At 44.2% G+C, this 288,358-nt stretch overlaps 9 protein-coding genes, 2 long non-coding RNA genes, 1 other non-coding gene and 2 pseudogenes across 26 annotated transcripts; 5 read left to right on the forward strand and 9 right to left on the reverse strand.

Annotated features, from left to right (window-relative positions):
- Positions 1-1,400: 1,400 nt before the first annotated feature.
- On the reverse strand, positions 1,401-31,038 carry LOC122208860 (annotated as a pseudogene).
- Positions 31,039-32,025: 987 nt separating this feature from the next.
- On the forward strand, positions 32,026-35,506 carry LOC122209095. Of its 2 annotated transcripts, none has more exons than XR_006197446.1 (3): positions 32,026-32,136; positions 32,615-32,679; positions 35,312-35,506. It is a non-coding gene; the product is annotated as an uncharacterized LOC122209095 (long non-coding RNA). The 2 variants fall into 2 exon arrangements; XR_006197447.1 differs by lacking the exon at positions 32,026-32,136 and adding an exon at positions 32,266-32,362.
- A 22,366-nt stretch (positions 35,507-57,872) lies between these two features.
- On the reverse strand, positions 57,873-74,001 carry LOC122209067 (zinc finger protein 665-like). Of its 2 annotated transcripts, XM_042920683.1 has the most exons (5): positions 73,967-74,001; positions 65,928-66,018; positions 64,245-64,371; positions 61,495-61,605; positions 57,873-59,655 (listed from the first exon to the last, which is right to left on the reverse strand). In XM_042920683.1, exons 2-5 carry the CDS (start codon positions 65,940-65,942, stop codon positions 58,244-58,246), a joined length of 1,665 nt encoding a protein of 554 aa, XP_042776617.1. In that variant the 5' UTR covers positions 65,943-66,018; positions 73,967-74,001; the 3' UTR covers positions 57,873-58,243. The 2 variants fall into 2 exon arrangements, with proteins under 2 accessions (XP_042776617.1, XP_042776618.1); XM_042920684.1 differs by lacking the exon at positions 61,495-61,605.
- Positions 74,002-84,294: 10,293 nt separating this feature from the next.
- Positions 84,295-99,758, forward strand: LOC122209060 (zinc finger protein 677-like). The gene is made up of 6 exons (XM_042920670.1): positions 84,295-84,625; positions 88,389-88,479; positions 88,585-88,697; positions 88,789-88,891; positions 91,775-91,940; positions 97,637-99,758. The coding sequence occupies exons 2-6, from the start codon at positions 88,465-88,467 to the stop codon at positions 99,691-99,693; spliced, it is 2,454 nt and encodes an 817-aa protein (XP_042776604.1). The 5' UTR covers positions 84,295-84,625; positions 88,389-88,464; the 3' UTR covers positions 99,694-99,758.
- LOC122209070 (vomeronasal type-1 receptor 4-like) lies at positions 89,498-195,397 on the reverse strand. 13 transcript variants are annotated; one of them, XR_006197436.1, is made up of 8 exons: positions 195,270-195,390; positions 183,809-183,945; positions 149,002-149,138; positions 130,248-130,801; positions 112,358-112,585; positions 109,902-109,979; positions 90,845-90,928; positions 89,498-89,732 (listed from the first exon to the last, which is right to left on the reverse strand). XR_006197436.1 is itself a non-coding variant. In XM_042920689.1 (5 exons), exons 4-5 carry the CDS (start codon positions 147,523-147,525, stop codon positions 144,136-144,138), a joined length of 1,266 nt encoding a protein of 421 aa, XP_042776623.1. In that variant the 5' UTR covers positions 147,526-147,564; positions 149,002-149,138; positions 183,809-183,945; positions 195,270-195,397; the 3' UTR covers positions 142,559-144,135. The 13 variants fall into 13 exon arrangements, 8 of the variants coding, with proteins under 8 accessions (XP_042776623.1, XP_042776626.1, XP_042776625.1 ...); XR_006197435.1 differs by lacking the exons at positions 112,358-112,585; positions 130,248-130,801 and adding an exon at positions 91,415-91,581 and having other exon boundaries at positions 89,500-89,732; positions 195,270-195,374; XR_006197433.1 differs by lacking the exons at positions 109,902-109,979; positions 112,358-112,585; positions 130,248-130,801 and adding an exon at positions 91,415-91,581 and having other exon boundaries at positions 89,501-89,732; positions 195,270-195,374.
- Positions 106,339-107,736, reverse strand: LOC122209086 (vomeronasal type-1 receptor 4-like). Its single transcript, XM_042920710.1, has one exon. It carries the CDS (start codon positions 107,623-107,625, stop codon positions 106,681-106,683), a length of 945 nt encoding a protein of 314 aa, XP_042776644.1. The 5' UTR covers positions 107,626-107,736; the 3' UTR covers positions 106,339-106,680.
- Positions 117,693-117,800, reverse strand: LOC122209284. Its single transcript, XR_006197550.1, has one exon. It is a non-coding gene; the product is annotated as a U6 spliceosomal RNA (small nuclear RNA).
- On the forward strand, positions 130,507-137,384 carry LOC122209078 (annotated as a pseudogene).
- On the forward strand, positions 167,744-168,772 carry LOC122209077 (vomeronasal type-1 receptor 4-like). The gene has a single exon (XM_042920702.1). It carries the CDS (start codon positions 167,813-167,815, stop codon positions 168,770-168,772), a length of 960 nt encoding a protein of 319 aa, XP_042776636.1. The 5' UTR covers positions 167,744-167,812.
- Positions 180,973-182,127, reverse strand: LOC122209076 (vomeronasal type-1 receptor 4-like). The gene has a single exon (XM_042920701.1). It carries the CDS (start codon positions 181,979-181,981, stop codon positions 180,989-180,991), a length of 993 nt encoding a protein of 330 aa, XP_042776635.1. The 5' UTR covers positions 181,982-182,127; the 3' UTR covers positions 180,973-180,988.
- A 3,374-nt stretch (positions 195,398-198,771) lies between the features above and the next one.
- LOC122209085 (vomeronasal type-1 receptor 4-like) lies at positions 198,772-199,704 on the forward strand. The gene is made up of 2 exons (XM_042920709.1): positions 198,772-199,065; positions 199,345-199,704. Exons 1-2 carry the CDS (start codon positions 198,917-198,919, stop codon positions 199,670-199,672), a joined length of 477 nt encoding a protein of 158 aa, XP_042776643.1. The 5' UTR covers positions 198,772-198,916; the 3' UTR covers positions 199,673-199,704.
- Positions 199,705-207,539: 7,835 nt separating this feature from the next.
- LOC122209072 (vomeronasal type-1 receptor 4-like) lies at positions 207,540-209,302 on the reverse strand. The gene has a single exon (XM_042920697.1). The coding sequence runs from the start codon at positions 209,259-209,261 to the stop codon at positions 208,011-208,013; it is 1,251 nt and encodes a 416-aa protein (XP_042776631.1). The 5' UTR covers positions 209,262-209,302; the 3' UTR covers positions 207,540-208,010.
- Positions 209,303-239,774: 30,472 nt separating this feature from the next.
- Positions 239,775-277,495, reverse strand: PPP2R1A (protein phosphatase 2 scaffold subunit Aalpha). The gene is made up of 15 exons (XM_042920682.1): positions 277,288-277,495; positions 263,068-263,158; positions 259,928-260,028; positions 255,659-255,891; positions 254,607-254,754; positions 254,349-254,504; positions 252,263-252,377; positions 252,085-252,155; positions 251,516-251,650; positions 245,176-245,349; positions 244,836-244,896; positions 244,079-244,233; positions 242,951-243,093; positions 240,382-240,473; positions 239,775-240,228 (listed from the first exon to the last, which is right to left on the reverse strand). The coding sequence occupies exons 1-15, from the start codon at positions 277,363-277,365 to the stop codon at positions 240,212-240,214; spliced, it is 1,770 nt and encodes a 589-aa protein (XP_042776616.1). The 5' UTR covers positions 277,366-277,495; the 3' UTR covers positions 239,775-240,211.
- A 2,021-nt stretch (positions 277,496-279,516) lies between these two features.
- Positions 279,517-287,061, reverse strand: LOC122209097. Its single transcript, XR_006197449.1, has 3 exons — positions 286,994-287,061; positions 281,242-281,288; positions 279,517-280,835 (listed from the first exon to the last, which is right to left on the reverse strand). It is a non-coding gene; the product is annotated as an uncharacterized LOC122209097 (long non-coding RNA).
- Positions 287,062-288,358: the final 1,297 nt, after the last annotated feature.

The following is a 288,358-nucleotide window of genomic DNA, read 5'->3' on the forward strand; positions in this document are numbered from 1 at the left end:
TTTTGCATTATTTTTTGCCCCTACCCCATGCAAATTCACACAAAATTGAATCTGACAACTCCGTGTCCTTGCTGTTCCAGGGAACACGGATATGGATGGGTCACACACAATGAAGTAGGCCCCTTCATCTTATGACTGCTCCTCAGAGACCATCAGGAAAGGCTTAAGATCAACAGATTTCAAACTTGAGGGTGAAACTCATAAATAAAATGTAACTCAAACTCATAAAATATAGCCTTTTCAAGAAAACTCAGGTATCTTATACACAGAAAATCATGAGCTACTTCCACACGTCCTTGTTCCCATGATATAGGAGTTTTAACAATTTTTGACATAATTATCATGCAGTGTGGAACATTTCAGGTTAATCTCCAAGATCTAAAGTCCTAGTTACTCCAGTTGGATCCAATTATTCCTGGATTCTCTAATGTGTGGTCTGTTCTGTGAACTGGTCAAAATACTTATCATATTTGTAAGGATTTGCAAGGAATCTCCCCAGTACCAATTTGTTGGTGAATCCTAAGGACACACAGTTTCTTAAAGGTATTTCCACATTCAGCATATTTGGTATAGTTTCCCTGCATAAATTCTCTCATTACTCCAAAGGTGTGACCATTTAATGAAAGCCTTATGACATTATTTCCATTTGTAAGGTGGCTCTTCAATATAAATCCTCTGATGTTTTGGCCTTGGGGCAAAAGCCTTAGCACGCACATTAGTTTTCTGTGATTTCTCTCCAAGGACTGGATAATGGCCCTGCCACAAACACTTACATGGTTTCCTTTCAACATCGACTCTTGTTGCAAAATACTTGGAACTCAAGCTAAGAGCTTTGCCACACTCATTGCATTTATAAGGTAAATGCTCTAGTATGTTCCTGCAATTTTGATCTTTGGGTAAAATCCTTGCCACACACATTACACATGTGTGGTTTCTCTCCAGGAGATTTACTCATATCTAGTGAAGAGTACTAATTTAAAACTTTGCTACATTTGTTGAATTTGTAAATATGAACGATTTGGTGAACCCTGAGTTTAAGGCAATACCTAAAAGCCTTGCCACATTCAGTACATTTATAAGGCTCTCTCCAGTATGGATTATCTGATGACTGGTGAGGGGTGAGCCTCGAGTAAAGGCTTTGCCACGCTCGTGGCATTTGTAAGGTTTCTCTCCAGGATGAATTCTTTGGTGAATCCTGAGGTCAGACCATTGTCTAAAAGCCTTTCCACATTCAATACATTTGTATGTTTTTTTCTCCAGAATGAATTTTCTCATGAAGTCTAAGGTGTGAACCCCTGATAAAAGCCTTGCCACACTCATTACATTTGTAAGGTCTCTCGCCCGTATGGATTACCTGATGTTTATTTAAGCTTGCATGGATGCTGAAGGATTTGCCACACTCCTTACATTTGAAAGGTCTCTCACCTGTATGGATTCTCCGGGCATTTATAAGGTGTGAATTTTGACTGAAGACCTTGCCACACTCATTACACTTGTAAAGTTTCTCTCTGGTATGGATTATTTGACGTGTACTGAGGTGTGAGCCTTGAGTAAAGGCTTTTCCATACTCATTACATTTGAAAGGTTTCTGTCCAGCATGAATTCTTTGGTGAATCCTGATGTCAGACCATTACCGAAAGGTCTTGACACATTCAACACATGGATATGACTTCTCTCCAGTATAATTTCTCCCATGATGCCTAGGGTGTGAACGCTTGGTAAAGGCTTTGCCACATTCGTTACATCGGTAAGGTTTCTCTCCAGTATGGATTATCTGATGTTTAGTGAGGTGTGAGCCCTGAGTAAAGGCTTTGCCACACATGGCATTTGAAAGGTTTCTTTCCAGCATGAATTCTCTGGTGAATCCTGAAGGCCTTGCCACATTCAATACATTTATATGGTTTCTCTCCAGTATGACTTTTCTGATGGTCAGCCAGGTTTGAACTTTGGATGAAAGCTTTACCACACTCATTACATTTGTGTGGTTTCTCTCCGCTATGAATTCTGTGATGTTTTACCAGTTTTGAACTCTGGCAAAAAGCCTTGCCACATTCACTACATTGGTAAGGTTTCTCTCCAGTATGGATTAGCTGATGGTTTGTTAGGCTTGAACGTACACTAAAGGCTTTGCCACACCCGTTACATTTGTAAGGTTTCTGTCCAGTTGTATTCTCTGGTGATTTTCAAGGTGTGAATTTTGGTTGAAGAGCTTTTCACATACATGACATTTATATGGTTTCTTTCCTGTATGAATTATCTGATGTATGGTGAGGTGTGAACCCTGATTAAAGGTTTTGCCACAGTCATGACATTTGTAAGGTTTTTCCCCATGTGATTTCTCATCATGTGTTAGTGTCGAAGGGTGAATAAAATCACTCCCATGTTTATTAGAAATGTTGGTTTGGACACTAGGAGAAATTTCTTGAAGTGGTGAAACTGAGGAACCAGTGTTGACACACTTATCAACTTGATTACATTCATACATTTTCCCTTCAGTATGAAACACGTGCTGTTCATCCTGAAAGCTTAATCCAGGCCTATTTACAACAGGCTTGTTTCCTGCATCCCTTGTACCAGATTGATCTCTTCTATCAGTGAGACTATATTTACGGGTTACAGGCATGTCTCTAATTTATTTCATCGTCTCTCCACTGCCACTCAAAGTCATACACATTTTTCTGGATTTCCCTGAAGCAAAATCTTTGATTTCGTGGCCTTTGTGTCTTTCCAACATCATTGCCTGGAATACTTCTCCTGTATTACTATACTCCTTTGGTTGTAATTTCTTGATCACGTGTGTAGAAGAAACATCTACAAAATATAAAAAGCCAGAGCTCTTAATTACAGTTTGCAAACAAATGTAATGTTATGTTCTCAACATATAACAATAAAAGTAATACTTGTACTGAGCACGGTTATAAAACTTTTCCATGATCTCCAAAATTTTAGGAATACCTAAAGGAACAGGATTTTTTACTAAAGAGTGCTCATCTGTAATACAAATTAATCTCAGGATAGCCTGGTTTCAAACAGCCAATGACAAAAACACTCACGCTGTACAAAATTATGTTATTTCTCAAAGGGTATTTTTCTTACCTTTTAAATTTCAGTATAGTTAACATACAGTGTTCTGTTAGTTTCAGGGGTACAATAAAGTGACTCGGCACTTGCACTCATCGCCCAGGGCTCATCAGGACACGTGTGCTCCTTCGTCTTCATCACCTCTTGAACCATGGCCCACCCACCTCCCCTCTGGTGCCATCGGTTTGTTCTCTATAGTTGAGTCTGTTTCTTGGGGTGCCTGGGTGGCTCGGTGGGTTAAGTGCCTGGCTTCAGCTCAGGTAATGATCTCATGGTTTGTGAGTTTGAGCCCTGCATCGGGCTCTGCACAGTGTGGAGTGCACTGGGATTCTCTCTCAAAATAAATAAGCTTTAAAAAAGTGTTTCTTGGTTTGCCTTTTCTTTTTTCCCTTTGCTTGTTTGCTTTCTTTCTTAAATTCCACATACGAGTGAAATCATATAGTTGTCTTTCTCTGACAGACTGATTTCATTGAGCATTATACTGTCTAGCTCCATCCATGTAGTTGTAAATGGCAAGATTACATTCTTTTATGGCTGAATAATATGCCATTGTGTGTGTGTGTGTGTGTGTGTGTGTGTGTGTATACACACACACACACACACACACACACATACACACCATATATTCTTTACCCATTCATCTACCGATGGACACCTGGGCTGCTGCCATGATTTGGCTATTGTAAATAATGCTACTGACATAGGGGTACATGTATCCCTCTGAATTAGTGTTTTTGTAATGTTTGGGTAAATACCCACTAGCGTGATTAGGGGATTGTATGATAGCTTTTTTTTTTTTTTTTAACGTTTAATCATTTTTGAGACACAGAGCACCAGCAGGGGAGGGGTAGAGGGAGAGAGATATAAAGAATAGGAAGCAGGCTTCAGGCTGAGTTGTCAGTGCAGAGCCCAGTCTGAGATCGGACTCAAACCCACAAACCATGAGATCATGACCTGAGCCAAAGTTGCACACTCAACTGACTGAGGCACCCAGGCACCCCAGGTAGCTCTATTTTTAACTTTCTGAGGAGCCTTCATACTCTTTTCCACAGTGGCTGTACCAATTTGCATTCACACCAACAGTACAAGAGGGTTCCTTTTTCTCCACATCCTTGCCCACACTTGTTCTAAGATACAGTATTTTTCCACCATGACCCTAAAGCACATACCAATTGGCAGTAAATACATTTCTCATAACCGATGAGAAAAAAAGTATTATACATAATTTTCTGTATATGTCATATAAATAAATGCTGAAGGACAGATAGTATATTACAATGGTAAGTAATCCAAACCAAGCTTATCTGATGGATAATCTAAATGAGAATCCAGAATTGCAAAATAAATATAGCACTGAGAAAATGAAGAATTTAATAAAACAAGGTTTACCAAACTAAATTTTATAAATACCTGTTATAAAATTATTTGTGCCCATGAAGAATAGGCATTTCACAATATTAACAAGTGGTGCATGTCAGTTCTATTGCATAAAACATGATAAAAGATCATCATCGTAAATCCCAATAAACAATAATAAATAAAATATTCTAGGGGTGCCTGGATGGTATTAACCCAGAACAGGTCCACGTGATACAGGATCCTTTCAGTCACCAGGTTTTCATCCCAGCTGAGAGCCTAGGAGGTGCACAGGACTGTGGAGTGGGGCAGGCAGACTGCCCATGCTACCCTATGAGGGCTGCCTGACTAGCAGGGTTTGAAACATCCAGTCTGGGGAGGAGAGAATTGGGTGTCGCCATTGCCCCCCCCCCCCATCACCAACACAATGGAGTTTCAGGGAACAGGACAGTGGCCCCCAGTGGAGGCAGGACCCACTTGCACCAAACCCCACCCCTCCATGCCTGATAACGGCTTTTCTACCAGAGTAGGGCAGACACTAACCAAACCAGATACTCTATCCTCGAGATCAGCATAGCCACTGATCCCAGGCACTAACAGACAACTGTCCTGTGGTTTTATATGTTAGTCTAGTTTGTTTTAAATATTTTTTTTTCTTTTCTTTCCTTCTCTCTTCCCTTCTTTTACTTTCTACCCTCTGATTTTTTTTTTCTTCCCTTTGGAATCAGGCTCATAGTTTCTGCTTTCATTTTTGGTCAATTCTCATTTTTTATATATTTACATATACATATATATGCATGTGCATGTGTTTACACATAAAAGTGTATATACATATAAGTACACACACACACACACACACACACACACACACACACACACACACATATATCCTTTTTTCTTTCTGTTCTAGGTATTCATTTGTTTAACCAGGCATTTTTATTCTATTCTTTTTACACCTTTTCTGTATCTCTTTCTTCTTTATTTTCCTCTCTCTCTGGATTAAGCCTTATAGTTTCTTTGATTCTCTGCCTAGCCTTTTTTTTCCTCCCGCCCCTTTCATTTCTCTCTTTGTATGGGATAAGGTTCACGTGCTGTTTTTCCTTTTTTCTGGGTTACTTCAACGAACAAATCAAAGCACACCTGGTGGAAGGTCCAAACAATCCACCACTCCAAGCAGTGGGATAGAACAGCCAAAGATGTAACAACAGGGTAGACACAACACACCCCAAAAACACTTCCTGAAGTGCCAGGTCCTGGACAGTGTATGACTCCTTTCTAATATGGTAGTATTTGCAGGTGGACACATAACAAGCCATTGAAAGATGTAAAAGACAGAAAGTGAGCCAAAATGATGAAATGGAAGAATTCTCCTCAAAAGAATTTCCAGGAATAAAGAATAGAGGATTGCTCAAAATGGATATAAACAATATATCTGAACAAGAATTTAGAATAACAGTCATAAAACTAATAGCTGGGCTTGAAAAACACATAGAAGACAGCAGAGTATCTATTGCTGCCTAGATCAAAGACCTATGAAATAGTCATGATGAATTCAGATATGCTATAAATGAGATGCAAAATAAACTAGATGCAGTGACAGCAAGGATGAAGGAGCACACGAGAGAATAAGTAAGATAGAAGATACAATTATGGAAAATGGCAAAGCTGAAAAAAAAGAGGGAAATTACTAGACCACGAGGGGAGAATTAGAGACCTAAGTGATTCAATAAAATAAAATAATACCTGTATCATAGCAGTTCCAGAAGAGGAAAAGACAGACAAAGGAGCAGAAGGTTTATTCGAACAAATTAGAGCTGACAACTTCCCTAATCTGGGGAAGGAAACAGACATCCAAATTCAGGAGGCACAGGGAACTCCCTTCAAAATAAAAAACAGGTTAATACCATGACATATCATAGTGAAACTGGCAAAATACAAAGAGAATTCTGGGCCTTAACCTACAAGGGTAGACACAAAAGGGTAGTAGTGGACCTGTCCACTGCAATTTGGCAGACCAGAAGGAAGTGGCAGGAAATATTCAATGTGCTGAATAGGAAAAATATGCAGCCAAGAATCCAGCAAGGCTGTCATTCAGAACAGAAGGAAAGATAAAGGCTTTCCCAGACAAACAAAAACTAAAGGAGTCCATGACCACTAAACCAGCCCTGCAGGAGATCGTAAGGGGAACTGTGTGAATGGAAAGCAGCAAAGACTACAAAGCACCAGAGACATCATCACAAGCATGAAACCTACAGAACACACAATGACACTAAATCCGTATCTTTCAATAATTACTATGAATACAAATGCACTAAATGCCCCAATCAAAAGACATGGGGTATCAGAATGGATTAAAAAAGAAAAAAAGCAAGATCCATCTATATGCTGCCTACTAGAGACTCATTTTAGACCTCAGGACATCTGCAGATTGAAAGTGAGGGGATGGAGAACCATCTATCATGCTACTGGATGTCAAAAGAAAGCCAGAGTCGCCATATTTATATCAAACAAATTGGATTTTAAAACAAAGACTGTAGGGGCGCCTGGGTGGCTCAGACGGTTAAGCGTCCGACTTCAGCTCAGGTCATGGTCTTGCCGTCCGTGAGTTCGAGCCCCACGTCGGGCTCTGGGCTGATGGCTCAGAGCCTGGAGCCTGCTTCCGATTCTGTGTCTCCCTCTCTCTCTGCCCCTCCCCCATTCATGCTCTGCCTCTCTCTGTCTCAAAAATAAATAAACGTTAAAAAAATTTTTAATAAAAAAAAAAGACTGTAACAAGAGATGAGGAAGGGCATTGTATCATCATTAAGGGGTCTATCCATCAAGAAGAGCTAAGAGTTGTAAATGTTTATGCCCCCAATGTGAAAGCATCCAAGTATACAAATCAATTAATCACAAACATGAATAAATATATAGATAATAATATCGTGATTGTAGGGGGCTTTAATATTCTACTTGCAGCAATGGACAGATCATCTAGGCAGAAAATCAGTAAGGAAACAATGGCTCTGAATTACACATTGGACCAGATGAACTTAACAGATCTATTCAAAACTTTTCATTCTAAAGCAGAATACACATTCTTTTCGAGTACACATGGCATATTCTCAAAAATAGATCACATACTGATCACAAAACAGCCTTCAACAAATATAAAAAGATTGAGATCATACCATGAATATTTTCAGATCACACTATGAAGTTTGAAATCAATCACAAGACAAAATTTGGAAAGCCCCCAAATACATGAAGGTTAAAGAACCTCCTACCAGAGAATGAACGGGTCAACCAGGAAATTAAAGAAGAAATTTAAAAATATATGGAAGCAAATGAAAATGAAAGAAGGACAGTACAAAGGCCATCCTAAGAGGAAAATACATTGCAGTACAGACCTATCTAAGAAAGGTCCCAAATACAGAACCTAACCTCACACCTAAAGGAACTAGAAAGCAGCAAAGAAAACCCAAAGCCAGCTGAAGAAATAAAAAAGATTAGAAAAGAAATAAACAATATAGAATGAAAAAAAAACCCAACCAGTAAAACACATCAATGAACCTAAGAGCTGGTTTTTTGAAAGAATAAACAAAATTGATAAAAAAAATAATAGTAATAATAAAAAAAACTGATAACCCCCTAGCCAAACTTCTCAAAAAGAAAAGAGAGGACCCAAATAGATAAAATCACGAATGAAAGAGGAGAGATCACAACCAACACCACAAAAATACAAACAATTATTAGAGAATACTATGGAAAATTCTATGCCAAAAAACTGGATAATCTGGAAGAAATGGACAAATTCCTAGACACTCACACACTACCCAAACTCAAACGAGAATAAAGAAAATCTCAACAGACCATAACAAGCAAAGTAATTGAATCAGTTATCAAAAATCTCCCAACAAATAAGTGTCTTGGGCCAGATGACTTCCCAGGGGAATTCTACTGGACATTTAAACCAGAGTTAATGCCTATTCTTCTCAAGCTGTTCCAAAAAAATAGAAATGGAAGGAAAGCTTCCAGACTCATTGTATGAAGCCAGCATTACCTTGATTCCTAAACCAGACAAAGAACCCACTAAAAAAGAGAATGACTGGCCAATATTCCTGATGAACATGGATGCAAAAGTTCTCAACAAGGTATTAGCAAATCGATTCAACAGTACATTAAAAGAATTGGTAGCATGATCAAGTGGGATTCATTGCTGGGCTGCAAGTCTGGTTCAATATTCACAAATCAGTCAACGTGATATATCACATTAATAGAAGAAAGGATAAGAACCATATGATTCTGTCAAAAGATGCAGAAAAAGCATGTGACAAAATATAGTATCCTTTCTTAATAAAAACCCTCAAGAAAGTCAGGATAGAAGGAACATACCTTAACATCATAAAAGCCATAAATAAAGTCAAACAGCTAATATCCTCCTCAGTTGGGAAAAATTGAGAACTTTCCTGAGATCAGGAACACAACAGGGATGTCCACTCTCACCACTGTTGTTTAACATAGGGTTGGAAGTCTTAGCCTCAGCAATCAGACAACAAAATGAAATAAAAAAGGCATCCAAATTGGCCAAGAAAACCAAACATTCACTTTTCAGAGATGACATGATACTCTACATAGAAAACCCCAAAAACTCCAAAAAACTGCTAGAATTGATACATGAATTCAGCAAAGTTGCAGGATATAAAATCAGTGTACAGAAATCAGTTACATTTCTATACACCAATAATGAAGCAGCAGAAAGAGAAATCAAGGAATAGATCCTATTTACAATTACACCAAAACCCACAAAGACCTAGAAATAAACCTAACCAAACGGATAAAAGATCTGCACGTTGAAAACTATAGAAAGCTCATGATAGAAATTGAAGAAGACACAAAGAAACAGAAAAACATTCCATGCTCATGGATTAGAAGAACAAATATTGTTAAAATGTCCATACTATCCAAAGCAATCTACAAATTCAGTGCAATCCAAATCAAAATACAAACAGTATTCTTCACAGAGTTAGAACAAACAATCCTAAATTTTGTATGGAACCAAAAAAGACACCGAATAGCCAAAGTATTGTTGAAAAGAAAAATCAAAGCAGGAGGCATCATAATCCCAGACTTTAGATTTTATTACAAAGCTGTAATCATCAAGACAGTATGGTATTGGCACAAAAACAGACACATCGACCAATGGAGTAGAATAGAGAACCCAGAAATATACCCACAAAAATATGGCCAACTAATCTTTGACAAAGCAGGAAAGAGTATCCAATGGAAAAAAGACAGTCTCTTTAGCAAATGGTGCTCAGAGAACTGGACAGCAACATGCTGAAGAATGAAACCAGATCACTTTCTCACATCATACACAAAAATAGAGCCAAAATGGATGAAAGACCTAAATGTGAGACAGGAGACCATCAAAATCCTAGAGGAAAATAGGCAGCAACCTCTTTGACCTCGACCACAGCAACTTCTTACTTGACATGTCTCCGAAGGCAAAGGAAATAAAAAGAATATGAACTGGGACATCATCAAGGTAAAAATCTTCTGCACAAGAAAGAAAACAATCAACAAAACTAAAAGGCAACTGATGGAATGGGAGAACATATTTGCAAATAACATATAGGACAAAGGGATAGTATCCAAAATCTATCAAGAACTTACCAAACTCAACACTCAAAAAACAAATAATCCAGTGAAGAAATGGGCAGAAGACATAAATAGATAATTTTCCAAAGAAGACATCCAGATGGCAGACACATGAAAAGATGCTCAACATCACTCATCACCAGGGAAATACAAATCAAAACCACACTGAGATACCACCTCACACCAGTCAGAGTGGCGAAAATTAACAACTGAGGCAACAACAGATGTTGGTGAGGATGTGGAAAAAGGGGAACCCACTTTCACTGTTGGTGGGAATGCCAACTCGTGCAGCCACTCTGCAACACAAAGTGGAGGTTGCTCAAAAAATTAAAAATAGAATTACCCTATGACCCAGGATACAGGAGTGCTGATTCATAGGAGCACATGTACCCCAATGTTTATAGCAGCACTATCAACAATAGCCAAATTATGGAAAGAGCCCAAATGTCCATCAACTGAAGAATGGATAAAGAAGATGTGGTATAGGGGCGCCTGGGTGGCTCAGTCGGCTAAGCGGCCGACTTCGGCTCAGGTCACGATCTCACAGTCCGTGAGTTTGAGCCCCGCCTCAGGCTCTGTGCTGACAGCTCAGAGCCTGGAGCCTGCTTCAGATTCTGTGTCTCCCTCTCTCTGACCCTCCCCTGTTCATGCTTTGTCTCTCCCTGTCTCAAAAATAAATAAAACGTTAAAAAAAAAAAAAGATGTGGTGTATATATGCAATGGAATACTCCTTGGCAATGAAAAAGAATGAAATCTTGTCATTTGCAACAATGTGGATGGAACTGGAGGGTATTATGCTAAGTGAAATAAGTCAATCAGAGAAAAACAGATATATGATTTCACTCATATGTGGAATTTGAGAAACTAAACAGAAAGGGGGAAGGGAAGGAAAAATAACTTACAAACAGAGAGGGAGGCAAACCATAAGAGACTCTTAAATATAGAGATCAAACTGTGGGTTGAAGGGGGTGGGGGACTGGGGGGAGTGGGGAGGTGGGTGATAGGCATTGAGGAGGGCACTTGTTGGGAGAAGCACTGGATGTTGTATGTAAGTGACAAATCACAGGAATCTACTCCTGAAGCCAGGACCTCACTGTATGTTAACTAACCTGACAATTTAAATAACTGACAAAATAAAATTAAAATAATAAAATAAAAATAAAATAAAATAAAATAAAATAAAATAAAATAAAATAAAATAAAATAAAATAAAATTCCTAGTAGAAAACAGAGGAAAAGCTTCATGACACTACTTTTTGCGATAATTTACCAGATTTAACACCAAAGCACAGGCAACAAAAGTACAATCGGATAAACTGACTACATCAAAATCAAAAACTCCTGCACACCAAAGGACACAAATCAAGAGCTTAAAGCCAACCTATGGAGCACAAGAAAAGATGTGCAAATCATATATCTGATAATAGGTTGGTATTAAGAATAAATAAGAACCCTAAAAGGGTATAGTTCCACAGTGCGTGGTCTGGGAGCGGGGAGGTCCCCATACCAAGAAACAATGCTCTGACAGCAGCTAGGTATCCTACAATTCTGACTCAGTTCTGACAATTCAACTCGAGCCTGATGTTATCTATTTGGAGGTCCCACAAGTTAAGGGCTCAGTCCTACACGACCCGCCCCCACTTTAGATGCTAATGGTAAGTCCAAGTTGTCATACCTAGGCTTCTGACGGACCAGCTATAGATCTGAAGTTCCAATGAACCCCCTCCTTGGGTCTGACTTGCTAGATTGGCTCAAAGAACGCAGAGAAACATTTTACCTACTAGATTACTGGTTCATCACGAGAGGAGGTGACTCTGGAACGTGTAGGGCAAGGCAAGAGGAAAGGGTGCAGAGTCCTCTCCACGTGGGTCACTCTCCACAAATTTCCTCTTGGTCACGAGCGCAGAAGCTCTCTGACCTCTCTCCTTTTGAGTTTTTATGGAGGCTCCATTATGGAGGCATTATCGATTAAATCACTGATCACTGCTGACTGAACTCCATCTCCAGCCCCTTTCCTCTCCCACAGGTCCAGGGATGGACTGAAAGTTCCAACCCTCCAATCACTTGGCTGTCTCCCCTGGCAACAAGTCCCCCATCTTTACAGGATTTCCAAAAGTCACCTCATTAGCATAAACTAGGTTGTGGTTGAGAGGTGACTGTTATGAAGAACAAGACACCCATTTCATCTTTATGGCTCCTGAGCAATTTCAGGAATTGAGGACAAGAGGTCAAATTATGATCAAAGATGCTCCCATTGTGGGGCGCCTGGGTGGTGCAGTCGGTTAAGCATCCGACTTTGGCTCAGGTCATGATCTCGCGGTCTGAGTTCGAGCCCCACGTCGGGCTCTATACTGATAGCTCAGAGCCTGGAGCCTGCTTCAGATTCTGTGTCTCCCTGACACTACGCCCCTCCCCACTTGTGTTCTGTCTGTCTCTCAAAAATAAATAAATGTAAAAAAAAAAAATTTTTTTTAAAAGATGCTCCCATTGCTCTTATCGCTCAGGAAATTCCAAGGGTTTTAGAAGTTCTGCGCAAGAAACACGAATGAAGACCAAACAGATTTCTTATTACGAATCACAGTATCACAAACTCCTACAGCTCAACAAAAACAGAACCCACAAATATTCTGATTAAATAATGGGCAAAGGACTTTGGAACCAACATTTCTCCACAGATGATATACAAATGGCCAACAAACTTATGAAATGATGTTCAGTATCACTGACCATTAGAGAAATGCAAATCTAAACCGCAATGAGATTATCACTCACACTCATTAGGATGGCTACTATCGAAGAAACAGAAAATACTAAGTGTTAGCGAAGATGGGGAAAAATGGGAATTCTTATGCAATGTTCATCAGCAAGTAAAATGTAGATGGAAAATATCAGGACAGTAACTTGAAAATTAAAAATTAAATTACCATACACTGTGAGCTGAATGTTTGTGCCCCCTAAAATTTCTACATTAAAATCTAATCCCCAAGGTGATACATTTGAAGGTGGTGGCTTTGGGAAGTAATGAAGTCATCAGGATGGAGCCCGCATAAATGGGATTAGTGCCATTACAAGAGGCCAGACAGCCAGCTCTTTCTCGTATCATGTGAAGATACAAGCAGTCAGCAGCAGCTTGCTGTCAGGAAGGGGGTCATCACCAGAACCCAAGCATGCTGGCACCCTGATCTTTGACTTCCCATCTCCAGCACTGTGCAAAACAAATGGAACAACTGTTGTAAGCCACCCAGTTTTTGGTATTTTGTTACAAGAGCCTGAACACACTAAGAAAGAAAATTGTCTTGATCGTGAGAAGTAGGGAGCTTCTGCAACAAATACCTAAAAATGGGGATGTGGCTGTGAACTGGGTCACGGGTAAAGGTGCATGCTGGAAGCTGAGAATGTCACAAAGGGAATTTTAAATGTGATTCTGGTATAGGCTCCAAGACAAAAAGAAGAGAGCTGAACACAGTTCTCTTGGCCGAACTGCATTCATGCTCTACTGTCTTGTGGAAAGTAGAACTTGCAAGCAATGCCATTGCTCTTCAGCTGAAATTTCTAAGCCAAGACGCTTGGTTCCTCCTGACTGCTAATGGTTAAACAAGACCAAAGAAATAACTTGAAGATAAAAGTATCAAGCAAAAAGAGACTATAGAACTTCAAGATTTTGAAAATCCCCAGCCTAACCATTTTGCAAAAAAGGAGAAAGCATGTTTGGAAGAGAATAGGGTGTGGCCCAAAAGACCCCGAATAGCCAAAGGAATGTTGAACAAGAAAATCAAAGTGGGAGGCATCACAATCCCAGACTTTAGCCTCTACTACAAAGCTGTAATCATCAAGACAGCATGGTACTGGCACAAAAACAGACACATAGACCAATGGAATAGAATAGAGAACCCAGAATTGGACCCACAGATGTATGGCCAATTAATCTTTGACAAAGCAGGAAAGAGGATCCAATGGAAAAAAGACAGTCTGTTTAGCAAATGGTGCTGGGAGAACTGGATGGCAAAATGCAGAAGAATGAAACTAGACCACTTTCTCACACCACACACAAAAATAAACTCAAAATGGATGAAAGACTTAAACGTGAGACAGGAAACCATCAAAAACCTTAGAGGAGAAAACAGGCAACAACCTTTTTGACATAAGCTGCAGCAATATCTTGCTCAACACATCTCCAAAGGCAAGGAAATTAGAAGCAAAAATGAACTATTGGGACCTCATGAAGATAAAAAGCTTCTGCACTGCAGAGGGAACAATCAACAAAACTAAAAGGCAACCAATGGAATGGGAAAAGATATTTGCAAATGACATATCGGATAAAGGGCCAGTATCCCAAATGTATAAAGAACTTACCAACTCAACACCTGAAAAACAAATAATCCACTGAAGAAATGGGCAGAAGACATGAATGGACACTTTTCCAAAGGAGACAACCAGATGGCCAACAGACAAATGAAAAGATGGTCAACGTCACTCATCATCAGGGAGATACAAGTCAAACCACACTGAGATACCACCTTACACCACTCAAGAGTGGCTAAAATTAACAACTCAGGAAACAACAAGTGCTGATGAGGATGTGGAGAAAGGGGATCCCTCTTGCATTGTTGGTGGGAATGCAAACTGGTGCACCCACTCTGGAAAAACGGAGTGTAGGTTCCTCAAAAAATTAAAACTAGAACTACCCACAAGCCAGCAATAGCACTACTATGAATTTATCCAAAGGATACAGGAGTGCTGATTCGTAGGGGCACATGTATCCCAATGTTTATAGCAGTGCTTCCAACAAGATCCAAATTATGGAAAGAGCCTAAATGTCCATCAACTGATGAGTGGATAAAGAAGATATGGTTTGATATATATAATGGAATACTACTTCGCAATGAGAAAGAAGGAAATCCTGCCATTTGCAGCAACGTGGATGGAACTGGAGGGTATTACGCTAAGTGAAATAAGTCAGTCAGAGAAAGACCTATACCATATGTTTTCACTCATATGGGGAACTTGAGAAACTTAAGACCATGGGGGAAGGGAAGGGGGAAAAAAATAGTTACAAACAGAGAGGAAGGGAGGCAAACCATAAGAGGCTCTTAAATACAGAGAACAAACTGAGGGTTGATGGGGTGGGAAGGGAAAATGAGTGAGGGGCACTGAGGAGGGCACTTGTTGGGATGAGCACTGGGTGTTGTATGTAGGTGATGAATCATGGGAATCTACCCCCAAAACCAAGAGCACACTGTATACACTGTATGTTAGCCAACCTGACAATAAATTATATTAAAAAAAAAAAAAAAAAAGGAATAGGGTATGGCCAAGCTGTTTGATAAGATCAGAATGAGTGTGTTTTGCAGGGTTTTTCAGATTCCACATGTACGTGAAATCTTATGAGGTATTTCTCAGTCTAATTTACTTCACTTGGCATAATACATTCTAGGCCCATCCACGTTGTTGTACATGGCACAATACCATCCTTTTTTATGGCCGTGTAACATTCCACTCTAAAATACCACATCTTCCTTATCCATTTGCGTATTAACGGATCCTTAGGTTGCTTCCCTGTCTTGGCCAGTAAATAATGCTGCAATAAACATAGGGGTGCATTCGTAATCTTTTCAAACTAGTGTTTTCATTTTCTTTGGGGAAATACCTAGTGGTAGAATTATTGGATCATACGGTATTTCTATTTTTAATATTTTGAGGAATCTCCATACTGCTTTCCAGAGTGGCTGTACCAATTTACACTGCCACCAACAGTGCACAAGGTTCCTTTTCCTCTACATTTTCATCAGCACTTGTTATTTCTCATCTTTGATTTTAGCCATTCTGACAAATTTAAGATGATAGCTCATTGTGGTTTTGACTTGCAATTCCCTGATAACGAGTGGTGGTGACGATCTTTCCATGTGTCTGTTGGCCTTTGGGAAAATGCCTATTCATGTCTTCTGTCCCTTTTAAAAATAAACAAACAAAAAGCAGAATCAGATCTATAAATATAAGAACTGATGGTTGACGAGAGGAGGGGAGTAGAGAGGTGGGCAAAATGACTGAAGGGGAGTGGGAGATACAAATTTCCAGTTATGAAATAAATGTCATGAGAATAAAAGGCACAGCATAAGGAATACAGTCAATGATACTGTGATAACGTTGTATGGTGACAGATGGTAGCTACACTGGTGAGCACAACATAACGCACAAACTTGAATCGCTATGCTGTACACATGAAACTAATATAAAGTTGTGCGTCAACTATACTCATGTTTAAAAATTAAAAAAAAAAAAAAAAGATTAGTGAGTGTCAACTATGGACCTTATCAGCTACTATAGCAGGAAAACTGCCGGTGTGAAGTGAAGGGAAAGAAAATGGAAAGGAATAAAGGAAGACAGCCAGACTTTACAAAACAGAACCATAAAGCTATTTCTCTGCAAATGTTCTCTATTCTTCAACACAAAGGAGGAGTGACCTCAAGGCACTTCAGAGATGATTGGGCCTGCCTCTTCACTTTCTTTTTTTTTTTTTTTTTTTTAATTTCTTTCTTTTTTTTTTTTTTTTACATTTATGTATTTTTGAGAGACAGAGCACAGTGGGGGAGGGGCAGAGAGAGAGGGAGACACAGAATCCCAGCCAGGCTCCAGGCTCCGAGCTGACAGCACAGAGCCCAGTGCGGGGATCAAACCCACAAACTGCGAGGTCATGACCTGAGCCAAAGTTGGACACTAGCCCGACTGAGCCACCCAGGCGCCCCTGCCTCTTCACTTTCAACAGGCCAGATGACCTCCCCGCAAAACTGGGTTTTCAACCCCTGCTCAGTAGAACCTGGGGGGTGGTGCGGGACCCTGCCTGGTGGAGCTGGGTCTAGCAGTAGGACTGCTGTCCAACAGGCTTGGAGGGCAGAGCATGGAGGCAAAGAGGATTATTTCCAAGCCTTCAGATCTCATGGATCTTGCTAGGTTTTGGACTTGCCTGGGATCAACCTGTGCTTCTCCCCCATTTCTGCTTATTGAATGGTATTGTCTACCCTATGCCTGTCCCACCACTATATTCTGGAAGTACACAATTACTCCATTCTACAGGTTCACAGCTGGAGAGGATTTTTTGCCTCAAGTCTCACCCATATCTGATTTAGAGATGTTTAGATTAGGTTTTGGACTACAGACTTTAGAGCTGATGCTAGAACGAGTTGACTTGTAGGGGTGGTGGGATAGAACGCATGTATTTGGCATATGGGAAGTACATGAAACTTGGGGAGGGGGGTGAGAGCAGAATGTTGTAGATTAAACACTGGTGTTCCTCTAAAATTCATTATGTTGAAACCTTCCAAAATACAACGGTGGGCCTATGGGCAGTGACCAGTCCATGATGGTGGAGCCCTCATGAGTATCATCAGTGTCCTTACAAGAGAGATCACAGAGAGCTATCTCTCTCTGTTTCTGCTATGGGAGGGACAATGAGAAGTCACCCATCTGCAACCCATCAGAAGGTCTTCCTCAGAGCCTAACCATGCTGGCACCCTGATTTCAGACTTCTGGCCTCCAGAACTGTAAGAAATAAAACTTGTTAATAAGCCACCCATTCTATAGTACCTTGTTATAGGACACCAAACGAAGATACCATATAATCTAGCATTTCCACTTCTGGGTGTGTACACAAAAAAAGTGAAAGCAGGACCTCAAAGAGATGTTTGCATACCCATGTTCACAGAAGCATTATTCAAAACAGCCAAGAGGTAGGGGCGCCTGGGTGGCTCAGTGGGTTAAGTGTCCAACTCTTGATTTTGGCTCAGGTCATGATCTCACAGTTTGCGAGATTGAGCCCTTGCATTGAGCTCTGTGCTGACAGTTTGCTTAGTATTCTCTCTCTCCCTCTCTCTCTGTCCCTCCCTGCTCTGTCTCTCAAAATAAATACACTTAAAAAAAAAAAAAAAAAACCAGCCAAGGGCACCTGGTTGACTCAGTTGGTTGAACGTCTGACTCTTGATTTCGGCTCAGGTCATGATCTCACAGTTCATGAGATCAAGCCCCACGTTGGGCTCCGTGCTATCAACACAGAACCTGCTTGGGATTCTCTCTCTCCCTCTCACTGCCCCTCCCCTGCTCTGTCTCTCAAAATAAATAAACAAACATAAAAAAAAATAACCAAGAGGTAGAAGCAACTCAAATGTCTACTGATTGAGGAGCGCACAAATAAAATGTGGTATATACACAAAATGAAATATTACTCAGCCTTAAAAAGACACTTGGGATGCCTGAGTGGCTCAGTCGGTTAAGGGTCCGACTTTGGCTCAGGTCATGAGCTCACGGTTCATGGGTTCAAGCCCCACGTCAGGCTCTGTGCTAACAGCTTAGAGCCTGGAGCCTGTTTCAGATTCTCTTTCTCCCTCTTTCTCTGTCCCTCCTCCACTTATGTGAAGTATCTAAAATAGTCCAATTCACAAAAACAGAAAGTAAAATGGTGTTCACCAGGCTGTGGGTAGAGAAGAAAATAAATGGAAAACAAGTGAATTTAAATACTCGTGGTAATCAACTGAATCTACATTCAAACAAGAAAAATATGGCATATTTTAACTCTAGTAAGCTCAAATGATGGAAAATATTATGAAAGTTATCTGAAACAATAGAGAGAGACATGAGGTCAGGTGCCCCTCCTGTAGGTATTACTAAATGCCAAGCTGTTATTATGAATCCATGAAACTTAATGTGCACTTATCCAAAATTAGTAAATCAGACTTCATAAATATGACCAGGAGAACAAAAGTAAGCTTACAGAGACCAGAGGAAATAAGCAAATGGTCCACTGCGGGAAGGACCTGTGACACAGGACACCATAAGCAGCAGCAGGTTCACGCAGAAACAACTTCTCCTCCCTGGAGGAGGTCCGCGGGCAGAGAGGAGGTGGGCAGCATACACAGCAAACGAGAGCCAGAGAACAACAGGAAAGCACGAGACGGTGGGACACCAGGGACCAGGTGCACCTTCTATGAAGTTCAGATGGAAACCCAAAATAGTGTTCATGTGTTCACTCATGAATGCAATTTACAGAAATTTAGAAATTTTGCAGAAAATATAAGTGTCATAAGCAACAGTGGAAGAGAAGTCAATAAAATATAAGAAATGTGCTAAGTTTTCTGTAAAACACAATGATATTTATGTATCAATTCAATATACTGATATGAACATGATGAATCTAGACAGGGAGAGTAATTTTTAGAACACAGCAGTTACAACAAGAAATTAAGTCAGTGAAATTTACACAAACTCAACAAGTTATGCACAAAAAACTGAAAACATACTATAAAAAAGCAATAAATCTTACATGACAAATTAATGGTATTTCTGGGATTTGTACAGTACAAATATAAAATATGCATGTTTTTAAGATATCTAAAATTCCCAATTTAATAAATTTAATTCACAAAAGTGTAACTTGATATTAGGTACTAGGTCAGGTGAGGACAGGTAGAAAAAATAATTCAGACTATCTTTTCAACATATTCCAGGGTTTGTGCTGGATTTAGGGAACCTGTTGCTGAGCCATACCCTGAAAACTAAAGACGGAAATAGTGTAAAATATTTAAAACAATATCTGCTCCCCAATTCAACACTCCCACTTACAAATATAAAACAAAAAACACTACTGGTAGCATCAGAAATTCACAATTGATGATTAAATAATAAAAATCAAGTTCTTGGGTGCTTGGGTGGCTCAGTTGGTTAAGCATCCAACTCTTGATTTTGGCTTCAGCCTTGATCTCACAGTTCGTGAGTTCAAGCCCCATGTCGGGCCCTGTGCTTTCAGCGAGGGGCTGCTTGGGATATTCTCTCCCCCTCTCTCTCTCCCCTTCTCTCTCAAAATAAATAACTTAAAAAAAAATCAAGTTCCTTTACAATGCATAGAAATGGACAAGATGAAAGGAAAAAGTGGCTTAAAGGAAACGTATTACGGTGAACTTCATTAAAGTCATCGCTCAGCTTCAGCAACTCCCTCATTAAGATGCTGTATAATTATACCTGTTGAGGTAGAATAACAATGGCCCGCAGAGGGGATGGCAAAGGCAACATGAACAACAGTCCAGTCAACAGACTCAGACATATGAGAACGTGAACGTGGACAACATTGCCCCAGGACAGATTCCTGTTTTGTTTATTGTGGCTCAAAGGGATGAATTAGCATCTAATGAACAACGTTGTCACAGAGCCCTTGAGAGATAACGTGACACACCTCAAAAACCGTAAAGAAAACTGGAATCACTGGTCCAGTCAGGATCTCGTGATACTTTCCATCTCAGTATCCAGGGCATATGCTGACCAGTCTAACCAGTAGCTTCAAGAGGTGCTTCTGTAGGAAGCAGACTATTATTAGAACACGGTAGTCAAAGTGTTCTTGGTCAAGAATTTTCTGTACCAAGTAAACCCACTCCACAGAAGACTCCACCAGAAGCAGTCCATAACCTAAAAGTGGACTATCACAGCGAAAAAAAAGAGGACGAAATTTCAGACTCTAGGGATGTGTCTTCCAAAAGCAAATTTCAGAGGCAAAATCACGCAGACGTAAGAAAAATGAAATCGTTGCCTAACTAGGTAGAGAGGTGGAAGAGAGAGAAAATACAAGATGTCAGGGCCAGGTGATGTAGGATCTTGACACGGGACTGTGCCCTCCACCCACAGACACCAAGCTAAAAGCTGAAATGCGCTCCCATGTAGGACAGGGGATCAAAACGACCTTTCTGCCAACTGTCTTCACACATCTGAGTAAAAAATCTCGTAAGATCCAACCCACCTCCCCATTTCATGTGCCCCTGAAGTGTGGCAGAAGCAGAATGGAAGCTATGGCTAAGGAACCTGAACAGGCAGTCAGGGCTCAAGACGGTGCCATGCAGCTTCCAGGGAGCCCGATGAAAGGAAGGCAAGAGCAGCCAGTGTCTTCCCTTCTGATCAGGTCTCCCAGGGACAGCCAATGGGTGTGGAACCAGGGCAGGTGCAAGAGTCAGGACTACGGAGGCCTCAGCTCTGAGCCACGTGGACGAAGACCCGAGCATCTGATGGCATCAAGCCCAGAAGGAGAGATCCCCTTTGAAACGGCCCTCCCATTCCCTGCAAAGTCAAGGACCAAAGGAATCACTGCACCAGGTCACTGTGTGTGGATCAGATTGCGACGTTTGTGTTCATCTCTGCGGGAGCTGCAGCACCGCTGGAGGGTGAAAGGGTCAACCTCACACATCTGAAGACCGAGTGATAAGCGAGGGAGGAGAAAAATGTCCTCCAAGTGTTCATAAGAAAAAAGCCTTTGTTTTCCCATAGAACTCTCCCACTGCAGAGAGTTTCTCAAACACCATTTTTTTTTTTTTAGTTTATTTATTTATCTTGAGAGAGATAGAGCACATGAGTGGCAGAGGGGCAGAGAGAGGGAGAGAGAATCCCAAGTGGGCTCGGATGTGGGGCTCAAACTCACAAAACTCTGAGACAACCTGAGCCGAAACCAAGAGTCAGATGCTTAACCGACTGAGCCACCCAGGCGCCCCTCTCAAACACTATTAATGTGCGGCCTCCTCTCTGCCCTTCTTTCCCTTGCTTCAAAAAGGACATTATATTCAGGTCAAACACACATAGTCCTGCTTATAAGAAGAAAGGAACGTGAACGTGATGTGCTATGGCTTTTCCAGAATCCTCGCTTTTTGTTCAGCTGAGGAGAGAGGACATCACAGATGGATCTGGAAAGATCATTTCACAAACTCCTCCACTGCCTGCCTCCTTCTGAGAGCACAGGCAACAGGATCGCAGAGATACAGCTCTCTTCCCAAACTACTGAATCCAAAGCGCAGGGGAAGAAAATAGGGAATTGGCTATTTAAAATTTTTTTTGAACATTTGTTTATTATTATTGAGAGACAGACAGAGACAGAGCATGAGCATGGGAGGGGCAGAGAGATGAGGAAACACATAATCTGAAGCAGGCTCCAGGCTCTGAGCTGTCAGCAGAGCCTGATGTGGAGCTCGAACTCACAAACTACAAGATCATGACCTGAGCCGAAGTCACGCTTAACCGACTGAGCCACCCAGGTGCCCCGGAAACTGGCTATTTTAGAAGTCTGCCATTTGGTTTTATGCATTCTTAAACTCCAGAACAACTCCTGATGTATCATCTGAAAAAAGAGGAAAGTAAAAGTCCAGCTGCCACATAATGAGGCTTTTCAATTCTGAGGCAACAGGGCTTCAAACTCAGACAAGTAAGGCAGGGGCTCCCAGGAGGCAAACTAAGGAAAAATGCAAAGATACCCAAGGGCAGATCCCCACTTCTGAACAGACATTGTCCTCACCCAGGGAGACCAGGTTCCTATAGTTCTTCAGCATCACGTCCCTGTACAAGGCCCTCTGAGCGGGTCCAGGCACACCCATTCCTCCTGAGAGAATTCTATGGCCACATCCTTGAAGGTCAATCGTCCCTGAAATGAAAACACACTTCACCAAGAGGCCATGGAGTAAGTTCTTCACACAAAATGAGAAAAGAGAGGTGCATAAGTATCAATTTGGTTAAAGTGAGTGTCCAACAGACCCATGTTAAGGTCTTTTAGGCAACTTACATGCCTCTAACTTTAAGTTCTTATGCATTCCCATAAGAGATTATAATACCCTCCAAGTAAGTATGGATTTTTCATTTTTGTGGATAATACATGAGGAATACACCTAAAAAACCCCAATGCTACACTGTCTATACACAGTATTAGATACTATGTTCTACACACGGAGTGATACTATCTAGATGAGCTACGGGACGAGTGCTATCTGCAGAGATGACAACATTCACAGTGGCTTGAAAGAAAAGTTAGAATTTAAAAACAGTGATGAGGGGGCACCTGGGTGGCTCAGTTGGTTAAGTGTCTGACTCTTGGTTTCAGCTCAGGTTGTGAGTTCAAGCCCCACATCGGGCTGTGTGTGACAGCCCAGACCCTGGAGCCTGCTTTGGATTCTGTGTCTTCCTCTCCCTCTGCCCCTCTCCCCCTTGTGCTTTTTCTTTCTTTCTTTCTCTCTCTCTCTCTCTCTCTCTAAAATAAACATTAAAAAAATTTTTTTAATTAAAAATTAAAATGAAATCAATAAAACTTGTGATGAGGATAGCAATGGCAATGACTTCAAAGCTTCTGACCCTTCCTACGTGCTAGGTATTACTCTAAAGGCTTCACATGTACCAAGCTGGTATCAGCAGAACAGCTCACTGGGGGAAGATGTGCTCCCATCCTATGGAGGGGAAGACTCATACTGGTCAGAGGCACTCTAGGAAACTCTCCTCTGGTCAAAGAGCTAAGAATGACACAGCGAGCACACGAGCTCAGGTAGTCAGGTTTTAGAACTGAAACTCAAGAATTAAGTAGTTCAGTAACAGAGCATTACAAGTACACAGACAGAGGCTTCTTGAAACAAGCTCAAAGTTTACGACATCAAACTGCATAAAAGGTCCTCATAGACGCTGCATGCACAGAAACACTGCTATTCTTATCATTACCTAAATCATTAGCCTGATAGTGTAGAAAGAATTTAAGGCCATGGAATATACTCAAGATATAATTTCAATGGCTAAAGACTATGAAACTTATTTATGGAATGTCTTTTATAAAAACCATGGACTTACACATCCATGCACTCGTGCACACATATACACACAAATTAACTGAAATATAAGGCGTGGTTTCTCAACATAATTTTGAATGATTTTTTTTTTTTTTAAGAGAGAACATGGGCAGGGGAGTGAGGCAGAAGGGGAGAAAGAGAAACTTTTTTTTTTTAAGTTTTTAAAATTTATTTTGAGAAAGAGTGTGAGAGGAGGAGGGTCAGAGAGAGAGGGAGCGAGAGAAAATCTCAAACAGGCTCTGTGATTTGTGTGCAGAGCCTGATGTGGTGTTCAAACTCACAAACCGTGAGATCATAGATCATGACCTGAGCTGAAATCAAGAGTTGGAAGCTTACCCGACTGAGCCACCCAGGTGCCCGAAAGAGAGAGAAAGAGAGAGAGAGAGAGAGAGAGAGAGAGAGAGAGAGAGAGAGAATCTTAAGCAGTCTCCATGCTCAGTGCAGAACCCAACACAAGGCTCGATCCCATGACCCTGGGATCATGACCTAAGCTGAAATCACGAGTTAGATGCTCAACTTACTGAGCCCCCCAGGCACTCCAAAAGAAATGGCTGTTTTTATAGTAAATGAACACAGAATCCACCAGTGATTTTTGAGAGAGAGAGAGAGAGAGAGAGAGAGAGAGTGTCTGCTCAAGGGAGGGCAGAGAGAGACAGAGAAATAATCTCAAGTAGGCTTCATGGTCAGCACACAGCCCAACACAGGGCTCACTGCCATGACTCTGGGATCACGACCTGAGGTGAAATCAAAAGTCGAGACACTCAACCAACTGAGCCACCCGGGTGCCCCCATTATCATTTTTATTCACATGTATTTCAGCATGTTTGGGAAGATTAAAATGTATAAATTGTACTTCATTCGGTTTGTCAAGATGACTATACAGTAGGCTAGCAAAGAGAGGGCACAAACATGAAAAAAATAAAGAATACTTTAACTCCAATCTCCATAAAATACCTGCATTCAAAAATATAAATACAATTTTATGCATTTAAATGTAGGTGTGTAGGCATTAACAAACACCGAAGAGAGTTTGTTTATTCCGCTAATAAAATGACGGTTCAAGATTAGAAGAGTTACCGGTGTTATGATATGCAGTACCTGAACAGATTCAGGTTTAAAAACATATCACAGTAATAGACACTTGAAAAAAAATGACAAAAAGGAAATTGATGATTAAACTATCATTAAGCAAGAACATTTCACCAAATGCCATGACCAGTCGAGAACGCTGGATGCATTTGCTCTGAAATTTCAGTGGAGGAAAGGGGGTTGGCCGGGGCTCCTGCCACTCGCCCAGCCGGCCTGAGCAGGCATCAGCAGAAGAAGTTAAAGGAGGTAAAAATAGTGAGAGAGAGAGAGAGAGAGTGTCAAGGAGCTGAAACTGTTGGAATTCACAGATCTAAGGATGGAAACAGGCTAAAAGGGCAAGAGGGAGAACAATATTTCATGCAAGCAGAATCCTGAAGACAGCAGGGGTGGTTATATCCTATCAGACAGAAGAGACTATAAGACAAAACGGTCACGAGAGGGGAAGGACATCACGATAAGAAGATTGGCTCACCAGGAAGACAGCACAACGGTAAACACACAGGCATGTGACATTAGAGCCCCCAGATGTATGACGGAAATAATAACAGTAGACTTCAGTACCCAGTTTCAGAAGATCCAGAAGGAGACAGAAGACCTGAACAGCACTCTCAGCAAGTGCACCTACCAGACAGACAGAACACTGCAGCCAGCAGCAGCAGAACACGGTCTTCTAAAGCACACGTGACGTCACGCCAGAAAACAAATCTTAGCAAGTTTAAGAAGGCTGAAATCGTAAAGAGCATCTTCTCTAACACTGAATTGAAACTAGAAACAAATAGCAAAAAGGAAACAACTCATTTTTTCTATAATATACTTTTTTCTAATTGCTTATTTTTTTAAGTAACCTCTACACCCAACATGGGGCTCGAGCTTACAACCCTGAGATCAAGAGTCACATAACAACCTTGAGATCAAGAGTCTACCTACTGGGCCAAACAGGAACCCCAAAGCGTTTTTTGGTTTTTGTTTTTTGGGTTTTTTTGAGAGAGAGAGAGAAAGGGATCAAGTAAGCAAGGGGCAGAGAGAGAGAGAGAGGGAGGAAAGGAGTGGGAGAGAGAGAGAGGGAGGAAAGGAGTGGGAGAGAGAGGGAGGGAGGGAGGGAGGGAGGGAGAGAGAGAGAGGGAGGGAGGGAGGGAGGGAGGGAGAGGGAGGGAGGGAGGGAGGGAGGGAGGCAGGGGGAGAGAGCAAAGTGGGGCTCATGCTTACTTGATGTGGGATGTGAACTCACAAACCATGAGACCATGACCTGAGCTGAAGTCAGATGCTTAATGACAGAGCCACCAGGTGCCCCCAAACAGCTCATTCTTAATCAAGCAATGGGTCAAAGAAGAAACCGCAAGAGAATCTGCAAAGTGTCCAGATGAAAATGAAAAAACAACATACTGAAATGTAGGGACACTCAGAGGAGGGTTTGCAATGGTGAATATTTACGTTAAACAAGAGGAAAGATCTCAAATCAGAAATCTAATTTTACACCTCAAGGAGGCAGAAAAAGAACAAACTAAACCCAGTTTAGCAGAAGGAAGTAAATAAGATTACAGCAGAGGTAAATGAAATAGAGGATTAAAAAAAAAAACAATATTAAAAAAAATCAACAAACCAAGAGATGTTTTGAAAAGATTAATAAATTGACAAGCCCTTAGCTAGACTAGTGAACATTGCAACTCATGTCATGGAAAGTTTTAAAAAGGACTCTATGAGGGTACTATGAACAACTCCATGCCAACAATGCATAACCTCGAAGGTAAGGGTCAATTCATGAAAACATACAACCTACCAAGACCTATGATCATGAAGAAATAACAAATGTGAACAGAATTATACCTGGAGAGGACATACGAGCATTGATCAAAAATCTCCACAAAGAGGGGCACCCGGGTGGCTCAGTTGGTTAAGCATCAGACTTCAGCTCAGGTCATGATCTCATGGTTCCTGAGTTCAAGCCCCGCATCAGGCTCTGTGCTGACAGTGCAGAGCCTGCTTGGGATTCTCTCTCTCTCTCCCTCTCTCTCTGCCTCTTCCATCCTCGTGATTTCACTCTCTGAAAATAAATAAACTTAAAAAAATTTTTAAACAAAGTATGGAAGATTCAACATTCAAAAAATCAATGACAATACATTAGTAGAATGTACTAACAGAATGAAGGAAAAAAAACACTTGGTCATCTCAATGCAGAAAAAGGCTTTCACAAAATTCAACTAGCTTTCAGGATGAAGACATCCAACAAACTAGGAATAATTGACTACCCCCAACACAATCAAAGTCATATACAAAAAGCACACAACCAGCCTACCCAATGGTGAGAGACTGAAAGCTTTTCCTCTAAGATAAAGAAGAAGGCAGGGGCGCCCGGGGGGGCTCAGTGGGTTGAGCGTCTGACTTTGGCTCAGGTCATGATCTTACAGTCCATGAGTTCGAGCGCCATATCAAGCTCTGTGCTGACAGCTCAGAGCCTGGAGCCTGCTTCAGATTCTGTGTTTCCCTCGCTCTCTGCCCCTCCCCCACTCACAGTCTGTCTCTCAAAAATGAATAAATTAAAACAAATTTTTTTATCAAAAAAAAAAAAAAAGAAGGCGGCAGCAAGGGTCCACACTCTCAGCAATTCCGTTCAACAGAGTACCGGAAATCCTAGCCAGAGAAATGATCAAGGAAAAGAAATAACAGCCATCCAAATTCGGAAAGGTTGATTTCATATTTTAAAACTCATGATGAATAAAACTCTTTCCATTCCATTCCCATCATTAATACCTTAAAGGCAGTGACCCACACTTGTTCAGCTTCAAATGTAGTGTACAAGTGGGCAGATTGCTCGCTATTGGTCTGTTTTTCTAGAAGTTTCCAGGTACGTGTGGACATTAATACAGGATTCCACATGCAGCTTCTTTTACCCCGGCTTACAGACGGCTAACAGTGCATCCAGATGTGGCCCCTAAACAACGGCTGCCTGAGCTGAGCCCATCAGCACGTGGCCAAGCCTACTCACAGGCTCTGTGTCACTGGGTTACCATGAGCTGGAATCTAAATGGAGAGGAGGGGGACTGGGGGAAGGCCTGGGGGAGTGTGGACGGGCACGTGTCAAGAGTACTCTAGAGATCCGCAAGGCCAACAGGAAGGAGAAATGGATCGTCGACCAAGAATATGACTTGACCTGAGAAAACGCCGTTCCCGTCTCCTCTTTCATTTTTCTTCCTCCTCTTCTGGGCCTCTTCCTCAGGCAATGTGGTTCTTTCTTAGAAGTCCACCTTAAAAGTTGAAAATTCTCTTTAAAGCTTCGAATGGCCATACCCCATTCTGTGCCACACACACACACAGGGAAGTCCTCACCACGTGGGAGAGTAAAATATTTAAAAATACATAGTTGCAAAAACATAACCATTAGTGCAGATCACACTGAAAGACGGTCAGCTACAGAAATTAGCTCTGTGCAAATTTTTGTTTAATTTCAGTTTTGTTGAGGGTTTTTTGTTTTGTTTTGTTCATGAGCAAATTTCTTCATTGTAAATAGATGGGCTCTTTGGGGAAAGGTTCCAAGTCAACCCAGCCATCCTTCAGTTTGCAGAGAGCAGACAAAATGGAATTGAGGGGCACAGAGACTTAGTAGCTCACAGCCCACTGTTTTAAGGGGTCACATAACAAGAAATTGGAGCATTAGGCAACTGTTAAACTAGGTTTCAAAGGCTACAAGACCATCGGTATCCTTACTAAGTACGCACTGAAACAACCTAAAAGTATGTACCAATTGCTGAAGAACTTTTCTAATATATAAGATAGGAGAAAACACGCACGCCTCAATCTAAACCAGAAACCGATTTAAAAGGCAAATAATTTGTAATTTTTTAAAAAAATCTAAATAATTCTTGGGAACGCAAGCTGGTGCAGCCACTCTGGAAAACAGTATGGGGGTTCCTCAAAAAACTAAAATAGAACTACCCTACAACCCAGCAATTGCACTACTAGGCATTTATCCAAGGGATACAGGTGTGCTGTTTCGAAGGGACACATGCACCCCCATGTTTACAGCAGCACTATCGACAATAGCCCAAGTATGGAAAGAGCCCAAATGTCCATCGATGGATGAATGGATAAAGAAGATGTGGTATATATATACAATGGAGTATTAGTCGGCAATCAAAAAGAATGAAATCTTGCCATTTGCAACTACGTGGATGGAACTGGAGGGTATTATGCTAAGTGAAATCAGTGAGAGAAAGACAAAAATCATATGACTTCACTCATAGGAGGACTTTAAGAGACAAAACAGATGAACATAGGGAAGGGAAACAAAAATAATATAAAAACAGGAAGGGGGACAAAACATAAGAGACTCTGAAGTATGGAGAACAAACAGAGGGTTGCTGGAGGGATTGTGGGAGAGAGGATGGGCTAAATGGGGAAGGGGCATTAAGGAATCTACTCCTGAAATCATTGTTTCACTATATGCTAACTAATTTGGACGTAAATTTAAAAAAAAAAATCTAAGTAATTCTGGGGTCAAAGTGAAAACAAAATTAATATATCACATTGGGTGATTAAAATAAAAACTTAAAAAATATATATCATACTGAAGAAAGAATAACCTGACTTGAGTGTACAGGAGGCCACAAAAGCTTATTTCAGAAGTTAATAATTACTTATATAAAGGGCACCTGGGTGGCTCAGATGGTTGAGCTTCTGACTCAGGTCATGATCTCACCGTGAGTGAGCTGGAGCCCTGCCTTAGGCTCTGTGCTGGTGATGCGGGGCCTGCTTGGGATTCTCTCTTACTCTTCCTCTCTCTCTCAAAATAAATAAATAAGCTTTACAAAATTATTATTATTTATAGAAAAGTGGAATCTGAACTAAGATTTACCTCAAGCTACAAAAAGAATACTGAATTAAATGTAAGAGAAGTAGGGAGGGGGAAGTAAATCCATTACAAAAACAAAAAGAGTAAATTTAACACTCCTTTTAAAAAGGCACCATGTAGGGGCACCTGGGCGGCTCAGCTGGTTAAGCATGTGACTCTTTTTTAAAGAGTTTTTTTTAGACGTTTATTTATTTTTGAGAGAGAGCACGCGCACAAGAGTGTGTAAGAGTGGGGGAGGGGCGAGAGGGAGATAGAGGATTCAAGGCAGGCTCGTCACCCAGAGCAGAAGAGCGGAAGGCCCTGCTCGGGGCTAGAATTCAAGGACTCTGGGATCATGACCTAAGCTGAAGTCCGAAGCTGATCAACTGAACCACCCAGGTGTCCCTAATCATCCCTTAAGCAGTCTGACTCGAGTTTAGCTCAGGTCGCGATCTCACAGTAAGTGAGATAGAGCCCAGAGTTGGGTTCCGCACTAACAGCACAGAGCCTGCTTGGGACTCTCTCTCCCCCTCTCGGCTTCTCCCCCACGCGTGCGCACACATACTCTCTCTCTCTCCCCCAAAATAAAGAAAAAGAAAACATTAAAAAGTATATATAAATAAATAAAAAGGCACCATGGAGTGACCAGCATTTCTCCCCTTCCCCAAACCAGGCAAAGGGGAGAGGGTGATCCACAAATGACTAAGATACCGCCCACTGGCTGAATAGGGTTTGCAAATGGAAATTATCTTGCGATGCAAATAAATATAAAACGCACAAGCCTTACGGGCAGGTGTTTTGAAATTCTCATCCTCATCCATATGATTTAAACAAACTTTAAATGTATTAGATGGTAAAGCCCCAAATCAGTATTTCACAACTTAATCATCTATATCCAATTAACGCAGACCCATCTGGATTCAAGCCCACCCTCTCTTTTCACTAAGATGTACTTTCCTCTTATTCTATCTTCTTCTGTGTTTCTCTTTTTTTTCTGTTTTCCCCCTGGGTTTCTGCTCAGCCCGTTATCCTCTTTCTGTCCTCTGGATTCCTTCCCTCACACCTATTCTGTCCCATTGTGCACGTGTTTCCCCTCTTGTTTTTATTTCTCCCCGGTCCTTCCGATTGTCCCCAGTCTCCATGCATTTCAGCCCCTTTCTTGTCCCACCTGCGCTCTTTCCCTGCTCTCCGTTATATTCCTCTCTTCTTTCTCTGTTATACTCCTTTGGTCCCCACCCCCAGGTAGCTATACTTCCATTCTGGTTTCTTCCTCCGCTCTCTTGTCACCTCTTTCCTCTGTCTCAACTACACCTTCCTCTGTTGGCCAAGACTTTAACTCTTTAGTCCTCTCCTCCATCTGACGTGCCTCACCATTGTTGCCTCCACTCCTACGCTGAACAAGGGCCCTTCCATTTTGCTCTCCTTCATCTCCCTGGAGACCGGGCTTTCCTCAAACTTCTACTTTTTCCACCTGCTACTTCCGCGGCTTATTCTGTCTCTTTGCAAAGTCCCTCACCCATCCTCTACGTTGCCTCTAGGTTTTCTTTCAGTGGCTTTCTTTCTCCCAATCTCCCTCCATCACACATTCAGTAGGCGTGGGATGAAATAAGACAACCGCCTCCTGGAAGAAGCACGTTTTCAAGTGGGGAGGAATTTGGGGCGAAAAACACTGGGTGTCACTAGGCAGGCCGAGTCACCCACCCCAGCGCGGAGTCAGGGGAAGAGGTGACCATGGAGAGGGGGTTCTGGGGAACAGAAGCCGACGCGAGGAGAGGGGGCGGGGAGAGTGCCCCAGAAGGGTGGGCTCTCCAGAATCGTCGGCCCGGAGGAGGATGCGGCCTCTCCCGAGAGGCTGCAGGGACTGCCAGGCAGGGTCGACAGTGCGAGGCTGGGCCGGGGCGCGAATCCACCTCGTGGAAGGGGGCTTTTCACGACGTGAGGCGGGCGGCGGGCTCCGAAGAGAATTCCAGCAGGACACGGACCGGAGAGCCGGTGTCTGCGTGGCCCGAACGCGGAAACGCCGGGGGCAGGGGCCAGTTTAGCTGCGATTTTAAACAGAAAGGGACGCGCCCCCGGCCTCCCAATGTGACGTCTGAATTTACTTGGGGTGCGGTGGCAAATGCGGGGATTTTAAGACCCGTAGCGATACCCAGACCCCGGCTTTGGAGGAGAGGGGACGGCAAAGAACAGGTTTAAACTAGAAAGACGGAAACTCACACCCAACAGCGAAACTTTTGCTCCGCGCTATCCGCTTCCGGATCTACAGGAACCTGCGCGCGCGTGCAATAAAAAGACGAAGGGGCCGTGCGTGGGCGGGGCCTAAGCGGGGCGTGGCCGTCAGGGGCGGGGCGTGAAGAGGTGACGCCTCAGCAGGTACCGCGATGGGGACAGGACGGAGCCGGCGAGGGGCGGGGCCGAAGGGACGTGAGGCCTCCGCAGGGGCGGGACGAAGATGGGGAGGGGACGGGGCTTTGGCGAGCCCGTCAGGGGGTGGAGCGTGGAAGGAGGCTAGACCACAAGGGGCAGGTACGGTGAGGGGGCAGGTACGGCGAGGGGGCAGGTACGGCGAGGGGGCAGGTACGGCGAGGGGGCAGGTACGGCGAGGGGGCAGGTACCGCGAGGTGGCAGGTATATGGCGGGTGTCCCTCCCCTCGCTCCCAAGGTGTCTCTGCCAGGTGTAAAAATGATTCTTGGAATATCTCCAGGAGCAGCCTTGCTTCCTGCTTATTTCACGGTCTCTAACAGTTTTAAGGTAAAAGCCCGTGAAGCTGAAGCAATTTGGGGGCCAGGGAACTGGGATCCTGGTGGTCTGTGGGGACGTGGTGGGTGCAGGAACATTTCCTGTAGTTAGGATCAATTTAAGTAGTTTAATTACACAGCTGGAGCTGTTTGTGTCGGGCTTACAAACTAGAATGTAAAATTCGAAACTCCCTGGAGAGAAAGGGCAATTCCATACGGACACCCAACAAAATGGCATTGCTTTTTCAATTCCCCAATCACCCAGGAGGCCAAACTCAACGCTATGCTCAGTTCCGAAGACTTGCATAGGGACGAGACCAGAGGAAAGAGGTGTGGAGGGCGAAGGCATATATAATTTGGGTTGCCAACCACTGCTTTAGGAAGAACACTAACTTTTTAAAAAATGTTATAAATTGCCTTGTTGTCATTTATGTTTGTTATAACAATTTATTCTGTTACACGCTTGAGATTACTAACCTTCAAATACCTGAGTTTAACTTTACATCATAATATACTTAAATCAGTATCTAAATATAATTTCAAAATCACTACACATACCTTCTCAAAGTACAAGGTTTTTAATTTACAAATTGTATATTTTAGCTCTTTGCTTTCTAAATGTTTACAAAGCTTGTAACATATGTAGTCTTAGCGACTTTCACTTAAAGAATAATCAATTTTGCAATATTTCTAAAGGCACCCAGGAGGGAAGTGTATGCAATTTAATATGAACCCTAAGGAAAGTAAAACTAGGTTATCAAACATCCAACAAACTTCTACCCTGAATAATTTTTCTGGCAGTATCTGTTAACATCTACTACAGATGTGTTTTCTCTCACCCTGCATATGGAAGATTTCAACCACGTCAAACTGACAGTCAATCAAAATACGTTTAGATAGGGAAATGAGCATATTTAAAATACTTTCAGGTAAAATTGAGCAGAATGTCTTGACATAGCACACATATGAATAAAAGCAGATCTATCATCCCATTTTTATTTTTATTTTATTCTTTTTATCCCATTTTTAAAAGATGCAGTGACACAGTGCCCCTCCATAACACAGGATGAGGTACGAGCTATGTGACCTGGCTTCAGGCCCACTGGCGCATAATCCCAGAAGCAATCCCATTAGTTTGAGGACCTAGCTGGACAGGGTTTTTGCCTGCCAAAAGTGAAAGATATGACTGCTCCTTCCTTCAAATGCATTGACTTATAATCAATAAGGGGCGCCAGGCTGGCTCAGTCCTTAGAGCATGCAACTCTTGATCTCAGGGGTTGTGAGTTCAAGCCCCAGGTTGGGTGCAGAGATTACTTAATAAATAAATAAACTTAAAAAGAGAGAGAGAGAGAGAAATCCATTATTTAATTAAATCAACTTCATAGAAACACTGCCTAGAAAAGTGGTTGCCAGGACTGGGGGGTGTGGGAAACACGGAGACGTCGATAAAAGGTACAAGCTTTCAGTTCTAAAACTAATAAAGACTAAGGAATTCATGTAGGACATGGCAACTACATTCTATTATATACCTGAAATCTTAGAGAACTTAAATGTTCACACACACACACAATATGTAAAGTAATAGATGTGACAACTACATGGGGAAAATCCTTTTAAAATCTACACATATATCAAATCATCACACTGTACATTTAAATATCATACAATTTTATTTGATAATTATACTTCATTAAATCTGGAAGAAAAAAAAAAGTAGAAAAGTTATACCAGCAGGGTCACCTGGGTGGCTCAGTTGGTTGAGTATCTGACTCTTGGTTTCAGCTCTGGTCATGGTTTCACAGTTTGTGAGTTCAAGCCCTGCATCGGGCTCTGCACTTATGGTGCAGAGCCTACTTGGGATTCTCTCTCTCTCCCTCTCTCTGCCCCTTCCCTGCTTGCGCTGTCTCTGTCTCTCTCAAAACAAATAAATGACCTTAAAAAAAAAAAGTTATACCATCAGTTAAGTGTGAATCATACACCTGCATGAATTATACTGGTTCTTTCGATTAAGCTTTCCTGATAACTGTTCTCTATTCAATTGTCAAAAATAAGATTCATTTTCATTAATTTTTTAATGTTTATTTATTTTTGAAGGAGAAAGACAGCATGAGCAGGGGAGGGACAGAAAGAAAGGGAAACACAGAATCCGAAGCAGGCTCCAGGCTCTGAGCTGTCAGCACAGAGCCCGACTCAGGGCTCAAACTCACAAGCCATGAGATCATGACCTGAGCTGAAGTCAGATACTCAACCAACTGAGCCACCTAGGCGCCCCTTCACTAATTCTTGAAATAAAACAGCTATTAACATCCAAAGGACAATGTAGCCACCATGTCTCCTGTATTATTTCTACCACAAAATCAGTCCCTAGTAACCTATTCCTATCTTCCCATATAAATCCCAATCTCCCAGTGTCTTGACCTGCTTTATTTCATGGTCATTTGGTAAAGCATTCCTTTCCTATAAACCACATAGAGTCTGTCTGGAGATAGGCTCCCTGAACACAATAAACCCAAGGGCTTAACAGCATCGTTTTACAGTATTCTCTGCCACCCCACATCCTCCCTAATTCAGAAAATATTTAATTTTATTTATTTGTTTTTAAATGTTTATTTGAGAGAGAAAGAGCACAAGCAAGGGAGGGGCAGAGAGAGACAGAGGGAGACACAGAATCCGAAGCAGGTTCCAGGCTCGGATGTGGGGCTTGACCTCACCAACTATGAGATCATGACCTAAGTTGAAGTTGGACACTTAATGGACTGGGTCACCCAGGTGCCCCAAGATAATATTTATTTTTAAAAATTTATTTTAATATTTATATTTAAAAATATTTTAAAAATATTTATTTTATTTTAAATAAATATTTATTTTAAAATAATATTTTAAAAAAATATTAATTTATTTTAATTATTTATTTTTAAAATAAAATAAAATATTTATTTTAAAAGTATCCTTGTTCTTTCAGGGAACAAAAATATGAATGAACCTCAGCTAATGAAGTAGGACCTTCCATCTTTGGAATTCTGTCCCAGAGACCATCACAAAAGGCCAGTAAGAAAAGCCTATCACCAGAATCCAAATGTCAGGTTGAAACTCCTAGATAATGGAGCAGCCTTCTAAAGAAACCTCAAAAAATTGAATAAAATACCTCATAAAATTATTTGGCCATCTCCACATATTTGTTCTTTTGCTATCTATCATGCCATGAGTTTTAACATATTTTGACTTCTATTTATTCTGCAGTATGGGATATCTCAGATTAATCTTGAAGAAAGACTTATTCTTTGTAAAAATATTCTGATGTCGAGTCTGTTGTGACAATTAAGAAAATTAACATGTTCCATTACATTGGAAGTATGAATTCGTTGTCAATCCTGAGAACCCACCTTTGCTCCAAGGTCTTTTCCAGGTTCAGTACAGATGTATGGTTCCTCTCCACTATGATTCTCTGACACCAAAAGCATGGATGTTTGAAACAAAGCCTTATCACAAACTACCTTTGCAAGATCGCTCTCCAATATAAATCCTGATGCTTCAATTTTGATCTTTGTTCTCAATAGTTAAGAGTCTGTTTCTTGGATCGTCTTTTTTCCCCTTTGCTCGTTTGTTTTGCTTATTAAGTTCCACATATGAGTGAAATCCTATAGTACTTGCCTCAAAGGGCGGGCCTATGCCGGCCAACTCCATCTTGTTCTGTGTCCTTCACCTTGACCACACCTCCTCCCCTTGAGTAACCTCCCGCTCACCCGTTCAAACTTCCCGATCAAAACACACACAGCGACCTGCATAACTGGACTCCGACCCTTCCCCAGACAACCGGCTGAGGCCACAGCCATTACCTCACCAACTGCCCCTAGGCCCTAATAAAACCTTTGTCCTTTTGAAACTCGCTCTCTCTCCCCGGTATCTCACCGCTGCGTCGGTGCAGGTAGTGGATTGGTGCAGGTAGGGGATTGAGCTCAAGCTAGCTCGAATAAAGGTTCTTTGCTTTTGCATCGGACTCGGCTCCCTGGTGGTCTTTGGGGATCATGAATTCTGGGGATAACATTTGGGGGCTCAGCCCGGGATGCCCAAGACCCCCGAGGGACCCCCAACACGGAGAGCCTGACTGGCCATGGTTAGCGTCTGTTCGTTCCGTCTTTTCTGTGTGAGCTCATTTCTGAAATTCTGGTAGTGCCCGACGCGGTCTACGTGGATGCACTGGAGGACCACGGGCCAGGAGTTTCGGAAGACGTTCCAATCCTCCCTTTTGGAGGGACGTGGAATCCCCTCAAAGGTCTGAGACGAGGCGGGTCGCTCCCGCTGGTCGGCGTGAGGCCGTCGTCTAGCTTTTGGTTCTGGAGGGACGTGGAATCCCCTCATCAGTTTTGGAGGGACATGGAATCCCCTCAAAGGTCTAAGCTAGCTTTCAGTTTTGCTTCCATGGAGTTGGAAGACTTTCTAGGGGCCCTCTCTTTGTCTGTTTTTGTGTTTCTCTGTTTTGTTCTGTGGACTTACTGGATGGACATTATGGGACAGACTCAGATTATTCCTCTAAGTATTATGATTGAATTAATTTTTCCTCCCCCGTATAACCCCCCTAGGATGCTGGAAGAACACCATCCTCCCCCTCTGGGGGAGGCAGACGCCGTTCCAGGAGCGGGAGGCGGAAACGCTCCAGTGGGAAGCCCACCCTTTACCAGACAAAGGGCTCAGAGGGAGCAATCCGCCTCCACCGCCGATTCCACTATTCTGCCCCTGCGAGCCACCGGACCCCCAGACGCGGAGGGGAATCAGCCTCATCACTATTGGCCTTTTGCCACTAGTGACCTCTACAATTGGAAAGCTCAGAATCCTAAGTTCTCCGAGAAACCGGCAGGGCTTATTGATTTATTAGACTCTGTTCTTTTTACCTATCAGCCCACGTGGGACGATTGCCAGCAGCTTTTGCAGGTCCTGTTCACGACTGAGGAAAGAGAAAGAATCCTCAATGAAGCCCAAAAACTAGTTCTGGGCGCAGACAGGAATCCCACCACCAACCAGGCTCAGATAGATACCTCCTTCCCCTTAACTCGGCCCCAGTGGGATTTCAACACGGCAGAAGGTAAGGAGAGGCTCCGGGTCTACCGCCAGACTCTAATGGGGGGTCTCCGAATGGCTGCTAGAAAGCCAACCAACTTGGCCAAGGTAGGAAATGTGCAACAGGGAAAAGATGAATCTCCAGCTGCCTTTTTAGAATGGATCATGGAGGCATTCCGTACCTATACCCCCATGGATCCAGAGGCTCCGGAAAGCAAGGCAGCTGTTATCATGGCCTTTGTAAACCAATTGGCCATAGACATTAGGAGAAAATTACAGAAAATAGATAGACTAGGAGAAAAAAGTCTGCAGGACTTACTAGTAGTAGCCGAAAAGGTATATAATAACCAGGAGCCTCCTGAGGACAAGCAGGCTCGTGCCATGGCGGCTGCCAGCAGTAAGCAGACTCGAGATCTGGCCAGAATACTACTAGCTACCAATGCTGACTCCCCTGAGCAACGAGACCGCCATCTCCGGCAGCTGACAGATGACTCAAGAAAAGGTAAAGGAACCACCAAGGGGGGAAGCAGAGGCTGCAGAAAGATCAGTGCGCATACTGCAAGGAGACAGGGCATTGGGCCCGAGATTGTCCGAAAAGGGCCGCAGGAAGGGAAGCAAGACTGATCGAGTAAAAGTCCTAGAGCTAGATGAACTAAGTGATTAGGGGAGTCGGGGTTCGGACCCTCTCCCCAAACCCAGGGTAACTCTTAAAGTGGAGGGGACCCCTGTTGACTTCCTTGTTGACACCGGAGCACAACATTCGGTCCTCCGCACCCCACAAGGAAAACTAGCCAGCAAGAAGTCCTGGGTACAAGGGGCAACTGGTATGAGCCAGTATTCATGGACTACCTGAAGAACAGCAGTTTTGGGGACGGGCCAGGTATCCCACTCCTTTATGGTAATACCGGAATGCCCCTACCCGCTGTTAGGATGGGACTTACTGACCAAGATTGGAGCTCAGATAACTTTCAGACAAGGGGGGCCTCAGGTCTCTGATGGCAAGGGCCACCCCATCCAGGTCCTGACCATGAAACTGGAGGATGAATACCGCCTCCACCAGGAGGCGCTCCCGAGAGAGGATAATATAGACAGATGGCTACAAGAATTCCCCTCGGTTTGGGTGGGGGGGGGGCGGGGAATAGGACTAGCCGCTCACAGGACCCCGGTCCTGGTAGAGCTCAAGCCAGGAGAGAGTCCGGTAAGGATCAAACAATACCCCATGTCTCAGGAGGCCCGGAAGGGGATCCAGCCACACATCCGGAGACTACGAAGCCTAGGGGTACTAGTTCCTTGCCAGTCTCCCTGGAACACCCCCCTACTGCCGGTCAAAAAGACTCACACAAATGACTACCGACTGGTACAAGACCTCCGGGAAGTAAATAAGAGGGTCGCGGACATACACCCAACTGTTCCCAACCCATATACTCTCTTGAGCTCCTTGGCGCCCTCCAGGGTCTGGTATACTGTACTAGCTTTAAAGGATGCCTTCTTCCGTCTGCCGCTGGCACCCCAGAGCCAACCCTTGTTCGCCTTCGAGTGGCATGATCTGGAGGAGGGCTACAGTGGGCAACTCACCTGGACACGGCTGCCTCAGGGGTTCAAAAATTCGCCCACCATCTTCAACGAGGCACTACACAAGGACCTGGGTGAGTACAGAAGGGAGCACCCTGGCCTCACCCTCCTATAGTATGTAGATGACATCCTGATTGCTGCTGACAAGGCCAAAGACTGTGAGCGAGGGACCCAGGACCTGCTGGCTACCCTGGGGGCCTTAGGGTACCGGGCATCCACAAAAAAGGCTCAGATAGGCAGGGAGAGGGTAAGTTACCTGGGATATATCCTGGAGGGCGGACAGCGGCGGTTTTCAGATGCCAGAAGAGAAACTGTCCTAAGGATCCCTATTCCCACCTCCCGAAGAGAAGTAAGGGAATTCTTAGCATCAGCCAGCTACTGCCGCCTCTGGGTTCCAGGTTTTGCTGAGATCGCCAGGCCCCTATATGAAGCTACCAAAGAGGGGAAAACATTTAAATGGGCGGAAAAAGAAGAAACTGCCTTTAATCAGTTAAAAAAGGCCCTCCCTAAGTGCCCCAGCCCTGGGCCTACCAGACATTACGAAACCCTTCCACCTCTTTGTACACGAACACAAGGGAATAGCAAAAGGGGTTCTAACTCAAGCCTTAGGCCCCTGGAACTGCCCGGTGGCTTACCTGTCCAAGAAACTAGACCCAGTGGCTGCCGGCTGGCCGCCATGCCTAAGAATTATTGTGGCGACAGCACTCCTAGTCAAGGACACAAACTGACCCTAGGACAGGAGATCTGGATCACGACCCCACACGCCATTGAAGGGGTCCTGAAACAGCCTCCTGATAGATGGATGAGCAACAAACGTATGACTCATTACCAGAGCCTCCTACTCAACCCTCCACAAGTGCGGTTCCACCCCAGTGCAGCCCTCAATCCTGCAACCCTGCTGCCCGACCCTGACCTAGGTGCTCCACTACATGACTGTGCGGGGATCCTGGAGCAAGTACATGGATTCCAGACGGACCTGACCGACCGGCCCCTCCCCGACGCCGAGGCTACTTGGTTCACTGATGGCAGCAGCTTTGTGCGGGATGGACACAGGTATGCGGGTGCAGCAGTGGTCACCAAAACGGACACCGTATGGGTGGAGGCTCTACCCTCCGGAACGTCAGCCCAGCAAGCAGAGCTCATCGCCCTTGCCAAGGCACTAACGTTGGGAGCTAGAAAATGGCTTAACAACTACCGGACTTGGGAGACCCAGTTTTACCAGACCTGCCCAAATACTCCCAGGAGGAGTTACAGCAGATCAAGAAACTCCCCATGGCCCAGGAGATAAAGGGATGGTGGTATACACCTAACAAGGAGCTCGTGCTGCCAGACCGGCTCAGAGTCTCAGTATTAGAGCACATGCATCGGTCTACTCACATGGGGGCCCGAAAATTAAAAGACTTAATCTGACATGCCGGAATCAAGATTCACCAACAGGACACCAAAATAGAGCAAGTTGTATCTGCCTGCAAGACCTGCCAACTCACCAATGCGAGAGCCACATCAAATAAAAAAAAGGAACCAGGCTCAGAGGCACCAGACCGGGAGCCCAATGGAAGGTCGACGTCACTGAAGTTAAACCAGGAAAGTATGGTTATAAATATCTTTTAGTATTTACAGACACCTTCTCTGGCTGGGTGGAGGCATACCCAACCAAGCATGAAACAGCTCAGATGGTGGCTAAGAAGCTACTAGAAGACATCTTACCCAGGTATGGTTTTCCTGCCACGATAGTATCAGACAAGGGACCAGCTTTTATCTCACAGGTAACGCAGGCGGTAGGCAAGGCGGTGGGGGAAAACTGGAAATTACATTGTGCTTATAGGCCCCAGAGCTCAGGACAGGTAGAAAGAATGAATAGAACCCTAAAAGAGACCCTTACCAAATTAACCATGGAGACTGGCGGGGACTGGGTGACTCTCCTACCATATGCCCTTTACCGGGTTAGGAACACTCCTTACACCTTGGGTTTTACTCCCTACAAGATCATGTTTGGCAGGCCACCCCCTGTTATTCCCAACCTTCGAGCTGAACTTCTTGCTAAGTTTAAAGATCAAGAATTTTTTCTTTCCTTGAGAGGGCTCCAGAAGGTGCACGAGGACATTTGGCCGGGCCTCCGTGCCATCTACGAGGCTGGCCCGATCCCGACACCTCATCAGTACAGGCCGGGAGACTGGGTCTACGTCAAGAGGTACCACCGAGAGACCCTCGAGCCGCACTGGAAGGGACCCTACAACGTGGTGCTGACAACCCCCACCACTCTCAAAGTAGACGACATTGCGACCTGGGTCCATCACACCCACGTTCAGCCAGCAGACCCCTCCTCGATCCGGAAGGACTTCGTCACGTGATGGGCCATCAGTTGGGACCAACACAACCAGCTCAAGCTATAGCGCATTCGACCTACCTGATATTGGTAACTCTGTTAACTCTGCTTGTCATTGCTCATGCTGCCAGGAGTCCCCACTCTCCCCAAAACATCACCTGGCAGATCATAGACACCAGCTCGGGGACAATACTTAATCAGACCTCCCAGAACCACCCCAGGGACACTTGGTTCCCAGAACTTTGCGTAAACCTCCAATCTCTGTTCCCCTTGTCACCATAAATGCAGCCAGTCCCATGATTGGGTCAGTAAGCTACATGACAAGGGGGGAATGAAAGGGCGGGCCTAAGCCGGCCTACTCCATCTTGTTCTGTGTCCTTCACCTTGACCACGCCTCCTCCCCTTGAGTAACCTCCCGGTCACCTGCCTAACAGGACTCCGACCCTTCCCCAGCCAATCAGCTGAGGCCACAGCCATTACATCACCAACTGCCCCTAGGCCCCAATAAAACCTTTGTCCTTTTGAAACTTGCTCTCTCTCCTCGGCATCTCACTGCTGCGTCGGTGCAGGTAGGGGATTGAGCTCAAGCTAGCTCGAATAAAGGCTCTTTGCTTTTGCATCGGACTCGGCTCCCTGGTGGTCTTTGGGGATCATGAATTCTGGGCATAACAGCCTTTCTCTGACTGACGTATTTCGCTTAGCATTATACTCTTTAGTGCCATCCATATTGTCACAAATGGCAAGATTTCATTCTTTTTTATGGCTGAATAAAATACCATTGTATCTATATACCACATCCACATTGTCTTTATTCATTCTTCTGTCCATGGACATTTGAGCAGCTTCCATATCTGGCTCTTGTAAATAATGCTTCTAAAAACTTAGGTAGGGGTGCATGTATCCTTTTGAATTAGTGCTTTTGTATTTTTTCGGCAAATACCCAGTAGTGAGATTACTGGGTAATAGGGTCATTCTATTTTTAACTTTGTGGGGAACCTCCATACTGTTCTTCAGAGTGGCTGCACCAGTTTGCATTCCTACCAACAGTGCAAGAAGGCTCCTTTTTCTTCATATCTTCACCAGCACTTGTTGTTTCCACACTCAACTAATTTTTAACAACCACATAATTGGGAAAGGATAGTCTCTTCAATAAATGGTGTAGGGAAAACTGGAGGTCTATGTGCACAAGAATGAAACAACCCTTACCTTACAACATACTCAAAAATCAACCCAAAACGGATTAAAGACTAAATGTAAGTTACGAAACTGTAAAACTCCTAGAAGAAAATAAAGGGGGAAAGTTCCTTGATATTGATTTTGGCAATGATTGTTTAGAATTGAAAACAAAAGTGTCAAAAACAAAAACAAAAATAAGACCAGACCACACTAAAAACCTTCTGCACAGCAAAGAAACAGTCAATAAAATTAAAAGGCAACCTATGAAATAGGAGTAAATATTTGCAAATGCTCAAGATGACAAGGTGTTAATATCCAAAATATGTAAGAACTTATGAAACTCAATGGCAAAACAAACCAAAAGGTAAAATAAACACAATGATTAAAAAAATGGGCAGAGGACTGGGGTGCCTGGGTGGCTCAATCCAATCGGTTAAGCATCCAACTTCAGCTCAGGTCATGGTCTCACAGTTGGGGAGTTCGAGCCCCACTTCGGGTTCCGGGCTCTGTGCTGACAGTTCAGAGCCTGGAGCCTACTTTGGATTCTGTGTCTCCCTCTCTCCACCCCTCCCCCACTCATGCTCTGTCTGTCTCTGTCTTTCTCAAAAAGTAAACAAACATTGAAAAAAAATGGACAGAGGACATGAATAGACATTTTCCCAAAGACATACAAATGGCCAACAGATACATGAAAAGATGCTCAACATCACGAGTCATCAAGGAAATGCAAATCAAAACCACCATGAGATATTACATCACACCTGTTAGGAAGGCAATTATCAAAAAGTCAAAAGATAAAAAGAATTGGAGAGGACATAGAGAAAGGAATCCTGTGCCCTGTGGGTGGGAATGTAAATTAATGCAGCCACTGTGGAAAACAGTATGGAGGTTCCTCAAAATATTAAAAAAAGAAATACCGTGTGATCCTATAAACCCACTACTGAATATTTACCCAATGAAAACAAAAACACTAATTTAAAAACATAAAGGCACCCCTAGATTTACTGTAGTATTATTTACAACAGCCCAGATACGGAAGCAGCCCAAGTGTCCATGGATAGGGGAATAGATAAAGATGTGGTAGGGGCGCCTGGGTGGCTCAGTCGGTTGAGCACCGACTTCGGCTCAGGTCACGATCTCGCGTTCCGTGAGTTCGAGCCCCGCATCGGGCCCCTGTACTGACAGCTCAGAGCCCGGAGCCTGTTTCAGATTCTGTGTCTCCCTCTCTCTGACCCTCCCCCATTCATGCTCTGTCTCTGTCTCAAAAATAAATAAACGTTAAAAAAAAAAGATGTGGTATACATATTCAATGGAAAATTATTAGTCAGACATAAAAAAGAATGAAGTCTCATCATTTGTACAACATGAATAGACATATAGGGTATTATGGTAAGTGAACTAAGTTGGAGAGAAAAAGACAAATACTATATGATTCCACTTATATGTGGAATGTAAAAAACAAAATAATATGCACAAACAAAAAGACAGAAATAGACTCGTAAATACAGACAACAAATTGGTGGTTGCCAGAGGGGAGGAGGTAGGCAATGGGCAAAATAGGTGTAGGGGATGAAGAGGTAAAATCTTCCAGTTATAAAATAAGGAAGTCACAGAAATGAAAAGTACAGGGGCACCTGGGTGGCTCAGTTGGTTAAGCGACCGACTTTGGCTCAGGTCATGATCTCGCGGTTCATTGGTGCAAGCCTCGTGTAGGGCTCTGTGCTGACAGCTCAGAGCCTGGAGCCTGCTTCGGATTCTGTGTCTCCCTGTCTCTCTGCCCCTCTCCTGCTAATACTCTGTCTCTCTCTCAAAAATGAATAAAAATTAAAAAAAAATAAAATAAAAATAGAAAAACAATCATGCAAAAAACTTGAAGAAGAAAAAAAAGCCATGTATTTAAGCAAGACTATTTCACCAAATAGCATGACCAAGACTGGACAATTTCCTCTAAATTAAGGCTGAGAAAAGGGGCCAGCCAGGCCTCCAGCAATTAACCACTGCAAAGGATGCCTGAGGAGGGAGCAATACAAGAGAAAAGAAGGAAAGAAAAAAAGAAGGGAGGGGAGAGAACCTGGAGGGGAGAGAACCTGGAGGGGAGAGAGAGAACCTGGTGTGTTTTGTTCATGGATGACAGGATTGCAACTTTGCCCAAGGTAGTCGCTGAGGCAGGAGAACTAAAGCAATGTACTAAAAATAATATTCTTTCTTTACTGGCCCAGATTTCCCCCCCCCCCCCCCCATCAGTCTCCTTTTCCAGAATCTTCCAACTCTTCCTACACATGAATCCAGGACTTCCACACACGGCTTCTTTCATCCTGGTCAACAGAGAGCCTACAGTGTGTCCAGAGGCAGCCCCTAAACACCCCCTGCAGCCCAGCCACACTGACACCACCCGTCTCCACTCGCCTGCTGCGAAGCCCCTCAGGATGTGCCCAGTGCAGCCTCCTCACAGGCTCGGGTCCCTGGGTGACGACGAGCTGGAATCTAAGTGCAGAGGAGAGGGACCGGGGGAAGGCCTGGGGGAGTGTGGACGCACCCATGCCAGGCAGGACACTTCAGACTCAGACAAGGTTGGCAAGTCCAAGAAGGGCCTTGCAGGAATGAGAGACAGGAAATCGACCCAGGATATGACTTCACCTGATAGACGGCCATTCCCGACTCCTTTCCTTTGCTCTTCCTCCCTTTCCAGGATTCTTCCTCAGGCAGGATCAGGCTTGGGAATTCAATCCTAAGTGTCAAGAAAACGCAGCTTAACGCTTAGAGTCAGTCTGGGTCCTTCCCGTCCTGCAGCCTCACACGGGAAGGCCTCTCCGTGTGAAAACACAGGGGGTGCCCCGGGACAGTGGACTCCTCCAGAGGCCAGCAAGTGACCTTCCCACCCTTCTTCTTCAGAACCGGCTCCCGCCCTGGTGAAGCCCCCGCACACGGCATCAGTGGGGACCTGGGCGGGACCTGACCCTCCCCTGCAGGTCACAGGCCTGCCCCGATCACACCCCACGCAGAGCCGGGCCCCCTCACCTCTCCCTGGGTCAGGGGCTGATGTCAGCCTCAGACAGGGAGCACCACAGCCTTGGTGCTCAGCGCTGGAGACACATCAGAAACCCCCCAGGCACTTTAACTAGGACTGAGATCAGGCCCTGTCTCCCCTTGGCCATTTGAAGGGACTCTCCGGGAGGGGGTCCGAGAGGCTCCGCTGAGAAGGTGGCATCAGAACGAAGACCCAGGGGAGGGTGCTTGTTTGCCACCCGCCTCTGAGGGGCCACACAGTACCAGGCAGAGGGACAGGCCCCGGGAGGCCCTCAGGCAGGAGCAAGCCTGGCCCCAGGAGAGGGGAAGAGGCCTGTGTGGCAGCAGTGGGGTGAGGCGACCAGCAGGGGAGGAGGACAGACAGGCACCTGGGGAGGCAGATCCGGAAGGGCGTGTCTTCCAACATTTGCATCCTACGTCTTTTTTTCTTTTTTTTTTTTTTAGTTTTTTTAATGTTGATTTATTTTTTTGGAGAGAGGGAGAGAGCACCCACCAGTGGGGGGAGGAGCAGAGAAGGAGAGAGAGAGAGAGAGAGAGAGACAGACAGACAGACTCCCAAGCAGGCTCTGCACTGTCAGCACAAAGGCCAATGCAGGGCTCTAATCCATGAACCCACGAACCGTGAGATCATGACCTGAGCCAAAATCAAGAGTCCGACACTTAACCAACTGCCTCACCCAGGTGCCTCGTTTTTTGTTTTTTTTAATGTTTGGGTTTTTTTTTTTCAGAGTGTGCACATGCGTGCATGCACGGGGCGGGGGGGGGGGGGGGGGGGGGGTTGAAGGGCAGGGGAGTGGGGGACAGGATCCAAAGTGGGCTGTGCACTGACAGCAGAGAGCTCAATGTGGGGCTTGAACTCACAAACCTTGAGATCATGACCTGAGGCTAAGTTGGATGCTTAACTGACAGCCACCCAGGCGCCCCCTGCCTCCAACATCTTGAAAGAATTTTAGAAACCGCATGTTCCTCCTCTCCTGTTAAGTAAACATCAAATTTTTTTTCTTCATCTTATACAATAAAACATTTACAAATATAATGTAGTATCTTATATTTAGAATCCTGCTTGACGTGGGGCTCGAACTCAAAAAACTGGAGATCATGACCTGAGCTGAAATCAAGAGTCAGACGTTTAACCAACTGAGCCACCCAAGCGCCCCTCCTCAAGCCTTTTAGACTGTTTTTTTATAAGCCTCATCCTTATCTGTACAATTTATTTTTTTTAATTTTTTTAATGTTTATTTATTTTTGAGAGGGAGAGAAATTTTTTTTGTGAGTAGGGGAGGGGCAGAGAGAATGAGGGAGACACAGAATCCGAAGCAGGCTCCAGGCTCCAAGCTGTCAGCACAGAACCCAACGCGGGACTTACTCACAAACTGAGATCGGACCTGAGCCGAAGTCGGACGCTTAACCGACTGAGCCAACCAGGCGCCCCATTATCTGTATAATTTAAACAAACTTCAGTTTCTTAGGTTATAAAGCCACAAGTCAATATAACAACTTAATCATCCATATCCAACCTTACCACTCACCTGGATCCAGGTACACCCTCTTTCTTCGCTAGGATGTTTCCCTTATTCTGTATATCTCTCTCCATTCCTTTCACTCTGTCTCTTGGCAAAGATTCTTTGCTTCACCAAACTTGAGTCAGACCCCTGAATCTTCTCCTGGGCCCATCTGTGCACTTCCTTATAAAACCAGCTTTGGCAAGAACCCGGAGTTTAACCAGAACCTCCCACCCTCTGTGTCTGATCAGGTTCCTTGCCCCCCACTATTCCCCAGGTGATGTCTGATCGATCACCCTGGCCTGTCCTCAGCAAGGATCCTACTTGGTCTGTTTAGCCAGAACCACACGTAGCCCTGATGCTCCCTCTTGGCGATTTTCCATGCAGTAACCCCCTCCTTGCCTCTAAATTCCCACTTGCCCACGGTGTATTCAGAGTTGAGCCCAGTCTGTCTCCTCCACTGTGAATCCTATTGCTGTGGTCCCTACACCTGTCCGGAGGCTGGTCCTGAATAAACCCTGCCTTACCATCTTTAACGGGCACCAGTGATTTTTTTTTTTTTTCTTTGACACTCTCACTGTTTTTGGCGGGGGCAGGGGACTGTGTCTGGTTTCCCCTTGGATGTCTCTCACTTTGTTCCCCTCTCCTGTCCGGCTTTCTCCCCTTTCCTGGATTCCTTCTCTCACATCTCTTCTGCCCCACTCTGCAACCTGTTTCCCCTCCTGTTGCTTTCTCCCCAACCTGATTGTTCCCAAGTATTTCTGCCTCCTTCGCCCCCCACCTGTCTGTCTCTGCTCTCCCTATTAGGTTGCGGCTACCTCCGTTACAACACCCACTGCGCCCCCCCCCCCCCCCCCCCCCCCCCCCCCCCCCGCTTTCTGGCACCCCGAGCTCACTACGCTGCTTCCCTGCAGTCTCTCCTCCTCCGCGGTTCCTTCTTTCTGTCCCAGCACCACGCTGGTCTGCCATGGCTCCAACTCTTGTACCCTCTCTCCACCGTCGGTCTGAAGCGCCTCTCCCTTTGTTGCTCCTGCTCCCACTTCCCGCCCCTCTCACTGTTCTGTCTTTCCCTTCATCTGCCTAGAGATCCCGCTTTTCTCCATCTCCTTTCCTCCCCCTGCTGCTTTCGCAGTTTATTCTTTTACTTTCGATGTCTGCCACCCCCTCACACGTCCTCCGCTTTGCCAGTTGTTCGTGGTTCTCCCTCACTTTTCTCTTTCATTTTTCTGGAATTCTCTCATTGGGTCTCTCCTGATTCCTCTCACCCAGGAATGGGATGAGTCAGATGCCCGCCTCCTGGAAGGAGCACATTCTCCAGGGGCGAGGCGTTTGGGATGGAAGAACGCTGGTGTCACTAGGCAGGCCCAGGTCACCTCTCCCAGCGCGGGGTCGGGGGAAGAGGTGACTGGGGGAGAGGGAGCCTGAGGAGTGGTCAGAGGGGCGGTGTTCTAGAAGCGGGGGGGAGACCTGAAGAATCCCAGGACCCGGAAGAGCACGCGGCCTCTCCGGAGGGGCCGAGAAAGGGAGGCTGGGGGGCGCCAAGGGAATAAATCCACCTCGCGGAAGGGGGCTTTAGGTGCCTGGGGCGGGCGGCGGGCTCCGAAGAGGGTTCCAGCAGGACACGGACGGGAAAGCCGGCGTCTGCGCGGACCGAGCACGGCAGTGCTGAGGGAAGGGACCAGCCTCGCCGCGATTTTAAACCTCAAGGGACGCGTCCCCGGCCTCCCAACGCGACGTCTGAATTTACTTGGGGTGCAGGGGCGGGTGTAGGGATTTCACGGCCCCTAATGACGCCCAGACCGTGGCAATGGAGGAGAGGACCCTACGAACAGCGGGTTTAAACTGGAAAGACGGAAACTCACGCCGCGTAGCAGGACCTTTAACCCGCGGCATCCGCTTCCAGGTCTACAGAAACCTGCGCGCTCTCAGTGAAGAGGACGGGGAGGGGGCGGGGCCTGGGCAGGGTGCGAGCGTTAGGGGGCGGGGCGCGCGGAGGCGAGGTTAACGCAGGTATCGTGAGAGGGCGGGACGAAGCCGACGAGGGGGCGGGGCCTCGGGGCGGAGAGCGGAGAGGCGAGGCCTACGCTGGAATTGCGAGGGGGTGGGGCGATGTGGGGGCGGAGCCTCTAGTGAAGCGCGTTCGTTCCGGGGGCGGGGCCTGGGCTTCGCGTCCTCCTGTCCTCTCTTCTAGCTGGTCTGTTTTCTGGGTTTGGAAACGTTTGAGTGTCTTCTGTGGAGTGGCGTTGCCTTCTATCTCAAGTTAATGTTTTAAACACTTTTAGGGTAAAAGTTTAAAGTTGTGGGGGACACTTATGTTGGAAATTAAGATGCTTTTGTTTTGGGGGAGGCTGGCTGCCATAGTAGGTTGAGCCTCTGACTTGATTTCCACTCAGGTCGTGATCCAGGGTGGTAGGACCGAGCCCTGAGCCCTGTCTGTGCTGAAAGTGGAAACTGCTTGAGATTCTCTCTCTCTCTCTCTCTCTCTCTCTCTCTCTCTCTCCCTCCCTCTGCCCCTCTCTGCCCCCTATTTGTGTTCTCTTTCTCTTTAAAAGAAAGCTTTCCTTTTCACAGTTGAAAATGGTTCAACAATTATAAATTATAACAAGACAATTTATAGCGATTTTTTTTAAGTTACTAGTTTTTTCTCGTTTTTTTTTAAAGTTAATGTTCATTTTATTTTATTATCTTTTTTAAATTCTTTTTTTTTTCAACGTTTTTTATTTATTTTTGGGACAGAGAGAGACAGAGCATGAACGGGGGAGGGGCAGAGAGAGAGAGAGGGAGACACAGAATCAGAAACAGGCTCCAGGCTCCGAGCCATCAGCCCAGAGCCTGACGCGGGGCTCGAACTCACGGACCGCGAGATCGTGACCTGGCTGAAGTCGGACGCTTAACCGACTGCGCCACCCAGGAGCCCTAATGTTCATTTTAAACCAGTGGTTGGTAACCCAAATTATCGTATGCCTTTAGCCACGCCTCGTATCCCAGGTCTGGTCCCTATGAAATCTTCAGAACTGAGTTCAGTGCTGATTTTGGCCTCCTGGGTGAATGGGGAATAGAAAAAGCAGTGCCATTTTGTTGGGTGTCAGTACAGAATTGCCTATTCTCAAGTGAGAGAAAGTTCCTCTTGCCTTATCAGAGAAATAAGCTGATGAGAATAAGCTTTTTTTCCCCCCTCTTTTTTTAAAGTGAAACCCCTGCAGATGTAGTTTATAATCTTCACTTAGTACATCAAGAATTGGTTAGTTCCAAGGGAGTGCGCCATTTCATCACCCGGGTCACTCTCCACCCCCCCCCCCCCCAACAAATGCTCCACAATGCAGTACAACCAGATGTTGTGTTTATGTAGAATAGAATGTTTTAACAACACTTGTCCTATAACCACTCTTGCTGCTTTGTTCTGTTTTGGGAAAGGAAAAAAAGGAAAAAACAAACAAACAAACAAGAAAGCAACATAATCCGAACACTGTGCACACCAGCGGGTGCCTGTCTTCCCTGGGCATTTTCAGTGGAATTTCTGCTGAACCCTGGCCCCCACCCCACCCCACTAGCAAGGAAAGAGGCAAAAGAATAGGTTCGCACCTGTGCACAGGAGTGGAAAGAGAAACCACATACAAACTGGGCTGCAAGTGGATTCTGGCACATTTTTAGATGAGACCTAAAAAAAAAGTCATGCTGTGCACAGGAAGCAGGCAAAGGAGTTCTGAGGGAGGTAGTGCCCATAGACACTGTCTCCTCAGGAGACAGATGGAAATCAAGCTTTTCTTTATGAAAGTGAAGGAAGGCCTGTTATTTATTTTTTTTTTTTTACAGTTTTTAAAAATTTTTATTTAAGTAACCTCTACACCCCAACATGGGGGTCAGACTCAGGACCCCGAGATCAAGTCTCATCCTCCTCCAACTGAGCCAGATGGGTGCCCCACAACCCGAGAAGGAAAGCTGTATGTGAATTCTGGTTCAGATTGGCCATGTAGAGAGTACATACAGGTGTGAATGAACTGAGTATTACCTTAAAACTCTGTGTGTGCAGATATGGGAAGGTCCTCGTGTGACCCCACAGTGAGGGCGAGGATTTCGTGCATCTGAACTAGCAAACACAGACTGAATTGTTCAAGACATAGTCTTTTTTTTTTTTAAGTTTATTTATTTATTTTGAGAGAGAGCAGGGGAGGGGAGAGAGAGAGAGAGAGAGAGAGAGAGAGAGAGAGAGAGAGAGAGAGAGAGAGAGAATCCCAAGCAGGCTCTGCACTGTCAGTGTGGAACCCGATGAGGGGCTCAAACTCACGAAACTCTGAGATCATGACCTGAGCTGAAACCAAGAGTTGGACCCTTAACTGAGCCACCCAGGCGCTCCAAAATCCATTTCTTTTCAAACTCTACACCCAGTGTGGGGCTTGAACTCATGACCCTGAGATCAAGAGTCATGTTCTTCCAACTGAGCCAGCCAGGCACCCCTCTCATTTTTTATAGTAGCTGCCCCAATAGGTGTAAGGTAGTATCTCATGGCAGGATATATATTTAAGTGCTTATTTATTTGAGAGAGAGAGAGAGAGCGTGTGCAGGGGAGGGGCAGAGATAGGGAGAGGAAAAGAGAGAGAACCCCAAGCAGGCTCTATGCTGTCACTGCAGAGCCCAACATGGGGCTTGAGCTCACGAAGCTTGAGATCATGCCCCGAACCGATATCAAGAGTTGGCCACAACCGACTGAGCCACTCAGGTGCCCCTAGGGTATCTTTAAAGAGTTTGGGAGACAGTTGGGAGATATGACAAGATAAAATCCAACTGAATATTAGGATATTTAGGAGACCGAATATTGTGTATTCAGTGGTGATCTTAGCTAGAGGAGTGAATTTGGATTCCCATGTCCTTTACTTGAGGAAATATATCCATGGTGGGATTTTCACCATTTCTATGATAGCAGAGGAGGAGAGTGGGGGAGAATAACCTGAGTCTTTTTTATGTTTATGAATAAAAAAAAAACAGAATAAAAAAAGGGGGGTGGACAATCCCTCAATCACATAGAACAATTAAAACATATCCCTATTGGTAACTGCTAGATTTGAGAATCCAAAAAATTTGAATGAGTTTCAAGAGACAATATACTCATCCCTGTGTCAAAAAAAGAAAGAAAGAAAGAAAGAAAGAAAGAAAGAAAGAAAGAAAGAAAGAAAGAAAGAAAGAAAGAAAGAAAGAAAAACAAACCTCTATGCAGAACTCTATGCCCAACAGGGGACTCAAACTCACAGCCCCAAGTTATGAGATCAAGAGTCCCATGCTCCACTGACTGAGCCAGCCAGGCACCCCTTAAATTTTTCCTAAATCAGCACGACTGCACATAAACTTTGTTTAAACCAAAAGCCTGATTTATGGCGCACCAAGCATACATTTTACATCTGCTTTGTAAATGAGTGGCCTAAAGCAAAACCATCTCATCCTTAACACCAATGCTCCTACTTCTTGCATTTCTTGGCGTTAAAACTCGTCATTCCTGCCTATATGCTAATCTAGAGTCTTTGGGCTTTCATAAGATGTACAAAAAAGTATATAATCCTGTAAAAACTGTTCATTGTCTACAGCACTGTCTTCCCTGTGAAGATTGTTGGTTTGGGCCAGCTGGCCTAAATTGGGCTGGAATAAAACTTTCTTTCTTATAGAGATTTTTTTTTTTTAATTCTAAATGTTTATTTAGAGAGAGGGAGAGGGAGAGAGAGGGAGAGGGAGAGAGAGAATCCCAAACAGGCTCTGTGCTGGCAGCATGGAACCCGATGCAAGGCTCGATCTCATGGCCTTGACATCATGAGCTGAGCCGAAATCAAGAGTCGGTTGCTTAATGGACTGAGCCACACAGGAGCCCCTCTTCTAGACTCTAAAAGGTTTATTCATTTTGCGTCAATACCACAAACTCTCAAAACTATAGGATATTTTGTAATAAGACAGATAATGTTTATCCTCTTTCAAATAATGGTATCTGGAAAACTGTACTTTCAGATTTTTAAAAATTGAACACCTAAGTAATAGTTGCTATTTATTTTGATAACTAGTTTTCGTATATGAAAAGGTAAGAAAATTCCGGTTCAGACTTCTGGTATTTATTTAATGAAAAAAATCTCTGGAGGAAATAAGTTAGCTGCAAATTTACATATTAAAAGTTCACTGGACATATCAATCCTACAAGTCCAATTCAAGACTTTTGAAAAAGATACAGCGTAAGCCCAAAAAAGGGCAGAAATGAGATTTATATTGAATATAATGAAAAGTAGAATAAAACTAATGTCTTATCAAAATTGATACAGCAGGTAAATCTTTTAAAATATTGACTAAAGATAGGCACATGAACAATACTAATTAAACTATATTTATTAGTATTAGTACTTATGAATACTAATTACAGTAAGACTATTGATAAGAGATTTTCAAAACCTGTAGGAATTACTGTGAACAACTTTATCTTTACTAATTTGAGAACTGGGAAGAATAGTTTCCATGCAGATAGATCACTAAAATGGAATTAAGAATTAGAAATCAGAAAAGCATCCATAACTTGAAAACTTTGAAATATTCAACAGGACTCTGATCACCTTCCAGGAAACTTTCCCACTTTTTCAAGGTATTTATTCACAGTTCTCCTCACTTACAGACAAAACTTTTTCAGAACAGAAGAAAACATATAAAAAAAAAATGTAGTATTGCTAGTATATCCTTCATCTTAGGGTATCAAAGAGAAAGCAGTTTGACTTCTGGAATGCGGTGCAAAATGAATCATTAGAATATGCACTATGACTAAAAAGGTTTTACTCTAGTAATGCCTGCATTTTAATAATACTGCGGTACTATACACCCGATGATGTGATTACGTCTCCATTATGCTAGTAACTTCAGAAAAGCACTTTAAACATTTAAACACTATTATATTTAAACTATAAATGTGTGTTCAGTACATAACATGAGGAGGAAAGTTAATCTGATCTATAGTATCCATCTACAATGAATACAGAACTTTATGTTGACAGCCAAATGTTAGAAGCATTTCTGTTATGATCAGGAGTAAAGAATTGAGAACTGAACCCTGTATATCACCACTTCTACTCAAGATTATACTGGAATTTCGGGCACCTGGATGGCTCAGTCAGTTGAGTGACTCTTGATCTCAGCTCATGTCTTGATCTCAGGGTCATGAGTTCAAGCCCTGCATTGGGCTCACTGTTGGGCATGAAGCCTACTTTAAAAAAAAAAAAAGAATATACTGGAATTTGTAGCCATTTATAGCCAGTTGGTCAGAAGTACAAGAGGCCCAGGACTTGTGATTGGCATCTGAAGCGGGGGCAGTGTTGTGAGACCGACTCTGTGGTCTGTGGAAATTCCCAGTTGGCTTTAGAACTGAATCAATTGTAAGACACTCAGTTGGTGTCCAGAGAGCTGGAGAATTGGCTGGTGTAGGGAAAATCTCGCACGTTTGGTCTCAGAAGTGCTGTGTGAAACAGCTGACCTTATTGTTGATAATTAAAATGATCTTATGTATGTTGGTAGCTAAATATACATGAAGAGAGGCACCTGGGTGGCTCAGTGGTAGAGCATGCAACTTGAACTCAGGGTGGTGAGTTCAAGCCCCATGTTGGGCATGGAGATTACTTTAAAAAAATAATGAACAAATGAACAAACATGAAGAGAGGAATAGACAGAAATGGTACCAAGGGATTTTCTGATGGTTTGTTCATTTGTCTTCATGAATTTTAATGTTTTTGTTTATCTACTTATTTATTTTGAGAGAAATAGAGACTGTAAGGGGTAGAGAGAGGCAGAGAGAGAGGGACAGAGCCTCTCTGTCCCTCCAGCTCTGCCAGCTGCAGAGCCCGATGTGGGGCTCCAACCCACAAACCACAAAATCATGACCTGAGCCAAAACCAAGAGTTGGTCGCTTAACGAAGTGAGCCACTCAGGTGCCCCATGAATTTTAATTTTTATGTGGAGCAACCAATGGGCCCTTTAGGAGTGGAAGACTTGGTGCTACAAGGAACTCTTGAAACACAGGCTCCAGCCACAAAAACTCCACAAATCCACTTACCAACCTGTACGTCCTTTGCACCCTTTTATCTGCATCTGTGCCTAGAAATAGGCAGGAGGGCCCCCCAATGCCCAAACCCATTCTCCTCATAGCAGTTCTGAGGAAGAACGTGATGAGGCAAAGGGGAGGGGTGAGAGAGCCAGATTCCCTAAGAGGCTGTTTTAGAGGGAAGAAAAGTATCTTAATGTATTTACAGTCAACTGATGTGCAAACAAGGATGCCAACAACCCACAATGGGGAAACGAATAGTCTCCAACAAACGGTGCCGGGAAAATTGGATGTCCATCCCTATGCAGAAGTTGAAAGTGGACTGTTATCTCACATCACACTTAAAAATCAACTAAAAAATGTGTCAACAACTTAAGTGTAAAACCTGAAACCTAGAAGAAAACAGGGGAAAGCTTCTTGACATTGGCCTATGGAATGATTTTTGAGTTTGACCCCAACTTTGAGTTTGACCCCAGCATGGGGAGGCAGGAGGGAACAAAGCTAAAATGGGCAAGCGTGACCACATCAAACTACAAGGGACAAACTTCTTTCTGCATAGCAGAAGAAGCCATCAAGAGTGAAAAGACAATCTATGCAATGGGAGAAAATATCTACAAACTATGTATCTGAAAGGATGTTAATATTCAAAATATATACGGAACTCAACATACCAAGGGAAACTTCCTCAACTCAATAAAGAACAGCTACAAAATTACCGTACAGCAAACATCAATCTTAAGAGTGAAAGACTGAATAGTTCCTCCACAGACTGGAGATAAGGGGGTCCTCTGTTCCCACTGCTAGTCAACGTACTGTTAAGTTATAGCCAATGAAATAAGGTAAGAAAAGTGATGTAGACCAGAAAGGAAGGTTTAATAATGTACCCATCAACAGAAGGTATTGCAGTTGCAGTAAGATGAATGCCTCCCCACGCCTCTCACCACCCACCAAAAGGATAGCCCTCATCCCTATAACCCGTGAGGGTTACATTCTATGTCAAAAGAGAGTTTGCAAAAAGAGTTTGTCCTTGTGCCCTAGTTAAGGATCCTGAGATGCAAGATGATCCTAGGCTACCTGGCAAACATGATATAATCAGGAGGGTGTGATAAGAAGGATACAAGTGGAGTTGGAGACAGAGAAGTCGTTGCTCTGATAGAAGCAGGATGGGGACAGATGTTAAGATGCTACCTTAGAGGAAGTGGGCTATGAGGCAAGGCACTTAAGCAGTCTCCAGAACTTGGAAAGTGCAAGGAAACAAATTCCTCCCTGGAATATCAAGAAGGCTAACAGTGCTGTGGATCCATTCCAGACACCTTATGTTGAGAAGTAAAAGAGAATAAATTTTATTGTTTTAACTCACTTAGTTTGGGGTAACTTTTTACAGCCACATTAGGAAGCTAGCGAAATGGTGTACACAGAAAAGCCCAAAGAGGGACTCCTGGGTGGCTCAGTTGGTTAGGCGTCTGACTTGGGCTCAGGTCATGATCTGGCGGTTTGTGAGTTCGAGTCCCACATCAGGCTCTGTGCTGACAGCTCAGACCCTGAAGCCTGCTTCAGATTCTGTGTCTCCCTCTCTCTCTGCCCCTCCCCTGGTCATGCTCTGTCTTTGTCTCAAAAATGAACAAACATTAAAAAAAAAAAAAAAAGAAAAAAGCCCAGAGAAGCTACAAATCTCTAAAGTGAGATTAGTAAATTCTTTTTTTTTTTAAGTTTATTTATTTACTTTTTTAGTAGTTTCTACACCCAAAGTGGGGCTCAAACTCATGCCCTGGAGATCAAGAGTTGCATGCTCTTTAACTGAGCCAGCCAGGCGCCCTGTAAGATTAGTAAATTCTAGATATTCAAGATCGACATTAAAAAAATCTATATTACTTCAATGCAGTAGCAGTTAACACATGGAAACTGAAATTAAAAATACAATTATATGTACAATTGCTCAAAAAGGAAAAAGTACAAACATACGTTAATCTAACAAAAACATTAACAGGATTTTGATGCTAAAATCTATAAAAGTTTACACAAATAGAGACCTACCACAGCCATTTACTGGAAGATACAACATAGAAATGATGTCAAATGATTACAAATTGATAGACAGGTTAATGTAATTTCTATCAAGGTATTTTCTACAATACAAACAAGATTATTCTAAAATTTATAAAGAAAGGCAAAGGAACTAGAACAGCTAGAGCATCTGAAAAAGAATAAAGTGGTCAGAATCATTCATGCAAGATTTCTAATATAGTAAAAAGTAATCAAAACTACATTGTATTCGTGGAGTGAGACACAAATAAATCAATGGAAAAGAACAGAGAACCCAGAAATGGCCCCATACAAGTACTTCCAATTGAGCTCGGACAGAGGTACCAAGGAAACTAAGAGAATTTAAAAAAAAAAACAAAAAAACTCCACAAAAACTTCATACCTGTACTAATATTAGCTCAAAAATGATGTAAAACAATAATACTTTAAACCAGAAAAGATTCCATAGAACATTATCCTCAGGATCCATATACCTTTGCTCTATCTCTGTGTTATCTATCTTCCCATCTGGAGTTTTAACACATTTTGACTTTATTCTGTGGTATGCTTTGAGTATTTGAAAAAAACCAATTTATCCTGTGGTGTGTACTATTTCGGTATCTCACTTTAGAGAACTTGAGATTTCATTATTTTACTCCTCATAGAAACTCTCTGGGGGCACCTGGGTGGCTCAGTCGACTGAGCGTCCGACTTCGGCTCAGGTCACGGTCTTGCGGTCCGTGGGTTCGAGCCCCGCGTCGGGCTCTGTGCTGACAGCTCAGTGCCTGGAGCCTGCTTCGGATTCCGTGTCTCCCTCTCTCTCTGCCCCTCCCCCGCTCACGCTCTGTCATCAAAGACATCGAAGGCAGGATGTTTGACAAAAAGCCCTCTCAGATTCATTACATTAGTAAGGCTGCTCTCCGGTGTGGGCCCTGTGATGTTCTGTAGTTTTGATCCGTGGGTAGAAGCCTTAGCACGCACATTACATTCATGTGGTTTTATCAGAGATGTAGATCCCGATGTCTAGTGAGTTGCGAAGCCTGTGTAAGTCCTCTGCCGCACACGTTACATTTATGTGATTTCTCTCTAGTGTGGGCTCTCTGATGCCGACTCATGCGTGAACTTCAAATCAAATGCGTTGTCACACTCCCTACGTTCGTCAGATTACTCCCCGGTATGAATTCTCTGATGGCTGACAAGGCTTGAATTCTGAGTGAAGACCTTGCCACAATGACTACATTTATAAGGCTTCTCTCCAGTATGGATCATCTGGTGTCTAGTGAGGTTGGAGCGCTGAATGAACGATCTGCCACACTGGTCACACTGGTAAGGTTTCTCTCCAGTATGAATTCTCCGATGACTAGGCAGGCTCGAACTCTGACTGAAGACCTTGCCGCATTCATTACATTTGTAAGGTTTCTCTCTAGTATGGATCACCTGATGGTAAGTAAGGCTCGACAGCATAGTAAAGGCTCTGCCACACTCATGGCACTGGTAAGGCTTCTCTCCAGAATGAGTCCTGCGATGACGCGCGAGGTGTGAATCATAACTGAAGACCTTCCCGCATTCGTCACACTTGTAATGTTTCTCTCCCGTGTGGATTATTTGATGTCTAGTGAGATGTGAGCTCTGATTAAAGGCTTTGCCACACTCGTTACATTTGTAGGGTTTCACACCGGTATGGATTACGTGGTGGTTAGTGAGCTGTGAGCCATAGGTAAAGGCTTTGCCACATTCGTGGCACTTGTACGGCTTCTCTCCCGTGTGAATTCTTCGGTGACTCACCAGGCCTGAGCTCTGACTGAAGACCTTGCCACACTCATTACACTTGTAAGGCTTCTCTCCCGTATGGATCACCTGATGGCTCGTAAGACCTGAACACTCACTGAAGGCCCTGCCACACTCATTGCAGTGGTAAGGTTTCTCTCCGGTGTGAATTCTGTGATGACGTACGAGGTGCGAGTTGCGACTGAAGACCTTCCCACATATGTCACACTTATACGGTTTCTCTCCTGTCTGGATTACCTGGCGTCTAGTGGGGTGTAGACCGGGATTCACTGCTTTGTCACACTCCTCACGTGTGTAAGGTTCTTCCCTGATGCGCGCTTTCTGGTCTTGTGTGAGTAATGAAGAACGCAAGGGATCATTCCCACGTTCATTGGAGATGTTGGTCGGGACTCTTGGAAGAATTGTGTGAAGTAGTGAAACTGAGGCACTATCGCTGACAGACCTCGCCACTTGGTGACATTCATAGATTTTCCCTTCAGTCTGAAGTATCTGCACGCCAGCCAGACGTGACTGAAAGCTTAGTCCAGACCTGTTTTCAATCGGCTCATTTCCTGCGTCTCTTCTACCAGTCAGGTTTTTGTTGAGGGTCACGAGCACACCTTCGTAATTTCTCTCACCGTCCCTCCGCTGACACTCAGAGTCGTGAAGACTTTTCTGGATATCTCTGAAGCCACAATCTTCGGCGCAACGGCTTTCATGTCTTTCCAATATAACTGTCTGCAATACTTCCCCTGTATTACTGTTTTCTTTTGGTGGTAGTTCCTTGATCACACATTTGGGAGAGAGAGCTACGAGATATAAAGAACCATAGGTTTCCAATTAATTACAGAAAAATCTCATATTGAAAAACATATTACACCAAAAGTACTACATATATTGATCAGTTATGAAATGTTGCAACCATGACTTTCAATTTTTAGGAACACAAAAGGTACAGGATTCTTTAATATAAAAGGGTAATTACATCTAATGCAAATTGATTTTAAAGCCTACTTTAAATAGTCAATGTTGGGGCACCTGGGTGGCCTAGTCGGTTAAGTGTCCGACTTCAGCTCAGGTCGTGATCTCGCAGTCCGTGGGTTTGAGCACCGCATCGGGCTCTGCGATGACAGCTCAGAGCCCGGAGCCTGCTTCGGACTCTCTGTCTCCCTCTCTCTTTGCCCCTCTTCCCACTCATGCTCTGTCTCTCTCCCTCTCTCAAAAATGAACAAACACTAAAAAAAAATTAAATAATCAATGGCAAAAAAAAAAAAAAAAAAAAAATCACAGTATGCAAACTTACGTTAGCCCTGAAAAGAGGGGGATTTTCTCATCATGTTCTGCAATGGCACACCATTACCTGCCAATTTTTCACAGAAAATATATGGTTGTTTCATGTTTGAAGAGGTAAAAGTACTGTCCATATTTACTGCATCTTTATTGGGCACTAATTCTAAAGCACAGCATGATATACTCTAATGGTAAATAATCCAGAACAAACTTATCTAACCAGTAATCTAAATTTTTTTTAACATTTATTTATTTTTGAAAGATGAGAGAGACAGAGCACGAGCAGGGAGGGGCAGAGAGAGAAAGAGACACAGAATCCAAAGCAGGCTCCAGGCTCCGAGCTGTCAGCACAGAGCCTGACATAGGGCTCAAACCCACGAACAGTGAGATCATGACCTGAGCCGAAGTCGGATGCTTAACCGACTGAGCCACCGAGGCGCGCTATCTAAATAAATGGCAATTTAGAATTGGAAAACTATAGTAGCACTGGGGAAATGAGGGAGACTTTAATCAATGTTATAAAAATATTTTTCTGAATACCAGTCATGTAACTGTATTCCCTCAGAATGGCCATTTTTAACAAGCAGTATAAGTCGGCTATGCTGCACTGTGCATACCAAAAAACCATCATCTGTAAGTCATAACGACAATTAATAAAACATTCTAGTAACCTAGAGTAAAAGCAGGACTGAAATAATAAGTAACCACAATGATACAAAATTATAGTTTGTGGAATTCTCAACAAATCTCTCGAGAGGAAAAAAAAAAAAAAAAAGCAAGGGCTTCTATTCCAGAACCAGCATACCATATGAAAACTGGAATTTATGTTAAGACCACTCATTTTTGAAGTATCCAGTCAGGGAAATACTGAACATAATTGGGAAAAAGAAGTCAGAAATCACAATTATGATTTTTTTTTTAAGGTATCTCTATGCCCAACAGGGAGTTCAAACTCACAACCCCGAGATCAAGAGTCACATGCTCTACTGACTGCACCAGGCAGGCACCCCATAAATCACAATTATGAGTTTCGGCCTGCACTTATGTAACAGCTCATCAATTCCCTATCTATGTAGTATTCTTTAATTTTTAGTTCACTGGCCACAAAGTATATGTAATAATGAGTTTGTGCGTGAAAATCTTATTAATGAAGGCCAGATCAAACAATGTTTGGACAGAATTGTAGAATAAAAACATACAAAATATAGTGCAGGCTGCATGGCCTGAATGTTTGTGTCCACCCCAATATGATGGGGTTGGAGGTGGGGTCTTTGGCAGGTAACCAGGTCATGAGGGTGCAGGGTCGCGAAAGGGATTAGGGCCGTTACAAGAAGAGATATGAGAGCTTGCTGCCTTACTCTTTCCATCATGCACAGACACGGCGAGAAGGCAGTGATCTAAACCAGAAGAAGCCTCATCAGGAACTGAACTGACTAGCACCAAGATCTTGGACTTGCCAGACTCCAGAACTGTGAGAGATAAATTTCTATTAGTTAAGCCATCTGGTTTTGGTACTTGCTACGGCAGGCTGAGCCAAGGCACAGACAAAAGACCATCTGATCAAAATCATGACAGAAGGTTGCCGTATCTTACAAAAGTCAAGGAATTTCTGAGACTTTTCTATAAAACACGGAATAGCTTTACAAATCAAAACCACAATGAGATACCACCCTACACCTGTCAGAATGGCTAATATTAACAACTCAGGCAACAACAGATGTTGGCGAGGATGCAATATTTACTGCATCTTTACTGGGCACTAATTCTAAAGCACAACATGATATACTCTAATGGTAAATAATCCAGAACAAACTTATCTAATGAGTAATCTAAATTTTTTTTAACATTTATTTATTTTTGAGAGATGAGAGAGACACAGCACGAGCAGGGAGGGGCAGAGAGAGAAAGAGACACAGAATCCAAAGCAGGCTCCAGGCTGCTGGAGCATTTTGCATTGTTGGTGGCAATGCAAGCTGGTGCAGCCACTCCAGAAAACAGTATGGTGGTTCCTCGTAAAATTAAAAATAGAACTACCCTACGACCCAGCAATTGCACTACTAGGCATTTATCCACAGGATACAGATGTGCTGTTTCGAAGGGACACATGCACCACCATGTTTATAGCAGCACTATCAACAATAGCCAAAGCATGGAAAGAGCCCAAATGTCCATCGATGGATGAATGGATAAAGATGTGGTGTACGTATGTATGTATACACACACACACACACACACACACTGAAGTATTACTCGGCAATCAAAAAGAATGAAATCTTGCCATTTGCAACTACGTGGATGGAACTGGAGGGTATTATGCTAAGTGAAATTAGTCAGTCAGAGAAAGACAAAAATCATATGACTTCACTCACAGGAAGACTTTAAGAGACAAAACATATCAACCTAAGGGAAGGGAAACAAAAATAATATAAAAACAGGGAGGGGGACAAAACAGAAGAGACTCATAAATATGGAGAACAAACTTGAGGGTTATGGGAGGGGCTGTGGGAGAGGGGATAGGATAAATGGGTAAGGGGCATTAAGGAATGTACTCCTGAAATCATTGTTTCACTATATGCTAACTAATTTGGATGTAAATTTTAAAAAATTAAAAATAAAATTAAAAAAAAATAAAACACGGAATATCTTAAGCCTTCTAATAGCGCTGACATGGTAAAAGCCTTGAAGTACATCACCACCACTTTTTAAATAGGGACAGTAGGCACATGGGGTTTGTGTTTCTAACCCTTATTCATAGAGAAAGTAAGTATGAGAAAGAGGGTTTGACCTAGGCCTGCGGGTTCAGACAAAGTGTGCTCATGCATAAACACCTGCAAATCACAGTCAAGATCGGGAGCTTCGACATAAATACGTTGAGGGAGACACCAGAGCTGTGTTGTGCTAACAGTGTTACCTAGCCACCCTGAGTACCCTGTCACCCCCGCAATAAGGATTTCTGTAGTGTCCTGAAACAGCGATACAGTGGATAAGCAGGGATCTTTCTTAACGTGGTAAGTAGTGTGGCTGGTGAGGGGGGCCTGCGGGAATCAGGGTGTTCAAGTTCTACACAATTCATAAGCTAGTAAGGAACAGTGTGGTCCATCCAGATGGAGGTACCGTGTGAGGGAAGGTCAGAAAGAAGGAAGGTCAGGAGCGGAGGGCAGGAGGTAATGAGCACATGAGAGAAGTGATGGTATTTGCCAATCTATGGAGGGGTAAATGTGCCAGGGCAGTCAGAATTCCAACCTTGGGAAAAAAGAAGGGACTGACGTGGCAAACACCATCATGCTGTCCCACGATGGAATTATAGGAATTAACTATAGGAATTACAGTGTGGGTGTGTGGCCAAAATGTAAGACAGGTAATAGGGAGGGAGTGTGGAGACCAGGCAAGAAGCCATGCTTAGAAAACAGAGTAGGATGGGTGGCTGCTGAGGGGGAGGCATAGGGGACATGGGGTAAGTTGGTAAAAGGGGACAAAATTTCAGCCACGTGCTGAACAAGGTCCGCAGAGCTAACGTACAACATGGTGACTACAGTTGGTAATATCGTATCATTGAAATTTGCTAAGAGAATAGAACTTAAGTGTCCTCACCAAAAAATTTTTTAAAAAGTAAATATGTGACGTAACGTGTGTTAATTAACTTGATTATGGAAATCCTTTCACAATGTATATGTATGTCAAATCACTACAGTGTACCCTTTCAATATATTACAATTTTCTTTGCCAGTTATACCTCAGTAGAGCTAAAAAACAAAAAATTCATCCTCTGACTGCCTCCTCTGAATACTTACAGAACAGTTTACACGAGGATCTCGCTCTCTTGTAAGAACCAGTGAATCAACAGCACAGGGGGAGAAAAAAAAAAGGAATTGGGTATTTTAAGCTTTTCATAAGGTTTTATGCATACTTAAGTTCTGGCAGCATGCCTGATTAAGTGTGCAAATCATCTGACAAAAGTGTAAGTGTCAAGTCCAGATACCACGTTATGAGGCTTTTCGTATCTGAGGCAACAGGACTTCAATCTCAGTCAAGTAAGACAGGGGCTCCAAGGAGGAGAATGCAGACACCCAAGGGCAGATCTCCACTTCTGGAGGGAAGTTTTCCTCACCCAGGGAGACCAGGTTCCTGTAGTTCTCCAGCATCACGTCCCTGTACAAGGCCCTCTGAGTGGGGTCCAGGCACTCCCACTCCTCCTGAGAGAACTCTATGGCCACATCCCTGAAGGTCAACCATCCCTGAAACGAGAACACATTTCACCAAGGAGCTACGGGGAGAGTTATCCGCACACAAAACAGGAAGACGAGAAACATGTAAGGATCAATTCAGATGAAGTAGGTTTTCTTACAGATCTATGTAAGGTATTTCTGAGCAAGTTATGTGTCCCCAATTTTGGCTTATTACACGTTCCCATAAGAGGTTAGGATGGCCTCTAAATCAATATGGCTTTTTTCATTTTTGTGGACAATATAAGAAATATAAAAACAGAAAATCAGGGGTGCCCGTTGGGAGCATGTGACTCTTGATCTTGGGGTTGTGAGTTTGAGCCTCACGTTGGGTGCAGAGATTACTAAAAAAAAATAATAATAATATTATTAATAATAATAAACTTAAAAAAAAAATAGGGCGCCTGGGTGGCTCAGTTGGTTAAACACCCGGCTTCAGCTCAGGTCATGATCTTGTAGTTCATGAGTTCGAACCCCACGTCGGGCTATGTGCTGACAGCTCAGAGCCTGGAGCCTCCTTTGGATTCTGTGTCTCCCTCTCTGTTCCTCCCCCATTTGTGCCCGCTCTCTCTCTCTCTCTCTCTCTCAAAAATAAATAAAGATTAAAAAATTTTTTTAAAAAATAGAAAATCAATATAAGGTTATCTAGAAGTGTTATCCATCATGTTGTGATATCTATCAATGTCACAATGAGTGATATTCAATATCTAGATGAGCAAAGGCATGAGTGTTATCTTCAGAGAAGACAATACCCATGATGGCTTTAGAGGAAGGCCACGGTGAGTAAAGGCTCTTGAAGACTTCCCACGTGCTAGTCATCATGCTAAATGCTTTCCACGCACTAACTCCCATTGACATCGACATCACTCATCATAGACAGATCTGTTCCCATCTTACCGAGGAGACAACTGTGTCACACACATTCCCCGAAGCCTGCCCAAGGTCAAATGCTCTAAGAAATGGCAGAAAAAGCTCCAGAACCCAGACATTTAGGCTTTGGAACTGAACCTAAACAACGAAACATATATACCAGATAGCATGAAAAGAATGTTGAGAGAGGGATTCCTGAAACAATTAGAGACAAGTTTAAGGCTAACAGCATGGTCATTGTATCTGTGCATGCACACGCACACGCACATAAATATCACTCTTGTGCTATTTAACTCATTAATGTGATAGTGTAGAAAACATGTAAAGCCATGCAAATACTTAAGATTTAACTTCAAAAATTAATAAACTTATTTATGAAGTAATGATAATGTCTGTAAATACTACAGGCTTGTGCATCCCTGCACGCACACACACACACACACACACACACACACACACACACACATTCAAATTTACTGAAGTAAGAGGAGTTGACTCTCCACGACACAAAGGGCCCTCCTCATAGGCTCCGGTCCCTGGGTCATGATGAGCTGGAATCTAAGTGCAGAGGAGAGGGACGGGGGTGGGAAGGCCTGGGGGAGTGTGGACAAACACTTCAGACTCAGACAAGGTTAGCAAGTCCAAGAAGGGCCTTGCAGGAATGAGAGACAGGAAATCGACCCAGGATATGACTTCACCTGATAGACGGCCATTCCCGACTCCTTTCCTTTGCTCTTCCTCCCTTTCCAGGATTCTTCCTCAGGCAGGATCAGGCTTGGGGATTCAATCCTAAGTGTCAAGAAAACGCAGCTTAACGCTTAGAGTCAGTCTGGGTCCTTCCCGTCCTGCATCCTCACACGGGAAGGCCTCTCCGTGTGAAAACACAGGGGGTGCCCCGGGACAGTGGACTCCTCCAGAGGCCAGCAAGTGACCTTCCCACCCTTCTTCTTCAGAACCGGCTCCCGCCCTGGTGAAGCCCCCGCACACCGCATCAGTGGGGACCTGGGCGGGACCTGACCCTCCCCTGCAGGTCACAGGCCTGCCCCGATCACACCCCACGCAGAGCCGGGCCCCCTCACCTCTCCCTGGGTCAGGGGCGGATGTCAGCCTCAGACAGGGAGCACCACAGCCTTGGTGCTCAGCGCTGGAGACACATCAGAAACCCCCCAGGCACTTTAACTAGGACTGAGATCAGGCCCTGTCTCCCCTTGGCCATTTGAAGGGACTCTCTGGGAGGGGGTCTGAGAGGCTCCACTGAGAAGGTGGCATCAGAACGAGGACCCAGAGGAGGGAGCTTGTTTGCCACCCCCCTCTGAGGGGCCACACAGTACCAGGCAGAGGGACAGGCCCCGGGAGGCCCTCAGGCAGGAGCAAGCCTGGCCCCAGGAGAGGGGAAGAGGCCTGCGTGGCAGCAGTGGGGTGAGGAGACCAGCAGGGGAGGAGGACAGACAGGCACCTGGGGAGGCAGATCCGGAAGGGCGTGTCTTCCAACATTTGCCCCCCATGTCTTGAAAGAAACGATATGTTCCTCCTCTCATTTGAAGCAAACATCAGATTTTTTTCATCATACACATTCAAATATTTACAAATAATGTAGTATTTCATATTTAGAATTATGCCAAGCTGTTCACTAAGCCCCAGGAAGTAGAGGGTTGCCCTTAACCAAAATGTGGAGGGTGCAGGGGGAGGGTGACTGGGGGAGGTCGAGTCAGTTCTGGACAAGTTAAGATGGATGTGCCCCAGACGTCCTAGCAGAGATGTCGAGGCAGCTGGACACGGGACGGAGTCCAGGGCAGAAGTCTGGTGGAAGTGGAAACCAGGAGACATGCAGGTGGTGCTGAGAACCGGAGATGAAGTGATAAGGAAAGGCAGGGGTGTAGCCAGAGAGAAGAGGTTCAAGGACTCAGCTGCGGGGTGCCCCGCACTCGGAGACCAGGGAGTTCAGCAGACACCAGCAGGGAAGCTAAGAGGTGACCAGTGATCGGGGAAACCAACAGGTAAATAGGGTAGTAAAGCTTAGCGAGATGTCCTCAAACTAAGAAAAAAAAGTGTGTCGAGGAAGAGGGAGTGGTCACATGTGCCACCTGCCCCTGACAGGAAAAGCAAAATAAAGACAGGACATTCAATCCTGGACTGAGAAATGGGGTCGCTGTGGCTCTGAAAGACAAAGTCTCAGAGGCACGGTAGCTGTTGAAAGCTTGACCAGATGGGGTTCACGAGACGAGTGGAGACCAGATTTGAAGACAGTGGAAGCAGGCTTTTAGGGTCTTGTGTCCTGAAAGGGAGCACGGGGTGGGATGCGCATTAAGGAGGCCACTTGTTGTGCTGAGCACTGGGTGTCGTATGTAGGTGATGAATCACTGCATTCTGCTCCTGAAACTAATATTACGCTGTATGTTAAAAACTAGAATTTAAATAAAAACTTGAAACATGAAAAAAAAAATGAAAGGGAGTAAGGAAGAGAAGGGCTTACCAGAGGGGAAATTAGTTAATAGAGAACGTTTTGTTATTTAAAACAATTTTTTTAAGTCTATTTGAAGGGAGGGAGGGAGGGAGAACGAGCGAGAGAGAGCACCTGAGCAGGGAGGGGCTGGGAGAGAGGAAGAGAAAGAGAAGCCCAAGAAGGTTCTGTACGCTCAGTGCAGACCCCAATGTGGGGCTCGAACTCACAAGTCATGAGATCACGACCTAAGCCGAAGTTGGACGCTTAACCGACTGAGCCACCCAGACGCCCTGAGAATGTTTGGGTTTAAAGATTCAACGAAGACAGTGAATAAGCGGCTTTGGGGGGGAGGCGTGCACGTGCGTGTGGAAGACGGGCGAAACCACCATCTGCGTGTGCTGACTGAAATTATTTCCTGCCGCGTACAAACTCGAGATGGAGTGGAGGAAGGATCCCATCCGGTCCCGAGGCAGTGGGTGGGGCTGGCGACCCGGGAACAGTCTCTGGCTCAGCAACACACAAAACGACGGTGGTGCAACCTCTCGCATGGCCTTCATTTGGGGGCACTGAAATGCGCAGGGGTATTGTTTGCCCTCGGAACAGTCTTCATCGTGAGGGACAGAGCAGCTGACCAGGTGCAGGGGAGGCACAGAAAGCCAAATCCAGTGCGCCTGGCTGGCTCAGTCAGTAGAACGTGCGACTCCTGATCTTGGTTGGGGTCGTGAGTTCGAGCCTCACATTGGGTGTCGAGATTAAAGAAAAAAAGAGTCAAGAGTCCTTCACTCAGACCACTCTCCTACCTGTCAACAGATGTCTACAAGGATGCATGAGCCCCCAATATCTTCTTAAACATTCAAAACTCTCACTTAGATCTTCCAAAATGCATCTGAATCCTTCTTGACTTGCAACACAGAATAATCCAGAAGGTTCTCTGAGACCTTCCCTCCAAATCCTCCGTGTCAGACGATGATTCTTGCACAGACTCCACACAGGTTACTGTGTGGAACAGATTCCCAGACTCCCCCCAACCCGTAGGACCGAGGCACCATCCAGCTGCGGCCAGAGCTCCCTGTGGCTCGAACAACATCACAGGGGAATGTGCCTCTGCCTAATCCCTCTCCTTTTCGTGTCTCCTCAAGTGTCATCAAGTTTCCCAATTAAACCCCAGCTGGCAAATCTCAGCCTCAGCATCTGGGTCCGGGGGAACCTGGGCCATGACAACGGCTCCGCAAACGGACCCATGCAGCCCCACAACCACCCACAAACCACTTCCCGGTGTTCCCGCAGGAACCGAGACACCCCTTCCCAACAGGTCCACACACCCCTCACCCCACAGCCATGCCCGGGACACGCGCACACACCGTTCCCTGGGCCATCTGGGGGCCCACGCTTGCTTCCGCTTCCCTCCCGCACACCCCTCTCACCTCACTTCCATTTTCCCCATCTTCCCACCTCTCCTCGACATGCGGCTGAGCGAACTGGGCCAAGAGGCACGGGCACCACACCAGTAACGGACACGAGTGCAGAGTGAAGGACACCGGGTCTTCAGTATGGACACCAACGAGGTGGCCCCGCCAGGGAACACTTGTGAGCAAGTGGGGACAACAGGGAGTCCAGCTGAAAAACAGTCAAAGGTTGGCCAGATCCAGTGCGGTGGGACGTGAGAGACAGAGAGGCCCCAGATCTCTTCCCAGAGGCCACCAGGTCTCCCCTCCCCACTCACAGCAAGTTGCAAGAACCTCTAGTTCTTTGTGGTGCCTATTTTATGTCCCCTGAGGCTCCTGACCTCGTCCTCACCCTCCTGAAGGGAAACTGAGACTCTTGACTCTGAGCAGATAACTGCTGGAAGCCAAGCCCCCGCCCAGGATGCAGCCGGTCCCTGGTGACATGCACAGCCCGGGCCACCTGAGAGCTGGTGAAGGGCAGTGACGCAGCAGGTGAACACGTGGGGACCCCTGGTCTGTAGGGCCTTCCAGGCCCCGGTACGTCCTTCTGCTCTTGAGTAAATAAGCAGCCACAGGAGATTTCGATCCATTAACTGAAATTCCCAGAACAAATACTGGCATGAGCATCACCACCTGCCCGGCCTCCTTGGTCTTCCCCGAGGACTACTCAGCTCTACCACAGGCCCGGCAGCTCAACCCAAGCCCAAAGTGAGGTGCAGCCGCCAGCCTGGGAAGGAGGGACTTCGTGCTCCCTCCAGCTGAGACAAAACAGGAAAGACTCAATGGAGACGATTCAACCTGCATAACACGACAGATGGCTGGGGAAGGGCACTTGAAGTGTCGGGCTGGAGAGCCTGGAGAGACATCTCTGAGCCTAAACCTGAAGGAGGAGGAAGGGCCAGAGCTGACATGGTTTAGGGACATCAGGTCAGAGCAGGGACGAGGACCTGTGACAGAAAAGGCTGGTGTTTGGGAACAGAGAAAAGGTGATCGTGACTGGGGCACAGCGAACTGTGAGGAGAGGGTAAGGTCCCAGGACGAGGCTGGAGACACTGGCAGGGCCTGACGATTCGGGCTGTGCAGCCACAGTGAGTCTGTATTCTGTCCTGGTGACGATGGAGCCAGCAGAGGGTTCAATGCCAGGGAGGGACATACTCTGCCGAGAGAGTCACGCCTGCTGCAGAGAGAGGGGTGACTGTGACTCAGAGTCTGTGTCTCTGCCTCCATCCTAGTGTTCTGTGTTTCATTTTTGGAGGACTGGGACCCATTTACAATTCTACTGACATCTGGGCACTCTGTCCAAGAACTGCCACACGAGATATGCATTGTATTCTGCCAATGAAGTCAGGGCTCAGTGTTGCTCAAATCCAGTGTCTGTCTAGTCCGTCATCTCCATGTTGAGCTGGGCTCACTGAGGCCCACAAGGGAGTCATTTCACCAAGTTATCCTGAGAAGGTCTGCGTTGAGTAAGCAAAACTGGGTATAACTGAATTCTGATAGGGTGGCCTGAATGGCCCAGTGGGCAGAGTTTGCCCACATCACTCTTCTCTCTTAAAAATTCCAGGACCATCTTTCACATGTCCGGGCTAAGGAAACTTCCATTTCTTTTCTTTTCCTTTATTTTTTTCTTTTTAAATAATCTCTAAGCCCAGTGTTAGGCTTGAACTCATGACCCTGAGATCAAGAGTCGCACGCTAGGGGCACTTGTGTGGTTCAGTTGGTTAAGTGTCTGACTTCAACTCAGGTCATGATCTCAACGTTCGTAAGTTCGAGCCCTGTGTCGGGGCTCTGTGCTGACAGCTCAGAGCCTGGAGCCTGCTTATGTGTCTCCCTCTCTCTCTGCCCCTCGCCTGCTCGTGCTGTCTCTTTTGGTCTCTCAAAAATGAATAAAAACATTTAAAGAAAAATTAAGAAGAGTCACACGCTCTACCAAATGAGCCAGCCAGGCGCCCTTAGGAAACTTTTATCTCAAGGTATAATCGCTGTGTGCTCAGGCACTAAACTCCCCTTATCCAGAACATCACACTAAAACATTTACAAAATTCAGAATTTTGAACACATAATGAATTGCTGCTGTAAACACTGCAAGGCGACCACCTATAGAAACAAGACACGAATTTCCTCATCAGGAACAGATGGGCTCTGTTAGGTGACATTTCCAAGTAAATCAGCCCATTCTTCAATATTTGCAAAAAGCAGGCAAGAGGAACTTGAGGGGAATATCTATTCGGTAGCTCATGGCCCACTGTTTCAAAAGATCACATAAAAGGTAAGAAAACTGAATATTAAAGTGACAGCTTAAACCAGGTTTCGACTTACATAAGAGATTACTGACATGTTTACGAAGTACACACTGGAACAGTCTAAAATTATACTAGATACTAAAGGAAGTTCTCAATATACATGACAAAGAGAGAGCTTACAGACCTGTCTGAACCAAACACAATAAACTTAAAAAAGAAAAGTTAAAAAAACATTTTTTTTTTAAACAATGAAGTATGAGACCAAAATTTTTAAAAATGGCAAGGTCATGCTTAGAAAAGAATGCCAGAAACTGTTTGTAGGATGCTTTCAAAGCTCACTTCAGAAGTTAATTATTTATAGGAAAGTATAAAGATGTATTTCAAGCTTCAAAAAGGAAAATGATGTAAATATAAGCGAATCAGGAAGAAAAAAGTAAAATCCATTACAAAGAAGCAACAGTTTTCAGTTTTCATGTTCCATAAAAAGGCAGCGTGTCATGAGGGCCATTTCTTGCCCCACTTCTATCCTCGGAGCCCAGACAAAGGGAAGAGGGTGACCCATGACTGAGTGAAGTCTCTGCCTTCCTGGCTGAACAGGGATTGCAAATGGAAGGTATATTCTGAAGCAAATAATTATAAGATGCACAGGCTTTTTAGAAAGGAGTTTTGCAATCCTCACACTTATCTGCATAATCTATTCTAATTTTAAGTGTATTATATTATAAAGCCATATGTAACGTAACATACTTCATCATCCATATCCAACCAATTCACCATTCATCTGGATTACTTTGCTCACTACTGTCTTTCCTTCTCTCAATATTTATCTCTCCCCCAACCCCTTTTCTTTTTTTTTTTTGGTTTGCTTTTCCATTTTCCCCTTGGGTTTCTGCGCATTCTGTTCCCCTCTCCTGTCCTGCCGTTTCTCTCCTCTGGGTTTCTTCTTGCACACTTGTTCTGACCCATTCTGTAACCTGTTCCCCTTCTTGTTGCTTTCTCCCCAACCTTTCTGATTGTCCCCAATGTTCATGCATTTCTCTTTCCTCCCCAGCTCCCATCTGCTCTCCCAGTTAAGTGTGCTCTTTCCCTGCTACTCTCCCTCTGTCCCCACTCTCTGGCACCCCCAGCTTGCTGGGCTCCCTCCCGGCTGTTTCTCCCTCCGTTCCTCTGGTCTCCTCCCATTGGCCCCTTCTTTCCTCTCAGCACCACATCGCGCAGGCTGCCAGGACTCCAACTCTTTCAACCTCTCCCTAGGCTCCAAGTGAAGTGCCTTCCCCTTTGTTACCCACGCTCCTGTTGCCCCTCTCTACATTTTGCTCCCCATCATCCCTCTGGAGATTTTCTTTTTACTCTAAATTTCTCAACCTTCTTTTCTCCCACTGCTGCAACTTTGCCATCTGCTTCTGGTTCTCCCTCATTCATTTTTCTGTAATTCTCTCGGTAGGTCATGTGAAAATAAATAAGGAAACCTCATTTAAAGTGGAGGAGGGAAACCCTGAAGTGGGAGCTCTCTGGCAAGTACCACTCCGTGTAGCCTGCTTAACCAGCAGGAAGAACGAACAGAAGAATTACTTTAACAAGGGAGGTCCTTTTTCACATGGGAATTTCATCTCCTGCTTGTAAGAAAATAAAGGAAGATCCCTTCCTGCCCCACCAACAGACGCAATGACCACCACCTGCAGCCACTGAAAAACCGCCACAACCTTCAACTCTTGTTCTTCTCCAATGAACTTCCGTTTAAAACTCCCCCCGGGGGCGCCTGGGTGGCTCAGTCAATTAAGCCTCCGACTCCTTGATTTCAGCTCAGGTCATGATCTCGCAGTTCCTAAGTGTGAGCCCTTCATCAGGCTCTGTGCTGACAACAGGGAGCCCGCTTGGGATTCTCGGTCTCCCTCTCTGCTCGTCCCCCGCTCGTGCTCTCGCGCACGCGCTCTCTCTTTAAAAAAATAAATAAAAAACAAAAAACCCTCCCCAATTTCCTCCTAAAAATTAGAGCTGACCTTCCCTTTCTCTCCCAACTTGCCAATAATTCACCACTCCATGCATGTCCCGAACTGCAATTCCTCTGCTTCTTCCAGAATAAAATCATTTTGCTGGTAAAATAACTGACTTTTGTTTTTAAGATGGGCAGTCCCTCTCCTCCGGATTCCTCTCACCCAGGAGTGGGGTGTAACTGGATGCCCACCTCCCACAAAAGCACATTATCCAGCGCCGGGTGCACGGTCCGTCTCAAGACAGGCCCTTTCTAGTCCTCCCCAGCACAAGGTGAGGCCTGGGGAACTAAGAGGAGCCGGCTGAGAGAGACGCGAGGTGAGAGGAAGTGAGCGTGCCTCCGGAGAGGGCTGAGCTCTCCAGAATCTCAGGGCGCAGGTAAGGACCAGCCTCTCCCGAGGGGGCGGCCCGGCGCTGCCCTCTAGGGGCAGAGAGCAGCGAACATCCACCTCGCGAATTCCAAACAAAAAGGGAAGCCCCCGGCCTCCCACGGAGACGTCTGAATTTACTTGGACTGGAGGAGGTGGTGCGGAGATTTTAGCGGCCCCCAGACCCCGGGGACAGAGGAAGGGAGACTGCGAGGCGCAAGTTTAAACAAGAAAGACGAAACTCACACTCCACAGACTGGCCACCGCTCCACGAAACCCGCTTCCGGGTCTGCAGGCAACCGCGCGCGCGCAAAGGGAAGAGGCGGGGCCTGTGCAGGGCGCAGAGCGAAGCCCGGCTAGCGTAAGGTCGGCGGGAGCGGGAGGCGGGGTCTCAGGGGCTGGCGGTAACCATAGAGATGAGGCGCGCGGAGAGGACAGGCGTGGGCGGGGCCGACTCCAGCGCCGGATCTGGGATTCCCTCCCGGGTTTTCGGGGCTTGGGAGTGCTGGAGTCAGCCTGGTCTTTATCCTGGGAAGCGGCACTTTCTATTTCAAGTTAATGTTTCAAACAATTTTAAGGTAAAAGCTTAGAGTTTTGTGGGCGCCACTTATGTTGGAAAGTCAGATGTTTTCCTCTTCACAGCTGAAAACGATTCAAGTCAAAAGCCACGAGTCCCGCCAGAGAGGATGAAGCAACTCAGTGATCTTGGGAGCTGGGACCTCGGTGCGGGGTGGATGTGGGCGGTGGCTGGATCCTGGAACACTGTTGCAATTAAAGTTAAGTTAAACAACTGAACTGCAAATGGATGCAAACTGGAGTGTGAAATGCAGATTCTGCCTGGGCGGAATGTGCAATTTCACAAGTGCACCCAGGCCAACATTTCCGTTTATACTCCCCATTCACCTCGGAGTCAGACTCAACCCTGTGCTGTGTTCCAGAGACTTACCCAGGGACAAGACCTGAGGTGTAGGGCTTGGAGGGCTAAGGCATGTGATAATTTATTACTTTTAAAAAAGCAATAACTTTAAAACAAAGATTAAATTACATCGCTCTTTTTATACTTACTATATTGTTCCACACGAGATAATTATACTCAAATGCATTCGAGATAAACGTTGTTGACATCACAATATGGTTAAGTCAATAATTTCTAAATATAACGTAATTTCAAATTCACTTTACTATCACTCTGAAGGTGGTTAAAAAGCATGTTTTTTTGTTTGTTTGTTTTTTTTATTCTAAACGTGGTAGTGGGCCACCTGGTTGGTTCAGCTGGTAGGGCATGCAACTCTTGATTTTGTGGTGGTGAGTTTTAGCCCCATGTTGGGTGCAGGGTTACTTTTAAAAAATTGTAGTATATTTCAGTGGTTTTCTTTGTTTTCTATTTCTCAATGTTCTGGCAGATGTGGATAACAAAGCCTGTACACTATATAGTCCTTAAAAGACATTTCAATTTACTTTCACCTAAAAAATAATTAATTTTGCAATATATCTAAGGGTATTTATTTAGGGTTTTATTTAAACCCTACAAAAAGCAAAACTGGATTTTCAAATTTCTAATAGCCTTGTTTTTGCCCTCAATAATTTTTATGGCAATATCTGTGAATTAACATCTATCATGAAATAAGTGATTCTCTTACATCCCTAGATATGGAAGATTTCACCACAGAAATGGTAATCAATTGAAATATGATAATGTTTAGATAGGAAATTAGCATATTTAAAATATTTTCAGGTAAAATGAAAATATCCTGGCATGACCCCAAAGTGGATACATGATGATATGATGATATATTAGTACATTAAAAATATATATGGTATCTGGGAGGGATTTTTTTTTAAGATTTAATTTCTTTAAGTTTATTTATTTATTTTGAGAGAGAGAGAGCACAAGTGGGAGAGGAAGGGGCAGAGAGAGAGGGAGAAAGAATCCCAAGCAGCCCCTGGACCCTCAGTGCAGAGCCTGATATGGGACTCCATCTCACGAACCACGAAATCATGACCTGAGCCAAAACCAAGAGTTGGATGCTTAACGGACTGAGCCACCCAGGCATCCCAAGATTTGAGTTTTTTAAAGTAATATTTACACCCAGCGTGGGGCTTGAATTCACAAACCAGAGACCAAGAGTCATACAGCTCCATAGACTGAGCCCCTGGGAGAGATTTTGAGATCTTTAAAAGGTAGATTATTCTGTGATGTGATATGGCTAACTAGTCATTGAAGGGCATTAGAATATGCCATCCCCAAATACACCCTTTTGCTGTAAGGATTATTTTGAGCTGCTTATTTTGAGAAACAGGAGACACAGGAGAAGCTCAGAACAGAGTGGAAGTTATCCTTTCATAAGGGGAATTACTTTTAAAGGAAATCTCTACTTGTAAAGGGTGTCTCCTCTGTAGAGGAAGAGAAGGATGGCCCTACACAAAAATTTGATCAGAAGCATAACAAACTTAATCCTTGTTTACCCAGCTTTCTTGGATAAACTCTTCATAGCTGGCGTTGCCCCATATTTCTTTTGTCTTTAGCTGAAGGTCATATTTAAGCTGGTGGCTGAGGCTACTTGGGGAGTTACTTATTTTTCCCTGTGTCTCTCCCATGTATAGAGGAAGTATACGTGTTACTGAACATCTTTTTTCCCCTGTTAATCTATCTTTTATTACAGGGGTCTCAGCCAAGAGCTCAGAAGAGTAGATGGAAATTATTTTTCCTTGCTTATACTGTGTTGACAAGAAAGAAGTTTCAGTATGGACTTCCATAATCCCAAGCAAATAAATGAGTTTACAGTGGAACATTTCATTAAACCCATAACAATAGAGAAGTTAATAATAGGTGAGAGTCATGAATCTATTTGTTTATAAGGAGTTTTATTGCTTGTAAAATTGTCCAGAGAGCAAAATAAGTATATTCACAAGAAGTTACAAAGGATATTTCCTCATCCACAGGAAGGTTTTGACATGTCTCCCTGTGATGTCACTTAAAAACAGATACCACTTGGGGTACCTGGGTGGCTCAGTCAGTTAAGCATCCAACTCTTGATTTCTGCTCAGGTCATGGTCTCACAGTCATGAGATCAAGCCCTGAGTCAGGACTCTGTGCTGAGCATCAAGTCTGCTTAAGATTCTCTCTCTTTCTCTTTTCCTCTGCCCCTGCCCGACTTGCACGCGTACACGTGCACGCTCTCTCTCTCTCTCTCTCTCTGTCTCTCTCTCAAAAAATAAATAAATAAAACCAGATGCCATTTATTAAAGATTCAAAAATGTGAAAAACACAGGAACTAATTTGACCTGATGAACATATATTAAACCTGGTAACACAAAAATAGAGAATAAATATTTCTTAACATAGATGAATCAACTAAGGGGCGCCTGGGTGGCTCAGTCAGTTGAGCGTCTGACTTCAGGTCAGGTCATGATCTTGCGGTTTGTGGGTTCAAGCCCCGTGTCGGGCTCTGTGCTGACAGCTCAAAGCCTGGAGCCTGCTTCAGATTCTGTGTCTCCCTCTCTCTGTCCCCCCCTCCCTTCACACTCTGTTTCTCTCTCCTTCAAAAATAAATAAACATTAAAAACATTTTTTAAAAAAATATGAATCAACTGAAATATTTACCACTGCCAAATTTTAAAAAAATCAAACTTAGGTAAGGACAGGTTTTACGTGAGACAATTATTATATTAGAATGTTCCAACCACATGATCTGCGAATGTCTCCAAAGCCAGACAGAGAAGAGATTTTATTTCAAGGCGGAAACAGGTCTAGGAAAAAAAACCACACACACACACACAAACAGGTATAGGAGAATGGATGAGCATGTGGCAAGACCTATAAATGATCAGAGAATGTTTTACCTTGAAGTTGCCTACTCTTAGGAGGGTCTGTTGTAATGGTGGGGTTATTATGAATTATAATGCTCAAGAGAGGTCTAAATTCTGAGTTTTGGGGAAGGAGAGAAGCTTTTCTTAAAGTTTTATGTTATTTTTTAATTTTTAAAAAACATTTATTTATTTTTGAGAAACAGAGAGAGACAGAGTATGAGCAGGGGAGGGGCAGAGAGAGAGGGAGACACAGAATCCAAAGCAGGCTACAGGCTCTGAGCTGTCAGCACAGAGCCCGATGCGGGGCCCGAACTCACAAACCGCGAGATCATGACCTGAGCCAAAGTCGGATGCTCAACCAACTGAGCCACCCAGGCACCCCTCTTAAAGTTTTATTTATTTAAGTAATCTCTACACCCCATATGGGGCTCAAACTTATGACCCCAAGATCAAGAGTTACATCTCTTCTGACTGAGCCAGCCAGGCACCTCAAGGGAAGGAGAGACGCTTAAGTAAAGTTTGGTTAGGTCATATTAACAAGCATTGTTCTGTAGGAGGGGAAAATTCTCTTTCCTCTTAGGTCTCTGGCTTGGCTTAAGAATTAAACTGACCTAAGACAAATTCACAGAAAAGCATACACATTTTGTTGAATTTATACATGTACCCTGGAGCCTGCACAAGAGAATGAAGACCCAAAAAAGTAGAGTGGGAAGATTTTATACATTTTAGACAAAATTCAGTAAATTTGTAAAGAATTGGCAAGACACAGAGATTTGGGCTAGTTGGTAAAGGAGTAACTAGGAAGATAAGGATCAGTTTAACAAGATTTGTCCGTATAGATATCTTGGACCCCAATTCTCTATCTCTGGTAATAGGAATGTCTTCCTCCTGGTACAGGGAGGGTGACGTTCACATGGGAGGGTGATCTACTTTCAGGAAAACAATGAAAGGTCAGAGTGTTTCTTATATTAGCTGTTCAAGTGTTCTTAATTCAAAATACTCAGTATGCCAAAGTTGCATATTTTGGACTGACAGATGCTGGTTTCCTTCAGTTCCTATTGATCAGTGGGTATAAACAATTCAGTAATCATTGATGGGAGAAAGGATGGGGATTTGGAGGGTCTGTATCTGCCTTGCTTCTAGATAAATGGGGCATGGGGGTGCAAGAGCACCTGGCTCAGGGGTCCCCAAACACACCAGGTTTGGCCACTTTCCACTGACAAAATCCAAAGGCAGAGACACAAGCAGTGGTGGAAGAAGAAAGGAATTTATTTCAGGGAGGTCAACACCCAGAAGACCAGGGACTAACGGCTGAAAGCCTGTCTCCAAAGTGCTGAAAATACTTCTAGGTTTATATAAGGAAACGTGGGACAAAGCTCTGTGGGGATGTGCAGCTGGGCAGCAAAGGTCGGGTTGACCATTGTCCTGGGGTCAATTACATGGGGTCTTGCTGGCTCAGGACAGTCCTTATTGCTTGAGGGTAATTTTGGATCCAGCAGGGTCTTTTTTTTGCCTGAGTTAAGGTAAACTGGAAAGAAGAACTTAATCAATATTTAGAAAAAGTACAGACTGAGGTCCAAATGGAGGTGGCAGAAGTCCTGTTTCGTCTCACTGAGGTCATGTGTGGAAAGGTGGTTCTTTGCAGTGAGCAGTGCTGTTTTTCCAGACTTACAGGGTCAGAGTAAAGCCCAACACGGTCACCAGATATGACACCAAGCAAAATTAAAAAAAATAAATACATGTTATATTTGAACAGTGGAACATTATAAACTTTAATGCTAATAATAACAAATTTGCCCAAGAACTTTGGCATATGTGCCCTTTGAATGGCCCTGGAAAACTCCGTATCTTCATTATGCTCTGTTGTGTCCCCGAGTTGGAAAAACACATTCCTATGTTGTTCTTTTTTTTAAAAAAATTTTTTTTAACGTTTATTTATTTTTGAGACAGAGAGAGACAGAGCATGAACGGGGGAGGGTCACAGAGAGAGGGAGACACAGAATCCGAAACAGGCTCCAGGCTCCGAGCTGTCAGCACAGAGCCCGACGCGGGGCTCGAACTCACAGACCGTGAGATCATGACCTGAGCCGAAGTCGGACGTCCAACTGACTGAGCCACCCAGGTGCCCCAAAAGTGCTATATATTTATGTTGTTTAATTTTTTAAGGATTTGTAAAAAAAAATTTAATGTTTTTGTTTTTGAGAGAGAGAGAGAGAGAGAGAGAGAGAGAGCGAGCACAAGTGGGGGAGGGGCAGAGAGAGAGGAAGACACAGAATCCAAAGCAGGCTCCAGGCTCTGAGCTGTCAGCACAGAGCCCGACGCGGGGCTCGAACTCACGGACCGCGAGATCGTGACCTGAGCCGAAGTCGGACGTCCAACTGACTGAGCCACCCAGGCGCCCCCCTATGCTGTTCTTTTATTCACACAATCCTTCTGACATGTCTGGTTGCCAAATGTGTGATAGTGTTTCCTCTCCCAGCAATTCTCTGTGACAGCAGCTGGGTGTCCTGTAATTCAACTCGATTTTGACACTGTTTACCTGGAGACACTGTCAGATCCCACAGGTTAAGGACTCAGTCCTATAAGCCCGTCCCCTCCCCCACTTCAGAGGCAATCACAAGTCCAGGTTGTCACCTGTGCTTCCGACCAACTGGCTATAAATTGGAGGTTCTTATTGATGCAGGCAGCTGGGTCCGAGGACCCAGAGAGGGGGCCCCACAGGACTAGTTGAGAGGGTTCTTGGCTTCATGCAGGATGGAAATCAAATGTGAGCCAGCGGGGAGTGAAAGCAGAATTTACTGAAGATATATATAGATGTATATATACAGAGTGTCCAGGAGACTCGGAAAGGAAAAGAGTGTGAGTCTCCTCTTTGCTTAGGGTCTGTGGTTTTTATTGGCAATTGTGGTCTTGTGCACATGTCCTCTTAGGGATCAGGGAACCGGTCAGAGCAAAGACAGGATCCAGGTGTCCTTCATAAGTCACTCATTCCCTGAAGCCAGGGGGTCTTGGCATCAAGGTGTTTGGAGTCAGTGGTCTTGGAGGCGACCCCACCCAATCACTCCTTAGATGTTAGCTATTGTGCTGGAAAGTTCCAAAGATATCATTGTCTCTTTGTCCCTCACAAGGAGGACACATGCTATTTGCATTACAAGGCATGTGTAGAGTGGGGTGGGGGTGCAGGCCCTAGCAAAAATGGAAGCTGGAAAAGAAGCAACGAGGGGGGAAACAGCCTTTTTTAATGATGTCCCTTCAGTTTCACCATCTCATTATGAGACTTCCTACTCTGGTTCGATACATTTGCTAGAACAGTCCACAGAACCCAGGTAAACAGTTTACTTACTACATTACTGGTTTATTGTAAAAGAATATAACTCAGGTATAGCCGGGTGGAAGAACGGATTGGTCAAGGTCTTTCTGGTGACCAGCTCCCATTCAGGAGCTCACCAAGGTCTGCCTCTTTAGAACAAAAGACACTCGTATCAGAAAAAATTCCAAGGGATTTTAGACCTGTGTGTCAGGAATCAGGGTCCAAGACCAAGTATTAGAACAAAATACGCCCCTATTGCTCTTAAAACTTCGGAAATTACAAGGGTCTTAGGGGCTTTGTGCCAGGAAACAGAGGCAGAGACCAATATATTTTCTATTACACACTGTCCTTCCTGAGACATTATTTTTTTTAAGTTTACTTATTTATTTTGAGAGAGACAGAGACAGTGTGAGTGGGGGAGGAGCAGAGAGAGAGAGACAGAGAGGGAGAGAGAGAGAGAGAGAGAGAGAGAGAGAGAGAGAATCCCAAGCAGGCTCCCTGCTGTCAGCACATGTGGGGCTCGAACTCACAAAATCATGAGATCAAAACCTGAGCTGAAACCAAGAGTCCGATGCTTAACCAGCTGAGCCACCCAGGTGTCCCTACCTGAGACATTATTAACTGTTGGAAGATGTTGCTCTAAACCACCAAAGTCAGAGGTCTCTGTGACTGTTAAATTGAACGAGAACCTGGAGGCTATATTAAGAAAAATATTTTGCTATTTTTTCATTAATCATAGAAACAAATCTGCAGACACATCATGAATTTTATAGTCATGATTAGACAGTACAAGCAGTATTTAAAACTCAGGGTCACTGGGAGAAGGCAGGACCTCACCTGATCACGTCTGTGGGACTCAGGCTTCTCCAGAGAATTTAGGATCCTTGGGCACCAAGTTGGCCGGCCGAGAAGCCACGGGACATATTATGCCTACACCCGCAATTCGATTGGAAGGGGACCTAGGTGTGGCTCCACCCCTGGTAGACCAGACTCCGCCTCCCGGAGTCCTTGCCCCGAGAGCTTGCACTGCTGTTAAGGTGCTCGCCGAAGCGCAGCGCCTCTGCTCAAAAGACTGTCTTGTGTATTCCTTACTCAGGATCCAAACATGCAGCAACAAGTTGGTCCCTCTACCGATTTGGGGCTCTGATCACTCAGCCAGAAATCAGTCTGACCCCAAGCCCACAGGAAGGAGCTACAGTGCTCACCCCTGACTGGCCATGAGTATGTGGCACCAACAGTCCTCCCACCATCCTGCGGTGTCCCTGGGGTACTTGATCTCTTCTACTCTCGCCCTTTCTGCCTCTTCCTTCCTGCCCAAACCCTCCAACAAGCACACACAGCGAAGCCGGCAGCCCCTCCGGGCCTGAACGCAGTGTTTCTCACCCTCCATGTGTCCACAGGACCGCACAGAGGCTGGCGCTGGCAGCCCACGACTACCCCGTGCTTTATAGACATATAGAGCGCTCACAGGTCCTAGCTAAAGTTGCTCTTCCCCAAACTAGATTTCTAGCTTTCTAGAAATCTAGATGCCTAGATTTCTATGGCACACTTCTGGCCTTGCACAACGGGCACACAGAGTTCAGCTGCCTCCAGAATCTGCACCTTGGAAGGCCATCTCTTCTGCCTAGCTGGGGTCTCCAGGGCCTAACAGAACTGCCAGACCAGGTACCCTCTCAAATAACCTCTTAGATATGGAGTTTGCCTCTTGCACTCCTCCCACCCACTTCTACCCCCAGGTCCTACGTCTTGAGAACTGCTTAGAGAAGAATTAGGCTCGGAGCAGCTCCTCTGGCTGCCCATCCAGGACACTCAGGTTTTCAAGACACTCAGATGCACGTGAAGGGGAGCAAAGGTCTTAAAATCTGATAAGTGAAAATTTGCTTTTTTGGTTATAACCTAAGTGTAGGGAATTCCTCATAGCACCATGTCTCCAACTCCTGGGGCGGGGGGGGGGGGGGGCCCACTGATGGTTCCACATGTTAAAAACAAAATACATGAACACAAATGAGCACACCATCAGAAAATCCCTCAGAACCACTAATCCCACCACTGCTTTGCCTTTTTTTCTTTCATGTATATTGAGCTACCGTCACATGAAGACCATTTTAATGATCAGTCATAGGGAGACAAAAGAGACACAGAATCTCTATCCCCAGCAAGGCAAAGCCCAGCACCTAAATCCTCCTGAGGAAGATGGATATATAAAACCCAACTCCCAGGGTATTACAGGAATTAACTGACATAATTTGTGTGTGGTTCCTGAGACATAGTGCACACTACCATTTTTGTGAGCACATTGCTGCTGTTAAAACATATATATATTTTATAGATTTATATTTATATATTAATATATGCTTATATATTAATATTTATATATTAGTGAATGCATGCTGTTTCTGTCAGGAAAAATATAAACTAAAAATGAGAGAGAGAAAACAGATTTAATTCTCTCTTAAAAAGGTGGGGGAGGAAAAGAGACTTCTCTTCCTCCTTTTTCCTAGAGCATTTCTCTTAGGAAACTTGTAAGTTTTCTCTGCCTGTTTGGAATGTATGTATGTCTTTTAAAAGCTAAATAAGACTCTTGCCAACATTGTAACTCAGGAATGTTTGCTCAAGGATCTGGGAGTCAACTCTTTGAAATGTAAATATCAAAGGAGATAATACATTTATCTCCTCCCAATTCCTGCGGGAAGATAGGTGCCTAACTCAGCAGGTGCCTTGCTCCCAGTTTCAAAACTCCCTCCAGTCATTAATATGAGAAGTTTGTTTTCTCTCTGGATAAAGCCAATTAGCTAAAACAAATGGCCACTCTGCTTACCTGATAATGTTAGGATGAGCTATGTGTGACGAATGGTGTGGTCATGTCTTCTTGAGGACAACTTATTATCTTTCTTGAGAACATGTATGTAATCGGTCGTATCCGCTTGCTTGTCTTCTATGACAGGGTAAGATTTATCTTTGCAATCTCTCAACAGATTGCCTGTGATGCATGTCACATTCTGGTTTAAAGCTTACTCACTAATGAAAAGTTTTCTTTCCTACTACCTTTGTGGAGAGGATTGCTGGGTTGGGAGATGATTTTATTTTTAATTGTATTCCCCAATACCTCCCGCCAGCAAAAAGAGCTTTGACTGACACCATTTCCAACTTAAAAAAGGAAAACATTTCGGCTTCTAATATAAGTGGCTCTCACAACTCTAATCTTTTACTTCAAGTTGTTTGAAACATTAATTTCAAATAGCCAGGAGGCCGCTCGGTCCACGAGATACCAAAGAGATTCAAACAAACTCAAAAGCAGGGAGTAAGGCACTTTAGGGCTGAAAGTGCGGAGAAACGTCCGGGGGCGGGACGGAGGCCCAGACCCTACGCCTACTTCGGCCACGCCCCTTCGGCCGCTCACTTTCTGTCCAGTCCAGGCCACTGTCCAAGGCCCGTCCCTGGGCGGCCCCTCCCCGCCGCACGCTGCGCACGCGCAGTTTCCCGCAGACCCGGAAACGGAGCTAAGGACACCCTCCGGTGGGTCAGTGTCAGCTTTTCTGATTCAACACTGGTGTTTGCGATACACCTGCCCGTCCCCGGCCTCCGAGCCGCAACACCCGCAGTTCGGGGGTCACCACGTACGATAAAACCCCCTTCAGGCGCTTGTGCTGCGCCCGATGATTCTCGGCAGGACCGTCAGATATTCCAGGCCTGGGAGCCCCACCGCGGGTTCGGGGGTCGACGACTATTTCGAGTTAAAGTCTCTGAGGCGCGTCCCCGCCCCCGGCCGTCCGCCTTCGGTCCAGGTAGACCGCTCCTGCCGCGTCTTTTTCCTGCTGAAAACCCTCCCGGGACTCCGCGCGCTCTGGCCCTTTCCCCTTCGCGTCCTCCCTCTCTGGCCCCCAGGCTGCTCCTCTCTCCTCTCCTCCAGGCGCTAGTGCAGACCCAGAAGCCACGTCTCCTTGGCCTTGCGGTTCTGCAGGCACCACCCCTCTCCGGACACCCCCTCCACCTACGGCACCTCCGGAGCCGGGCCCCTCCCCCGTTAGTACTCCACTTTGTACTCACAGCCTTGGGAGCTTCTTCCGCACGATTCGCATCCACCGGCTGTGTTTGCCGTGGTGTGTTTCCACTATTGAAGCCGCCCTGGAAAGTGTTCTTCGCGGGCAGAGTTGTGAGTGTCAGGGTTGGGGGCGAAGCAGGGACAGTCTGAGGGAGAATGAGTAAAACTACGTGTGAGAGAAAGGAAGAAAGAAAGAGAGTAAAACAGGGAAGAGCAGGTGGATGTGGAGAGAGAGTAAGAGTGGAGTGAACCACAGAAAAGTAGAGGGAGAAAAGAAAGAGAAATCTAGATTAAAAGGTATCTCCAGAGAGGTGAAGGGTAGCACACTGGACGAGAGAGATCTTAACCGGTGATGGGAGTGGGGCAGCAAGGAGCAGGCACATCAGAATGAGAGTGGGGAAGGAATAAAGGCTCAGACAGCTCATTGGGGCCGTGGCAGATAGAGGTGGTGCTGGGACAGAAAGAGGGGCAACAGTGACAGAGACAGCAGAGGGACAAACAGAGCAGGGAGGGAATTCCCTGGCTTTTAATCCTTTCATTGGCTTCTGGTTGTCCTCGGGACAAAAATCCAGACTCCACTGTATGGCGACAGCCTAGAGCTCTGCAGGCGGGGTGACCTTCCAGAGTTGGTCCAATGTGAGGGAAGGAAAAGCCTTCTCTTTCCTGCATCGACCGGACATCGGACACTGGCTGGTCAGCCAGGTGCTGTGGTGAAGAGGCCGTTTACAAGGAGGGAGGGAGCTGTCCAGCAATAGCAGCCAGACTGACAGCTGTGGGGCAGTTTGTGCCTGAATCCTGAGGGGTGGATTCAGGAAGTGCAGCTAGTGTTTCCGTGGTTGACTTGCGGGGTCTCTTAGGACCCATAAGGGTTTAACGGGAAAATGTCACCATTTGGGGGGTAATCTGTGGTGGTTTTGGTGGGGAAAATCTCATTATTTCAGGCAAAGCATTCCTGAAGGCATCACATGTGTTTTGTGGGATACAGATGACAGTTGGGGGTGTTCCAGAAGGTACTGGAGTCTAGTTGGGAGTATGTGGATCATTGCAGACATTGCTCTTGTATTATGGCGTCATGGAGGTGCCTGACGTTGGGGTATGGTCTCCAAGAGGGAACGTGTCGAATCCTGGGTTGGTGGGTGTCTTCCTGCCAAAATAAAAGACTGGTATTAGGAGCATGGCGTAGGATCTTTGGGCAAAGTGCGTAGCTGATTAGGAGGTTCTGTCGTGTAATATTGTGTGTGGGGTGTCCGCTGGGAGTGTAGCACAAACAGCATGGGAACCCGCAGGAGTGTCTGAGTCAAGAAGGGAAACAGTGGGGGACTGGGGCCCAGGAGGTGGGTGCTTTCACTGAGGCAGGCTTGCTGGAGGTGGGTCTCTGGGAACAGCTGCAGAACGGCTGTGAGGTCCAACAGTACGACAGCCTCAGGATCCTTTGGACCCTGCTCATCAATTTTTACCTCCAGGCATTTTATTTGGTTCAGCATATACATATGGCGATATCGTCCCATCTTTAAAAAAAAAATACACAAAAAAGAGGCTTTTACTACGTTCTCCCATCTTTATTTTTATTTACAAAAATTTTTAGTGTTTATTTATGAGAGACAGAGAGAGAGTGGGGGAGGGGCAGAGAGAGACAGAGACACAGAATCCGAGGCAGGCTCCAGGCTCTGAGCTGCCAGCACAGAGCCCGATGCGGGGCTCGAACTCACAAGCGGTAAGGTCATGACCTGAACCGACTGAGCCACCCAGGCGCCCCTTTTCTCGCATCTCTAAAATAAAGAACCTTCCATCAGCTGCATTCCCCGTGGTGGTAAGTGCCGTGGGGTGTGCTCCATTTTAGAGAATACACTAAACACTTGTTTAGACCCTGCTTCAGATCTTGGTTCCAGTTCTGTTTCGTATCCACTGCGCCGCTGAGACTCTCCATGTCCGAGTCACCAGGGACCTCCCCACTTCTCAGTCCAGGAACTGGCTTCCCCTTCTCTTCACGCTGGTCCCAGCAACAGCACACCAGGCTCCTCTTTCTGAAGCACTCTTCTCTTGGCTTCCACGTCACACTAGTTTTTTACAAGTAAAACTACCACTTACCTGTTTTAACGTTCTTCTCCATGTTCATGCGTCCGTTCCCGGTGCCTGTTTCTCCTAACTCCTTGGTCTCTGACTGCAGGAGCACCCCTGGGCTTAGGCCTTGAAACCCTTCTCACTTCCTGCCTTTCCACCTCGCCCCATCTCATGACTTTCAACACTGATGTCTCCTTTCACTGTTCCACCAGACTTCTCCCCTGAAACCAGGGGCCTTTACCCATCTGTCTCCTCGATGTCTCTGCTGGGACAACAGCCTGGTATCTTCACCCTAATATGTCCAACAGTGACCCCCCCCAACTCCTCCAAACCTGTCCCTTGCAGTCGGCCTCTGCATATAGGGTGACCCTGTATTTCCTGGGCTTAGATGGGCATCTTGACATGTTTGCAAAACAGACATTACTTGTTAGTGTTTTAACTCAGGACAACATAAATAAAAATCAGATGTTTACTCAAAATGGATAAGGGAATACATGAGGTATGGGGGACATTTTGAAGAATGCAGTCCCTTCTGATTTGCTTCCTTTAATACTTTCTGATCTTACCTCCTTGTCTCCTCTACTCACCCTGCTCCAGCTGCACAGGCTTCTCTGTCCTTCCTGGAGCTCAGAACACCACCACCTTAGGGTCTTCACATGGGTGTCCTTCTGCCTCGAAGTCTCTGACCCCTCACGTGCGGGTGGTAAAAATCTCTTCTTCCCTCTGGTCTTTGTTCTGATATCACCTCTCAGTGGCGCCTTCTCGCCCCCGCTCCCTTTAACATTCCAGCCACACCCCCACCCCCAATTCTGGTCCATAGTGCCTCCTTGGCATCTCTCTCCTGCTCCTTCCCCTTCCACTGGCTGGATATTCATGACAGCAAGGCCCCTGGGGATCCAGAGCCAGAAGGGGGATGTGCTGGGTGGGCCTCCTGAGTGTGCTCCACCCAGCTTCACGCTGTAAATCTGAGGCTGTCTGCAGATACAGCTCTTGTGTTCCTCCCAAAGATTCCCTTCAAATGGCCAAGGGGAGACAGGGCCTGATCTCAGTCCTAGTTAAAGTGCCTGGGGGGTTTCTGATGTGTCTCCAGCGCTGAGCACCAAGGCTGTGGTGCTCCCTGTCTGAGGCTGACATCAGCCCCTGACCCAGGGAGAGGTGAGGGGGCCCGGCTCTGCGTGGGGTGTGATCGGGGCAGGCCTGTGACCTGCAGGGGAGGGTCAGGTCCCGCCCAGGTCCCCACTGATGCCGTGTGCGGGGGCTTCACCAGGGCGGGAGCCGGTTCTGAAGAAGAAGGGTGGGAAGGTCACTTGCTGGCCTCTGGAGGAGTCCACTGTCCCGGGGCACCCCCTGTGTTTTCACACGGAGAGGCCTTCCCGTGTGAGGCTGCAGGACGGGAAGGACCCAGACTGACTCTAAGCGTTAAGCTGCGTTTTGTTGACACTTAGGATTGAATTCCCAAGCCTGATCCTGCCTGAGGAAGAATCCTGGAAAGGGAGGAAGAGCAAAGGAAAGGAGTCGGGAATGGCCGTCTATCAGGTGAAGTCATATCCTGGGTCGATTTCCTGTCTCTCATTCCTGCAAGGCCCTTCTTGAACTTGCTAACCTTGTCTGAGTCTGAAGTGTTTGTCCACACTCCCCCAGGCCTTCCCACCCCCGTCCCTCTCCTCTGCACTTAGATTCCAGCTCATCGTGACCCAGGGATCGGAGCCTGTGAGGGGGCTGCACTGGGCACATCCTGAGGGGCTTCGCAGCAGGCGAGTGGAGACGGGTGGTGTCAGTGTGGCTGGGCTGCAGGGGGTGTTTAGGGGCTGCCTCTGGACACATAGTAGGCTCTCTGTTGACCAGGATAAAAGAAGCCGTGTGTGGAAGTCCTGGATTCATGTGTAGGAAGAGTTGGAAGATTCTGGAAAAGAAGAGTGGTAAGAAGAAAGCAGCTCTGCCTGACCTTGTAAGCATTCAGAGCTAAACAAGTGCACCATGGTGTTTATGGTTCCAAACTACTAATTTAGAATCAAGTTCAGAAATCAGCATCCGTGATAGTGGATGTTTTATTCCATAGTTGGTTTTACAGTGTGGAGTCAACCTAATCAATGGTAAAGGTTTTAAAAAAATCATTCTCAGCACATCTGTCCCACAGAGACCATGGCGTTCCTATAGCAGCTCTTGTGAGGCGGATGTTTTAGATGAAAATGGTGTTAATTTAGCCCAGATCTGGAGCATAGAGCTTTATCTTCACCATCAGAGGGGCTGTAGCCATCTGGTTCCACCATTATTTTTAAGTATTATATCTCATTGACCTTAGACATCACATGAGTGAGTGACATGTATTGATTGGTTGATTGAATAAGCTCCAGACCAAGAAGCAACTTAGGCACCAAGATGTAGTCAGAAGGGGATGCCCTTCCCTGTCACATCCCCACCCTTCATGTCTCCACAGGGAACCGATGTTGTCAGTTCTGTGGCAGGAGTCAGTTCAAATCTGATACAAATGCATTTAACACTGGTATAAAATTTTAGGAAATCTCGATGAAGTTTGTCGTAACATTTTATTATGCAAATTAGAAAAATTTACATAGCACGTCTAGACACTCTTTTCATGTTAATCAACACAATCAGACACAGCTTGCTCATTTAGAGCCTCATTGGATCATTTTCTTAATGGGGACACACGGGGACCTTTGCCATTTTTCGCTGATGTAAAGAATGCCACGGTGGCTGTGTAGGAGTAGGCCGGCCTCTCTGCAGATGTCTCAGGATTTCTCTGGGTCGGACAACTCAACGTGTGATTACTGGGTTAAGGACAGTGCATTTCACATTAGGATAGATTCTGTCCGATATGGTCTCCTAAAGCTACGAAGTACCCCATCCCACAACAACACGTGAGATTTCCCCCCTGATGTAAGCAACATTGGTACTGTAATCTCTTTGTGTTTGAAAATTGGGGAGAAATTGACAATCCGTTGTATTTCCATTTTCCACCTACTTGTAACTTTCATTAGTTTTGTGGGAATAAAACCTGGATTTTCATACTTTGCTGTTCTCCTTTGATATATTTTTAAGGGCTGTTTTATGGCTTCTTTACACACAGCCTTGTGTCTTCATCAGTGTTTTGCAGTGAAATGTAAATCTTTCCTTCTTGCCCTCTACTTTCTGATCTTTCTTAGGCAGATCTGAGCTAGCATGATCTCAAGGTATTATGTTCCATTTAGTACTCTTTTCTTAAAATTATCTCCTTAAATTGGCTTTTTGTATATATCTTGTAGTTATTTCATTGATTGTAAAGTTTCATGTAACACACACATTAATAGGTTCATGTGTTCTTTGGCAAATCTCTCCATTTAATTTTTCTTTTCAAAATTATTTTTCCTCAGCACAATGGCCACTGTTTCGTTTTTTTAAATCCCACATTTCTTCTGCATTTGAATTGCTCTGAGTTTCTAAATCACTGAGGTCTTTATGTGACCACACCTCCAGTAAGAATTAGGTTTGGGAGTGCCTGGGTGGCTCAGTCAGCTGAGCATCTGCCTTTGGCTCAGGTCATGATCTTGTGGTTCATGAGTTCGAGCCCCGCGTTGGGCTCTTTGCTGACAGCTCGGAGCCTGGAGGCTGCCTCAGATTCCATGTCTCCCTCTCTCTCTGCCCCTCCACTGCTCGTGTTCTCTCTCTCTCAAAAATAAAAAAAAAACATTAAAAAAATTAAAAAACAAAAAGAATTAGGTTTGTCAGTTTTTGGTCATGTCTTTGTTATGTCCTTCACATAGGTTGGGAAATGTCTTGCAAATAGGTTCCTCAGTGCAACTTCTAATGGGAATGAGTGTTTCCCCCCAGCTGGGCCCAGCTTAGGCATCCAGAGCAGTGGTGAATGGCAGGAGCCTGGCTGGCCCACATACCTCAGCCTCACCTTTGGTGGAAATGCTTCCAGTGCTTCCTGTGGATTGTGATGCTTGGTGGAAAGTTCTTCCTCAATAAAAACGTTTCAGATGTCCTGTTTGGTATGATTTAAAAAAAAATTTTTTTTAACATTTATATTTTGAGAGAGACAGAGCATGAGATGGGGAGGGGCAGAGAGAGGGGAGTTCCAGATTCTTAAGCAGGCTCTAGGCTCTGAGCTGTCAGCACAGAACCAGATGCGGGGCTTGAACTCAGGAACCGAGAGATCATGACCCGTGATCTGAGCCGAAGTCAGATGCTTAACTGACTGAGCCACCCAGGCGCCCCCCGCCCCTTTTGTTTTTGGGTTTTTTATTTTTAATCATCCAATATTTCTTCAAAGATCTGCTGTGACCAACCTGTGTTCTATTTAGTTCAATTAATGTACATTAGTAAAGTTCATCAACCCGAATCCTTTTTTTGTTGTTTTTAGTGGAATAAACTCCATTTGATGTATACATTCCATAATGGCTAAATGTCTGACTTTAAATGAAAACATGTATTTATATTTTTGCATATAGTTTGTCACACCTGAAGTTACCTCTTGTGCTCCAGATCCACTAGGTGTGTAGAACTGTCACTTAGGAGAACGTCAGGTGTACGGCGTCCATATAATCAACCATGTGTTGGATATTTTTCATTTATATCGTTCTTTTTATTGTCCACAAAAATGGGAAATCTACAGTGATGTAGTGGATTCGATATCCTCTGATGGAAAAATATAATGAAACAAAATTAGGGACCTAAGAATTGCTCACAGTTACCTGTTCTTGCCCAAAATGATATGTCAGAACATTCACTTTGGTTGAATCGGGCCTTACACTGCTCTCCCGCTCATATTTTGTGTGAACAGGAGAACTCACCCCGAAGGATCCGTGGTGAAATGTGTTTTTCATTTCAGGAACAGCTGACCTTCAGGGACGTGGCCATAGAATTCTCTCAGGAGGAGTGGGAGTGCCTGGACCCCGCCCAGAGGGCCTTGTACAGGGACGTGATGCTGGAGAACTACAGGAACCTGGTCTCCCTGGGCGAGAAAAATGTCCCTCCAGAAGTCGGGATCTGCCCCAGTGAGTCTCTTGGGAGCCCTTGCTCTGCTTGATGGAGATTGAGGCTGGGTTCATTTTGAAATGAGAACTTTTATGAGGCGGCATCCCCTTCCACTCCCCCTTTCGTCAGATGGTCTGCCCACCCCCCCCCCCCCCAGATTAGTGGTGCCTCCAGAAGTTGAGGAAGAACAAAACCTTATGGCAAACTAAAAAATGTCTCATTCTGGATGCACTTAGATCCGTGTACTTCTGACTCAGTAGTTCTTGGAAGAGAGCCGGATATCTATGTTTTAAAAATATTCCATAAGCATTCAGGAGAGAGTGAAGAGACCTGTGGAATGTTTTTCTAGACATCTGTAACATCCTCTCTCAGCTGAACAAAGGGCTGGAATTGGATTCTGGAAAAGATACAGCACATCACATTCCTTTTTTTCATTCCTTTCTTTTTATAAGCAGGAATCTCTCTTTCTGTCTTGAATGATATCTCTATTTTGGAGCAAGGGAAAGAGCCCCAGACTGGAGAGCAAGGTGAAAACAGTGAAAAAACCAAACGGGTGGGAACATAGGCAAGAGCTCAGAAGGGCAGAGAGGAGGCCGCACCATTAATGGTGTTTGGGGAACTCTCCGCCAGTGGGGGAGTTCTGTGGGAAAACAAATGTGTCTTTCTTGTGAGCTCTCAGAGGTAAAGTTTGCTTCCCTTCCCCTCATCACTCCCTTCTTCAGACGTGTAGAAATGCATCCTCCTAGCCCCCAGCTCATGCAAAGACCAAGGCAAAATCTTGGCCATGACCTGTAGCACTCTATTAAGTGCCCCATGACCTCTTCTTTTTTTTTTTTTTTTTTGTTAAGATTTTATTTTTGGGGCACCTGAGTGGTTCAGTTGGTTAAGTGTCGGACTTCGGCCTAGGTCGCGATCTCCTGGTTTGTGGGTTCCAGCCCCACGTAGGGCTCCGTGTGGACAGCTCAGAGACTAGAGCCGCTTCGGATTATGTATCCCCCTCTCTCTCTGCCCCTCTCCAGCTCATGCTCTCAAAAATAAATAAATGTTAAGATTTTATTTTTAAGTAATCTCTCCACCTAACATGGGGCTCGATCTTACAAACTCAAGATCAAGAGTTGCACGCCCTCTTGCTGAGCCAGCCAGGCGTCCATGCCCCTGTGACCTCTTTTGTTCCTTGACCATGAAGGGCACTAGGGGGCTGGTTTTAAGGGGTTCTCTCTTTCTCATTCTTTTCTCATTCTCATTCTCTTTCTTTCTTTTCTCATTCCATTCTTGTTCCCAGTCCACACGGGTCAGAGCTGAAGCCTCCCCAATCCTGGCATCAGGACTTCTCTAGGATCATCCTCAATCTGTGTGCTTAGGAGACCTGCTCCTGGTGTTGGAAAACATCAGCATCTGTGGGCCCAGAGCTGTCTGCCTCTTCAGGCCCTTTCTTCAGTTTTGCTTTTGCCCCACGTCAGAGTGTGTGTCACGGGGGTGGGTGGGTCTCTCAATCCAGCCCTGAAACTGCTTTGACTCAGCAGCAGTATAAGCACGTCCACACCACACTATACTGTAAGTTTCGCTATGTTATGTGTTTTTGTTACTTTTCTCTCAAAGTATTTTCTACTTTGCTGTGTGATACCTTCTTTGACCCATGGGATTTTTTAAGTGTTTAAAGATCTTCATGTATTTACGTCCTTTCCAGTTTTCCTTCAGTTACTAATGTCAAGTTTCATTCTTCTGTGGTTGGAGAAAATACTTTGTATGATTTCACTCTTTTCCAATTTGTTGAGACTTACTTCATGGACTGATATATGGTCTGTCCTGGAGAATGTCCCACGTGCAAGTGGGGAAGAATGTATTTTGCTCTTATGGGCGGGGTGCTCCATATACGTCTGTCAGTGCTTGCTGGTTTATACTCGGCTAAAATTGTCTGTGTCCTTCCTGAATTTGTCTGGCTGTACTCTCCATCATTAAAAGTGAGGTCTGGAAGTCTCCAAATACTCTTCTACAACTATTTTTATTTCTCCCTTCAATTCGATAAATATTTGTTTCATATATCTTGGGGTTCTCTTGTGTATATGTTCGTATTTGCTGTAATTCCTTAATGAGTTATACTTTTTAAAATATATATTGTCCTTTGTCTCGTAACAATTTTTACTTAAAGTCTGTTTTTTCTGATACTCCAGACACTAGGAAAACAAAAAAATCATTAGATTCGCATTGCTCTCTGAGCCCACAGTATCTCCAAGGTATGCCTGTATCTAAAAACTTTCTTCTTTTTATTTTTTTTTTAGTGTTTATTTATGAGAGAGACAGAGCGCGAGCAGGGGAGGGGCAGAGAGAGAGGGAGACACAGAATCTGAAGCAGGCTCCAGGCTCTGCACTGTCACCACAGAGCCCAATGCAGGGCTCAAACTCACAGACTATAAGATCATGACCTGAGCTGAAGTCAGATGCCTAACCGACTGAGCCACCCAGGCGCCCCTAAAAACTTTGCTTCTATAAATCCTGTACTTCTCTCCTCTGCTGCTGTCACAAATTCTGTATATATATTGTGTGACCATCAGTGGTTCACATTTAAATCACAGATTTTAAATACTGTTTGATGTTGTTGTTTTAATCAATAGGGAAAAAGAGTGACAAATTGAAAACACAATACTAACCTTATACTCACCAGTCTACTGTCTTTATTACTGTTTCTTATTTCTTGATGTGGATTCGCGTTTTTGTTTCTTCGTTCATATTAGCCTCAAGCATTCCCTTTACTAATTTTTTGTTAGACTGGTCTTCCAGCAAGGGACTCCCCAGTTTTGTTTTGTTTTGTTTTTCTGGCAACGTTTTAAGTTTTCTTCTATTTTTGAAGGATAGTTTGAAGTGTGTAGAATTCTTAATAGACCTTTATTTCTCTTTAGCACTGTGAAAATGTCATCCCCGTTGCCTTCTGGTCCATACGGTTTCTGGTGTGAAATCATTGGGTAATTTTATTGACGATCTCTTTTACCAGAGGAACTACCCTTTGCCGCTTTCAGGGTTCTGTGTCTTTGGCTTTTGACAACTTGATTATGAAGTGTTTCACTGTGGGCATCTTTCAGTTTATCTCACTCGGGCCTTGCTGAACTCCTTGGATATGTTTGTAGGTTTATGTACTTCACCAAATTTGGGAATTTTTCTGCCTTATTACTTCAAATATTTTTTCTGCCCATTTCATTCTGTCCTCTCCTTCTGGGATTCCCATGATCTATGTTGGTACACTTGAAAGTGCCCCACAAGTCTCTTGTTCCATTCATTTTTCTTCATGCTTTTTTCTTCTGCTGAGACTGAGTAATCTCAGTGGACTTAATTTGTTCAATTTGCCTGTTCAGTTTGGTGTTAAACTCCCTTAGGGATTTTTCCATTTTAGTTTCTGTACTTTTCAGCTCCAGAATGTCGATTCTGGTTCCTTTTTATAATTTCTGCCTCTTTCTTGATGTTCTCAGTTTTGAGAAATATTGCTGTCATTGGGTCCTTTGGTTATTTGCATATGGTCTCTTCATAGTTATTTAAGCATAGTTCTTTCAAAATAGTGACATAAATTCTTTGTCTAGCAAAGTCTGATGTCTGGGCTTCCTCAGGGACAATCTTTGTTAAATTGCTTCTTTTCCTATGTATGGGCTATACATTATTGTTGGTTTGCCTGCCTTATAATTATGTTAAGTTAAACATTTTGAGTATTATGACAACTCTGGAAGTCACATTCTCCCCCACCCATACCCACACCTCAGCATTGCTTATTGTTGTTTACTGCAGTTGCTGTTGTCTGTTTAGTCATTTTTCTGAGTCAGTTTTGTAAAGTCTGTATTCTTTGTCACATCTGGTTTGCTTAGTGGTGAGCTAGTGATTAAACGCATAACTTATCAAACACCTGGAACCAAAAAAAACCAAAAAGCAAGAAACTCCTAGTCTTTGGAAATAGACTTTGTACGTTTGTTTGGGAATACCCAAAACTCAGCTTGGCGGTTTACAGTCGGGTCTTAGCCTTTACCTCCTGCTTCTGCCGACCTGAAGGTTAGCAGGAGGTGAGGCACAGGGTCACCTCATGTGTTTTCTGAGCACTGGCCCCACCCTGGGAATGTGCACGACTTAGATTCCTAGGAACGTGTAGCTGTTTTTCAAAGCCCTTATTCCCCAAAGCATTTTACTCCCCAGCCCTTCATCCCTGGCTTCACAGTGTCTTCTCTTGGCCCCAAGTGTGCCGTCTGCTAGTATACTTGCCTTTAAATATGCTTGTCAAATGGACACCACTCCCACCCCACCTGGCATAGCACCTCTTGAATTCGGCAAAGGCAAAACTTTTTGAGCCAGTTTTTCAGTGAGCCACCAAGCAGATCAAAGTAAAACCCACAATTCTTAGAGAATCAAGTCTGTTCTGCCACTCCCAGTACATGGGACCTATAGCAGGAACATGGGCTGCCTCTATGCTGTAGAGAATGGGATTGGGCCAGGGGAAGTTAAAATGTTAAAATCTCTCCAACTGAGATCAGCTGCCTTTTTCTTAAGTACCTACGTGATTGCTATAAATCTTTGTTTGGTTTCCAGAATTTTGATAAAGTTGATTCTGACAGTTTTTGCCAACTTACTTGCTGTTTTTGTAGAGAGATGGACTTAGAATATTCCACGATTTTCATGCTGTTACTTTTACCCAGTTCTTTACAATACTATTTACCCAGTTATTTACAATACTATTTATCTGAAAACTGATATTTCAGAAGCCACTGGGCATGTGTGTAACTTAGACTGCTATGAATATGTGGAAGCTTTTCTCAACATGTTTTCCAATTCTCATATTGTGTGCTCTTTCTGGAATATAAGTCCTTTCCCTTGTTATTAAGAGAGAAATCATTAGAATTCCAGTCTATAATTGTGTGTAAGTGTGGTTACTTATTATTTACCTGTTGGATTTCTTGGTTTAATTTAAAAATTTCATTTATTAACTTGTCATCTATAGATTAGGAGTTTCAGTATCTAGTATGGAATATGACTGCAATTCACCAATTGTTAAATGTTCTAAAATGCCTATTCTGCATACAGCATAGACAGTTTTAGAGTAGATATTAAGAATATTTTCTTATTCCAATGATGTATTAAATTATTCTTGACTTATTAATTTTTACTTTTATAGTTTGTAACTTCCAGGTATTTATCTTATTCATTTTTTTTTTGAAAGACTTTATTTTTAAGGAATCTCTATACCCAACATCGGGCTCAAACTCATGACCCCGAGATCATGAGTCACATGCTCTACCGACTGAGCCAGCTAGGCGTCCCTAATTCATATTTTTATGGATTGTCATTACTTCATGTAGAACTGTGCCTCATCATTTATTTGCATATAGTAATTATACTGTAAATATGCATTTGTATAATATGTTTTCAGTACAACACACCTATTTGTCTACTGGCATTTGGTGTGTGTTTTGATGTGGTGGGCAAAGAATACACTTTCTTTCAGAACTTATATAAGTTTACATAATGTGAATGATTTGGTCATAGGGTGTTTCAAAGTAGGTTTCTCTTAATATAATTCGAAATACATGTTATCTTTTATTAAAAGATTCTATTCACTTTGCCTTCTTAAACATTTACAGACTTTGGTTGAGAAGTTTTTATTTCTTCAATGTAAGTTTTACTTTTAGTCTAACAACCATCTTGCAACTCTAGTTAATATGAAGACTTTTTTTTATATATCTTTCAGATAGCTCTGCTACATTCGTGATCAAGGAATTATTACCAAAGAAAGACATTAATAATGGAGAATTATACCAGTCAGTGCTCTTGGGAAGACCTGAAAGCCATGGCCTTGAGGATTTTGACTTCAGGGAAGTCTGGGGAAATACGTATGAATTTGAGAGCAAGTGCGAATATGAAGAAAGAAATTCAAAAGGAATGCTTGTGACAGATAACCTAAATCTCAGTGGTCGAAGAGATAAACAAGACAGCAAATCCTGGATTAATTTACCTTTAAAGCACAGTGTTTCTTTAAGAAAAAGTACATATCAATATTTTAAACAAGGGAAATCATTAATAAAGAATTTGTTAAAAATAAAAACCAATATAATCTATGCAGGAAACAAGTATACAAAATGTTTTGAAAATAGAATTGCATTAAGCTCCCAGTCGCATCTGGCTGAATTATTTCAAACTGAGGAGAAAATTAGTGGATGTAATCAAGTTGAGAAGTCTGTCAAAACTTGTTCCATTTTGCCACTTCAGAGATTGCCTCCTAGTGTCAAAACCAACATTTGTAATAAATATGGAAAGGTTTTTATGTGTCCTTCATTGCTTACACAGCACCAGAAAACAAAAGTTAGAGAAAAACCATACAAATGTAACGAATGTGGAAAGACTTTTAGCCATCATTCAGTCCTTACTAGTCATCAGAGAATTCATTCTGAGCAGAGACCATACAAATGTAATGAGTGTGGTAAAGCCTTTAAGCAGTTCTCAAACCTCACAAGACATCAGAGAATCCATACCGGAGAGAAACCATATAAATGTAATATATGTGACAAGGTCTTTAATCAAAATTCCCACCTTACAAACCATTGGAGAATTCATACTGGAGAAAAACCACACAAATGTCATGAATGTGGTAAGGCTTTTATCAAGTGTTCAGACCTCTGGCGTCATGAGAGAATTCATACAGGAGAGAAACCTTACAAATGTAATGAATGTGGTAAGGGTTTTACCAAACGTTCATATCTTTGGGATCACAAGAGAATTCATACTGGAGAGAAACCATACAAATGTATTGAATGTGGCAAGGTTTTTAGGCAGTGGTCTACCCTCAGGATTCATCGAAGAATCCATACTGGCGAGAAACCTTATAAATGTAATGAGTGTGGCAAGGCTTTTAAGCAGTGCTCACACCTCACTAAGCATCAGAATGTACATCCTGGAGAGAAGCCACACAAATGTACTGTGTGCGCCAAGGCTTTTATCCACATTTCAAGTCTTGTGAAACATCAGAAAATTCATTCTGGAGAAAAACCATACAAATGTAATGAATGTGGTAAGGCTTTTATCCAAAGTTCAAGTCTTGTGGATCATCAGAGAATTCATACTGGTGAGAAACCTCACAAATGTAATGAATGTGGCAAAGCCTTTACTGTGCGTTCAAGCCTAACTAAACATAAAAAAAACCATACTGGTGAGAAACCTTATAAATGTAATGAATGTGATAAAGCATATACACAGCTTGTACACCTTACTAGACATCAGAAAATACATACTGAAAAGAAACATGATGAATCAGGTATACATGGTAATGCTTTTATTCAAAGCTCAAGCCTGGGGGATCATCAGAGAATTCATGGAAGAGAGAAACCTTACAAATGTAATGAGTGTGGCAAATCCTTTAACTGGTGTTCACGCCTTACTCGACATCAAAGAATCCATACTGGAGAGAAACCATATAAATGTAATGTGTGTGGCAAGGCTTTTAGTCAAAATTCAAACCTTACAATTCATCAGAGAATTCATACTGGGGAGAAACCTTACAAATGTAATGAATGTGACAAAGCCTTTAAGCAGTATTCAAGCCTCATAAGACATCAGAATATACATCCTGGAGAGAAACCACACAAATGTATTGTGTGTGGGAAGGCTTTTATCAAACGTTCGCACCTCTGGGGTCATGAGAGAATGCATACTGGAGAGAAACCATACAAATGTATTGAATGTGGCAAGGCCTTTCGACAATGGTCTGACCTCAGGATTCACCAAAGAATTCATACTGAAAAGGAACCTTAGAAATGTAATGAATGGTGGGGTGCTCGGGTGGCTCAGTCAGTTAAGTGACCGACTTCAGCTCAGGTCATGATCTTGTTCATGAGTTTGAGCCCTGCATTGGGCTCCATGCTGATGGTGCAGAACCTATTTGGGATTCTGTCTCTCTCTCTGTCTTTCTCCTTCTGTCTGCCCCTTCTCCACTCTCTCTCAAAATAAATAAACTTTTTAAAAATGTGAGTAAAAAAGCAACATAATGAATGAGAATCATTTAACCATTTTCCACAATACACTATGTATCAGAGGATTTATACTAGGGAGAATTAAGTCTAGTCCAAGATTAATCAACCTCAGATGTTAAATTCTTCACAGTAATTAAAAGTCAAAATCATTTAAGACTCATGAGATGAGTGTCAATGGAACAAGGTGATCTTTAGTAGTGATGTACCATTTATTAAAAAAAATTTTTTTAAGTGCCATCTTTTTTTATTATTTTGAGAGAGAGAGGGAGAGAGAATCCCAAGCAGTCTCTGTGCTGTCAGCACAGAGCCCAGTGTGGGTTTCAAATTCATAAACCATGAGATCAGGACCTGAGCTGAAACCATGAGTCAATGCTTAACCCACTGAGCCACCCAGGTGCCCCTGTACCATTTCTTTTAAAACTACTTTTTTTTGTTTTTAATTTGAGGTTTCTTAAAAAGCCTACATTACTATTGATGTCTTTCAACCTGAAGTTTGGTGTTCTACTTTCATTACATGTTTTTTTTTGTGTGTTACCATGATGGTTTCTGGGAGCAGATCAATATGATAAAAGGGCCTACTTTATTAAATGAGAATCATTCTCATCCATGTATCCTGAAGGAACACTGAATTTTAACATACAATGTTGTGTGGTATTGAATGAGAAAATGGGTTGGGCAGAGAATATATGTCAAACAGTGATGTAAATAGTATGTTCAGGATCCCTTCTACAGATTTGTCAGTACAACAGAGGGCCACTGGATTATCAGAAACCACTGTTGTGCCAGACAGCATGAAAAAGCAGGCTTTAAGATTGAGAGACTTAGATTTTCATGATAGGTTAGCAGGGACTGCTTATGTGCTAGAAATAATGGAGAAGAAATGATAGTCATCCTCTCCCTGTAATGAAAATAGTGGTTGTATATCAAAGATAAGTGAAAATTTAGTCTTATTTTGGGGAGCTAAAAGCAATTATCAGAGAGAAGAACTTCATCAAAACAACCAGAATACAGTGTAGAGGTACTGGATTTGTGTTTAACCACTACACTGATGCCGTTTTACTCAGAATTCTATCATAGTTATGTTTTCGTTAATAAAATGTAATCATTTTTTCAAAGCTCTAAATGAATTATTTTCTTCCCCCTATCAGATCAAGTCTATCCTGTCTCATTATAGTACTTCAACACAAACACTAACAATACATCTTCAGGCTGTCAAGGCTGAAAAGCATCTGCAACAATTTTCTTCCCTGATGGAATCAAAGAACATAAAACTTTATGAATATATACTCATAATTTACTTGAGTTACTCCCTCCACCCTCTGCCTCTTGGATATTTATGTGGCTATGATGAAAACAGCACAGCAGTGCAACCTTAGACTCCAAACATTTGAAGTGCAATTCATCAGTGTGCACCTGATGTTTCCATATGCCCTTGTTTGTGCCTACACGAGACTCACGACTCGTACTGGCCTTGATTTACATGAAGCTATATATATATATATATATATATATATATACACACACACACACACACATATATATATGTATGTGTATATATATATGTATGTGTATATATATATATATGTATATACACACACACACACACACACATACATATATATCTGTATAGGGATAATAGATAATACACACACACACACACACACACACACAATCTCTACACCCAACATGGGGCTCAAACTCAAAACAACCTGAAATCAAGGGTCACATGCTCTACTGACTGAGCCAGCCAGGCTCAGCCCTGGGGCAAAATATATTAAGCATGTAAGAAGTGTCAGGAAATAAAAGAAAATTTCAGGAGTAGAGATATGATATGCGCAAAGTTTCCCCCCAACTGCTACTTGGAGCTTTCACTGGAGTAATTTGGAAAGCTCACTGATCATGAGTTTCCCCTTAAGAATGAACATATACACTTGAAGATACATTAGTCTTGCTTTGTTTGTAGGCCAACTAGGAATTTCACATATCGATCCCCTTGAAAATAGTTAATTTGCACTTTTAGATATTCCACAGACATGGGATGAACCCCTATCTGAAATTTAGTCTTGGGTATCAAGACTGATAACGCTAATCACCAAAAGGATGTGAAGATGTTTAAAGCACAGTGAGACTTTCTGGGGAGAGCAGGACAGGTTTCCAAATTTGCCACAAAAATGGCTTGAGAGACAAGAGGAGACTCACTTCAGGTTTCTATGGAGTTTATACTAGACGGTGGGTCCTGCGTGTGGTTTAACCTTTTGTGGGCACCAAAGGAGCACCTGGGCTTCTAAATTTGGCCACTTGTAGAGTAGACGGGAAGAGGGAGATACATTGAATATGTGCAGTAAGTAAATGTGTGTGTGTGTGTGTGTGTATCAATTATACCTCAAGCTGTACCAAAAACAGGGAAGGCAACTGAGAGAGGGCTGAGGCTTAAAAGCTGTCTGTCCATGGTCAAATACCAAAAACCAAAAAGCAAAAAACTGGAGTGAGATTAGAATACAACACAGAATGTTTACTCTCAAACCTGATTGCTTGGTTAGGAGAGACCCATTTTCTTCATACTAATAATAACTTCTTATGCATCCTTTCCTGCTACACACATAGGACCCTTTACCCAGTATAACTGCTGAAAGTGAAATACTGAAATACTGTTTAGATAAATTGCCTGAGTCGCTTTTACACTAGTTTGATCATTAATGTGTGCAAGTATTTATCAGACGGTTAATATGATTCAATAATCTTACCAGAAGAGTTTTTCAAAGGTTATAAAAATCTCAATTTGTGATTATACTATTAAGCATTATATGAGTCTTTCAACTCTGGTAAAATTCCTTTTTATTTAGAAATTTTTCCTTAACCCATTTTATATATATTTAGTTTACATGTTTTCTCTGTGTTACTACATTGAAAATTTTGAAAAAATGCATGAGTTAAAGATTCTTTTAAGAGGTGTGTAACACGATAATGTATCCAGGACAATAAGAGATACAAAGTAAGTGCTTTATAGATATGAAGATTAAGAGTTCTTTTAATTTTTCTTAACGTTTATTTTTTTTTTGAGACAGAGGGAGACAGAGCATGAACGGGGGAGGGTCAGAGAGAGGGAGACACAGAATCCGAAACAGGCTCCAGGCTCTGAGCTGTCAGCACAGAGCCCGATGCGGGGCTCGAACCCATGAACCGTGAGATCATGACCTGAGCCGAAGTCGGACGCTCAACCAACTGAGCCACCTAGGTGCCCCGAGTAGGAGTTCTTTTATACCTTTTAGTTCAGTGGAAGAAGTAGAACAGTATGAAATTGTGAACTAGAATCTAGTAAGGTGGAGCTAAGAGACCTGTTGATACCCTACAAAACTAATAACCAGGATTTGGAGAACACAATATGTTCATTTTACCTTATAATCATTTCCAATTCTTCTATTATTGCCATAAAACTAATCCTCTCTGTCCTACATTATTGCAATGGATACTGGAACTTATTTTTTTTATTTTTATTTTTTTAATTTATATCCATGTTAGCTAACATATAGTGCAATAATGATTTCAGGAGTAGAATCCAGTGATTCATCTCCTACATATAACACCCAGTGCTCATTCTAACAAGTGTCTTCCTCAATACCCCTTACCCATCTATAGCCCATCCCCCCCACCCACAACCCCTCCAGCAACCCTCTGGAACTTACATCTCAAGTCCTTATAGTATAGTGTCAGGATATCAGACTTTTTTCCCCTAAGTTCAACGTGAAGCTATTTGATGTTTTTACTTGATTGTTTCAATAACATATGTCCTACCATAAAATCCACTTTTTTGGGGGTGGGGGGTGGAGACTCGCATGTTTGAAGGAGGGGGCAGAGATAGATAGATAGATAGATAGAGAGAGAGAGAGAGAGAGAGAGAGAGAGAGAGAGAATCTTAAGCAGGCTCCACACCCAGCATGTAGCCCAAAGCAGGGCTTGATCTCACAATCATGAGATCATGATTTGAGCTCAAATCAAGAGTTGGATGCTTAACTGACTGAGCCACCCAGGCGCCCCCATGAAACCCACTCTTAAAATGTACAATTCAGTGGCAAGGATGTCTTTTCTCACCATTCTTGTTCAGCACTGTACTGGAAGTCCTAGATAATGCAGTAAGAAAAAGAAGTAGGACAGACATTATGAAGCAAGAAATAAAACTGTCTTATTTGCAGATCACACGGTCTATGTAGAAACTCCACAGAGTCAAAACGAAAAAACTTTTGGAACTAAGAAATGATTATAGCAAGACTGAAGGACACAAGGTTAATACAATGTGCTGTGTTATCCACCTAAATCCCATATGGTGCAATTCTAACCCACAGGGATGGTATGTGGAGGTGGTGCCCCTGGGAAGTCAATGACTGCGTTAGAGGGGAACCCTCATGAAGGAGATAAGTGACCTTATACAAGGGACCTCAGAGAGCTCTTAATCTCCACCATATGAGAATCCAACAAGAAAACAGTCTTTTGCAGCCAAGAATAGGGCCCTCACTTAGACACCTAATTAGCCATCACAGTGATCTTGGGCTTCCCAGCCTCTAGAACAGTGAGAAGCATCTGTTGCTTATGTACCATCTGGTCTATGTTGCTTTGTTATAACAGTTCAGACTAAGACAGTACACAAGTCAGCAATGAAGAAGTGGAATTTGCATTTAAAAACACAGTAACTTTACACTACCAGAAAAGGAAGTTATACTTAGGTATAAGTCTAACATAGTATGTACAGGATCTACAGGAAGAAAGCTAGGTAGCTGATAAACAAAATCAAAGAATTAAATAAATGGAGAGAGATTTCATGTACACGGACAGAAAGACTCAATAGGGTCAAAGTGTCATTCTTCCCAACTTGACTTACAGATTCAATGCAATCCCAAACTAAATAGCAAGTTATTTGGTGAATATCAACAAATTGATTCTAAAGTTTACATTGATAGTCAAAAGACACACAGTAGGAAACAAAATATTGAAGGAGCTGAACAAAGTCAGAGGACTAATATTACTTGATTTCAGGCTTACTATAAATATACAGTAATCAATGGGGTGCCTGGGTGGCTCAGACCTTTAAGCGCTCAACTTCGGCTCAGGTCATGATCTCACAGTTCAGGAGTCTGAGCCCTGCATCCGGCTCTGTGTTGACAGCTCAGAGCCTGGAGCCTGCTTTGGATTCTGTGTCTCCCCGTCTCTCTGCCCCTACCCCGGCTTGTGCTCTGTCTCCCTCAAAAAATAAACAAACATTAAATTTTTTAAAAAATATACAGTAATCAAGACACACAAACAGATCAAAGGAACATAATGGAGAGCTCAAAAATGGACCCATACAAACATGGTCAACTGATCTTTGACAAAGAAGCAAAAGCAATACAATGGAGAAAAGGTAGTCTTTTCAACAGATGTGTTGGAGCAAATGGACATCAATGTACAAAAAAAAATTCATCTAGACACAAACCTTATTCCTTTCACAAAATTCAACTCATAATTAATCATAGATGTAAATGTGAAATGTGTAACTATAAAATTCTTAGAAGATGACACAGGAAAAAATCTAGAGGACCTAGGTTTCATCACTTTTTTGATACAATACCAAAGGCACAATCCACAGAGGTAATAATAATTTGGATTTCATTAAAATTAGTAACTTCTGTTGTGCAAAAAACATGGTCAAGAGAATGAGAAAAAAGCCACAGACTGGGGTAAAGTACTCGCAAAGCACATTTCTAAAAGGTCTGGTATTGGAATACACAAAGAACACTCTCAAAGCCCAATAAGAATGCAAAAAACATCATTTAAAAATGGGAAAAAGACAGCAATAAACACCCTCATCAAAGAAGATACACTGGATGGAAAATGAAGCATATGAAAATACACTCCGCATCTTATGTCATTAGACAACTGAAAAGAGAAACAATGAGTTACCACCACACATCTAATACAATGGCCAAAATCCAAAATCCTGACACCAGTGGATGCTAGTAAAGATGCCGAACAACAAATACCATCATTCACTGCTTGTGGGAAGATTATAGCCACTTTGGAAGGCAGTTTAATGTTTTCTTACAAAACTAAACATACTCTTATCACATTCTAGCAATCACATTCCTTGGTATTTATACAAATGAGCTGAAAACTTATTTCCATGTAAAAACCCGGCACATGAATGTTTATAGAACTTCTGCTTAACTGTCCAAACTTGGAAGTAACCAAGTAGGTGAATGGTTAAAAAAAAAAAAAAAAAAAAAAAAAAAGCTGTGATATATCTAGACAATGGCACATTATTCATCACTAAAAATAAATGGACTATCAAGCCAGGAAAAGACATGGGAGAACCTTAAAAGCACCTTGCCAAATGAAAGAATCCAATCTGCAAAGGCTACATATTGCATTGTTTTAACTACACGATATTCTGGAGAAGGCAATAGTATGGACATGTAAAACATATGGCCAGGCAAAACTATGGCCAGGCAAAACATTTCCCCATGTAAACCAGTTGGTCAACCACTCTATGAATCTGACACAGGAGCTAGGACCCAGTCTATTAAATTTTGTGTAAACACCATTTGATTAAGTTTATGAGGTCAAGCTGCTTTATTCACCTCCGCTACAGAAATGCAGGTTCCTAGTTCAACCAGCTGAAGAAAGCCCAGTGCGCATTAGTGTGTAATGTAGAAAGACATGGCATTTCTCCTTTACTTCCTGAACTCAGTTTTTGATGGTGATGCATCAAGAACTAAATATGGTGCAAAAAACATTCACTTCACATATTTCTGATAAGATTAGGAAATGTTATATTTGTTATCCATGCAAAGCAGAGTCTGGATATAACAGAATTCCGGCCCATAAGCAGAAAGGGGCAGACAGTTGGAAAACACACAGAAATCATGGCAGCGGTGTTCACCAGCCACCAGCTGGAATTACAAAGAAGAGCAACACAAACATGAAAGACGGAAGAGAGGAAGTAGAAAGACACAAAGGTGCTCACGAGGACGAGGATGCTCTGGGTGGCTCTGGACTCAGCAGAGGATCTGGGGGTGACATTAGTGCTGTGAATGTGCTGGACCCGCTGCTTGTGTCTGTGCAGGAGGAAGACCATGGAGCTGCTGGCCCCGATTGTGAGACCACACAAGGAAGCTTCAGGAAATACTATCAACACTGCATATACGGAAACTGTGACTGTCTCGTGATCTACAGCAAGACAGTAGCCCAAATCTCCTTTCTTTGTGAAGTTTTTCATGCTCCTGTTGCTAAACACATATAACAGAGGAAAAACTAAATTTACAAACATGAACTGGATCCAACAGAGGGAAATGGAGAAGCCAATGTACTTTGGGGCTTTGACTTTAAACTCCTTCAAACAGGAGTTCATGGGGCTGATCATAATGGTCTGGAACACAGTCAAGAGGCAGGTGCTGCCAACGGACATTCCCCTGCCCACCCTCTGAACACAGAAAAGAAGTTTGCATCCAAACTCATTGAAAAAATGTTTCAACCCAAAAGATGCCACAGTGTGGGGGACTCCTTTGGAGACAATGACCAAGGAGTTGGCTATCGTCAGGTGCCTGAGAATCAAATGGGTGGACCTCACCCTGCACTCAGTGTGGTAAAGGAACAGGTAATGGTAGAGAAGAGAGAAATTGCCCACAATTCCAACTACAGTCTGTGACAAGAAGATTATTCCCACTATCAAATCCCTGTAGGACATTCTGTCATTCAACACCCTTACTTTTAAATTATGGCAACAATCATTCTTCTGAGCAAAAAGGCTCACTGAAGATTTCTGACACCAAAAGGGACTTTCATTATGTGCTTCTGTTTGATGGCCAAGACTTCATGAGATGGGAATAATAGATGTCTGGTATATTTCACTGAAAAGTCAGCATGAAAGATGACGTGGTTAGCCTGGGGGAAGCAATGACAAGTGACGGCAAAGGGAATGAATGCAAATACAACATTTTCAGAAAAAGCTAAAATTCACTAGCTGTACCTGAGGATGGAGGGACCCTCAATCACTCCCCATGTCATAAAACAGATAAACTCTCAATGGATTGCTCATCTGAATTTTAAAGAAAAATAGTGTACTTTTTTTTTTTTTTAGAAAACCAAACAAGATATTTCTATGGTCTTAGAATAAGAAAATACTTACTTTAAAGAAGATATTTCTTAAATAGCACAGAACACATTAATCATATGGGTGAAATGACAAAATTAAGGGTAGTTCTCATCAAAACACACACACACACACACACACACACACACACACACACACACCCAGACAGATATAACCTGTAACCAGCACAAAGAACTACTACAAACCACACAACAAAATAAATAGGCAAAGCATTCCAACAGAAATTTTAAAAAGAAGTTATTCAGTGGATAATACATATGTAAAAGTATTTAAAGATTTTTAAATGTTTACTCATTTTTGAGAGAGAGAGAGAGAACATGCAGGGGAAGGGCAGAGAGAGAGAAGGAGACACAGAATCCAAGGCAGGCTCCAGGCTCTGAGCTGTCAGCACAGAGCCCAACACAAGGCTCAAACTCACAAGCCGTGAGATCACGACCTGAGCCGAAGTCAGATGCTCAACCAACTGAGCCACGCAGGCACCCCGTGTGTAGAAATATTTAATATCCTTAGTAAACAGGAAAATCAAAATATAACCACTACCTAAATATAATGCCAAACAGCACTGAAAAATATAAACTGGAAATGACAGAAATAACGAGGCTCTGGCAAAGATATAGATTAATGAAGAATCTCAGATACTGCTGGCAGGTGTTAAAACTGGTACACACATTTGGAAAATGATGCGGTATCCACTTTAGCTGTCCAAATACAACCCTGTGTCCCAACAATTCTACTCCTGCAAATGCATGTAACAGAAATCTGTGCATTTATCATCAGAAAGACCAATCACAGGGTTTATATGCCAGCACTACTCATTACTCATAACAGCCCCAAACTAAAAACTACCCACCAGCTCATTAACAGAATGAATCAATTAACTGACTCATATTTACACAATGGTGTCCTATACCATGAATGGGGGGAGTAATATACAGCAATACAGATAAATTCACAACATCAGATAGAATGGGGAAAAAATGACAATATGAAAGAGATCATGCCCTATGTTCCATTTATGTAAAGTACAAAACAGGCAAAGTGAACTACTCTCTTAAATGTTAGAGCAGATATAAACCTATGTCCTAAGATTCCACTCCCATAAATCCATGCAAAAGAATTATATTCTTGGAGGGAGTGACAGGTACAAGAGGGTTTCTGAAGAGCTACAGCATTCTTTTCTTGATCTAGGTGTTGTGTACAGAGGTGTGTTCAGTCATGAATTCCACTGACCTCTGTGCTTACAACCTGTGTAGTGTCTGTCATTTTTGAAAATGCCTAACACACACACACAAATCTGTGAGTGGCTGCCAAAGGCTGTCCTGTGATCGTGTGTGACCTGCTGATGGAGTCCATGCGGAAGAAACTTACAGATCTACAGGTCCAGATCTGAGCCCACATGAAGCCTCGGGGAACAGTAACAATATTGAGTCTGCAAATGTGTCACAAAATTCAGTAGAGCAGAATCCTAAATTTCTGTTCTCTGTGATGGGTTTGTTGCCCCATTTGGAAATCCTACAGGAAAGGGATATTTACCAGCATATAAAGAAACCAGGGGCGCCTGGGTGGCTCAGCTGGTTGAGTGTCCGACTTCAGCTCAGGTCATGATCTCACAGTTTATGGGTTCGAGCCCTGTATCGGCCTCTGTGCTGACAGCTCAGAGCCTGGAGCTCACTTTGGATTCTGTGTCTCCCTCTCTCTACCCCTCCCCAACTCGTGCTCTGTTTCTAAAAAATGAATAAACCTTAAAAAAATTACAGAAAAAAAAAGAAAGAAAAAAAAAAAAAAGAAACCAGCAGAGGAAAATGGAAACCCCCAAATCCTGGGGAGGCTGTACTTTAATTTCCACCCACCTGGAGGTCCTGGGGCTGCTTGTGATGGCTGGAGACACAGAAGGAGCAGCTGGTGCCAATGGACACACCCTGCCAGCTCTGTGAGGACAGAAAACAAATCTACATTCAAAAGTCACTGAAGAGGGGCGCCTGGGTGGCTCAGTCGGTTGGGCATCCGACTTCAGCTCAGGTCATGATCTTGTGGTCCGTGAGTTCGAGCCCCGCGTCGGGCTCTGTGCTAACAGCTCAGAGCCTGGAGCCTGCTTCTGATTCTGTGTCTCCCTCTCTCTGGCCCTCCCCTGCTCACACTCTGTCTCACTCTCTCTCTCAAAAATAAATAAATATTAAAAAAAAAAGTCACTGAAGAAATCCTTCACCTAAAGGCTGCCATTGGCTTGGGGACACCTATAAAAGGCATGACCAAGAAAAAACTGTAACCAGATGTTTTAGAACCAAATCTGTGCAGCACAACCTGCATCTTATATAACAAAATGAGAGATGAGAGCAGTGAAGAGAAAATGCCCAGGATTCCAACAAGTCTCAGATAAGGAGACCACTCCTATTGTCAAAAATCTAGGGCCAGTTGCCAGTGACTGGTATTTGTCTTCAGACTCAGAGGATCCTGCACCAGATCATGTCGTGTGGACTAGATTGATCATATCAACTGAAATCCAATATGCTCTCTGAGATACATTTCTTCAATTTAGTTTTGTTAAGGGGCTTCCAAGAATGGAATGAATAACTCTTACATGGCACTTAAAACGCGCAAGTCACTGCTGTACAGCCGTAAATATGAATCATTTTTAAAATTTTCCTCACTGCATGACAGAGGCACTGCAAAGAAAAGAAGAACTCAGAGACAGAGAAGTTAAGGGACGTATCTAAATTCACACACTGGTCAGGGGCCGAATGGAGACTGGAACATGGCAGGCTGGAGCCAACAGTGCCCGAAACTCTGTGCTCCATGGACAATCCAGGTCAGCTGTATCTTCCAATAAGACCTGTATTTAGTTTTGAAAAACACTTTTCCATTTCATTTCATGCTACTTTTCTTCTCCTTGACAAACCTGCTCATAAAGTTTCCATATTCTTTAATAATTTATTCTCTAGGCTAATCCTACAAGAAACTTTGCAAGGTCTTAGCTGGGTTTGGTGAATGAAGGGTTTGCTCAATGTGAGTTCAGCAGAAAGACTCATTGGCTGTCATTCCAGGAAGGAAAACACAGTGGACTCAATCCAATAAACCATCTGACAATATTACCCTGTTCCCAGAGCTGTGAAGCAAAAAAATATATATGATATGTAATTAAACAGTGTGAGGTAGAAACTAAGTTATTAGTAATTTTCGTTCAAATGATTAAGCATTAAATCCCACAATAAGCGAAACTATTGGATATTAGGCAACATATGTGAAAGACAAAAGACAGAAGAGAATATCTGGGAATACAGAATCTTGTGTATCGTTTATGTTGAAATCATAAGGAAATGAGTTGTGAGCTTGGGGATGATGTCAGAATATTATTAAACCACAGATAATAAGACAAGATACATGTACTCATGACAGCTGTTTTCTGGAACCCATAATTATAGTTACCATTTCCTTAAATGTTGCTTCTCTAACTTCAAGAAGTAAAGGAATCTTCCCATAGCCAGGAGGCCTCAGATGGTTTCAGTACAGGCACAATTACTATCTCCAGTAAGGGCATCATATACTTGAGTTACAAAAAAAGAAACTAACAAAAATTCTAGAAACTAATTCATATATACTATTTCTGTAGACAACTGGAAACTGTTAGAGGTCTAAAGGCATTGTAGGCACACCTCTACTGACACTGAAAACTCAACCTATGATTCCTGCAAAGTAATGTCAACAGCAGAGGGCTTTCATAACTACGGTCCTTACGCACCTTCAAAATGACCCTTCCTTGTCACTGGCATTTTCATCAGTAACAGTCTGCGGGAGGACTTCATTAAACGGCACCAGGAACCACCAGGCGTGGGTGTGGGTACAGGGTCCGGGGTCCTCACCTCTATCGACAAGCTCAGCTCACACCCAAGGAACTACTCCACCTCCCTCTTTAGCTCTTCCCCTGGTCTGTCCCGACCCTCAGGATCCCTTTCCAGACACGAACACTTACTCACACGTCCTTCCTTACAGGCGCTGCCTCTCAGTCTGACAGAGAAAGAACTCACTGGACTCGTCACGTTGAAGGATGGGGGCGCAGCGTGAAGGTCACAGCAGCCAGTACGTGTGAGGGAGGGAGGCAGCCAGACCAGAGATAAGGCTTTGTGATCTGTGACCTCACCTCCCATCAGAACTGCAATTATCATTTCACACGTGGTGGCAATGACAGCACAGCCTTCGATAGCTGACAATACTTCTGAAAAACTTTCTCCCAGGACTAATTACCAAATCCAATTACAAGTTTGTGAGTATCTCCGAAGAGACTGTTGTCTGCTTTAGGAGGGGCTCTTACTTTTCATGATCCCTGATGGCACAGAGGGGCTCACAGGGAAGGAGCAGTAAATACTGATGTCAGACAACTAAGGGACTGGCAGCGAGTGTGTGTGTCTCACAGGCATCCCCGATTCCCTCAGAAGTTCTTCCACCAAAAATCTAGAGCATTCTTAGTCTTCTGTCTTCTAAGCTGCATCATTATTTGAGAATTGAGGAAATACACGGAATCAGAATCCAGCAAGAATATCTAAAGAGATATAAAAGAGAACATGCCACCAATTCATATTAGAAAACATGGGTGAGTCCCATGTTTTTTGAGTAAAAAGAAGAAATCATGGGACTCATTTTTTCAAGTTTATTTTATTTTGAGAGAGAGAGAGAGACAGACAGACAGACAGAGGGTGGGAGGGGCAGAGAGAGAGGGAGAGAAAGGGACTGCCAAGCAGGCTCCACACTGCCAGCACAGAGGCAGACATGGGGCCTGCACCCATGAACCTGACCTGAGCTGAAACCAAGAGTTGGATGCTCCACCGACTGAGTCATCAGGTGTCCCAGGTCTCATATTTATAACTAAATACAAATTATACTGAGATTTGCGATATGCAAATATTATCAAAACGACATAATAATAATATTGACCCTGGCAATCAAAGGAAGTCTAAAAATCTACCCCTCTAAGAAAAACAGATGTTTATCAAAGTGACCCTCAGAAATACAGGTACCGGGATTCCATGATTTCACAAGCAGGTTCTACCACCGTTCTATCAGAGAAGTCAATGCTGCTCTCTGTTAATTCAACAGCACTGAGCTCTTACCAGAGGTCTCTACACCTCTCTTCTATTAAGGGAGTACTTGGGGCTCATGCTTTTCATGAGGGAGCACTTAGGGCTCATGCAACTAACAAAGACACAAAATTTACGAGCCAAAAGTCACTTCTACGGATTTACCGACAGACAAATACACAGTCTCAACAAGGTCCACTGTCCATTCCCCCGTGAGGGTTCTTCATCCATGTGGAAAGGTGGGGAACCACAGTCCACCTACTTCTGCAGCACACCTACTTCTGATATCAAGTGGAAGGAAGCTTGGGGTTCCCCAAACTACGCTTAGCTGACAGAATTCCCCCTAAGGACGCCCAGACTCACTGAGAGCTGTTGCACTCACTGTTATAGTTTGTTACAGGGAAAGGATACAGGTGACTATCAAACAGGGAAGAAATGCTCGGGGCAAAGTTCAGTGAAAGTACCAAATGGAAAGCTCCAGGGTCCTCTCTCTGGGAAGTGATGGATGGGTTGCTCTCCGAGCACTGAAACCTGACAATATTCAGAGCGTACGGCCACCAGGGACGCTCACTCAAGCCTACGTGCGCACACTTTCTCCTGGAGCTCGGCCACATACCGTCAGGGTGGCCGGCGTTTAGCCTCCTGTTCTTGCACCGTCTGGTGGACACCTTCAGTGTCCAGCGTCTTCTCCATGGACCGAGGCCCCATCATAAATCCCACTGTGAGACCGTCTCACGGTCCCACCCCAGACAAAGAAAATATATGAGCAAGACATTCCAAGGGGTGAAGATCCCCTCCCAGGAGGTGAGGGCGAAGCCGAACCACCATTTTGGTGATATTAAATGTTCACTGTATCCCCTACTCCCCAATTTCCCAGTGCAGGAATAGAGCCAGATGGCTGCCAGCCCATTCTGCAAGCACACGGGCTCACACACAGGCACATTTACACACTCAGGCACACACACACGCATACACTATGCACACTCATCGACTCAAACACATGGAAAAAACACACTTGCATACAGTTTTTCTCATTCTGGCATATTTAGTCTCAGGCCCACAGACACTCATGTGCACAGAGACTACATACACATTCACACTCATATTCACACACACAATGCACACCCTCACACCACTGGCCTACTCACTTTCACAAAGCCCCTCACACAATTACCAGGTGTATGCTCCTCAAAAACATGTTTGTATAAATATGTTTATCAAAGACGTGTCCAAGTCTGAAAATGCAAGAATGGGGCCCCATGTCTGCCCCTGCATGCCTCCAACTGCAGACCCCACCAGGACGTCTTAAGTGACCAGCATTTCAATAGTTCTGTGAGCTCTGGTTGTGGAAATGCAGGGCGTGCTGAGGGGCAGTTCATGAGGGTGTAACAGCAGCATAAGAAGGGCTGGGGGAGAAGAGCGCAAAGATATAAAACAGGGGTGATGCACACAGCACGGTGACGTGGGTGGGGGTTTACTCCGCTAAAGCTGCCATGACAAAATATCCAAGGCTGGTGGTGTGAACCACAGAAACCTATTTCCTCAGAGTTCCCCAAGCCACAAACCCAAGACAGAGGTGTCAGCAGGGTTGGCTTCTTCTGAGGCCTCTCTCCTTGGCTTCCAGCCGGCCCCCATCTCCGTGTGCTCACATGGCCTTGTTCTGCCCATGCGCATCTGCTTCCCTGGGGTCTGTGTGTCCGGAGGTCCTTCTTGTAAGGACACCAGTCACACTGTACTATTTCCACTTTAATAGCCTCACTTAACCTCATTATCTCTTTGAAGCCCCCACCTCCAAGTTCAAGGGATTACAGCGTCAACATAAGAATTCAGGTGCACACAATTCCGTTCCTAACAAGAGTACACAAAGTGAGAGGTGAGTGAGGACAGAATAAAAGGCACACAGGGGTTAAAGGGTGCAGTATGTTTCAAGAGCACTGCACGACTTAAGGGCACGAGGGGACAGAGTGTGTGAGATGTTCAGGGTGTAACACACATCAGTCTGGGGGTATGACAGTCCTAAGAATAAAGTGGAATTGGTGGAGAGGGCATAATCAGCAAAAGTGAGCAAAGGGCGGGGCTGGGTAAAGGCCCCGACAATTCATGAGCACATGGGGCTAAAGAAACACACGGTAGGAAGGGAACATTTTGTGGGATGAAAGCCATTTGATGGGGGACACAAACCACTGTGACTCTTGCAGCGATGAAAGGCAGAACTCTTTTTTTCAATATATGAAATTTATTGTCAACCTGGTTTCCATACAACACCCAGTGCTCATCCCAAAAGGTGCCCTCCTCAATACCCATCACCCACCCTCCCCACCCTCCCACCCCCCATCAACCCTCAGTTTGTTCTCAGTTTTTAAGAGTCTCTTATGCTTTGGCTCTCCCCCACTCTAACCTCTTTTTTTTTTTTTTCCTTCCCCTCCCCCATGGGTTTCTGTTAAGTTTCTCAGGATCCACATAAGAGTGAACACATATGGTATCTGTCTTTCTCTGTATGGCTTATTTCACTTAGCACCACACTCTCCAGTTCCATCCATGTTGCTACAAAAGGCCGTATTTCATTCTTTCTCATTGCCACGTAGTACTCCATTGTGTATATAAACCACATCTTCTTTATCCATTCATCAGTTGATGGACATTTAGGCTCTTTCCATACTTTGGCTATTGTTGAGAGTGCAAAAGGCAGAACTCTTTTATGACCAGCAGCTGCACAGGGTCGAAGGCTGCCAGGTGGGGCCACGCTACGGGATGCCCATGGGGACAGGGTGACAAGCTAAAGCTGGAAGAGCAGCTTATGTGAGGAAGCGGAATGAAGTGAGCTACTTTTCAAGGCTTCCCAGTAGACTGGCTCATTGGCTAATATCACAAGATCCAGAGCAGAAAGGCTGTCCCTGGTTGTCTAGTACCTGCCACAGGGTGGTCACAGCTGCTGCAAAGTGGCCAGAATGTGTGAGAGCCCAGTGACAGAAGGGACTGAGACATGGACGTGGTCAGCTGCTCAGCTGGGGGAAGTGACTGCCCTGTAGCTGGAACCTGGTAATAGGGTCAAGAGAGTATAAAAGACACACACACACAAATATGACACACTGTATTAATGAAGTACGAATACACTGGATGTGGTTAGTGGCCCAAGACAGAGACAGAGGGTGGAAAGGGAGCTGAAACCTTTGTGGGGAGATAATGGTCTCAAGGACACAAAACGGGTGTGGGTGATGAAGTCAGCTGGGAAGAGAAGGGGAATGAAAAGATTAAGGGACTCAGGAAGGGCGCCTGGTTGGCTCAGTCAGTTAAGCATCAGACTTCAGCCTCAGGTCATGATCTCGCTGTCCGTGAGTTCCAGCCCCACGTTGGGCTCTGTGCTGATGCCTCAGAGCCTGGAGCCGCCTGCTTTGGATTCTGTGTCTCCCTCTCTCTACCCCTCTCCCTCCCTCCCTCTCTCTCTTCCTCAAAAATAAACACTAAAAAATTGTTTTAAAGGGACTCAGGAAAAGGGGTAATGTTGGGGTGTGTATGGGGTACACAGGGAGCGGACAGCACCCAAGAACTTAGGGCGAAGATGGGCCATGGAGGATATGGGCACTGGGCTGCAGTCATTGGCTTCTGCCCCGGATGAAATTCAATACAGGTCAACAGGGATGGACGATGTGCAGGTGGTGATAGGACAGAGGTCCCTGGAATAGTGCAGGGGATAGACACGAGAAATGGAATTAAAAATGGGTGCACAATAGAGCTGGGGAAGGAAGTCTTGAAGGTTCAGGTGGAAGTGTGTGGGAGCACGCACAGGCCCAGGGGTTGGAAGGACAGGCTAAAGTACTGGGATGGAGAAGGACCTGTAGGGGGGGAGGGGTAGAGGACAAGAGGCTATAGTGGTAGAAAGATGGGCAGTATGGAAATTGTGGGCGTGGAGGTCACAAGGGCAGGTGGGAAATTACATGCATTCGCTGCATTCCTTTACAACCTCATTGACAAGGGACTCCGTTTCTCATGGACCTGTTGGTATAGGGACCTACGCAAAATTTCCCTGTAAAACCGTTAACGCACAGTAGGACCACAGGTAGGATGCTGTGTGAACACTCCACCATGTCAGTCTCATCACTGAAATCCAGTTCTTAGAGGGAACGACCACGAGAGACTGTTGGGACTGCCTGTTTCCAGCTCCTGAGCACTCAGCGTTGGAAATGGTTGCCGTGCTCGGTCCCTTCCTAATACTCATGTCTGCTACAACTTTTCTGACTCAAGACGACGTGATCAAAGACTCTTTCCGTATTGTATTTCTAAACTGACATACATGCTTTACATATGAAATGAATCTAACGAAGGACAATGGAAAAATATTAAGCACTTTGTTCCTTGCATGAAATCATCCCATGTGTAATCACCGGGATCACACAGAGGTAAGAAGAGCTCCACACGCAGGTGATATACCCTTGGTTATCTTGCATCACATGGCAAAAGAGACTTTGCAGAGGTAATTATGGTTCATAATCATCCAACTTTATTTTATTTCCTTTAGTCAGGTCTTTATTCAAAATTAATTGTCCACAATGATTTGACGTTTAAGGAATAAACAAATAGATGGAATGCTTCACGAATGTGCATGCCATTCTGTGCATGGGGTCCGTGCTAATCTTTTCTGAGTCACCCCCATTTTAGTATATGTGTTGCCAAAGCAAGCACTATAATCACTGGACTTTATTTTTTTTTTAACGTTTATTTATTTTTGAGACAGAGAGAGACAGAGCATGAATGGGGGAGGGTCAGAGAGAGAGAGGGAGACACAAAATCTGAAACAGGCTCCAGGCTCTGCACTGTCAGCACAGAGCCCGACGCAGGACTTGAACTCACGGACCACGAGATCACGACCTGAGCCGAAGTCGGACGCTCAACTGACTGAGCCACCCAGGCGCTCCAATCACTGCACTTTAAATGAGGTGGACTATCCTGGATCATCTATGTGGATCCAAAAAATCATATGGACCTTCAAGAACAAAAGCAGTCAAGAGACAGAGACGGGGAAAGAGAGGGAGAACGGGGAGGGAGGCAGCATGCTGATTCTGGCTTTCAAGGTGGAGGGGCTACATGTAAATCATTTTTATTATTTTTTTACTTATTTTCATTTTAGTTCTTTTTAATTTTAGAGAGAGAAAGGGGACACACACACACACAGAGAGAGAGAGAGAGAGAGAGAGAGAGAGAGAGAGAATCCTAAGCAGGATCCACACTCAACGTGGAGCCCAACACAGGGCTTGATCCCAGGACGTTCAACTGGCTAAGCAACACAGGCACCCTGGAAATCATTTTTAAAAATGATTTCTGGAAAAAAATAAATTCTGCTAACATAAATCACCCTCAAAGAAACTTAACCCCAGGGGCACCTGGGTGGCCCCATCAGTTAAGCATCCAATACTTGATTTCAGCTCAGATCATGATGTCAAGCATCAGGATCTGATCTGACATTTTGGAGCCTGCTTAGAACTCTCTTGCTCCCTCTGTCTCTGTCCCTTCCCCACTCGAGTATGTGATCTCTCGATCTCTCTCTCTCTCTCTCTCAAAATAAAGGAACACTGAAAAAAAAAAAAAAAAAAGAAGAAGAAGAAATTTAACCCCAGAGGCTCCAGTTAACAGCCTGGCTCTTGATCTTATGACCTGCTGACAATGTAAGAAAATAAACGGGTGTTGCTCAAAGCTGCTAAATTCAAAACAGAAATCTACTATACATATATAATAGTAAAATACATTCTCGGGAATTACCCCACAACTTATAGTATTTCGATCTCTGGGTGTAACATTTCTTTTTCAGATTTATGCTTATTCTCCCTTTATGTAATTTCAGAGTACACTGGGTAGAGTCTGAAATTGCATAAATGTGAGACATATGCACACACCATAGTATTCTCTTCTGGTTCAATGTTTCATGTATATCATCACACTGGACTTACTTTCCAATCAAACTGCTCCTCAACCAGGGCTCTAGGAAGCAGTTATTATGCGCCAATACAAACAGATTTATCACGTTACTTGAAAAACCACAATTTATTCTACAAGGAGTATTACCGAATCATCTTTTTTGGAGCTTTGTTGTACACAATTTTAAAAAGTTCAGTGTCCACTACAGCACACATCGTGACATGGGGGCAGTTGGTCACACTGATTTCTGCACATATGGATTATCCCGCGGTTTGGGGACAGGGGATTGCTTCACCACCATGACTGCACCTTCTCACTGTGGGTCCACAATTCATAAACTGCTCCTGCAAATGCCTGGAAAATGTCATATCCCAGCAAGTAGGGTATGTGGATGCCCCCACCTTTCATTGAATGGTTAGTTTTCTTTCTGAAAAATTTAGATCTACAAAAATTCGATCTACTATTCTTGAGATTCAACAAACATTACTATTTCATCACATGTTCTTCTTCACTTGACTGAGATTTTGCAGGGTGAAGTAAGAATTATTTCATGAATATCTTGACACTCTGCCTCTAATATCTGAACATCTGATCCCTAAGGTCAAGGTTATTTTATCTATCCCCAACAAACTGCCACAATTAACAAATTCACACTGCTGTTATACCATCATTTAATACAGGAGCCATATACATATTTCCCCCAGTGATACAATGAATAAATATGAGAATACAATGAATGAATGAATCTCAGAAATCTGGGATTCAGTCACGGTACAAATACTACATTTGGTGTTTTGACTTTCTCAGTTCTTAAATATAGATCAGTTACCACTTTTCTGTCTTCAGTGATTCTGACAGTTTTGAAGAATGCACACCCATTGATTGTGGAATGTCCTTAAGTGTGGATTTCTCTGATTGTGTGCCTCAACTTCAGCCTCAGGTACAACACTGGAGTGGAACTTCTACACACAGAGGACAGTGGGAGCTTCAGAGGCCATCACCTCAGAGGCAAAGGCTAGGAGGATTTTCTATTACTGCTGATTAAGTTTGACTATGTAGTTATAACACCATCTACAAGACCTGATCATTTCATTTTTTTAATTTTTTAATGCTTATTTTTGAGAGAGAGAGAGACAGAGTGCGAGTGGGGGAAGGGCAGAGAGGGAGGGAGACGCAGGGTCCGAAGCAGTCTGCAGGCTGTGAGCTGTCAGCACTATGCCGGATGTGGGGCTTGAACTCCTAAATTGTGAGATCACAACCTGAGCTGAAGTCAGATGCTTAGCTGAATGAGCCATCCAGACGCCCCCAGACCTGATCATTTTAGCGGTGCTTTTTCCCTGTTCATTAAGTAATTGCTTGAACAACTTACCTTTTCGTCTAAATATTTTAGCATCAACTGATTTTTTCTGTCTGAATTAATTATCAGATAATGGTTGCAAGTCAGTCATTCTAACATCTTTTATATGTGCATTAATTAGCATTTCTGTGTAAAGAAAGGCTTTCCTTTTACCTTTCCCCATTGTTGTTATTACAATAGATTCAAGAATTCCTTCCCATTTGCACTCGTATATTAATATACATTTTTCCAGGCTCAAATTATTCCACATTTGTCCACTGAGATGTTCTTTACCATGGCTACATCCCATCAGGCTTTGTTTGTTATCATTGAGATAAAACATACAGAATGTAAATGCACCATGATTTGAGAGGGCACCCTTTGCAGAATTTCACACATTCGCAATGTTGTGTAACCATCGCCACTACCTACTTCATCCTCCTGCAGGGAAACCTAGCACCCATTAAGGAGTACAGCTGACCCCTGAATAACTCTGGTCTGAAGTGTGTGGGTCCTCTTATGCGTGGAATTTTTACACAAGAGTATTGCACATGTATTTTCCCTTAGGATTTTTCTAATACCATTTTCTTTTGCCTAGCTTACTGTATCATAAGAATATACTATATAATGTATACAATATACAATATGCATTAACCGGTTGTTTATTATCTGTAACACTTCTGGTCAACACTAGGCATTAGGAATTAAATATTTGGGGAATCAAAACTTACATGCAGATTGTGACTGCACAAGGGATGGGCACCCCGACTTGCACTACAGGCAGCTGTAATTTCTATTTCCTCCTGCCCCCATAATCTAGCATATACTGCATTTCTTTACTTTCTGAATCAACAACACATTGAACACTCACCTCATACTCTCCCTTCCTTAGCCCGTATTAAGTCACTTTTTCAAAGAGTCCTCTAATTTCTTTAAATAAAGACATATTTAAAAAAACCATCTTGGGAGAGAATCCAAAGTAGCGGAGAAGTAGGGAAACCCGAAGTTCCTTCGACCCTCAAACACATCAGTGTTGAGACCAAAGGACTTTGAATTCCAAGAGTCCGGCTGCAGAGTGACAGAGACATCTCCAGGGGCCCATGGGGACAACCTGCCGAGCCATAGGTGCACGATTGTGAACTGGGAGAGAGAAAAAGGGTGGCATGGGCACAAAGGGGAGGATCCCCTTCTGCGAAGAGACAAAGGGAAGAGAAAGAGAGGCTGTGAAAGGGTAGGATTGTATTTGGACAAGAGAAAAACCACAGACTGGGAATCAAAAAAAAAAAAAAAAACAACCAAAAACCCCAGAAAAGGATCCAATCTCTAACTGCAGGGCTTCCTCCGGACTGGGGCCGGCTGCCTGGATCACACACCTGGGGAGGAGGGCAGCCAGCCCCCGCGATGGGTTAACCAGTTCAGAGGCACAGTCTGCAGTGGGAGAAAGCGATCCCCTCCCTAGAGTGTTGTGGGAAGAAGGCATAGAGCCGCTCAAAGGACAAAGACTGCCTGCGCCCACCAGCCAGAGGCCATGTATCTGCAGCGCAGAGTGGCAATTCTCCAGAACTGGGGTACACGGAGCGGGACCCCTTAAGACATCGGGGTCTGAATGCCAGTCAAGTGCCAGGCAGGAGTGGGAGTCGGTGGAGCAGGACAAACCGCCTCATTCGCGCCGCCTCACAGTAAGGACGGTCTGAACAGGGTGCTTTGGGACACCCGGTCCGTGGAGGAGGCACTGGGTGCCGCCATTTTTCTCCCCCTCACCAACAAGGAGGGGCCTCAGGGAAGGGACAGCGGACCCACCGTGGCGGCAGGACCCGCCCACGCCAAGCCACGCCCCTCCGCATCTGGTAACTGGGCATCTACTGGAGCCGGACTGACGGGGCCCAACCAGACAGCCCCTCCTCCAGACTCGCGCTGCCACCATTTCCAAGGCACCCAGTGGTTTTGCATTTTCTGATTTAATTCTTGGGCAATTCTTATTATACACACACACACACACACACACACATATATATATATATATATATATATATATATATATATATATATGTATACATATATACGTATATATGCACGTATATATGTATATGTATACGTACATATATGTACACATATACATTTTTTTCCCCTTCCTTTTCTCCTTCTTATTTCATCCCTTCTCTAGTCTGGTTATTCTGGTTGTTGGTTTGTTTAAGCAGACATATTTAATCCATTCTCTTTACACCTGTTCTATACCTCCTTTATTTCTCTCTCTCTCTCTCTCTCTCTCTCTCTCTCTCTGGATTAAGCCATATAATTTCTCTGCCCAGTCAATTTCCTTTTCGTTTTCCCCATCCCTGTCATTTCTCTCTTTGCACGGTATAAGGCCTCTTCTACCACCACCACCCCCCTTGTTTTTCCTTCAAAAAATTGTTTTACCCAAGGTTACTTCAATGAACAAATCAAAGCACACCTGGTGGAGGGTCCACAACATCACAAGTAGGGAGATAAGGCAACCACAGTCACAACAACAGGGAGCAAGTAACACTCTCCAAAAAAAACACCTCCTGAAGGGCCAGGCCCTGGACAGTGTACGACCTGTTTTCAATACAGTAGTGCTTGCAGGTGCAGGACACATAACAAGCTTTTAAAGCACATAAGGAACAGAAAACTAGCCAAATGAAGAAACAGAAGAATTCTCCTCAAAAGAAATTCCAGGAAGAAATGACAGCTGAAGAACTGCTCAAAGCTAGATATAAACAATATATCTGATCAAGAATTTAGAATAATAGTCATAAGATTAATCGCTGGGCTTGAAAGAAGCATAAAATACAGCAGAGAATCTACTACTGCAGAGATTAAGGAACTAAAAAATCGTCATGATGGGGCATCTGGGAGATTCAGTTGGTTAAGTGTCCAATTCGGCCTAGGTCATGATCTCCCTGTTCCCAAGTTTGAGCTCCGCATTGGGCTCTGTGCTGACAGCTCAGAGCCTGGAGCCTGTTTCAGATTCTAGTCTCCCTCTCTCTCTCTCTCTCTCTCTGCCTCTCCCCCATTCATGCTCTGTCTCTATCTCTCAAAAATAAATATTTAAAAATTCAAAAAAATAAAAAATAGTCATGATTAATTAAGAAATGTTGTAAATGAGGTGAAAAATAAACTAGATATGGTGACAGCAAGGAATGAAGAGACAGAGGGGCGAATAAGTGAAATAGAAGATAAGCTTATAGAAAAAGATGAGGCTGTGAAAAAGAGATTAAAAAAAATTCTAGACCACGAGGAGAGAATTAGAGATCTAAGTGATTCAATGAAATGTAATAATACCTATACCATAGGAGTTCCAGAAGAAGAAGAAGAGACAGAAAGGAGCAGAAGGTTTACTGGAATAAATCATAGCTGAGAACTTCTCCAATCTGGGGAAGGAAACAAACATTGAAGTCCAGGAGGCACAGAGAACTCCCTTCAGACATAACAGGAATCGATCTTCTCCATGACATATCATAGTGAAACTGGCAAAATACAAAGATAAGGAGAGAATTCTGAAAGGAGCTAGGGACAAATGGGCCTTAACCTACAAGGGTAGATACATAAGGGTAGTAGCAAACCTATCTACTGAAACTTGGCAGACCAGAAGGGAGTGGCAGGAAATATTCAGTGTATTGAATACAAAAAATATGCAGTCAAGAATCCTTTATTCAGCAAGGCTGTCATTCAGAATAAAATGAGAGTTAAAGGCCTTCCCAGACAAATACTGAAGGAGTTCATGACCACTAAACCAGCCCTGTAAGAGATCCTAAGGGGGCCTCTGTGAGTGGAACACTGCAAAGACCATAAAGAACAGAGACATCACTACAACCATGAAACCTACAGGTAACACAATGACACTAAATCCATATCTTTCAATAAGAATGCTGAATGTAAATAGACTAAACGCTCCAATCAAAAGACACAGGGTATCAGAATCAATAAAAAAAAAAAACAAAAACAAGATCCATCTATTTGCTGTCTACAAGAGATCCATTTTAGAACTGAGGACACCTTCAGATTGAAAATGAGGGGATAGAGAACCATCTATCATTCTACTGGAAGTCAAAAGGAAGCTGGAATAGTCATACTTGTATCAGACACATTTACTTAGATTTTAAACTAAAGGCTGTAACAATAGATGAAGAAGGGCATCATATCATAATTACGGGGCCTATCAATCAAGAGCTAACAATTATAAATGTTTATGCACCTAATTCGGCAGTACCCAAACATATAAAACAATCACAAACATAAGCAATCTTATTGATAAGAATACAGTAATTGCAGGTGACTTAATACTCCACTTGCGGCAATGGACAGATCATCTAGGCAGAAAGTCAATAAGGAAACAATGGCCCTGAATGATACACTGGACCAGATGGACTTGACAGATATATTCAGAACTGTTCATCCAAAAGCAGCAGAATACACATTCCTCTCAAGTGCACATGGAACATTTTCCAAGACAGATCACATACTGGATCATAAAATATCCCTCAATAAATATAAAAGAATTGAGGTCATACCATGCATTTTCAGATCACAATGCTATGACACTTGAAATCAACCACAGGAAAAAGTTTGGAAAACCTCCAAATGCATGGAGGTTAAAGAACATTCTACTGAAGAATGAATGAGTCAACCAGGCAATTAAAGAAGAAATGAAAAAATATACAGAAATGAAAATGAACACAACAGTCCAAACCCTCTGGGATGCAGCAAAGGCAGTCCTGGGAGGAAAATACACTGCAATCCAGGCCTATCTCAAGAAACAAGAAAAATCCCAAATACAAAATTTAACAACACACCTAAAGGAACTAGAAGCAGAACAGCTAAGAAACCCCAAGGCCAGCAGAAGAAGAGAAATAATAAAGATTAGAGCAGAAATAAACAATATAGAACCCAAAACAACAGAACAGATCAATGAAACTAAGAGCAGGCTTTTTGAAAAAACAAACTTGATAGACCCCTAGCCAGACTTCTCAAAAAGAAAAGAGACAGGACCGAAATAGATAAAACCATGAATGACATTGGACTTATCACAACCAACTCCTCAGAAATACAAGCAATCATCAAGGAATACTATAAAAAATTATATGCCAACAAATTGGACAACCTGGAAGAAATGGATAAATTCCTAGATACCCACACGCTACCAAAACGCAAACGGGAAGAAACAGAAAATTTGAACAGACCCATAACCAGTGAAGAAACTGAATCAGTCATCAAACATCTCCCATCAAATAAGAGTCCTGGGCCAGATGGCTTCCCAAGGAAATTCTACCAGAAATTTAAAGCAGAGTTAATTCTTATTCTTCTCAAACTGTTCCAAAAAATAAAAACAGAAGGAAAGCTTCCAGACTCATTCTACTAAGCCAGAATTACTTTGATTTCCAAACCAGACAGAGACCCCACAAAAAAGGGGAATTACAGGCCAATATCCTTGATGAAGATGGATGCAAAAATTCTCAACAAGATACTAGCAAATCAAAATCAAAAGCATATAAAAAGAATTATTCACCATGATCAAGGGGAATTCATTCCTGGGCTGCAGGGCTGGCTCAATATTTGCAAATCAATGTGATACACTGCATTAATGAAAGAAAGGATAAGAACCATATAATCCTGTTAATCGATGCAGAAAAAGCATTTGACAAAATACAGCATCCTTTCTTAATAAAAGCCCTCAAGAAAGTAGGAATAGAAGGAACTACCCTAAACATCATAAAAACCGCATATGAAAAGCCCAAAGCTAATATCATCGTCAATGGGGAAAAACTGACAGCTTTCCCCATGAGATGAGGAACATGAGAGGGATGTCCACTCTCACCACTGTTGTTTAACATAGTATTGGAAGTCCCAGCCTCAGCAGTCAGACAACAAAATAAAATAAAAGGCACCAAAATTGGCAAAGAAGAAGTCAAACTTTCACTTTTTGCATGACATGATACTCTACATAGAAAACCTGAAAGACTCTAACCATAAAGCTGCTAGAACTGATACATGAATTCAACAAAGTTGAAGGGTACAAAATCAATGTAGAGAAACTGGTTGCATTTCTATACACCAATAATGAAGCAACAGAAAGAGAAATCAAGAAATAGATCCCATTTATAATTGCACCAAGAACCTAAAATACATAGGAATAAAACTAGCCAAAGATGTAAAAGATCTGTATGCTGAAAACTACAGAAAACTTACAAAGTTATTTGAAGAAGACACAAAGAAATGGAAAAACATTCCATGCTCATGGATTGCAAGAATAAGTATTGTTAAAATGTTAATACTATCCAAAGCAATCTACACATTCAATGCAATCCCAATAAAAATTGCACCGCCATTCTTCACAAAGATACAACAATCCTAAAATTTGTATGGATCCAAAAAAGACTCGAAGAGCCAAAGTAATGTTGAAAAAGAAAACCAAAGCAGGAGGCACCACAATGCCAGACTTTAACCTCGATTACAAAGCTGTAATCATCAAGACAGTAGGGTATTGGCACAAAAACAGACACAAAGACCAATGGAATAAAACAGAGAACCCAGAATTGGACCCACAAATGCATAGCCAACTAATTTTTGACAAAGCAGGAAAGAGGATCCAATGGAAAAAAGACAGTCTGTTTAGCAAATAGTGCTGGGAGAACTGGACAGCAACATGCAGAAGAATGAAACTAGACCACTTTCTTACACCATATACAAAATAAACTCAAAATGGATGGAAGACCTAAATGTGAGACAGGAAACCATCAAAAACCTTAGAGGAGAAAACAGGCAACAACCTCTTTGACCTCAGCCGCAGCAATTTCTTGCTCAACACATCTCCAAAGGCAAGGAAATTAAAAGCAAAAATGAACTATTGGGACCTCATCAAGATAAAAAGCTTCTGCACTGCAGAGGAAATAATCAACAAAGCCAGAAGGCAACCAACAGAATGGGAAAAGATATTTGCAAATGACATATCGGATAAAGGGTTAGTATCCAAAATCTATAAAGAACGTACCAAATTCAACACCCAAAAAACTAAAAAGCCAGTGAAGAAATGGGCAGGAGACATGAATAGACGACACTTTTCCAAAGAAGACATCCAGATGGCCAACAGACACATGAAAAGATGCTCAACATCACTCATCATCAGGGAAATACAAATCAAAACCATACTGAGATACCACCTCACGCCAGTCAGAGTGGCTAAAATGAACAAATCAGGAGACTATAGATACTGGAGAGGATGTGAAGAAATGGGAACCCTCTTGCACTGTTGGTGGAAATGCAAACTGGTGCAGCCACTCTGGAAAACAGTGTGGAGGTTCATCAAAAAATTAAAACTACAACTACCCTACAAGCCAGCAATAGCACTACTAGGAATTTATCCAAAGGATACAGGAGTGCTGATTCGTAGGGACACATGTACCCCAATGTTTATAGCAGTGCTTTCAACAGTAGTCAAATTATGGAAAGAGCCTAAACGTCCATCAACTGATGAATGGATAAAGAAGATGTGGTTTATACGTACAATGGAATACTACTTGGCAATGAGAAAGAACGAAACCCTGCCATTTGCAGCAATGTGGATGGAACTGGAGGGTATTATGCTAAGTGAAATAAGTCATTCAGAGAAAGACATATATCATATGTTTTCACTCATATATGAAACGTGAGAAACTTAACAGAAGACCATGGGAGAAGGGAAGGGGAAAAAACAGTTTCAAATGGAGAGGGAGGGAACCCATAAGAGACTCTTAAATACAGAGAACAAACTGAGGGTGGATGGGGGGTAGGGGAGAGGGGAAAATGGGTGATGGGCACTGAGCAGGGCATTTGTTGGGATGAGCACTGGGTGTTGTATGTAAGCGATGAACCATGGGAATCTACCCGAAAACCAAGAGCACACTGTAGAACATTGCCTGTTAGTCAACTTGACAAATTATATTAAAAACAAAACAAAACAATTTCACACTGGAATTTCCAGCTGCAATTCAACCTCACAGGTTTCACCCTTTCTTCCACAAATTCCATGCTTCTATCTTCCTCCCCCACCAAGAATGAGCAGTTTACAGAAGAAAAATCATCACACTTTTGGACCATTGTTTCTCAACCCTGGCACTACCGACCTTTGACCCAGATACTTCTCTGTGGTGGACCTGGCCTGCGCATAGTAGGATGTTTACCAGTATCTCTAATTGCACTCCCTATGTGGCAAAGCAATCTACGCCTCACTCGTGCCAAGAAATAAAGATCACTGAATATTGCCAAATGATCACAGACAGAGGAGGAGGGGGCCAAATTGTCCCTAGTCAAGAATCATGTTGTATAATGCTAAACGTTTCTATAAATCACTTAATGAAAACTTTTGGACAAGGACCATTAAATTGTGCTATTCTGACAATCTAAATATTCAACCTACCTTATTCTTAGAGTGATGATTTAACTACAATGCTTTGTAGAGAATGAACACATTACCATATATAACATTTGAAAGAGGTAGAATGTAATTAAAAGTATCTGAGAACAAAAATGATTATACTTTTAAACTTGATCTTAACCGATACACTTCATTAAAACCAGAAAGTATCACTAAATGAGGAAAAAACCGCCTGTGGTCTAATAGCCCAGTGAAATCAACGCTTAACCGTTTGTTGTGAATATATAACAGCTTAGGATACATATATGGCACTCAAAAGGTGACAACAAGCTGACACTCTCTAGAGGCTGTGTTATAACCGCTTTTATTTATATGGGTTAAAGATATCTTTGTATGTCATCGAATATACATTTAAGGTAACAGTTCCAAAGGCTTCAGTCCCTTACACACATAATTCAAACATCTATCGTTGCCCGTTTAAAATACTTCCACTTGTTCGTTTTCAAACAAATCTGTGATGAAAATAGCTTCACGTGTGCGCTGCGAGAATCTCTGAGACAAATCCGACCGTGAGAAGAATCGGCGGGCAACGTGGAGTGCAATTTTCAAGACTTATGCCGGGACATCGCGCCACTCCTCCAGAAGCACGCGGGTCCAGGTGAAGACACGAGTCAAGCGAGGTGGCCGCGTGGAGGCCCTGGAGGTCCGGCCTCTGCACGTGGCTGGCAGCTCGGCTCTCCTCCGGCAGCGTCTGGGCCTGAGCGCTTGCACTTGCCACGTGGATCACGAGTGCTAGAAGCGGCGTGCTCGGCGCTCGGCCCACACTTGCGCCGGCGCCTGGACACCGGGCTGGCTCAGCCCCGCACACAACCAGACCGCAGCCGACGAGGCCTCCCAACAATGCTGGTCCTCACCCACCTCGCATTATGCCCAAGTCTCCGGCCCATCCTGCCCCCGTCACGCTCAGGACCTCCAGTCCACACCCGATCCCCCAACATCTGGACCCCTCGACCACCGCCACAAGATCATTTCAATCCAAGCTCACAGACCAGGGCTCATAGTCCGCTCTACCTGCAGCCACAAATGGAAGCACAAAACCCATCTTGGCACTAACACGCGCTCTCTCCTCTCCAGGTGGGTCCTGGAACCCGCTCATTCCACTCCCTTGCAGCCCAGGACCTCGTGCGTGCGCACCAAAGGCCGAACATCGCAACTCCCCTCAACCCCACCCCCACCCGGGAACCCAAATCCTTCTTCCATTCCAACCTAGACGCCCTCGAGGGCAGCACCGGGTACTGGGACCCGTCACCGAAGACACACGGATAAAAGCGCCACCAGACTCTAGTGCGAATCTGTCCCTCTCACGCGACCCTCACACACGCTTGTCGCGGGCAGGCTCCAGGCAGCCGTGAGCCGAGAGCCGAGCTGCCCTCAGCACGCGGTCCCGTCCCTCCCCGGGGCCCGCAAGCACCCCCAGGCCACCGCCAGCCCACACTCCCCGAGAACTAACCTTCCAGGAAGAGAAGCCGCAGCTCTAAGCCAGTTCCTCACCTGGAAGGGCCAAGGGCCTCTGCGGGAGCTCAACGGTCACCTGACCCTGCCGGACATGTGCACATGTGCAACGAGGCCGTAGCCACGCCCACATGCCCATCCCCGAGCTCGCGCCTGCGCAGAGGCCGCCCAAGAAGGCCAACCTCCTCTTAGGACCTGCCACGTGCAACTGCGCGCTCAGGTTTCCCTGGAGGGTCCTCAGACTTTCCCTCTAGCAGCCGCTCCGTCCCCACGGCAATCACCTGTGCTGGTTCTGTTCCTTCCTCTTCATTTGCTACATGTGAGGAACCCACAGCATCTGTGTTGAGATGGGACGTTAGCGAGTAAGAGGGTCAGGTGTGCTCTGCTTGCTCTCTCTAGGGCTACCGAAAGGCGGATTGGGTGGGGGATGCTGTGGAAACCGAGTTCTGGGGAGAGAAGCAGCAGCACCACCAGAGACTGTTGAAAATGGTACTTCATCGGCCGGACCGCAGCTGTATCTCAATCTCTTAGAGTAGGGTTCTCCTGTAGACTCTGTTTCAACAGAAATGCAGGAGATTCACATACACACCATACTTTGAGAGGCAATGTTTGGCAAAGCGGTTGTCACTGTTGGCTTCCCCTGACGATCACCTGGGAAGTGTTAACAAGTATCATATCCTGTGCCCACTTCCTGCTCGTATATAGCCATCCTATCACTGTGTACTCTCTGGGTGGAAGGGTTCAATGAAAGCTCTGGGGTCCTTTTTACAAGGTCAATGTTCTCATTCAGGAGAGCTCACCCTCATCACCACAAGGCCCCTTCTCCAAATGCTGGGGATTCGGTTTCACCATGGGATTAAGGGTGGGGGTGGGAGTTGGAAGAATACACATTTAGTCACTTGCACTGCTATAAATACTTAGCAGATATTTAAAAACAAGGCACAAATTTATTTTCATAACCGTTCTTAGATGAAAACCATTTGGGTCTTGGCTGGGTACTCTGATCACAATGTCACCTTCTAAATCAAGGTGTCAATCAGCTTGGACCTCCTTCTCCAGATCCTACGTAATATTCCACTTCTATCATCTTAGTTCGTTAGCACAATTAATTGCCATCTTGTGGTTTCCACATGTGCCCACCTACACTTAGGCTCAAAGACAGCAACAGTCTTTATGCTTCAAATCTCTGATTTCCTCTTGTATCTAATATCTCTGGATTCTCTCTCTCTTTAAGGATCTTGGAATTACTCTGGATCCAGCAGATAATCTAGGATAACATAGCTGCTTAAAGGTAATTTCATTAGTAACCTTAAATCCTCCAAATCCATCTTACTTGGTATCATAACAAAGCCGAGAGAGTCACCCTCCAATTGGACATCTGCCTGTAATTATTATGAAATCAGTGGAAATTTTGTAAAAAAAAAAATTTTAGAATTATCATTACATTCACAACTCTCTCACCTCTGGTTCCCTTTTCATATGGTTTCTTAGAATGAAAAAACACGGGTGAATTTCTCTCCAATTTTCAGGTACCCTAAAAGCTTAAGTGTTCTTAAAGCTCATATTGTTAAAACAAAGGGTTAGGTCTTAGAAATATCACAATACATAAAAGAATCTTCATCAGATCAATGTTGGGGCATAAAATGTCCTTGACCCGTAACAGTTCTTCAACAGAGATGCAGAGTTTGGGATGAGACAGCTCTTTCCCACACTTGCAACTCTGGATACCATTAAAAGCCTCTCCAGCCTGACCGACCAGTCACATCCTGCACCTGATTTCCCAAGGAATGGCTGAGATTTGCTACCCAAAACTGCACCTTCCCTCCTGTACTGTATGCTCTAGTTCATGACGTGGGGGCACATTGCAATTGAGCAAGAGTTTTGCCTCCTGAGCTGAAATTAGGAACTAACTATCCATGACACTTGATATTTGCCCGTAAATCGAGAATTAACGAATGGGTGTCAAGCAGTGACCTCCAACCTGCCTTGTGCCACTTGCACCCTCCCAGTTCCCTGGCTCCTCTTCCCCACCGTATGCTGCTCTCCCACCAGGGTCCTCATGCCCCCACCCTGGGAGCCCCAGTCACCTGCTAAACCTCCACACATCCCTCACCTGGACTCAGCCCTATGAGACTTCTGCATCCCACTCCAACCTCCTTCCCGTCACCTTTTTGACATCTGTCTCTAGGTGACCGCTATTCCAGGGACTCCAGTGCCACCCTCCTTGCCTTCTATCACCCCCAGGACCGGTGAGGTCCCGCCCTTTCTTTGTCTTGCCGAAATTCCACTCCCAATACCAGTATCTCACCCATTTCCTGGGTCCTCTACACCCACACCTTGCGGTGCCCCAGCCTCCACGCCTGCAGGAATCCAATCCGCACCCACATGCATTACTCCATCCCTATCTCCTCTGACCCTTTCTCCCGGATTCCCTCACTGCCCACTACCCTCACTGGCCCCCTGAATGCCCTCTGCCTCTTTTGCCTTGTTCAAGGTCTCCTCCAGGGTTCCTCTCCTCTTCACACATTCTCTATTGCCTTGGGCCACGCTGCCCTCCTCCAAAGCACACCCGCCCCACACTTTTTCCCTTCATCCTCCCACCATTATTTTCACCACTCCAAGACACTGTCCTGTGTGTCTCGTACCCACACCATTAACACCTTCCTATGAAGTGTCCGTTTCGATTATCCCCTTCCACCCCATAAAACTCTGCACCTCTTTTTCCCAGATCCCAGTATGCCTCATACCGATCACTTCCCAGCACACTATGTCTCCACGTACCAGCAAACGTGGCAACTCCCCTGTGGCATTGAGCACACGTTTGTCTTTTATCCCTCTACCTTGTTTCTTCTCCGCTATTTTCTTCCCTCACCCCAGGACCTCTGCACCATGTTGTCTCTATGTTCTTCTTTCCTATGCCCTCCCTCTCACCTGCTCTGTCACACACCCATGCACTGCCACTCCCCCCCACACCCCAACATCCCCACCACACATCCGACTTAGAGTGGTGATGCTCAAAGCGATTTTTAAGACTGTATATTGTATATACTCTCTGTATGGGTAGTTTAGGGCTTGAAAGCATTACAAGTGATAATGAAGGCCTCCAGACAGCCCAGAAGTCTGGACGTACTCCTCTTTTTCTGCATTTGAACATTTCATCAAGACACACACACCCACGATGAAAGCGTATGTTGATTTTATTAAACTGATTGTGAACTGTGAGTTAGTGTGAAGGTGTGGTGAATATAAATGTCAATGGGGCTGAGTTTCTAAGTGTTTAGGATGTGCCTGAATACTTGTGAATTTCAATGACAGTTGTGAGTACACGAATGACCACGTATGGGTCTAATAGTATGTGAGTATATGTGAGGTTTGGTGTATATACACGTGTGTTTGCGGATGTATGTAAGTGTGTAAACCATTAACGTTTGTGTGCAGTCTGAGTTGCCCATCATTATGGCTCTGACTTGAAAATGGCTAGTAATTGCACAATGAACTTCAATAGTGGAATTGTCTGCAGGGAAAACCACAGGATCTGTTTCAACTCCTACTTTGTGTTTCTTCTTACCAAAGCAGTAAGTGCTCAGTACTGAAAATTCAAGGGGGGGGGGGGGGGGGGGGGAAGAGTACAGAACTGTTGGAGCTCTTTGATCCTCTTGAATTAAGTAACTGAGGATGGGCTCAACCAAGATTTATAGGTTGGGAGAGACTTCTGGTTAAGCCATCTGATCCTACTGCTTTAGTCTGTGAGAAGAGACTCTTAGAAACTTCTCTCTTTCCTCTCTGGGTATTGTCCAGTCTTTAATTCTTATCAATGGGGTCAATAATGGTAAAACCAATTTTCCTACACAATCTTCAAATTAATTGGCACGGAATTATTCAAACATGTCATATTAACTTTGTGTGAAATGAATCCTATAGTGAGTTATTTACATCATGTTCTTCCTTTTGCTTGTATCTCTGCATATTCTTCCCAAGTATTTTGTCTCATTCTGTTTCTCTACTAATAACCTTAACTGATGGTTCCTTTCAGTGGCCTGAGGATTAGGAAAGTACTAGTTTCTGGGTAGAGGAACCTCTCTGGGAAGTGAAGAACCCAGGGAGATACACATCCTTCCCCACTAATCCCTCACGTGTCAGAACACACTATTTGCTGCTGTGCTTAACAGGAGACACGTCTACCTACAGGGATCAAGGGGGAAAAAAAACAAGCCTCCCACAAATAGTCTCCTACAAGGTTCTAACCAGAAAGTCATAATTATTCATCATAATTAACAAATGAGAGAAAAGTTTCAGGAACATCGTCAGCTCCCAAACCTGTATTCCCAGTGCAGCTGTAAATGAAATAATTGCAGTGGTGAGACAGGTGACCTCACAGAATCACAAACCTATATCTCAGGGTCTGGCTGGCCCCTCCCACTGGCTGCTGTGCCCTTCACAGGGAGCCCCTCAGGCAGCAGGAAGGAGTTGGTGAGGATCCATTTCAGTCTAAGAGGCAGTGTCTGTATCAAGAGTCTGGGTGAGTGATCCTATCAGAAAAGGGCGCTATCCTGTGGATTACCTAATTCACTGTGAAAGCCATGCAGGAATGTGCAATATTTCTGAGGTTTGAGCTGAGCTAGTTAAGAGGATGTGGGGTCCTAGACCTTCACCTGTCCCTGATGGCTCTTAATTCAGTGAAGTTAAACTTCGCTCAATGTGATTGCTGGTGTTCAGTGCAAGTAATAATATACACTGATTTTTAAGTCCTTAAGAAATGAATTGTAAAATCAATCTCCTGTTCTAACATTATAGGAATTATAGGCTAAATTTTCAGGGTTACTAGATGTGCAACTCTCACAGCTCCATGGTTGTAGTGAAATGTATGAAGAATTTACAGGAATCTTCTGATCCTGTGCAGAACGTGTATCCAAATGGTAATGTCTTGAATTGAAAGTTTTCCTGTAACCTTGGATGTAGCACACAATGATGGGGACAGTAACTGAGCTTCCATGGAAGACATCATCATCTGTTGGTTACAGTGAAACTATACTCATTCTGAAAGTTAGGAAATGAACAGGTAAGGGACAGTTGACATAAAAACGGTGATTTTCAGACAGCAGCTTTCAGGTTCATATCATGTTCTTTCCAGGTGTTTAAAAATTACTCTACCATCAATACAAAAACCGAGTATTTTGAATACTAAAGTGTGTAAGATACATGCCTTACAGAGGTCATTTTACAGTGATGCGTTTACTATTTCACAAATCTTTGTTCATTGCTAATAGTTTTCCTTAATTCACGTAAGTACTTACTAATAAGTACATAGTGTATCACTCGAAATTAATGATAACTTAGAGTCTGCCTGACACCATTTGATCATGCATCCGTGTTTCATGTGCCAGAGTTTATGGGATTGTTGTGATAATTCAGCAATTCCAGTGTAATGCCATTACACTTGTGTTCCTCACATAAAAGCACACGAGTCTTTCTGTTGCCATCTTGCATCTACGACATATAACTGCAGGTTCCTGCACTATGCTATTGCCAGAGCGCATGCACGTTCACTAAGGTATTCAAGGCTTACCCATAACTGATATTATCCTGTGGAATAAAGTTTTACAAATGAATGGAAACTTGTTATGATGAAAATTATACAATACCCCCTACTCTGAAGTTAACCACAAGGTGTCAAATCAGAAGTAACCATGGATCTGATTCCTGGATGGACACAGCTAACTAGCCGTCTAGCAGACCGTGGGGGCTCAGTGCACTATCACGGTTTCCAGCCCAACAGGTTCCCAGTCCCCACGCAGCCGGAAGGAGCAGATTTGAACAGATCCTTAACCTCTCTGTGTGTCTGTTCTGTTCATCTTTTAATTACAGCCACAGTAATGCCGACCTCATAGATGTGTGGAGCATGAAGAAGTTCTCACGTGAGTGCCTTCACAGGAGTGATTTTACATTATAAGGGCTCTTGAAAACTTCTACATTCAGCCCTCAGAAGCTGCTGTGAAAAGAAGACCTCAAGTAGGCGTATCCAAGGGGCAAGGAATGGAAAGCAGAACATAGTGGACTTCAGCTGACGTGATACATGTTGCGCATGTCTCATATTTCCATGAAGGAAGTTCTAGCCCAGAAGGCAACGGTCAGTGACTGGGACCAGAGGGAATGGTCACAAGGGATCTGGCCATCGGTCTGATCTTCTTCACACAGACTACCGTTGGAATCCTGGGCAATTTCTCACTTCTTTGTCATTATATCATCCTTTCCTTCACTGAGTACAGGTGGAGGTCCACAGATTTCATTCATAAGCACCTGATTGTAGCCAACTTCTTAGCCCTATTCTGCAAAGGAGTCCCCCAGACCGTGGCAGCATTTGGGCGGAAACATTTCCTCAGTGACATTGGATGCAAACCTCTTTCCTTTCTTCACAGAGTGGGGGAGGGGAGTGTCCATTGGTAGCATCTGCATCTTGAGCGTCTACCAGGCCATCACCATCAGCCCTGGGAACTCCAGGTGGGCAGAGCTTAAAGTTAAAGCGCACAAATACATTTTCCCCTCGATTTTCCTGTGTTGGGTCCTGCAAATGCTGGTGAATATCATTTTTCCTATCTACTTAACGAGCACATTGAGTGATAAGAACACCACAAACAAAAAGCATTTTGGATACTGTTCTTCGGTTCGTCATGACAAAGCTAGTGACTCACTGTATGGACTGTTGTTATCATTCCCCGATGTGTTATGTCTGGGGCTCATGCTCTGGGCCAGCAGCTCCATGGTTTTCCTTCTGTACAGGCACAAGAAGCAGGTCCAACATATTTGAAGAACCAATGCTTCTTCTGCATCCTCCCCGGAGTCCAGAGCCACCAAAACCATCCTTCTCCTGGTGAGCACCTTTGTCTATTGTTACACCCTCTCCTCCATTTTTCAAGTTGTTTTGAGTGTTTTTGATAATCCCAGCTCCATCTTCATAAGTGTCGCTGCAGCTGTGTCTGAGTGTTTCCCATCTATCAGTCCATTTCTGCTCATGAGCCACAACTCCAAGGTACCCAAGGTACCCAGGTTGTGGTTTGCCTGGAGAAGGAATATAAGATCTCCTTGTCTTCAGAAAAACATGTAGACTGTATGTACTTCTACAACATACAGTTGCCAATTCACTCAGCCCCCTCACAGTCCTAAAAAATTTTTATGGGTTTTTCTCTCTCTCACAAGAGAGGTGCAGCCTGCAGCAGACGGGGGTTTCTGTGCATTGATGTCTGTGCTGCGTACAGAAACGTGAAATTATCTGTAAAATTTTAATTAAAATTAAAATTATCTGTAAAATTTTAAAATACATATCACCAATAAAATCATGAGCTATTGTGAGCAGATTTATGCATAATGCCTTTACATGGTCAAGAAGGAGTTTAAATGTATTGACAAAAAGGACTCTGTGATTAGTTTTTCGAATCATGCTGAAATTTCTAGGTTGACACCTAACAAATACTAAGTGTGCACTTCCAAAGAAAGGGGGTCAAATGTATACATGTTTTTAAATGTTTTGTCAAGACCTACAGGATCGAAGTAGGATGTAAGAATAAAGTCAAAAATAAGAATTGAGGTACAAAACTGAAAAATACATTTTATGGAAGTTAAAACAAAACCACTTGGCACAGCAATATTCATACCAGGTAACATATACTTCATGGTTTGCCTTTATTATGATTGTCAAAAGTGAGGAAACTCTGATAAATGGTCACAGCAAAGAAGAGCCGGAGGAGACATGACCACCAAATATAAAATGTCATCACATACCTGATGTGTTCTCTGTTGATGAGTTAGAGGCCTCAGTCTCAATCAGACAGAGGCCCTGTCTCACGTGCTGTCACCTCTGTGCCAGTAGGGGTGGCTGACATAACCCACCAAATTCAGAGTCCGGTCTCCCAGGGAAAGGTCACCGGCACCATAGGGCAGGGTCACAGGGCTCAGTCCCTCCATCCAGCAGTGATGGAAAAATCCTTGTTTCTTTGGCTTCCCAGCACGTAAAAGGAAGCCCAGCCCTTCCTGGACTCCTGGAGTATTGGGGACAGCACACATCACTGTGAGTGATGAGTCTGTCATTGCAGCCTCTGGCAAAGGGAGGAGGCCTCCACCTGGAAGCCACACGGTGTATGAATGTGGGGCCACTACAACACAACTACAAGGTGTGATTTTTTTGAAAAGTAGTGATTAGCTTGTAAGTGAGCTCTCCTCAGAACTAACCCTTAGAAATCCTGAATGTCTTGCTTGATACTCCAATTTGATTTACTCGGATTTACATATTCTTTACCTAATGTCCTTTTTCTGTTTCAAGAACCCACCCAGACACCACATCTCATTCTGTAATCGTGTCTCCTCTGACTCCTCTTTGGGGGCCATTTTCCCAGATTTTCCTCATTGTTGATCATCTTGACAGACTTGAGTACTAGTCAGGTATCTTGTAGAATGGACCTCAGCATTAATATGGTAGTTTCCTCATGATTATCTTGGGCTTCTATATTTTGGAGAAGAGAGCTCAGGGTATAAAGCGCCATTCTCAGGACATCGTATCAAGGCTACAGCCCAGCAACATGACTTATCATTGTTCACATCGGCCTACGTCCCCTGGATGAGGTTGTGTGTATGAGGACCCTTCGGGAAACTTACGTGTCCCCTTTCATATTGTACCCGTCGCAAGGAAGTTATTGTGTGTGGCTGACATTAACGAAAGGGATCTTGTGCTCTGCCTCCTTAAGGACAATGTTTCTTACATAAATTATGTGGAATTCTTCTGAAGAGGTTCTTTTTCTCAATTTATTATTTATTCAGTGATTTCCCAAAAATGAATAAACGTTGAAAAAAAATTTTTTTAAAAAAGGGGTCGCCTGAGTGGCTCAGTCGGTTGACCATCTGACTTTGGCTGAGGTCATGATCTCGGGTTGTGGGTTCGAGCCCCACGTCAGGCTCTGTGCTGACAGCTCGGAGCCTGGAGCCTGGAGCCTGCTTCGGATTCTGTGTCTCCTTCTCGCTGCCCCTCACCCGCTCATGCTCTGTCTCTGTCTCTCAAAAATGAATAAACATTAAAAAAAATATTTATTCAGTGATTTCCTCTTATCAGTTTTGATTCCTGCACATCTGTTTGATACTGAGTTACAACCAATACCGCCTCTTCTGCTCTTGTTTAAATTCAAGGTGTTCCGGGGCGCCTGGGTGGCTCAGTCGGATAAGTGTCCGACTTCGGCTCAGGTCATGATCTCGCGGTTTGTGGGTTCGAGCCCCGCATCAGGCTCTGTGCTGACAACTCAGAGCTGGAGGCTGCTTTAGATTCTGTGTCACCCTCTCTCTCTGCCCCTCCCCTGCTCATGCTCTGTCTCTCTCTCCCTCTCAAAAACAAATAAATATAGGGGCACCTGGGTAGCTCAGTCGGTTAAACATCCGACTTCATGGGGCGCCTGGGTGGCTCATTTGGTTGAGCGACCGACTTCTGATCAGGTCATGATCTCGCGGTTCGTGAGTTCGATCCCCAGGTCAGGCTCTCTGCTGATGCCTCAAGGCCTGGAACCTGCTTTGGATTCTGTGTCTCCCACTCTCTCTGCCCCTCCCCTGCTCATGCTCTGTCTCTCTCGGTCTCTAAAAAATAAATGTTAAAAAAATTTTTTTTAATAAAATAAAATCAAGGTGTTCCAGCTTGACCATGAGGAGCTCTTTTGAGTGACTCCCGTGTCCCTCTGACATAGCCCATTTTTAGAAACCGAGTTGTTTAGCATGTCCTGACTTACGGCACCGCAGCTCTGCAGGCTGATTTCATACATGTCCTGTCCTAGTCCAGGCTGCACCGTCTCTCCAGGCAGCCCCTGGCTGCTGCTGTGGGGGAACCGTGTCATGGACCAAGGCATGACACTAGGTATGCTCACTGCTCCTGGGTGTCACTGTGTTCACGCCCTCTCAGCTCAAACACCAAGAAAACGTATGTGTGTGTGCTGAACCGCTCGTGTGCACATAGGTAGAAACGTGTGTGGGGGGCGATTTGTGTCCATACACAGCCAACATGACTTCAGGCTGATGTCTCCAACTCCAACCCATTCCTCATGGATCATTCTAACTTCCTGCCCTTGCTCATCTGTCACCTGTCTCTCCAACGGTGACAAACGTGGATCTCACCATCTGCACTTGTGAGTCAAATGCATTTCTGGTCCAATTTGTATAGGATACCGGCCCTCTTGTGCCTGGTTCTTCCAGGCAAAACATCTGAGTAAACTATGGGATGGCTGCAAGAAAGCGGAAGGACAGGTAAGGACATGGAACGTTCTGAGGTAGAGGAGGAGGAACACCTGGATACCTGGGAAGGGAACACCTTACACAGCAGGAGATACTGGGGGGGGGGGAGGGGCAGACTATTAAGGATATCAAGGATTATCTGTATTACAGGATTCCCACCTGACAATGGCATTCCAGGGGAAGCTGCATGGCAGGGACACCACCCCGCTAGGCCCAGAAGACAATGCATCCGGTCAAAGAGCATAACCCTCAAGCCTTTGAAATCTAAGGGAATTTTCCCTCCTAGATTTTTTACCTATTGCGGACAGGTGACCCATTTCCTTTTTTCAATTCCTTCTTTTGGAATGGGAATATCTAAACTCTCCCCATGCCATTGTATTCTGGAAGCAGGGAATGTGTCTGCATTCACAGGTTTATAGCTGGAAGAAAACAGGTTTTCCTCAAGAGGAATCATGTCTCAAATCTCAATTACTCTTGACTTAGATGACAGTAGCTGAGATTTGGGACTTGGAGTGGATTATACAGTGGTTTAGACTTTGGGGCTGTTGGTATGGGGAGGGAAGTGGATTTTCCTGGAGGACATGAGTTTGAGGGGTCCAGCAGGCTGAGTGTTAATGACCAAACTGGATCTTTTCAAATTGATAGGCTGAAGTCCTCAATCCCAGTATCAGAAGGTGACTCTATTTGGAGTTAGAACCTTGAAGGCTCTCGGACTGAAAATGAGTACATGAGGGTGAGCCCTGATCCACTCTCAGTGGTGTCATTATAAGAGGCAATCTGAGACACAGAGAGGCTCCAGACCTCTGCATGCACAGAAGACACACTAAGGGAGGACACAACGAAAGGGTGGCCATTTGTAAGCCAAGGAGATGTCACAAGAAAATACAGCTTCTGATGTGTCTTGGACCTCCAGCCTCCTGAACTGTGGAAGAAAATACCTGGCTTTGTTTTTTTTTTAAAGCCACGCTGAACATTGCATTTTGTTATGGCAGCCCAGGAAAACTGACACAAAGTTAAGGGTCTGCCTGATCAATCCTGGGACCTCCAAGGAGCACCCCTAATCTCTTTCAATGGGATCCCAGGTCCCCAGTCTCTGAGATGTCAGCTGCTGTGGCCTGACTCTCTCCGGGAGCAGAGCCCTTACAGGAGGCCACAGCAGGGAAACAGAGGCTGGGACATGTCTCCCGTACTATGCCTGCCCATCCACGGGAATCAGGAGAAGGGAGTCGGCACAGGCTATTTTCCACTGGAGGAGGATGAGGTTCAGTGGAGGGTGGGGGGACTGCTGGTTGGGTTTGGAAGCGGAACTTTCAGTCCCGACTTTGGACAAATGTTAACTTCCCTGCTTGTCAGATGCCTCCTGGGAGGTGGCATGTTGCCTGCATTCCTCACAGGGATCCTGTGAGTCCCACAGGGGATTCTCCCTGTGAAAGCACCTGTGTGAGCCTTCATGTTATGCTCATAGAACTTCTGTCCTTGCACCCCAGTTCCTGATGCTGTCAGATCCTAAAGGTACTGGACTCCACCCAAAAGGGCATTCTTTTCACCTTCCTATAAAATCTCTTTACCCTCGGGGCACCTGGGTGGCTCAGTTGGTTAGATGACCGACTTTGGCTCAGGTCATGATCTCACAGTTCGTGAGTTGGAGCCCCGCGTCGGGCTCTGTGCTGACAGCTCAGAGCCTGTAGCCTGCTTCAGATTCTGCTCACGCTCTGTGTCTGTCTGTCTGTCAATAATACACGTTAAAAAAAAAATCTCTTTACCCTTTATTTTACCACCTCTAGACAAGGCTCCTAGTTTCCAGCTTGGAGAGTTAGATAAAGGTACCACTGGAGCTTCCTATTTTTTTTGAAAAGTAGTTCACCCTTCTCTTCTTTCTTTCCTCCATGTGCACTGCAATTCCAGGCTTGTGCAATCTCACATCCCCAGTGAAGTTCTGGGTTGATATGAGCGAGAGCGAGAGCGAGAGCGAGAGAGAGAGAGAGAGCGAGAGCGAGAGAGAGAGAGAGCGAGAGCGAGAGAGAGAGAGAGAGAACGAACCTGTAAAGAGGAAAGAGGAGAGATCTCCGGCTCCCAGAGGTGGGTTGGTGGGTTTTTGGACGTTGAATGTAACACTCATCACTGTCCTTTGTTCAAGTTAGGAAGAATCCCTGCAGTCACTCAAGTGTCCATCCATGGGCACTGTCTGGACAGGAATCACTCCTTGAACTGACTCTCCTCCCAGATTTGCGGTCCATATGAAAAGCACAGCTTCTCCCCTGGGATTGGGCCAATGACTGTCTCACTTTCCCGAATTTCAGAGTCTCTACTGTTCACAAAGAAAGATCTGATTTCAAGTGGATTTCACCTCTGTCAGAAGCTTTGACTTGTATTTATGACACACACACAAAAAAAAGGTCAAATTCTTTGTTTTCTTGGGTGCAGTAACTGATACATATGTTTCATCTTCTTTTTGACTTCAAGTTTTGGGAGAGTGTGCCCTTTCTGTGGCAGGAATGGGTTGTCTCGCTCACAAGGTTTTGAACCACACTTTTGTCTGGGGCAGGAGGATTTCCCTCTTGAATGGGACATATCATTTCACATTCTCTCCTTAATGCCCTACTGATTTCAGTCTCCTAGAATCACCATTCATCCTAGGATTCTTCTAGGATCATCATCATTCAATTGGGGCTAAATTCTCATCCTTTGGAACCTGCAGCTTTGGGGCATAGGATCCCAAATAAACCTGCATCCTCTGTCCTCCACACAGACATATAGCACCTGAGAGGCTATCACCTTTTTTCTGAGCACAGTCTGAGAATGAAGCCATGCGACATTAAAAGCTGATGCGTATCTCAAGCAAGGCTATTATAGTGGGACATATTTGAAGCTGGCTCTGGGCATCTACTTCCAGTTTTAGTTTAAACTCACCAGGAAGATGTTTTCAAGGAATGACTTTCCTAGAATGGTGGCAACCAGCACTTATTGTGGAGGGGAGATGGTGTGGTTCCTGAAGCTCTTAGATGAGGACTCAGATACCCTTTCAACTTCTGAGGATTTTCTAACTCACTATGTCTCAGGACTCCACTGGATGTTCAAGCAGACTTCTCAGGCTTAACTTTCTCCTCAGATCTCCAAAATTCTTGTCACCTTTGTCACTGCCATTTCTCGGCTAAAGTTTCTTATTTTCCTGTACAACAAATTCATCTGTCCACTGCTCCAAAGGATGACACTCATCTATTATCTTCAAAGGTACTTCTTTATACAAACATCTATGCAAAACAGTCCAGAACAAAAGTTCCCCGTGCCTCTGCCCACAAGACATGCACATACATGAGAAACCCATGGAGAATTGCCTTCCAACAATATTGATAACCCATTTTTTCACAGTATTAAACTCTGGCAGATTTTTCTATGAGTACATCCCTGAGTGAAGCACTCCAATCAACAGATAAGAAGCTAGAATCAAATCCACTCAATTTCCCTCAATAGCATTTCATTAAGACAGCTGTATTCAGAATACTGGGCATCAGAATGAGGCCAAACAGCTTTGTCCACTTCCAGTCTGCCTGTGTATGGCCCATTTCAACCAGGGGATGCAACCACCAATGCCCATTAGTGTCCACGCTGGAGAGTCATGTGGTTACTTCCTAGGTTCTGTATTGACTTTTCCAGCAGGAGGAGTAAATAAACAACTGGGCATTGCTCAGACACATACAATTCACATTTCTTCTGGTAAGATTAGGGGATTTTGTGTTCCTTATCCAGGAAAAGCAGAGCCTACGTACTGTGGAGTCTTGTCTCATGAGCAGAAATGGGCTGATGGCTGGAAAGCCCACGGAAATTACTGCATTGGTCTTCACCAGCCACCAGCTGGGATTATAACTAAGAGCAATACAAGCATGAAAGATGGAGGAGAGGAAGTGGAAAGACACAAAGGTGCTCACGAGGATGAGGATGCTCTGGGTGGCTCTGGACTCAGCAGAGGATCTGGGGACGACATTAGTGCTGTGAATGTGCTGGACCCGCTGCTTGTGTCTGTGCAGGAGGAAGACCATGGAGCCGCTGGTCCAGATCGTGAGCCCATAAAGTGAAACTTCAGGAAATACTATCAATGCTGCATATACAGAAACTGTGATTGTCTCAGTATCTACAGAAAGACAATACCCCAAATCTCGTTTCTTTGTGATGTTTTTCATGTGCCAGTTGTTAGATGCATATAACACATACATAGGAAAAATTAAATTTACAAACATGAACTGGATCCAACAGAGGGAAATGGAGAGGCCAATGTACTTTGGGGCTTTGGTTTTAAGATCCTTCCAACAGGAGTTCATGGGGCTGATCGTGACGGTCTGGAAGACACTCAAGAGGCAGGTGCTGCCAATGGACATTCCCCTGCCCACCCTCTGAACATACAAAAGAAGTTCGCATCCAAACTCATTGAGGAAATATTGCAGCCCAAAAGCTGCCAGTGTCTGGGGGACACCTTTTGAGAGCATCGTCAAGGAGTTGGCTATAAGCAGGTGCATGAGGATCAACTCTGTGGGTCTCAAACTCCCTTCGGTGTGGTAATGGAAGACATAATGGTGAAGAAGAGAGAAATTGCCCAGGATTCCAACTATCGTCTGTGAAAAGAAGATGACTGCTATTGCCAAATCCCTGGGGGCCATTCTGTCATTTAGCACATTTTCCTCTAAACAGTAGTAACAATCATTCTTCTGAGCAAAGAGACTCATTGAAGAATCTGACACCAAGAGTAACTTCCGTGGTCCTGTGAGACTGCCAAAGACTCCAAGAGACAGGAGTAAATGGAGAAACTTTCCAGTATACTCCATGGAAAAGTCAGCACTAAGAACGAGGTGATCATAACTGGGTGAAGCTACGATAAACAAAAGCATATAAAGAGAGCGTAATACAACATTTTCAGAATAAACTGAAATTTGCTAGCCATATTAGGTAAGAGAAAACCGCAGTAACTACCCATATCATACAACAAATCAATTCTGAATGGATTGCTCATCTAAATTTTAGAGATAAATAATGACATTTACAGAAAAACAAAAAGAGAATATTCTGTGGCCTTGAGATAAAAACATATTTCTTAAACAGCACAAAGCATATTAACTGTATATGTGACATGACAAAGTAAATTATAAAAATTAAGAGCTGGTTCTCCTCAAAAGACACACACACACACACATGGGAGAGAAAGAGAGAGAGACAGAGAGAGAGAGAGAGAGAGAGAGAGAGAGAGAGAGAGAGAGAGGAGAGATTGAGTATAGTACAAAGAACGCTTACAGGCTCACAATAGAAAACAGTGGACAAAACTTCCCGACAGAAACTTCAAAAGAGGTTACTCAATGGGTAATACATGTCCAAAACATGTTCAATGTCCTTAGTAATTGGGAAAATTAAAATTAAACCACTACTTGGTACCACCATACACTCACCAGAAACCTAAAATGAAGTGAGTTAATACCACGTTTTGGCAAGGTTGTGGGTCAGCCAAGATTTTCATACACTGCTGGTGGGTGTTAAAATTGCTACAAACATTTTAGAAAACTGTGTGGTAGTCTCTACTTTAGCTGACCAGATGTAATCCTATGTCTCAACAATTCCACCTTTACAAATTTACTGAACAGAAATGTGTACAGGTATTACCAAAAGACCTTTTAGAGTTTATATGCCAGCACTACTCCATTACTCATAGTAGCTCCCGTCTCAAAACTACCCACCTGCCCATTAACAGTAGAATGAGTCAATCAAGTGATATTCACATAATGGAGTCCTATACAGCAATGCTAATGACTGCTAGTAACCGGTTGTATGCAACTATATGGATAAATTCACAAAATCAGATAGACTGAGGAAAAAAAGGCCAATATGAGAGAGTTCATTCTATAGGATTCCATTTATAGAAAGTGCAATACAGGCAACAGTGATCTAATCTCTTAAATGTTAGAATGGCTGTAACCTTATTCCCAAGAACTCCAAATCTATGAATATATGCAGCAGAAGTATACCCTTGGGGACAGTACTTTAATTTTTTTTTAATGTTTTATTTATTTTTGAGACAGAGAGAAACAGAGCACGAGCAGAGGAGGGGCAGAGAGAGAGGGAGACACAGAATCCGAAGCAGGCTCCAGGCTCTGAGCTATCAGCACAGAGCCTGATGCAGGGGTCAAACTCATAAACCGCGAGATCATGACCTGAGCCGAAGTCGAACGCTTAACCGACTGAGCCACCCAGGCGCCCCTTGGGGACCGTACTTTAAAGGGGGCACAAGAGTTTCTGAAGGAATGACAGAATTCTGTTTCTTGATGTTGGCATTGTGTACAGGGTCACATTCTGTTTGTGAAATTCCACTGAGCTGTGCACTTATATCCTGTGTGTGTGTTTAATTTTTTTATTTAAAAAAATTTTTTTTAATGTTTTTATTTATTTTTGAGACAGGGAGAGACAGAGCATGAGCAGGGGAGGGGTAGAGAGGGAGACACAGAATCTGAAGCAGGCTCCAGGCTCTGAGCTGTCAGCACAGAGCCTGACATGGGTCTTGAACTCATGGACTGTGAGATCATGACCTGAGCCAAAGTCAGACGCTTAACCGACTGAGCCACCCAGGCGCCCCAATTTTTAAAAAAATCTACAACACCAACCCCCACCCCCCCCAAAAAAAACTGGAAGTAGCTGGGGAAAGGTTGTTCTTGTGAATATGTGTGACCTGCTGATTGTGTCTGTGCAGGATGAAACTTAGAGCCACAGGCCTAGATCACGAGCCCAAACAAGAAACATAAAGGACTAATAACAATGCTGCATAGGGAGTACCTGTGATTTTGTCATGAAATTCACCAGAACGGTATCTGAAATCTTTGGAGTTTTGTTATGTCTTTGGTGCTGTGTTTGACCTTATATAAATACGAAGAATTTTATACAGCATATACAGGATCCAGCAGAGGAAAACAGAAACCCCAATATATTTGGGAGCTTTTTTTATTCTGCCCACCTGGAGTTGATGCTGATCGTGATGGTGGAGACATGCAGGAAGGTGATGATGTCAGTGGCCTACTGTGCCACCTCTGTGGGGGAATAAAACAAATTTGCATCCAAAGTCATTGTGGAAATGCTTCAACCTAAAAGCTGCCAAACATCCCCACCACACACACACAATTTGTAACCAGCAGAAAGAATTCCTGAAGACCACACAAGAGAATAAACAATGGACAAACCATTGCAACAGAAACTTCAAATAAGAGGGTACTCAATAGATAATACAGGTGTAAAAATGTTCTATGTCTATAGTAGTCACAAAAATTTCAAATATGACACTACCGCCTGGTGCCATCAAACACGACATAAAAATCTAAAACAAGGAGGACAGGGGTGCCTTGTTGGCTCAGGTGGAAGACCATGAGACTCTTGATCTCAGGGTTGTGAGTTCAGACACATCATTGGGTACAGAGATTACTAAAATAAACAAACTTTAAAAAAAAGAATAAAAGGAGAGTGAGAGAAACAACAAGTCTTTGCAAACTTGTGGATCAACCAAGAATCTTGAAACTACTGGCAAACATTAAAATTTGGAAACCGTGTGGTAGTATCAACTTTAGCTGTCTTGGATATACTATGTCCCAACAAATATACAGCTATGAATATACTCAACAAAGTGTGTCTGGTATCCCTAAAAGGCTGGTTACAGAATTATATACCAGCACTACTCGTTACTCATAGTAGCCCAAACTCAGGAATACCCACTTCCCATTAACAGGACCAGCCATCGGTGAAGGTTTTCATAGTCACACCATGGAGTCTTCTACAGCAGATCTAAAATGCTAACAAGACTACGCAAGAATACAAATCAATTTTCAAAAGTCATATGGCATGAGAAATAAGTCATCATTACACATTCAGGCAGTATGACTCCATTTATATCAAGTACAAAATGGGAAAAGTGATCTAATCTTTCCAATCTTGGAGAGTTATGAACCTATTCCCAAACATCACAATCCTACAAAGATAGCCAAGAAAGCTATACCTGTGGGGACAGTGACTTAGAGAGAACACAAGAAGATACCCGGAATTCTGACAACCACCTGTTTCTTCATCTTGGAATTGCACACACCGGTGTGGTCACTTGTGAAATACCAGTGAGTTGCATCATTAAAACGTGTACATCTTCTAGTTTTTTAAATACAAACCATCAAAATAAAATTTCAGGGAGCTCAGAAGATTCTGTGCATGTGTCTGGCTTGCTCAATGAGTCCGTACAGAAAGAAAACTTATGGACCAAAAGGTCCAGATTGGAGGTCAACGATGAAACATCACAGAATAATAATGGTGCTTACAATGAGTCTGAGATTTGGTTTAAAAAAATTCAGGAGAGCAGCATCCTAAATATTTGTTCCTTCTTGCTATATCTGCCATAGGAGTAACGATATTTACCACCACATACAGGGTCCGCAAAGGACAATGGAAATCCCAATATCCTGGGGAGGCTTTAGCTAATCTCCACCCACCTGGAGGTCTCGGGGCGAAGAGGCAGCTGGTGCCAATGAACACACTCTGCCAGCGTTGTGAGGACAGAAAACAGATGTGCACTCAGAAATGCATTGAAGAATGTTTCAACTCATGGCTGCCAATGTCTTGGGGACACCTGTAAAAGGAAATGACCAAGAAGCAAGTATAATCAGGTGCCTAACAATCACATCTCAGGATCTCAACCTGGATTCCCTGTAGAAGAGGAAGAGACAGACGATGGTAAAGAAGGGAGAAAATGCCAAGGATTCCAACCATCATCAATGAAGAGGAAACTGTTCTCATTGCCAAATCCTGGAGTCCATTCTGACAGATCCCAGTGAGTAATAATGGTCTTCAGAATCCGAGTATCCTGCACTGGAACATGTCTTTTCGACTGCATGTATCATATCAGTTGAGACACATTATCTCTGGGAAACATATTTACTTCAGTTTGACTGTGTCAAGGTGCCTCCCACAGGGGAAAAAATAATCTTTATTTTTTTTTAACGTTTTATTTATTTTTGAGACAGGGAGAGACAGAGCATGAACGGGGGAGGGTCAGAGAGAGGGAGACACAGAATCTGAAACAGGCTCCAGGCTGAGCTGTCAGCACAGAGCCCGACGCGGGGCTCGAACTCACGGACCACGAGATCATGACCTGAGCCGAAGTCGGCCGCTTAACCGACTGAGCCACCCAGGCGCCCCCAAAAAATAACCTTTAAATACCACTTAAAATGCATGAATCACTGCCTACTACCATACATATGGAATCTTTTTTCTTTTCCTAAAGGCATGATGGAGGCACGAACATTATTTCCATGGCAGAGATAAAGACAAGCTAGGCACACAGGGAAGCAATCTAAGTTCACACATTGGTTAGGGGCCGAGTGGAGACTGGAACCTGGCACGTTGGAGCGAAGACAGGGTCTGAACCTCTGTGCTCCACTAACAATGCACGTCAGCTGTGCCTTCAAATAGTCCAGACGCATATTTAATTTTGCATTTATACTTTTCCATCTTATTTCACACTATATTTTATTTTATAGGTTTGGTGTAAAAAGCATACATTTTTCATGAAGGATATTTTATTTAGGTGAATAACATATGTAAATAAAGTGTTAATATAATAAAGTTCAGAGGCATGAATGACAGGCTAATCCTGCAGGAGACATCCCTGTGCCCACATTAGATTTCATAAATGCAGTATTTGCTAACAATACTTTGGCAGTAGAAAGAGTCATTTCCTGTCACAGTAAGAACAAAAGTCATGGCTTCCACACACACAATATTACATCATAGTACCTTGTTCTCTAATCAACGGTTTATAAAATCCTACTATAAGATGAAACAGTTATTGATGATTATGTTTTAAATGCTGAGGTATTTCACAAAATGTGCATTGAGTGAAACTATTAGCACTAAGGCAAGATTGTAAAAGACAGTAAAATACAAGACACACGTAAAATGGTTCTAAGAATATGGAATTGTGTGTGTCACGTAAGTTAAAAATCATTAGAATATTAGTTCTGAGACTGGGATTCTTCTAGAATATTATTAAACCAGAGAGAATGAGCCAAGATTCACATGCCCCGGGCACCTCTTGTCTGGTCCCATAATTACAGTGAACTTTGCCCCAACTGACTCTTGCTTCCTGCTCTGGTATGATGTCATGGTTTTGTGAGTTTGAGCCCCATGTTGGGATCCCCACGGACAGTGCAGAGCCTGATAGGGATTCTCTCTCCCTCTCTCTCTGCCCCTACCCCACTCTGCTATCTCTGTCTCTCTCAAAATAAAGAAATTAACGTATTTTTAAAAAAATTCTAAAAACAGATTCATCTACACGATCTCTGTAAAGGATTAGAAAACTGTAGGGGCGCCTGGGTGGCGCAGTCGGTTAAGCGTCCGACTTCAGCCAGGTCACGATCTCGCGGTACCTGAGTTCGAGCCCCGCGTCAGGCTCTGGGCTGATGGCTCAGGGCCTGGAGCCTGTTTCCGATTCTGTGTCTCCCTCTTTCTCTGTCCCTCCCCCGTTCATGCTCTGTCTCTCTCTGTCCCAAAAATAAATAAACGTTGAAAAAAAAAAATTAAAAAAAAAAAAAAAAGAAAACTGTTTCTGCTCTACCCTTCTCTGTATTATAAGCAGAAGGCATTGTAAGCACACCTCTACTGACACTGAAAACTCTCAGCTCACACCCAAGGAACTAGTCCACCTCCCTCTTTAGCTCTTCCCCTGGTCTGTCCTGACCCTCAGGATCCCTTTCCAGACACGAACACTTACTCACACGTCCTTCCTTACAGGCGCTGCCTCTCCGTCTGACAGAGAAAGAACTCACTGGACTCGTCACGTTGAAGGATGGGGGCGCAGCGTGAAGGTCACAGCAGCCAGTACGTGTGAGGGAGGGAGGCAGCCAGACCAGAGATAAGGCTTTGTGATCTGTGACCTCCCCTCCCGTCAGAACTGCAATTATCATTTCACACGTGGTGGCAATGACAGCACAGCCTTCGGTAGCTGACAATACTTCTGAAAAACTTTCTCCCAGGACTAATTACCAAATCCAATTACAAGTTTGTGAGTATCTCCGAAGAGACTGTTGTCTGCTTTAGGAGGGGCTCTTACTTTTCACGATCCCTGATGGCAGAGAGGGGCTCACAGGGAAGGAGCAGTAAATACTGATGTCAGACAACTAAGGGACTGGCAGCGAGTGTGTGTGTCTCACAGGCATCCCTGATTCCCTCAGAAGTTCTTCCACCAAAAATCTAGGGCATTCTTATCTTAGTCTTCCGTTTTCTAAGCTGCATCATTATTTGAGAATTGAGGAAATACACGGAATCAGAATCCAGCAAGAATATCTAAAGAGATATAAAAGAGAACATGCCAACAATTCATATTAGAAAACATGAGTGAGTCCCATGTTTTTTGAGTAAAAAGAAGAAATCATGGGACTCATTTTTCAAGTTTATTTTATTTTGAGAGAGACAGACAGACAGACAGAGGGTGGGAGGGGCAGAGAGAGAGGGAGAGAGAGAGACTCCCAAGCAGGCTCCACACTGCCAGCACAGAGGCAGACATGGGGCCTGAACCCATGAACCTGACCTGAGCTGAAACCAAGAGTTGGATGCTCCACCGACTGAGTCATCAGGTGTCCCAGGTCTCATATTTATAACTAAATACAAATTATACTGAGATTTGCGATATGCAAATATTATCAAAACGACATAATAATAATATTGACCCTGGCAATCAAAGGAAGTCTAAAAATCTACCCCTCTAAGAAAAACAGATGTTTATCAAAGTGACCCTCAGAAATACAGGTACCGGGATTCCATGATTTCACAAGCAAGTTCTACTACCGTTCTATCAGAGAAGTCAAGGCTGCTCTGTTAATTCAACAGCACTGAGCTGTTACCAGAGGTCTCTACACCTCCCTTTGCTACTTTTCAACAGGGAGCACTTGGGCTCATGCAATTAATGAAGACACATAACATTTATGAGTCAAAAGTCCCTTCAGTGGATTTTCCACTGAAGAGATACACAATCTCAACAAGATCCACTATCCATTCCCCTGTGAGGATTCTTCATCCATGTGGAAAGGTGGGGAACCACGGTCCACCTAGCAGCACACCTACTTCTGATACCAACAGCACATCGGGGTTTCCTAAAACCATGCTTGGTTTTGAGACCTCTAGAAGGACTCACAGAACTGAGAGCTGGTGTACTCACTGATACAGGTCATTACAGGGAAAGGATGCAGGCTGGCATCAGACAGCAAAGAGATGTATGGGGCAGAGTCCGGGAAAAGTGCTAAAATGAAAGCTCCACATCCTCTATGAATTGATGGATGTCTTACTGTCTAGGCACTGATATTTGAGGACACTCAGACTGTATTGCCACCAAGGGTGTTCACCCAAGCCTACGTGTGCACACTTTTTACTGGGGTTTGATCCATACTTTCTGGGTATGTTTAGTCTCCTACGCTTGTGCAGTCTGGCTGATTGATACCTTTAGTGTACTGCTTCTCCAGAAGCAGACCTCACACTGCATGGTCCAAGGCCCCATCATACATCACATTGTGAGTCTGTCTGGTAGCCCTACTCATAGAAAAAGAAAGATAATCCTATGTGCATGGCATTCCAAGTGGTGGAGATCACCTCCCAGTAGGTCAAAGACCAGACGTCTGTTTGGGTGATGTTAAATTTTCACTCTTTCCCCACTGCTCCCCAGTTTTCCATTACAGGAATAGAGCCATATGGTTGACAATCCATTCTTCAAGCACATGGGCTCACATGCATTTACACAGTCAGGTGTGACCCCCCCACCCCACATACACTATGCACACTCACAGACTCGGACACACGAATTTATACAGTGGGAAAACATACAGTTTTTCCCATCCTCTCATATTTCGTCTTATACCCACACTCACGTGTACACAGACCACATATAGACTCACACCCATGTTCATACACACTCACAATGCACACCCTCACATCACTGGCCTCCTCTCTCTCACAAAGTCCCTCATGTAATTACCAGGTTTTGCTCCTCAAAAATATGTTCTTATGAAGGAAAACTTTTCATTTGTCCAAGTCTGAAAATGCAAGAATGGGGCCCCATGTCTGCCCCTGCATGCCTCCAACTGCAGACCCCACCAGGACGTCTTAAATGACCAGCATTTCAATAGTTCTGTGAGCTCTGGTTGTGGAAATGCAGGGCGTGCTGAGGGGCAGTTCATGAGGGTGTAACAGCAGGATAAGAAGGGCTGGGGGGGAAGAGCGCAAAGATATAAAACAGGGGTGATGCACACAGCACGGTGACGTGGGTGGGGGTTTACTCCGCTAAAGCTGCCATGACAAAATATCCAAGGCTGGTGGTGTGAACCACAGAAACCTATTTCTTCAGAGTTCCTCAAGCCATGAACCCAAGACAGAGGTGTCAGCAGGGTTGGCTTCTTCTGAGGCCGCTCTCCTTGGCTTTCGGGTGCCCCCCATCTCCGTGTGCTCACATGGCCTTGTTCTGTCCATGCGCATCTGCTTCCCTGGGGACTGTGTGTCCGGAGGTCCTCTTCTTGTAAGGACACCAGTCACACTGTACTATTCCCACTTTAATAGCCTCATTTAACCTCATTATCTCTTTGAAGCCCCCACCTCCAAGTTCAAGGGATTACGGCTTCAACATACGAATTCAGGTGCACACAATTCCGTTCCTAACAAGAGTATACAAAGTGTGAGAGGTGAGTGAGGACAGAGAATAAAAGGCACACAGGGGTTAAAGGGTGCAGTATGTTTCAAGAATACTGCAGGACTTAAGGGCACGGGGGTGGGGGTGGGGGACAGAGTGTGAGAAGTAAAGGGTAAAGACTAAATACACATTAGTCTGGGGGTGGATAAGAGTAAAAAGGTCATGAGTTAAAGGGGAAAATGGGGAGGGGGATAATCAGCAATGGCAGAGCTGGATAAAGGCCCAGGACAATTCATGTCCATGCGGTTAAAGCATACAGGGGAGAAGGTGTATCTTTTGTGGGATTTAGGGGTTTGTTTCAGTTTTTTTAAGTTCTGGTTAGTTACTATGTGGTGTAATATTAGTCTAAGAGTAGAATTTAGTGGTTCATCACTTACATACAACACCCAGTGCTCATCCCAACAAGTGCCCTCCTCAATATCTCTCACTCATTTAGCCCATCCCCACCCACCTCCCCTTCATCAACTATCAGTTTGTTCTCTGTAGTTAAGTCTCTTATGGTTTGGGGCACCTGGATGGCTCAGTTAAGCATCTGACTTTGACTCAGGTCATGATCTTGAGATTCATGAGTTTAAGCCCCATGTTGGGCTCTGGGCTGACAGCTTGGAGCCTGGAACCTGGAGCCTGATTCAGATTCTGTATCTCCCTCTCTCTCTCAAAAACAAACATTAAAAAAAAATTTAACAATGGTCTTTTATGGTTTTTCCTTTTTTCCCCTTTCCATATGTTTATCTGTTTTAATTCCACATATGAATAAAATCTTATGGTATTTATCCTTCTCTGACTTAGTTGGCTTAGCATAATATACTCTAGTTCCATCCACATCATTGCAAATGGCAAGATTTCATTCTCTTTTATGGCTGAGTAATATTCTATTTACATATATGACACACATCTTCTTTATCCGTTCATCAGTTGAAGGACATTTAGGCTCTTTCCATAATTTGGCTATTGTTGATAATGCTGGTATAAACATAGGGTACCGCTTTGAGTCAGTATTTTTGTATCCTTTGGATAAATACCTAGTAGTGCAATTGCTGGGTCATAGGGTAGTTTTATTTTTTAACTTTCAGAGGAACCTCCCTGCTGTTTTCCAGACTGACTGCACCAGTTTGCATTCCTACCAACAGTGCAGTAGAGTTCCCTTTTTTTCCTGAATCCCCAGCAATACCCGTTGTTTCCCGTGTGGCTAAATGTAGCCACTCTGACAGCTGTGTGGCGGTATCTCATTGTCATTTTGATTTGTATTTCCCTGATGATGAGTGATGTTCAAAATCTTTTCATGTATCTGTTAACCATCTGGACAGCTTCTTTGGGAAAATGTCTATTCGTGTCTTCTGTCCATTTCTTTTTTAAGTTTATATATTTGTCTTGAGAGGGAGAAACAGTGACAGTGAGGACACACATGTGAACGGGGTAGGGGCAGAGAGAGGGGGAGAGAGAAAATCCCAAGCAGGCTCAGTCCTGTCAACATGAAGCCCACCCAACGAGGGGCTCGATCTCAGGAACCATGAGGTCATGACCTGGGCCAAAATCAAGAGTCAGACACTTAGCTGACTGAGCCACCCAGGCACCCCTCTTCTACCTACTTCTTACCTGGATTATTTGTTATGTTGAGTTTGACAAATTCTTTCTAGATTTTGGATACTACCTCTTTATCAGATATGTCATTTGCAAATATCTTCTCCCATTACCAAGGTTGCCTTTTACTTGTGTTGATAATTTCTTTCGTGGTGCAGAAGCTTTTTATCTTGATGAAGGCACAATTGTTCATTTCTGCTTTTGTTTCCCTTGTCTGAGGAGACGTGTCTAGTTAAGAAGTTGCTCCAGAGGTCACAGAGGTTGCTGCCTGTATTCTCCTCAAGATTTTGATGGTTTCCGGTCTCACATTTCGGTCTTTCATCCATTTTCAATTTATTTTTGTGTAATGTGTAAGAAAGTGATCCAGTAATCATTCTCCTGCATATTGCTGTTCCGTTTACCCAACACAATTTGTCGAAGAGACTTTTTTCCAATGGATAGTCTTTCCTGTTTTGCCAATGATTAGCTGACCATATAGTTGAGTCCATTTCTGGGTTTTCTATTCAGTTCCATTGATCGAGGTGTCTGTTTTTCTGCCAATACCATACAGCTTTGGTGATTACAGCTTTGTGATATAGCTTGAACTCTGGAATTGTGATGCCTCCAGCCTTGATTTTCTTTTTCAGAGTCTTTTGCTTTGACTATTCAGGATCTTTTGTGGTTCCATACAAATTTTAGGATTGTTTGGTAGCTGGCAGTTTTGATAGGGACTGCATTAAATGTGTAGATTGTTTCGAGGAGTATAGATAGTTCAACCATATTTGATCTTTCACGCATGAACATGGAATATTTTTCCATTTCTTGTTCTCTTCAATTTCTTTCATAAATGTGCTATAGTGTTCAGAGTACTGATCTTTCATTTCTTTCTGCTTGTTTTATTCCTAGGGATCTTATTGTTTTTGGTGCAATTGTAAATGGGATCAATTCCTTGATTTCTCTTTCTGCTGCTTCATTTTTGGTGTACAGAAATGCAACAGATTTCTGTAAGTTGACTCAGTATCCTGCAATTTTACTGAATTTGTGTATCAGTTCCAGCAATTTTTTGGTGGTCTTTTGGGCTTTCTACATAGAGTACCACGTCATCTACAAACAGGGAATGGCTGACTCTTCCTTGCCGGTTTGGATGCCTTTTCTTTCTTTCTGTTGTCTGACTGCTAGGGCTAGGATTTGCAGCACTATGTTAAATAACAAAGGTGAGAGTGGGCATCCTTGTCTTGTTCCTGACCATACAGGAAATGTTCTCAGTTTTCCCCCATTGAAAGTGATATTAGCTGTGAGTCTTTTGTATATAACCTTTATGAGGAATTTAATGGTGGGACACAACACTATGACACTTGGATAGATTGAGGGCAAAACTCTTTATTACCAACAGCTGCAAAGAGCATAAGGCTGTCAGGCTCAGCCACAGTGGGGGATGCACATGGGGACAGGGTAACAAGCTACAGCTGTAGGAGCAGCTTATGTATGGACACAGAATGAGATGGAATAGTTTCAAGGTTTTCCAATGAACTGCCAGATTATAGTAATTTCACAGGTTCCAAAGCACTAAAGCAGTCCCTTGTTGTCTGGTGCCTGAACCTGGTGCTCAGAGCTGCTGCAAAGTGGCCTGAGTGGAGAACCCAGTTAGGGAAAGGACTGATGCATAGACTTGGTCAGCTCCTCAACAGGAAGAAGTGACTGCCCTGACACTGGATCCTCAAAATAGGGTCAAGATAGTATTAAAAAAAACCACACACACACACCCCACACACAGACAATCACACTCTGTATTAATGAAGTATGGGTGCACTGGACATGGGTGGCCCAAGACAGAACAGAGGGTGAAAGGAGATCTAAACATTGCTGGGGGGATAATGGTCTCAGGACAGAAAATGGGTGTGAGCAATGAAATCAGCTGGGAAGAGAAGGGGAATGAAAAGTCTAAGGAACTTGGGAAAAGGGAAGATATGGTGGTGTCTATAGGGTACACAGGAAGCTGATTGTGCCCAGTGACTGACGGCTGAACGGGGCTGTAGTCCTTGGCTTCTGCCCTGGATGAAAGCCAATACAGGTCAAAGGGGATGGATGATGTACAGGTGACGGTAGGAGAAAGTTCCCTAGAATCGTGCAGGGGATAGACATGACAGAGAAATGGAATTCAAAGTGGGGGCAAAATAGGGCTGGGGAAGGAAGTCTAGAAGGGTCAGCTGGAAGTGAGCAGGAACACATACGGGTCCAGGAGTTGGAGGCAGAGGCTAAAGTACAGGGATGGACAAAGACCTGTAAAGGGAGGGGGAGTAGAGTTCAAGAGGCTACAGTGGTGGAAAGATGGGCAGTATGGAAATTAAGACCATGTAGGTCACAGAGACAGGTGGAAAGTTACACTTTCATGCCTGCATTCATTCACAACCTCACTCACAGGGGCCTTGCATTTTATTCCCGGAGGTTTCTACAGTGACCTATGGGGGAAAACAATGGTAGTCATGCAAATATCCCTGTAAAACCTTTAACATGCAGGAGGACCACAGGTAGAATGTTGAATGAACACACCATGTCAGTCTTGTCACTGAAATCCAGTTCTTAGAGGGAGTGACCAAAAGAGATTGTCAGGACTGCCTGTGTCCTGTTTCTGGCACTCAGTGTTGGAAAAAGGTACCACGCTCACTCCCTTCCTAAACCTCATGCCTGCCACAATTTTTATGATTCAAGACTGAAGTGATCAGAGACTCTTTTATTACCAAAGTTTTTCACAAAATGACATACATGCTTTATATAGGAAATGAACCTAACAAAGAGAAATGAAAAATGTTAAGCACTTTGTTCCTTGCATGAAATCATCCCAAGATATAACCACTGGGGTCACGCTGAGGTAGGCAGATCTCCATCCCCAGGTGTTACACCCTTGGTTATCTTGCATTACATGGTAAAAGAGACTGTGCAATTATGGTTAATAATCATGTAACTTTATTTTATTTTTCAATATATGAAATTTATTGTCAAATTGGTTTCCATACAACACCCAGTGCTCATCCCAAAAGGTGCCCTCCTCAATACCCATCACCCACGCTCCCCTCCCTCCCACCCCCCATCAACCCTCAGCTTGTTCTCAGTTTTTTAATTTTTTTTTAACGTTTATTTATTTTTGAGACAGAGAGAGACAGAGCATGAATGGGGGAGGGTCAGAGAGAGAGGAAGACACAGAATCCGAAACAGGCTCCAGGCCCTGAGTGTCAGCACAGAGCCCGACGTGGGGCTCGAACCCACGGACCGTGCGATCATGACCTGAGCCGAAGTCGGACGCCTAACCGACCAAGCCACCCAGGCGCCCCTAGCTTGTTCTCAGTTTTTAAGAGTCTCTTATGCTTTGGCTCTCTCCCACTCTAACCTCTTTTTTTTTTTTTTTCCTTCCCCTCCCCCATGGGTCTCCATTAAGTTTCTCAGGATCCACATAAGAGTGAAAACATATGGTATCTGTCTTTCTCTGTATGGCTTATTTCACTTAGCATAACACTCTCCAGTTCCATCCACGTTGCTACAAAGGGCCACAATAATCATCTAACTTTAAATCACGAACAGAATCCTGGATCATACAGGTGGGTCCAAAAATATCACGTGACCTTTAAAGAACAAGAAGGGAAATGGAGAGATCGAGAACAGGGGAGGCAACCAGTGTGCTGATGCAGGCTTTCAAGGTGGAGGGAGCCACATGGAAATCATTTAAAAATCTTTATTTACTTTTGAGAGAGACAGCATAAGCACGTGAGAGGCAGAGAGAGACAAGGAGACACAGAATCCCAAGCAGGCTCCAGGTTCTGAGCTGTCAGCACAGAGCCCAAGGCAGCGCTCCAACCCACGAAATGTGAGATCATGACCTGAGCCGAAGTTGGAGGCTCAACCTACTGAGCCACCCAGGTGTCCTGCAAATCATTAGGAAAAATTTTTTTTAAATTAAAAACAATTTTTTAATGTTTATTTATTTTAGAGACAGAGAGACAGACCACAAGCAGGGGAGGGACAGAGAGAGAGAGCCGGAGACAGATTCTGAAGCACGCTGCAGGCTCTGAGCTGCCAGCAAAGAGTCTGACGCAAGGTTCGAACCCACGAACCATGAGATCATGACCTGAGCTGAAGTCGGGCACACAACCGACTGAGCCACCAAGATGCCCTGCCCATCATTTTTTTTAACACTTATTTTTTTTTTTTAGCAAGTACTTGTATTTTTAATTTTTTTAATATAATTTATTGTCCCCCACGTCAGGCTCTGTGCTGACAGCTCAGAGCCTGGAGCCTGTTTCAGATTCTGTGTCTCCCTCTCTCTCTGCCCCTCCCCTGTTCATGCTCTCTCTCTGTCTCAAAAATAAATAAACGTTAGGGGCGCCTGGGTGGCGCAGTCGGTTAAGCGTCCGATTTCAGCCAGGTCACGATCTCGCGGTCTGTGAGTTTGAGCCCCACGTCAGGCTCTGGGCTGATGGCTCGGAGCCTGGAGCCTGTTTCCGATTCTGTGTCTCCCTCTCTCTCTGCCCCTCCCCCGTTCATGCTCTGTCTCTCTCTGTCCCAAAAATAAATAAAAAACGTTGAAAAAAAATTAAAAAAAAAAAAAAATAAACGTTAAAAAAAATTAAAAAAAAAAAAAAAGGGGGGGGGGCGCCTGGGTGGCTCAGTCGGTTGAGCGGCCGACTTCGGCTTAGGTCACGATCTCGCGGTCCGTGAGTTTGAGCCCCGCGTCAGGCTCTGTGCTGACAGCTCAGAGCCTGGAGCCTGTTTCAGATTCTGTGTCTCCCTCTCTCTCTGCCCCTCCCCTGTTCATGCTCTGTCTCTCTCTGTCTCAAAAATAAATAAACGTTAAAAAAAATTTTTTTTAAATATAATTTATTGTCAAATCATTTTAAAAACTGAATTCTACTAACATAAATCAACCTAAAAGAAATTTAACCCCAGAAGATCCAGTTAAGAGACCAGGCTTTGATGACATGTAAGAAAATAAATGGGATTTGTTTGAAGCTGGTAAATTCACAACAGAAATCTAATGTATCTATATAACAATATTCTCATGAATTACCCTAAACTGTTATACATTTTTTCTTAGTGTTTATTTTTGAGAGTGAGCAAGCAAGCAAGAGGGGGCAGAGAGAGGGAGACTCAGAATCCAAAGCAGGCTCTGAGCTGTCAGTACAGAGCCGGATGTGGGACTCGAACCCACAAACCTTGGGACCATGACGTGAGCCGAAGTCCCAAGTTTAACCAACTGAGCCATCCTAGTGCCCCAAAACTGATACCATTTTTAATCGAGGTGTAACAATTTACTTTTAGCTTTAGGTTTGTCCTCCTTGTATGTACTTTCCGAGTATATCACATAGTGTCTGAAATTGCATCAAAGTGCTATGCATACACACCGCATTAACAGCCTGTTAGTTCAACGGTTACATATGTACCATCATACTGGACTGCCTTTCCAAATTGTGCCCTTCAACCGAATCCATCATCCCTTCAAAACCTAGACGCCCTCGAAGGCAGCACATGGATCCTGGAACCCGTCACCGAAGACACACGGATAAAAGCAACACCAGACTCTAGTGCGAATCTGTCCCTCTCACGCCACCCTGACACCCGCCTGTCGCGGGCAGGCTCCGGGCAGCCGTGAGCCCAGAGCCGAGCTGCCCTCAGCACGCGGTCCCGTCCCTCCCCGGGGCCCGCAAGCACCCCCAGGCCACCGCCAGCCCACACTCCCTGAAAACTAACCTTCCAGGAGGAGAAGCCACAGCTCTAAACCAGTTTCTCACCTGGAAGGGCCAAGAGCGTCTGCGGGAGCTCAACGGTCACCTGACCCTGCGGGACATGCGCACAGGCGCAACGAGGCCGTAGCCACGCCCACACGCCCATCCCCGAGCTCGCGCCTGCGCAGAGGCCGCCCAAGAAGGCCAACCCCCTCCCAGGACCTGCCACGTGCAACTGCGCGCTCAGGCTTCCCTGGAGGGTCCTCAGACTTTCCCTCTAGCAGCCGCTCCGTCCCCACGGCAATCACCTGTGCTGGTTCTGGTCCTTCCTCTTCATTTGCTACATGTGAGGAACCCACAGCATCTGTGTTGAGATGGGACGTTAGCGAGTAAGAGGGTCAGGTGTGCTCTGCTTGCTCTCTCTAGAGCTACCGAAAGGCGGATTGGGTGGGGGATGCTGTGGAAACCGAGTTCTGGGGAGAGAAGCAGCAGCACCACCAGAGACTCTGTTGAAAATGCTAATTCATCGGCCGGACCGCAGCTGTATCTCAATCTCTTAGAGTAGGGTTCTCCTGCAGACTCTGTTTCATCAGAAATGCAAGAGATTCACATACAACACTTTGAGAGGCAATGTTTGGCCAAGTGGTGCTCATTACTGGCTTCCTGTTACGATCACCAAGGGGGGGTTTTAAGAACTATCATCTCCTGTGCCTACTTCCTGATCATAGATGGCCATACTGTCACTGTGTACTCTCATGGTGGAAGGCGCCAATGAGCAATCTGGGATTTTTACAGGTTCAATGTTCTCATTCATGAGCATACATCCTCATGACATATGCATTGCCACAAAGCATCCCATCTCCAAATGCTAGGGCTTAGATTTCCCCATATGATTTGGGGCTAGGGGGAATAAACGTTTAAGCTCTTCCATTGATGTAACTACTTAGCAGATTTAACAACAAGACACAAATATATTCTGAAACAGTTCTTAGATCAAAAACATGAGGGGCCTTGCCTGGGTACTCTGATTACAGTGTCACCATCTGAATCAAGGGGTCAATCGCCTGGACTTCATTCTCCAGAGCCTGGGGAAGAATCCTCTTCCATCATCTTTTAGGTTATTGGCACAATTCATTTCCTTCTTATGGTTTCCACATGTGCCCCCCTACACTTCAGCTCAGAGACAGCAACAGTCCGTTAAATCCTTCTTAGGCTTCAAATCTCTGATTTCCTCTTCTATCAAATCTCTCTGGCTTCTCTCTCTTTTGAGGGTGCATGGAATCACTTTGAATCCACAGATAATCTGGAATAACGTCTCTTTTTAAAGGTCATCTCATTAGTAACCTTCAACCTCCAAATCCCTTTTACTTGGTATCATAACAAAGGCAAGGGAGTAATCCCAACTGGACATCTGCCTGTAATATTATGAAATCAGTGAAATTTTACAATGAAAAAAAATATTTTAGAAATTATCAACACATCCACAACTCTCTCGTCTCTGGTTTCTAGGATGAAAACACATCAGTGAAATAGCTTTCAAATATTCAGGTACCCCATGTTTTATTTTCTTAAAGTAAAGCCCATGCATTAGAGCTCTTAAAGCTCATCTGGTTAAAATAAAGTGTTCGGTTTTAGAAATATCACCACACAAAAAAGAATCTTCCTCAGATCAATGTTGGGGCATAAAATGTCCTTGACCCATAACAGTTCTTCAACAGAGATGCAGAGTTTGGGATGAGACAGCTCTTTCCCACACTTGCAACTCTGGATACCAGTCAACAGCCTCTCCAGCCTGACCTGACCAGGCCACTTCCTGCACCTAATTTCCCAAGGAACGGTTGGCATTTGTGTCCTAAAACTGCATCTTCCCTCCCATACTGTGTGTTCTATTTCACGACGTGAAGGGACATATAACATGAGGAAGAGTTTTGCCTCCTGAGCTGAGATTAGAAACTATCCCTGATGCTTGCAATTGACCATATATTGAGAATGAATGAATGGGTGTCAAACAGTGGCCTCCAATCTGTCCTGTGCCACCACCACCCTCCCAGTTCCCAGGCTCCTCTGCCCCACACTGCATGCCTCTCTCCTACTGTGGTCCTCCACGCCCCCACCCCAAGAGCCCCAGTCACCTGCTAAACCTCCACGCACCCCTCACCTGGACTCAGCCCTATGAGACTTCTGCATCCCACCCCAACTTCTTTCTCCTCACCTTTTTGACATCTGTCACTACGTGTCCACTATTCCAGGGACTCCAAGGTGACCCTCCTGACCTTCCATCTTCCCTGCAAACATCACCCTCTGGACTCTTCTTTTTCTAATATACCACTCCAATTCCATATCTCACCCATTCCCTGGGTCCTCTACACCCACACCATGTGGTGTCCCCACCTCCACTCCTGCGTGAACCCAATCCACACCCAGATGCATTTCCCGAACCCTATCACCCCTGACCCTTTCTCCTGGCTTCTTGGCTCCCTCACTGCCCACTATCCTCCCTGTCTCCCTCACTGCCCTGTGCCTCTTTGCCTCATTCAAGGTCTCCTCCAGGGTCCCTCTCCTCTTCAGACACTCTATCTGGCTTGGACTAAACGGTCTTCTTTCAAATTTCCCCTGCCCCACACTTACTCCTCTTCATCTCTCCCACCATGACTTTAACCCCTCCGAGACCTTGTCTCCTGTGGGTTTCACCAACCAGACTATTACTATCTTCCCTACTAAGTGCCCATCCCCATTATCACCTTCACTCCCGTGAACCATGCATCTTTCTGCAGAACCCAACATGCCTAATACCCTTCACTCCCCTGCACACTTTATCTCCTCGTACTCTCAAATATGGCAATGCCCCTGCGACATTGAGCACACGTTTGTCTTTTGTCCTTCTGCCTTCTTTCTTCTCCTGCACTCTCTTCTCCCCTCACCACAGGACTTCTGCACCACCATCCAGTCCCTATGTCCTTCTTTCCCTGCACCCTCTCTCTCACTTGCTCTGTCACGCACTCCAACTTTCCCACCACAGCCCTAACTAGGGTGGTAATGCTCAAAGCAATAGTTGAGGCTGTATATTGTAAATATTCCCCTTGTGGGTTGTAGTACTCTTGAAAGGATTACAAATGATAAAAGGGCCCCATTTCTGGCATCCAGACGTCTAGAAATAGACCTCTTCTTTTATACAAGAACATGTCAGCAAGAGACCCACACCCATGATGAAAGTGTATGTTGATTTTATGAAAGTGAACATGAACTGTGAGTTTGTGTAAAAGTGTGGTGAATGTTAATGTTAATGAGGGTGCGTTTTTATGTGTTCAGTATGTGCCTGAGTGTTTCAGAGTTTCAACAGCAACTTGAGTACATAAATGATCATGGATGTGTCTAATAGTATGTGACTATATGCAAGTGGGTACATACATGAATATTTGTGTCTGCGTGTGTGTAAAGGATTTATGTTTGTGTGCAGCCTGGGTTGCCCACCATTATGGCTCTGACTTGAAAATGGCTAGTAACTGCATAGTGAACCTGTATCAAATGTGGATTTGTCTGTAAGAAAAAAACAAAGGATCAGTTTCAACTCCTAATATGTGTTTCTTCTTACCAAACAGTAAGTGCTCATTACTGAAAATTCAGCATTAAAATAGAATAGAATAGAATAGAATAGAATAGAATAGAATAGAACAGAACAGAATAGAATGCGTAGAGGAATGTTGTAACCCTTTGATCCTCTTGAATTAAGTAGCCAAGGATTGGGTCATCCAATATTTACAGCAGTGGTAGAATCTTCTGGTTGTGCCATTGGATCCTGCTGTTTCAATCTGTAATAGACTCTTTTAGAAACTTCTCTCTTTATGGATATTGTTAGATCTCTAATTCTTAGCAATGGGGGTCAATAATGGTCAAGCATATTTTCCTACATAATTTTCATATTAATTAGCATTGGGTTATTTAAAGGAGTCCAAATTAATCAACTTTGACCTGTGAAATGATTTCTATAGAATGATTTATAGAATCAAAGTATAGAATAGTGACTTCTATAGTGAGGTGTATATATACATCATGCTCTCCTTTTTACTTGTATTTACTCCTATTGATCCCAGGTATCTTGTCTCATTCCGTTTCTCTACTAATAATCTTAATTGATGGTTCCATTCAGGGGTCTGAAGATTAGGAAAGTTATTAATTTCTGGGTTGACGAACTTCTCTGGGAAGTGAAAAATCCAGTGGGACACACAGCCTTCCCCACCAATCCCTCAGATGTCAGAACACAGTAGTTTGTGCTGTCCTTAATAGGAGAACCCATCTACCTACAGGAATCAAGGGGGGAAAACGAGCCTTCCACAAATACTCCAATAGTGTCCTAGGAGGGTCTAAGTAGAAACTCATAATTGTTTTTCATAATTAACAACTAAGTGGAAAAGTTTCAGACATATCTTCAGCTCCCAAGCCTGTACTCCCAGTGCAGCAACAAATGAAATAATTGTACTTCTGAGAGAGGTGACCTCACAGGATCACAAACCTATATCTCAGAGTCTGGCTGCCTCCGTCCCATATACAGACTGGCTGCCACATCCTTCACACTGAGCCTCTCCCGGCAGCAGGAAGGAGTTGGTGAAGCTTTCTATTTCAGTCTGGCAGCCAGTGTCTGTATACAAAAAGGCAAAATGAGAGCCTGGGTGAATGACCATATCAGAGAAGGGCAATCTTGTGTGTGTATTAAATGATTCATTGTGAAAGTCATGCAGGAAGGCGGAATAATTCTGAGGCTTGAGCTGAGCTAGAAGAGATGAAGTCCTAGACCTTCACCAATCCCTGACAGCTCCTAATGCAATGAAGGTAATCTTCGCTCATACTGATGGCTGGTGTTCAGTGCAAGTAATAATACACACTGATTTTTAAGTCCTTAAGGACTGAGCTGTAAAATTAATCTGCTGTGCAGTCTACATTATAAGAATCATAGAATGAATTTTCAAGCACTTGAATTACATGTGTGCCTCCATGCTTGTAGTAAAGAGTATGAAGAATGTACAGGAACCATGTGATCTTGTGCACAAAGTGTATGCAAATGGTAATGGCTTGATTTAAACAGTATTCTAATTCTAGATGCACCATGGAATTATGGGGACAGTAATTAAGTCTTAACTGAAAACAGCCATATCTGTGGATTATAGTGTATCTACATTCATTCCGAGCAACAGGTAAGGAGCAGCTGACATAAAAATGATGAGTTCCAGATGGCACCTGTCAGGTTCATATCATGTTCTTTCCACCCATTTAAAAATTATTCTGCTATCAATACAAAAACCAAGTACTTTGGTTTCTAACATGTGTAAGAATACATGCCTTGCAGATGCCATTTTGCACTACTGTCTTTCATATTAATACCAGTCACAAATCTTAGTTCATTGATAATAGTTTTCCTTAACTCAGGAATTAATAAGTAGATAATTGTATCATCTGAAATCCATACCAATTTAGTTTCTTCCTTACACTATTTTATCATGCATTAGTGTTTTATGTCCAAAGTTTATGGAATTATGTGTGGTAATTCAACAATTCCTGTGATTGCTACCATTACACTTGGCTTCCTCACATAAAAGCAAATGAATCTTTCCTCTTGCCATCCTAATATTAACCCCCTTTTGCATCCACTACACATTACTTGTCATGGGACAGGTTCCAGACGTATGCTACTACCAGAATGCATGCATGGTTACTAAGCTATTTAAGACTCACCCATAATTGATATTATCCTGTTGAACAAAGCTTTAGAAATTAATGCAAACTGGTAATAAAAATTGCACAATACCACCACTCTAAAATCAACCACAAGGTGTCAAATCAAAACTAACTACAGATCTGGATTATTGGATGGACACAGCTAACTAGCTGTCTAGCAGGCCATGGAGGCTCAGGGCACTGTTTCTAGCCCAACAGGTTCCCAGTCCCCACGCAGCCTGAAGGAGTAGATTTGGACAAATACTTAATCTCTCTGTGTGTCTGTTCTCTTCACCTTTTAACTACAGCCACAGTAGTGCCAACCTCATAGATCGTGGACCATGAAGAAGTTCTCATACGAGTGCCGTCACAGGAGTGATTTTATAATACGGCTCTTTAAAGTTCTGCATTCAGCCCTCGGAAGCTGCTATGAAAAGAAGACCTCAAGTAGGCGTATCCAAGGGGCAAGGAATGGAAAGCAGAGCATAGTGGATTTCAGCTGATGTGATACATGTTGCGCATGTCTCATATTTCCATGAAGGAAGTTCTAGCCCAGAAGGCAACTGTCAGTGACTGGGACCAGAGACAATGGTCACAAGGGATCTGGCCATCGGTCCGATCTTCTTCACACAGACTACCGTTGGAATCCTGGGCAATTTCTCACTTCTTTGTCATTATATCATCCTTTCCTTCACTGAGTACAGGTGGAGGTCCACAGATTTCATTCATAAGCACCTGATTATAGCCAACTTCTTAGCCCTACTCTGTAAAGGAGTCCCCCAGACCATGGCAGCATTTGGGCGGAAACATTTCCTCAGTGACACTGGATGCAAACTTCTTCTCTTTCTTCACAGAGTGGGGAGGGGAGTGTCCATTGGTAGCATCTGCATCTTGAGCGTCTACCAGGCCATCACCATCAGCCCTGGGAACTCCAGGTGGGCAGAGCTTAAAGTTAAAGCGCCCAAATACATTTTCCCCTCGATTTTCCTGTGTTGGGTCCTGCAAATGCTGGTGAATATCATTTTTCCTATCTACTTAACGAGCACATTGAGCAATAAGAACATCACAGACAAAAAAGATTTTGGATACTGTTCTTCGGTTCGTCATGACAAAACTAGTGACTCACTGTATGGACTGTTGTTATCATTCCCCGATGTGTTATGTCTGGGGCTCATGCTCTGGGCCAGCAGCTCCATGGTTTTCATCCTGTACAGGCACAAGCAGCGAGTCCAACATATTCGAAGAACCAATGCTTCTTCCAGAATCTCCCCGGAGTCCAGAGCCACCAAAACTACCCTTCTCCTGGTGAGCACCTTTGTCTATTTTTACACCCTGTCCTCCATCTTTCAACTTGTTATGAGTCTTTTTGATAATCCCAGCTTGATCCTCGTGAATGTCGCTGCAGTCGTGTCTGTGTGTTTCCCAACTGTCAGCCCCTTTCTGCTCATGAGCCACAACTCCAAGGTACCCAAGGTACCCAAGGTACCCAGGCTCTGCTTTGCCTGGAGAAGGAATATAAGACCTCCTTGTCTTATGAAAAATATGTAGACTGTATGTACTTCTACAATGTACAGCTGCCAATTCATTCACCCCCCTCACAGTCCTAAAAAAAATGTATGAGTCACAAGGAATGGTAAACAGGAAAAGTTGACCATCTTCTTTAATATAAACAATAATTCATAGTAACACTGTAATGAGACATCATTATCTTGTAAATACTCATATAATTGAAGTTTTTCTAATACTTTCAGTAAAGCATTTCAGAATTTATTCAATAATAAACACCAGGTCTTGAAACAATCTGGATATTACAGATAAGTCTTCAAGTGTGTGAATTTCAATCGAAAGCAATACATTTCCAAGAAAAGAACCTGGCTTGAAATCATAAGATATGTGAACATGGCTTAGCGGGTAGCCTTGTCATTCCTCTGAGAAAGTAATGTCCCCACTGCATAAAGAATAGCCTGGCCAGGGGTGGTGGAGAAAAAAATCCGTTTTCGGGCAATGTAGTCTCTGTGAGCCACTTATGAGTTTTGTAGGTAATTCACATCCTTAGAGAGTGGTCCCTAATTTATTTGAAACATGATGTTAGGAAGGGAGATGAGCACGTTGATCATATTTTCATGTAGAAATGAACAGACCGGGTCAAAGAAAGCCACAAAAGGCAAAATATGTTTCTGCTGATATTTAAAGGCCATCAAGTGAGTGTCAACAATGTAAACAGAAACGTGTTGTGATCTGGAGAAAGCAGATTTTTCCCTATTATGTTAAGATGACTTGGCCACATGGGCAAGAACGGGGTTTGGAGGTGCATGATCCAGTCTCCTTGTGGGCACACACAAGCCTCGGGGTCATTTACGCAGGTATTCAGCTGGGAATTCAAATCCCTGAACTCAGCATTTTCTTTTACCTCTTTGCCCAGCAAACAGCGAACGTTATCGTGTTTATTTGTTTTCCGAAAATCTTTGCAAGTGTCAAATACATGCTCACCCAGATACTTCTTCAAGTGGCTGATCAGGAGTCTCCAGGGCAGATCTTCTGTGATGGGTTATCAGTGCTCTCTTTAGCAATTTTATTTTTTTTAATGTTTATTTTTTAAATTTATTGTCAAATTGGATTCCATACAACACCCAGTGCTCATCCCAAAAGGTGACCTCCTCAATACCCATCACCCACCCTCCCCTCCTCCTACCCCCATCAGCCCTCAGTTTGTTCTCAGTTTTTAAGAGTCTCTTATGCTTTGGCTCTCTCCCACTCTAATCTCTTTTTTTTTGTTTTTTTTTTTTTTCCTTTCCCTCCCCCATGGGTTCCTGTTAAGTTTCTCAGGATCCACATAAGAGTGAAAACATATGGTATCTGTCTTTCTCTGTATGTCTTATTTCACTTAGCATCACACTCTCCAGTTCCATCCATGCTGCTACAAAGGGCCATATTTCATTCTTTCTCATTGCCACATAATACTCCACTGTGTATATAAACCACAATTTCTTTATCCATTCATCAGTTGATGGACATTTAGGCTCTTTCCATACTTTGGCTATTGTTGAGAGTGCTGCTATAAACATTGGGGTACAAGTGCCCCTATGCATCAGCACTTCTGTATCCCTTGGGTAAATTCCTAGCAGTGTTACTGCTGGGTCATGGAGTAGGTCTATTTTTAATTTTTTGAAGAACCTCCACACTGCTTTCCAGAGTGGCTTCACCAATTTGCATTCCCACCAACAATGCAAGAGGGTTCCCGTTTCTCCACATCCTCGCCAGCATCTATAGTCTCCTGATTTGTTCATTTTGGCCACTCTGACTGGCATGAGGTGATATTTGAGTGTGGTTTTGATTTGTATTTCCCTGATGAGGAGTGACATTGAGCATCTTTTCATGTGCCTGTTGGCCATCTGGATGTCTTCTTTAGAGAAGTGTCCATTCATGTTTTCTGCCCATTTCTTCACCGGAGTATTTGTTTCTCAGGTGTGGAGTTTGGTGAGCTCTTTATAGATTTTGGATACTAGCCCTTTGTCTGATATGTCATTTGCAAATATCTTTTCCCATTCCGTTGGTTGACTTTTAGTTTTGTTGGTTGTTTCCTTTGCTGTACGGAAGCTTCTTATCTTCATGAGGTCCCAGTAGTTCATTTTTGCTTTTAATTCCCTTGCCTTTGGGGATGTGTCAAGTAAGAAATTGCTACAACTGAGGTCAGAGGTCTTTTCCTGCTTTCTCCTCTAGGGTTTTGATGGCTTCCTGTCTCATATTCAGGTCCTTTATCCATTTTGAGTTTATTTTTGTGAATGGTGTGAGAAAGTGGTCTAGTTTCAACCTTCTGCATGTTGCTGTCCAGTTCTCCCAGCACCATTTGTTAAAGAGACTGTCCTTTTTCCATTGGATGTTCTTTCCTGCTTTGTCAAAGATGAGTTGGTCATACGTTTGTGGGTCTAGTTCTGGGGTTTCTATTCTATTCCATTGGTCTATATGTCTGTTTTTGTGCCAATTCCATGCTGTCTTGATGATTACAGCTTTGTAGTAGAGGCTAAAGTCTGGGATTGTGATGCCTCCTGCTTTGGTCTTCTTCAAAATTACTTTGGCTATTCGGGGCCTTTTGTGGTTCCATACGAATTTTAGGATTGCTTGTTCTAGCTTCGAGAAGAATGCTGGTGCAATTTTGATTGGGATTGCATTGAATGTGTAGATAGCTTTGGGTAGTATTGACATTTTGACAATATTTATTCTTCCAATCCATGAGCACGGAATGTTTTTCCATTTCTTTATATCTTCTTCAATTTCCTTCATAAGCTTTCTATAGTTTTCAGCATACAGATCTTTTACATCTTTGGTTAGATTTATTCCTAGGTATTTTATGCTATTTGGTGCAATTGTGAATGGGATCAGTTTTTGTCTTTCTGTTGCTTCATTATTAGTGTATAAGAATGCAACTGATTTCTGTACATTTTGTATCCTGCAACTTTGCTAAATTCATGTATCAGTTCTAGCAGACTTTTGGTGGAGTCTATCGGATTTTCCATGTATAATACCATGTCATCTGCAAAAAGTGAAACCTTAACTTCATCTTTACCAATTTTGATGCCTTTGATTTCCTTTGTTGTCTGATTGCTGATGCTAGAACTTCCAACACTATGTTAAACAACAGCGGTGAGAGTGGACATCCCGGTCATGTTCCTGATCTCAGGGAAAAAGCTCTCAGTTTTTCCCCATTGAGGATGATGTTAGCTGTGGGATTTTCATAAATGGCTTTTATGATGTTCTTTCTATCCTGACTTTCTCGAGGGTTTTTATTAAGAAGGGTTGCTGAATTTTGTCAAATGCCTTTTCTGCATCGATTGACAGGATCGTGTGCTTCTTATCTTTTCTTTTATTAATGTGATGTATCATGTTGACTGATTTGTGAATGTTGAAGCAGCCCTGCATCCCAGGAATGAATCCCACTTGATCATGGTGAGTAATTCTTTTTATATGCTGTTGAATTCGATTTGCTAGTATCGTATTGAGAATTTTTGCATCCATATTCATCAGGGATATTGGCCTGTAGTTTTCTTTTTTTACTGGGTCTCCTTCTGGTTTAGGAATCAAAGTAATACTGGTTTCATAGAATGAGTCTGGAAGTTTCCCTTCCCTTTCTATTGTTTGGAATAGCTTGATAAGGATAGGTATTATCTCCGCTTTAAACGTCTGGTAGAACTCCCGTGGGAAGCCATCTGGTCCTGGACTCTTATTTGTTGGGAGATTTTTGATAACTGATTCAATTCCTTCGCTGGTTATGGGTCTGTTCAAGCTTTCTATTTCCTCCTGATTGAGTTTTGGAAGCGTGTGGGTGTTTAGGAATTTGTCCATTTCTTCCAGGTTGTCCAGTTTGTTGGCATATAATTTTTCATAGTATTCCCTGATAATTGTATCTCTGAGGGATTGGTTGTAATAATTCCATTTTCATTCATGATTTTAACTATTTGGGTCATCTCCCTTTTCTTTTTGAGAAGCCTGGCTAGAGGTTTGTCAATTTTGTTTATTTTTTCAAAAAACCAACTCTTGGTTTCATTGATCTGCTCTACAGTTTTTTTAGATTCTATATTGTTTATTTCTGCTCTGATCTTTATTATTTGTCTTCTGCTGCTGGGTTTAGGCTGTCTTTGCTGTTCTCCTTCTAGTTCCTTTAGGTGTGCTGTTAGATTTTGTATTTGGGATTTTTCTTGTTGCTTGAGATAGGCCTGGATTGCAATGTATTTTCCCCTCAGGACTGCCTTCGCTGCATCCCAAAGCGTTTGGATTGTTGTATTTTCATTTTTGTTTGTTTCCATATATTTTTCAATTTCTTCTCTAATTGCCTGGTTGACCCATTCATTATTTAGTAGGGTGTTCTTTAACCTCCATGCTTTTGGAGGTTTTCCAGACTTTTTCCTGTGGTTGATTTCAAGCTTCCTAGCATTGGGGTCTGAAAGTATGCATGGTATGATCTCAATTCTTGTATACTTCTGAAGGGCTGTTTTGTGATCCAGTATGTGATCTATCTTAGAGAATGTTCCATGTGCACTCGAGAAGAAAGTATATTCTGTTGTTTTGGGATGCAGAGTTCTAAATATGTCTGTCAAGTCCATCTGAACCAATGTATCATTCAGGGCCCTCGTTTCTTTATTGACCGTGTGTCTAGATGATCCATTTCTGTAAGTGGAATGTTAAAGTCCCCTGCAATTACCACATTCTTATCAATAAGGTTGCTTATGTTTGTAATTGTTTTATATATTTGGGGGCTCCCATATTCAGTGCATAGACATTTATAATTGTTAGCTCTTCCTGATGGATAGACCCTGTAATTATAATATAATGCCCTTCTTCAACTCTTGTTACAGCCTTTAAAGTCTAGTTTGTCTGACATAAGTATGGCTACTCCAACTTTCTTTTGACTTCCAGTAGCATGATAGATAGTACTGCATCCCCTCACTTTCAATCTGAAGGTGTCCTCAAGTCTAAAATGAGTCTCTTGTAGACAGCAAATAGATGGGTCTTGTTTTTTTATCCATTCTGATACCCTATGTCTTTTGGTTGGAGCATTTAGTCCATTTATGTTCAGTGTTATTATAGAAAGACATGGGTTTAGAGTCACTGTGATGTCTATAGGTTTCATGCTTGTAGCGATGTCTCTGGTACTTTGTCTCACAGGATCCTCCTTAGGATCTCTTGTAGGGCTGCTTTAGTGGTGACGAATTCCTTCAGTTTTTGATTGTTTGGGAAGACCTTTATCTCTCCTTCTATTCTAAATGACAAACTTGCTAGATAAAGGATTCTTGGCTGCATATTTTTTCTCTTCATCACATTGAAGATTTCCTGCCATTCCTTTCTGGCCTGCCAAGTTTCAGTAGAGAGATCCATCACGAGTCTTATAGGTCTCCCTTTATATGTTAGAGCATGTTTATCCCTAGCTGCTTTCAGAATTTTCTCTTTATCCTTGTATTTTGCCAGCTTCACTACAATATGTCGTGCAGAAGATCGATTCAAGTTACGTCTGAAGGGAGTTCTCTGTGCCTCTTGGATTTCAATGCCTTTTTCTTTCCCCAGATCCGGGAAGTTCTCAGCTATTATTTCTTCAAGTACACCTTCAGCACCTTTCCCTCTCTCTTCCTCCTCTGGAATACCAATTATGCATAGATTATTTCTCTTTAGTGCATCACTTAGTTCTCCAATTTTCCCCTCATACTCCTGGATTTTTTTAATCTTTTTCTCAGCTTCCTCTTCTTCCATAATTTTATCTTCTAGTTCACCTATTCTCTCCTCTGCGTCTTCAATCCGAGCCGTGGTCGTCTCCATTTTGTTTTGCAGTTCATTTATAGCATTTTTTTTAGCTCCTCCTGACTGTTCCTTAGTCCCTTGATCTCTGTAGCAATAGAGTCTCTGCTGTCCTCTATACTGTTTTTAAGCCCAGCGATTAATTTTATGACTATTATTCTAAATTCACTTTCTGTTATATTGTTTAAATCCTTTTTGATCAGTTTGTTAGCTGTTGTTATTTCCTGGAGATTCTTTTGAGGGGAATTCTTCCATTTCGTCAGTTTGGATAGTCCCTGGAGTGGTGCAGAATTGCGGGGTACTTCCCCTGTGCTGTCTTGAATAACTTGTGTTGGTGGGCGGGGCCGCAGTCAGACCTGATGTCTGCCCCCAGCCCACCGCTGGGGCCACAGACAGACTGGTGTGTACCTTCTCTTCCCCTCTCCTAAGAGTGGGATTCACTGTGGGGTGGCGTGGCCCGTCTGGGCTACTTGCACACTGCCAGGCTTGTGGTGCTGGGGATCTGGCGTGTTAGCTGGAGTGGATCGGCAAGGTGCACGGGGGCGGGAGGGGCAGGCTCAGCTTGCTTTTCCTTTGGTGATCCACTTCAGGAGAGGCCCTGCAGCACCGGGAGGGAGTCAGACCCGCCACCGGAGGGATGGATCCGCAGAAGCACAGCGTTGGGTATTTGCGTGGTGCAAGCAAGTTCCCTGGCAGGAACCGGTTCCCTTTGGGATTTTGGCTGGAGGATGGGCGGGGGAGATGGCGCTGGTGAGCTCCTTTGTTCCCCGCCAAGCTGCGCTGTGTCGTCTGGGGCTCAACAACTCTCCCTCCCGTTCTCTTTCAGCCCTCCCACTCTCTGTGCAGAGCTATTAACTTATAACCCTCCAGATGTTAAGTCCCGCTCGCTGTTGGAACACACACTCTCCGGCCCCCTCCGCTTTTGCCAGCCAAACTCGGGGGCTGTGCTTTGCTGGTGGGCCACCCCTTCGCCCCGGCTCCCTCCTGCCAGTCCATGTAGCGCGCACCGCCTCTCCGCCCTTCCTACCCTCTTCCGTTGACCTCTCGTCTGCACTTGGCCCCGGAGACTCCGTTCTGCTAGTCTTCTCACGGTTTTCTGGGTTATTTAGGCAGGTGCAAGTGGAATCTAAGTGATCAGCAGGACGCGGTGAGCCCAGCGTCCTCCTACACCGCCATGTTCCTGACCAATCTCTCTCTTTAGCAATTTTAAATCTAGTCAGATTGAAAGCCAATTCCAGAAACCAAAGAACCAATTCAGAAAACTCTTCCTCAAATCTTGTTTCTCTAGACTCACTAACAGCAGAATGAGTAACTGCTTGATACACTCACATGGAATCCTACACAGCAATGCCAGGGGATGACACACAGCAATATGCAGCCATAAAATCCCAAACAACGTAAGAAATGTTAAAAGTCAAACACAACACACTTAATGCTCTATGAATCCTCTTTACATAAAATACAAAACAGGCCAAAACAACCTATGCAGTTAGAGGTCCAGCAGTGTTTCCCTTATGAGTGGTGACAGGGAGGGTCAGCGAACGAGGGCTTCTGGGGGTTGATGATATCTGTGCATTGATGTCTGTGCTGCATACAGAAATGTGATCAGTGTGCATAGTGTTGTTGATCTGTGTACTGTATTAGTGTATCTGTGTTTGTAAAATTTTAAAATACATACCATCAATAAAATCATGAGCTATTGTGAGACTTATGCATAATGTCCTTACATTATCAAGAGGGAGTTTAAACATAGACTAAAAAGACTGTGATTAGTTTTTCAAATCATACTGAACTTTCTAGACTGCGACCTAACAAATACTAAGTGTACGCTTCCAAAGAAAAGGGGTCAAATGTATACTTGCTTTTAAAAGCTTTTTCCAAACCTACAGGAATTGAAGTAGGAAGTAAGAATAAAGCCAAAAATAAGAATACAGTCAGAATAAGAATTGGAGAACTTAAAAGTGTTTTTTATGAAATTTAGAACAAACAGCACAGTATATTCATATCAGGTAACATATACTTCAGGGTTTGTCTTTATTAGGACTCTCAAAAATGAGTAAAATCTGATAAATGGTCACAGCAAAGAGGAGCTGGAGGAGACATGTCCACCAAATGCAAAGTTTCATCACATACATGATGTGTTCTCTGTTGGCAAGTTAGAGGCCTCAGTCTCAATCGCACTGTCTCATGCACTATCACCTCTGTGCCAGTAGGGGTGGCTGACATAACCCACCAAATTCAGAGCCTGGTCTCCCAGTGAAGTTCACTGGAACTCTGGGCACATCCACAGTGCTCAGTCCCTCCAGGAGTGAAGCAAAGATCCAGGTTTCCTTGGTTTCCCATCACATATAAGGAAGCCCAGCCCTTCCTGGACTCCTGGTGTATGAGAGACAGCACACATCACTGTGAGTCGTTGGAGCCTCTGACAAAGGGAGGCATCTCCATGGGAAGCCCCACGGGTGTATGAACTTGGGCACTCTGCAACATAACTATATGGTGTACTTTTTAGAATTAGTGATTATCTTGTTAGTGAGCTCTCGTCAAGCAACCCTTAAAAACCTTGGGGTATCTTGGCGTGGTATTCCAATGTTGGGAAGTGTCAACATGGACTCTCCTTCTGACAAGGTTAGAAGGGCACCAACATTCCATGTCCCATGGAAAGTGCATATTCGCAAATGAAGACATATGGGTCCTAGCAACGTGTCAGCTTGAGAAGAATCAGTGGTACCTACCCCTTTAGAGGAAATTTTAAATTCCACACTATAGCCAAAGTCAATGGCACTAGGAAGCCACAATCATCAGAAAGTGTCCTAAAAGCACGTCCCTGTTCACTGACGGTTTAGGTAGGCTGCACCCTCATGGTGTCCAGTGGGCCACTGGGTCTGGTTAGTGTCAGTGCTGGCTCTGCAGATCTGAAATCAGAGGCAGTTCCTTCCTCCATTGGTCACATCTCAGATTCCTCAGCTGTTGCCAGGGGTCTGGCTGTTAAGTGTACCTCTTGGAAATCTATGGCAGATTACGGACCATCTTGCCTTTCTTGAGGTGTGACCCGTGGAAACCAACTGCAGTGCTGAAATACTTGTCTGGGTTACTCATTCAGATGCCCATGGTGAGGCCTGTTCTTTACACAGTTTGCCCAGAATCAAGCTGCTGACTGAGACTGAGGTATCTGTGATTGGCACACTTGTGACTCCTGGTAAAAGTTGACCCTTCCGTTTTTATGACTCATGAGGCCCGGACCTGTGTGTGGGACCACTGACACCTCCAGCCCCACAATTAACACTGGTGCCTCATCGCAGCTGACACTTTCAATCCACCTGTCAGCTGCCACCAGTTACACCACCTGTGCTCTTGAAAATAACGTGTGTCATATCCTAAACTTTCTGGAGCATTTGCATTCTGGGCACAGTAAGTCTCTTACAGAAAAAAACTAGCTCCAAAAAATGAACCAGTAGTCCAACACCACCTCCCTAACCTCTGTCATCTTGATCAGAAATCCCAGCGATGGAATGTCTTGTCCAGAAATGCACACCTCATCTCAGCTTCTCCAAGATAATGAATAATGGAGGAACCAGGAGGTTGCATGAAAACATTTTCAAACTCCAAGGGCTACTCTGACCCTTTCTTGCGATAATGTGTCTTTCTTTCCCTTTAAGAGCAGCCACAGAACATCCTGGTTGGTCATATTCTCAAGGGCATCACAGAACAACGAAGCCGAAGAGATCACTCAATTAGGTATTGAGAACTGTGGTGGTGTTTCAGTGTTGTTGTTGTTATTTTAATAAACTATTTTAGAACAGCTTTAGATGCAAAAATACAAAGATGATACAGATTTCCTACAGATACTCAATTTCATTGAGGACTAATATCTTACATCAGTATCTACACTCGTGATAACTAATGAACCAATATCAATGCATTTTTCTTAACTAAAGTAAAAACTTGATGAGCATTTGCTGAATCTTTACCTAATGTCCTTTTTCTGTTCCAAGAAACCATCCAGACACTAAATCTTGTTTAGTGCTCATTTCTCCTGAGTTTCCACTTTGCTGTGACAATTTATCAGATTTTTCTCATTTTTGATCATCCTGACACACTTGAGGAGTACTAGTTGGGAATCCCGAAGGGCCCTCCGTTGCGATGAATGTGATAAATTTCTCATGATTATTGTGGGGTTCTGTTTTAGGGAAGAGGACCGAGGGTATGATATGCCATTTCCAGTACAGTATATCAAGGGTACATTCCACCAACATGACTTATCACTGTTGACATCAACCTACATTCCCTGCATGAGGTCATGTGTATGAGGACTCCTCGGTGAGACCTATGCGACCCCTTTTCACACTGTACTATTTGCAGAGAAGTCACTGTGTGTGACTGACATTTAGGATACGAATGTTATGTTCTGCCTTCTTAAGGATAAAGTTTGTACATAAATTATGTGAAATTCTTCTAAAAAGGAGATCTCATTTCTCTGTTATTTATCGTGAGATTTCTTCATATCAGTTTAGACTCATACACATTTGTTTTATACCCCGAGTTAGAATCCAATACTGCTTCTTCTACTCTTTTTTAAAATCAAAGAGTTAGGGGCACCTGGGTGGCTCAGTCAGTTAAGCAACTGACTCCTGATGTTGGCTCAGGTCATGATCTCACTGTTCATGAGATTGAGCACTTCATGGATCTCTACAGTGAAAGGACAGAGCCTGCGTGGGATTGTGTCTTTCTCCCTCTTTCTCTGCCCCTCCCCCGCTCCCATGTGTTCTCTCTCTCTCAAAATAAATAAACATTTTAAAATATAATAATAAAATGAAGTGAAAGTGTTCCAGTTTGACCATGAGGAGCTCTTTCGGGTGACTCCCGTGTCCCTCTGACATAGCCCATTTTTAGAAACCAAGTTGTTTAGCACGTCCTGACTTATGGCACCGCAGCTCTGTAGGCTGATTTCATACACGTCCTGTCCTAGTCCAGGCTGCACCGTCTCTCCAGGAAGCCCCTGGCTGCTGCTGTGGGAGAACCGTGTCATGGACCAAGGCATGGACACTAGGTATGCTCACTGCTCCTGGGTGTCACTGTGTTCACACCCTCTCAGCTCAAACACCAAGAAAAAGTACGTGTGTGTGCTGAACCGCTCGTGTGCACATAGGTAGAAACGTGTGTGGGGGGCGATTTGTGTCCATACAGAGTCAACATGACTTCAGGCTGATGTCTCCAACTCTAACCCATTCCTCATGGATCATTCTATGGGATGGCCACAAGAAAGCAGAAGTACAGGGAATGACATGGAACATTCCGAGGTAGAGGAGGAGGGACACCTGGATGCCTGGGAAGGGAACACCTTACACAGCAGGAGATACGGGGGGGGGGGGGAGGGGAGAGGCGGAGTATTAAGGATCATTCATCTTACAGGACTCCCCCTGGACAATGGCATTCTAGGGGGGCTGCACGGCAGGGACACCATCCCGCTAGGCCTGGAGGACAACACTTCCAGACAAAGAACATCACCCTGGGCTTTGAAATCTAAGGGAATTTTCCCTCCTAGATTTTTTACTTACTGGGGACAGGTGACATTTCTTCTTTCCAGTTTCTCTATGCTTGTCTATGCTCTCCCCATCCCACCACTGTATTCAGGAAGCAGGGAATGTGTCTGCATTCATAGGTTGATAGGTGAAGACAGGTTTTTCACAGGATGAATCACATCTCAAGTCTTAATCACACTACTTAGGTGATATTTAGATGAGATTTGGGACTTAGAGTTGCTTCCAAAATAAGTTTACACTTTGGAGCTACTGGAACGGGGAGGAGGGGTGAATGTATTTTGTCAGTGAGGATATGAATTTGGGGGGTCTTGAGGGCTGAATACTATGAACCAACCTGTTTCCCCCTGAATTGATAGGCTGAAGTCCTAAATCCCAGGATCTCATTACTCGATTGTACTCACTCCGAATGATATGCCCATGAGTACACTCCTGGGTAACCACTCCATCTCACTCCGGAGTCAAGACCAAATCCGCTTTTTCCATTAAGCAGCACTGATTAAACTGCCATCTTCAGGATACCAGGCACCACAATGAAACAAAACTGCTTCATTCATCGCCACTTTGTCCACGTATGTCCCATACTCAACCATTTGATGAAACGTCGGCATGCATCAGTGTCCACCTTTGAAACTCCTCTGGTTCCTTCTTAGAATTTCTATGGACTTTGGGGCACCTGGGGGCTCAGTCGGTAAAGCATCCAACTTCAGCTCAGGTCATGATCTCGTGGTTCATGAGTTTGAGCCCACATAGGGCTCTGTGCTGACAGCTCAGAGCCTGGAGCCTGCTTTGGATTCTGTCTCTCTCTCTCTGCCCCGTCCCCACTCACATGTTCTTTCTCTCTCAAAAATAAATGAAACATTAAAAAAAATTTTTTTAAGTATTCTATGGACTTTTTCAGCAAATGCAGTGAATATAAAACGACATTGTGCACAAACATACTTTATATATCCCCAGTAACACTACAGGATTTTGTGTTTTGTATCCAGGAAAAGCAGCGTCTGGGGAGAGTATAGTCTCGGCTCATAATGAAAAAGGGGCAGACAGTTGGAAAACACACAGAGATCACCACAGCGGTGTTCACCAGCCACAAACTGGGATTATCAATATAAGCAACACTAACATGAAAGATGGAGGAGAGGGAGTGGAAAGACACAAAGGTGCTCACCAGGACAAGGATGCTCTGAGTGGCTCTGGACTCAGCAGAGGATCTGGGGGAGACATTAGTGCTGTGAATGTGCTGGACCCGCTGCTTGTGCCTGTGCAGGAGGAAGACCATGGAGCCACTGGCCCAGATCATGAGAACAGAAAATAAAACCTCAGGGACCACTATCAACACTGCATAGAGTAGGACTGTCACTGCCTCCTGATGGATAGTAAAACAGTACCCCAAATCTCCTTCCTGTGTGATGTTTTTGGTGCTCCATTGGCTAGGCATATATAACACATACAGAGGAAACACTAAATTTATAAATGCATAATGATTCCAGCAGAGGAAAATGGAGAAGCCAACATAGTTTGGGGCTTTGACTTTAAGATCCTTCCAATAGGAGTTCATCGGGCTGATCGTGATGGTCTGGAAGACACTCAAGAGGCAGGTGCTGCTAATGGACAACCCCCTGCCCACTCTCTGAACGTACAAAAAAAGTTTGCATGCAAATGTAGTGAAAAAAGATTTCAATCCCAAAGCTGCCAATGTCTGGGGGACTCCTTCAGAGAGAATGACCAAGGAGTTGGCTATAGTCAAGTGCATGAGAATCAAACGGGTGAACCTCAGCCTGCGTTCAGTGTGGTAAACGGACACGTAATGATAAAGAAGAACGAAATTGCCCACAATTCCAATTGTCGTCTGTGACAAGAAGATTATTCCTACTGTCAAATGCCCTGAAGCTAATCTATCATACATGTTTTCCTTTATATTATGAACAACAATCATTTCTCTGGGCGAAGCCTCACTGAAGGTTTTTTACACCACAAATAACATGAATCGAGTGCTCCGATTTGATTGCCATGACTTCCTGTGATTGGAAGAGATGGAGACATTTGCAGTCTATTTAACTGAAAAGTCCGCAGGAAGGATGAAGTGCTGTTATCCTGGAGAAGCAATGACAGGTGAGAGCAAATGGAAAGAAAGCACAAGGCAACATTTTCAGAACAACCTGAAATGTGCAAGTTATATTGGAAAAAGGAAAACTTGATCACTATCACTTCCTAAAACGAATTAAGTCTGACTGGATTGCTTACATAAATCTTAAAGGTACAATGGATTCATCCTGAAAAAGAAAAAAAAATGTCTATACCTTAGAACACGATATTATTTCTTGAACAGCACAGGGCACATTAACCATGCCAGTAAAATGACTTTGTATTACATGAATGGGTGGTTCTCATCCAAACATCCCCACCACACACACACAATTTGTAACCAGCAGAAAGAATTCCTGAAGACCACACAAGAGAATAAACAATGGACAAACCGTTCCAATAGAAACTTCAAATAAGAGGGTACTCAATAGATAATACAGGTGTAAAAATGTTCTATGTCTATAGTAGTCACATAATTTCAAATATGACACTACCGCCTGGTGCCATCAAACACGACATAAAAATCTAAAACAAGGAGGACAGGGGTGCCTTGTTGGCTCAGGTGGAAGACCATGAGACTCTTGATCTCAGGGTTGTGAGTTCAGACACATCATTGGGTACAGAGATTACTAAAATAAACAAACTTTAAAAAAAAGAATAAAAGGAGAGTGAGAGAAACAACAAGTCTTTGCAAACTTGTGGATCAACCAAGAATCTTGAAACTACTGGCAAACATTAAAATTTGGAAACCGTGTGGTAGTATCAACTTTAGCTGTCTTGGATATACTATGTCCCAACAAATATACAGCTATGAATATACTCAACAAAGTGTGTCTGGTATCCCTAAAAGACTGGTTACAGAATTATATACCAGCACTACTCGTTACTCATAGTAGTCCAAACTCAGGAATACCCACTTCCCATTAACAGGACCAGCCATCGGTGAATGTTTTCATAGTCACACCATGGAGTCTTCTACAGCAGATCTAAAATGCTAACAAGACTACGCAAGAATACAAATCAATTTTCAAAAGTCATATGGCATGAGAAATAAGTCATCATTACACATTCAGGCAGTATGACTCTATTTATATCAAGTACAAAATGGGAAAAGTGATCTAATCTTTCCAATCTTGGAGAGTTATGAACCTATTTCCAAACATCACAATCCTACAAAGATAGCCAAGAAAGCTATACCTGTGGGGACAGTGACTTAGAGAGAACACAAGAAGATACCCGGAATTCTGACAACCACCTGTTTCTTCATCTTGGAATTGCACACACCGGTGTGGTCACTTGTGAAATACCAGTGAGTTGCATCATTAAAACGTGTACATCTTCTAGTTTTTTAAATACAAACCATCAAAATAAAATTTCAGGGAGCTGAGAAGATTCTGTGCATGTGTCTGGCTTGCTCAATGAGTCCGTACAGAAAGAAAACTTATGGACCAAAAGGTCCAGATTGGAGGTCAACGATGAAACATCACAGAATAATAATGGTGCTTACAATGAGTCTGAGATTTGGTTTAAAAAAATTCAGGAGAGCAGCATCCTAAATATTTGTTCCTTCTTGCTATATCTGCCATAGGAGTAACGATATTTACCAGCACATACAGGGTCCGCAAAGGACAATGGAAATCCCAATATCCTGGGGAGGCTTTAGCTAATCTCCACCCACCTGGAGGTCTCGGGGCGAAGACGCAGCTGGTGCCAATGAACACACCCTGCCAGCGTTGTGAGGACAGAAAACAGATGTGCACTCAGAAATGCATCGAAGAATGTTTCAACTCATGGCTGCCAATGTCTTGGGGACACCTGTAAAAGGAAATGACCAAGAAGCAAGTATAATCAGGTGCCTAACAATCACATCTCAGGATCTCAACCTGGATTCCCTGTAGAAGAGGAAGAGACAGACGATGGTAAAGAAGGGAGAAAATGCCAAGGATTCCAACCATCATCAATGAAGAGGAAACTGTTCTCATTGCCAAATCCTGGAGTCCATTCTGACAGATCCCAGTGAGTAATACTGGTCTTCAGAATCCGAGTATCCTGCACTGGAACATGTCTTTTCGACTGCATGTATCATATCAGTTGAGACACATTATCTCTGGGAAACATATTTACTTCAGTTTGACTGTGTCAAGGTGCCTCCCACAGGGGAAAAAATAATCTTTATTTTTTTTTAACGTTTTATTTATTTTTGAGACAGGGAGAGACAGAGCATGAACGGGGGAGGGTCAGAGAGAGGGAGACACAGAATCTGAAACAGGCTCCAGGCTGAGCTGTCAGCACAGAGCCCGACGCGGGGCTCGAACTCACGGACCACGAGATCATGACCTGAGCCGAAGTCGGCCGCTTAACCGACTGAGCCACCCAGGCGCCCCCAAAAAATAACCTTTAAATACCACTTAAAATGCATGAATCACTGCCTACTACCATACATATGGAATCTTTTTTCTTTTCCTAAAGGCATGATGGAGGCACGAACATTATTTCCATGGCAGAGATAAAGACAAGCTAGGCACACAGGGAAGCAATCTAAGTTCACACATTGGTTAGGGGCCGAGTGGAGACTGGAACCTGGCACGTTGGAGCGAAGACAGGGTCTGAACCTCTGTGCTCCACTAACAATGCACGTCAGCTGTGCCTTCAAATAGTCCAGACGCATATTTAATTTTGCATTTATACTTTTCCATCTTATTTCACACTATATTTTATTTTATAGGTTTGGTGTAAAAAGCATACATTTTTCATGAAGGATATTTTATTTAGGTGAATAACATATGTAAATAAAGTTTTAATATCATAATAAAGTTCAGAGGCATGAATGACAGGCTAATCCTGCAGGACACATCCCTGTGCCCACATTAGATTTCATAAATGCAGTATTTGCTAACAATACTTTGGCAGTAGAAAGAGTCCTTTCCTGTCACAGTAAGAACAAAAGTCATGGCTTCCACACACACAATATTACATCATAGTACCTTGTTCTCTAATCAACGGTTTATAAAATCCTACTATAAGATGAAACAGTTATTGATGATTATGTTTTAAATGCTGAGGTATTTCACAAAATGTGCATTGAGTGAAACTATTAGCACTAAGGCAAGATTGTAAAAGACAGTAAAATACAAGACACACGTAAAATGGTTCTAAGAATATGGAATTGTGTGTGTCACGTAAGTTAAAAATCATTAGAATATTAGTTCTGAGACTGGGATTCTTCTAGAATATTATTAAACCAGAGAGAATGAGCCAAGATTCACATGCCCCAGGCACCTCTTGTCTGGTCCCATAATTACAGTGAACTTTGCCCCAACTGACTCTTGCTTCCTGCTCTGGTATGATGTCATGGTTTTGTGAGTTTGAGCCCCATGTTGGGATCCCCACGGACACTGCAGAGCCTGATAGGGATTCTCTCTCCCTCTCTCTCTGCCCCTACCCCACTCTGCTATCTCTGTCTCTCTCAAAATAAAGAAATTAACGTATTTTTAAAAAAATTCTAAAAACAGATTCATCTACTTGATCTCTGTAAAGGATTAGAAAACTGTTTCTGCTCTACCCTTCTCTGTATTATAAGCAGAAGGCATTGTAAGCACACCTCTACTGACACTGAAAACTCTCAGCTCACACCCAAGAAACTAGTCCACCTCCCTCTTTAGCTCTTCCCCTGGTCTGTCCTGACCCTCAGGATCCCTTTCCAGACACGAACACTTACTCACACGTCCTTCCTTACAGGCACTGCCTCTCCGTCTGACAGAGAAAGAACTCACTGGACTCGTCACGTTGAAGGATGGGGGCGCAGCGTGAAGGTCACAGCAGCCAGTACGTGTGAGGGAGGGAGGCAGCCAGACCAGAGATAAGGCTTTGTGATCTGTGACCTCCCCTCCCGTCAGAACTGCAATTATCATTTCACACGTGGTGGCAGTGACAGCACAGCCTTCGGTAGCTGACAATACTTCTGAAAAACTTTCTCCCAGGACTAATTACCAAATCCAATTACAAGTTTGTGAGTATCTCCGAAGAGACTGTTGTCTGCTTTAGGAGGGGCTCTTACTTTTCACGATCCCTGATGGCAGAGAGGGGCTCACAGGGAAGGAGCAGTAAATACTGATGTCAGACAACTAAGGGACTGGCAGTGAGTGTGTGTGTCTCACAGGCGTCCTCAATTCCTGGCGTCCCCGATACCTGGTGGTGCTCTGGTGGGAAGGGCAAATCCCCAGGAGCAGAGTGGGGCCCGGGAGGTTCTTGGGCCACACAGGGAGAAGCGGTTCCACTGCTGGAAGGACACTTGGTAGAGGCTGTGAGGCCACCTGGGCCCAGCAGACCCCAGACAATGGTCACATTCGCTGGTGCTGAACAAGGTCATTAAGGGTGAAGCCTGGTGCCAGATGTGTGCTGTGATTTTCCATAATCCCTGAAATGCTGCTGCTACACTATCTCGTGAACTTTTTCTGGGGCGGGCTGGCACCTGGCTGCAGTCTCTGGGCATCAGCAGCAGCACAGTCCCACAAACTTTCCTGGGTGGGGCTGGCACCCGGCCATGGCTCGGTGAGACCCTCCAATGAGTCAAAGCCGCAGTACCTCAGAAGTGGGGGGCCGGGGGAGGCAGTCGCATCTGAGACAAAACTCAGGAGAGAGGTACTACCTGGGGCTTGGTCAGGAACAGCATAAAAGTGGGGAGTGAATGAAAGCTGAAGACAAAGGACAGGTGAGCGATTGCTGATCAGGGAGAAGAGAGTTCCAATACTAGAAACTGGGTAGCTGGGTGACGCCATTTTCACCACTCCTGCACATGCACATACCCACCTACAAGCGCCACAACAATCCACCCCAACAGGCTGGCAGCGCCAACTAGGGGAGAATGGAGCCATTACACTAACCCCGCCCAACTGGGCCAACCTCACTCTCCAAGAACAGAAGTCTCAACACCTGCTTAGTTTATGGACTATAAAGCACTTCATAGTCTGACTTCTAGGGGAAAAACGAAGTAATTTCAATCGTATTTCAGTCTGTTAGGAGGCCAATCTATTCAATTTTCTTTTTTTTTCCCTTTTCTTTTCTCTTTTTTCTCTTTTTAATTTCCTTTTTCTTGATTACAATAGGAGAAACAATTCATTTTTATTTTTAATTTTTATTAAAAATATTATTTTTTTACTATATTTTTTACTTTTGTGTAAATTGTTCAAATTCTATTTAATTCCATCACTTTATTTTACTCTACTTCACTATATTCATTTCTTCAAATTATAAAACGATTTCCTTTTTTATCTTCTCTTTTTTGTTTCTTTTTTCTTGAATACAGAAAGAGAAAGAATTCATTTTTAATTTTTATTAAAAATATTTTTAATTTTTTCAACTATATTTTTCACTTTTGTGTAAATTGTTTCAAATTCTAGTTTACTTACATCATTTCATTTTAGTCCACTTCAGTGGAATCATTTTTTCAAATTTTCAAACAATTTCTTTTTTCTTCTTTCTCCTTTTTTCTCTAATCCATCAAGCAACTTAAACACCCAGACCAAAACACACCTAGGATCTAGCATCATTCATTCAATTTGTGTGTGTGTGTGTGTGTGTGTGTGTTTAATTTTTTAAATGTAATTTTTTTTAATTTTAATTTTTTTAATTTTAATTTTTTAACCTCATTGATTCCTCTTCTCCCTTCAAAATGATGAAACAAAGGAATTCACCACAAAATAAAGAGCAGGAAGAAACGACAGCCAGAGACTTAACCAAAACAGATACAAGCAAGATGTCTGAACCAGAATTTAGAAACATGACAATAAGAATACTAGCTGCGGTCGAAAATAGATTAGAATCCCTTTCTCTGGAGATTAAAAAAAAAAAAAAAGTAAAAACTAGTCAGGATGAAATAATAAAAAGTGCTATAACTGAGCTGCAATCACGAACGGATGCTGTGGTGGCAAGGATGGATGAGGCAGAACAGAGAATCAGTGATACAGAGGACAAACTTATGGAGAATAACGAAGCAGAGAAAAAGAGGGAGATTAAGGCAAAAGAGCACAATTTAAGATTAGAGAAATCAGTGTCTCATTAAAAAGGAACAACATCAGAATCACAGGGGTCCCAGAAGAAGAAGAGAGAGAAATACGGGTAGAAGGGTTATGTGAGCAAACCATAGCTGAAAACTTTCCTAACCTGGGGAAAGACACAGACATCAAAATCCAGGAAGCACAGAGGACTCCCATTAGATTCAACAAAAACCGACCATTAACAAGGCATATCATAGTCAATTCACAAAATACTTAGGCAAGGAGAGAATCATGAAAGCAGCAAGGGAAAAAAAGTCCTTAACCTACAAGGGAAGACAGATCAGGTTTGCAGCACACCTATCCACAGAAACATGGCAGGCCAGAAAGGAGTGGCAGGATATATTCAGTGTGCTGAATCAGAAAAACATGCAGCCAAGAATTCTCTACCCAGCAAGGTTGTCATTCCAAACAGAAGGAGAGATAAAAAGTTTCCGAGACAAACAAAAATGAAAGGAGTCTGTGACCACTAAACCAGCCCTGCAAGAAATTTTAAGGGGGACTCTGTGATGGGGAAAAAAGATGAAATTAATTAATTTAATTAAATACCAAAAGCAACAAAGACTAGAAAGGACCAGAGAACACCACCAGAAACTCCAACTCTACAAGCAACATAATGGCAATAAATTCATATCTTTCGGTACTCACTCTAATATCAATGGACTCAATGCTCCAATCAAAAGATACAGGGTAACAGAATGCATTAGAAAACAAGATCCATCTATGTGCTGTTTACAAGGGACCCACTTTAGACCTAAGTCCTTTTGTGTCTTTAGACCTAAAGACACCTTCAGATTGAAAGTAAGGAGATGGAGAACCATCTATCATGCTAATGGTCAACAAAAGAAAGCCGGAGCAGGCGTATTATATCAGACAATCTAGACTTTAAAATAGAAACTGTATCAAGAGATGAAGAAGGGCATTATATCATAATTAAGGGGTCTATCCACCAAGAAGATTTAACAATTGTAAACATTTATGCACCAAACGTGAAAGCACCGAAATATATAAATCAATTAATCACAAACATAAAGAAACTCATTGATAGTAATACCATCACATTAAGAGACTTCAACACCCCACTCACAGCAATGGACAGATCATCTAATTGCAAAATCAACAAGGAAACAATGGCTATGAATGACACACTGGACCAGATGGACTTAACACTTATATTCAGAACATTTCATCCTAAAGCAGCAGAATATACATTCTTCTCCAGTGCACATGGAACGTTCTCCAGAATAGACCACATACTGGGACACAAATCAGCCCTCAGCAAGTACAAAAAGATCGTGATCGTACCGTGCATATTTTCAGACCACAATGCTATGAAACTTGAAACCAACCACAAGAAAACATTTGGAAAGGTAACCAATACTTGGAGACTAAAGAACATCCTCCTAAACAATGAGTGGGCTACGGAAGCAGTTAAAGAGGAAATTAAAAAGAATATAGAAGTCAATGAAAATGATAACACCCCAACCCAAAACCTCAGGGATGCAGCAAAGGAGGTCATAAGAGGAAAGTATACAGCAACCCAGGCCTTCCTAAAGAAGGAAGAAAGATCTCAGATACACAACCCAACCTTACACCTTCAAGAGCTGGAAAAAGAACAGCAAATAAAACCAAAAACCAGCAGAAGTCAGGAAACAATAAAGATTAGAGCAGAAATTAATGCGATCGAAACCAAAAAAAAAAAAACAGAATAGATCAATGAAACCAGAAGCTGGTTCTTTGAAAGAATTGACACAAGTGATAAACCACTAGCCAGTTTGATCAAAAAGAAAAAGGAAAGGACCCAAATAAATAAAATCAAGAATGAAAGAGGAGAGATCACAACCAACACAACAGAAATAAAAACAATAAGAGAATATTATGAGCAATTATATGCCAATAAAATAGGCAATCTGGAAAAAATGGACAAATTCCTAGAAACATATACACTACCAAAATTGAAACAGGAATAGAAACTGAACAAACCCATAACCAGTAAGGAAATCAAACTAGTAATCAAAAACCTTCCCCAAGGGGTGCCTGGGTGGCTCAGTCGGTTGAGCATCTGACTTCAGCTCATGTCATGATCTCACAGTCCGTGAGTTCTAGCCCTGCGCTGGGCTCCATGCTGTCAGTTCAGAGCCTGGAGCTTGCTTCAGATTCTGAGTCTTCCTCTCTCTCTCTGCCCCTCCCCTGCTCACGCTCTGTCTCTCCATATCAAAAAAATTAATAAACGTTAAAAAAAATTTTTTATAATTAAAAAAAAAAAAACCTTCCCCAAAACAAGAGTGCAGGGCCAGATGGCTTTCCAGGGGAATTCTACCAAACATTTAAGAAGAGTTAACACCTATTCTCTTGAAGCTGTTCCACAAAAATAGAAACGAAAGGAAAACTTTCAAACTCATTCTGTGAAGCCAGCATTACCTTGATTCCAAAACCAGACAGCAACCCCACTAAAAAGAGGAATGACAGACCAATTTCCCTGATGAACAAGGATGCAAAAATCCTCAACAAGATATTAGCCAACTGGCTCCAACAATACATTAAAAAAATTATTCACCATGACCAACTGGGATTTATACCTGGGAGGAAGGGCTGGTTCAATATCTGTAAAACAATTAACGTGATTCATCACATCAATAAAAGAAAGGACAAGAACCATATGATCCTCTCAATAGATGCAGAGAAAGCATTTGACAAAATACAGCACCCTTTCTTGATAAAAACCCTCAAGAAAGCAGGGATAGGAGGATCATAAATCAAGATCATAAAAGCCATATATGAACGAGCCAATGCTAATATCATCCTCAATGGGGAAAAACTGAGAGCTTTCTCCCTAAGGTCAGGAACAAGAAAGGGATGTCCACTCTCACCACTGTTATTCAACATAGTATTGGAAGTCTTAGCCTCTACAATCAGACAACACAAAGAAATACAAGGCATCCAAATAGGCCAGGAGGAGGTCAAACTTTCACTCTTTGCAGACCCTAAAGATTCCACCAAAAAACACTGCTAGAACTGATTCATGAATTCAGCAAAGTGGCAGGATATAAAATCAATGCACAGAAATTGGTTGCATTCCTCTACGCCAACAATGAAGCAACAGAAAGAGAAATCAAGGAATCGACCCCATTTACGGTTGCACCAAAAACAATAAAATACCTAGGAATAAATCTAACCAAAGAGGTGAAAAATATATACACTGAAAACGATAGAAAGCTCATGAAAGAAACTGAAGACACAAAAACATGGAAGAAGATTCCATGCTCCTGGAGAGGAAGAACAAATATTGTTAAAATGTCAATACTACCCAAAGCAATCTATATATTCAATGCAATCCCTATCAAAATAACACCAGCATTCTTCACAGAGCTAGAACAAATAATCCTAAAGTTTGTATGGAACCAGAAAAGACCCCGGATAGCCAAAGCAATCTTGAAAACGAAAACCAAAGCGGGAGGTGTCACAATCCCAGACTTTAAGCTACACTACAAAGCTGTAATCATCAAGACAGTATGGTACTGGCACAACAACAGACACTCAGATCAATGGAACAGAATTGAGAACCCAGAAATGGACCCACAAACGTATGGCCAACTAATCTTTGACAAAGCAGGAAAGAATATCCAATGGAATAAAGACAGTCTCTTCAGCAAGTGGTGCTGGGAACACTGGACAGCGACATGCAGAGGAATGAACCTGGACCACTTTCTTACACCATACACAAAAAGAAACTCAAAATGGAGGAAAGACCTCAATGTAAGACAGGAAGCCATCAAAATCCTCGAGCAGAAAGCAGGCGCAGCAACTTCTTACACAACACGTCTCCAGAGGCAAGGGAAGCAAAAGCAAAAATGAACTCCTGGGACCTCATCAAAATAAAAACCTTCTGCACAGGAAACAATCAGCAAAACTAAAAGGCAACTGACAGAATGGGAGAAATATTTGCAAACGAAATATCAGATAAAGGGTTAGTATCCAAAATCTAAAAAGAACTTATCAAACTCAACACCCAAACAACAAATAATCCAGTGAAGAAATGGGCAAAAGACATGAATAGACACTTCTCCAAGGAAGACATCCAGATGGCCAACCGACACATGAAAAAATGCTCAACATCACTCATCATCAGGGAAATACAGGTCAAAACCACAATGAGATACCACCTTACACCTGTCAGAATGGCTAACATTAACAACTCAGGCAACACCAGATGTCGGCAAGGATGCGGAGAAAGAGGATCTCTTTGGCACTGCTGGTGGGAATGCAAACTGGTGCAGCCACTCTGGAAAACAGTATGGAGGTTCTTCAAAAAATCAAAAACAGAACTACCCTATGACCGTGCAATTGCACTACTAGGAATATATCCAAGGGATACAGGTATGCTGTTTCAAAGGGGCACATGCACCCCTATGTTTATAGCAGTGCTATCGACAAGAGCCAAAGTATGGGAAGAGTCCAGATGTCCATTGACAGATGAATGGACAAAGAAGATGTGGTGTTTATGTATACAACGGAGTATTACTCGGCAATCACAAATAATGAAATCTTGCCTTTTGCAACTACATGGATGGAACTAGAGGGTATTATGTTAAATGAAATTAGTCAGTGAGAGAAAGACAAAGTTCATATGGCTTCACTCATATGAGGAACTTAGGATACAAAACAGATGAACATAAGGGAAGGAAAGCAAACATAATATAAAAACAGGGAGGGCGACAAAACATAAGAGACGCTTAAATATAGAGAACAAACAGAGGGTTGTTGGAGGGGTAGTGGGAGGGGGGATGGGCTAAGTGGGTAAGGTGCAATAAGAAATTTACTGCTGAAATCATTGTTGCACTATATGCTAACTTGGATGTAAATTAAAACTTAATTAATTAAAAAAATAAAAACGGAATCTCCTATTGGAATTTCCAACTGCAGTTCAACCTCACAGGTTTCATCCCTTCTTCCAACAGTTCCACACGTCTGTCTTCCTCCCCCAAAGATAGAACTCTTTGCAATTTCTGAAAAAGCAAATGCATGTACTTCCGTGCAAAATCCACCAATATACAAACGAATGAGAATTTTATACAAGAAAAATTATCAGACCCTTTGGATCAGTGTTCCCAACCTTGGCACTACTGACCTGTGACCTAGATACCTCTCCGTGGTGGGAGTTGTCCTGTACATAGCAGGATATGTGTCTATATCTCCCACTCCACTATGTGCCAGAAGCAACCCGCACCTCACTCCTCCCCAAATGTAAAGGTCACTCAACACTGCCACATGATCTTGGGCCGGGCAGGGGATGGGGGGGAAACCACAGGAAAATTACCCTAGTTACGGATCAGTGTTAGAGAGGTGTTAAGCAATTCTAACAAAAAAATCACTTAATGAAAACTTTTGGTACAGAGGCATTAAATTATGTTAATCTTATAACCTAAATATTCAACTTGCCTTATTTTTCTAGATATGATTTCATTGTAATGCTTTGTACACAATGAAACACATTACTACATGTAACACTGTGAACAGATTAAATGTTCTTAAAAAATATGGGAAAAAAATAGGGCTCCTGGCTGGCTCAGCCTATACATCATGTGATTCTTGATCTCTGGGTTGTGAGTCTGAGCTCCACATTCGGTGTGGAGATTCCTTAAATAAACAAACTTTAAAAAGTAAACAAATCTTTAAAAAAATACATGGGAAAACTGAAATGATTATTTTACAATTTTATCTTAACCAATACACTTTATTAACACGAGAAACTATCACTAAATTAAAAAAGAAAAAGCCTGTGGTCCTATAACAGAGTGAAATGCACACTCAAACTTGTGATGTGAATATACGATAACCTTCACACGTTATTTTCCATACTTGACACCCCTAGGATACATATATTGCACTCAAAAGGTGACAATAAGCTGACACTCTCTAAAGGCTGTTTTATCACCGCTTTTATTTATATGGGTTAAAAATATCTTTGTATGTCATCGAATATACATTTAAGGTAACAGTTCCAAAGGCTTCAGTCCCTTACACAAATAATCCAAACATCTATCGTTGCCCGTTTAAAACGTTTCCACTTGTTCGTTTTCAAACAAATCTGTGATGAAAATACCTTCACGTGTGCGCTGCGAGAATCTCTGCGACAAATCCGACCGCGAGAAGAATCGGCGGGCAACGTGGAGTGCAATTTTCAAGACTTATGCCGGGACATCGCGCCACTGCTCCAGAAGCACGCGGGTCCAGGTGAAGACACGAGTCAAGCGAGGTGGCCGCGTGGAGGCCCTGGAGGTCCGGCCTCTGCACGTGGCTGGCAGCTCGGCTCTCCCCCGGCAGCGTCTGGGCCTGAGCGCTTGCACTTGCCACGTGGATCACGAGTGCTAGAAGCGGCGTGCTCGGTGCTCGGCCCACACTTGCGCCGGCGCCTGGACACCGGGCTGGCTCAGCTCCACACACAACCAGACCGCAGCCGACGAGGCCTCCCAACAATGCTGGTCCTCACCCACCTCGCATTATGCCCAAGTCTCCGGCCCATCCTGCCCCCGTCACGCTCAGGACCTCCAGTCCACACCCGATCCCCCAACATCTGGACCCCTCGACCACCCCCACAAGATCATTTCAATCCAAGCTCACTAACCAGGGCTCATACTCCGCTCTACCTGCAGCCACAAATGGAAGCACAAAACCCATCTTGGCAGTAACACGCGCTCTCTCCTCTCCAGGTGGGTCCTGGAACCCGCTCATTCCACTCCCTTGCAGCCCAGGACCTCGTGCGTGCGCACCAAAGGCCGAACATCGCAACTCCCCTCAACCCCACCCCCACCCGGGAACCCAAATCCTTCCTCCATTCCAACCTAGACGCCCTCGAGGGCAGCACCGGGTACTGGGACCCGTCACCGAAGACACACGGATAAAAGCGCCACCAGACTCTAGTGCGAATCTGTCCCTCTCACGCCACCCTGACACCCGCCTGTCGCGGGCAGGCTCCGGGCAGCCGTGAGCCGAGAGCCGAGCTGCCCTCAGCACGTGGTCCCGTCCCTCCCCGGGGCCCGCAAGCACCCCCAGGCCACCGCCAGCCCACACTCCCCGAGAACTAACCTTCCAGGAAGAGAAGCCGCAGCTCTAAGCCAGTTCCTCACCTGGAAGGGCCAAGGGCCTCTGCGGGAGCTCAACGGTCACCTGACCCTGCCGGACATGTGCACATGTGCAACGAGGCCGTAGCCACGCCCACACGCCCATCCCCGAGCTCGCGCCTGCGCAGAGGCCGCCCAAGAAGGCCAACCCCCTCCCAGGACCTGCCACGTGCAACTGCGCGCTCAGGCTTCCCTGGAGGGTCCTCAGACTTTCCCTCTAGCAGCCGCTCCGTCCCCACGGCAATCACCTGTGCTGGTTCTGTTCCTTCCTCTTCATTTGCTACATGTGAGGAACCCACAGCATCTGTGTTGAGATGGGACGTTAGCGAGTAAGAGGGTCAGGTGTGCTCTGCTTGCTCTCTCTAGAGCTACCGAAAGGGGGATTGGGTGGGGGATGCTGTGGAAACCGAGTTCTGGGGAGAGAAGCAGCAGCACCACCAGAGACTCTGTTGAAAATGCTAATTCATCGGCCGGACCGCAGCTGTATCTCAATCTCGTAGAGTAGGGTTCTCCTGTAGACTCTGTTTCAACAGGAATGCAGATTCGCATACACATAACACTTTAAGAGGCAGCGTTTGGTTAACTGGTCCTCGACGCTAGCTTCTTGTTACCGTCACCTGAGAGATTTTAAGAACTACCATTTCCCGTGCCCACCCACTTCTGGCTCATAGATGGCCATCCTATAGCTGTGTACTCTCCTGGTGGGAGGGGCTAGTGAACTCTGGGGAGTCATTTTTACAAGGTCAATGTTCTTATTCAGGAGAGCTCATCCTCATGATTTATGCGTCTCCCAAAGCCCCATCTCCAAATGCCATCACACTGGGGATTCGATTTCACCACGTGATTGGATGGGCACTTTGTACAGAAGTTTAGTGGTCTGCAGTTGGTGGAATTCGCATGAGACAATGTCTCGAAGGGGTTAAAATCATGGTGGGAGAGGAGCAAGGAGATTATTTATATGTGGGGCAGTTGGGCCTTGGAGGAAGACAGTGCGATACAAGCTGGATACAGAATGTTAGGAGAGGAAACCTGGAGGAGACTGTGAAAGAGGTGAAAGAGACACAGGCAGTCGGGGCCAGCGAGGGTAGTGGGAGTGAGGTAGTGGGGAAAGCACATTTTCCTACATAATTTTCATATGAATTGGCACTGAATTATTCGAACAAGTCCAAATTCATTAACTTCGATTGTGAAGTGATTTCAATAATAATTTATTTACATCACGGACTTCCTTTTACTTGTATCCCTGCATGTTCTTCCTAGGTATTTTTGTGTCATTCTGTTTATGTACAGATAACCTTAATTGGTTATTAGTTCAGTGGTCTGAAGATTAGGAAAGTACTAGTTTCTGGGTAGAGGAACTTCCCTGGGAAGTGAAGAACCCAGGGAGAGACACATCCTTCCCCACTAATCCCTCACATGTCAGTACTCAGTATTTCCTGATGTCCTTCATAGGACATGCTGTCTACCTACAGGGATCAAGTGGGGAAAAGGCTGCTCACAAATACTCAGTCTCCTTACACAGTTCTAACTAGAAACTCATAACCATTTTTTTTTTTTTTGTAATTAACAACTGGGGAAATTTTTGAGAAACATCTTCAGCTCCCAAGACTGTATTCCCAGTGTGGCTGCAAATGAAACAATTGCAGTTGTGAGGGAGGTGACCTCACAGGATCACAAAGCTATATCACAGGGTCTGGCTGCCCCCCTCCTACACATGGACTGTCTGCCATGCCCTTCACACTGAGCCCCTCCTGGAAGCAGGAAGGAGTCGGTGAGGATTTCTCTTTCAGTCTGAGAGGCAGTGTCTGTATCAAGAGTCTGGGTGAGTGATCATATCAGAAATCTTCTTTATATTAGCTGGTTCATTGTGAAAGCCATGCAGGAAGGTGGAATAATTCTGAGGCTTGAGCTGAGCTAGTTAAGAGGAGATGGGGTCCTAGCCCTTCACCAATCGCTGACGGCTCCTGATGCAATAAATGCCATCTCTGTTCATAGTGATTTCTTGGCGTTTAATGCAAGTAATAATACACAGAGATTTTTAAGTCCTTACAGACTGAGTTGTAAAATCAATTTGTTGTGCAGTCTACATTATAGGATTCATAGACTAAATTTTCAGGGTTACTAGAGGTGCATCTGTAACACCTCCATGCTTGCAGTAAAGAGTATGATGAATTTACAGGAATCATATGATCCTGTGCAGAAAGTGTATCCAAATGATAATGGCTTGAACTGAAAGGTTTCCTCTACCTTTGGATGTACCATGCAATTACTGGGGACAGTAACTGAGTCTCCACTGAAAACATCCATAAACTGTTGATTATAGTGTAACTACATTCATTCTGAAAGTTAGGAAGTGAACAGGTAAGGAACAGTTGGCATAATTTTACGTTCCGGGTGGCAGTTCTCAGGTTCATATCATCTTCTTTCCACCCATTTAAAAATTATTCTGCTATCAACACACAAACCTAGTACTTCGATTCATAAACTCCGTAACAATACACACCTTGCAAATGCCATTTTGCGCTAATATCTTTTATGCTAGTATCACTCACAAATCTTAGTTCTTAGTAGTCTTAACTCAGGTACTAAAAATTGTATCATCTGAAATTAATAATTTAGGTTTCTGCCTTACGCTATTTTATCAGGCATTAGTGTTTTATGTTCCAAAGTTTATGGCATCACATGTGATCATTCAACAATTCCTGTGATTGCTGCCATTACACTTGGGTTCGTGACATAAAATCAAATTAGTCTTTCTTCTGCCATCGTAGTATCAACCTCCTCTTACATCCACTACATGTAACTAGTTACGGGACAGGCTCCTGCAGTAAACTACTGCCTGCAGTGCATGACATTCACTAAGATATTTAAGGCTTGACCCAGAATTGATAGTGTTCCATCAAATAAATCTTGACAAGTATATGGGAACTTGTTGTAATGAAAATTATATAATACTGCCACTCGAAAATCAACTACAAGGGGTCAAGTCAAAAGTAACTATAGACCTGGATTGTTAGATGGACACAGCTAACTAGCTGTCTAGCAGACCAATATGACAGCCTGAAGGAGCAGATTTGGACAGATCCTTAACCTCTCTGTGTGTCTGTTCTGTTCATCTTTTAATTACAGCCACAGTAATGCCGACCTCATAGATGTGTGGAGCATGAAGAAGTTCTCACGTGAGTGCCTTCACAGGAGTGATTTTACATTATAAGGGCTCTTGAAAAGTTCTACATTCAGCCCTCAGAAGCTGCTGTGAAAAGAAGACCTCAAGTAGGCGTATCCAAGGGGCAAGGAATGGAAAGCAGAACATAGTGGATTTCAGCTGACGTGATACATGTGGCGCATGTCTCATATTTCCATGAAGGAAGTTCTAGCCCAGAAGGCAACGGTCAGTGACTGGGACCAGAGACAATGGTCACAAGGGATCTGGCCATCGGTCTGATCTTCTTCACACAGACTACCGTTGGAATCCTGGGAAATTTCTCACTTCTTTGTCATTATATCATCCTTTCCTTCACTGAGTACAGGTGGAGGTCCACAGATTTCATTCATAAGCACCTGATTGGAGCCAACTTCTTAGCCCTACTCTGTAAAGGAGTCCCCCAGACCATGGCAGCATTTGGGCGGAAACATTTCCTCAGTGACACTGGATGCAAACTTCTTCTCTTTCTTCACAGAGTGGGGAGGGGAGTGTCCATTGGTAGCATCTGCATCTTGAGCGTCTACCAGGCCATCACCATCAGCCCTGGGAACTCCAGGTGGGCAGAGCTTAAAGTTAAAGCGCACAAATACATTTTCCCCTCGATTTTCCTGTGTTGGGTCCTGCAAATGCAGGTGAATATCATTTTTCCTATCTACTTAACGAGCACATTGAGTGATAAGAACACCACAAACAAAAAGCATTTTGGATACTGTTCTTCGGTTCGTCATGACAAAGCTAGTGACTCACTGTATGGACTGTTGTTATCATTCCCCGATGTGTTATGTCTGGGGCTCATGCTCTGGGCCAGCAGCTCCATGGTTTTCATCCTGTACAGGCACAAGCAGCAGGTCCAACATATTCGAAGAACCAACGCCTCTTCCAGATCCTCCCATGAGTCTAGAGCCACCAAAATCATCCTTCTTCTGATGAGCAGCTTTGCCTGTTTTTACACCCTCTCCTCCATCTTTCAAGTTGTTGTGGCTTTTTTTGAAAATCCCAGCTGGATCATCATGAATGTCACTGCATTTGTGTCTGTATGTTTCCCAACTGTCAGCCCCTTTCTGCTCATGAGCCATGACTCCAGGGTACCCAGGCTGTGCTTTGCATGGACAAGGAATATAAAATCCCCTCATCCAGGGCGCCTGGGTGGTTCAGTCCACTGAGCATCTCACTCTTGATTTTAGCTCAGGTCATGACACCAGGGTCGTGGAATCAGCATGGAGCCTGCTTAAGACTCTCTCTCTTTCAAATAAAAATTCTGTCTCTCTCAAATAAACTTAAACTTTTTTTTAAATAATAAAATCCCCTCATCTTAGGAGAAATATGTAAACTGTGTGTATTTGTATAATGTAGTTGCCAATTAATTCACCCCCTTCAGTGTTCTAAATAACACTACGAGTCAAAAGGGAATGATAAATAGGACATGCCGAGCATTTCTTCAAAATAAACAATTAATCATAATAACATTGTAATGAAATATATTTGTCTTGTAAATACTTATATAATTGAAGTTTTCCTAATACTTTCAGTAGAGGAGTTCAGAATTTATATGCAGTAATAAATGCCTGGTCTGGAAACAATCTGTATATTCCAGAGAAGTCTTCCAGTGTGTGGCTTTCAACCTAATGCAATAAATTTCCAAGAAATGCACCTGGCATGAAATTTGGGGAAAAGTTATACGAATATGGCTTAGCATGTGGCCTTGTCATGCCTTCAACTGAATATAATGTCCCCAGTAAATAATGAATAGCCTGGGTGGAGCTGGAGGAAAAATCCATTCTTGGGCAGTAGTGTCTCTGGGAGCCAGTTAGGACTTTTGTAGGTAAGTCACACCCTTAGAGAGAGGGCACTGATTCATTTGAAACATGATGTTACGAAGGCAGATCACCATGTTTACCATATTTTCATGAGGAAATGGCCAGGATAAAGAGCATCGGGGCAAAGGAAAGTACAAAAACGAAAAACTGTTTCCACTGATATTTGAAGACCGTCAAGTGTTAACAATGTAAGCAGACATGTGTTGTGATCAGGAAAAAGTGGATTTTTCTCTATTATGTTAAGATGACTTGGGCACGTTGGCAAGATGGGGTCTGGAAGGAAACGCTTGGGTCTCCTTCAGGGCACATACAGGCCTTGGGGTCATTTATTTACACGGAGCTTCAGCTGGAACCTCAAACTCCCGAGGTCAGCCTTTTCTTTGACCTCTTTGTCCAGCAACATTAAGAGCAACCAGCCAATGTTATCATGTTTATTAGTTTTCCAAAATTCTTTGCAAGTATCAAACACATGTTCACCCAGATACTTTTTTTTTTTAAGTAGCTGATTAGGAGTGTTGAGGGAAGATATTCCGTGATAGGTTATCAGTGCTCTCTTTTGCATTTTTAAATCTAAAGGGATTTGAAATCTAATTCTTTGGTTTCTACTCAAGAACCCATTCAGAAATCTCTTCCTTAAATCTTGTTTCTCTAGATTCACTCCTGGTAACAGTGGAATGATTAGTTGTTTGATATTCCTAAAATGGAATCCTATACAGCAATGCCAGGGGATGAATAATATGGAAGGATAAATTCCCAAACAACATAAGAAACGAAAAAAGTCAAATACAAAAGAGTTCATGCTCTATTATTCTACTATATAAAATACCAAACAGGCAAAAATAACCTATGCTGGTAGGGGTCCCAGCAGTGTTTACCCTACGAGTGGTGACTGAGAGGGACAGCAGATGGGGGCTTCTGGGGGTCTGATGATATTCTGTGCATTGATGTCTGCGCTGCATGCAGAAATGTGATCAGTGGGCATAGTGTCGTTGATCTCTGTACCGTATTAAAGGGCTGTAGGTATTTAAAAACATATATCACCAATAAAATCATGGGCTCTTGTGAGATTTATGCATACTGTCCTTACATTGTCAAGAAACAGTTTAATGTACTAGCCAAAAAGACTGATTAGTTTTTCAAATCATGCTGAAATTTCTAGGTTGAAAAACCAACAAACACTAACGGTACAACTTCCAAAGGAAAGGGGTCAAATGTATGCTTGTTTGTAAGAGGTTTTTCAAGACCTACAGGAATTGAAATCGAAAATAAGAATAGTCAAAAATAAGAATAACATTGAAAATAAGAATTGAAGTAGAAAAGTGAAAAATACTGTATGGAATTTAAAACACTTTAACAATGTAGCACAGCAATTACATATCAGGTAACATATACTTCAAGGTTTGTCTTTATTATGATCGTCAAAAATGAGGAAAATCCGATAAATTGTCACAGCAGAAGGAGTCAGAGGAGACATGATCACCAAATAAAGTTTCATTATATACATGATGTGCTCTCCGTTGGCAAGTTAGAGGCTTCAGTCTCAATCACCTTGTCTTATGCCAATATGTGTGGCTGTTATAACCCCACCAAATTGAGAGTCCTATTTTCCAGTGAAAATTAAAGTGAAAATCTATGGACAGGTTCACAGTGCTTAATCCGTCCAGGAGTAAAGGGAAAAAATCCTTGTGTCGCTGGCTTCCCATCACATAAAAGGGGGTCTAGCCCCTCCTGCACTCCTGGAGTTTGGGAGATGGCACAAGTCTCTGTGAGTAATGAGTCTGTCATTTGGAACCTCTGCCAAAGGGAGGCAGAGCCCACCTAGAAGCCCCACCGGTATATGAATTTGGTGCCTCCACAACACAACTACACGATGTACTTTTTTTTTTTTTTAGGTAGTGATTAGCTTTTTAGTGAGCTCTCCTCAAAACTCACTCTTAAAAACCAATTTTGGAAAGTGTCAACATGGACTCCATTTCTGACAAGGAAAGAAGGGCACCAAAATTCCATGTCCCCTGGAAAGTGCATATTCACAAATGAAGACAGATGGGTCCCAGCAACATGTCAGCTTGAGAAGAATCCGTGGGACCTATCCCTTTAGAGGAAAGTTTAAACTTTCCATGGTGTAGCCAAAGTCACCGGCACTAGGAAGTTTCAATTCTAAGACTGCCCTAAATGTATATCCTTGTTCACTGATGGTTTAGGTAGGCTGCACCCTAACAGTGTCCCCTGGACCACTGGGTCTGGTTAGTCTCAATGCCAGCTCTGCAGATCCGAAATCAGAGGCAGTTGTTTCCTTCATCGGTCGGTCACAGGTCAGATTCCTGGGCTGCTGCCAGGGGTCTAGCTGTTAAGTGTACCTCTTGGAAAACTGTGGCAGACAGATTAAGGACCGCCCTGCCTTTCTTGGGCTGCGATCTGTGGAGGAGGTCATGTGCATGAGGACCCGTTATCGAAACTTAGGTGTCCCCTTTTCATACTGTACTCATTGCAAAGAAGTCACTGTGTGCAGCCCACATTTACAATAAGGATTATATGTTCTACTTTCTTAAGGATAAAATTTCTACATAAACTATGTGGACTCTTCAGAAAAGGAGATATTTTTTTCTCTTTTATTCAGTGATTTCCTCTTATCAGTGTAGACTCCTGCACATCTGTTTGATACTGAGTGACAACCAATACTGACTCTTCTGATCTTGTTTAAATTCAAGGTGTTCCGGGGCACCTGGGTGGCTCAGGCGGTTGACCATCTGACTTTGGCTGAGGTCATGATCTCGGGTTGTGGGTTCGAGCCCCACGTCAAGCTCTGTGCTGACAGCTCGGAGCCTGGAGCCTGCTTCGGATTCTGTGTCTCCTTCTCGCTGCCCCTCACCCACTCACGCTCTCTGTCTCTCAAAAATGAATAAACATTAAAAAAAATATTTATTCAGTGATTTCCTCTTATCAGTTTTGATTCCTGCACATCTGTTTGATACTGAGTTACAACCAATACCGCCTCTTCTGCTCTTGTTTAAATTCAAGGTGTTCTGGGGCGCCTGGGTGGCTCAGTCGGATAAGTGTCCGACTTCGGCTCAGGTCATGATCTCGTGGTTTGTGGGATCGAGCCCCGCATCAGGCTCTGTGCTGACAACTCAGAGCTGGAGGCTGCTTCAGATTCTGTGTCTCCCTCTCTCTCTGCCCCTCCCCTGCTTGCACTCTGTCTCTCTCTCTCTCCCTCTCAAAAATAAATAAATATAGGGGCACCTGGGTAGCTCAGTCGGTTAAACATCCGACTTCATGGGGCGCCTGGGTGGCTCAGTCGGTTGAGCGACCGACTTCCGATCAGGTCATGATCTCGCAGTTCGTGAGTTTGAGCCCCAGGACAGGCTCTGTGCTGATGCCTTGGAGCCTGGAACCTGCTTTGGATTCTGTGTCTCCCACTCCCTCTGCCCCTCCCCTGCTCATGCTCTGTCTCTCTCGGTCTCTAAAAAATAAATACATGTTAAAAAAAAATTTTTTTTTCACCCGCTCTTTCGGGTGACTCCTGTGTCCCTCTGACATAGCCCATTTTTAGAAACCGAGTTGTTTAGCATGTCCTGACTTACGGCACTGCAGCTCTGCAGGCTGATTTCATACACGTCCTGTCCTAGTCCAGGCTGCACCGTCTCTCCTGGCAGCCCCTGGCTGCTGCCATGGGGGAACCGTGTCATGGACCAAGGCATGGACACTACGTATGCTCACTGCTCCTGGGTGTCACTGTGTTCACGCCCTCTCAGCTCAAACACCAAGAAAACGTATGTGTGTGTGCTGAACCGCTCATGCACATAGGTAGAAACGTGTGTGGGGGGCGATTTGTGTCCATACACAGCCAACATGACTTCAGGCTGATGTCTCCAACTCCAACCCATTCCTCATGGATCATTTAACTTCCTGCCCTTGCTCATCTGTCACCTGTCTCTCCAACGGTGACAAACGTGGATCTCACCATCTGCAGTTGTGAGTCAAATGCATTTCTGGTCCAATTTGTATAGGATACCGGCCCTCTTGTGCCTGGTTCTTCCAGGAAAAACATCTGAGTAAACTATGGGAGGGCTGCAAGAAAGCGGAAGTACAGGTAAGGACATGGAACGTTCTGAGGTAGAGGAGGAGGAACACCTGGATACCTGGGAAGGGAACACCTTACACAGCAGGAGATACTGGGGGGGGGGGGTGGGAGGGGAGGGGCAGACTATTAAGGATATCAAGGATTATCTGTATTACAGGATTCCCACCTGACAATGGCATTCCAGGGGAAGCTGCATGGCAGGGACACCACCCCGCTAGGCCCAGAAGACAATGCATCCGGTCAAAGAGCATAACCCTCAAGCCTTTGAAATCTAAGGGAATTTTCCCTCCTAGATTTTTTACCTATTGCGGACAGGTGACCCATTTCCTTTTTTCGATTCCTTCTTTTGGAATGGGAATATCTAAACTCTCCCCATGCCATTGTATTCTGGAAGCAGGGAATGTGTCTGCATTCACAGGTTTATAGCTGGAAGAAAACAGGTTTTCCTCAAGAGGAATCATGTCTCAAATCTCAATTACTCTGGACTTAGATGACAGTAGCTGAGATTTGGGACTTGGAGTGGATTATACAGTGGTTTAGACTTTGGGGCTGTTGGTATGGGGAGGGAAGTGGATTTTCCTGGAGGACATGAGTTTGAGGGGTCCAGCAGGCTGAGTGTTAATGACCAAACTGGATCTTTTCAAATTGATAGGCTGAAGTCCTCAATCCCAGTATCAGAAGGTGACTCTATTTGGAGTTAGAACCTTGAAGGCTCTCGGACTGAAAATGAGTACATGAGGGTGAGCCCTGATCCACTCTCAGTGGTGTCATTATAAGAGGCAATCTGGGACACAGAGAGGCTCCAGACCTCTGCATGCACAGAAGACACACTAAGGGAGGACACAACGAAAGGGTGGCCATTTGTAAGCCAAGGAGATGTCACAAGAAAATACAGCTTCTGATGTGTCTTGGACCTCCAGCCTCCTGAACTGTGGAAGAAAATACCTGGCTTTTTTTTTTTTTTAAAGCCACGCTGAACATTGCATTTTGTTATGGCAGCCCAGGAAAACTGACACAAAGTTAAGGGTCTGCCTGATCAATCCTGGGACCTCCAAGGAGCACCCCTAATCTCTTTCAATGGGATCCCAGGTCCCCAGTCTCTGAGATGTCAGCTGCTGTGGCCTGACTCTCTCCGGGAGCAGAGCCCTTACAGGAGGCCACAGCAGGGAAACAGAGGCTGGGACATGTCTCCCGTACTATGCCTGCCCATCCACGGGAATCAGGAGAAGGGAGTCGGCACAGGCTATTTTCCACTGGAGGAGGATGAGGTTCAGTGGAGGGTGGGGGGACTGCTGGTTGGGTTTGGAAGCGGAACTTTCAGTCCCGACTTTGGACAAATGTTAACTTCCCTGCTTGTCAGATGCCTCCTGGGAGGTGGCATGTTGCCTGCATTCCTCACAGGGATCCTGTGAGTCCCACAGGGGATTCTCCCTGTGAAAGCACCTGTGTGAGCCTTCATGTTATGCTCATAGAACTTCTGTCCTTGCACCCCAGTTCCTGATGCTGTCAGATCCTGAAGGTACTGGACTCCACCCAAAAGGGCATTCTTTTCACCCTCCTATAAAATCTCTTTACCCTCGGGGCACCTGGGTGGCTCAGTTGGTTAGATGACCGACTTTGGCTCAGGTCATGATCTCACAGTTCGTGAGTTGGAGCCCCACGTCGGGCTCTGTGCTGACAGCTCAGAGCCTGTAGCCTGCTTCAGATTCTGCTCACGCTCTGTGTCTGTCTGTCTGTCAATAATAGACGTTAAAAAAAAAATCTCTTTACCCTTTATTTTACCACCTCTAGACAAGGCTCCTAGTTTCCAGCTTGGAGAGTTAGATAAAGGTACCACTGGAGCTTCCTATTTTTTTTGAAAAGTAGTTCACCCTTCTCTTCTTTCTTTCCTCCATGTGCACTGCAATTCCAGGCTTGTGCAATCTCACATCGCCAGTGAAGTTCTGGGTTGATATGAGCGAGAGAGAGCGAGAGCGAGAGCGAGAGAGAGAGAGAGAGAGAGAGAACGAACCTGTAAAGAGGAAAGAGGAGAGATCTCCGGCTCCCAGAGGTGGGTTGGTGGGTTTTTGGACGTTGAATGTAACACTCATCACTGTCCTTTGTTCAAGTTAGGAAGAATCCCTGCAGTCACTCAAGTGTCCATCCATGGGCACTGTCTGGACAGGAATCACTCCTTGAACTGACTCTCCTCCCAGATTTGCGGTCCATATGAAAAGCACAGCTTCTCCCCTGGGATTGGGCCAATGACTGTCTCACTTTCCCGAATTTCAGAGTCTCTACTGTTCACAAAGAAAGATCTGATTTCAAGTGGATTTCACCTCTGTCAGAAGCTGACTTTGACTTGGATTTATTACAACAACAACAAAAAAAGTCAAATTCTTTGTTTTCTTGGGTGCAGTAACTGATACATATGTTTCATCTTCTTTTTGACTTCAAGTTTTGGGAGAGTGTGCCCTTTCTGTGGCAGGAATGGGTTGTCTCGCTCACAAGGTTTTGAACCACACTTTTGTCTGGGGCAGGAGGATTTCCCTCTTGAATGGGACATATCATTTCACATTCTCTCCTTAATGCCCTACTGATTTCAGTCTCCTAGAATCACCATTCATCCTAGGATTCTTCTAGGATCATCATCATTCAATTGGGGCTAAATTCTCATCCTTTGGAACCTGCAGCTTTGGGGCATAGGATCCCAAATAAACCTGCATCCTCTGTCCTCCACACAGACATATAGCACCTGAGAGGCTATCACCTTTTTTCTGAGCACAGTCTGAGAATGAAGCCATGCGACATTAAAAGCTGATACGTATCTCAAGCAAGGCTATTATAGTGGGACATATTTGAAGCTGGCTCTGGGCATCTACTTCCAGTTTTAGTTTAAACTCACCAGGAAGATGTTTTCAAGGAATGACTTTCCTAGAATGGTGGCAACCAGCACTTATTGTGGAGGGGAGATGGTGTGGTTCCTGAAGCTCTTAGATGAGGACTCAGATACCCTTTCAACTTCTGAGGATTTTCTAACTCACTATGTCTCAGGACTCCACTGGATGTTCAAACAGACTTCTCAGGCTTAACTTTCTCCTCAGATCTCCAAAATTCTTGTCACCTTTCTCACTGCCATTTCTCGGCTAAAGTTTCTTATTTTCCTGTACAACAAATTCATCTGTCCACTGCTCCAAAGGATGACACTCATCTATTATCTTCAAAGGTACTTCTTTATACAAACATCTATGAAAAACAGTCCAGAACAAAAGTTCCCCGTGCCTCTGCCCACAAGACATGCACATACATGAGAAACCCATGGAGAATTGCCTTCCAACAATATTGATAACCCATTTTTTCACAGTATTAAACTCTGGCAGATTTTTCTATGAGTACATCCCTGAGTGAAGCACTCCAATCAACAGATAAGAAGCTAGAATCAAATCCACTCAATTTCCCTCAATAGCATTTCATTAAGACAGCTGTATTCAGAATACTGGGCATCAGAATGAGGCCAAACAGCTTTGTCCACTTCCAGTCTGCCAGTGTATGGCCCATTTCAACCAGGGGATGCAACCACCAATGCCCATTAGTGTCCACGCTGGAGAGTCATGTGGTTACTTCCTAGGTTCTGTATTGACTTTTCCAGCAGGAGGAGTAAATAAACAACTGGGCATTGCTCAGACACATACAATTCACATTTCTTCTGGTAAGATTAGGGGATTTTGTGTTCCTTATCCAGGAAAAGCAGAGCCTACGTACTGTGGAGTCTTGTCTCATGAGCAGAAATGGGCTGATGGCTGGAAAGCCCACGGAAATTACTGCAGTGGTCTTCACCAGCCACCGGCTGGGATTATAACTAAGAGCAATACAAGCATGAAAGACGGAGGAGAGGAAGTGGAAAGACACAAAGGTGCTCATGAGGACGAGGATGCTCTGGGTGGCTCTGGACTCAGCAGAGGATCTGGGGGCGACATTAGTGCTGTGAATGTGCTGGACCCGCTGCTTGTGTCTGTGCAGGAGGAAGACCATGGAGCCGCTGGTCCAGATCGTGAGCCCAGAAAGTGAAACTTCAGGAAATACTATCAATGCTGCATATACAGAAACTGTGATTGTCTCAGTGTCTACAGAAAGACAATACCCCAAATCTCGTTTCTTTGTGATGTTTTTCATGTGCCAGTTGTTAGATGCGTATAACACATACATAGGAAAAATTAAATTTACAAACATGAACTGGATCCAACAGAGGGAAATGGAGAGGCCAATGTACTTTGGGGCTTTGGTTTTAAGATCCTTCCAACAGGAGTTCATGGGGCTGATCGTGACGGTCTGGAAGACACTCAAGAGGCAGGTGCTGCCAATGGACATTCCCCTGCCCACCCTCTGAACATACAAAAGAAGTTCGCATCCAAACTCATTGAGGAAATATTGCAGCCCAAAAGCTGCCAGTGTCTGGGGGACACCTTTTGAGAGCATCGTCAAGGAGTTGGCTATAAGCAGGTGCATGAGGATCAACTCTGTGGGTCTCAAACTCCCTTCGGTGTGGTAATGGAAGACATAATGGTGAAGAAGAGAGAAATTGCCCAGGATTCCAACTATCGTCTGTGATAAGAAGATGACTGCTATTGCCAAATCCCTGGGGGCCATTCTGTCATTTAGCACATTTTCCTCTAAATAGTAGTAACAATCATTCTTCTGAGCAAAGAGACTCATTGAAGAATCTGACACCAAGAGTAACTTCCGTGGTCCTGTGAGATTGCCAAAGACTCCAAGAGACAGGAGTAAATGGAGAAACTTTCCAGTATACTCCATGGAAAATTCAGCACTAAGAACGAGGTGATCATAACTGGGTGAAGCTACGATAAGCAAAAGCATATAAAGAGAGCGTAATACAACATTTTCAGAATAAACTGAAATTTGCTAGCCATATTAGGTAAAAGAAAACTGCAGTAACTACCCATATCATACAACAAATCAATTCTGAATAGATTGCTCATCCAAATTTTAGAGATAAATAATGACATTTATAGAAAAACAAAAAGAGAATATTCTGTGGCCTTGAGTTAAAAACATATTTCTTAAACAGCACAAAGCATATTAACTGTATATGTGACATGACAAAGTAAATTATAAAAATTAAGAGCTGGTTCTCCTCAAAAGACACACACACACACGGGAGGGAAAGAGAGACAGAGAGAGAGAGAGAGAGAGAGAGAGAGAGAGAAGAGATTGAGTATAGTACAAAGAATGCTTACAGGCTCACAATAGAAAACAGTGGACAAAACTTCCCGACAGAAACTTCAAAAGAGGTTACTCAATGGGTAATACATGTCCAAAACATGTTCAATGTCCTTAGTAATTGGGAAAATTAAAATTAAACCACTACTTGGTACCACCATACACTGACCAGAAAGCTAAAATGAAGTGACTTAATACCACGTTTTGGCAAGGTTGTGGGTCAACCAAGATTTCCATACACTGCTGGTGGGTGTTAAAATTGCTACAAACATTTTAGAAAACTGTGTGGTAGTATCTGCTTTAGCTGACCAGATGTAATCCTATGTCTCAACAATTCCACCTTTACAAATTTACTGAACAGAAATGTGTACAGGTATTACCAAAAGACCTTGTAGAGTTTATATGCCAGCACTACTCCATTACTCATAGTAGCTCCCATCTCAAAACTACCCCCCTGCCCATTAACAGTAGAATGAGTCAATCAAGTGATATTCACATAATGGAGTCCTATACAGCAATGCTAATGACTGCTAGTAACCGGTTGTATGCAACTATATGGATAAATTCACAAAATCAGATAGACTGAGGAAAAAAAGGCCAATATGAGAGAGTTCATTCTATAGGATTCCATTTATAGAAAGTGCAATACAGGCAACAGTGATCTAATCTCTTAAATGTTCGAATGGCTGTAAACTTATTCCCAAGAACTCCAAATCTATGAATATATGCAGCAGAAGTATACCCTTGGGGACAGTACTTTAATTTTTTTTTAATGTTTTATTTATTTTTGAGACAGAGAGAAACAGAGCACGAGCAGAGGAGGGACAGAGAGAGAGGGAGACACAGAATCCGAAGCAGGCTCCAGGCTCTGAGCTATCAGCACAGAGCCTGATGCAGGGGTCAAACTCATAAACCGCGAGATCATGACCTGAGCCGAAGTCGAACGCTAAACCGACTGAGCCACCCAGGCGCCCCTTGGGGACCGTACTTTAAAGGGGGCACATGAGTTTCTGAGGGAATGACAGAATTCTGTTTCTTGATATTGGCGTTGTGTACAGGGTCACATTCTGTTTGTGAAATTCCACTGAGCTGTGCACTTATATCCTGTGTGTGTGTGTTTAATTTTTTTATTTAAAAAAAATTTTTTTTAATGTTTTTATTTATTTTTGAGACAGGGAGAGACAGAGCATGAGCAGGGGAGGGGTAGAGAGGGAGACACAGAATCTGAAGCAGGCTCCAGGCTCTGAGCTGTCAGTACAGAGCCTGACATGGGTCTTGAACTCATGGACTGTGAGATCATGACCTGAGCCAAAGTCAGACGCTTAACCGACTGAGCCACCCAGGCGCCCCAATTTTTTTAAAAATCTACAACACCAACCCCCCCCCAAAAAAAAAAAAAAACTGGAAGTAGCTGGGGAAAGGTTGTTCTTGTGAATATGTGTGACCTGCTGATTGTGTCTGTGCAGGATGAAACTTAGAGCCACAGGCTTAGATCACGAGCCCAAACAAGAAACATAAAGGACTAATAACAATGCTGCATAGGGAGTACCTGTGATTTTGTCACGAAATTCAGCAGAACGGTATCTGAAATCTTTGGAGTTTTGTTATGTCTTTGCTGCTGTGTTTGACCTTATATAAATAAGACGAATTTTATACAGCATATACAGGATCCAGCAGAGGAAAACAGAAACCTCAATATATTTGGGAGTTTTTTTTATTCTGCCCACCTGGAGTTGATGCTCATCGTGATGGTGGAGACATGCAGGAAGGTGATGATGTCAGTGGCCTACTGTGCCACCTCTGTGGGGGAATAAAACAAATTTGCATCCAAAGTTATTGTGGAAATGCTTCAACCTAAAAGCTGCCATAAATCTAGGAGCCACCTTTACATAGAATGCCTGAGGAGGGGTTATAAGCTGATGTATGAAAATCAAACTGTGGATTTCAATTTGCCTTCAGTGAAGGAAAGGAAGGTCTAATGATAAAGAGGCAGGAAATGCCTGTGATTACAACTTAGTCTGTTATAAGAAGTCCATTTCTATTGCCAAATCTCGGGAGACCATTCTGCCAGTTACCACTAACTGGTATTTGTCTTCAGAGCCAGGAGAACCTGCATGGGAATATGAAGTGTGGGCTACATTTATTATATATTAACAGACATTCGTTACTCTCACTATAGGATCTACTATAGGTTTTGTTTGGTTAAGGGTCTTCCTAGAGTTAAACATACAACCTTTAAATAGCACTTACAATGTATAATGTATAGCTGCTATAATGCCATATATATGATATCTTCTTTGTGTTTTTCATGGAGACACTGCCATTATTTTTACCATAAGGAGGACTTTCATACAGAGAGGTTGAATAATCTAAATCCACATGCTAGGTAGGGGCCCAAAAGGGACTTGAACCTGGCTAGACTGGATGAAAGACAGAGCCTTAACCACTATGTGCACTAACAAACCATGTCAGCTGTGTTTTCAAGTAATCCTGACCTAGATTTAGTTTTGTTTTACTGCTCTGCCATTTTATTTTACAATTGTGGTTGGAACAATTTTTTATGTCTCCTGATTTAGTCTAAAAGTCAATATCAAATATGAATAAAGGTTCAGAGATTCTAATAAAATGCAGATTCACTAATTACAGTCTATCATACGGGAACCTGCCCCAAGTCAGATGAATAAATGTAGGGTTTGTTCAATATTAACTTGACATTAGAAAGACTCATTTGTTGTCATACTGGTATAGGAAGAAAAATACAATGTCATTTGTCAAAGAAGCTATTGGAAAACAATTATTTGTTCTGTAAACTGTGACACACAAAACATTAATATATGATAAAACAGTGTAGGATAGAAACTAAATCATTAATAATTTTGATTCAAGTGCTTATCTGTTTATTAATACCTATGTTAAATGAAGATACTGGCAACAAGGTGAGACTGTGTGTTGTGTAAGTTGAAAGAGGTATGTGCGTTATGTAAGTTGAAATGTAAGGGAAATGGGTAGTGAACTTTGGGGTTGATGTTAGAATATTATTAAACCAGAGAAAAGGACACAAAATGCATTTGGAACACACTTCTCTAAAGAAGACATACCAGGGGCGCCTGGGTGGCGCAGTCGGTTAAGCGTCCGACTTCAGCCAGGTCACGATCTCGCGGTCCGTGAGTTCGAGCCCCGCGTCAGGCTCTGGGCTGATGGCTCGGAGCCTGGAGCCTGTTTCCGATTCTGTGTCTCCCTCTCTCTCTGCCCCTCCCCCGTTCATGCTCTGTCTCTCTCTGTCCCAAAAATAAATAAAAAACGTTGAAAAAAAAAAAAAAGACATACCAATGGCAAACAGGTTTAAGAAAAGACACTCAATGTCTGCAAATCAAAACTACATTGAGATATGGCCTCACGCCTGTGGGGATGGCTATTATCAAAAAAATCAAAGGCAACAACTATTGGTGAAGATATGGAGAAACTGGAACCTATGTACACCGTTGGTGGGAATGCAAAATGGTACAACCACTATGGAAAACAGTGTGGAGTTTCTTCAAACAAACACACACACACACACACACACACACACACACACACACACCACCACCAACAACAACAAAAAACCTGAACTACCATGTGTTCAAGAAATCCCACTTTAGGGTATTTATCCAAAAGAACTAAGAATAGAATCAAAGAGATACTAGCACCCCACTGTTTGTTTGCCCTAGCTCTATTCTCGGTAGCAAGACATGGAAACCACCTAAATGCCCATCGATGGATGAGTGAATAAACAAAGTGTGGTGCAGGGGCGCCTGGGTGGCTCAGTCGGTTGAGGGTCCGACTTCGGCTCAGGTCATGATCTCACGTTTCATGGGTTCGAGCCCCGCATCAGGCTCTGTGCTGACAGCATAGAGTCTGGAGCCTGCTTTGAATTCTGTGTCTCCCTCTCTCTCTGCTCCTCCCCCGCTCATGCTCTGTCTGTCTCTCTCTCTCCTTCAAAAATAAATTTAAAAAAAATTAAAAAAACAACAACAAAGTGTGGTGCATAGATATACAATGGGATATCATTCAGCCTTAAAAAAGAAGGAAATAATGCAATACAGGGCAGCACGGATGAATGTTAGACATTAGGCTAAGTAGAATAAGCTAGTCATTAGACACATACTGCGTGATTCCACTTACGTGAGGAATCCAAAAGAGTCAAACTCATAGAATCAATGAGTACAATGGTGGTTACCAGGGACTGGAGAGGAGGCACAAATGGGGAGCTGCTGATCATCAGGCATGAAGTTTCAATTATGCAAAATGAGTAAGTTCTGAAGACCCGCTGTATAACATTGTGCCCACCATTAACAATACTGGGTTGTACACTTACAAAATTGTTAAGAAGGTAAATCTCGTGTGTTCTTACCATGATAAAACAAATAAATAAAGTAAAATAAAACAAAAATAAAATCATGTGGTCCTGACACCTCTTGTCTGAAACCCATAATTTAAAGTTACCTTTTCCTTAAATGCTTCTTCTCTAACTTCAACACAGAAATCAGTCTGGCCATAAACAACTCACAGGTGTTTTAGAGACACGAGTACCGTTTTCATGAAGTGCCTCCTAGGTCCAGACTTAGATCAAAAACATTTGTATTCCAGAAACAAATGCAGATAGGTGGTTCCTGCACAGGCTGAAATAATTCTTATCATTTCATCGTACTCTTTATTATAAGTATGGTGGTATTACAAGCATACCTCTAACAACATTGAAATGTAATCTATGATTCCTGTGAGGAAATGTGAATAGTGTATTCATTTCATAACTACAACATTTAAGCACTTAAAGGCTGGATTTCATTATCACTGGGATTATTCACGAATAACTGTCCTCAGTGACGATCACACTAAATTACATCAGGAGTCATCAGGGATTGGGCACAGGATTTAGGACCCTCATCTCTCTTTACCAGCTCAGCTCTTAGCTAAGGAATTATCCCACCTCTATGTCTGGCTTTGCCACTAGATCTATTTCTCCTCCAGACCTGAGCGCTTACTCAGACTTCCTTTCCTTGCAGACCCTGCTTCTCAGACTGGAATTAAAAATACTCACTGGAATCCTTCCCACTGTCAGGATGGTTGGCTCAGTGTGTGGATCAGGCAGGACAGCCAGTACAGGTGGGAGGGAGGCAGCTAGACTCAGAGGTTTGTCAATATGTGATCTCACCTCCTCTCAGAACTGCAATTATTATTTCTCCTGTAGTGGTAATGACAGTGCAGGCTTGGGGACCTGGGAACATTTCTGAAAACCTTTTTCCCAGTTGCTAATTACTAAAAACAATTACAAGTTTCTTGTGAGTATCTCCAAAGAGACCACTGTAGTGTTTGGGAGAGGCTCTTATTTTTTCATGATCCCTAAAGGCAAAAAAGGTCATATACAGGGAAAAAAAAAAAAAAAAAAAGGAAGGAAGGACCAAGTCCAAGTCCACAGACAAAAGAGTGAAGTTGAACCCTTACCTAATGCCATAAACAAAAATTAACTCAAAATGGATCAAAGGCCTAAATGTAAGACCTAAAACAATAAAACTCTTTATAGAAAACACAGGTCAAAAGCTTCATGACAGTATATTTGACAATGATTTCTTGAGTATGATACCAAAGGCACAGGTGACAAGAGAAAATACAGGAAAACTGGAGTATATGAAAATTTAAAACTTTTGTGCATCAAAAGTCACTATAAACAGGGTGAAAAGGTCACCAACAAAGTGGGAGACAATATTTGCAATTCTGTTAATTCTATTAATTATAATATATGTTAATTGCATATATCTGTTAAGGGATTATATACAGAATACATAGGGAACTCTTAAGACTCAACAGTAAAAAACAAAAAACACAAAAACACACAAAAACAAAAACCAATTCAGTAACTGGCAAAGGACCCGAACAGACATTTTTCCAAAGAAGATATACAGATGGCAAAAAAGCAAATGGAACATCATCATTAGCACTTCACATCCACTAGGAAGGCTACTATAAAACAAACAAACAAACAAACAATGGGAAATAGCAAGTAAGGGCAAGGATGTGGAGAAATTGGGACCCCTGTGCTCCAAGAGTGGGGAATAAAAATAGAGAACAGCTTGTAGAGAACTGTAGAGAACAGCTTGGCAATTCCTTAACAAATTAAAAGCAGAATTACCACAGGATCCAGCACCCCCACTTCCAGGTATATATTGAAAAGCAGCATCGGAAGCAGGGTCTTGAGGAAATAGTCGTGAACTCGTGTTCACAGCAGCATTATTCACCATAGCTAAAACGTGCAAGCAATCCGGTGTCTAACAACCGATGAATGGATAAGCAAACCGTGATATTTACCTACAGTGGAATGTTATTCAGCTTTAAAAAGGAAGGAAAAGTTGACACCTGCTACAACGTGGATGAACCGTGAGGACATTGTGCTAAGTGAAACGAGCCAGTCACAGAAAGACAAATTCTGTATGATCCCACTTATATGAGGGGCTTATAACGGTCAAGATCATAGAGACAGAGAGTAGGATGGTGGGGGCCGGGGTGTTGGGGGAAGAGAGATGAGGAGTTGGTGTTAATGGGTACGGTGTTCCAGAATTGAAAGATGAAGAGTTCTGGGGAAGGACAAGTGGTGATAAGGTTGCATAAAAATATGAACACACTTGACCACTGAACTGTACACTTAAAAACAGTTAAGACGGTAAAATGTATGTTACATTTAAGATTTATCACAATCTTCAAAATTAGGAAAAAAAAGTTCCGTGAGCTCTGCCACATGAGGTGAAGGTGGGGAGTGTGGGTGTGACTGAGAACAGGGCTGACAGAGAAGGCACAGGAAAGGGGACATGAGGGTAAGAGGGAGGTGGTTCACGAGCATGGGGTTTGGGGGACACAGAGCACAGAGGAAGAGGGTGCAGAAGGTAAGTGCACACAGAAGTTCAAAGGTGTTGTGTGTTTAAGGGGCACTCAGGCGTCCGAGGGCACACAGAGGATAAGTGTGCAAAGCAGTGGAGGGTGCAACACATATATCTGTTAAGGGATTTGTGTGATAAGGGCTGTGTGATAAGGGCTACAGCAGTCCTGGGAACCAAGGGGATATTTGGCAGGGGACAGTGGGCAGAAGTGACGAAAGGCAGGGCTGGGTAAAAGGAACAGGTGAGTTGGTTCATGTCCACAAAGAATAAAGAACACAGGGGAGGAGGAGTCTATGTTTTGGAAGATTTAAGGACTCTCTCGATGGTGGGATGTAACAGAATGACACTACAATAGATGGAAGGCAGACCTGGTCTCCTGTGAATTCCAACCACAGGCCACTAGTATCTTCCCTACTTGGTGCTCATCCTCCTTAACCACTTCCCTCCCATGAAATTCTGCACCTCTTTCCCCAGAACCCAATATGCCTCATACCCTTCACTCCCCTGCACACCTTGTCTCCCTGTACCCGCAAACATGGCAATGCCCCTGTGATATTCAGCACACAGTCTTTATCCCTCTGCCTTCTTTCTTCTCCTGCCCTCTCTTCTCCCCTCACTCGCAAGACCTCTGCACCACCATCCAGTCCCTAAGTCCTTCTTTCCCTGTGTCCTCTCTCTCACCTGCTCTGTCACTCACCCATGCACTGCCACTCTCCTACACACCCCAATGTTCCTACCACATGTCCTGACCTAAGCTGGTATTGTTTATAGCACTTTTAAAAGACTACATATTATAAATACTGCCTTTGTAGGCTATTGCAGGATTAGGACTATAAAGGGTGGAAAGAGAAGGCCCCATTTTTAGGCATCCAGAGATATGGAGGTGTAACTATTCCTCTGGGGGGCGCCTAGGTGGCTAAGTCGGCTAGATGTCTGGCTGGATTTCAGCTCACATCATGATCTCACGGTTTGGGAGATCAAGCCTCATGTCTGACTCCGTGATGAGTGTGGAGCCTGCTTGGCATTCTCTCTCTCTGTCCCTCCCCCACTCACGCATGTGCACTGATGCGCTCCCTCTCTCTCTCAAAATGAATAAACATTTACAAAAATTGAAAAAAAAATAAATCTTCTTCTGTATGAGAACATGCTATTGAGCTGTACACATGCTGGGTGACTCTGTGGTTTTATGAAAAGGAGTAACTGTCAAGGCTGTGTTTGCAAGTTTGTGTGTGGTGTGTTCCAGAATGTTTGAATGTATAGCTAAGGTGATGTCACAGTAAGTGTTCGTGTGTGTGTGTGAATGCATATGAGTGTGTATTTCACTGCGTGAGTGTGCATGCAATTGTGTCTTTGTGGAAGTGTATAAATGAATGTGTGTGTGTGCGTGTGTGTGTGTGTGTGTGTGTGTGTGTGTGTGTGTGTAGTCTGGACTGCCCACCATTGTAGCTCCAAACCCTGACTTGAAAACTGGGGTGATTGGACGGTGAACCCGGATCAAATTGTGGATTTGTGTGTAAGAAAAATCAAAGAGCCAACCTGAACTCTGAATTTGTTTGTTAATTATCAAAGCATCAAGTGCTCATGCTGCAAATTTAGCCAAAGTGTGGAGAACTGGTAACCTTTTGCTGCTCTGGAACTAGGTAAGTAACACTGGCTAATATGATAGTTTTAGGAATGGTAGAATCTCCCTGTTAAGCCATCTGATCCCACTGCTTTTACTTGTGAGGGGCCCTTTTAGAACCTTCTCTCTTCCTTCTGTGGGTATTGTTCTGTGACCACTTCCTATCATTAGAGGGAGGTCGACAATGGTAAAGGTTATTTTCCTTCAAAATTTCCATTAATAATTGGCAATTAATTGTGCAAATGAGTCCAAATTTGGACTCTGATGTTTGAGTTCAATGGTTTCAGTTTGTAAATTGCTGGCATCATGTTCTTTGCCTATTTGCATCTCTTTGAAAGCCCTTCCTAAGTATTTGGTCTCATTCCATTTCTCTGCTAATGACTTAAACGCTCAGTGGAATGAAGCCTGGGAAAGAACTAGACATTGGGGAAAGTGCTCGGGGAAGCAAAGATCCCAGTGAGACACATGTAATGACTGCCAGTTCCTCACACAGCAGACCCTGGCATTTCCTGCTGTCCCTCCTATGAGACCCCGTCTGCCTCCAGGGATAATGGAAAAGAAAGAGCCTCTCAAAATTACTCCAATACTCTCTTAGGAGACGCTAACTAGAAACTTGTAATTGTTTTTGGTAATTAGCAACAGGAAAAAAAGGTTTCAGAAAAGTCTTCTCAACTCCCAAGCCTATGCTCCCATTGCGGCCACAGATGAAATGGTAATTGCAGTTCTGATGGAGATGATCTGACAGAATTGCAAACTCATGTCAGGGTCTGGCTGCCTGTAGTGACCATCACACTGAGCCCACTCTCCTGGCAGCAGGAAAGAGTCGGGTATTTTCTATTTCAGTTTGAGAGGCAGAATCTGTACGGGAAGGAGGCATATCAGGATTCTGCATAGGTGACTATGTCAGAAAAAGGCATTCTCTGGTTTTAAACCTGGTCCAGTGCCAAAGCACACAGGAAGGAGAATTCCTGAGGTACTGGATGAGCTAGTAAAGAGAGATGGGAGTTCTACATCCTACCTGATGGCTCCAAATGCAATGTAGTAAAATCCTCTCTGGCAGAGTTTGGTGGTATTTCATGTAATAATAAAAACTGAGTTTTAAGGTACTTAAGGATGTAGTTGTGAAACCAATCTTCCATTCCGGCCTACTTTACAGGAATCACAGACCAAAATTTCAGGATTACCAGAGGTGCATCTATAATACCTCCATGCTTGGAATAAAGAGTACGATGAATTTGTAGGAATTATCTGATCCCACACAGAAGGTGTATCCAAATGGTAATGGCTTGAATGGAAAGATTATCTCTAACTCTGGAGACAATTAATGGAGACCATAATGGGTCTCTTGAAAACTCTGCAGTCTATTGATTATGGTGAAGCTATTTTCCCTCTTAAATTTAGGGGAGGAACATTAAAGGAAAGGTTGACATAATAATTATGTGTTTCACATAGCAACTGCCTCGCTCCTACAATCTTGGTACAAAGGTACCATGCTAATGTGGGATTCTGATAGGGAGTATATGGGAAGTCTCCGTACCTTCCGCTCAATTTTGCTGTGAGCCTAAAACTGATGTAAAAAATGAAGTCTGTTAAAGTATTTATATTCTCATTATAACCCAAAAATCTACTATATCAATTTATAAAATACACAAGATTTCATGCTTTACGCCTGCCATCTTGTACATGTATCATTTATGAATATGGCATCGGTGCAAATAATTTTAGTTAACTCTGATATTAATAGTATATATGGGATCTAAAAATAATAATTCAGTTTCTGGCCTACAGTATTTTGTCATATATGGGTGTTTTATGTCCCCAAATGTAAGGAATGCTGTTGATTATTCCACAATTTCTGTGATAGGTGCCATTATACTTGTGTTCTTGATATAAAAGCAAATGAGCCTTTTCGTTGCCATTCTATTATCAGGCCGGTCTTGCATCCATCATACATAACTTGTCACGGAGCAGGTTCCTGTAGTATTCTGTTGCCAGCAATGCATCTACATTTCCTAAGCTTTCTAAAGCTTTATTCATAATTGATACTGGCCTATAAAGCTTTACAAATAAATGGAAACTTGTTATATCTGACACTGCAATAACAAACATCTAAAGTCAGCTGACAAGGTATAAAATGAAAACTAATAGAAATTTGGATGATTTGATGAACTAGCTTTTAGTAGAGTAGTAGTTTAATGCACTGTATTTGTTACCAGCCATTAAATTACATACAAAATGGATACTGGACTTGAAAATTCCCTGAGCAGACAAAACCATTGAAGCCACATAAGAAAAACTAAAATCTAGCTTATTTCATGAACATAAGCAAAATATAGGTTATTTCTTGTGAATGCCTCTGATAATCATAAAAATTTATCTTCCTAAAAATGGCATAAGACAATCACCTTTAACCAACCCCTTGTCATCTGGAAACCCCCATTGTAATAACCAACCACTGTAATCCCTTTACAAGCCATCCTGTAACATTACGCCCCTGACCTTCTTATCAGTTTTAATTTCGAAAACTCCCTGTTCATGAACATTTCTCACATGCACAATAAACTCTTACTAAATACTGTGTGTTGATTTGGGTGTTTTAATTCTATTTCTGGATTTTTGACACAGCCCACCCATTTCAAGTCCCCACTCTGCCCTAAGGAGCAAATTTGGACAAATGCTTAGCCTTTCTGTGTGTATGTTCTCTTCATCTGCTAATTACAGCCACGGCAGTGCCAGCCCCACAGATTTGTGAAGCATGAAGGCTTCACTCACATGAGTGCCTTCACAGGACTGATTTTACATTATGAGGGCTCTTTAAAAGTTATATGTTCAACCTCTGGAAAACTCTTAGTAAAAGAAAAACATTAAGCCAACATTTCTTAGTAGAACTAATGGTAAGTGGAGAATATTGGATTGCAATTGACGTGATACATCTAACCTGTTCTCATTCAGGGTCCTTTAGCTTAGAAGACAAATTCAGTCACTGGGAAATGACAAGATAACTGCCAGGGATTCGGCAGTGGGAATGATATCATCATAGACCACAGCTGGAATCCTGGGCAATTCTCTCTTCTTCACCATCATATCATCCTTTACTTTGCAAGTCAAGGTCCATAGATTTGATACTTAAGCACCTGATTATAGCCAACTCATTGGGCATTCTGCCTAAAGAAGTCCCCACACAATGACACCTTTTGGGTTGAGACGTTTCCTCAATGATTTTGGATGCAAACATTTTTTGTATGTCCAGGGAGTGGGCACGGCACGTCTACGGGTAACACCTGCCTCTTGAGTGTCTTCCAGGCCATTATGATCAGTCTCAGGAACTCCAGGTGGACAATAAAGTGAAAGCTCCCAAGGACATAAGCACCTCCATATTCCTGTGCTGAATCCTACACATGCTGGTAAACACAATTTTTCTTATGTATATCACCAGTAAACAGAGCAACAAAAACAAAAAACAAATGATTTTGGATACTGTTCTTGGACAGTACCAGAGACTTACTGTATGCAGCGTCATCATTCCGTGATGTGTTATGTTTGGAGCCCATGATCTGGGCCATGATGGTTTTCATTCTGCACAGACACAAGCAGTGGGTCATCTCATTAATAGGACCAATGTTTCCTCCAGATCATCCCAAGTCCAGAGCTACCAAAACCATCCTTCTCCTGGTGTGCACCTGTGTCTACTTTAACATCCTTTCCTCCACCTTTCAAGTCATTTTGTCTCTTTTTGATTAACACCAACTGGATGCTCTTGAGTACCACTTCAGTCATTACTGTTTCCCAACCATCAGCCCTCTGCTCATGAGTCAAGACCTCAGTTTATCCATGCTCTGCTTTGCCTAAATAATATGAAGTCCCTCATCTAGGAGGAACATGTAAACTAGGTGTTTTCGCACAATGTTCAGTCATTTACTCACTCCTCCCCCTTGGGATTGCACGAAACAGTGACATTACAAGAGAGTGTTGGTAAACACACACACACATACACATATTTGTATATTATAAATGTATGCTGTGTGTTTGCACATGTGTATGTGCATACCAATCTGATTATGATTACCCATCAGGCAACAGTATTGGAAAATTGCATATAACAATGTAAAACTGAGAATTTAAAATACTGATCTTCATCTTGCCCTTCTAGTTGATTACCCTGTCAAAATACATGGAATGTATTTTTCATTTATCTACTTTAGTTCTTATGTCCTAGCTATGTCTCTTGATAAACATATCCAAATGAAGTCAAATAATATTTGACTTTAACAGGATTAACTAGTCTCTTTCTTGAGGAGTGTGTGCATGTTCACATGTACATGCAAGCAGAGGAGGAGCAGAGGGAGGGGGGAGAGTGAATCCCAAGAGGTTCCAGGCCCAGCAGAGCCCAACATGGGGTTCGATCTCACAAATATGAGATCATGACCTGAGCTGAAATCAGGAGTCAGACGCTTAAGTGACTGAGCCACCCAGGCACCCCAATTAACTTATCTTTCAAGTTTAATAATGGGCAAATTTGGAAAGCATTTGCCAAGTTATTATGTATGCTTCATGATACCTGTTCTATTTTCTTATTCTTCCAATGTTGACTTCTGTGTTTATTTTAATAATTCTACATTTTACCCCTTTTTATCGGTGCTATAAACTTAACATCTCATAGATTCCAACCCAGAATTGACTTGTAAAAACTAATCATTATGTAAAGTTATTTAATATAGTTAATACAGATGACAATATAGGGTCATTGCATATTAACCTATTTACCTTCTTACAACTAATTTGTTTAGTTGCCGATATGTATTAAAAAAATATTTATGCACAACTCATGAGTGCACTAAGATACCAAACTGAACACACCTGTGTATAGATCCTAGATTAAAACAATTTCACCTCTTTGCAATTCGTATGAATGGAATCCTACAGCAGGAACTCTTTTGTATTTGGCTTTTAAAATTCCACATGTTTGTCAGGATGCCTGGGTGGCTTAGTCAGTTGAGTGTCTGACTTCGGTTCAGGTCATGATCTCGTGGTTTGTGAGTTCAAGCCCCGCATTGGGCTCTGTGCTGACAGTTCAGAGCCTGGAGCCTGCTTCAGATTCTGTGTCTCCTCTCTCTGCCCATGCCCCCCTTGTGCTCTGTCTCCCAAATATAAATAAATGTCAAAAAAAAATTTTTTTAAATACAATTCCACGTTTGTTAATTTATCTGTATTTTCTCATGCTGTTGGTGTTAGAATTCCCTTGTCTGAATATGAATCAGTCAAGTTAACCCTTCTGTCCATGCACACAAAAGTGGGTTTCAGTTTGAGGCTATCATGAATAGCACTGGCATGTAAACGCTACAATGTGGTTTGGTGATACATGTATGCATTTCTGTTGGGTACATATGTGATAGAGGAACTTTTGGGCCACAGGTCTGTATCTACTCAGCTTTTGGAGATAACTGCCAATTTTCCAAAAATGTTTGTGTGAATTTCATACCCACCAACAGTGTACAACATGCCTAGTTTATACATGTCTTTATTCATGCTTAGTATTTTCTGTCATTTTCACTTTAGTCTTGTGGTTGGTGTGTGATATTAAACTAGGTAGTGACTTTATATGCAGTTTCTTTATTACTTAGGAAGTTGATCGTTTTTTTCATTGCTGTTGTTGTTTATTAGATATTGGGTACTTTTTTCTTGAAGTGTCTGCTTTTATTTTGTTCATTTTTTCCTGTTTTATTTTCTATCATTTTCTTACTGAATTTTATAAAGTTCTTTACGTATACTGGATGGAAATCCTTTCTTGGCTCTATCTCTTAGTGTCTTTTGATGAGTAGCAGCTCTCAATTTGTCCTCCTTTATAGTTAATGTCGTTCTGTTTAAGAAGTCCTTTTATAAAATCTCATAGGTGTTGTTTCCTTTTCAAAACACCATTTATACCTTTAAAGTTTCCATCAGCATCCATTTGGAAACTATTTGTTTTATGTATAGGTAGTGACTTAAGTCTTTTTTTTTCCCCCCCTTCAAGATAAAATGTGATATTTGGTTTTCCTTTTTGGTTACTCATCATTGCCTCACCTGGTTTAACATCACCTCGCCTTGGCAGCTGACTTTCTGTCCAGCCTCCTGGTAATTCTCTCTCTGGGTCTCTTTCAATACTTACGGCCCCAGTGTACCACACTATCAAGGTTAGTCTTGGTGTCAGAAATCTTCAGTGGAACTTTCTGTTCAGAGGATTATTTCCCCTGCTTTACAGGGAAAGCTGCACCATGATGAGAGACAGTTCTCCATTGGTTTAAGTGTTTTCACTGCTTGTATCAGCTTCTGAATTATCATTTCAAGGATGTTTGTTGGCCTCAGGCAATGCCTACAATATCCCTCTTCAGGGAAAAGGGCAAATTACTTGACCACCATAAAAATAATGCTTCCCCCTGAGGCAAAAATTTGGGCAGTTTTGCTTGTAACAACTTTAAAAGGTTGAGATTCTTAAGTCCTGAGCACTGACATTACTCAGTGGTAATGCAAACCTACTAAGTGCACAGCGTCCACCTGGGTCTCTTTGCATCACCACCACAGGACTTGAGGAGTACCAGGGGAACAAATGCAAACATGAAGCTCTTGCTGTTTACTGTGTCATTATAAATAAATAATAAACAAAATAAATGATAAAATCTTATCTTAGACCCAGGAGTCTCATGCCTTCCATCAGCATTCATGAAATAGACAGGATTTACCTTGCAAATGGGGTAAAATCTAAGACAATTCTTCACATTTCTTGACAGTCTTAGTGAGGATGAGATACTGAGAGAGATGAACCTTTGTTCTCAAAGACCTTTCAGAATCCTCCTCAACTTCCTAAGTAATAAAGGAACTGCAAATAAAGTCACTCCCTGGTTTAACATCACACACCAACCACAAGACTAAAGTGAAAATGACAGAAAATACTAAATGACAGGGGATATGAAAAGGCTTCCTGGGACAAATTTACCCAAGAGCTGGGCCAGGTGGCATTAGGGGCCTGCACTGTCCTACCTGTTAAAGAGGCTGATGGTTAAGAGGCAGGCCCAAAACAAGACGCTTGACTGTAGTTTATTATTTATTTTTGAGGAGTTAATCAAGACTGACACAGAAATGGATGAATAAAAAGCATTATACTTTCATATCACTGACCTGTAAACAGCCAAAGGCTACTGAAAACAAAAAGGAAGTGTGCCTATGAGGGTCATGTCAGCAGAATGGCAGAACAGTATGCCCAGAAAGCTCCTTTCCCCAATAGACTCAGTGACTCAACAACCATAAACAGATGAATTCCTTTTGTAAGAAATCCATAAGCTAGTTGAGAGGTTCCTGCATCCTGGGTGAATGTCAAACCAGTCAGACTGAGACCAGTAGGAAAATTTGAGTCTCCTTGCCACAATACCTACCCCTGACATAGCTCTTAGCTTTCCCCTTAGGGAAGAAAGAGCTGGATCAAACGTCAAAAGTTCCAGCTTTTCCAAAGGCTACCCAAGGGACTGGCTTGTTTCGTGTCTCAGACAGCTGATGGGACCTGGCATATTCTAGATGCCTGGAGACCAGTGAGAATAAACACAGGTTTAAACCAACATACAACCAGGCGCCATAACCCCTCTTTCAGCTCAACATAGTATGGGCAGAAGAAAAATTTCAGATACCATATTCTCCCTGGGCAGAAAAAGAATGGACCACATGTCCAAAGTCCCAACTTCTCTGTGGGATGCCTGAAGGACTGGCTTCTGTCTCACCTGTCTCAGACTGACAGGACCCAGCATATTTTAGATGCCTGGGGCCACTACAACAAAGATGGTATTTCGGACTAGTGTGAAGATTTGAGAGACTCCCAGAATCTACAAGACCAGTCCATGGAGACTGGTATAGGTGGCTGGGTTTTTCTTAATGCACAGATACCAACACAGAGTCAAGGAAAATGATGAAACAGGGAAATATATCTCAAACAAAGGAATGAGATAAATCTCAAGAAACCAACTCTAATGAAATGGAAATAATATGATTTACCTGACAAAGAATTCAAAATAACCATCATAAGGTTACTGAATGAGGTCAGGAGAACAATGCATGAACAAAGTGAGAATTTCAACAAAGGCAGAAGAAATATTAAAAAAAAGAGAAAAAGGTATCCGGGGTACCTGGTAGCTCAGTCAGTTAAGTATCCGACTTCGGCTCAGGTCATGATCTCACGGTTCATGGGTTCGAGCCCAGCATCGGGCTCTGTGCTGACAGCTCAGAGTCTGGAATCTGCTTCAGATTCTGTGTCTCCCTCTCTCTCTACCCCTCCCCCTCCCCTGCTCATGTTCTGTCTCTATGTCTCACTCAAAAATAAACATTTAAAAAATTAAAAAAAAAAAAAAAAAAGAAAGAAAAAAGTATCAAACAGAAATCTTGGAGCCAAAGGATAAAACAACTGAACTGAAAGATTTACTTCAGGGCTGAACAACAGTCTAGAGCAGAAGAAAGGATAAACATAGGCTGAAAGTGAAGGGTTGGAAAAAGATATTCCATGCAAATAGAAACCAAAGAGAGCAAGAGTGGCTACACTTCTATTGGATAAGATAGGCTTTCAGGCAGTATCAGTCACAAGAGACAAACAAGGTCACTATATAGTGATAAAGGGGTCAATCCATCAGGAGGATGTAACAAATGTAAATATATATAAGCCAGTACTCGAGTACCTAAATATTTAAAGCAAATGTTGACAGAGATGAAGGGGAAAATACAATAATACGATAATGTAAAAGGACTTCAATACCCCACTTTCGACTTTGATGGATCATCCAGACAAAAAATCAGCAAGGAAATAGCAGACTTAAAGAACACTATAGCCCAATGGACCTAACAGACATACATGGAACATTCTATCCAACAGCACCAGAAAACAATCTTTTCGAGTGTACCTGGAGCATTTTATAAGGCAGATCATACGTTGGGCTACAAAGCAAGTCTTAACAAATTTAAGAAGACTAAAATCCTATCAAATATTTTTTCCAACACATAATGGCATGAAACTAGAAATCAATAAAAAGAAGAAAACTGGAAAATTCACAAAAATGTGAAAACTAACACTCCTGAACCAACAAATAAAAAAAGTCAAAAGGGAAATCAGAAAGTATACTGAGACAAATAAAAATGGAAACACAACATACCGAAAGTTATAAGATGCAGCAAAACACTTTTAAGGCGGAAGTTTATGTAATGCACAGACACCAACATTAAGAAAATGCCTACATTAAGAAAAATAAGATCTCATATAAGCAATGTAACATCATATCTCAAGAAACTAAAAGAAACCTAGAAGAAGGGAGAAAATAATAAAGATCAGAGCAGAAAAAAGTGTAATAGAGACAAGATGGACAAAAGAAAATCAGTGAAACTAAGGATTGGTTCCTTTAAAAAAGAAAACTGAAAAATTGTTAACTAGACAAATCAAGAAAGAGACTCAGAAAAATTGTAAATGAAAGAGGAAACATTTTAACTGATTCCACATAAATACAAAGGATCATAAGAAACTACTATGCAAAATAATATGCTAATAAACTGGATAATCTAGAAGACAGATAAATTCCTAGATACATACAACCTACCATTCCTGGATACTGAAGAAACAGAAATCTGAACAGACCAATAATAAGGAGACTGAATAAGGAATCAAAAACCCAACAAAGAAAAGCTCAGGTCCAGTTCATTTCACAGGTCAATTCTACCAAACATTTAAAGAAGAATTAACAACAGCCCTTCTAAAACTCTTCCAAAAAGTTGAAGAGGAGGGAATACTCCTAAACTCATTTTACAAGGTCCACAAGACCCTGATACCAAAGTCAGAGAAGGACACTACAAGGAAACATAACTACAGGTCAATATACCTGATGAATATTGATGCAAAAATCCTCAACAACCAACTAGCAAACCAATTTCAATAGCATATTAAAAGTTCCAGGGGGGTTGGAGGGAAGATGGCGACGTAGGAGGACGCTGGGCTCACGGCGCGTCCTGCTGATCACTTAGATTCCACCTGCACCTGCCTAAAGAACCCAGAAAACTGCCAGAGGATTAGCAGAACGGAGTCTCCAGAGCCAAGCGCAGACGAGAGGCTCACGGAAGAGGGTAGGAAGGGCGGCGAGGTGGTGCGCGCTCCACGGACTGGCGGGAGGGAGCCGGGGCGGAGGGGCGGCTCGCCAAGCAGAGCCCCCGAGTCTGGCTGGCAAAAGCGGAGGGGCCTGATGGAGTGTGTTCCGACAGCAAGCGCGACTTAGCGTCTGGGAGGTCATAAGTTAACAGCTCTGCTCAGAAAGCGGGAAGGCTGGAGGACAAAGGGAGGGAGAGCTGCCGAGCCCCCGGACGACAGAGCTCAGTTTGGAGGGGAACAAAGGCGCTCGCCAGCGCCATCTCCCCCGCCCATCCCCCAGCCAAAATCCCAAAGGGAACCAGTTCCTGCCAGAGAACTTGCTCGCTCCGCACAAACACCCAACTTGTGCTTCTGCGGAGCCAAACCTCCGGCAGCGGATCTGACTCCCTACCGCTGCCACAGGGCCCCTCCTGAAGTGGATCACCTAAGGAGAAGCGAGCTAAGCCTGCCCCTCCTGCCCCCGTGCACCCTGCCTACCCACCCCAGCTGATACGCCAGATCCCCAGCACCACAAGCCTGGCAGTGTGCAAGTAGCCCAGACCGGCCACGCCAACCCACAGGGAATCCCGCCCCTAGGAGAGGGGAAGAGAAGGCACACACCAGTCTGACTGTGGCCCCAGCGGTGGGCTGGGGGCAGACATCAGGTCGGACTGCGGCCCCGCCCACCAACTCCAGTTATACACCACAGCACAGGGGAAGTGCCCTGTAGGTCCTCACCACTCCAGGGACTATCCAAAATGACCAAACGGAAGAATTCCCCTCAGAAGAATCTCTAGGAAATAACAACAGCTAATGAACTGATCAAAAAGGATTTAAATAATATAACGGAAAGTGAATTTAGAATAATAGTCATAAAATTAACCGCTGGGCTTGAAAACAGTATAGAGGACAGCAGAGAATCTCTTGCCACAGAGATCAAGGGACTAAGGAACAGTCACGAGGAGCTGAAAAGCGCTCTAAACGAAATGCAAAACAAAATGGAAACGACGACGGCTCGGATTGAAGAGGCAGAGGAGAGAATAGGTGAACTAGAAGATAAAGTTATGGAAAAAGAGGAAGCTGAGAAAAAGAGAGATAAAAAAATCCAGGAGTATGAGGGAAAAATTAGAGAACTAAGTGATACACTAAAAAGAAATAATATACGCATAATTGGTATCCCAGAGGAGGAAGAGAGAGGGAAAGGTGCTGAAGGGGTACTTGTAGAAATTATAGCTGAGAACTTCCCTGAACTGGGGAAGGAAAAAGGCATTGAAATCCAAGAGGCACAGAGAACTCCCTTCAGACGTAACTCGAATCGATCTTCTGCACGACATATCATAGTGAAACTGGCAAAATACAAGGATAAAGAGAAAATTCTGAAAGCAGCAAGGGATAAACATGCCCTCACATATAAAGGGAGACCTATAAGACTCGTGACTGATCTCTCCTTTGAAACTTGGCAGGCCAGAAAGGCTTGGCACGATATCTTCAGTGTGCTAAACAGAAAAAATATGCAGCCGAGAATCCTTTATCCAGCAAGTCTGTCATTTAGAATAGAAGGAGAGATAAAGGTCTTCCCAAACAAACAAAAACTGAAGGAATTTGTCACCACTAAACTAGCCCTACAAGAGATCCTAAGGGGGATCCTGTGAGACAAAGTACCAGAGACATCACTACAAGCATAAAACATACAGACATCACAATGACTCTAAAGCCGTATCTTTCTATAAGAACACTGAATGTAAATGGATTAAATGCGCCAACCAAAAGACATAGGGTATCAGAATGGATAAAAAAACAAGACCCATCTATTTGCTGTCTACAAGAGACTCATTTTAGATCTGAGGACACCTTTAGATTGAGAGTGAGGGGATGGAGAACTATTTATCATGCTACTGGAAGCCAAAAGAAAGCTGGAGTAGCCATACTTATATCAGACAAACTAGACTTTAAATTAAACGCTGTAACAAGAGATGAAGAAGGGCATTATATAATAATCACAGGGTCTATCCATCAGGAAGCACTAATAATTATAAATGTCTATGCGCCGAATACAGGAGCCCGCAAATATATAAAACAATTACTCATAAACATAAGCAACCTTATTGATAAGAATGTGGTCATTGCAGGGGACTTTAACACCCCACTTACAGAAATGGATAGATCATCTAGACACACAGTCAATAAAGAAACAAGGGCCCTGAATGATACATTGGATCAGATGGACTTGACAGATATATTTAGAACTCTGCATCCCAAAGCAACAGAATATACTTTCTTCTCGAGTGCACATGGAACATTCTCCAAGATAGATCATATACTGGGTCACAAAACAGCCCTTCATAAGTTTACAAGAATTGAAATTACACCATGCATACTTTCACACCACAATGCTATGAAGCTTGAAATCAACCACAGGAAAAAGTCTGGAAAACCTCCAAAAGCATGGAGGTTAAAGAACACCCTACTAACGAATGAGTGGGTCAACCAGGCAATTAGAGAAGAAATTGAAAAATATATGGAAACAAACGAAAATGAAAATACAACAATCCAAACGCTTTGGGATGCAGCGAAGGCAGTCCTGAGAGGAAAATACATTGCAATCCAGGCCTATCTCAAGAAACAAGAAAAATCCCAAATACAAAATCTAACAGCACACCTAAAGGAAACAGAAGCAGAACAGCAAAGGCAGCCTAAACCCAGCAGAAGAAGAGAAATAATAAAGATCAGAGCAGAAATAAACAATATAGAATCTAAAAATACTGTAGAGCAGATCAACGAAACCAAGAGTTGGTTTTTTGAAAAAATAAACAAAATTGACAAACCTCTAGTCAGGCTTCTCAAAAAGAAAAGGGAGATGACCCAAATAGATAAAATCATGAATGAAAATGGAATTATTACAACCAATCCCTCAGAGATACAAACAATTATCAGGGAATACTATGAAAAATTATATGCCAACAAATTGGACAACCTGGAAGAAATGGACAAATTCCTAAACACCCACACTCTTCCAAAACTCAATCAGGAGGAAATAGAAAGCTTGAACAGACCCATAACCAGTGAAGAAATTGAATCGGTTATCAAAAATCTCCCAACAAATAAGAGTCCAGGACCAGATGGCTTCCCAGGGGAGTTCTACCAGACGTTTAAAGCAGAGATAATACCTATCCTTCTCAAGCTATTCCAAGAAATAGAAAGGGAAGGAAAACTTCCAGACTCATTCTATGAAACCAGTATTACTTTGATTCCTAAACCAGACAGAGACCCAGTAAAAAAAGAGAACTACAGGCCAATATCTCTGATGAATATGGATGCAAAAATTCTCAATAAGATACTAGCAAATCGAATTCAACAGCATATAAAAAGAATTATTCACCATGATCAAGTGGGATTCATTCCTGGGATGCAGGGCTGGTTCAACATTCGCAAATCGATCAACGTGATACATCACATTAACAAAAAACAAGAGAAGAACCATATGATCCTGTCAATCGATGCAGAGAAGGCCTTTAACAAAATCCAGCACCCTTTCTTAATAAAAACGCTTGAGAAAGTCGGGATAGAAGGAACATACTTAAAGATCATAAAAGCCATTTATGAAAAGCCCACAGCTAACATCATCCTCAACAGGGAAAAACTGAGAGCTTTTCCCCTGAGATCAGGAACACGACAGGGATGTCCACTCTCATTGCTGTTGTTTAACATAGTGCTGGAAGTTCTAGCATCAGCAATCAGACAACAAAAGGAAATCAAAGGCATCAAAATTGGCAAAGATGAAGTCAAGCTTTCGCTTTTTGCAGATGACATGATATTATACATGGAAAATCCGACAGACTCCACCAAAAGTCTGCTAGAACTGATACATGAATTCAGCAAAGTTGCAAGATACAAAATCAATGTACAGAAATCAGTTGCATTCTTATACACTAACAATGAAGCAACAGAAAGACAAATAAAGAAACTGATCCCATTCACAATTGCACCAAGAAGCATAAAATACCTAGGAATAAATCTAACCAAAGATGTGAAAGATCTGTATGCTGAAAACTATAGAAAGCTTATGCAGGTAATTGAAGAAGATATAAAGAAATGGAAAGACATTCCCTGCTCATGGATTGGAAGAATAAATATTGTCAAAATGTCAATACTACCCAAAGCTATCTACACATTCAATGCAATCCCAATCAAAATTGCACCAGCATTCTTCTCGAAACTAGAACAAGCAATCCTAAAATTCATATGGAACCACAAAAGGCCCCGAATAGCCAAAGTAATTTTGAAGAAGACCAAAGCAGGAGGCATCACAATCCCAGACTTTAGCCTCTACTACAAAGCTGTAATCATCAAGACAGCATGGTATTGGCATAAAAACAGACACATAGACCAATGGAATAGAATAGAAACCCCAGAACTAGACCCACAAACGTATGGCCAACTAATCTTTGACAAAGCAGGAAAGAACATCCAATGGAAAAAAGACAGTCTCTTTAACAAATGGTGCTGGGAGAACTGGACAGCAACATGCAGAAGGTTGAAACTAGACCACTTTCTCACACCATTCACAAAAATAAACTCAAAATGGATAAAGGACCTGAATGTGAGACAGGAAGCCATCAAAACCCTAGAGGAGAAAGCAGGAAAAGACCTCTCTGACCTCAGCCGTAGCAATCTCTTACTCGGCACATCCCCAAAGGCAAGGGAATTAAAAGCAAAAGTGAATTACTGGGACCTTATGAAGATAAAAAGCTTCTGCACAGCAAAGGAAACAACCAACAAAACGAAAAGGCAACCAACGGAATGGGAAAAGATATTTGCAAATGACATATCGGGCAAAGGGCTAGTATCCAAAATCTATAAAGAGCTCATCAAACTCCACACCCGAAAAACAAATAACCCAGTGAAGAAATGGGCAGAAAACATGAATAGACACTTCTCTAAAGAAGACATCCGGATGGCCAACAGGCACATGAAAAGATGTTCAACGTCGCTCCTTATCAGGGAAACACAAATCAATACCACACTCAGATATCACCTCACGCCAGTCAGAGTGGCCAAAATGAACAAATCAGGAGACTATAGATGCTGGAGAGGATGTGGAGAAACGGGAACCCTCTTGCACTGTTGGTGGGAATGCAAATTGGTGCAGCCGCTCTGGAAAGCAGTGTGGAGGTTCCTCAGAAAATTAAAAATAGACCTACCCTATGACCCAGCAATAGCACTGCTAGGAATTTATCCAAGGGATACAGGAGTACTGATGCATAGGGGCACTTGTACCCCAATGTTTATAGCAGCACTCTCAACAATAGCCAAATTATGGAAAGAGCCTAAATGTCCATCAACTGATGAATGGATAAAGAAATTGTGGTTTATATACACAATGGAATACTACGTGGCAATGAGAAAAAATGAAATATGGCCTTTTGTAGCAACGTGGGTGGAACTGGAGAGTGTGATGCTAAGTGAAATAAGCCATACAGAGACAGACAGATACCATATGGTTTCACTCTTATGTGGATCCTGAGAAACGTAACAGAAACCCATGGGGGAGGGGAAGGGGAAAAAAAAAAGAGGTTAGAGTGGGAGAGAGCCAAAGCATAAGAGACTGTTAAAAACTGAGAACAAACTGAGGGTTGATGGGGGGTGGGAGGGAGGGCAGGGTGGGTGATGGGTATTGAGGAGGGCACCTTTTGGGATGAGCACTGGGTGTTGTATGGAAACCAGTTTGACAGTAAATTTCATATATTAAAAAATAAAAAGAAAAAAAGAAAAAAAAAGAAAAAGAAGAAAATAAAATAAAAGTTCCATACATCACAATCAAATAAGATTTATCCTTGGGATGTAAGGATGGTCCAACATATGCAAATCAATAAATGTGACAGACCACATTAATAGAATGAAGAATAAAAATTATAGAATCATCTCAATAGTTGCAGAAAGCACCTAAAACTCAGTATCTTTTCATAATGAAAACTCTCAACAAATTGAGTATAGAAGGAATGTACCTCAACAAAATAAAGGTCATATATAATATGCCCACAACCATATATACTTCTTCATATATAATATGCCCACAACTGTAAAACTCATACTTAAGAGTTACAGCCGAAGCTTTTCCTTTTCCTGAGATTAACAATGGTGCCCACTCTCACCACTTCTATTCAATATATAATGATAAATATAGTAACCAAAATAAATCTGCAAGAAAAAAAAAGGCATCCAAATTGGAAAGGACAAAGTGAAATTATCTGTTTGCAGATGATATGATCTTCTATGTAGAAAAGCCTAAAAATTCCAGAATAAAAGTGTTAGAATAAATGAATTCAGCAAAGTAGCAAAATAAAAGGTCAACAGAAAAATCAGTTGCATTTCTATATACTAGCAATGAACAATCTGAAAAGATTACAAAAGCAATTTCATTTATAAGAGCATAAAAAAATAAAATAAGGAATTAACCTTATTTAAGGTGAAAGATTTCTACAATGAAAGCTACTAAACATTTCTGAAAGAAATTAAAGACCTAAATAAATGGAAATGTATTCCCTGTTCATGGAATGGAAGACTTACTATTGCTAAAATGTCACTATGACCCAAAGCCATCTACAGATTCAATGCAATCCCTATCAAAACCTCAATAATGTTTTTTGCAGAAAAAGAAAAACCCATCCCAAACTTCCTATGGAATCTCAAGGGCCCCTAAAAACCAAAACAAAGAACAAAGCTAGGACTCACTTTCCTGATTTGAAAACAAGCCTACTGTAATCAAAATATCATGGTACTGGCATTTATGGTCAAATGATTTTTGAGTGCCAAGACCATTCAACAAATGGTACTAGGAAAACTGAATACCCACAGGCAAAAAAAAAAAAAAAAAAAAAAAAAAAAAAAGTTGGATTCCTACTTAACGCCATATACAAAAATTAACTCAACATAAACAAAGACCTAAATGTAAGAGCTAAAACTGTAAAACTCTTAGGAGATAATATAGGTCAAAACCTTCATGACATTAGATTTGGCAATGATTTCTTAGAAATGACACCAAAGGTACAAGTAAAACAATCCTACAATATTCAGCCTCTTATGTCTGGCTGCTTTCACCTGACATGTTTCCAAAATTCACCCATGTTGTAGCATGTATCAATACTTCATTCATTCTATGGCTGACTCCTATCCATTATATGGACACACTACATTTCATTTGTCCATTCATCAGTTGATGGACATTTGGGTGGTTTCCACATTCAGGCTATTGTCAAGAATGTTGTTACCAATACTTGCATATAAGTTCTTGTAAGGACGTATATTTTCAATTCTCTTGGGTATATACCTAGGAGTGGAATGAGTGGGCAAAATGGTAACTCTGTGGGACCAACACATTGTTTTCCAAAGTGACTATACCATTTACATTCCCATCAGCAGTATATGAGTCCAGTATCTCATCCATACCAACATTTATCTGCCAATGTACAGGTATACAAATTATTCCCGTGTACCTATCTTGCATACTGCAATCTTGCTGAACTTGTTTATTAGACCCTTTTTTTTTAGTGGATTTCTTAGGATTTCCTATACAAGGTCATATCATCTGCAAATACAGTTCTACTTCTTCTTTTCCAATCTGCATGCCTTTTCATTTTTCTTGCCTCATTACTCTGAGCTGTTATCACAAGGTTGAAAAGAAGTGGCAAGAGTGGATATTTTTGTCTTGTTCATGATCTTATGTGGTAAGCATCCAGTCTTTCACCATTACATTAGTTGCAGGTTTTTGTAGATACCTTTTATCAGGTTAAGGAAGTTCCCTTCTATTTCATTTGTTGAGTGTTATTATGAAAGCATGTTGGATTTTGCCAAATGTTTTTTCAGCATCGATGATCACATGGTTTTATCTTTTATCGATTTTTCTGATGTTAAATTAACGTTGCATGACTGGGATAAATTTCATTTGATCATGGTGCCTAATTCTGTGTACTGATGGATTTGGGTTGCTAGTATTTAGTAGAGGTTTTTCGTATCTATGTTCATGAAGGATATTGGTCTGTGGTTTTCTTCTGGTGTTGTTGTCTGGTTTTAGTATCAAGGTAACGTTGGCTTCGAAATGAGTTGGGAAGTACTATTACTTTTGCGAAGAGTTTGCGAAAAATTGGTATTAATGCTTTAAATGTTTTGGTAGAATTTACTCAAGCCATCTGGGCCTGGACTTTTGTGGATACTCTTGATTACCCATCAAATGCATTCCATATATTCCTGATATAGAGATTTCTGCTATGATGTATATTCTACGTAAGAGGAATAAAAGCTCTAAAGTTAGGCTTTGTTTAGACTATAGTAGTTCAGGAGAGATCAGGTTTTGCCCCCAATAACTCATTAAAAAGCTTACCGTGGATTTCTAGATTTTGCATCATGGTTAAGAGACCAGGACCCTATTTCCTATAGTGCCAGCCATGCTCTGCTTCTTCTCGCCTAGCTTATAGGGCCAGCTTTCCTCCTTGGCTAGGACCTAAAAGGATCTTGGGCTACTGGAAGAAATTAAGGCACTTCTTCTTCTGGGAGAGATTTGTGGAGTTCTGATCTGGTATGTCCCTAAGAGCCCACATCAGACACCCAAAACACTCTGGGTCTGTTTCGTCGTCATCTGAAAAACACAGCTGCACAGAGAAGGACTAAAGGGAGTGGTTGGAGCAGGGATTTCCTTAGACAGGAGGGCCGATGACAATGCACACGCTGAGGCTTTAAATTTTGATTAGATCTGAGAACAGGATGGGGACAGGGCCTTCCTTCCAGCTTCATCTTGTGTAACTTCCCTGTGCGTTTGAAAAGCAGAAGTGGCCTCAAGTCTACCTCCTCAATCTGCTCTCCTCAGCCACAGCCCCCACTGAGGCCCTGCCCTTGCCCCCTAGGACCATCATCCCAGCCTCCTCCCTGGCCCCCTAGCCTCATTTGACCCCAGAAGGATCTCCCCTAAATCTTGCTGGATCTTGTCCCTCAGGGTCACAATCAATCCCTTCACTGTATTTGAGGGCTCTTCAAAATCTGCCCCCACATACTTCTCCCCAGTGCCACTCCCCACTTGTTTTCCCACTCTCCACACTGAATTACTTCTGTTTCCTGAGGAGTGAGGAGGGAAAGCTTTCCAGGTAGAGGTTCGTGTTACGCGCAAAGGGTTGGCGATGTTGAAGCACGTGTAGCTTTGCAGGAACCGAGACGGTTTCTCAGAGAAGAGCAGGTGGTCTCAGAAGGCTTGAACGCTGGTTGCCAAGATGACTGCATCCTTCCCTTTACTCCCAGATCCAAGTGTTACCCAGTCTCAATCTGTCCCCTTGAGAAGCTTCGCTTCCCTTTTTACCCACAACCTCCCCAACCGCACGGTACCTGCTCCAGCTCAAAACTCCTCTCTTGCTTAGACCATATCCTCCAGGTCCTCCCACCCCCTTTAATTCTGATGCTGTCACTCCTTTACCAAAATCCCCGTGGCTGCTTTCAGCTTCCAGGATAAAGTTTACATCTTCGGCTTTCTCCAAATGCTCTATACACTCTGCCATCAGCCTCACCTTATGCTGTTGATGCCTCCACCCGCCTCTAACAGAGCTAAGATGGAACTCGAAGTTTCTCTCTGGACCATGTGTCGGAGACTATTACTGGCAGCCCCCAGTGAACCATACCCTCCAGGTTTTCACATCTCGCGAGGTCCCTCCCCACACAGACTCTGAGCTCCACCATGTGACTTGTTTTGGTTTGTGATGCGAGCAGAGGTTTGAAAGCGAGTAAACTGGGACTCGTTCTCTTGGAAGCTGCTTTGGAACCATAAGCCATCAGATAAAGAGGTCCAGCCACCCTGGAGAGGTCACAGTGCTGTAACAGGCCTCGGATGAGGTGGTACTCCCAGACATGGGAGTGACAAACTCATCCTGAACATTCCAACTCCAGCAGATACCATATGGAGGAAGCTTCCCACTGACCTGAGCCCAGACTGCAGAATGATGAGGAATACATTTTCATTGTTTTCAATCACCAAGTTCTGCGGGTGGGTTGTTACACAGTAAAATGTAGATGAAACACCACGCAGCATCCATCTGAATGTTCTTTCAACAATTAGTGGTAGACTGCCTACTGAACTTGGAACGTTCATCATGCTGAAAGTGACCACACTGCCCCACCCCCAACTTCATCAATTCTTCATTCAGTCAGTCCTTCAAATATTTATACCCCAGGAAAGGTACATTTGTGTTGAGTGCAGTGTGGGGCCTGAATGTAAGCCACAGACCCTTCCCTTATGAAACCAACGTAAGTCAAAAACGGGTGGAACGGTTTCCTTCACCCTCATCCCCCAGGGCGCAGTCGGGCCTAACAGTAGGGACTCCGTAACACGAGGGCTGAGCTGGTGAAATCGCTCTGCCACCCAGTGCCAATTTCCCGTCCACCCTGCTGAGCAAAATTTCACTCAGTATCGCGTCCTCTGTGAAACCTGACACGTACCACCATCCACTAAGTCTCCCGTTCCTCTCTCCGGGGCTCTTTGGCCCCTGCATCAGTTAGAATTTGGTGACCTGCAAGTGATGAAACCCCAAATGAACAGTGACTCAAACAGTTTAACTCCCCCAAGTAACCCACACTGGTGTGGGCTGTCACAGCATCAGGGACCCAGGCTCCTCTTGTTCTGCTACCTTGCTGGGCTTACTGGCCCGAGATGGCTGCTCCCACTCCAGTCATCTGATCTACAGTCTAAAATGCAGGAAGGAGGAAAAGCAGTGGGTGCATAGCTCCTCCTGGGGAACACTTCCTAGAAGCTGCACACACCGCTTCTGTTCACATGTTATCGGGCAGAATTTAGTCACAATGCCACTTCGAATGTCAAGAGACCTGGAAAACGCCTTGAATCCAGGCAGACGTGCCCAGCTACAAAGCAGAGTGTCTCTATTAGTGAAGAAATGGGAAGAACTGGTATTGAGGGACAACGGGCTCCATCCTGCCGGTACCCTTCCCATTCATTCCCTGTGACAGCCCTGGGGCTTCCTCAGCAGCAGGGCCTGACCCACAGGGGGCTCTCCAGCAAGGCATAGCTTCTCACGTGCTACGCGCGGTTACCCACTTGACATATATGAACTTACTTAGTCTTCACACTGCAATCTCGACTCTACCGTTTTCCCCATTTTACAAAGTACAAAACTGAGCTTGGGGAAACTGGGTAACCTACTCAATCAAGGTCACACAGCCATTTCTAAAAGAACTGGGATCTGGACCCAGGCAGTCTGGCTCCAAGGCACCTGCTATGAACCACCACATACTTGGCTGATGTCTGTGAGACCAAGCTGCAGCCAGGCCTGTGCTGGCCAGAGACACCTCATGGACCCTCTCTACCCTGCAGGCCAGCTACACTCCTGGTGGTTCCCCAGAGAAATCCCAAGCCCGATAATTAGGTCTTCCCCAAAGAGAGTGGGAGAAAGCATGGCCTTGGTGTGGCACCCCTCCTCCATGCCAGTGACTAAAACCAGAGGACCAGCTATTTCTAGACCTTTATTTCTCTGTGAAAAGGGAAAAAAGGAACAAAATAAAAACGGCACAGTCGACACACAAAAAAACCACTGAAGGGGGTGGGGAGAGGAAGGGAGAAAGGAGGTGGAGAAGATGGGGTAGGGGGTCCCCATTACAGCAGCCGGAGCCAGTGACCCTGGACACTCACATCTCTGTGGATGAAAGTGGCCCCTTCCTCCCAGGGTCACTGCCCTGTCCCACCTTGTGCTCCCCAAGCCCCTCGGGAGGTGGACAGCAAGAAGTCGGATTCCCAGGCTGGGGAGAGGAAGAACCGTGCTGAGGGAAGGGGCCTGGGGTCAGACCATGCACAGGGAGTGACAGCCAAAGGCCCCCCACCGTCTCCCTGAGGGAGGGACTTGGGGGGGAGGGTGAACACCAGAGGCCGGCGTTGGCTCCTCTTCCAGCATCAGGCGAGAGACAGAACTGGGGGAACAGGAACAGGAGGGAGTCAGAACCACAGCTAGCCCTCTGCCCCCAGCTGCTCTGCATCTCTCCCTCCCAGGAGCTGCTGTTCTCAGGCCTAGGCTCGTCCTTGTACACCACCCTCCCGCCGGGGTGTCTGAGTTCACGCCTTACCAGTCAGAGCCTCCTGGGCGAAGTACTTGACATCCACATCCTGGTCCTGGGTCAGCTTCTCTAGGATGGGCTTGACTTCACTCTGCAGTGTGCTGGAAGGAGAAAGGAAAGGCGAGGGAAGGGGTGAGGCAAGCTAGGCTGGGGGCGTGAGGGAGGCAGAGGGTTTCTGGGCAAGGAGGGGTTCAGATACAGACACGCACGTGTGCCCAGAGATGAAATGACTTTGCGGGCTGGAAGTCTAACAAACTAGGACAGAGGTCTTGGGGGTCCAGAACAGACAAAGGGAGGTCAGTCAGTCTGGGAAAGTGGGGCAGAGAATCACAGGACCCACAAGTCTCAGAGGCTCAGCAAATGGATGTCTTCATTTAACATATTTACTGAGGCCTACTATGCATTAGGTGTGAGCAGAGTGGTAAATCCGACACCTGAGCCTTGCCCGTGGCAAGGGCTTGGGCGAGGAGGAAGACACAGACCAAACTGACGATAATTAACAGAGACATATCAAGTGCTGAAGGAGAAGTACCTGGCCCAATAGGAGCCAAGGGGGAGGTATCTACTCTCCAGTAAGGGCCCCTGGGAAATGCACCCACACGGCAAGTCAAGTGTTTGGGGAAATGAAGGCATGTCCCCTTCCAGTTAACAGAACCGTTCCTTTGCCCCACACAACTACCATTCTCTCTTCTATCATCTAGATCTGTTTTGCCTATTTTTGAACTTGACAGAAGTGGAATCACACGCTGTTTCCCTGCGTCCGGCTTCTCACTCAACATGACGCTGGTGAGAATCACCTGTGTTAAGTAGAGCAGACGTCTTCATTGCTCAATACGGTCTCGCACAGTATGAACAAACCACGATTTTATCCACTGCACTGCCGGTGGGCACTTGGGAGTGTTTCCATTCCGTGGCTACTATGAATAAAGCTACCACGAACGTCCTTTTGCTACAAATAAGCACTCGTTTCTCCAGGAATGGAAGTGCTGTGCTGGCTCACAGTGTACTTACACTTAGCTCCACTAGATTCTACCGGTTTTCAGAGTGACTGCACCTATATGCCACTCACGGCCTCACCTGCTGTGTATGAGAGTTCCAGCCATTCTACAAACGCCGAATGACCCCGAATTTTTTTCAGGTTAAGCCATTCTGGGGTGTATTTTCATTTGCAATTTCCTGATGGCTGATGATGTTGAGCACCCTGTCACATATTAATGGCTACAAGGAGATCTTCTTTCAGAAGTGCGTCTTCAAGTCGGTTTCGCCCACATCTTTCTTGGGGGTTTGTCTTATTGATTAGTAGGAAAGTAGTCTGGATGAGTCCATCCTTAGTCAGAAATAGGTATTACCCCCAATGCTCCCAATCAGTGGCTTGCCATTTTACTCTCATAATGTGTTTCTTTTCTTTGAGAGAGAGGGGGCATGGGCAGTGGGGGAGGGGGAGGGGGAGAGGGAGAGGGAGAGACTCTTAGGCAGGTTCCACACCCAGCGCAGAGCCCGACATGGGACTGGATCTCACGACCCCGAGATCATGACCTGAGCCAAAGTCAACAGTTGGACGCTTAACCAACTGAGCCACCCAGGGGCCCCTCATAATGTTCTCTTTCAATGACGTTCTTTTCAATCAAGAACTCACCAACCTTTTCCCCTGGTGAGCTATTTAACAAATCTGAGCAATTTAATAAATCTTTGTTAACTCTTAAAGATCTTGTCCCAAATTTTCTTCTAAAATCTTTTTTATTTTTCTGATTATGGTCGATTATCTCTAATTCGCTTACACACTGAAGTGGGAACCCGCCCCCCGCCCCCCCATGCATATCCAACTGACTGGGCTGTCTATGAAAATACCTACATTTCACTCCTCAACTGCAGTAGCACCTACTGTTATATACACACAGGTCTGTTTCTGTGCCCTTGATTCTGGGTCATTGGGCTATATTATTGTGCCAACACCTCACTTTTTAATTACCATGGTATCATAAGTCTTGGTATCTGGTTTTAGAAGTCTTCCAACTTTTTTCTTTTTTGGGACCACTTTTGCTACTCCAGATCTTTTCGTTTCTGTTAATTCCAGAATCAACTTGTCAATTTTTCAATAAAGAACCTGCTAAGATTGACTGAGATTATACTGAATCTATACATAAATTTGGGGAACAATTCCATCCAAGAATATTAAGTGAATCTTTAATTTCTCAAAGCAATGTTCTATAGTTTTCACTAAAAATGTTCTACATCTTTTATTAAATTTATTCCTTGGTATCTGATGGGTTTGATGCAATAATACACATACACACACATTCAAAAATAATTAAAACTTGCTAATTTCATTTTCTTCCCTGTTGCTACCAGTATATACACAAGTGTCATCCTACTGCCTCCCTCCCACTATGAGGTGGGCCATGGGAATTCTCATTCCACATCTGAGGAAACTAAGACCTTGGGAAGATGAAGAGACCGGCCAGGCTTACACAGCAAGAGCCACGCTGGGTCTCCAACCCTAGGCTCCAACTTCAAAGGTCAAAGATTAAGATGCCTAGAATCAGCCCCGCCGGTGTGTGAAGGAGGGTCCAGACCTCACCTGTTGTCCAGGATAGGCCCTATCTTCTGTAGGGACTTGGCCACATTGAAGCGGACATTGGCGACAGGATCCCCAGCCATACGCAGAACTGTAGGCAGCATGTGCTTGGTGGTGATGTCCTGCCCACAGACCTCAGACAGCACCTGGGGGCGGTGAGTGACAGAGAGGTGATTACACAAAGCTCATGGCTAACTCCCGTTTCCTCCTTCCTCTGAGCAGGCCACCTCAGTGATCACCACGCCTGAGCGTGTCGCTGAGCAACATGGGGGCCTCTGAGCCCAGGTTCACTCACTCTGGAACAGTTTATTCTCCTGAGGCTGCCATCTCTACTAACGCCCTCCTAACACCTTAATACCACTGTCTCCCTATCCTGGAAACCCTCAGCTCAGACTGTCCTGGTCCCATCTGCCCATCCTCAGACTTCCCTTTATCTTCTGGGGATGGGCCTGGATTCCTAACCCCAGGATGCTTTCCTTAGTGTGACGGCTTCCAAAGTGAGATGCGGGAAGAAATCATCAGAACACTCAGTTATATTTATATGTTGTTAAATTCTATCTTTTAATTTCTAGCTATGTGGATGGTTTATTTAAGTGACTAGAAAGGAGCCCTTGCTCCACATAACACAACTGTTCTAAGCCCTGTGCGTGTATGGCCAGATTAATCTTTACAACCTCCTGAGTATAAGGTATCGTGATTAACAGGATGAGTGCTTTATTGGTAAGGAAACTGAAACACTGAGCAGTTGGGAAATGTCCCAAGGCCTATGACTAATCTATGGCAGAACTAGAATTAATGAGTAGGTCTGACTCTAGAGCTTGCACACATAAACAATGTATCATATGTAAATATACACATATACTTTATAGACAACAAGAGGGATGCTCCGAAAGGTTTGGCAGTCACTGCTCAGCAGGCCAAACCTCCCCAGTCCTGGGTTTCCCCCATGCAGGTCCCTACCCCTGGCCTGTAGTTCCCCAGGGACCCATCCCTGCCCTCCTCCCCGCCCCCAACTCTACCACATCCCCACTCCCGAGCCAGATGTCTTCCCAAGGACCCCGGCCATCCCTCCTCTCCCAGGTACGCTCAGTTCCCTGGGGGACAGGCCAGCGGGCAGGTGGGGGCACTCACATTGATGCAGAAGAGTGTAGTCATGCGGTGCAGGTAGTTGGGGTCCCCAGACATGGCTAAGACCTTGGGGATGATAGTGGCATGGGCCCACTCCTTCCCAAACTTCTCCACCAGCTTCTTCAGGTTGCTGGTGGCCGCCTCACGGATGGCATAGACTGCAAAAGGGCGGGGATTCAGAAGGTGAAGGGCTGAGCGGGCAGGGAGCAGTCCCTCGCTACTGCTGACCAGGCAGCCCTGGGTGCCGGGCTGCAGGTGAAGCAAAGCCTGTGCTACTTGCTGAAGTGCGGTTCCTTTTCGTGCAGTATCTTCCCAACAGCTCCAAGACACAGCTTCCACTACCGACCTTTTTACAGATGGGTAAACTGATATGCCTAAGCCAATTATTTAGTAACTAATACTTGGAATGGCAGTGAAACAAACAAACACTTTTACCTCGGTGAAAACAATGAGCAGTTCTCGCCCGTTTCACAGAGGAGTGTGCTCGGAGTTTCCACAGCCAGGGGCAGGATTCCAGCCCGAGTTACCTGCCCAGCCGCCCTGGCACTCTCTACACTGCCCCGGGCCAGGCCGCCCCTGGGTGATCTGCTCTGTTTCCCTTCCCACCCTGCCCTTATCCAGGATTCTAAAAAGGGAGCTGGTCCACATAAGCGGCAGATGGCCTGGGGCAGTGACTCCACACCCCTGCAAGCCCCAGTCAATGCCGAGTCCATCCTTCCTGGAGCGCCAACATCCTCCCCCACCTGCCGGAGGGACTCACCATGATCCACAAGCCATGCCATGCACAAGGAGTTGAGCTTCTCATCAAAAAACTCTACCCCCTGCAGGAGAAAAAAAAGAGAAGGAATCAAAGGAGACTGGGGAGTTTCCAGTGAAACACAGGGAAACACACCCACCCAAACACATCGGATACTCCTCAGCTTCCCCTGGGGGACTCCCTTCCCTTCTCTGTTCTAGCTGAAGTCTCTTCACCTTTACAGCCCCATTTCCCATGCCCCTTCGTCCTACTCCCCAGACAGCCCTCGGGGGCCTTGGTGACACTGTGAGAGCCCTGGACACGCTGAACACAACACGGCCTGACTCCAGGCCGCCTCACTCACCAGCTGTCCGGCTAGCAGGGGCATATACTCGATGATGGCCAGCCGTACCCGCCACTTGGCGTCTTCGGCCAGCTCCACGATGGCGGGCAGCAGGGACTGGGACAGCTGTCGGATGCCAATGACCTCGTTCACGCAGTCCAGGTTGGAGATAATGTTCAGCCTCACCTCCGGGCACTGAAGGGAGGATGGGGGTCTAAGAGGATGCACCTGGCCCAGAAGACAGCTCACAGAGCCGCACAGCATCAACTCCCTAGAAGCCACACCACCTCCCGAGGGCCTGCTACTGCCCTGTCCAGCTCCTCCTCAGCAAGCACATTACGTGAGCAGCTTTTTGAATCTCACCACAGAGCATAAGAGATGCTTAGCTGTTCTGAAGAACTGGCAGCAATTACTGCAAAAACATGGTGCTCTGGAAAGAACAGACGTGATAACATTCCCATTCTGCTGTGCGGCAGCTGTGAGCCTGGCAGCAAGGGACAGGGCCTCCCTGGATACTAATCTGTGACAGGGAAACATACATCTTGCCTCGAGGATGGTTGAGACCATTAAAGTGCCTGCTGGTGTCTGATCCACAAGAGGCATGATGTGCGGGAGCTCATTAGTATCACTTCTATGACTTCTATTCTTCCCGCTAGTCTTTGAGCTCTGTAAGGAGGAAGTCTCATTCATCCTTATGTCTCCAGGACCCGGCAGAGTCTCTGGCCCTTAGCAGGCACTCAATACACTTCTGCTGAAGGAATGCACTTTCAGCTGCCTGTTGACTACCGATATTATGAGCGCTGACTTACTATATAAGTACATGCACATATACATTATAAGATACACAGACACATGTACCCCACCAACTTCCCTAAAGGAGGAGAACAACTTAAAAGAAAAGGCACATAAACACAGTTCTTGTTAATCAAAACAGAAGCAAAAATGAACTTAGACTTCATCGAGACAAAAGTCTGCACAGCAAAGGAAACAGTCAACAAAACTAAAAGGCAGCCTGTAGAATGAGAGAAGATATTTGCAAATGATATATCAGATAAAGGGTTAGGATCCAAAATCTATTAAGAACTTATCAAGCCCAAAACCCAAAGAACAAATAATCCAGTGAAGAAATGGGCAGAAGACATGAAGAGACACTTTTCTAAAGAAGACATCCAGGTGGCCAATAGACACACAAAAAGATGCTCAACAGCACTCATCATCAGGGAAATACAAATCAAAACCACGATGAGATTACCACCTCACACCTGTCAGAATGGCTCACATTAACAACATAAGAAACAGATGTTGGCGAGGATGCGGAAAAAAGGGAACCCTCTCGCGCTGTTGGTGGAAATGCAAGCTGGTGCAGCCACTGTGGAGAACAGTATGGAGGTTCCTCAAAAAGTTACAAATAGAACTACCCCATGACCCAGCAATTGCACTACTAGGTATTTATCCAAAGTATACAAAAATACAGATTCGAAGGGGTGTATGCACCCCGATGTTTACAGCAACATTGTCAACAATAGCCAAAGTATGGAAAGAGCTCAAATGTCCATTAACTGATGGAAGGATAAAGAAGATGTGGCATATAAATATAGATGGAATATTACTTGGCCATGAAAAAGAATGAAATCTGGCCATTTGCAACAATGTGGATGGAGCTAGAGTGTATTATGCTAAGTGAAAGAAGTTAGTCAAGAGAAAGACAAATACCGTACCATTTCACTTATATGTGGAATTTAAGAAACAAAACAGATGGGGGTGCCAGGATGACTCAGTTGGTTAAATGTCCAACTGTGGCTCAGGTCATTATCTCATGGTTTGTGAGTTCGAGCCCCATGTCAGGCTCTGTGCTGACAGCTCAGAGCCTAGAGCCGGCTACAGATTATGTCTCCTCTCTCTGCCCCTCCCCAACTCATGCTGTGTGTGTGTCTCTCTCTCTCTCAAAAATAAACAAATGTTACAAAAAATTAAAAAAACAAAAACAAAGATGAACATATGGGAGGGAAGAAAAGAGAGAGGGAAACAAACCATGAGAGACTCAAACTGAGGGTTGATGGAAAGAGGTCGGTGGGGGGATGGGCACCTGTGATGAGCACCAGGTGCCATATGCAAGTGATGAATCACTGCATTCTATTCCTGAAACTAATATTGCACTATATGTTAACTAACTAGAATTTATATAGAAATTTGAAAAGAAAAAAAATTTGCAAATTTAAAAAACAAAAACAAAAAACAGAAGCCCTACTGGAACCTTGTTCCAAATCGTATGTTCCCAGATGGCAGTCGTCACAAGTAGTTCTTTGTAACCTGAACCAAGTAAGAAACGAATCAACGAACCAAGTAAACAACTACGCAGTGCCATAATGGGTTTAACTCCGCAGATCCAGGTCGATCCAGATCCAATTAGGCATGTTCCAAACAAGGGTTGGGCCCCTGACCAGCTCCTGGGAGAATATCCTGTCTGATGAGAGCATCTTTGTGGTCACCTGGGAAGCTTGGGCCATGCCGGACAGACAACTCTAACAACATGACTTACAGGGAGGGCCGTGGGCCATGAGGTACCAACTTGACCTCTGGAGGGGCTGGATACAGAGTAACTGAAGTCAGCCATGCAGGCAGCTCCATTCCTTGGCTATGTGACCAACCCCTCTATAAAATCCCTGGAAACCAAGGCTCAGTGAGCTTCCTTGGTTGGCAACATGCGGTCACACGTCACTTGTGGGAGATTTAAGTGCCGTCCATAGGACTGCAAGGAGAGGACATCTGAGGGCTCGTGCCGGGTCTCCTGTGCACCTGTTCCCTCACTGACTTTATCCATTCACTTTGATCAACAGCAACCACAAGTGTGACAGCTCTTCTGGGCAGAGGGCTGTTCTAGCCTATCGCTGACCCTGAGCATGGAGGTGGGGACGTAGACGCAGCGGCCGTGACGGGTACGGCCACTACTGTGAGGACAGCATGGCTTGGCCGGCACCTCCAGAGTAGAATCCCCTGAGGCCCTGCCTACGAGCACATCTTTTCTTTATCAAACACTGTTAAGGTCTCATTTAGGAACAGAAGACAGCCAGTTTCTGGCCGGCCAGTCCAACGGCTAAAGAACTCTCAGAACCAACACCATTTCCCTCCCTACAAGGTATTAATTCAGTTCTTTCTAGAGCCAAGGATGCTGAGGAAGGAACTATTCCAGTGCTGTCCACCCTGTTGCTGTCCTTCTCCTGTGACGGTTGTCTAAAAGCCTGAACTTACATGAGAGACTATACCTGTTCTTCTTTCTTTTCCTAAGAAAGATTCCCGGAGCGGGAGCTGCCCTGTCTGCCATCCTAACCCCAGGTTAGAAAAGCACGTTAGTGTAGACGTGCATGAGTCACAGTCTACTCCAGGGGAAAGTAATGAGGATGATTCAAGTCAACTGAGCGGACCAAGATGCAGTCAGAGTCAGGGCTGGGAAGGGAGAGGAGAGAGCCTTGTGCATTTCCCCACTTGGAATGAAGGCATCTGTAACACCCAAAAGAGAGGGAAATTTCTTCTTTGAATAAATTGAAAACTAACTGGATTGACGGCTCATTTGAATAAAAGACATTTGAAATGCATATAAAACCACTGTGATGGCCTTCCCGTACTGAGCAGAGACCCATGTGAGGAGTCTGGCCTCAGTTTTCAAACACGATGAAAAATTAGGGGAGTTAGCACTTATCCAGGGATGTGAACGGAAATATCCTCACAGTGAATGGGCCGATTTCCTTTCTCCGAAGGTTAGCCATACACAATTCTAAGGATGGAAAAATACGGTGTGTGCCTACTTGGGAGTCTCACCTCTGGAGACAAGGAAGAAATGGGCCCCCAACAAAGCACACCGTCTAACTGGCTTTGGGCTCTGCAGCAGCACAGGAGCCGAGCTAAGCCTCCTCTGTCAACAGGCTTCCTTCCCCCGGCTGCCACGTCATTCCCTGATGTGGGGCACCTGCCATCTCAGAAAGCCCAGAAGAACAACTCCGGGCCACAGCTCAAGAGCAACCCTCGCTGGGGCATCCGAAAAGGTCAGGTACAATTCTGAGACTCCGTGTCAGCCAGAGACTAGAGACAAGAGAGGCCTTTCTCAGGTGAAGGCTTTCCCACAGACACCACTTACCCTCGGAGATGGCAAAAAACTATTTCCTTGTTAAAACACAAGCAAACAAAAAAACAAGGTGTAGAAATGAACCAATAAACCAAGTGAGTGTGTGCAGTGAAGGGTTAACTCAGCAGGTCTGGACTGTACAGGGCTAGCGCCTGCCCAGGTCCTGGGAGGGCATCTCTGAGCCCCTGCTGCACAAGCCAGTGTCCTGAACACAAGAGAAGATACAAATACGATGGCTTAAACCATTTAAAAACCTCTGTTTAGGCATACCCAGAAAAAGGCCCTTTTTATTTGGGTAAGTTTATAAATCTTATCAAGTATGAAATGTAAAGTTTACAGGTCTAGAATTGAAATTCCAGATACAAGCCAGATGAGTATCGCACACCAAGAAAGCCACGATGGGTCAGGGCACCTGGATGGTTCAGTCGGTTTTAAGAGTCTGACTCAGTCTCAGCTCAGGCCATGATCTCACAGTTGGTGGGTTCGAGCCCCATGTTGGTCTGTTAGTGCAGAGTCTGCTTGGGATTCTCATTCATGCTCTCTCCCTCCCTCTCAAAATTAAATAAATATTTAAAAAAAATAAAAAGGAAAAAGACAAGGAAAACCATGATGGGTCTTGTCTTCTTTGCAGGAGAAGCTGCCCTGGGGCGCACTACAGCTGCACGAACAGGACCATCACGTAGCGCTTGCTGAAGGCGAAGCCGGTGCAGAAACCGGCCCTAGCTGTGGCACTGCTGTAGCACATGTGGGCTCACCTCCACACGCAAGCTGAATGTGGAGCTCCCTTTGATGCCAGGAAGCAAAATGCTCCTCGAGACCCTGGTGAGGTGTTAAAAGGACACAGAAGCCAACGCTCACCAGCCAAGCTGTCTCCACTTAAGCATCACAAGCAAATACAAACTATATTTGTAACAAGCTATAGCTACAAAAAGCATGCTTATAAAAGAAAACGTGTGTGTGAAGCACTTCACTTAGGTCATAAAATTTGAGTCATTATAAAAATGAATTCTGGTTTGAACTGTAACAAGTGACACAAATAAATGATCAACAGTAAGATTATTAAGCTTTTCTTTAGCAGGTGCATAGCCTTCAACACAAGATTTGTTGAATTTGTAATTTGTACAAATTTGATTTGTAATTCTGGGGCTGAGAGATTATCCCATCATAGCAGAATTTAATAACGTGATATTTTGGGGGAGTGGCAGGGGACTCAAATCTGATGCGATTTCCTAGCACTGTGTGTGCTGGGGGAAGGGTGGGGAGGGCAGGGAGAGAGGGAGACGGAGGCCTTTGGCAACGAGGAAGTCACAAAGCACTAAAGAGTCTCACCGTCTGCCTGGTCACCACCATGACAGGAACCAGGGAGCCTGCAAACCACCCCCGCTCCGCATAGACCTTCCCCATCTCTGTAGCCACACCTCCTCTCCCACCAGTCTGGTCTCCCTGCACCTCTTCTGGCCTCCATGCTGCAATCTTTCTTTGACAGTAACCTCGGGGTTCCTTTCTGGCACCCACATCTGTGATGCCCATAGTTCAAGTCCAAACTCCTTCCCTGGCTGTCACCCCACAACCTGTCTAGCCCCTGCCTGGCACTCTCATCTTCTGTATTCCAGCCCAAATGAATGGCAAGGTGTGGTCAAATGACTGGCTCTGGCCAGTGGGGCGTGGAACAGACTGGTGGGTGCCCTCTTACAAGGACCACACATTTCCTGTTGTCTAATACCTTCTGCCTTCATCCTGGCTGGGGATGGTGAAGATTGGAGCAGCTGCCTCAGACCCAGAGAGTGTGGAGGTCAGCAGGGGTAACCCCTCATGTAGGACCCACCTAGCTCTGAACTGTTGTAAGAAAATTATCTTACATAAGCCACTGTATTTGGGGGTCTTTATTACGGCATCTTTGCCTAAATCCTAAAAGACAAGAACTTATCACAGCACCTATGCGATCATGGGATTGCCCATCTCCCTCTCTCCACTGTCAGTCTCTGAGGAGTGACACTGTCTTAGTCTCTTTTGGTGTCCCTGATCCCCAGAGAAAGAATTAGCACAGAGCAAGGGTGTGCAAAACATTGCCTAATAAGTGAATGAGTGAACACACACTCCGTTGTGCCCACCAATATCCAACTCATTTGGGACCTGGGTGTCTGTTGAGATTCTAGGAGATTCCAGACCAATCTAGGAAAGCAGCTGACCCACCTGTCACCTCTGCCAATACAGAGCTCAGAGCCTTCCCGGCACAATTACCTCATCCTTCAGCTGAGCCAGGAAGAGGGGCAAGAGGTGCTCAATGGTATTGTCTTTGCCCAGGATGGGGGAGAGGCCCATGATGACGGAGGCCAAGGCTGACTTCACGTGTTGGTTGGCGTCTGACACCAGCTCCTGGTGGGGAATAGGGAAAGGGGACAGGATCAGGACAACCCCCGCAGCAGCAAATGGCCAAGCAGACTCCCACTTCCTAAGAGGCCTGAGCCATGGCCTGCTTTTGCCCATATCCCGCATGGAGCAGGGATGGTTTAGGGCACAAAGGTACACGGCAGTTTCTTACCTGTCCCACCTGCTTAGAGTTCCATGTTCCTAGTAGCCTCCACCCAATCCCAAGGCTCTTGGGACTTTTGAAAGGAAGCACCCCCACCTCCAAGCTTGGCCCCAAGCTTCAGATTCTGCCTGCACTCAGGAAACCTAACTGTTTCCAACCCAAGTCTGCCTGGCCCCAGAAGGCTGGGGACTATCTGCGACTGGATGTCCATAAAGCCCCATCTCCATCCCTTTAGCAGACTCAGATCTCCCCTAATCCTCCCACCAAACTGCATTACCTTGATGCAGGGTAGTATCTGTGTCATGATCACATTCTCCCGACAGTCGGCTGAGAGATTTTCACAGAATTCTGTGGAAGAAGAAGGGAGGCAGAAGAAGGTGAAACCTGACATCTGGTTCTACCTCAGACCCCTCAGACACCCATCCATTTGCTGTGTTCTGGTCGCCAGCACCAACCTTTGACCTTGTGGGAGGCTGCGGCCCTCACCTCGGCCTCACAGTCTTTCATCAGGTTCTGGAAGGCGGGGACCAGGTCTGTCTTGGTGATCTCAGGCCCCACTGCTTTCTGGAGCTGCAGACAGAAAGCAGGGGCTGTGAGACAGCTGGGCAGGTACTCTGGGCAATTGAGACCAGAATCAAAGTTCAAGGCACCAGAAGTGAGGGTAAGAGTGTGCCCTTAGAATCACTGCTGAGATCTAATCCCAGCACCACAGGGTGAGCCGGGCCAAGTCTCCAAGCCTCTCTGAGCCCGTTTCCTTAAAAGCAAAATGAGGGCCATGAGACTACCTATGGCATAGCGCTGTTGTCTGCATTAAGAATGGTAACACATCTCTACCACTCAAGCTATTTGGGGTGGGGTTTGCTCCCCCCACCAAAAAACATTCCAGTCATGTGATGGCTCTTGCTTTTTAATTTATATTCCTCTGTATTTTTCAAATTACCAGAAGATAAATTATTTTTCTAATGAAAATAAATGTATACACATTAAGGGGGAAGAAGGCCTACTAGGCCCTGCCTATCCCCTGACTCTTGAAGCCCTAGGAGGAAGCAGGACAGTTCATGACCAAGAGAGGGACAGACAAAAACTCTGAAGGGCCTAATGCTACCTGGAACAAATGTTACCTCTTCTCCACGTAACAGGTATTTACTGAGGATCTCTTGCAGGCCAAGCGCTGCTCAAACAGTGTTAAGATCCCTGCCTTTGCTGAGCTTTTATCTAAAACCCAGTGTGATCCAGTTCATGCTGTCCAGAAGCCAAGGACAGAATTGTCTTTAACCATGGTGCTGAGCCTCCAGGGTGCGGTCACGTGCTAACATTTTCACGGGGAACATGGATGGTCCCGGGAAATATTATCTGGAGGCTCCCAGTCCTTCCACAAACACACTTACAGGAACGGGGAGCCATGGGGTGGAGTGCACCCAAGGTCAGACCCTGAGCCTCTCTCTGGCTTTCCCTCACATGGGGCCCCCAAGAGTGAGCCCCAAATGCTGCCCCTCACACTGGCTCTGGCCTCCCAGGGCCCTGTGCGCATGATGTCCTTTTGCTGGGACACAGTTCCTATCCCAGCTCCCACCCACCCATCTTCTAGAACCAGCTGTAGCACCACCTCCTATTCTCAGTGCCTCATGCGTGTCTGTCGGCCTGGGCACCGTTTCCCTCTACCTCAGTAGACCTTCCCAACTTTAGACTGCCTGCCCCGTGGAGGCCAGGAATGCAAATTCACTGGATCCCCAGCACCCAGAAAAGAGCTGGTGGTCAACAAACATGATGGTGGGAAAAGCAAACTTGGGTCTCCATGGAAAGAGCACTGTCCTCAGAGTCAGAGACACTGGATCTTGTCCCTGTTCTGTCTGCCCAGTGGGGTCATTCTGACCCAAGTTTTGAGCTGTGCTATGGGCTGAACTGTCCTAACCCCTCACTGTCTCAGAAAGTTGACTGCATTTGAAGACAGGATTTTTAAAGAGGTTATTAAGGTGGCCCTAATCCAAAATTACCAGAATCCTTATAAGAGGAGGTTAGGACACAGGCATGCACAACGGGGAGACCATGCAAAGACACAGGAAAAGACCATCTACAAGCCGAGGAAAGAAGCCTCAGATTAACCACCCCAGAGGACACCTTGATTTCAAACCTCCGGCACCCAGGAACAGTGAGGGAATAAAGTACCGCCCTGTCTGTGGTACTTTGTTATGGCAGCCCCCAAAACTAATACAGGCTATGCCTTCCCTTTTTAAAAGGACAGAGTTCAATTAGGTCAAGAGTACACAGGTACTACCGTTTCTCTGCTCTTATGGCTCTCCGCAGAACCTGAACTTGGCTTCAGAATCCTTTCCAACACAGCACTTCAAGTTGCCAGTATTACTCAACCCGGGTTGGCCATGTGAAAGGAGACCCAGCCAGATGATCAGAGATCTTCCTGCTCAAATACCTGATGACTCCTTTGGATTTAACTAAAACTCCAGTTCCTATACGTGGCCCCGCTCCTTCCCCTCTGAGGGCCTCAGTTTCCCCATCTGTGAGACGTCAACAGTCCCCACTCACCTCTGTGAACTTGTCGGCCACCATGTACCGGACACGCCAGGACTTGTCCTCGGCAGCCTGGCGCAGGGTGGGCATCACCAGGGCCTCCAGATCCTCCTGGGGCAGGAGCTGGGCGATGTTCACACACGCCTCTACCGCCAGCAGCCGCACCGAGTCCTGGGGAGAGGATTGGAACAGGGAGAGGGAGGCAGAGGCCCGTTAGCTCTGCGATTCCTTGTAGACACGGTTTGGAGGGGGAGGAGGCTGGGGAGCACCCACCTGCTCGTCAGAGGCCAGGTTGGAAAACATGGGGATGATCTCACTCTTGACGTTGTCCAGCTCCAGCACCTTGGCAAACTCCCCCAGCTTGGAGGCTGCGGCCCGCCGCACCATGGGGGTGTCATCTGAGCACAGGTTCCGGAAGTACCTGGGGGTTGGAAATGGGGCTCAGGAGGAGGAATCCCTAGATCTCACAGCAGTATACAGTGAAAACAGCAGCTGGCTTTGCCTGCATGACCCCGGGCAAGTCAGGACCCCTCTCCCGAGTGTTCCCAGGCCTACAAAATGGAGCTGACGGCGATACTTCCTACCACACAGGGTGATAAATTTAAATGATAATGTGGGTGAAAGCAGAGCGGTCAGTCTGCACATAGTTAAGTTCCAGTGCATGGAAGGTGATTATATCATTATGACCATATAAAGTTGTTGAGCTAAGAGGCTGGTCAGGGGTCCCTCAAAGGTTTTACTTTTCAGGAGCGACTGCTCCAATTAGAGATGCATGGGGGAAGCGTACACACGTGTACACACACACACACACACACACACACACACACACGAAGCACGTGTGGCTAGCTGTAAATCAGTATGCTGTCATGTAAGAGCTCAGGGCCTGAGCTTGCTCAAGGACAGGAACACATAGTAATGGGAAATTTTAATCCAATTAGAAGCATTTTTGTGAACTGTTCCAGGAGAGTCTTACATACAAGAAATTCTCTGGGGTATCAAGACTAAGGGAGGAGGGTGGAGGAGGCAGCCAAACTGAGCCAGCGTATGTATGAGGGCTCTGGACCTAGGGCAGGTGAAGACAGCATCACACAGCACGGGTGGAGTGCTTTTATGAGTCAGATTCCATTCTAGGCACTTTGTACGTGGTAATTCTTGTAAATCCTTACACACCCAACGGGAGGAAGGAGCTCTCATTTCTCCATTTCCTAAGTGAGCATGAGGCTGTGTCCGGACCAGGCCTGGGGACACCAGCTCTCAGGGGCGGGTGGGGGAGGGGGGCTGAGTTGACAGAAGGGGTCCACGCTAAGGGCGAGGCTGGGACTCACTGTCGAAGTTCTGCCTTGACGGCGCTGGACACCCGGGGGTAGCAGACAGAGAAGAGGCCACATGCTGAGGTGCGGGAGGTGAACCAGTCACCACCCGCCAGCCGCTTCACCAGCGGCACGAAGTGGGCCTCGAGGTCAGAGGGCGAGTGTTCATGTGAGATGGCCCGCAAAGACTCCACCGCTTTGTCCCGCACCACTGTCTCCTCCACCGTGGCCAGCGACTCCAGGGGCGGCTGTGGCAGAGAGTACAAGGTCACTGCAGGGTCCCTCCCCACCGTCCCAGCCTCAAGCCCCGCCTCATGCCGCTCGCGCAGCTCCTCCAAGGCCCTTGAAGGTGCTTCGGTGAAAGCCACGGACCTCACATTTATACCCATCACTTTCTGAGCAGGTGGCCATAGTTGTCATTAGCTCTCAAAGTGCAGGGATAGTCACAGATGTTGCTTGAACGTCTATTTGCTGGGTGTCCTAAACAGGGCCATTGCATCGCACAACTTAGGATGGGGGGGAGGGGACAATGCTGGCTCTAACTCACTGAAGCCTATGAAGTAGGTCCCGTGACTGTCTTCATTTTACAGAAGAGGAAACTGAGGCACCGACAAGCTAAATCACTTACCCATGCTAGTGCTAGCTACAAGCCAGGACCCAAACCGGGCCACCAGGCTCCTGAGCTTACACAGACAGAAAGTAGAAAGCACGGCTGTGGTTTCTGTTAGATGACTGCCCCCAACAGCTCACATCACTGGGGAACCTGGGCCCGGGGACCGTAAAGCCTGGAGGGGGCAAGCTCCTTTAGGGATGTCTGACTGGCTCATCCTTATGTCCCCAGAGCCCAGCAGAGCTCCTTGGATAGGATGGGAACTTGGCAATTACTGACCAGATGAAGGGAGACTTAAGTGACTCTAGTCTGTGCAAATAAAGGTGTGGAGGCCTGCAGTTTAAAGTCCAGTGTACTGGGACACATGTCAAAGTCAGGAAGACATCATAAATGGAAATGCCTCCAGGACCCAGGAAGGCCACAGAATGAAATAAGGAGCAAAGATGATGGGCGGAAGGAGGGAAAGCGGCAGAGCTGGGGAGGGCGGCTTCATCAACTAGCTTGGCAGGAAAACACAGCTGGTAGAAGCATATCTATTGTTCTCCAAAAGCAGCCGAAAGGGCCAGGTGTTTATACGTCAAACATCTCATTCAACACATGGTACCCCACGGATGAATCTTGAAGACCTTCTGCCTAGCAAAACAGGGCAGCCAGAAAAGGCCATGTGTTGTAGGATTCCTTTATATGCAGACCCTAGAGTCACCAGATTCATAGAGACAGAAAGTACAAAGGAGGGTCCCAGGGGCAGGGGAAGAGGGGACTTGGGGAGATGCTGGTTAATGGGGACAATTTCGGTTTTGGAAGAGGACAGATGGTGGTGATGGCTGCACCACAATGTGAATATATTCCATGCCACAAAACTGTACAGTTAAAAACGGCTAAATTTGTAAATTTCATATATATTCTACCACAATAAAAACAAAAATTTAAAAATCTCATTTACGAAGATTAGCAATGATTCAAAAGGAAAATGTAATGCTGTTCCAGCCTGGGGGGGCACCAGTCTGTGGCCTCTGTCATAAAGCCATGCTATCGCAGGGTTTCTGGTTCTGGACCAGCTCAGAGCGTGGCTGAAGGTGGTATCACTGGGCTGCTGCAGGGGCTGGGTTCCTCTTATCCTGGTTTTCTTGCTCCCCCCCGGCTGGCACATGGGAGGTCCTCAATCAGTATTTGCCGGGTTCAGTATTTACCTGTTCCACTCAGAGAAAAACCTATCACTAGAACAGAGGCCTGGGGACCAAGGCCAGGCGGTTCGTATGTCATGCAAGGGTCTCTGCCCAGTGGGTTGCCGAAGGCAGTGGTTGTCATAGCGAGGTCTGGACCACCCACAACAGGATCACTCAGGAGGCCTAGCCCAGCACAGGCCGTAAGAATATCAGACCATAAGAATATCCTGGGGCCCAGGAAGGTGTGTGGTTAGGAAACTCAGACAATGTTTTCCCATGATGAGCTGTACCGCGAGGTCTCTCTACAAAGTAGAGAGGGTGGAGCTCTCAAATCCAGAGAACATGCAGGGGAGAGGAGAGGTGTGAATCTCCTAAAATCACTGTACTTTTATGAGAGGGTCTAGAGTTTTCAGCGGATTTTCAAAGGGACCCATAAATCCAAAAGGGTTAAGAGTTGATGATACAGAATCAATCCTCGTGCTATAACTACACGGGTCCCTGTGAAATTAATTCCATTTCACCTCTGCAGAGAACAAGGGCTCGGACACACCTCTGGATTCCCAGGACCCATAGTTGGTACTCATGTTTGTGGAATGAACAAACTGCACAACAGCCATTTTCCATCGCTCTTTAATTGTCAAAATCCAGACTCACTGCCACCTCCTCCAGGAGGACTTCCTGGACAGCTCCCCCACCCCATCTGAAACAGGTTAGGTGCCTCCTCTGGGCTCTAAGCTCCCCCAGCTTCCCTCTTGTGCAGCTCCAATCAGCCTGTGGAGCAACCGAGAGCCCTTGGAGGGTAGCAGAGAGGAGTGGCAATGGTTAAGAGGCAGGGGCCTAGGTTCAAATCCTGACTCTGTCTCTTCTCAGCTCAGGCAATCCACCTAACCAGACCTGGAGCCTCAGTTTCCTCATCTGTGAACTGGGGCTAGCACCAGCGTGCATCTCCCAGGGTCGCTAGGGGAGGTGACAGGTGACTGTGCAGAAGGCACCTGCAGGCACCAAGGAGCACCAGCATTTGGACCTGACTGGCCTTTGCTGGTGCTTGGGGGTTCTGAGTGCTCCACGGCCCAGGGCCCTGAGGACGTGCCTGCCAGCTCATGTGAACACCAGAACAGCAGCCCCAGAGGACATGTGACTCTCCCCCAGAAGAAGTATGGGATGACCCTGACATGGCAGGGAAAGAACCTCAGGGTTCCAGCCCTGCTCCCCAGTGGGGAGGCCCACGCCAGCTGAGGACCCTAGGCCCCTTGTTGAAGCTATGGGGTGCGTGTTTTCTGCTCCTAAGTCCTCAGAGACGCTGCTGAAAGCTATACATTGTCTCCTCAGAAAAACTGCCAGGGGTTGCAGAAAGTTCCGTGGAATTCAAGGGACTCCTTTTAGGCTGGTCCCCAGACCTCCTCATGTTCCTGTTAAACGACCCTAATCCATGCAAAATGTATGAAATGACCTCATTCGCATACAATTTTCTGTGTGTACATACACGTAAATTATACACGTACACACAGACGAAAGCTGACAGACCAAAATTTAATGACAATTATCAAATTTCTTCAGACGTACCTCTCCTTGGAAGAAAAATTACTGCATCTGCTCAAATCCCAAACTCCCCAGTTTTAAGAAGTGCCATTATTGCATACACTACTAAAAGGAAGAAAGACTAATAAAAAATTTAAGACATCATTAAGGGCAGATGCCCAAGTATACAACTGTGTCTTTACGAACCATGACAGACAGAATTCCTGGGGGTGGGGTGGAGGTGGGGGCAGCAGTGGCCCAGGGCTCTGAGGGGTGGTGGGAACCAAACGACTGGGAACCCCCCAAGGATCCTCCCTCCCGGGTCGCAGGACCAGAGTCCTCCCTTCTCTTCTCACAAACAGCAGTTACTATTAGTATCTAAACCCCCTCTGTGTCCCCAGATGCCACCAAGCACGGGGGTGCTCACGCAGGTTCCTGAAATCCCAGCTCAGCCACTTAACACCCGTGAGGCCTTGGCCAAGATGCTTAACCTCTTGGCGTGTCCAGTGGCTCATCTACAAAAAGGGAACTGTCCCTACCCCAAAGGGTGGACATCACCTCAGGACACCATACTGACACTGACAGTGAACACCTGATAGTACTTACCACATGCCAAGGGCTCAAATCAATTATAAAGACAGGTTTTAAGGACTCCCATTTGATAGATAAAGAAAGTATAACGCAGAGAGGTTAAGTAACTCTTATAAGTCACACAGCAAATAAGCGGCAGAACTCAGATTGTCTCCAAGGGTGCGGCCTGCCACTGCTCAGGCAAGTGTCCAGCTAACAGTAAGGCAAACAAGTGCGTTTTGGGTACTGCTGACTTAATGCCATTACTGACTTACTGCTTTAGAGAGAATGTCCAAAGCCTGCCTGTTCCTAGAAGGTGGCCCCCGGCCCCTGCTGTATTCTTCCCACCCTGCTCCTGCCAGGGCCACGGGTCTGATCCCAAGGGGAGGGCAAGGGGACCACCCTGCCTCCCAGACTCACCAGCAGGCAGTGCACGTACTCGGGGCCTCCCACCAGAGTGGTGAAGGTGCCCAGCTGTTCCGCCAGGGCCAAGAGGACCTCATCCTCATCGTAGATGGTGTCTGTGGAACCAAGACAGACTCCGTTACAGTCCCGCCCCAAGTCTGACCCCAGCGCCTCAGTGACCCAAGCTGGGAACAAACAGGCTCCGTTCTGCGTCCTCAAACCGTCAGCACTCAGTTTCCCCACTTTCCACCTGGGCTGGTGTGGACACTGGGGCACAGGCTTGGGTCAGAGGACAGAGCACCAAAGTCCCGCTTCTGTCATTTACGAGGTGAGGGACCCTGGGGAAGTGACACCACTCTGCGAGCCCATTACTACCCCTGTAAGATGGTGCTAGCCCACCTCTCACCGCGAGTCAGTGAGGAGCAAACAAGACCACGCAACCAGAGCACAGAACCCGAGACATGGGGGCTTCTCGCTTCGGTCCAGATTCTACCCTCAGCACTGCCCTCTCTGCCAAGAACTCATCTTTCTCTTGAGCCTGAGAAATTCTTCTCTGTCCTTCAAGACTCAGTTCAGGGGCGCCTGGGTGGCGCAGTCGGTTAAGCGTCCGACTTCAGCCAGGTCACGATCTCGCGGTCCGTGAGTTCGAGCCCCGCATCGGGCTCTGGGCTGATGGCTCAGAGCCTGGAGCCTGCTTCCGATTCTGTGTCTCCCTCTCTCTCTGCCCCTCCCCCGTTCATGCTCTGTCTCTCTCTGTCCCAAAAATAAATAAAAAACGTTGAAAAAAAAAAAATTAAAAAAAAAAAACAAGACTCAGTTCAGCTACTATTTCTTGGAAGGTTTCTTGACCAGACCAGGGCACGTCCCTTCTCCACACTCCCCCCAACTTCAAGCCACCTTGATCAGAGTCCTTATGTTAAGGGTCTAGGACTGGCTCCTCTCCGTACCCCAGTTTCTGCCAGAGACGAGCACCGCAGGAGCTCAGCCCAGGTTTGCTGAGAGGACAGATGACCGTGTGAAGACAGAGCTGCTGTGTCCTCACGTTCAACAAAGACTTTTGTCCTCAACTGCTGACCTCTGTGACAGAAGAAGCTAATACCCCTGGCACCTATGCTAGCATTTCGACTTCCTGAGATTCAGCCAAGCATACAGCAACCCAGCCAGACATCTTGAGGTTCCCACGTGGCTGGCACGCCAAGTGACCATGCTCGGGCCAACGGGGTGTGAGACGAGTGGTCGGCTCCACTCCGGGTCGCTTCCTCACCTCCTCCCTCTCTGCTCACGGCGCTCTGTCATCACATGCTCATCTTGTGCTGGGTTCTCTGCTCTACTGCTGGCTGGGGGGCGAGGGGGTGGTGGTGGTAAGTCACCTCACCTCTGAGCCTGTCTTCTCACCCCCACACCCCAGCAGAGCTGTTGTGAGACCCAAGTGAAGAGGCGCTTTCTGCGAAGAGCTCAGCACAGGGCCTGGCCCGAGTCAGGACTACGGAAATGCAGGCCAGCGTGGCTCCGGGCCCACCAGGCGCTCGGGTCCTTCCCAGCCTCAGTTTCCCAAGCCCTACCTGTACACAGTTAACCTCACCCTCCCCATTTCCTCTCCTTGTGCATTTCCACGGCCTTAACTCACATTCAACTCAGTCTGCAGTCCAGACTCCTCGCCTTCCTGAAAGTCAAATCCGCAGAACTGCCAGCACCTCACATTTTCACCGTCCCCAGCTCCACAGAACTGCTTTCCCAGCCTCCCTGCTCTCCTGGCCTCAAAGGCATAGGGCCACCTCCTCCCGCCTGACACAGACCTGCCAACCCTCCACCTCAGGGTCACTCTGACCTCACCCTCCTTGCTGGATGACTGCAACTGCTTCCTAAATGGTTTTTCTGCTCCTGCCCTGGCCCCCAAACTGCTCAGGCTCCTCCCAGAATCCTGAGTGATCCTTCAAATCACCACACTCTCCTGCCTCAATCTTCCAATGGTTTCTGAGACGTGAATTAAAATCTAGACTCCATATATCATATATCCAGCACAGCTGGATTCAAACCCAGGTCCCGCCAACTCCTTTACCCACTTTATTACAGTGCCGTGCCACACGCCATACTCCCCATGCCCCAACCTGGCCCTGTCTCAGCGTCCAAGAGCTTTCAGGTCTCGCCCACCGTTCGCCCACGGAAGCCACCTGGGTCGGGTCATCTGCTCAGCGTCACGTGTTAAATCCTCATGTGGTATTCCCAGGCAGACGGGTCAGTAGGAAGCATGAAGCGGTAATAAGAACAATGGAAACAGAGGACTTACTATTAACTGGGGGCTCAGCCTGCGTCCGCCACTGTGCTCAGTGCCGTGCACACATTTTCAGACAGGAGTGTGTGGGGCGGTCTGAGCACTGACACTTAGCAGCTCTTACCCTGCGCTGAGCACTGTATGAGCACTTTACACGGCTCTTATTTCATCTTTGTGTCAGGCCACACTATCAGGCCCGTTTCACACATGAAGAATCAGAGGCGGGCAGATGCGAAGTACCTTGCCCAAGGTCACACAGTCAGAAAGTGGCAGAGCTTGGGTCTGAATCCAGGTAGTCAGGACTCTCAGGCACTGCATCCAGATTTGCATCCAGCACGATCAGATAAATAACCTCCTAACTGTAGGATCTCCGGCCAATATATTACTTCACCTCTTCATGCCTCAGTTTCCTCACCTACACAGCTGCTGTGAGATGAACTCGGAGAACGATGGGGACGTGCACTTACTGAGCACGGGCCCCCGGTCTGAGGACGTGAACTAACCCAATCTTCCCGAGGGGGTCGTGAGCACTGCCGGGCACGTGGTAGGCAGGGAAGCGGCAGCATTTATTATTACTGTTACTTAACGTTCACGTCAACGCTACGGCACGCACACGTTCATCCCTGCTCTGTACAGAAAAACTATAAGGAACAGTTAGGTTAAGTAACTCACCTAACGTCACCAGCTGCTGACTGTTAGCAGTGCCAACCTGGCTCCATCCACCTCCAGACCCCTTTTCCCAATCCCGCCCCCACCCCACGAGTGCCCGGCACAGGACAGATGCTCACAAAACAATGTGTTAAATCCCCAATGAGGCCTATCTAGCAGGAACCCCCCCTGGCAGCCCCCACTCCGCCTGGGCCCCGGGGCCCCACCTCCTTACCTGTCAGGAAGGGCAAAAGCTCACTGCGGGTCCTTTCCACCCCAAGGGCCAGGGCGATGGTGGACAGTTTCTTGATGCTGTTGAGGCGAAGCTAATGAGAGAAAAGAACAACAGGGTCAGAGAATCTTAGCAAGCCCCAACTTAGGGGTGTGGGGCAGCTCTGGATCCAGACAGCCTCTGGAAGCCTCACTAATGTGTGGAAGGAGGTGGAACGGGGACTTGGCACACACCGACCAGGTGCATGAGTCCGTAACTACAATGGTAGCCGCGGCCTCAGAAAAAGCATGTAATGAGTCTTACGGAGCCAACACTCATTCTGTGGTGCTTCCCACACTCTAAAACCACGCTTAGACCGCGCTCTAAAACCGTTCACTGCTTCCCCACACTCCCGATCCTCCTCCTCTGCTTTTGCCCCTCCTGCACTCAGCACCTGACAGGCTCCAAAAGGGGCGGCCACGTTCCAGCACGTTTACTCTGCGGTCCTAGGCCAGGCACTCACACGACAACCCTGAGGGCAGAGTTGTGGTAAGCCCCGTTCTATATAGGGGGAAACAGGCTCAGGGAGCAAAAGTCCCCCCTACAGGTCACACAGCTCACATGGCGTGGGGCAGGGACCGAAACCCAGGACCGCCAGCTAGCAGTGATGATGACAGGACAAACAATATTACAACAACACTGCTACATAAACAGTAAACTGTAGGGGCGCCTGGGTGGCGCAGTCGGTTAGGCGTCCGACTTCAGCCAGGTCACGATCTCGCGGTCCGTGAGTTCGAGCCCCGCGTCAGGCTCTGGGCCGATGGCTCGGAGCCTGTTTCCGATTCTGCGTCTCCCTCTCTCTCTGCCCCTCCCCCGTTCATGCTCTGTCTCTCTCTGTCCCAAAAATAAATAAAAAAAAAAAAAAAAACAAAAAAACAAAAAAACGTTGATAAACAGTAAACTGTAAACTACAGTAAACTGTAATAATACCACTAGTGTAACAGGTTGAATAGCGGCCCCCAAAAGCTATGCTCCCGTCCTAACCCCAGTAATCATGAACGTGAAAACAGGGACTCCGCAGATGTAATGAAGTCAGCATCTCAAGATAAGATCATCTAATTCAAGGGGGAGCCCTGTGAAACAGAAAATATGTTTACTGGTCCCTGCCCCTGGTTCCTGCACAGAGCTCCTAAAACCCTTGCAACTTCCTGAGTGGTAAAAGCACTAAGAGCATCTTCCATTCTAATATTTGGTTTATGACCCTGATTCCTGACACAGAGCCCCTAAATCCCTTGGAACTTCCTAAGTGACAGGAATGTCTTTTGTTCTAATGAAGCAAATCTGGGTGGGCTCCTGGATGTGTACTGGTCACCAGGAAGACCAAGCCACAGTCACAGCCGGGAACCCCCCATTACTGGGAAAGGGGCTGGAAATGGGAGTCGATGATCAATCATGCCTGCATGATGAAGCTTCCATAAAAACCCACAAAGTATAGGGTTTGGGGAGCTTCCAGGTTAGTGAACACATCCACGTACCAGGAGGGTGGTGCATCCCAAATGCAGGGGAACAGAAGCTCCTGTACTCAGGACCCTTCCAGACCTTACCCTGTAGGTAGCTCTTCATGTGGCTGTTCATCTCAATCCTTTAAATCTTTTATCAAATAAGCTGACAAATCTAAGTGTTTCCCTGAGTTCTGTGAGCTGTTCTGGCAAATAATCAAATGCAAGGACAGGGTCGTGGGAACTTCCAATTTGTAGCCAAGTCTGACAGAAGCTGTGGGTGACGTGGGGACCTATTACTCGCAACGGGCATCTGAGGTCCGGGGTCTCGGGGTACCGCGCCCTTAACCTGCGGGATCTGTGCTGACTCCAGTTAGTGTCAGAACTGAAATGCACTGTGGGACACCCAGCTGGTGTCACAGAGAACTGCCTGGCGTGAGGAAAACCTCACACGTGGTGTCAGAAGCGCTGAGTGTGGTAGTGCTTTGCTCTACACGGCCAATGACCGTGTCCCAGTGAGACAGAGAAGGAGACATGGAGACACCATGGGGGAAGATCACGTGAAGATGGAGGGTGAGACCGAGGCGATGGGTCCACAAGCTAAGGAGCGTCAAGAATTGCCAGCTGCTGCCCAAAGCCAGGAGGGAGGCATGAACTGAATCTTCAGAGCCTCCGGGAGGAGCCAACGCCGCTGAGGCCTTACTTCAACCTCTGGCCTCCAGAACGGTGAGAATCATTTCTGTTGCATTAAGCCACCAAGCGAGTGGTCACTTGTGGCACCCAGGACTCTAACGCATCTGGCTAACACAGGAGCTGTCTCACACGGAGCACCCCCCAGGGAGGTCAGCATCCGACACCCCCTTCCCTCCCGCGGAGACCGGCTCAGAGAGGCAGACACATGCAGACGCGAGCGTTGGGAGAGCAGGGACCTGGCACGCAGGCCCGGAACGGAAAGCCCTCTCGGTCCTCCAGTTCCACAGGGGCTGTGGCAGAATGAAGGGAGGTCACGCGCGTGGGAGTAGAAGGAAACACCCTTGTGAATGAGTAAGCCACTGCCGGGCACCCAGAGGGCATCCTCTTCCTGGAAGGAGAGGCCGAGCAAGAAGGCACGGGGCTCCCTGGGCGGGTTCTTTTCCCAAAGAGGTCTGCCTGCCAGTGACTGCGATCCTACATCGGTCCCCCGGTCCAGGGGTTCAAAAGTCTCTCTGAGATTACAGACACTGGTGGGACTCTGAGGAAATGCTACGGCAGCCTCAGCTCTCGGAAAAATGCACTCACAACTTCTCACACAATGTCACTGGGTTTTTGGGTTTAATCTGGTCCAAACGCTCACCTCTCTGGCAGCAATGAACCTCAAGATTAAGCATCATGAGGCCTCCGTGTTATTTTTAGCCAAAAATTAAAACACATATAGAGACAGGCCAATAAAAACATAAAAGCAAAATATGGTAAACACTAACAGTTAATGAATATGGGTGGTAAATATAAACCTCTTCTGTAAATTGCCAGCAAGTGAATATTTTGAGCATCTTGGGCCACACAGTGTCCGTCCCAACTACTCACCTGTGCACTGGCAGTCACGGAACCAGACGATATGCCAACAAATGGGCCAGGCTGTGTTCCCATAAAACTGCACTTGCAAAGCAGGCCATGGGCTTAATGTGGCCCATGAGTTGTAGTCTGCTGGCCCTGGTACTAGCCTTTAAATGTTCTGTATGTTTGAAGTCTTCCATAATAAAATTTCAGGGGGAGCACTGACTCGGTTGCCAGTTTCTTTCCACCTTGTTGCCTCCAAGTTGGATCTCTGGGTTTTTCTCTTGGCTGGGCTATGGGGAAATGTACAGGGGGGCCAGGGCCACACCACGTGAACGGCAGTCCTGGGCACAAGAAGATGGTAGCAAGGGATGATCATACGCATAATGCCAGCAACAACAGCTGCTAATGTTTACTGATCATTTACTATGCGCTTGGTAGCCTTCAAGTGCTTCATGTGGAGAATTACCATATTTGATCCCTAGAAATGGGTTCTGAGGCAGGTATTGTTATTGGAATCCTTTTAAGGGTAAGGATGCTGATGCACAGAGAAGCTGTCACTTGCCAGAAAGTAGCAGAGCCCAGGCTGGAAGCCAGAAACCCTGACTCTTAATCTCAACATCACTATAGTTAAGGAAAGACGCCTAAGGGGTGGACACATGAGAATCGGGGCATCTCTGCCATGGGAGAGAGCCCCCTTCCCTCCTGCTGTCCCTGGAGATTCTGGTTTTGGTGTCGTTGAGAACATCAGATTACTTTCTTCAGCATAGACAGCACCGTGAACACTCAAAAAAGGCAGCACGGGGTGGTGCTCTGGAGCCACACGGCCTGGGTTCAAGGCTAAGCAGCTTTGCGTTACTAGCTATGGGATCTTGAGCCACTCTGCACCTTTCTGAGCCTCAATTTCCTCACCTGTGAACTGGGGATTACAACATCACCTATCCTCAGGTTACCGTGAGTGCCGAGTGACATATCCTGGGAACACCCTAGGACCAGCTAAGACAATAATGGCAGCTGTGTCCACTTCACCTGCTGTAGCACCTGATTTTGTTCCGGTATCAAGAAGGGCTATGTGGCAGCTGGGTAGGTATCCACTGACGTCTCTCTTCCCTTCTCTTCGAGGGAGGTATTTCCGTGGTACATACTGTGTGCCAGGCACCGTTCTAGGCGCTTTCATGTCTTAACTCACTGGATCCTCACAACCACCCCAGGAGGTAAACACAGGATTAGCCACCACATGATAGAGAAAACAAAGGCACAGGGAGGTTCAGTAACCTCACGCAGCTCAAAGGTGGCAGAGCCAGGATGGGAACCCAGCCACCTGGCTCTTCACCAGAACCATCAATTTGTATTTGTGTTTTTCCTTTGGGGGTGGGGGTACCCTGAGCAGGTCTAATAACAACCACAATTCCAAAAGAGAGGAAAGCATAGACGACCCCAGAAATATCTGCAACAGCTGAAATGAGACACGAACAGTCAGGACTTCCACAGGCTTTGCCGACGCTATTTGCACTCTGCTATCATTAACACTACAGTTTGTAATAGAAGGCAAGGTAAACCGGAGTTCTAGGGTAGTGACAAAAAAGGCATTACTTTTCCCATCTGAATTCAGATGGGAATTCTCTGCTGGAATTCTAGACAGGCCCTGGGTTAAGAGCTCCTGCAATGGGCTACATTGCCTCTCGTAACCCCTGGGTTGCAGCTGTGCACACGATCCCCTCAAGACATTTCTGAACCTTGCCTGCATCCAACATGACTAGGAAATTAACCCCCAGCCAGTGAAATCCAAGCGGGAATGGTGTGTGCAACTTCTAGAAGTGTCCTTGAGAGGATCTGGGGTCACGCTCTTCTTCCGAACAATGTGTAAGAGCCTGAGACCCTGACACCACGGAGTGCCACACCAGCTTGAACTGCCATCAGACAGGAGTCAGAAATAAACTTCAAGCTCATTTAAACCTCCTTTTGAATTTTCCTATGATTTACAGCCAAACTGAATCCCAATGAACTCAGCACATGACCTAGTTCTGGACAAGGAGCAAGTTGGCCAAGGAGCTTCCAAAAAAGATTTTCTTCCTTGGGAAATAAGGGAGAAGGACAGAACAAAACAAAACAAAACAAAACAAAAACAAAAACAAACAACCCTCTCGGTCCTGGGTCGGCCCCTGCTTTCAGTGTGGTCCTGGGAGGACTTAATGATAGCAGACACTGCAGCAATCTTGTGACCACACTAGGCAGGTCAAAAAATCAGCATACTCTGACCCAATTCTGTGATATCCTTGAGCTGCTGAACTTGTATAGAAGGGGAAAATGAACCCTTACTTGTAGGGACAACTGTTGGGCTCTCTGTGACATTCCTGATGGAGTAGCTACCGACATCAATGAGAAATAAGAAAAGAAGAAGAAGAAGAAAAAAGAAATCCTTCCTGTTCCTTGATCATGTCACAGTGCTGGAAGAGTACCCTGTGCACTGTCCCCCAAACTGGTCCCCGGGCTGGGTCTGCCTGTATCCCCAGCAGCCTTCAGCGCACAGCCCAGTACCCAAAGACATGATGGATAAAATCTCCCGTCCTGCCACCGCATCCACCTATAAAAAGCACTACTTGGCTTTTTAAGGCCCATGTTCCCATTCGATCCACAAAGCCTCCCTGACGTGAACATGCACAGTGTGACCCCAGGGAGCTTTCCTGACCCAAAGCGTGTATGGGGTGAGCCACACGCAGTCCATCTTCCCTTCACGATCAAGAGGGAAACCCAAAGGCCTTACTGTGGCCTCCGAGGCCCAAACACAATCTCGCCCCCGTCTCCCCACCCACTCTCACCGCCCACCACCCCCTTGCCCCCAGAAATCCTGTCACAACGGTTCCCTTGACAATACCCAACAAACCAACGCCACCCCAACTCTCCCCCAGCTCTTTGCACTTGTTGATGTGCTGTTTCCTCAGCCAGAGACACCGTCCCTCCAGACACCCCCAGTATCTGCTGGATCCTCACACATGACCCGCCCAGGGAACAAAGCAGGCCATCGCTCTCCACACGCGTGAACTCTCATCGCTCTTGACACAGACTTCTCTGTTCAGTTTGTCCTTCTCCACCCTGTGCTCCAAGCACCTAGGACAACACTTGGCACGGAGTTAGAACAAGAAATATTTGCCAGATTAATGTTTTCTCTCTTTTTTTAATAAAGGAAACACAGATGTTAGTACAAGCAGCAATAACGAGTTTCTTAGAGGAATGCGCTCCAAACCGGAACTGTTTGCAGCAGCTGGTGGCCGGCAATGGGGCGGTGGGGTCTGTGACGTAATGTGTGTGCTTTACCAAGGAGCTGCGGCCTGGGGAAATGCCCAGTGAGTGGCAGAAGTCTCTCCACCTCCTCTAACGCCCTATATATCTTGCCTCCTTATTCCACAAAGGATCACGTTTCTAAATGAACACAATGTGTGTGGGTGTGAAAAACGAAGCATCCACCTGGCAATCGTTTAGCACTGCTGAAGAGTGGAAATGGCCATCACAACCTCTATTTCTAGATCACGTGAATTTTTTAGTAACAAAGGAGCGTGTACTCTGGCTTTCCCCATTAGCTAAGGGCTCCCAGGCCAGTCTGGGCACTCGGAGCTTTGGTTTCCTCACGAGAAGAGTGGGAATCACAACAGTGCCTATGGACTCACAGGATTGCTGGGGTGATCTAATGAGGGAAACCTAGAGACAAAGCCTGGCAGGTACCAAGCACGTAAGTATTACTGTTATTCTTACAATGTCTCTTGTGTATTTGGCTTTTCGTGGGGGAGGTGGGGGAGGAACAACAGTACTCTCGCCCCCCCTCAGAAACTGCAGCACTAGAGTGAGTACCTCCCACCGCAGCTGGCCTGGCATGATGATTATTTATGGACGCGCCTGTCTCCCTGGTTTGGAAAGTGACTGGTCTCTGGGACAAGGGTCAGGACTGTTACCAGTGGTGATTCCTGAACCTTTGACAGGGCTGAGCACACTAAAAGGCATAAATAGAAACGATTTAATTTACAGAGTACTTACTATATGCCAGGCACACAGCCAGGTACTCTACACATGTTCTCTCTTGCTATTCTGGTAACCCCACAAGAGGTAGACGCCAGCCCTGTGTTCATTCCACAGACGGGCAAGTGGGGTACAGAGAGGGGAACGCAGGCCGCCCCGCGAACCGTGGCAGAACCTGGAACTCGCACCCAGTTCCGCACTACCATCCTACACAACTTCTCTTTCTCTAGTTTAAACTCTCAGACAGCAACCTCATTTCTAAGTTCTGCTTCACCAATCCCCCACGCATTCCACAAAAAGAGGCCAAAGCTTGTAACGCCACGTTCCTAAGACATGGCCACGGGGCGTGCTGCTGCAAGGTCTCAGAGAGTGGCTAGTGACTGCCCTGTCTACACGGTACAGCTCGCTAACCCAGCCTGTTTGTCTTCCATCCTCTTTTCTTTTAAACAATCAAGGCCAGAAGCGCTGAGTAGTAACTCATAAATTTCGAATCCAGGATTTCGAATCCTGATCTGCTTCCACCCATGACATGGTCTCCCTGTGTCACTTCCAGGCATAGGCTTTGTGTCCACAGGGGGCTCAGCTGAGTGGTGAGGAGTGAGGCCCTGAAACCCAGTGTCCCTAGCTAACTGCTAGTGTCACTACTTACCAGGTTGCGGGACACCAACTGAGTATCCTTATTTATTAAATGTGAAGATTCACAGCCAAATTTGCAAGCTGATTTAAACAAGGCGATTGTAAAAGACACTTCTGAAGCAAGCGAGGAGATCTGATTATGAACTGAGGTTTAGGGGATACTGAACAATCACTGACGCAGATGATGGCACTGTGATTATTAAAATATCCGCTGTTTTAGAGGTGCTATGTGGGAGAAGGTATGTGGGAGAAAATGTCTGAAGCTTGGGACTGATCTTTAAAATACTTATAAACGGGGGTTCCTGGGTGGCTCAGTCAGTTAAGCGTCCGATTTTGGCTCAGGTCATGATCTCAAAGTTCGTGGGTCCAAGACCCGCATCGGGGTCTGTGCTGACAGCTCAGAGCCTGGAGCATCTTCGGATTCTGTGTCTCCCTCTCTCTCTGCCCCTCCCCCACTTGCACTCTGTCTCTCAAAAATAAACATTAATAAAAAATGTTTAAAATACTTAAACAAACGACCCCCCACCCCTGCCAAAACCTAAGGGAGGGAAAGGAACACAGGAAAAAAAGTTGATATTTGATATTTAACCATTGAAAAAACTTTTAATTTTTTTTAATGTTTATTTATTTTTGAGAGAAAGGGTAGACAGAGCGGGAGTGAGGGAAAGGCAGAGAGAGAGAGAGGGAAACACAGAAATCCAAGCAGGCTCCAGGCTCCGAGCCACCAGCACAGAGCCCGATGCAGGGCTCAAACCCACGAATTGGGAGATCATGACCTGAGCCGAAGTCGGACACTCAACCGACTGGGTCACCCGGGCACCCCTTCTGAAAAAAACTTTTAAAGGAAAGTAGATAAGATGTTTTTGTGAAGATTCAAGTAACACACACTGAGTACTCAGCAGCATGCCACCGGGCACATGGCAGGAGTTCTAGACCTCAGCACTACTGGACCGTCTCCGCGGTGGGGGTCGTCCTGTGCCGCATAGGACGCTGAGCAGCATCCCCACACCGGGTGCCAGACGCACTCTCCCGCCAGTCGCGACAGCCCAAAATATCTCCACATTTGTCTCCTGGGGAAACGAAGTCACCCCAAGTCAAGAACCACTGCTCTAGAGTGACCATGAATAGTTTTTAAAAATGCCCAAAGCACCTCACCTTGACAGACAAAGCCCCCATTATCTCAGCACCACTAAGACTACTACCGGCCAACACTTACCGAACACTTAGAATTCGTCAAGCACTGTTCTAAGCATTTTGCACATGCTATACCACTGAATCCTCACAACACCCTTATGAGCTCCCAAATGACAAAACCACTCCATTTGATAGATGAGAAGACTGAGAGAGAGAGCCTAACAGAGACCCACCCTCTCAGCCAGGGGACCATGCTGTCAGTATCACCGTGTCCCAAGCACCCGTGGATACTGCAACCCGGCCTCTGCCACTCACGGACTGGGCAGGCCTTACATAAGGGAAGCCATCTTTCTGCACATCACCTTCCCGAGTATACACAATGAGCTACCACGACCACTGACCGAGGTCGTCACTACCGCATGCCTACTGCTAAGCAGCCACTTAACGTGTCGGGTCTACCGCACCTTCACAACCTCCATGGCAGATGCTGCTTCCTCATCATTATCCCCACTCTCAGGACGAGGAATCCGGGCCCAGTGAGGACAAGGAATCGGTCCAAGGATACACAGGGAGCAAAGTGGCGGAGCTGGGATTCAAAGCTCAGTCATCCTTGACTCCCCCTTCACCACCCACCACATTATATCCTATCCACCGGCAAACCCCAACAGCCCTTCTCTCAACAGACCTGGAATCTAACCTCCTCTCCCTACATACGTGCCGACACCAGTCCTGGGTGCTCTGCGACGGCACCCCAGCAGGTCTATCTGCTCCTGCCCAGCCCCCACTAAACAGCCACAAGGATCCTTTAGAATTAAGTCTGACCATGTCATTCCTCCAGCCAAAGCCTTGCAGCATCACCAGAGCCTTTGCTCTGGTCCACAGGCCTTCACTCCATCTCGTTTCAGACTGGTCCTCACCTCTCACCACTTTGCCATTCATTCTGCTTTAGCCACGCCTCCGGCCAGGCCGTTCTCTAAACACAAGGAGCACGCTCCCCCCTCAGGGCCTTTGTACCAACGTACCGACAGCTGGGAGAGTCCTCCCTGCCCCCAATTCATTCAAGTCCTTACTCCTGATCCCTTCCTCAGAGAACCTTCCCTACACACCCTGTCTAAAAAGCAGCCCGGGGCTTGCTCTAGTCCCGGGTCCTGCCTTATTTTTCTAATAAACAATTACTGCCACTGACATCACATTCTTGATCCGTCTGCCTCCTCTACTAGAACGTAAGTCCCACAAAGGCAGCAGCTTTGCTCTTTTACTCCCCAGTGTATCCTACCCTTTAAAGTTTATTTATTTATTATTTATAGAGACAGGATGGGCATGCATGCACATGCGCACACAAGTGGGGGAGGGGCAGAGAGGAGAGAGAAAGAATCTCAAGCAGGCTCCACGCCGTCAGTGCAGAGCCAGATGTGGGACTCCAACTCACGAACTATGAGATCATGACCTGAGCCAAAACCAAGAGCCAGATGCTTAACTGAATGAACCACTCAGGCACCCCCCTCCTAGCATTTAAAACAGTTTGGTGCATAGGAGGTGCTGAACAAGTATCAGCTGAGAAATGAATCAAAACTAGAGGATTGCAAATCCCATGTTTTTTCTAATATCTTAGACTGTCTCATTAAAGGCCAGTTCAAGTATCTGGCATATGGAAATAGCAAGTTTCTGTCCCTCCCCAAATACTGTCCTCTCCTCAGGTCTTACCCTTCCTTTGGGAACCTTTCCTGGGTCCTCCACTTTTCAGCTGCATAAATCTGACCATGTTACTTACTGTGCTGTGCTTCAGTTTCCCCATCCGGAAAATATAGGTACACACAGGACCCACTTCAGAGAATGGCTATGAGAATTCAGTAAGCCCGCAAATGTACTGCCTTTTGTAGCCGTTAGCTTAGAGCGATCACCCAACAGACATCAGCTATCATTATTATTTATCCAACCCTTTGTGAGCTCCTGTATCACTGGATATCATAGGCACCGCCACAGGCCTTCCTGGTGATGACTGTGACTTTGGGTTCTGTTCTGAGGCCTGTACTGAGCCTCTGTATCCTGAGAGATGAATCAGAGCCAAGCCCTGTGCTCAGAAAGCCCATACACATGGACACAGATGCAATCTCTGAGATTCTGTCTCCGATTCTTAGGAAAATGTTCAAATTCCTTTCACACCCAGATCTGTATATATCTGTGTGAAAAGATTTGGAAAAAACACAAGCGAAAAGTGCAAGTTGCAGAAAAAAATATTTAACGTTTAAAAAAATAAAAAGCCACTTGCTTTCTTTTTCTATATTTGACTGGAGCACACTCAAATACAGTGCAGACTCCAAAAGAAACCTAATGCAGATAATAAATGCAAGCCATAAATCTAAGTTTATATCTTCTGGTAACATTAAAAAAATAAGAAGCATGCAAAATTAATCTTAACAGATTTTATTCAACCTGCTATAACAAAATTTTTATCATTTCAACAGGTAATCAAGATAAAAAGCTTCACTCCAGGGGCGCCTGGGTGGCTCAGTCAGTTAAGCAGCCGACTTCGGCTCAGGTCACGATCTCGCGGTCCGTGAGTTTGAGCCCCGCGTCGGGCTCTGGGCTGATGGCTCGGAGCCTGGACCCTGCTTCCGATTCTGTGTCTCCCTCTCTCTCTGCCCCTCCCCCGTTCATGTTCTGTCTCTCTCTGTCTCAAAAATGAATAAAACGTTTAAAAAAAAAAAAAAAAAAAAAAAAGCTTCACTCCATTCTCCATTGTGTGTCTTTGAAATCTGGTATGCATTTAACTTCCAAGTACATCTCAACTCAAACTAGCCATATTTCACGTGTTCAATAGCCATATATGGAGAGTGGCTACCACACTGAACTGCACACGCCTATGAAGATTTGTAAGGACCTGACAACATGGGTTACTCTGGGGGCGGGGAGGAGAGGATGGGATTTGATACAGAGATGGTTTAAGTCAAAGGTTGGCACTCTCTTTTCTGTAAAGAACTAGGCAGTACATACTTTAGGCGTAAAGGGGCCAGACTGTCTCTGTTCTCAATTCTACCCCACTGTTGTGTCACAAAAGCAGCCATGGACAGTATGTAAATGAATGGGTCTATGTTTTCAATAAAACTTTATTAAAAATAAATAGGCAAAGGGCCACCCGTGGCCATTTGCCAATCCCTGTGATGATGAAAGACAGAAGCAGAAAACGTCCACCTTTAGCCCAGAAGGCTGACCTATAGCTTGCCTACTTTCAATAAGGACCAAATATGTACTGGTTACTACATTCTTAAAGAGGCTCATGACTGCCTGTACATCTCACCCATAGTTAATATCAAGCTAAATGATAATCACTAGAAAAACCTTCTGAAAGTAGTTTTATGAGTAGAAATTCTAAGAAAACATTTATGATCTAATATTCCCTGCAAAATCCCTCACCCTTGAGCACTAAGCATATAATAACCACTGGCTACATACAGCCAAAGTGCAGCTCTTTGTGCCCACAGGTCCTGTCCCTGTGCTACTTAAATAAATTTACTAAGCTGCACCATAAAATATCTCAAGAATTCTTTTCTGACCGTCGATCCAGGAACACCTGGTTTAAGTGATTGCTCAGGACAGCCTTGTGAGTCATGACCCCTTTCACCTTCATCTCCCAACACCAACAGCTCATTCTCTTGGCTCCAGCTACACTGGCCTTCCTGCAGTTCCCAGAACACGTGCTGCACCATTCCTGCCTCAGGACCTTTGCACTTGCTTCTTTTAGCTGAATGCTATTCCCCAGACATCCACGGGGCCTGCTCCCCACTTCACATCTCTGTTCAAATGTCCCCTTCTCAATAAGGCCTTCCCTAGCCATTCTATCTGAACCTGTAACACTCTCCTGTCCTCCCCATCCCTGCTTCATTTTTGTTCAAAGCACTTTTACCATCCTGACAGCATACATTTTACTTAACTGTCTTATTATCTGCTTCCCCACATGGCAACATAAAGCTCCAGGAGGCGGGTAGTTTTTGTTCATCTTGTTCCCTGCTGTGTACCTGTGCCTAGAACAATGCCCTACCCAGAGGAGAGGCCCAATAAATACTAACCGATTCACTACCACAATACGCTGTTGTTTCCTCCCCACATGACACACGTGTTAATAATGTATTCAGCTGTTTCACATCTGCCTCTTGTATAACAAATGGTGTCACCATTATATCCTCAGCACCATAAGTGATACGTGGCAGGTGTTTACTGAACAAATGAATTTACACAACAGCCCCATGAACCAGATAATGACCTCCATTTGAGAGAAGAGGAAATCAAGGCTTAAGGAGATTAACCAACTTGCCCATGTCTATTAGCAAGAAGTGGAAGAGCCAGGAGTACAACAGCAACCGGTCTGACTCCTCGAGATCAGAGGCTGGGCCCAGCGCAATCCGCTCAATTTTATAAACAGACAAATTCTGGCCCCTATAAAGGGAGGACGGGACCTCTTCAATTACTTCTCACTCCAATAATTGTAGCCAACGTTTATTAGGCCCTCATAACAACTAAGCACCGTTCTATTTTACTTGCGGTATTAACTCCTTCAGTCCATCACAAGCACTCAGTGAGGCCTGAACTATCATTAGCCCACGTTTCGGGGAAAGCGGGCCCAGAGCCGTGAAGTAATGTGCACAAGGTCACACGACGGGTGGGAGGTGGAGCTGGGATGGGCAAACCGTGGAGTCCTTAGGCTTCTCAACCCTTGGCCAGCCCGGCTCAGCCGGGCTGCCATCCCACTCACCAGAAATGCGTTAGCCTGTTTAGTAAACTGCCCACCCGCAGTTCGGCAGGATCCCAAAAGCGGGGGGAAAGAATTTCTACCTCGAAATCCGCTCTTAAATTTAGCTAGTTGCCCCCTTGGGAGTGGGGATTTCGCCGCCCCTCCCCTCCGGGAATCTACACCAAAACTGAAGAGGGAGGGAGAGCAGGAACTGGAAAGACAGCCGTCATCTCTCAGTCCCCATTTAGAGAGTTAGCCGCCGGATCTCACAGGAAGGGGAAAACCTACCCGGGTCCCGACCCACCAGGCGCCCCTCCCCCACTCGGAGCAAGTCGCACACCCTCCCCATCCCAAAGGGCCACTCAGGGGCTGCGGCCAATCACCGAGGCTTTCCCTCCGCCCCACCCAGTGGCCCGACCCCCTCCCCGGTCAAGGCTTCCCAGGACCCCGGCAGCCGCATGCACCAGACAGGGCAGGCCTGGGACCCTCCAGGGTGGCCTGCCTCCCGCCCTCCGGTGGGCCGACACCCAATCCCCGGCGCCGTCTCATCCAGTCCTGGGACCCGAAGACGTGAGAGCTGGACGCTGATTGGCCGCGGCCCCCTTCCGCCGCTCCCGGCGAACACTGAGCTTTCTCCGCGAGGGCCGTCCGTGCCCCCATTACCCCTTCCCGGCTTCCCCAAGTTCCCCGTGGCCTCCGGACCTGAACATCCTCGTTGCGGAGCTCGTCTATCAGCACCGCGATGGGGTAAAGCGAGTCGTCGCCGTCCGCCGCCGCCATCTTGGCTCCGTCCCGTTCCTGTCAGACCGCGGCCAGCGCCGTGCTGAACCCGGTGCAGGGAGGGGCAGGGATGGAAAGAGGACGAAAGACGAGCGTGGGGGCGCCCGGGCCACTTTACAGGGGCTGCCCCACGGTCATTGGCCGCGCTACGCCTGGCCAAGTCTGCATTTCGTTGGTCCGGACAAGTGAAGCCCCGCCCACTGCCCATTTGCCATTGGTCGAGGGGACGAGCCGAGGCTGCCTAAGCATAGCTGAGAGAGAAGGAAACGGAAGTGCGTGGTATCTTAGCGACCAAGATTGTGCCCGCCTACGTTGCCGCTAACAACGGGCCAGACGAGCGGCTGTTTTAGCCAATGAAGGGCGGAATCGAAAGAGGCAAAACCTGCCTTCTGGCGAGCCTGCACAAAGCTTCTGCGCCGGCGTCGCTAGGATTGCATGACGTCATGTGGGGAGCGAGACAGTCCGGGTTTTGGCTTGTGAGCTGGTGGTTCTCGTGGCTGATGGATCTATCCCCAGCAACTTTGTGAAGGAGGAGTAGGGGTTGAGACTTTGGTTTTATGCTTTATTTTGCGGAGGCCCACACAAGGGCGGCGACTTGCCTTACTTTCTGCCTGAAGCTCAAGCCCCGTGTGGTTCCGGTTCCAAAGCAGTGCTTAGGCACATCCATTCCCCGTTTTGCACTTCAGCAGTCCTGGAAAATTAGAGCCCTCTCCGTACATCGTGCTTTTTCACGTGAAACAGCATTTGTCCAAACCATCTCTTCTACTTGGAGAGCAGTTCCCATTTAATACTCAGATCTCTGCATAAATGTCTCCCCTTCCCTGCCTCTCTTCAGGCTTGGTCCTCCAGTCCCCGGAACCACATACCACCACCACCCCACCCTAAACCCACGTATCTCTCAGTCTCTCATCTGTCTCTGTCCCAGAATTTCTATCCCTGGGCTGGCACTGTGACTTTGCGCTGGAGTCTTACCTCTCAGAGTGAGAGCAGTGTTGGGTCTGACTAATTAATCTCTATTCCAAGCTTTACCCACACAGCCCCCCACCACATTTTAAGAGCACCTTAACACAGGGAGTTGGGGAATGGGGAAGAGAAGACCTGGGATGCTTTTCCCCCCTTCACTGCCCCCTTGAAAGCCAGAGCTGAGCTAGGACTCCTGGACACGTCTGAATAGCCCAGGGTTCTTTTCCAAACACGCCTACCCACTCCAGTTAGACAACTAACTGTTCCTCATACACGGAGATGGTGGTAGCATCACATATTTCAATCCTTGCCCTGCATGTGCCCAGGATCTCCCCACCACTACAACAGCTCACTGAGACTATGGGTCTTCATAGGTAAGAGTGCACTTTAAATATCATAAAATTTTCTTTCTCAAATATACCTCACTAAGGCTGGGGTGGGGAGGTCACAGGCGTGCCATGTACAGACAACTCTCTGAGTCAGAAACAGTCTCAAACAGCAACTTGATTCTGGGCAGACTCTGTAAAGAACAGGCCTCACCATGGGCATCTGAATGAGTGACCCAGACAAGTATTTGAGCGATGCAATTGGTTTCCACAGTTCACAGCCCAAGAAAGGCAGGGCGGTCCTTAATCTGGCATCCATAGTTTTCCAAGTCGCACACTCGACAGCTAGACCCTTGGCAGCAGCCCAGGAATCTGACATGTGACCAATGAAGGAAACCACTGCCTCTGATTTCAGATTTGCAGAGCCGGCACTGAGACTAACCCATTCCAGTGGCCCAGGGGACACCATTAGGGTTCAGACTACCTAAACCATCAGCGAACAAGGACATGCTTTTAGGGGACCCTCAGAGGATTGAGGGTTCCTAGTGCCAGTGGCTTTCACCAAAGCATGGAGCTAAAAATGTCTTCTCAAGGGGCAGGTACCAATTTTTCTGGTCAAGCTGACATGTTGCTAGAAAGAGTTTGCCTTCATTCTTGAATATGCACTTTCCATGGGACATGGGAATTTTGGGGCCCTTTCTATCCTGTTACAAGTGAGTCCGTGTTGACTCAGTCCAAAATTGGAATATCAAGGCACACAGTCGAAATGCATCTAAGGATCAGTTTTGAGGAGAGCTCACTAATAAGCTAACCAGTCTTTTAAAAACTCTTTATTTAATTTAGTTTTTAAGCACTGCTACTTTAAAAGAGCACACCTGTGAGTGTGTCACAGAAGCCTCAAATTCACACCCCCTAGGGAGCTTCTAGGTAGAGGCTGACTCCCTTTGCCAAAGGCTCCAAATGACAGACTCTCACTCGCAGAGACGTGTGCCGTCTCCCATACACCATTAAGGTCCAGTAAGGGCTGGACCTCCTTTTAGGCGATGGGAAGGCAAAGAAACAAGGGTTTTTCCCTCACTGCTGGAGGGATTGAGCACTGTAAACGTGCCCATAGAGTTCTAACGTATTTTCATTGGAATACAGGACTCTGAACTTGAGCAGGTGGTATCAGCCACCCCTACTGGCAGATAGGTGACAGCACGTGAGACAGGGTGATTGAGACTGAGGCCTCTAACTTGCAAACAGACAGTATATCATGTGTATCATGAAAACCTGGTACATCAGAGGTTGACCTAAATCCTTAGCCCTTATACACACACTGGGGGCAAATGAAAGGCTGTGTGTCCCAGTAACACTTCTCTACCTGCACCTCACCCTGACTGGGATAATCCCCTCAGGAATTTCTGGGATGGGGAAGCACAAGCCTATAACACAATTCCTGTCACATTCTAACAGTAGAAACAACAACTGGTTGTTGAACTTGTTCCAAAGGGTCCTGCTATGGTCTGTTTGTGTCTCCTCAAAATTCATATATTGAAACCTAACCCCAAAGGTGATGGCATTTGGAGGTGGAGCCTTTGAGGCATGATTGGGAGGCTCTGCCCTCATGAATGGGATGGGTGTCCTTTACAAGGAGAACTGAGAGCTCCCTCATCCCTTCCACCCTGTGAATATAAGATACAAGAAGACTGCAACCCAGAGGAAGGCCCGTGCCAACCACACTGGCAGCCTGATTTCAGATTTTCAGCCTCCAAAACTGTGAGATATGAATTCATTTATAAGGTTCCCAGCCTGTGGAATTTTCTTACAGCAGTCCACACAGATTGAGAGAGGCCCAAACTACCTCATCAACATAGCTTTCCTCTGCTACTATGACAACACACTAAGGCTGGTGGTTGTATGGCTCAATAGCTACCCTATCCTCATTGCTAAGACTGTCAAGAAATGTAAAGGGTGTAAGATTTTACCCCATTTACAAACCAGTAAGTTAGCCTGCCAGCTGCAAGGATGCTGGTAGAAGACACAAGATGCCAGGGACTGAGACAAAGGCAGTATTATGCATGCACAACAGGCAGCAAGAGCTTTGTGTTCACATCTCTTCCCTTTGCTTCCACAGGTCTTACGGGGGCCATGCAAAGAAGTCCAGGTGGATGCTGCACACACAGTAGATTCATGTCACAGCTGGAGAAAATTAAGTTCAGAAAACCCAATTTTTTCAGTTGAATTAGAAATGCATCTGCCCAACATTTGCCTGTGAGGAAGGCATTATCTCTAGTGCATTGGCCAGGTAGTTAATCTGCCCTTTCCCCAAGAAAGATAGTATTGCCATCCTCAGAGGCTGTTACACAAAAATGTTTGCAAGCCATTCCAGGACAGTAGCTGAAACAAGATATGAAAAAAAAAAAAAAAAAAAGAGAGGATCATGCAGAATCGTTTCCCCGAAGGGTGCACCTTTCCCTTAAAAATTTGGTTATGATTGATTGAGTAAAAAGATCCATTGAAGATTTTTGATACCAAGACTGCCCTTGGTTGTGTGGTGCTGTGGCACAGTGAAAGACTGAAGGAGCAGGAAGAGACCCAGATTTACCAGGACATTCACAGGAAAGATGGATCCAAAGGAGCAGTGATGTCAACCTGCATGAGCAAGGAGAGATGAAAGCAAATGAAAAGAAGGAACAATATCACATATTCTCAGTGAACTGAAACTTGTTATCTTCTCAGAAGAAAATAGAATACATTACCCAAACATACAGCAAAACAATTCTGGATGGATTGCCAATCTAAATTTTAAAGTGATATATGGGTTTTAAAAAAGGTGAATAACTGTAGTCTTAGAATAGGAAAGAATTTATTGAACAGAACAGTAAACATTATCTATAAAAGAGAAAATAGTTACATTAACATTAAGACTTTCTCCTTATCAAAACACAACACACACAGGAAAGACCAAGAGACACAGAGACAGTGTGAGAAAAGAGACCAGCAAAGGAAACTTATCCAGCAGATAAAAGGAATTACTACAAATCGATAAGAAAAAATAAACAAACCAAAAAAACAAACAACCAAAAAAATTTATTGTCCACAATAAAAATGGACAAAATAAACTAACACATACTTGAAAAAGAGGATGCCCAATGTCTAATAAATATGTGAAAGGATGCTCAACTTCCATAGTAATCAAGGACATTAAAAGAAAATCACTACTTGGTACCATCAGACACTAACCAGAAGTCAAAGAGAAATATGAAAAAATATCGAAACTGTTGACAAGGATGTGCACAAACCAAAAATCTCCTACACTGATGGTGGGTGTGAAACTCTGTACATTTTCCAAACCCATTAGGCACTATCTCCTAAAGCTACAGAACTGTCAACCTGTCACCCACCAATTCCACTGTTACTTATATAGCCAACAGAAATATGTATATGTGCCAACAAAGCATGGTCTACATTTAGATACCAGTGGTATTCCTAATAGTCACAAACTGAAAACCACTCATATGCTAATTAATGGTGGAATGATTAGGTAAATTGTTTTATATGCACACAATGGAACCCTACATGGAATGCCAATAAATGATTAATAACATGGAACCCTACATGGAATGCCAATAAATGATTAATAACAGCATGCAGCAATAAATTCATAAACAACAGAAGGAATGACAAAAGCAAATACAAAAGAGTTAATGCTCTATTACCTTCTTTATATAAGATGCAAGACAGGCTAAAGTAACCTATGTTGTGCCATGCATGTCAGAGTACTGATGGCCCAGAGGAATAGTGACTGGTAAGGAGCAAAAGTCTGACAATATTCTATTCATTGATCTAGGTACTGAGTACAGAATGTGGTCACTTTGTGAACTTTTCTTGAGCAATGCACTTATCACCAGTGCATGTGTCTTTAAATTTTTCAAATACATATCAGCCTCAAAAAGATGGGATATGGTAAATAGATTAGAGCTGTCCATATATTATAAAGGTGGGGTTTAAGAATATTAAATAAAATGACACTGTGATTAGCTTTTAAATGTAAGCTGAAATTTCTAGGTAAAACAGAAATGATGAGTATACAACTTCAAAGAAAGAAGTTCAATTATAATGTAGAATTATAAATGAAAATTATATTTTGCAATCCATAGAAAAGTAGTTAACATAGATTAAATAATAAGCCCCATTGCATTCAAATGTATCAATTATTATATTACAGTTAAATGCATTAATTATACCTTTAAAAATGAAGCAATTTTTACTACATTCATTGGATGTTTTCATAAGAGGTATGGCAAAGAAACTGAATTAAAGTATAAAAATTAAAAATACATTTTATGGAATTTTACAATCAAACAACTAGCATGGAAATATACACATACTATCACATACATTTTGAGTTTTGTCATAATTGTAACTAGTACTATTTAAAATTCTTTAAAAAAAATTTTTTTTTTTACATTTATTTATTTTCGAGAGACTGAGACAGAGCACAAGCAGGGTAGGGGCAGAGAGAGAAGGAGACACAGAATCCGAAGCAGGCTCCAGGCTCCGAGCAAGTGCGCAGCACAGAGCCTGACGTGGGGCTTGAACCCACGAACTGTGAGATCATGACCTGAGTCAAAGTCAGTCACTTAACTGACTGAGCCACCCAGGCACCCCTAAAATTGTTCTTAGTGTACAATTTTCCAATATGTTAATTGATAGATAACAAACATAATTAAGTCTACATTTATATGTATAAACACACACAGATCACACACAGATATAGATCCCTACACACAATAATTGAAGGTAGGCATGTATTTATATATTTTTCTTCGTGTTTTGTGATCTAAAAATGTAGTTAATATTTACGTGCCTCATGTGAGCTACAAATATGGATTCCATTTGTGGTACAAGGTTCTATCTTTAATCTGTAAAAATGGATATATCCATTGGGTCAAAAATTTTTTTCAAATTATTAAATTCTCAATAGTTTACATCAGCTTCAGAATGTAAATACAGAGATAGCTATATAAAAATCTCTCCTAAAATCAAAGAGAATTGAAAATCAAGGAGTCACAAAATCCACATAAACAGAATGGATTCATGTCTCTGCCCTACAGATGGCACTCCCTTCAGGGCTCCAAATTGAGTGGAAGTCTCCAACATTAACTAATATCTTCACTTCGAAGACTCAAGTGTGCACCTCCAAACCTCTTTCTTCCCAACATGCCCAAATCATCTTCACAAAGGAGGGAAAAATCTTTCTTCTCCAGGTACCAATTCCATGGAATTCATGGCTTATAAAAATGTCACAATCACTTGATATTGGTTAAGAACCAGCTAAAATGTAATTCTATGCTGTCCACTACCCTCTCCAGTCCAACCTGTCCATTTCTCCCTGAAAATGTTCCCACAAGCTTATCTCCCATGCTCCCAAACATCACACTTCACATGACTGACTCCCGCCTCTCTGGTATGACATTACACAATTATACCTGGCTCCCCAAAGCTTTCTTTGCTGACTTTATTTTCCCTCCAGCACTATTCTCTTCAGTGTAACTGATGACCTGCCACATGCTGACCCATTTCCAGGCTCTTTTTCCTAGAATCCCATGCCTACTTCACTTTTGGAAAATTTACTGTGACAAATTTAAGTTACATGCTCAAAGTTTTCTCCATAATATCTGGATTTTTTTCAAGACCTGGTGTTTATATACACATAAATTCTGAACTCCTCCAGAATGGCAGACATTAGTAAAACGTCAATCACACGAGTATTTACAAGATAATTATATAATATTACAGTTATTATAATTTTTTGTTAACATTGAAGAAAATGCTCAGTATGTTCTGTTTACCATTCTTGGGTTAGCCTCTCATAATTGTACTGGAGACTCTGAGGGGGATGAGTAAATTACCAAACAAACATTATGGAAATACATTCGATTTACAGATTTCTCATAAGACGAGGGGATTTTATATTTTTTTCCCCATTTTTCCTTTTTATTTAGCAGCACATACTGAGAACAAAGAATGCTTCCACTTATGTTTAGGTTTTGAGGAATCACAATGAAGAGAAGACAGGAAACACTAGTAAGAAGATCATTCTTATTGCCAGATCCCTGGTGGCCATGCTGTCAGTCCTAAGTGACTGATACTTGTCTTCTGGGCTAGAGAATCCTAGGTGGGAATAGGAGGCAGGGGCCACATGAATCATGTCAGCTGAAATCCGATATTCTCCACTTCCCAACACTTCCTACTTTCAAATAATTACTTAAAGTTCTTCAGTCATTTAGGGCCTTCCAAGAGTTGCATGAACAACCGTTATACAACATTTGCTACATGTGAATCAGTGTTATAACAACCACCCATGTACTAAGTTAATATTTCTTATAAATACATGAGGCAGGCACTATTACATTCCTTATAAAGATGAGGACTACATAAGCACAGAGAGGTTAACTGCTTTGTCTGAATTCATTCACAAATAAGGGATAGAGTGGGGACTGGAACATGGCTGGGTGGGGAACAAAATTAGTGCATTTAATCCATAATATAAGAAAATGCTAGTAAGCTGTGTTCTTTATTTTTTCTGTATTTTTAAAATATTTTATTTATTTATTTAGAGAGAGGGAGAGCAAGTGGAGGAGGGGCAGAAGTGAGAGGGACAGAGAAAATCCCAACTCAGAGCCCAACGTGGGGCTCGATCTCAGGAACGCTGAGCTCATGACCTGAGCTGAAATCAAGAGTCGGACACTTAACCAACTGAGCCACATAAGTGTTCCAGGTGTGTTCTTTAAATAAACCAAGATCTAAATTTAGATTTGTATTTATACCTTATCATTTCAATTTAGATTAGTGCTATTTAATTTGAATTTTTATTAATAACAAGTTTCTAGTTATTTATGAAGACTTTTTCTTATAGGCAAATACAAACTGTGAATAATACCCTAGAGTATTACCCTGAGTTTACCTCAGTAAACTGTAGATGCACTGAGACAGGACTACAAAGCTGCAGGTTCCTGCCCCGTGACAACCTGGATTTAATGACCTGCCACATGCTGACCCATGTTCCATTAAGATGACAATAGAAAGAATCATTTGCTTTCATTCCACGAACAAAAGTGCAATACCACAAGACACAGGAACTCTGTAAGTAGGGTGTCACATACACACACACACACACACACACACACACACACACATATGTACATAATATCACTTTTATTAATACTTGAGTTAAATAAAATTAGTACCAATAAAGCAAGATTTGTGAAAGATATTGCAATATAAGAAATATGCAAAGTGGAATGTTAATGCAAGAACTTTGTATATTGTATAAGTGATATAACTTTTTGGATTGCTATTATAATGTTTAAAAGCATCAGAAATATCACAAGATACATTTGAGCCTAAAAATCTCGCCCTGAAACCAAAGTTACATTTTATTTAAAAGCTGTTTCCTTGACATTACTGGGAAAAGTCTCTCCATAATCAAGACACAATTATTTTATCTATTCAGTGCGTCATAGGTGTGGAGTTACAGAAAACATTTCTAGTCCAGCAACAGCGATCAGACACATTTTTCTGTACACAATCAAATGATTACTATACATTCATCTGACTATTTAGTTGAATGCACCTTAGAAACCTGACCATTATGTCTATGGTTCCTGCAAAGTAGGCTGAACAGGGAGTCCACAAATACAGCCCTCAAACACATTAAAAATCAGATTACATGACCACTTGGGTGAAACCACATAATCACTGTCAGTGAGGATTACACTATGAGCCTTAGGAGCCATCAGGGATGGGTGTAGGTGTAGGACCCCATCTCTTTATACCAACTCAGCTCCTGGTTCAGGAGGTATTCCACCTTCCCGTGTGGCTTTAGCACTGAGCCAGATTCTGTGTTGACAGTCAGAGAAGTGAGTACGTGTGCAAGATGGGCAGCTGGGCCCTGAGATGTGTGTTTATGACTGTGTGACACCCGCCTCCCCTCACAACGGCAATTAGCATTTCACCTGAAGCAGCACTAGCAGTGATAGGCTTGGGTCCTCAGAATGTTTTTGCAAACATTCTTCCTACTTGCCAATTACTAAGAACAACTACAAGTTTCTAGCTAGCATCTCTAGAGACCACTAGTGTGTGGGAAAGGATGCAAAGCCTGAGGGAAAGAAGCAGTCTGGGCAGGAGGGCACCATGGGCCCAGGACAGAGAGCGCTGGAGAGGAGAGTGGGCGTGTGAGACACAGAGTCCAGGACAAGGGGCCAGGGTGACAGGGTTGAGAGAGAGAAGTAAAGGTTTTCAAGTTATAAACAAATGACCTCTCAGGAAGAAGAAAGGACACAGCATCTTACCTGGAAGCCAATATTTGCCTGAGAAAGACTTTTTCCTCCTTTGCTCTTCAGTTCTCCAGGCCTCTTTCTCATCATCTGGAAAAAACGTAGTTTGCAAATATGCCTTTTTTTTATGGCATCAAAATACGCCTTTTTTTTAAATCTTGAATTTATTTATTTATTGAATTTTCAAGTTAGTTAACATACAGTGTAGTCTTTTCTTCAGGAGTAGAATCCACTGATTCATTACCTATATGTAACACCCAGTGCTCATCCCAACAAGTGCCCTCGTTAATGCTCCGGATCCATTTTCCCCACCCATCAATCCTCAGTTTATTCTCCGTATTTAAGAGTCTCTTATGGTTTGCCTCCCTGGTTTTATCTTATTTTATCCCTATGATCATCCTTATCCCTTATCCCTCTGATCATCTGTTAACTTTCTCCAATTCCACATGAGTGAAATCATATGATATTAGTGTTTCTCTGACTTATTTTGCTTAGCATAACACCTCTAGTTCCATCCACATGGTCGCAAATGGCAAGATTTCATTCTTTTACATCGTCAAGTATGTCTTGACTATACTATATGCCACATATTCTTAATCCATTCATCAGTTGATGGACATTTTGACTCTTTCCATACTTTGGCTATTGTTGATAGCGCTGTTACACACATTGGGAGCATGTGCCCCTTCAAATCAGCACTCCTGTATCCTTTGGATAAATTCCTAGTAGTGCTATTGCTGGGTTGTAGGGTAATTATATTTTTAATTTTTTGAGGAACCTCCACATTATTTTCTAGACTGGCTACACCAACATGCATTCCCACCAACAGTGCAGAGGGTTCCCCTTTCTCCACATCTTCGCCAACATCTGTTCTTTCCCGAGTTGTTAATGTCAGCCACTTTGACTGGTGTGAGGTGGTATCTCAGTGTGGTTTTGATTTGTATTTCCCTGACGATGAGTGATGTTGAGCATCGTTTCATGTGTCTGTTTGCCATCTGGATGTCTTCTTTAGAAAAGGGTCTATTCATGTCTTCTGCCCATTTCTTCACTGGATTATTTGTTTTTCAGGTGTTGAGTTTGGCAAATTCTTTATAGATTTTGATACTAACCCTTTATCCAATATGTCATTTGCAAATATCTTCTCCCATTCCATTTGTTGCCTTTTAGTTTTGTTGACTGTTTCCTTTGCTCTGCAGAAGCTTTTTATGTTGATGAGGTCCCAGTAATTCATTTTGCCTTTTATTTCCCTTGCCTTTGGAGACATGTCAAGTATGAAGTTGCTGCAGCTGAGGACAAAGAGGTTGCTGCCTGTTTTCTCCTGTAGGATTTTGATGGTTTCCTGAATCATATTTAGGTTGTTCATCCATTTTGAATTTATTT

The sequence above is a fragment of the Panthera leo genome, chromosome E2 (genome assembly GCF_018350215.1).
Source record: "Panthera leo isolate Ple1 chromosome E2, P.leo_Ple1_pat1.1, whole genome shotgun sequence".
Lineage (NCBI taxonomy): Eukaryota > Metazoa > Chordata > Mammalia > Carnivora > Felidae > Panthera > Panthera leo.

Bases quoted from the DNA above. Each gene is read 5' to 3' on its own strand.
- LOC122209076 (XM_042920701.1), bottom strand. From the start codon at position 181,981: ATGATTGTTGTTCATAATATAAAGGAAAACATGTATGATAGATTAGCT.
- LOC122209077 (XM_042920702.1), top strand. From the start codon at position 167,813: ATGGTCACAAGGGATCTGGCCATCGGTCCGATCTTCTTCACACAGACT.
- LOC122209085 (XM_042920709.1), top strand. From the start codon at position 198,917: ATGGCAGCATTTGGGCGGAAACATTTCCTCAGTGACACTGGATGCAAA. The intron at 199,066-199,344 runs GTGGGCAGAGCT...CATCCTGTACAG, and splicing joins ATCAGCCCTGGGAACTCCAG to GCACAAGCAGCAGGTCCAAC.
- LOC122209072 (XM_042920697.1), bottom strand. From the start codon at position 209,261: ATGCTTTTGCTTATCGTAGCTTCACCCAGTTATGATCACCTCGTTCTT.
- PPP2R1A (XM_042920682.1), bottom strand. From the start codon at position 277,365: ATGGCGGCGGCGGACGGCGACGACTCGCTTTACCCCATCGCGGTGCTG. The intron at 255,892-259,927 runs GTGAGTCTGGGA...TCTCTGCCACAG, and splicing joins AGTACGTGCACTGCCTGCTG to CCGCCCCTGGAGTCGCTGGC. The intron at 243,094-244,078 runs GTGAGTGCCCCC...CACCGCCCCCAG, and splicing joins CTACACTCTTCTGCATCAAT to GTGCTGTCTGAGGTCTGTGG.
- LOC122209086 (XM_042920710.1), bottom strand. From the start codon at position 107,625: ATGTCCTACAGGGATTTGATAGTGGGAATAATCTTCTTGTCACAGACT.
- LOC122209067 (XM_042920683.1), bottom strand. The intron at 61,606-64,244 runs GTGAGGAAAACT...TATCTCTCACAG, and splicing joins CAGGAACCTGGTCTCCCTGG to TTCTGGAGTCTGGCAAGTCC. The intron at 59,656-61,494 runs GTAAGGCAGCAA...TATATCTCGTAG, and splicing joins GTCTGTGCATGATGGAAAGA to CTCTCTCTCCCAAATGTGTG.
- LOC122209070 (XM_042920689.1), bottom strand. From the start codon at position 147,525: ATGTCTCCACCATCACGATCAGCATCAACTCCAG. The intron at 145,368-147,491 runs GTGGGCAGAATA...TGTTTATCGTAG, and splicing joins ACGATCAGCATCAACTCCAG to CTTCACCCAGTTATGATCAC.
- LOC122209060 (XM_042920670.1), top strand. The intron at 88,892-91,774 runs GTAAGCATTCAG...TTTTCATTTCAG, and splicing joins AAGCAGCTCTGCCTGACCTT to GAACAGCTGACCTTCAGGGA. The intron at 91,941-97,636 runs GTGAGTCTCTTG...TATATCTTTCAG, and splicing joins AGAAGTCGGGATCTGCCCCA to ATAGCTCTGCTACATTCGTG.